We start from the raw sequence: 288,358 nt of genomic DNA, 5'->3' as shown, positions 1-288,358 counted from the left end.
GGCAAAAATCACGGATAAGATGGCTCAGGGAAGGAGAAAGGAATACTAAATTCTTTCATCAGGCCATGATCCAACGCAGGCAACGAAACAGAATTTTCTCAATCAAAAATGCTGAGGGGGAAAGAGTAATTGAACAGAAGGATATAGAGAAAACTTTGGTAGATTATTTTAAAGGGATATTAACAGAAAACCAAAGGACCCGAGGAGAAGCTATTAATAAGATTTGCAGTGAGATTCCACGAATAGTAACTGAGGAACAAAATAAATCATTAATGAGGGCAATAACCATGGAAGAATTGAGTGAAGTTGTGATGGGTATGAGTACAAATAAAGCCCCAGGGCCGGATGGGTATACAGTGGAATTCTTTCAGGCTAGTTGGCATTTTCTGGGGAATGAGATATTGGAGGCAGTGGAAGAATCACGTCTGAGACAGCGGATATGGCCTGGGATCAACTCGACTTTTTTGACTTTGATTCCTAAAAGTAATACATCGGAGGAACCACAGGGATTTCGACCCATAGCACTGTGTAATGTTATTTATAAGATCATCTCCACACTTATAGTAAAGCGGCTGAAACCTCTATTATCCAATCTAATAGCACCTGAACAAACTGGCTTTGTGGAAGGCCGGCAAATATTGGATGGCATTGTGGTCTCTCAGGAGGTTATTCATTCGTTGAAGAGAAGAAAGCAGAAAGGGATGTTAATGAAATTGGATTTATCTAAGGCATACGATCGGCTGAGTTGGGAATATCTTAGAGAGGTTTTGCGTGCTTTTGGTTTTGAGAACAGATGGATAGCGTGGATTGTCAGCATGATATCTACACCTAATTTTTCAATCTTGGTGAATGGTATTCCTACAGATATATTCAAGGCCACCAGGGGTATTCGACAGGGGGACCCAATCTCACCATTTTTATTTATTTTGGCTATGGAAGGATTGAGCCGAATCATTAAAAAAGAAGTCAGCGAGGGGCGAATAAAAGGAATTAGGTTATGGGGAAACAATTTGATTATCACACATCAACAGTTTGTTGATGATCTGATGCTATTCGGTGAAGCTTCATTGAGGGAGGTCCGAAGTTTTAAGAGGGTTCTCGAACTCTTTGGGAGCGCATCAGGTATGGAGATCAATAACGATAAGTCCTGTACATTTATTTTCAATTCACCTGAGGTTGTTAAAATACATTTAACCCGAGTCCTAGGTTTCAGGCAGGGAGTATTACCCACAAAGTATCTGGGCATTCAACTAGATATGAACCCTAATCGTATCAAAAATTGGCAGAATCTATTGGAAAAGTTAAGAAAACGACTAGCTAACTGGTCGTTTAGACTATTGAATATAGCCAGTAAAATTGTTCTGTTGAAATCGGTTTTATCAGCTATTCCCATATACTCCTTATCACTTATGGCAGCTCCAAAAGGGATCTTTTCTAAAATGAGAGAAATAATGGGTAAATTTCTTTGGGGGGGCCCTAAACAGCAGAAGAAATGGACTTTGGTCTCCTGGAAGAATGTAATAAAACGGAAAGAGGAAGGGGGATTGGGTGTACGGGATCCTGAAATTGTCAATAAGGTTTTAGGGGCGAAGTTATGGTGGCGCTGGGTACAGGGGGGTACAGATGTATGGAAAAATATATGGAATAGGAAATATGGAATGCCTGATTCCATTGAAGGGCGTTTACGAATTGATGAAGTTCCAAGGGGGTCACCAATGTGGGAGCTAGCTAGTACTAATCGGGAGCTTGTTAGGAACCTTGCCTTCTGGGAAATCCGAGATGGAAGAGTAGCATGGTTTTGGGAGGAAGGATGGCAACAGCGGGATCACATGAATCGTATCCCCAATCTGCATATAGTCCAACAAGGGGCGCAAAGAGCAGGACTGCAGTATGTCAGGGATTATTGGAAGGATGGAGCAGAGAATGACTTATGGAGAGTTTGGAAAAGACCAGAAGATTTCGATGACACTATAAGTCAAGAGGTTGGCCAGCTGTATATTAAGGAATTAGATTCCAGAAAAATTAAAATTAGAGATGGTAAGGATATTCTTAGATGGGGGAAGGCGATGAAGGGTCTGTTTACAGTCAAAGAAGCATATTATTGGGCAACAAGGGAGGAAAGAGAGGAGGATCCAGTGGAATGGAAAAGGATTTGGCAAAGTAAGTGGTGGCCAAAAGTAACGTATTTTGTTTGGCTGGTGTGTAGAGGGAGGATACTGACGTGGGATAATATTCAGAAGAGAGGTATGAATGGGCCATCAAAATGTTATCTTTGTAATAAGGAAACTGAGACTCAGGAGCATATAATGAACAAATGCCTATTTATTCGAGGGTTGTGGGAGGAGATCAGGATATTATTTGGTAAAACAAACAGGGATCCGGAGAATCATAGGAATACTTTGCTTCAATGGGGAAAAGGGAATTTCCAAAGTAAGGTGGTAAGAAGGATATGGACTCTGGCAGTGGGGTTTACAGTTTGGGAAACTTGGAAAGAGCGTAATCGCAGAATTTTTCAAGATAAAAGGAGTCAGGAATCGAGCATTTGGGAGGCAGTATGTAGGTCAATCAAGGAAACAGTGTTATCTGAAGTTTGGGATGAACAGGACTGGAAGTTGAATCCGGAAGAGCAGCAAATAGTATCGAAACTTAATTTGGATATAACAATGATCTACCCGAATACAAGGAAACGACCCCTAGGTGGAGTGCAGAGTCCCAATCATTTTAGTTTGCCTGGAGAAGGAAGGATTAAATTAAGTTTTGATGGGGCATCGAAAGGTAACCCCGGACAAGCAGGTCTGGGAGGCATTTTTAGGGATAGTAGTGGGTCTACAAGATGGATATATGCTGATTTTGGGGGAGACATGACGAATAATGAGGCGGAGCTGTGGGCTGTTTACCAGGGACTGCGTATCGCGGTTAGAAATAGATATTTGAATCTGGAAATTGTCGGAGACTCCAGGATTGTGGTAGACATGTTGAGAAAACTAAGGGATGGCAAGTGCTGGGACCATGTTGCAAGAAGCTGGAGGACCGCAGGAATAATACAAGACATTGAAGGATTGCTGCGGGGGATTGAATACACGATTATTAACCATGTATTACGAGATGGAAACAGGGCAGCGGACCTTATGGCGAATTGGGGAAGTGGAGGCGTGGATAGGCGGATCGATAGTAGTTGGAGGTCGGTAAAAGACGATCCGCGGTGGACAGAGTTAAACGATATATTAAACCGGGATTTACATGATGCGAATGTGCCAGCGGGGAATACATAACCACCTACGGATTATGACAAGGAGGGATACACGTACCATAGCTCATGATGGTGGAGAGAGTTTGCAGGTTCGCGCGTATGGTATTAATACTCAGAGCGGTTGGAGTAATAAACCCAAGGCCCCATTGATCATTCCAAGAAGGAAATGGGACTGGGAACCGAGGACGAGAGGACACCCTGTCAGAGTGATGGCGATTGAATCCAATTATGAAAACACAAATGGATTGCGGAGTAATGACGAATTTGGGTTGCAACGAAGCTATAGGAAACCAAGGTGGCCGATTGGCAATGCATTCAGCTTTGCATGCATGCGAATGAATCGGAGTTGGGGATTAATTGGGAACTGTAGGGCGGGGAAGAGCAGTGAGAGGTTTTCGGTGCTAACGGGGGACGAGGAAATGGCGGAGGGTCAGGATAGGGATGTAGGGCGCTGGACGAGGAGCAAGGAGGCCAGTCGAGAGGCGAAAGGCAAGAACCAGGTAGAGGAGACCATCAGGAAAATTATGCTTAATATTTCAGATGATTCAGAGACGGATTTTGACATAAGGGACTATCTTGTGGACGAAGAACCCCGGCGTGGACAAGAAAGTAAAGATAGGCGGGGAAAGGGACAGAGGAATGAGGATGAAGACCGGGAAGAAGATGAGGAGTATGAGGAAGCGGGGGAGCGACAGGTGGGTGGCCGCCGGGGGAGGAGACGGGGAATGCGCGGGCAGAAGAAGGAATTTGTCAGCCAGCGGGGCAGAGGGAGTCTGAGCGGGCGAGGAGGAAGAGGGGGCAGGACTGCAAGAGCTGAGTTTGAGGAAGAGACGGTTAGTGAGGCCAGAGGTAGGAAGCGAGGTAAGAGAGATATGAAAAAGAAATTGCAGGAGGCAGAAGAGGCTTATCATCAAAACACTCACCCAAACATTCGAAGAATTATTGAACATTTGGAAGAGGAAGCAATGCAGGAACATTCAGGGTCAGAAATGGAGGATTGGGAGTCATATTTGCCTGATCCAGGACATACAAGAGGGAGGATGACATTATACAAACAATCTTTGCATGTCTATTGGGGCATGAAAAGATTATTAGCTAAAGCACTTGAACAGGTAGCCATGGAAATGGTAGAATTGGCTCAGGGTATACCTGTCATGAAGAAGGAGCTGAAAAATCTTCAAGTCACCTTAATGATGCAAGATAGGAAGATGGATGAGATCCTGAAGGTTCTTCAAGCTAGTGGCATGGGTGTTAAGACTGAGAACGAAGCCAATCTGGAGACACGGACTTAGCAGAAGATGGAGCAGCTGAAAAGAGGTTTTTTTGCTTTCAGTTTTATTTAGATATACTTGTTATGCATGACTCAAATGATACTTAGTTTGACTGTAGGAAGAGTAGATGGATATATAGCATGGGGAGAAAGACTGTTGGTACTCTATTTTTGGATAAATGGATATATAGCATGGGTAGAAAGACTGATGGTATTTTATTTTTGGATGGCTGTTAAGAATTTCAGGTGGTCAAGAAACCCGGTTTCCCTTCGGGGCGGGTTGAGACCGGCCCATATGTATATGTTTCCTATGTTACAGTAATAGAAATGCAGAATCACGCCTTTGCTTACAAAAAAAAAAATATATAAAACAAAATAAATAAAAAATATAAAAAATATAAAACACAAAATAATTAAAATAACCCCTAACCCACTTTAATAGCATGCACTTTTTTCATTACAAGCTACATTAAGATTAACCCTTTTGAGGACTTGGGTAAGGAATATTTGTTGATACTATTTAAGTTAATCCTCATGGACATAATTTTCTTTTAAACACTTCATGCTCTTTGCTCAAAGTTCATGCATGTTAAAACTTTGACTCATTTATACACCTTGTTGGGTCAAACAATGTAGGCTAACCACTAGCCATGTCTCCATCGGACCACTGCCCCTCATGCTCCCTCCAACGATCAAGATTTTATCCAACTTAAATTGCTCGTAGTTTTCCTACTCCAACAACCCAACAAAGTACTAATTCTAATTATATATATATATATATAATTAATTAATTTAAGATTTTGATTATGTTTTAATTAAACTCTAAGTTTGTATTAAAACTAAATTTCATGATTTAAATTCAGATTATTAATCTAAGGTTTATAATAAAACATAATTAAAATTTAAAATTAAATTTTGAATTTATGTTGGAAATTTAAATGTATATTATTATTATTATTAGTTTCATTTTAAGTTTAAAATATATCTTCATAATTTCTATTATCAATAAGTAAAACTACATTTTCTAAGGCAAAAACTTATTCGTAACATGGAGGAGCTTTGAAGGAACTGGTATATGGTTGAAAAACTTATTCGTAACATGGAGGAGCTTTGAAGGAACTGGTATATGGTTTTAAATTCTGAAATAAATTAAAGAATCAGTTCCAACACGTTAGCAAGTTAAATATAAACTAGTTTTACATTTTTAAAATCTGATTGCTTATTTGCATTGTCGCAAACTTGTTAGAGAAACAAGAACTCAAAGAGGAAAAGTAAAAATCAAATTTAATACAATGTTTAAAGTTTTGGAAATTATATATATATATATATATATATATATATATATATTTTCGCGGAAAAAATCGTTACTTCCATTATAGCATGAAAATTGCATTATGTCTGTGCCTCTAGGAGGCACTCAAAATTTTCACCCAAAAGAAGACTGTTCCCAAATCATGTTTCTTTATATACATAAAAACAAAAAAATTGGCTTGGTAAACCAAAATCACCGACTATGTCATAATGATTGTCAAATACATAGCAACACATAATAATAAGACATATCTAGAAAATAATATACACTGATATCGTTCAATGTAGACCCCATCTACCCCAGAAAAACAAAATAAATACTACTGTGGACCACTAGACCCACTGAGAAACTGAAAATCGATGTAACCAAAACAACTTAAATACATAGGTGAACTGAAAACAAAACCTGTCATGTAGGAATATGCCCTTCAATGAAGGGTTTATGATAAAATGCATACTCCTGATCCTGATTACGCTCCACTATGTGCCATGAACCCAAATCCATTGAAATACATTCTTTAGATAATGCATCGACTTCTCCGTTCCGTTCCCTGAAAATGTGAGCAAAAAAAAATTGATCAAAGGATGAATTTAACAGATAAATATTCTCTAGGATTGGACAAAAATTATATATATGACAACGGGCAACATCGTTGAACCAATTAATGACAATTTTTGAGTCCCCAAAAATATGAATGTGTTAAAGGCCAGATTCAAAAACATATAAACATAGTAATTTCAAACTCATGATTTCTGCAAAGTTATTAGTCCCCCGACCAGAACCAAACTTCATTTTGAAAGAATGGCTTTGTGAAATATGAAGGACTACGCCTCCCTCGCAAGAGCCCTCAAAAGACTAAGCTTTGTCGAAGTAAGCCCAGGGGATAGAAAAATCTATGTTTTATTTAAAAAATGATGTGGTAAGGCAACACATTAACAAAGTTAGATATAAATGCATGGATCGCCAACGATTGTGCATCCACAATGTCTGGGATCACCTATTTGTCTAGGAAAATAATAGAGTTCCTTACCAACCAAATGCCCCACGAAATTAGGAGCATAAGGGCACAAAGAATTTATGTACTGATAGAATTCCACCATCGCTCTCATGCCTTAGAGTAAGACTCACCCTACCACTGAAAATAAATATCTAAAGAGTTGTATGCCGACTTCCAAACAACTAAAGTGAAAGGATAGAAAATGAACAGATACTTTTGCCGATTCACCTTCATTTTCACAATGAGGGCACTTGTAAGGGCCAATGAGATCCCGATGAGCTAGATTATCACATGTAGGAATCATATTCTCCAAAATGCACCATTAAAAAAGGCGGACCTTAGTAGGGAATTCAATCTTTTGGACACTCTTCCACCACCAGGAGAGAAGAGGGGGCTTCAAGTTTTCAATCAAAAAGACATAACTTGACTTTGGAGAATATGAACCATAAACGATGTGTGCCCAAACCAATGAATCTTCTTGGTCCATGATTCAAACATGAGCTCTATTCAACGAGGATGTATACCTGTGCCATAGATCACCCCAATTCCCCTTAGAGGTTAAGGAAGCACGTCGAGAGCCAACCTTATCCCCATATCGAAGTATTCTCCTCTTCTGCAACTTGAGCTAGAAACTGAAAACTATTTTTTAACAAATACTCCATCATATCTTGAGGCGGATGATAGTCCTAGCCACATCTAACCCACAGATCAACACCTATTCTGGCCTACTCCCCATTTCCTACTTTCCAAACCAAACCTCTTTTGATTACTTGAATAATCACCTTCCATATAACATAGGCATTTGAACTCCAATGAATTGGAGCCCAGATCCATTCTACAAGTGACGAAGGAATAATATTATTATGATAAACAACCTTCGCCGAAATATTGCTAGAGAATATCAACCACCACCCCACCTTTGCTGCTAAAGCCTTGGCAAAGAGGTTGATATTTTTAAGCCCTAACCTCCCCAATCCTTAGGCAAAGCTACCCGTGGGCTAGAAAAAAGGAAAAATGTTTACGTGGGTGAGATGGGATAATTCTTGAAACTAATTTTTTTTTGCATTAGATCCATTATTATAATGTAAAGTTTTTATATAGCTGGAAAATTACCAAATGTAAAAAACGAAAAATTTCATATAAAAGTACATGCAAATTAAATTATTTTTTTGGGAGAGATTTACAAAAGATGAGTTTTTGTTTATTTATAGTATCAATTATTATTATGTTTTTATATTAAAACTAATTTCTGTTTTTATTTTTAATGCTGGAACAAATGAATAAGGATTTTCAAAAAAGTTTTTTGGGTTGAAGATTTGAATGGAAATAATTAAATGAAAGGATTATGCATAAAGTCAATACTAAGGAGGAAATGATTCTGAAACTATTTTCTGAAATAATTTTTATTCTCTTTTAATTATGTGGGCGATTATGTTTCAGTTATTGAATATTTTGTATATCAACTCTCATTACTCATTTGAGAAGGAGAGTTTTTAGGAAAAAATGATTCATGCTTTGGAGAGGTTTGACTACATATGTTATACAAACTAGATTCATGAGGGATTTGTGGTTTAAAGGTATGTAGTTTTAAATAAATAATTATGTTCATTCTCTTTTTTTAATTTTGTTTGTTGAATATTCTGATCTAACATGATGATTTATAAATTTGACATGATTAATTTGTAATTCACTTATTCATTACTTGATTTTTTGTTCTTCAAGATATGAGTACTATCAAAATTACTCAAATGAAGAGATTTTTTTGATTTATTGTTAATTAAATATACTAGTGAATGACATTAATAATTTGCAGTAATTTATAAAAAAGATTACATAAATTGGATTATTAATTTTGTTTTTCTCTCTATGTGTTCTTAGGGTTTATATTTACTCGTAAAACATGCAATATTGCTGATTTAACTTGATTATACAATGAATCTTGCATACCTAAGTTGATTTAATGATTTTAAATACACGTTGTTTAGAGGGTTTGAATCAGATTTAAAGGATACGTTGTAGGTTGAAGTCATAGTGATGCATGCTATCTATGTTTTACTTGCACAATTAATATAAATATCAATATATACTAGTTTAATTTAATTTAATTTAATTTATTTATTTTACTATGTTGTTTATCTCTATCTTGATAATTATTAACAGGTTGACAATTAACATGATCTTTATTAATGTGTTATACTATCTATTGAACTCATTTATTTGCCAATATATATTGTTGGTAGAATAAATGTGTTAGTTATTTGTTTCATGTTATTAACAAAAAAATGTTCACCTAGCCATTTCTTATTAGGTTGATTGAAATAAACCATGTAGGATGAGTTTTACCATGGTAAAAACCACTTTCACCATAGGAAATAATTTAGTGAACCGTTTTCCTAAATTATTTCTCATTAATATCCAGAAAGCCCTTGGAAATAATTAAATAAATCATTATTTATTTAATATTATCTAGAAATTATTATTAAATCATTATTTGATGATTATTTCTTATCACTTTTGACTTAATCACCTTGGAATAAATAAATAAATAAATCATTTTTTTTATTATTATTCTTTATCTATCCCCTATTTTCCTTATGAGATAATTAGTAAATCATTATTTAATAATTATTTCAAATTCATATTTTTCTTAATTATCACAAAGTGATTAATAAATCATTTTTATTTGCTAATTACTTCAACAATTCTCTAAATAAAGATATTTGACTATTTCGAATATCTTTTCCCTCTAATAAAATATAATAAAATATTCAAAATGGCTAGATTTTGATTTAATCAATAATATTTTATTATTTTCTAATTCTCAATCTATCTCAATATTTTGTTATAAATAGATGATTTTCTCTCCATTCTTCACCATGACCATTTTCATCGTCCCCATTATCGTCTCATAGAAATTGAGTTCCTACTTGAGTTCAAACATCTTTCGTTTTTTTCTGCCCATTGCATACCACATATTGAGAGAGAGAAGCACGTTGTTGAAGCACAAGGTTAAGAAGAACCCATCCCACGGAGGAGGATTTGTAGACCCAATTCTGTAATCACTCCTCACCAAGAGTATTACTCTTGATTAATAAAATTGATCTTTCATATTCTCCGTTGGGTTGTTGCACTTATGTTATTGTTGTTATATGTTCCTATTTTCATATTATATTTTACTGCAGGGTTTTTATAACATTTTGTTATTGATTTGAAGCATAGACACATCCATATTTTGTTGTTAGGGTTACAAGTCACCTATAACTTAAATGAAGGGGTTTTCACTCACTTGCATAAATAGTTCATACTAACAAATGATGAGTCCACTGGGTCTTTATCACTTTAGTCATCAACAAATGGTGACTCCACTCATGTAGCAATTCAAAACCTTGGTGACTATTGTTTAAGCTATTTTTAGCTTTTTTCTAGTTTCTCCCAATTTCCATTTTTAGATTTCTTTTATTTTTTGGAAAATTTTCTGTTTTTGTTGGGGTTTCACATCTTTTCGTAGGTCATAGGGACCAACCGAGTAGGATATGGCACAATCTAGAGCATATATACTGAGTGGAAGAAGCAATAATAGAACACACTTTTTGGCCTCTTTTTTGCTCTCCCTAATTCACTTTTTCACATACGAACACACTTTTCAAGTTATACGTTGCTTTCTGCATTTTTCTAATTTTTTTTTTTTGTGATCTTCCAGATTCATTGCATTAGTTTTCTTTAGATCGATTTGTTTTTTTTGTTTTTGTTTTTTGGTTATTTGTTTGTTTGTTTGTTTGTTCTTTTTTGTTTTTTGTTCATTTTTGTTTTTTTCTAGTTTTTATCGAGACTGTTGCTTGGGTATCGGAAAGGGCTTCTGTTCTTTTCTAAGCCACCTCTATGCCTATATCCACTTAGTTTTTTTCTCATTAAGGAAGGAAGAAATCCCCTAGGGTTTAGAGTATACATTTATTATTTAGGAAGAGAATTGCTGAGTTGAGGAGTCTAGTGTGCAACATTTTCAGCCACTATTTTTCAACATTTTTTCCAGCCTTTTCGAGTTTTTTAAGACAAGTTTTTACAATACTTCATTCCCTTTCGAATATTGTGTTGTTTTCCCCTTGAACATCCTCCCATTTGCAACTTGTTTTTTTTCCATTTTCCAACATCTTCACTTCAGTCTTTTTTGCCGGTTTTCTGCACCACTTTCAATAGATTTTTTCCTTTAGATCCCAGCCCCTTAGACAATAGATCTTTTGGCCATTTGTGTGTTTTTGAGTTGCTTGTTTGCCATCATTTTTCTTGTTGCTTGATTTCCATCTTGGGTGGGGGTTTGTGTGCTTTAGTTTGTTGTTTATTTTACTGTTCAATTTCAATACTATTTACAACTTATGCACTTTATTTTTAGCAGCATTAACATAATCAAAACATGTTTAATTAACTCATCCGCTTGACACATCTTTCACACATGCACACCCTAAGAGAATGTGAGATTGGCTACGAATGCCAAGCCAAGACTTGAACAATCCACCATAATAATAAATTAAATCACATAGTTGCCCACTTGGGCACCAGGTCCAAAACAATCTTTATAGTTAGGTGTAGGATCAATGGGATAGGATTCCAATAACACCCATTGATCGCTTACATTGAGACATAGAAATTTGACGTTTTAGGGAACTTAAAACCCTTCACCATCCCACGATAAAAAACTGGAGTGTGCCAGAAACCCAATTTAGAGGGGGTTAGGCTAGGTCACAATGCAAGCAGTTTTCCTCGAGGCTACCCAACTTGTGGTAGGTAATATTGTGTCATCGCTGATCACCAAGAATATCAAGACTCGACTTCCCCTGTGGGATGAAGGTAACCTTAGTGGCCAATATTAGGAAAACACACTTTATGACTGGATGTGGGAAAGAAATTGGTTCTCTACCCCACCTTTCTCTAGATAACTCTGCTCGCAGGGATCCCATTTTCTCAAGTAAGAAGTCTCTTGGAAGGCCATCTAAAATAATATAACTAGGTCTTATTTGAGGATTTAGATCACCTTTAGGATAAAGGCCATTTTTTATTTGATAGGACGTGTTTTCTTGAATTAGAGTAGCATATCATTATAGTTAGTTTACAATTGGCACCACTGCACTAGGTGTTTTCTTGCTATTTGTTACTCTTTTCTCCTATCATCACCCTTTAGCCTTTTGAGTCATCTTTGTCTTGACAACATTGCACCCCCTGGGAATTTATCTTGGAGACTTCGTGGCATTTTCCCCTAGTTTCCTTTAGGACATCCTCTCACCCCTGCTTGACGAGCAAGGGTCCACCTACCCAGTTCTACATTGAGTCCACTTACATAATCTAGTTCTTCCAATTCTTCTAGTTCTTCATCTAATTCTACATCTTCCCAACCCCACATCGCTACCATGTCAGGAGCTAATTTGGGTAGTGTAAACCCAGGTCGTAACCAAGGTCCTAACCAAGGTAACCCTACATGTGGAACCTCTTCAACCATGGCCACTAATTCACCCTTTCTTCCCTATATGGTTGGTTTGAGCCTCCCCGACTTAAGCCAACTCATCAACAATCCCCTTCTCCATGGCCAAAATTGGCATACCATGCCCACCAAACTTCCCTCAGACATTCCCAAGTTTGAAGGTAATCCTGGAGAAGACCCCACTAATTATGTTCGCTCTTTCCACATGTGGTGTTCATCAAATTCCATTATTGAGGATTCTATTTGTCTTTGTATCTTCCAACTCACCCTAACTGGAGTTGCTTCCAAGTGGTATGTTGATCAACCAAATGCCTCTCATTCCATATTTGCGACTCTTTCCAGCACATTTCTTTCATATTTCCAGTTACCTCTTCGATATGACACTGGTACTGATCTATTGACTTCTTTCCATGAAACTTTTGTCACTCACCTTTCCAACCATGTACAAGAATGGAACAAAAGGAGGAGAATTTGTAAAGCCCTTGAGTTTGAACACTGTGTGTATATGGATTGGTTCTTAAGAACCCTTTTGGCCCCCATATGTAAATATGTCACCTCTCACTTCCCTCAGACTAAGGAAGAAGCCCTCCAGATAGCTTTAAATTATGATGTAATCTATGCACAGTCAGGTTATGTTTATATAGTCCTTCCTTATATACCTCGGCCTAGTGCTGCTTCTATAGTGGAGGTATCTCATGCCATTGATAGTATCATTAGATCCCTTTCCCACCATCATCCATCACCATATTCTCAACCTCTTATGAGTTATGGTCAACGCTAGGGGGACCAGTTCCACTTACACCTATCCCCCTTCTGGTCCTTTGTGTGTGAACTCTTACCAAGGTACAAGCACATCATATGCATTTCCCCATTCACATCATCTGATTCCAAGGATAGATGTTGCTCAAACTGGTTACCAAAATGTTGCCACAAATCCATATTATCTATTTTCACCCCCTAGAGCTCCAACCCCAATGAGACTAGCGCCTTAACCTTCCATGCCTCCACCACCTCTGCCACAACAAAAACTACCTCCTCAGAGTCAAGTGTATGCTCAACAAATTACTACCATTTCCCTTAATCCTAAGAGAAGGAATAAGGGGAAGGGTAACCAGAACTAGTAACCTCAGGGTAACCAAGGTAGAAAACCTAATTCTAATAAGGGTTACTGACCTAATCCCACAACCCAACAATAGGGTGGACAACCTAAGAAGAACAAGGATCTTCAAACTAATAAAAATTGTGCTTATTGTGGGACTTATGGACATTATACACATGAATGTCCCCTTTCACCTCAGATGCGTCAGGCATGGGAAGCTCAACCAACTGCTTCTAGAGGACCTCAACCCATGGCTCCACCTCCTCCTCCCTCTTCTTCGCAGTGAACAATTCTTACCAATCCATTCCCTCAGCAAGGATATGTGGCTGCCCGACCCACCTAGAATCCTTTAGCCCCCCAACCTTCACAATCTGGCAATAATAATTACCATGTTCTCATGATGAATTTCGAAGACATCAACCTCTAGACTCAATCATGCCAGTATGACAATCCTTTTGATAAGTCAACAATTGATTCCTAACCAAAGAGTTCTATGGAGCCCCTATTGTCACGGAATGTTACCTTACAAATCCATTAGCCTAAGGTAGAGGTTCACCCTAAGATCTCAAAAGTTCCATTACATCAAAATTATGCTTCTTCTAAAGCCATCGACACATATAGTATAGTAGATGACTTGGTGCACTCTCATATCACCACGTCAACGTTGGAAGTCCTCTAGACATGCCCATCCCAACATAAATCTCTACTATCTATTTTGGGCCTATGGAATCCTCCGATGATCATTTGATCATCTTTTATGTCAATAAAGAAGAACATCGCCCCCTCCCTTCATTCGTTGCCTTTCAAATACCAATATCCATAAAAAATGCCACTATCCAATGATGTATAATAGATGAAAGATCCTACACCTGTATGATGGCCGCTAGTGTCTGGAAGAAACTTGGTTCCCCTGACATGTCACCATCCACTATCACTCTACGTGCTTGGGATGATCACCCCTTGCAACCCTTCAGTTTATATTGAAATTTCCCCATCACTATGGATGGAAATATGGTCTTGATTGATATCGAAGTCATTGATGCCCCTTTAGATTATAACATCTTTCTTGGTTGTACTTATACATATTCCATGATAGTTGTCACATCCTCTAACTTTCACAAGATGTTCCTTCCTCATAATGGAAAGATCGTCACTATCGATTAGTTGACTTAATATGACCCCAAGTCTTAAACCTCTTCTCAAACCACTACCTCATCAATGATTGGCAATAACACCACCCCTACCCTTATTGATGTTTCGCCTAGAGTCTATAAATATTCCATGTTTCTTGGGGCTTATTATGGCCCACCACCTACTCCTTCTGAGCCATCTCTTCAAGTGTTTGCATGCTTCACGCATCATGGGCCATGTGAAAGTGGTTTGGTACATCTTCCCAGTAGCCAACTCCTCTACAACCATTAGAGGAATTTTGAGGTCTAAAATGGGCTTCCTAAGAAAAATCTACAACCAAAATAAACTTTATAAGAACCAATAGGATTCAATATGATGATGTCAACCATGTAGATAATTCACCATTTTTGGAGTAAAAGAGTAAAAAGATAAAAAGATAAAATAATAATAAAACTATTTATTTTTTTATTTTTATTATTTATTTATTATTTTTATTATTTATTTATTTATTTTTATTATTATTTTTATTTATTTATTTTTATTTTTTATTTTATTATTATTATTATTATTTTATTATTTTTATTTTTATCTTTATTATTATTATTATTATTATTATTATTCTTTTATTATTTTATTTTTTAACTCGTATTTTCAACTTATCTCCCTAAGGGTTTACTCAAATTTTGAGCAGCAGTATTCATCGGATGCAAAATTTGACTCCTCATCCAAGGAGTATCCATGTTGCATACTTTCTATGGACCCTACTACAAGAAAAATGAGAAATACATGAAAAATGTGATTACAATCACATTTTTCATGTATTTCTCATTTTTCGTGTAGTAGGGTCCATAGAAAGTATGCAACATGGATACTCCTTGGATGAGGAATCAAATTTTGCATCCAACAAGTGTTGCCACTCAAAATTTGAGTAAACCCATAGGGAGATAAGTTGAAAATACAAGTTGAAAAAACAATTTTTTCTTTTTTTCCCTCTAAAATTTGATGATGTAATATAATATTATTTTATAATTTCCTTAGGAGGCCCATGTTAGACCTCAAAATTCCCCTAATGCCCCTACTCAAGATTCAACTCGTCCTTTATAAACAATTCTTCCAGGCTAGTTCTCTTTGGCTGGTGTCCCTCGAGGCCTTTTTCAACTAGGAATTGTTTCCCCATGTCTTTCCCACCCAGGAGCAGTTCCTCTAGGTCACTACCCCTCCAGTGAGATAACCTTCTTATTCCTGTCACTATGAATCTTTTCTACTCCTGTAATGTCTATGTTGAGTCTTCCTAACATCGCCTTGGGGATCCCAATATGGTACATTGATCCTTTTGAAAAAACTCCTCTCGACAAACTCAAACCTTATACAACTTTAACCCCAGTTCAACTAGTTCCTACCACCCCTTCCTTTGCTTGAGTTCCACAAAAACCTTAATAGGAAACCACTATTTTGCAAAAACATCCAGCGAGGGGGGCAAAGCCCAGAAACAGGGAAACAAAGACAAGGTAATCCAAGCAACTCCCACTTCTCCTAAACTACCAAAGACTTCTCCTTCATGTGCTTTGTGTGATGTTGTTGTGCATGCCACCAATAATTGTCATGAACTCCCTCATATTAAGAGCATGGTTTCATATACTCTAACTGATCCTAACATTCCTGAGGTCCATGTCACCTTACATGAGTCTGCCAAGAAGAACAATTTGTTATGCACGAACCACCCTTGTGCTTTGTGTGATAAGTACAAACACTATTCACATCATTTTCCTCATCTTGAATATTTTCATGATACACTTCAAGTGCTTCGTGATTTAGATGTTGCTCGTAGTGATTCCACATCCCCTCTACCTGCAGGCTCTAGCTCCAATGCTTCAGCAGGACAAGAGGTTTCTAAAACCACCATCGTGATTCCCCCTCCCGATGTCAAGATGATGGATAGTTCAACCCTTATTATCTATCTGTCGTCATCCATGGGATTGACATATTTTGACTTTTTAGGAGTTTCCTATTATGATTCTTTCGAATCACCCTCGAAAGACACTTCATTTTCAACATTGATGGATTATACATCCACTAGTCATCCATCCAATCCTTCAGATGTTGCATATGTAAACCATGTCTCCCATGATGATGATTGGTTCCATCACCCCTTACTTCGAACTCATGATTTCAACCCACATCCACCTTGTGGCATTTACATTGTCACACAATGTTTGGGTAAGGGGGAATCCACTTTCTAGGGTCTAGAAGAAGAAATCCTTCCCATCCCTCATGTCACATTTGGTAGTTTTGACTTTAGTGCCACTATTCTTTGCCATTCTGAAGAAATTTACAGTCCCATATCACTCTAGATCACCATAGAGATGATCTAATTAATCATCCCTCCATCTTACATCAACAACCTAGTCACTTAGACCTTGTTGTTGTTCAACTACAATATCATCTAGGTGAGCATCAATTCAATATTTCCGAAGCCACTCTTTGTAGACACCATGTATGCAAACCCATAAATTTAGTCCATTTGACTCCTATATGTAGTGCCCCACGAAATTGGTAATCCACCATTTCCTTTCTCTTACTGTATCCTTTATCTATTCTTCCCATAAGAAGAAAACCATAAAGAACAAATGACAACCACAAAACTTAGTGCATAACCACATTATGTACCAATCATCCATATAAGTATTTAGAATCGATTATTCTAAATACTTCCAACATATCCATAATATGCTATAACCATACATACAAAAATGGGGGGAACATATGCCACTACATCTAATCATCATCATCTAGAGGATCTTGTGCCAGTGTGGTCGAATGCTAGAATCCCTTATTTGAGAACTTGGAACACAATGGTGCTCCACAAACTCATACAACTAGGGGCATCATTCCCACCTTTGCATACCCGATGAGTCCCCTCCATCATTATATGCTGGGGGGAAATATCTAATGCTTTGGGGCATGATGGAACCCCTAGACACCTTCTCATTTGACTAACATAAGTCTTGTTTTAGACCCTAACTATCTAGATATGGTCGATTATCCTTTCATTCCTTGGATAATTTGTCCTACTGGTCTCTCCGACTAGCCATATACACATTACATATTGTAGATGCTTGATACCATATCTTCAAATATTCTACTCTATGTGATATCACACTTATCAACTGGTCCCCAGTTTGACTTCGTGGGTGGGGATCATCCTAGATCTTATCTACTAGTTCATTGTTGTATTCCTTACCTCGATTCTTCACCAATAACCATCCTTCCAAGAAGCATTAAGGCCATTTTTAGACAAGTAAGGTCACCTACTAGAAATTTGTAGATCCAAAATCCAATGGTTAGTTTGTCCCCTATGAGCTCGCCAATATTTAGGGCCTCTTCCTCCTCTCCAAATTCTCCAACAACTCAATGTGCAAATGAATTGGAATTAGGGGCAATAAGCCCTTTTATAGGAAAGATCCTAGTTTTTTCCATTGGCCATTATGAGAAAACCGTAGCTCGGTTTGAAAAACCATCAACATCATTGGAAATCTCTCACCAAGCTCTATAACGAGTCTCTCTTTGTTTTTGGTAATTTAAAAATTTGTTCGAAAGACAATTTTTTCATGAGGTCTCATCTTACTACCTCTCCAAATCGAATCTCTTCATATGAGTCACTTGTACTCTGGCACCATTTCGCGTTTGCACTTGTTGAATTAGGTGTCAATTTTCGTCGTGAGTAATCACTATTTAATCATGTTTTTATGGTCCTGTTTGTGCCTCCCCCATGTGGTAGCATAATATGATCACCCTTGTTTAGAGCATCAGAGATGAGTTTCCCCTGCATCCATGGAGTCAGTTTAGATTCCCATTGAGTCCTGTTATGGTACATCATCCATATTTGTATCACATTCATCCCATTTCACTCACATTTGGCTTCCAGCTATTCTAACATGTCTCTGAAAAGTCTTTGGCTGAGTAATTGACCATCCCCTCTGGAATTGAGCTAGTCACTGTCAGGTCAACTATGCATATTATTATCTGATAAGGGAAATCATCAATCCACCACTCATATTATTTGCCTGTCATCATCTATGGTGTTAGTCTATCAGTCACATTACTATATCCCTCATGCCTTTGTTGAGGAATCCTCATTACCTCAACTCTAGCGAACCCTCTTCTGTTGACAAAAACACATATTTTCCAAGAGAGTGGTCTAGAGGGCGGTGTATCTGGGTTCCAATTTTCATTATTGTTCAATACCTTGGATCAAGAAAATGGAATCATCATTTCCATTTGACTTGGTTGTTTCTCACGTGCTCGAATCCAACACATTATCACACAATTGAGAATTGTACACTTGATGGTCCATTGATCCAACAAATTGTACCGACATTCCCCAGGCATGTGTAAGACTCACATTTTGCCTCCAGCTATTCTGACCTATCTCTGAAAAGTCTTCGTCTGAGTAATTGACCATCCCCTCTGGAATGGAGCCAGTCACTGCCAGGTCAACTATACATATTATTCTCTGACAAGGGAAATCATAAATCCACCACTCATATTATTTGCTTGTCATCATCTATGGTGTTATCCTATCAGTCACATTACTATATCCCTCATGCCTTTGTTGATGAATCCCCATTACCTCAACTTTGGCGAACCCTCTTCTGTTGACATAAACACATATTTTCCAGGAGAGTGGTCTAGAGGGCGGTGTATCTGGGTTCCAACTTTCAATATTGTTTGATACCTTGGATCAAGCAAATGTAATCATCATTTCCGTTTGACTTGGTTGTTTCTCACGTGCTCGAATCCAACACAGTATCACACAATTGAGAATTGTACACTTGGTGGTCCAATGATCCAACAGATTGTACCGACATTCCCCATGCATGTGTGAGATGTTGTAGACCTCATGAGGAAGTGGCCCTTTAGGTAGCCCCCCACATGCCCATATGAGAATCGACCATGATACAACCTCAGATGCAGTTCCATAGATTTGATTAGCTTGGTTTTTGTCGATCGAAGAGCCCACAACATGCATGTCTCCTTCAGATAGTCCATTCATATCTTCAGAGCCCTTTCCTGTACTGTAGGGATTCTTTGGTTTTGATCTGCCCCTCCTCTCAAATTAGGGGGCATTATGTCTCATGTAATCAAATCAACATATGTTATTGTATCTAGTCCTGACCTCTGTTTTCCAGGCATATTATGTATATGAGACTCATTGTATCATTTATTAATTTTTGGGCTATTACTGCCAGCATATCATGTATCGTGTACTTTGCTTCTCACACCAACATTGTTGGGCACATCATTATTATTTGTACTCAGTTATCTCGGCAGGTATGGGTATACCTCCCCCACCTCATTTGAGATTCTATACTTACCAATAAAAGGAGACTTCTATTAGACAAGTAGGTATCACCCCCACCATTCCGAGTCCTTCTTTGCCTTGATTTAGCTCTCTCTCTCTCTCTCTCTCTCTCTATTACTCCCCTTCAGTGTCCCGTGAAAGTGCAACCTACAACGTATTCTAGTCATACGATTTGCTCCTCACACTCTTACGTTGGGGCAAAATCTGTTATCACCCAAAAAATGTTCACCTAGCCATTTCTTACTAGGTTAATCAAAATACACCATGTAGGATGAGTTTTAGCATGGTAAAACCTATTTTCACCATAGGAAATAATTGCGTGAACCATTTTCCTAGATTATTTCTCATTAATATCCAAAAACTTGATGAGAATAATTCAATAAATCATTATTTATTTAGTATTCTCTAGAAATAATTATTAAATAATTATTTAATGATTATTTCTTATCATTTTTTACTTAATCATCTTGAAATAATTAAATAAATATTTTTTATTCCTTATTTATCCCCTATTTTCGTTATGAGATCATTTTTAAATCATTATTTAATAATTATTCAAATTCATATTTTTCTTAATTCTCACAAAGTGATTAATAAATCATTTTTATTTTTTAATTACTCCAACCACTCTTTAAATAAATATATTTGACCATTTTGAATATCTTTTCCCCCTAAAAAAAGATAATAAAATATTCACAACGGCTAGATTTTGATTTAGTCAATAATATTTTATTGTTTTCTGATTCTCAATCTATCTCAATATTTTGTTATAAATAGAGGGTTTCTCTCCATTCTTCACCATGACCATTTTCATCGTCCCCATTATCGTCTCATAACATTTGAGCTCCCACTTGAGCTCAAGCATCTTTTATTTTATGTTCTGCCCATTACATACCACATATTGAGAGAGAGAAGCATGATGTTGAAGCACAAGGTCAATAAGGACCCATCCCATGGAGGGGGATTTACAGATCTAATTCTGTAATCACTCCTTACCAGGTGTATTACTCTTGATTAATAAAATTGATCTATAATATTCTCCATTGGGTTGCTGCACTAATACTATTGTTTTTATATGTTCCTATTTGTATATTATATTTTGTTGTAGGGTTTTTCTAACATCTTGTTGCAAATTTGAAACATAAACACAACCATCTTTTATTGTTAGGGTTATAAGTCACCCATAAATTAAGTGAAGGGATTTTCACTCGCAAAAATACCTCCTACTAACATTTTATTTATTGTTTGTAAAGTAATTCAATACATGATATTGAGTTACCTTATACTTACATTTTAATGAATAAAATTACACTCAAGATATATAGGTATTTTTAGTTTTTTATTTTATTTTCTCTTTGTTCATGTTTTAATTTAGTTATCTTGTCTATATTTTTTTCCTTTAATATAGGTACGAGTTATTTATTTAAATTGTGTACTTTAATTATTAATTCGAAACCATGGATCCTATACTCTCATATAATTTCCTTTCCCCAAAGCTAAACCATTAACTTTTTCATTGTTTCAACCTTATATTTATTTGCTCACTGAACACTTTTTTCTTGTAATTAATTAGAAACAAGGAATACCCTCTGAGGTGAAGGAGAGGCCAACCCTTTTAACCTAAAGCGTGAGGATTTATATCCTTAGTGAATGTATTCTCAGATTGTTCTTAGTTAGTGAAAAAATATGGAAACCAACATGGCCACTCGAAAATGTCTGTTTGACATTGCCATGTGTCAATGTTACCAAGGTGCCACATGTCAGGGTTTTTGTCAACCATTTTTTCTTACACCATGTCAACCATCTTTGCCACATCAACCATCTCTTCTTATGCCATCTCTATCATATCTGCCCATTTCATACCACATATTGAGAGAGAAGCATCATGTTGAAGCACAAGGTCAAGAAGGACCCATCCCATGGAGGGGGATTTGCAGACCCAATTTTGTTCACTCCTCACTAGGTGTATTACTCTTGATTAATAAAATTGATATTTCGTATTCTCCATTGGGTCGTTTCACTTATATTACTGTTTTATGTTCATATTTGTATATTATATTTTGCTTCATGGTTTTTCTAACATCTTGTTGCAAATTTGAAGCATAGACACAACCATCTTTTATTATTAGGGTTATAAGTCACCTATAAATTAAGTGAAGGGATTTTCACTCACTTGCATAAATACTTCCTACTAACATTTTATTTATTATTTGTAAAGTAATTCAATACATGATATTGAGTTACCTTATACTTACATTTAATTGAATAAAATTACACTCAAGGTATATAGGTATTTTTAGTTTTTTATTTTATTTTCTCTTTGTTCATGTTTTAATTTAGTTATCTTGTCTATGTTTTTTTACTTTATTATAGGTCTAAGTTATTTATTTAAATTGTGTACTTTAATTATTCATTCAAAACCATGGATCCTATACTCGCATATAATTCCCTTTCCCCAAAGCTAAAGCATTAACTTTTTCATTCTTTCAGCCTTATATTTATTTGCTTATTGAACACATGTTTCTTTTAATTAATTAGAAACAAGGAATACCCTCCGAGGTGAAGGAGAAGCCAACCCTTTTAACCTAAATTGTGAGGATTTATATCCTTAGTGAATGTGTGCTCATATTGTTCTTAGTTAGTGGAATAATATGAAAACCAACATGGCCACTCAAAAATGCCTGTTTGACATGCCATGTGTCCATGTTATCAAGGTGCCACATGTCAGGGTTCTGCAATGTCAACCATTTTTTCTTAAACCATGTCAACCATCTTTGCCACATCAACCATCGCTTCTTATGCCATCTCTACCATTTCTACCATGTCAACAATCTTTACTTACACCATGTCAACCATATTTTCTTATGCCATGTTAACCAAGTAGTACATCACACCCGCAAATCATAGGTATGCCATCAGATACATCACATTGGTTTTCCGTCGAATCCATTATCGTCTCATAACATTTTAGCTCCCACTTGAGTTCAAGCATATTTTGTTTTATTCTTTGCCCATTGCATACCACATATTGAGAGAGAGAAGCATGATGTTGAAGCACAAGGTCAAGAAGGACCCATCCCATGGAGGGGGATTTGCAGACCCAATTCCATAATCACTCCTCACCAAGTGTATTACTCTTGATTAATAAAATTGATCTTTCATATTCTCCATTGGGTTGTTGTAGTTATATTACTGTTTTTATATGTTCCTATTTGTATATTATATTTTGCTGCACGATTTTTATAACATCTTGTTGCAGATTTGAAGCATAGACACAACCATCTTTTATTGTTAGGGTTATAAGTCACCTATAAATTAAGTGAAGGGATTTTCACTCACTTGCAGAAATAATTCCTACTAACATTTTATTTATTGTTTGTAAAGTAATTCAATAAATAATATTGAGTTACCTTATACTTATATTTAAATGAATAAAATTACACTCAAGATATATAGGTATTTTTAGTTTCTTATTTTATTTTCTCTTTGTTCACGTTTTAGTTTAGTTATCTTGTCTATGTTTTTTTCCTTGAATATACATCTAAGTTATTTATTTAAATCGTGTACTTTAATTATTCATTCAAAACCATGGATCCTATACTCGCATATAATTTCCTTTCCCCAAAGATAAACCATTAACTTTTTCATTCTTTCAGCCTTATATTTATTTGCTTATTGAACACATTTTCTTTTAATTAATTAGAAATAAGGAATACCCTCTGAGGTGAAGGAGAGGCCAACCCTTTTAACCTAAAGCGTGAGGATTTATATCCTTAGTGAATGTGTTCTCAAATTGTTCTTACTTAGTGGAATAATATGGAAACCAACATGGCCACTCAAAAATGCCTATTTGACATGCCATGTGTCCATGTTACTAAGGTGCCACATGTCAGGGTTTTTCAATGTCAACCATTTTTTCTTACACCATGTCAACCATCTTTTCCACATCAACCATCTCTTCTTATGCCATCTCTACCATCTCTACCATGTCAACCATATCTACTTACACCATGTCACCCATCTCTACCATGTCAACCATATTTTCTTATGCCATGTTAACCAAGTAGTACATAAAACCCGCAAATCATAGGTATGCCATTAGATACATCACATTGGTTTTCTGTTGAACACACCACATCACACAGGTATATAGGTGTTACATTGGACCCATATATGCTAGTTCATTACATGATTTCTATGCAATATGGGATGAGGTCACACCCCTCTTGGTTCCCATGTGGAACCACGACACAATCTAAACACTTAGCTATTAAACGTCATGCAAATTCATCCATCCACCATAATTTATCGCTTGAGCTAGGTATTAACTTCCTGATTCGCCATCAAAGATTCACACTGGTTAATGAATTTGGGGTTTGACCCCTTTTACTCCATTATAAACATGCTTGACTTCAAATCAATGTTCCTACCTATTTGGTGGGACTTTGACCAAGTGTTATATATCAGTGGAAAGGTATCAGAGAGTACTATCCAACCAATCCATTCACAATTTTGTTTGATAAACATACCTATAAAAAAAAGCTAAGTAATATTCAGCCTATGATTTCTAGAGTATCATGTTAAAATTGGCCTTCTTATTCTAAAGGAGTTTGACCAAGTGTAGTATATCATTAGAAAGATCTTGGAGAGGACTACCCAACCAAACCTTATACATACTTATTCGATCATCATAAATTTTAAATATTCTCAATAAAATTTAGGATATTATATCTCCTATGACATCAATAATATCATAATTCCATTGACATCAATGACATGACATTCATTGTCATCAATGACAACATCATGCCCAACATATATATATAAGATTTTTTCTGTAATACTATAATATGTAGTTTTTTTAATTCCATAAGTGTGAATTGAATCTGATGCGCCAACTAAAAGTAATAGTAAGTTTCCCAAAACTTCCTGATTTTTTGGTCTCTTCCCATGAGAAAAATTGTATAACATGCCACATGTCAAGTTATTGAAATATAATTTTGGAAATTGTACTCGAGTTAATTCTATATGTCTCCTAAAACTCTTGAATATTTCATAGTTTGATTATTTCCAGGCTAGAAGAGATAACAAAAATACAAATTTGACCTATATTAAATTTATTTCATGACTATTCACAAACACTAACTTCCATAGGTAATAACTCCAAAAGTATAGAAAACCAAATTCTAAAAATGGAACTAGATATTACTGGAGATTTTTTCTTAATATGATCTAAGTTTCACTTTAGCAAGCGCTATAGAAAAAATGTTATAGCACAAATTCAAAACTGACTTAATTGACATTGATTTCTAGAGCATACAAAAACGCTAACTTCCTTGGAGAATATCTACAAAAATATAGGGAACCAAAATATGTAACTTGGGTCATATTTTCACCATGATTTCTCCTCAACTTGGTCTAAGTATCACAATTTGAAGCCTCACAAAAAACAAGTTATAGTGAAAATGTCGAACTAACTTGTTTGAGACAAAATTTAGGAGCATTCAGAAACCCTAACTTACTTAGATGATATCTCTAAAAATATAGCGAACCAAGGTCTGAAACTTGAAAAAAATATTTCCTGATATGTATTCTGAATATTCTCCAAGTTTCACCATCTAAAATTTCCTAGAAAATTTTTTATAGTGAAAATGCCACAATAACCTGTTTGAAGCAACAAAAACTAGGATCAAGAACTATGATACCAAATTTTGCGATCCTTGTGCCTTAAAAATGATATGAAACCAATAATTATAGTCCACTTCGAGGGGGGAACCTTCTTTTACAATAAATATAATGAAAAAGACAATATTTGATGATCCTAAGAGTAAGGAGACTTAGTATATATATATATGAGACAAAGGGTACAACTATAAATGGCACTATGAGTGGCTCTACACTACTAAACAATATAACAATAGAAATGTAATCACTCAATTTATAGGTCTTAATAAGGGGTTTTTGGGTTAACACGGGGATTATATAGGTCTTAACACATAAAGTAGCTAAAATACATCAATATTAATTTGGAAAATGAAATTATTATAGTTCAACTCCAAGAAGGAGAAATGAATTTACAAATTATAGAAGCTTGCAACTCTAGGTAGGAGATAGGAATTTAAGATATTTTCATAAAAAATATAAATGCAAGTTGAAATAGATATTGTGAAGAAAATAACACTGGATGATGGAACAAGAATCACATATTTTTAGGATTTGGAGGATGTATCTAGATCACTATTTTCTCCATTTTTACATAATAGGATGATGTGGCACCAAAGGCATCAATGACCATGCTTGAGAATATTGTGGTGGCGGTCTTAGATGAGGAGAAACATAATTGACGGTGGTGGTGGTATTATACGAGGAGAAACAAATTGATGAAGTCAATTATGTAGGAAGAGTTTAGAGCATCATATGGAGTTTGATGCCAGACAAGGCTCCCGGGCCTAAAGGTTTGTCAATTCCATTTTATATGTTTTTTTTGGAATCTCATTAAATATGATTTAAAGACGTTTCTCCAATATGCCCCAAAGTATAGAAAGCTATGGGAAAAAACCAACTCTTCTTCCTTGGATTTAATATTGAAGGAATCAAACCACTCTTATTTTACAAGAGTCAAACCTATATCTATATCTATATATATATATATACACCTCCTCATACAAAATAATTTCCAAGATTATAATGACCAAAATGAAGAAGATTACGCCTAATATTATTGATCAAAATTAAGGGGGGTTTATGCAATATAAACAAATTATTGATAACAATGTGCTTATGTAGGAAGCCATCCTTTCAAGTAAGGAAAACCAAGAGAAAGACATGATCATTAAAATGGACATGGAAATTTCATTCGACAAAGTAACACACTCTTTCCTCTTTGACGTATTGACATGGTTTAGTTTTAACTCTTATTTCATTCAATGGATTTCCTTTTGCATCAACACTCCTTGGATCACACCATTGGTTAATGTTTGACCCACCTCCTTTTTCTAGGGGAGTAGTGGCTTAAGGAAAGGCTATCCCTTATCCCCTCTACTTTACATCACAATGCATGATTTCTTGAGAATATTTTTTCTTGAGGTAGAATGCCTTAATGAGAATATTCTAGACATCAAGATAGTAGGAGGAGCTAAGAGCCCAACCACTTTCAATTTGTATATGACACCCTCATCCTTGGAGTAAAATCCACCATCATTTCTTACTATTTAATAGCTTTGGGAGTCCCTCCTTGCATTTTTATGAGCAATTAATAATCATAAATGTCAAATTATTGGTTAGAATATCAGTATTTAGGTAATGCATTCAATATTTATAATTTTGAAATTTCCATTATGTGATATTAATTGGTTTTCTTTTAAGTAGCTTTGAATTCCTATTACTCTAAGCAATCCTTCCTCATAATCTTGGTTGGGAAACATTAACAAAATCAAAATAAAGTTTGGATAATGGGGATCCTAATGGATCAAATTACTAAGTATGGTTTCAATGAAATCAATTCTTTTAACACTTCCTATATATCAATGTCCAACTATGATAACCCAAATTTGGCCCATGAATTATATTCATCAACACATCAAGAAGTTTCTTTGGAAAAGGGGTAAGTCAAGTACAAAGTAATATCACCTCATAAGTTGAAAGATAGTTAGGGTTCCAAAATATAGAGGTGGTTTAAGAGTAAAATGTCAATCCTTAATTAAATTAGCAATGGTACCAAGTTTTTGTGGTGGTCTATTACAAACAAATTCATTTTTCGGAAGAAGATATTATAGAATTTGTAGGGGTGCAAAAAAAGTATGCTTAAAAAACATGGTGGAGCCTAAAGTCGGTTCACACATTTGGAAACTCTTAAAATAAATAGGTTCATCAATAAGATCAAAACTTACATGGGTATCAGGGAATGGGAAAGAGATCTCAATTTGGGAAGACATCTTTCTTGGGAAATAATCTTTGGTTTCTAATAATGAGTTTACTTTTCTTAGAATTTGGATCAATAGAGTAAATTTGAAAACATTGCGTGATATCTTATTTGGGGTAGAAGAGTTAAGTAAGTGGTTGAGTTAGAATTTCGGTAATCCTTCAAAACCCTTGAAAATATAGAGCCCTACCTTCTTTCATGCTCATAATAGTTGTGACCTTTGGAATTCCAGAGTAAAATATGGTAAGGGAGGAAATGAATATTTCTGCCAAATTAAGGATGCATATGTCTAACTTCTTGCTATTTTTCCTCTTCCTCAACATTCATATTTATGGAAAGAAATTTGGAATATTGAGGGGTTATTTAAATCTAACATTTTTGGTTGGAGCATTTTCCATGGTAATATTTTAAGTTTAGAGAATCCAAGGAAAAGAGAGATACAAGACTTCTCTTAATGTAAAGAATGTGTGCTACCAGAAGAAGCAATCTAACATTTATTATTTGAGTTTAGATTTTCAAAAGAGGTTTAAATTTGTGCCCTTATTATGATAAGCCACTGTGTAACATGGTTTACCTATTGGGATGTAATTTTCATATTTTTTTGAGAAACATACAAAGGATATTTGAAAAATAAAATGAGACACGCTTCCAAACTATATATGCTAGAAGATATGGTTGGCTAGGAATAATGCAATTTTTTAATAATGTATGGGATAAGTTAGTGGTGATAACATTTATAGCTAAATCTCTCCTCCTAGAATATCTCAAAAATAGACTCAAATATAAATAAAAATCCTTGGTTAGTACGGATAAGATTTATTTAAATCATTTTAGGTTTAAAAAAAGATGACTCTGACTCTACCATATCAAGACCCATCAACTATCCTCACTAGTAGATATGAAAGGAGAAATAAGAGTTTCATGAATGGGAGATGGAACATAATTTTTTTCCCTTTTCTTCAATTGGGCATCAAATAAAAATCTAGGGGCAATGGGATCATGGGGGAGTCTTTGTGATCCTAGAGGAAACTCAAGTATTACTTATGTCTAGGTCCTTGGGTACCTTTTAAACAATCTAGCATAATCCTTCTATGTGGGCATGACCTAGCTAAGGAAGAGCATATATTAAGGTTCTATTAATATTTTAGGACTCAAATATAATCATTAAGATAATGATTAAAAAAATTTCATGAACCTTTCACCTTAAAAGTGATAAGAAACCAATAATTATAGTCCTCGATGAGGGGGAAACCTCCTTTTACAATGAATACAATTTACAAGACAAGATAAGTAGCTTACATAGAAAAATAACAAAATAAATGTAGTTAATGAATATATGGGGCTTATAAGGGGTTTTAGGGTTAACATGGGCTTATATAAGGCTTAACATGCCCCTCCCACACTTGACTATCTATGAGTGTTTCTGCATGAACAAGTCATCTTCCCATGTTGCTTCTTTTATTGGTAGGTTCTTCCATTTGATTAGGTACTCAATAATTACTTGATTTCTTTGCTACTTAGTCCTTGATTCCAAGATTGTTTATGATTCCAACATTTTTTTTCCTCATTCATTAATATTTTGTAGAATTGTTTGGACTGATATCTTCTCACCAGCCACCTTATTTAAGAAAGAAACATGGAAGATTGGATATATATTTGAAGATGGAGGTTATTCAAATCCTATAAAACACCTTATAAGGGAAATAATACCTTGATGTAATTTATAATTAAAAAAATAGAAAAATAACAATATAAATGTAGTTAATCAATATATGGGGCTTATAAGTGGTTTTAGGGTTAACATCGGCTTATATAAGGCTTAACATGCTCTTCCCCTTAAAATAAGTGTTGTCCTCAACACTTGACAATATATGAGTGTTTTTGCATGAACAACTCATCTTCCCATGTTGCTTCTTCCATTGATAGGTTCTTCCATTTGATGAGGTACTCACCAATTACTCAATTTATTTGCTACTTAGTCCTTTATTCCAATATTGTTTACGATTCTAGTATCTTTTTCCCTTATTCATCAATATTCAGTAGAATTGTTTGGACTAGTATCTTCTCACCAATCACCTTATTTAAGCAAGAAACATGGAAGATTGGATGTACATTTGAAGATGGAGGTAATTCGAATCCTCTAAAACACCTTATAAGGGAAATAATACCTTGATGTAATTTATAAATAATAAAATAGAAAAATAACAATATAAATGTAGTTAATCAATAAATGGGGCTTATAAAGGGTTTTAGGGTTAACATGGGATTATATAAGGCTTAACAAGCCCCTCCCCTTAAAATAAGTGTTTTCCTCAACACCTGACTATCTATGAGTGTTTCTGCATGAACAACTCATCTTCCCATGTTGTTTCTTCCATTGATAGGTTCTTCCATTTGATGAGGTACTCAATAATTACTCAATTTCTTTGCTACTTAGTCCTTGATTCCAGGATTGTTTCTGATTCTATTATTGTTTTCCCTTATTCATTAATATTTGTTAGAATTGTTTGGACAAGTATATTCTCACCAATCACCTTATTTAAGAAAGAAACATGCAAGACTGGATGTACATTTGAAGATGAAGGTAATTTGAATCCTCTAACACACCTTATAAGGGAAATAATACCTTGATGTAATTTATAAGTAACAAAATAACAATAGAAAAATAACAATATAAACGTAGACAATCAACATATGGGCCTTATAAGGGGTTTTAGGGTTAACATGGGTTTATGTAAGGTTTAACATGCCCCTCCCATTAAATTAAGTGTTGTCCTCAACACTTGACTATCAATTAGTGTTTCTGCATGAACAAATCATCTTCACATGTTGCTTCTTCCATTGGTAGGTTCTTCCATTTGATGAGGTACTCAATAATTACTCGATCTATTTGCTACTTAGTCCTTGATTCCTAGATTGTTTCTGATTATCTAGCTATTTGAGCAAGTCATAGACACTACAATGATATATTGTGACAACAAGAGTGGGATCCATTTAGCAGAGAATCCCATGTTTCATGAAAAGTCCAAGAAAATAGAGATATGATATCATTACATTCGAGACATGGTGCATAAAGGAGCCATTAGACTCCATCACATATTGATAAATGAGAATATTGCAGATATTCTCACCAAGACTTTGCTGAAAGGAAATTTCTTAGTCTTCATAGAGTAGCTTGGACTTATGGATGTGACATGGATGTGACCCCTCTTGGTAAGGGGCATTGCTGATTGAGGACACTAAGCTTGCTCCCCTCCTTGTTTGATCTCCCAGGGCGAGGAATTGATATATAGAGCTCCTGGGGTACAGGGATGTTTGGAAAATAAGGTATAACCCCTATCTGTCACCCATAGGGTGGAATATGTTTCTCCCCTATCTTGGTCTAGTAGAGTATACCCCAGTTTGCATCATACCCACAAGCTGGGCTTGTTGGGATTGTAGCTCCCCGTCTGGCCAATAGGTTGAGAGGGCTTGGGGGTGTGTGATCCTTACCTTTGGTAAGTCATGTATCTAACACAATCTTGATGATGATGCAAGGTGTTATACCACATGACTCTTGAGGGTAATTATTTGGAAGACCATGAAGCAATAAGATGGATGAGATATTGTATCTCACCTATTGCTCAACATAGGGTGGAAGATGTATGCTCCCCTATGAGATGACATGAGGTGAGAGTGTCCCATAGGACCTTCCTCATTGTCCTGAGAGGGTGGTAGTTGATGCTTCCTGATGATTCTTCTTCTTTAGATTCAAGAATGATTCAACAAATAGAGTTAAGCAGGGTTGGGACATGATATGATGATAGGATACCTATGATCATCACATGATGTAGTCGTAATTTCTCCCTAGCAGAGAGGGAGTGTTAATTTGGAAGCTCTGTGACAAATTCTAATCATGGGACTAGATTCCTCTATTCGAGAGGACCAATTTTTAATTTTAAAGCACTTAATTTGGATAAGGGAAAGTGTATTTTGGAATTGAAGCCCACATATGCACAAAAGGACAAGTCGTCCCTAATAGGAAATTGAAAACCCTTGGAAGCCTATAAATATAAGCCAAGTAACCCTTATTTGGACATCATCATCAAGTATCTTCTTCTTCTCTCTCTTCTTTGGATTGGTTCGTATAGGTCTAAAGTTTGGTTCGTAGAGGTCTGAAATTGCAGGGTCTGAAGTTCGTTCATGTGATTAGGGTTTTTGGTTTCTAGCTGTAGAGTTGACACAAACATTTTTTTGTTATAACCACATACACACAAGCACAACCGTGTAGTTGGAGGATCTCAATTGCATGAATAACTCTTCCTCCATGGGGTTGGGATTTAGGGTTTTTGTTAGGGTTCAACACCCTAACCCCTTTATTTATGTAATAAGCCCAATGGGCCAAGTCATAGTCATAGTTAGTTAGACAATAAATAAAGCTCGCCTTAATAATTGTAAGTGGTTGATTTGCATTAGAGAAAAGGGACCACATTTAGTTGTAAACGGGCCATAGTTAATAAATAAAGTGGTTAACCCGTATTATGAAAGGAACCACTAGTAGTTAGGGTTTTAGATGTCATTTAGCTTTAAATAATCTTAGTCAGTAAAGGAAAGATCGTCAAGTCTTATTGTAATCGAGATCTCCTCTACTGGAGGTTACCCTCTCAAAGAGGCAAGTGAACATGGAATCTATTTTTGAATAATAAAATACTTGCTGTTTTTCTCGTTTTATTCTGTGTTCTTGGCTATATTTATTCACATTTCTAGTATTCTAGAATTTATCTTCGCATTTATGGTATTCTAGAATTTCTCACAATTCAAGAGAATAACAAGTGGTATCAGAGCACTTTCCAGGGCCGGTTGTACCTCCAATTTTTGTAGAATATTTTTTAGGCTAGAGATGTGTTCCGACGTCTTTAAACCACAGGATCTTTCGTTGAGCACATAAACCTGCGGATTTGGGGAGGCATGCATGCAAGAACTACAAGAGGTGGTCATTTTTTTTGGACTCCTTGTAACCCTTGTGGGTACCCCTTCGAGTAGTAGCACATTAGACAGAACCGCGCACAGACTGCACTTCCACGTACCCTTGGGTATATCGGAAGCCCCCTAGGCTCACCTGAAACCTAGCCTTAGATAAGTCGTCGACTGTCTTGCTGCTATAGTACACTGAGAACAACACTCGGGGAGATTACTCGCGCGTATGATAGGGTAGTCAGGTAGTACGGCTAAGGGTACGGTCGATCCTCCTTAGTTAGCACCCTGAAAGATTGGGCCGAGTACTATTGTTGGACCCCTGTGTATATTGTGATCTGTAGCACCTGAAACTCCTTTGTGACCATAGTTCCCTCTGCTATCTGAATATTTCCCACTACCTTATCTTCCAGATCACATCCAATAGTTGGGGTTCTGTCACTGTAATGCAAATTAGATCCAACAATTGGGGTTCTGCCACCACCGTATAAATCAAATTCAACAGTTGGGGTTCTGCCACCGCCGTGCAATTCACATTCAATAGTTGGGGTTTCATAGTGCCGATTAGAATCTTTGTGCAGTGAGGCTTGCTGCTACTATAGTCCAAGCCCTATTTTTGTAGGACATTGGGTAGGATCAATTTTTTTGGAATTTGGCCACTGCAGTATTGATCAGCAAGGAGTAAAACTCCTTTCGGAGTAAAAAAAATCCTCCTAGGATGCTTGCAAGAGACTTAGCCCATAAGCTTTAGGAAGACGAGTTGATCGCAGTGGTACCATTCACTTGTCAGCCTCAATTTTACAGTTGTCTCAAATTTTTCCGAAGTGACTTCAAGTGACACCTACCAATAGATTCCCGAGCTCGCCCTGTTTCCAATAAGAATACCCTTAAGTAATTGACTGGGGTTTGTGTATGGTAGGTACCAGATCTCAAGTCATGGCCTATGAGAAGATAGAGAGCCTTGAAAAAAGGTTGGATGAGTTCTAGGGAAATATGGACCGAATTACCTCAACACTTTCACAATTCACCAATATGATGCAAAGGTCTCATCGGGAGGAGCATAGTTTTGATGAAAACCTCGAAGGAGAATCTATCCATCACATTCACTTCCATGAAAATCAACAACATTCCCGGTCTCGACCACCCAAGCTAGATATGTACAAATTCGATGGCATCTAATCCTGTAGTATGGGTAGCACAAATGGAACAATATTTCTCCCTTAATGATATCTACAAAGATCAAACTAAAATACATGTGGGAGCCCTTTACTTGGACCAAGAGAGATGGAAATGGTGGCAATGGCATCAAAAATGTTATCCCAGGAACATAACTCGGCACATGTTCTCAAAATCCCTATGTGACCGCTTTAATAGGGAATCTAAATTTTTGGGCCGTCTCACTAAGATATAATAGACCGACATAATAAAAGACTACATTTCAGCCTTTGAGGCATTGACCATCAAAACTGACGGTCTAGGAGATGAATTCTACTTGGAGTGTTTCATCAGTGGTCTCAAAGAAGCCATCCAAGCCCATGTCTGGATGCACCACCCAGCTATGTGGATGGATGCGTGCAAAAAGGTTGACGAGGTGGAACTTGCCTTAGTTGCCTAGTCCACTCATACAAATTTCATAGCCAAGGTGCGTCCCACCCGAGCTCAGGGCCCTACCCAAACACTTAAGGTTCAAAAGGTGTCTCCAAAAGAAATGGCTAAAAGAAGAAAACAAGTATTGTGCTACTATTGTGATGACAAATACTCCACGGGGCATAAATGCAAGGAACCAAAATTCTTTCAAATTGATGCTACTGATAACAACTCATCTAAGGAAGCCCCACCCCTTGGGGGGCCCAACGACGAAGTTGATGAAACCCAGCCTGACAATGATCTCACAACTACGTCAGATGAAACAGTTATCTCATTACATGCTTTGGCGGGCATTTATTCGCCTCAAACTCTCAAAATTCAAGGCTTCTTAAACATCGACCAATAGTGGTATTGATTGATAGTGGCAACATCCATAACTTTATCTATAAGCGAGTTGACGAAGGTTCTCATTGTTTTGTGTGGATAATCTCTAATTTCCAAGTCCTTATCGCCGATGGGGGGACCATGAAATGTGAAGGCCGCTGTGAAAATATTAAACTTCAAATGGAAGATTACCACCTAAAGACCCACATGTATGCTATTGAAATGGGTGGTTGTGACATTGTCTTGGGTTCTGAATGGATTCGCACACTGGGCCCGATCACAATGGATTTCAAGGAGTTATATATGAGCTTTAAGCAGAACAACCACATTCATACATTACGTGGACTCCAGGAAGGTACTCCTACTATCATTAGCTCGCATTGAATGGAAAAGATTTTGAAAAAGGTCCATCATGGAGTCATCGCCAAATTTAATGCCATCCAAGCCATTGAATCCACTATTCCTCATATTCATCCTAAGATGAAACATGTCTTAGACTGCCACCAACAGGTATTTGACAAACCTAAAGAGCTTCCACCCTCTCAGGGTGAACATGATCATAACATCCCTTTGGTCCCAGGGGCCCAACTGCCTAATGTGCACCCATACCGATATCCTTTCACCCAAAAGAATGAAATTGAAAAAATCATCAAGGAACTCCTCAAATCCAATGTTATTCATCCCAACATCAATCCTTATTCATCACCAATGGTCATGGTTCTAAATAAAGATGGAGAATGGTGCATGTGTATGGACTTTCGGGCCCTCAACAAGCTCACTATCAAAGGCAAATTTCCTATTCCGGTTGGTGATGATATTCTTGATGAACTACATGGTGCTTAATTCTTTAATGAGCTAAATCTTCGCTATGGCTATCACCAAATATGCATGAAGGAAGTAGACATTCCCAAGATTACCTTCTGAACTCATGAAGGCCATTATGAATTTTTGGTCATGCCATTTTGTCTCTGTAATGCTCCATCTACTTTTCAAAGCATAATGAACCACCTGTTGAAACTGTATCTCCAAAAATTTGTCCTCTTCTTCTTTGATGACATTCTCATCTACAACCTAACTTGGGACAAACATCTTCAGCATGTTGACTTGATCTTGCAATTGCCCCAAAATCACAAATTATTTGTCAAATTGTCCAAGTTCTCTTTTGGAGTGGAAGAAGTCGAGTATTTGGGACATATTATGGGTCATGGATTGAGGGTTGATCCAAAAAATATACAGGAAATGCAAGATTGGCCCCAACCAAAAACCTTGAAGAGTTTGAGGGGATTCTTGTGTCTCACTGGCTACTATCGCAAAATTTTCCGCAATTATGGTCGCATTGCTAGACCCCTCACTAATCTTCTCAAGAAAAATTCATTTATCTGGACTGATACATCTCAATAAACGTTTGTGGTTCTCAAACATTCCATGTACCCCACTCCTGTATTGGCCCTACCAGACTTCACCAAATCTTTTGTGATTGAATGTGATTCTTCTGGTACTAGTATTGGTGCTATATTAATGCAGGAAGGTCGACCATTGCCTTCGCCATCCAACAAATGAGTGAAAAACATGTGGGTCAATCTACCTATGAGAAATAAATGATGGACATCTTACATGCAGTAGACATGTGGTGACCATACATGTTGGGGTGACGTTTCCAAATTTTCATGGACCATCAAAGCCTAAAACATTTTTTGGAGCAATGTCTATCATTGCCACAACAAAATAAATGGTTGGAGAAAATGTTGGGATATGATTATGAGATAATCTACAAGAAAGGGCATGAAAACGTAGTAGCTGATGCTTTATCACACCATTTTGAGGATGAAAGCACCCTGCTATAAATCTCTCTTCCCATACCAGATTAGATTGAAGAGGCCCGCAAGGAATGGTTCTCACAACCCTCTCTCTCCCAACTCATTAATAACTTGAGAGAAGATCCAAATTCCTCATCTGAATACTCTTGGAAGGATGATATTCTTTGCTACAAGGATAGAGTAGTTATATTTCCAGCATCCACCCTCAAACCCGCATTTTGGAAGAGTTGCACTCATCCCAAACTGCAAGGCCTTCAGGCTTTTAGAAGACTTATTCTCGTGCTTGTCATTCTTTCTTTTGGACTAGCAAGAAACATGACATTCTTACTTTTGTAGTTGAATATGATATGTGTCAATGCAACAAAAGAGAAACAGTCAAGTTGCTGGGAACCTTACAACCATTTCCACTTCTTGCCTCTATCTGGACGAATGTTCCCATGGATTTCATCACTGATCTCCCAAAGTTGGGCAACAAATTCATCATCATGGTGGTTGTGGAAAAACTTTCTAAATATTCTCATTTTTGCGCTCCACCCCACCCACTTTGGTGGCTCAAGCTTTCATGGACCAGATCTTCAAACTACATGACATGCCAACTTCCATTGTGTCTAATCGTGAGCCCACTTTCACCAGCAAATTTTGGCAAGAACTTTTCAAGATACAAGGTGCACAACTCCAACTAAGTACCACTTATCATCCCTAAATTGATGGTCAAACAAAAAAAATCAACAAATGTTTGGAGACATATCCAAGGTGCTTCACTTCATAAAAGCAACATCAATGGGTATAGTGGCTATCTTTAGCTGAATGGTGGTATAATACTATCTGTCATGAAGCCACCAAGATGACTCCATATGAGGAAGTGTATGGATAACTCCCACCTTCACCTATTTATTATACCCCTGGATGTTCTAAGGTGTAGGTAGTTGATCAACTCTTACAAAACCATTCCACCATGATAAATCATCTCAAAGATAATCTACATAAAACTCAGAATAAAATGAAGAAATAGGTAGACCAACATCGTTCCAAGCGCACATTTCAAGAAGGGGATTAGGTATTCTTGCGACTGCATTCATATAAACAAACATCTCTCAAAGAAAAGGGCTTCCAGAAACTAGCACCAAAATCCTATGGACCTTATGATCAGATACTTCAGCGCATTAGAGTAGTCACCTACAAACTGGCCTTGCCACCAACTTCAAAAATCCATCCGGTCTTCCATGTATCATGCATCAAGAAAGTGGTGGGGAACAATCGCAGAATTCCAACGAGTCTACCCAAATTGGATGAGGAAGGTTCACACTAGCTCCAACCAGAACAAGACCTCAATACTCGTGAAAGACATCTCTGTGGTCGCATGATCAAGGAAGTCCTCATCAAGTGGAAAGACACCTCTCCAAAAGATGCGACTTGGGAACCAACCACTATTCTTCAGCAGTTTCCACAGCTTTAGCCTTGAGGACAAAGTTGATTTTGATGGGGGGGGGGCATGCTAGGGTCCAACCTTAACCCCTTTATTTATGTAATAAGCCCAATGGGCCAAGTCATAGTCATAGTTAGTTAGAGAGTAAATAAAGCCCGCCTTAATAATTGTAAGTGGTTGACCTGCATTAGAGAAAAGGGACGAAAATTAGTTGTAAACGGGCCATAGTTAATAAATAAAATGGTTAACCTGTGTTATGCAAGGGACCACTAGTAGTTAGGGTTTTGGATGTCATTTAGCTATAAATAGTCTTATTTAGTAAAGGAAAGATCATCAAGTCTTATTATAATTGAGCTCTGCTCTGCTGGAGGTTGCCCCCTCGAAGAGGCAAGTGAACATTGAATCTATTTATGAATAATAAAATACTTGTTGTTTTCTCATTTTATTCTATGTTCTGGGCTATATTTCTTCGCATTTCTGGTATTCTGGAATATCTCACAGGTCAAGAGCATAACAGTTAAATTTGACAGTTGATCGTAGATTGGGAAAGACAACTTTGATCAGTATTGTTGCTCAGATAATATTTCTAATATTGTTTGGTTGATATTGTTGGATATATTTGTATGGGCTCATTATACTCTCTTCTAAACATTTTAAGACAATTTAATTTAAGAATAATTTTAAAGGGTTTTCCACCTTGTGGGGTTCTCCTTTAGTGTTTGGCCAAATCTAGTGTCTCTTGTTGATGTGTTGATTGCCTCTTATTTCCATTGCATTACTATTCTACCTTTCGTTACTATTGATTGATGAAAAGTATTAATTGTTATTGAAATATTTCTAATTGAATAATTGAATAGGGCTAAAGTAATTAAAACAACATAGAACAATGTACAAATTAACAAATGTGTTGGAGTACCAACATGGTACAATTGATCATGGCACGGTTTGATATATTCCTCAAACAGTGAAGTACATTTGCAAGGATTCACAGATTTAGAGAGTGTTGAAGAAAAAAATAGTTCATCAGAATATTGCTTTAGTTTGGGCTCCATTATGATTTCTTGGATGACCAAGAAACACTCATTTATTGCACACAATATTGTAGCAGATGAGTATATTGTAGTTGGATTTTCAAGTTAAGAAGTATGGCTTTAGAGGTTACTTGCAAAATTGTCTTGATTAGGTGCAACTGATGACCATGATGATAGGTTGAAGCACAATGATATCTAGTACCGAGACATGGTACATAAGGAAGAAATATGGCTTCAGTACTTTTTTTAGTCAAGAAGATTGTTAAAAAAGCCTTTGTTCTAGGATGAAGTTTGAATACTTTTAAGGACAAGCTTGAAATGATTGAGCATGTCTCTCTTAGAAAGAGGGTGTGATGAAATTGTAGCATCCATGATAGTCATTCTCCCTGTGTCAAGTATGACCGAAATTAGGGAGAATGGTCTAGAGTCTTGATAACATTAGAGAAAAACATTCTTCCTATGTCAAATATGGCTAGAACTAGGGATAATGGTTCAACAAAGGACAATCTTTTTTCTTGTGTCAAAGTATGTTGATAGAAATTAGAAAGAATGGTCCTAGAGGCCTAGAATCACTTAGTTGAATGGGTGCCTCTCAACATCAATATCATTTATAATTAGGCCCAAAATTACTTAAATAGAGTATGGCCTTTAGAGATTCACCATGTTTCAAAGATATTGACTGGAATGATGGTGAACCAAGACTAGTTTGTATACCATGTTTCAGATAGACCAGAATTATGGTGACTAGTTGATACTAAATTATGTACCATGTGTTAGGAGTACCAACAAGGATTATGGTTAGGATATAACATAGGTCAGTGGTACCAATCAAAATTATGGTAACTGGATGATGTTGTTGGTTTACCATGTGCCACAACTGATTACCATATTATGGTAATTGGTTGATGCTATTTATTTACCATGTGCCACAACTGATTACCATATTATGGTAATTGGTTGATGCTATTCATTTACCATGTGTCACAGTTGTTGACCAAATTATGGTAATTATGATGGTGTTGATATTGATGATGATTTCCTATAACCTTTTCTTAAAGAAATTTGTCAACATGAGAACATTGGGATAGTAATTATGAATACCTCCCTCTCTAATAGGGAGTGTTGAATTTTGTAGTTATAGTCAATCTTCATAATTAATATTTTTGGCCTTGATGTATTTATAATGACAAATATAAATCATGTTCTTCATGATATTGTCAAAAGAGAAAATATGTGAAATGTTCTTCATGTCGATTTCTCAAAGAGAAATTTTGAATTTATAATATTTAAATTCTTTCCCCCAAAACTTAAAGTCTACCCTCCAAGAAGTTAAGTTGAATTGCCCCTATAGTCACACTCATTCAACTTCCTAGACAAGTATAAATAGAGGCTTCAACCTCCTTCAAAATGGAAGTTCATTTTATCTTATGTTCAAGGAAATTTTGGATCATATGAGGTAGAAAAAGATGAGTTTATCTGAGGCAGAGATAGAAATGTTTTATTTGAGGCATAGATAGACGAATTTCTCGGAGGCAAAGACATATGCTTTTCTCTGAGGCTAACAGAGACAAATTTCTTTCAGGAAAACCTAAGTAAGACAAGTTTCTCTGACATACTAAATTAGGGTAGAATGAACCTCTTCTAGGCAGGCCAAATTTGTCAGACCATTTAACTCTTTGACCTGGATGGATCTTGACTTGTCTATGGTAATTTTGACCTTAGTTTTAACTAGATGTATCTCTTATTGAACTAAATAATTTCTCTAAGGAAAGGGTCGTTGGGTTTTCCCCCAAGTGGGTTTTCGTAGGGTAAAAATTCTTTGTGTTTCTTGTTTGGCTATCTCTTTATGATACTTCTATCATTCTTGCTCTATTATTGAATATATTCTATGTAATTTCTTAATGATGAATGTAAATACAAAAGGACTTAAGGTAAAAGTCATTAGAAGTAATTATTAGCTAGAATACCTACAAAAAACCAACACATTATACAACGGATAATTCAACGATTGTATACAAGGATTTTTAATAGTAGAATATCATGTAATAACAATAGGGGCCATTGTAGAATATGAGACACATCATGGAAAGAGAATAAAAACAAGGGAATCAAATTCTCTATTCACCTTCATGCATATTCTGAGGAGTTCAGTCAACTCACTTAAACTAGTCACCTCTACCAAGGAGGCCCACCATATCATTAGCCTACTCCACAAGCTTCTCAGAATATCCCCTTTACTCATCCTAGTAGAGTATGTATTTCACAACAACCACCATAATAGCAGTAGCCACTTTAGTTTAATGGGTGGAACCCAAATCCCATCGCACCACCATTTAGACATGTACATTCACCATCCTTTTCACACCATTCAATGCCTCCTCTCATAATTTCTCACCACATGCCTTCAAATTTCTCAAAGGCCATGTATCCATGCGTTAACCAACCTATACATTCAACTACTCACATAGTTATAGGAAAACTTCATCCACCCATATCACCTGCAAGCTCCTCTCCTAAGGCCACTTCTTCCCACTCTCATACTAGTGCTTCAAGGACAAAGGAGAAAAGGTAGGTTTCCTTTGAAGATATGAATTCAAAGGTGCAAGGAGGTAGAAAGGAAAAGAACAATAAGGAAAAATAATAGGAATCTAACTATAGTATATGTCCAAAATTAACATGATATTTCTGATTTAGTTCACTTTTTATTTTATTTCATGCATACTTGTATTTATGTCATACTTTATAACATGTTTTTTAACACACTTTTGAGGTTTTTTTGGGACAATACATTTTTTTGGATATTGACACAGGGTTACCCCTGCTTTCACCCACAGTAGGCATGTCTTATGCATATATCCGATCTGTCCTAGGAATTTTAGCTCACTAAGGAGTCAAATCTTCAATTCTTAAGGTTTAAGGCCCCATTAATAAATCTCTAGGTGGAATGTTTGATTAAAGCCCAACATAGTCTAACCCTTCCTTCAATATGCATGTATCGGGACTTTATCAACCCTCAAACCTTCACATATGACTTTATTTACCCTTTCATTAACCCTTATCCACACACACACACACACATATATATATATAACCTTCCCCTCTTTATGATTTGGTTATAATTTAACCACATGAACCCTCATCACGCTTTAATAATGTTGGACTTACATGTGAACCCTTATATCCACGCTTAATTCATTATAACCCATTTACAAAGGAATCATACACAAAACATACCTTTTTCTGCCTTTTATACGGCCTCTGCAAAGTTATCGATGCATTCTCCTTTATCGCAATCGCTAATTGCTCCTCCGTGGTCATATTACATAGGCCTCTATCGCATTTGATATGCGATTAATGCAATATCGGATTTGAAAACATATACAACTGTGCCCATGACAATATCGGGTCTGCCCTTATCATTCGCTTTTGTTGTGCCACTCCGATCTCCGAAGCCCTGAAGCCCGATCGCCGATCCTTCTGATCACCGATCAGTGCTTTATCGCTATCGGCATGTCAGCCCTATCGTACATCGCTATTCCTATTATCGCTGTCCCTTGACCTTGCGATCTCCAATTTGCGATTAGATCATGATCGTTGATCTAGTTCCGATCCAACAGTCCATGATCAATTGGCAGTCGCTCATCGCTCTTGTCCAAGACCTGATTCCGATCTATCCATAAGGATTCCGCTGATGCGATTTAATCCTAACCATTGATCTTCCAGATCCAACGGTTACTGTGCGCTGATACTTCACTTCTCCACTCTTTCTTTGTACTTAGATTTTACGCCATTCTTCCGTTTTACTGTGGTTTTCGGGTTTTTCAAAGGTTTCAACCTTTTGCTCTTCCACTACTCAATTCTCTCTACTAAGCTTAAACTCTGCACTCTCCTTTGATCTCTGTCTTTACAGAGCTCTACCTTGTCTTCTAATGGATTCAATGATCCATCATGATCCTCTGTCTCGCTCTCCTCTTCTCTGTGTTTCGTTGAATTCTGCTTGCACACATCTATTACAGAATTCCAATTCACTATAATTCAACACTCGAAACACACATTCGAACTCAGAATTGAGTTGATTATATTAATAAATATAAACAATGATTATAGAATGAGATATCTGTCTCTCTGGCTTGATGTTATAATATCAGTGGCCTCTATTTACACTCTGGCCGTCGGCTTAAAACCACACTCTAGCTATCTATCTAACCTGTCTAATTTCTTACTTTGTAACCCCTTTCTTTGCCTTTTAGGCTTACATTTATACAAAGGGATTCTAAAACCAATTCCTGGTTTAGATCCATAGATTCCTCAACAAATCCTAAAATCTCTTCCTCATCCCTAAGGATCCTCTCTAATCCATAAATTCATGAACTAACTCCTAATCTGAGTTTTAAAATTAATTATCAAATCCTCTCCTCTCTTGATTATCCTAAATCTCTCATGTTCTCCTACATTCAAGAACATTTACAAATATGCCTCACTATATTCAACTAAATCCTATTCTCATTAAAATCACTCAAAAGCATAAATAATTACATTAATTCACACTTAGGAGATCAACTCCCTTGAAAACACAAGACCTCCTATGTCTACTAAAATACAATGATTTTCCTTGAGCTGAATGCTCCCGCATCAGACTCCCAAAGTAGAAAATTTTCATGATCTCCTGATCATGTGTGTTCATAAGTTGATAGAAAACCTCTAGGGTCCCAAACTTTAGTTTGTAGCTGCCCAAATGATTTTCTCCTTTGCTGCTGCTGTATGTTTGCTGTCTTCTGTTTCAGCTTCCTCTCCTTGTCAATCAGGTTCATACTCTGATTGATATGCTTCCTGCTCTATCATTCTTCTCCATATGGACTGTTTCATCATCATCTGCCATAATTCTTCAATCTCTGTTTCCAGCACATCCTTGGACTGGTCCATACTCTGCCACTTAATTCTGCCTCTTTCTCTTTATTTCAGGTTGTTGCTGTTGTCCACTAACTCTTCAAATTGCTGTTGGTTACTTTCACTTTGTAGTTGCTGGTTTACTTTTTCTTCACTTATTCTGATTGCCTCCCTTTCATCCTTACCCTCTGTCAAGATTATCTCTTTCTGCACTGAATCCTGACTTTCCAGCATTCTCTCCAGCAATTGAACATCTCTGTTCCATGGATTAAATTCTTCCATAGAATCTTCTTCTTCCATTTTTATTTGGCTACTCATCTGTGCCAAATTTCCTCCAACATCTGCAACTAAACCTACACTCATAAAACAATTGTTAAAATAAAAAACATAAGACTTCTGCACCTTTTCCTCCTTTGGCAACAATTCAGCTTGCTGCTCTATTTTCTCCTCCTCTATCAGCACATCAGTATGCTGATTTGAATTCTCAAAAGAATTCATGAGACTGTCAACTAGTCTCTCCTCCACACCATCTGTTCTAATGATGTCTTTCTGTCCCTGTCCACTGTGGTGAACTTCTTCCTTCTCACTCAGTTCTGACTTTACAACCTGAACACTTACTTTTTGGTCTTCTAGCCTTTTCTCCAAAAGACTTAACTCCTGCCACAAATTTTCCATCTCACTTGGAATTTCTCCCAAAAGTTCTGTACAATCCTCACTATCTTCTTCTTTGTCACAAGCATAACTTATTGACACTATTTCTTCATTCTCAATTAGAATAAAATTCTGATCCTCCACCTCTTTGATAGTTTTAGATGTTTGTCCATCACTCTCCCTTTGATCATTTAAGAAAATAAATTCCTCGTTATTCTCTTCAAATTTCTTATCATAGGACATAACTGTCTCATCCCCACTGAAGATATTTCCTCCATTAAGCATGGAATTTATGAACTCCTTTTGCTATAATAACTCAACTTGATCTTCCTTTGAAAGGCAGTCATCGTCATACTTTACCTTGCAATTTTCAACTTCATTCAAGACATTTCCATAAAATGGTTTGTCTTCTGCAATACTTGCATTCATACTCAACCTGTCAGTTGTAAAACCACGAGACCTCATCATCTCATTAGATGATTCAATCACCAATTCCTGTTGTTGTTCCAAGTCCTTTACATGACTTAGAAATATTTCGATGGTCTTCTCCTCAATCTCATCAAGTCCTTTACTTGATTGCTTGATATCCTTCTCTATTTCCTGTTTTAAAACATAATTTAGATTCTTCCTGTCTTCTTCCCTCTTTATGTCAATATCGGCAAATTGTCCTTCTTTACATGTTTCACCTGTAAACATACACAAATTATCAGATTTAAAATCATTAGACCTTTTGGTCTCACTTGAAGTTTCAGTCTTCAAGTCTTCATCTTCACCCAGAACTTCACCCTGCTCTGGTTCACAAATGGACACTTCCATTTCCAACTCAGCTTCTCTGAGTTTTTCCATCAGCCACCTTACTTTCCTCTATTGTAGCCTTCTCTGCAACTTATGCCACTTCACTGGCTTCTTCTTTAATACCCAACCTTGTCTTTGACTTTCCTCTAGTAGCATTATCAATACATCGAGTTGTTCTTTCATCTCAACAATCTCTCTATCAATTTCCTCTTGACTCATCCTCTTGCCATTTGCCTTGGCATTTTCTTTCTTCATCTTTCTTTTGCTGTGGTCTTCCTCAGAACCTCTGCTATGACTATCAGTAGCCATCTTCTTCTCCATCTTCATGAGTTCCTCACTCATTCACTATGAGTTGCACTAAAGCCTCTGCAACAGCAAGTCCTCCCTGCTGCCACTTACCTCACCAAGCTTTCCTCTGTACTTGGTCTTTTGGCAAGCAATTGGTTCTCTATCTCTGGAACCTCCTTTGAGCACTCTTCTCTGCTCCTTCTAGGCTTCAACTCATTTGCACCTTCTCAAGAACACAACTGTCCTCTTGTATTTCAATCACCATGAAATACTTGGTTCTGACCACTTCTTCTTTCACTTAGAAAGTCTTACCAACTTCCTTCATTACTTAGCAATTCTACCCACATCCTCTGTGGAATTACCTTTGTGATCTGCAACAATACCTCTATAGTAACAAGTCTCCTCCTTGCTACATATGCCTCACTAAGCTTCTCTCCTTTGAGCTCAGTCTTTTAGCATCTCTCTGGTTCTTTCCTTTGGAACCAATTGAGCACTCCTTGCTCTAGGCTTGCTGCAATCTTCTCACCTCCTTATGCTGTCACCTGTGCAACCATATAAAAACCACATATTCTCCAGTATTCAAATCAAAACAAAACATGTCATCTCACCTTCAAGATCTCTGCATGATCTTGTTCCACCATTCCACCTGTACTTTGAGTGGATTGTCCTCTGTTTCTTACATCTGCTACACATCACCTATGTGTACCTTCTATTTGTCAGATTAGAATCTAATCCCCTCTTGCCCACATATACATATTAAAGCACATAACTATGTTCTAAGTCCTTTTCTACAGAATTCCCTTGTTCTATTCTGCTATCAATTGTTCCAATAACAATTATGCTATGATACCAAATGACGCAGGGTTACCCTTGTTTCACCCACAGTATGCATGTCTTATGCATATATCTGATCTGTCCCAGGAATTTTAACTCACTAAGGAGTCAAATCTTCAATTCTTAAGGTTTAAGGCCCCATTAATAAATCTCTATGTGGAATGTTTGATTAAAACCCAACATAGTCTAACCCTTCCTTCAATATGCATGTATCAGGACTTTATCAACCCTCAAACCTTCACATATGACTTTATTTACCCTTTCATTAACCCTTACACACACACACACACACACACACACATATATATATAGATATATATAACCTTCCCCTCTTTATGCTTTGGTTATACATAATTTAACCACATGAACCCTCATCGCGCTTTAATAATGTTGGACTTACATGTGAACCCTTATATCCGTGCTTAATTCATTATAACCCATTTACAAAGGAATCATACACAAAACATACCTTTTCCGCCTTTTATACGGCCTCTGCACAGTTATCGATGCATGCTCCTTTATTGCAATCACTAATCACTCCTCTGCGGTCATATTACACAGGCCTCTATCGCATCCGATATGCGATTAATGCAATATCGGATTTCAAAACATATATAACTGCGCCTATAACAATATCAGGTCCGCCCTTATCATTCGCTTCCATTGCGCCACTCTAATCTTCGAAGCCCTGAAGCCCAATCACTGATACTTTCGATCGCCGATCAGCGCTTTATCGCTATCGGCGTGTTGGCACTATCACACATGGCTATTCCTATTGTCGCTGTCCCTTGACCTTGCGATCTCTGATTTGCGATTAGATCATGAACATTGATCTAGTTCCGATCCAACGATCCACGATCAATCGCCAGTCGCTCATCACTCTTGTCTAAGACCCGATTCTGATCTATCCATAAGGATTTCGCCGATGCGATTTAATCCTGACCATTGATCTTCCAGATCCAACGGTTACTGTGCGCCGATACTTCACTTCTCCACTCTTTCTTTGTACTTAGATTTTATGCCATTCTTTCGTTTTACTGTGGTTTTTAGGTTTTTCAAAGGTTTTGACCTTTCACTCTTCCACTGCTCAATTCTCTCTCCTGAGCTTAAACTCTGCACTCTCCTTTGATCTCTATCTTTACAGAGCTCTACCTTGTCTTCTAATGGATTCAATGATCCATCGTGATCCTCTGTCTTGCTCTCCTCTTCTCTGTGTTTCGCCGAATTCTGCCTGCACACATCTATTACAGAATTCCGATTCACTATAATTCAACACTCGAAACACACATTCGAACTCAGAATTGAGTTGATTATATTAATAAATATAAATAATGATTACAGAATGAGATCTTTGTCTCTATGGCCTGATGTTCTAATATCAGTGGCTTCAGTTTACACTCTACCCATAGGCTTAAAACCACACTCTAGCTATCTATCTAGCCTGTCTAATTTCTTACTTTCTAACCCCTGTCTTTGCCTTTTAGGCTTACATTTATACAAAGGGATTCTAAAACCAATTCCTGGTTTAGATCCATAGATTCCTCAACAAATCCTAAAATCTCTTCCTCATCCCTAAGGATCCTCTCTAATCCATAAATTCATGAACTAACTCCTAATATGAGTTTTACAATTAATTCTCAAATCCTCTCCTCTCTCAATTATCCTAAATCTCTCATGTTCTCCTACATTCGAGAACATTTACAAATATGCATCACTATATTCAACTAAATCCTATTCTCATTAAAATCACTCAAAAGCCTAAATAATTACATTAATTCACACTTAGGAGACCAACTCCCTTGAAAACACAAGACCCCCTATGTCTACTAAAATACAATGATTTTCCTTGAGCTGAATGCTCCTGCATGAGGTATGACATATATTTTTGATTGTATATTTTTGGAGGCACAAGGAGATATGCAATAGGTGACATTATATTTTTATATGTCTACTTGTGCAATGATATACATAATAATTTCGGAAGGCACAAGGTGTTCTATGCTAGACTTTATATGGTGGATGAAATGATATATTATATCCTTTTTCTTGCATTTTATGATGTTATGGATACAAATATTTCATAGAGGGGTTACAAGGGTGATTTTTTTTCTATGAGACATATAAAGGAGGCCCCACCTACCAACTTCAATTAATTAAAATTAATTATATCTCCCTCTAAATCCTTTTTCTAGAATGATAAAACAAACTTGAATGTAATAATCTAATAAAAAACTAGTTACAAAATAGTTAGGTCCTCTAACTATCCCAAGAGGATACATATTTGGAATAATGAAATGAAGGGATGGAAAAACAATGACAAGAGGTATGCACTATATTATAAAGTTGTTATTTTCCTCTTGATTTATCTTTTCTCTTAGTATAAAGGGTTGATTTATTTGGTTACATTAGAACTTTTCTAGGAGTGACAAGGAGAAGAGAAAGCTCATCGTTTTCCTCAATCATCTTTTTAGGTCATCAATTATTTTCCTACATTTATTAACCTTTGCAGAGTATTTAACTAATCTTATCATATTAGAGAGGTTCCAAAAGTATTTCACATATTGTTTTACTTGATTGTTGTCACTTGAATGTTTATGTACAAGAATTTAACATCTTATTTTTTTAAAAATTAATTTCTACTCAATAGTTCTCGCAATAATTGACTGAATAGCAAGTTGTACTTACACTTTATTAATAAAATCAACGTTTTTACAACCATTTTTCAGTGCATATATTATTTATTTATTTATTTTACTTATATTTATGAACAATCTATGCTAAAAATTTCATCTGTATTTATGACTTAAATGTCACAATCTATTACATACCTGTGTGGTCTAGTTTTTCCTGACGGGGTATTCCATTAAATATACTCATAAATTTATCATTTTTTCAAGTTTTATTTTTATTCATATTTTTGGTTTAAAGCTATCATATATTGTATTTATGGTACATTCTTCACTTTTTCCTTGAATCTATATCATATTGTATATAATTTTCTTTACTAAAAATAGTTTTATGTAAATAAGTAGAAAATAACACTAAGGGTATTAAAGGTTGGGCCACATCCCATTATCTAATGCACCCTGTGTGGTTCAAGGGGTTGTCAGTGTTAACATGTTTTGGCAACCATACTGGGGATCGATTCATGTATCCATGGTTCATTAATCTTTCTATCTATATGACCATTCAATCTCCTAATCAACCAGATCTTCCAATCCAATTAAATGATCAAAGGAGTACATAACACTCATTATTAAATTTTATCCTTTACAATTCACATACTCTTGCTAAATTGGAATAGTCTTGAGCCATTATAACCAAAGATATTGAGTTACAAGAGAGAAGAGAAGCCATACAAAGGCATCTCACGGATCATGACAATCACAAATAACTAGCTTATGGCGAGTGACTCATCTATTATTAAAAGGATTTGTGGTTCAAGTCTTAAATGTAAACCTTTGAGTGAAGTCCACATGCAAAATGAAATTCTTGCTTCCCAAGCTTGGCTTCAATTCTATTAAGACTTTGTCTATTCTTCTAGGACTAATTCCCATTCTCAAAGGATTATGTCTGGGATGCAAGCATCTTCTCATTATATTCCCTCTTCCACGTCATCTTTATCCTCTACCTCATCCTTTATTGAAATTGGAAATATTTATTCTACATTGAAATGTTCAATCTAGGAAAAATCCTAAAAATTAATCAAGAAATATTAGCTATTTCAATTTGAAGGGGCCCTGAATGTGAATCCTTGGCATGTAGATTCTCCTTGAATCGGACACATAATGCACCACTTCCTAAGTTTAAGGATCACCTACCCAAATTTTAAGCTCACGATACTATCACCCCTAATGAGCATCTGATTGCCTTCTCAAATGCTTGTCATAATATCAACACCAATGATAATGACATATGTATGCACCTCTTTTTTTATTCTTTAAAAGGGAAGGAAGCAACTGATTTTTTCGAGTTATCTCTTGAGGATTTCTCTACCTAGGTAGAGCTGTGCTATTGCTTAAATCCACTTATGGCCAACAAGAAATCCCTATTGATCCTTTACATTAATACAATAATGTCACCTTCACAAATGAAGAATCTATTAAATCTTTTGATTTTCACTTTACTAAATTATACAATTAATTTCATGAGATTAGCAGGACAAAGAATAAAGAAATAGTGATTCACTACTATACTACCTTGTCTCTTCCATACCATCATAGATGAGAAGAGAAAAATATCGATAATTTAGGGTTCGTACTTCAAATCTATTTGGAATATGAAGAGTGCATCGAATTGATCTTCTATTAGAGGAACATACTAATCAATCTAATATATCATGAGTTAATTGGTCAATATATTAGTAATACACATAGGGTTACATGCTTGTCAAAAGAGTACAACAACCTAGCTTTTTCTTTTCATATATTGAAAAAGACAGAAAGTTAGCTTGATACCACAAAAAGTATTTGCTACAAAATAATACACATCTATTGGGAAAAATGATGAAGGATCTACTGAAGAAAAAAAAAAAAGAAAAAAAAAAGAAGAAGAAAAAAAAGAATTAATATTTCAAACTTGCCATCACATCTTTAGGCAATACAGTGATATGGAAACAAAAAAGACATTATAAACAAAATATTAACATTTAATATCCTTGATTCAGAAACTATTTGAAAGAAATTGGATTATTTGTACACCGTACTTGTTATTTAGTGGAATCTATGAGAAATATTTACCACTCTAACACAAACCTCTATTAGTCATACATGTATGTTCAAGATCATTTATATATAAATGACAAATTAATCTATGCCAAATGGCTAGGTGTTGTGTTCATATTTAAAAATATATGAAGTAAGAAACAATAAGAAAAATATAAATACATGTCACTTAAAGAACTAACCTCCTATCCCAATCAACTTGACTAACAGTTGGAGGGTTATTGAAGTGTAGGAAAAGGTAATGAAATCACAACATCTTTTAGGTCAAAGACATTTGATGCTTCATATTCAATATTAACATATGTTTATCCAATAGAAACTAATCACTAGCTACTTGACTACAAATCATGTAATGTAACAAATTCAATTAGATTTAACTCTAGTGGTTATGGGATGGAGTGCTACCTTCCCCACTCAATTTCTATTCTCATAAATTACCTGTTGGGATGAGAATAAGGATAACTTCATTCCCATGTAATAGTAACTTTATAATGAATATTTTCATTGCCATGAAACCATGGTCAAGTTTATAAAGAATGTAATTTTACTTGATAGTAACAAAATCACAACTTCAAAATACCATAGTGGATATTTCTTTAATCCCGAAATGAATAGGAACTATAGATCGAATGGGTTAATCAGAATTTTTTGTTGTAATTAAGACTAATACAAAATTACATAAGATCTATTATCATTTCATTGTAATGTCAAACAAGAAAAAACTACATAAGTTCTATTATCATAATGAGTTCCAGTTCACCCTTTGTTTTCTTGATGCAAAAATTATCAATAGATTTGTGCTACAACCAGAAAAGCTAATCTTCATAAGTCTTCAAGCATGTCAACCAAATTGTTACAATTACAACTATGGGAAGTTAGGAATTCATTTCAAAAAAATAGATAGGATTTTAAATCTAGGTTTCAAGAAGATATCTAGAAATGTTTCCTTGTTGGGACTCCATGATCTCCCAAATGTCTTCATGCAAGTTGAGGCCATCCTTACATATGCTATCAACTTCCTTATTGGTTTTCTTGTAGACATGAAACATTATATTGTCAGTAAATTTGGATTGCAAATGTTTTACATCTTGTGAAAGTGGTTGTAATAAAAGGTTCCTCAATTTAGATTCTCAATTGGTGCACTTGATCATAGCTTGGGAGTATCCCATGAATTAAAAGTGAGTGATTACTTTTTTGGTAACCAAGATTAGGGTAAATTTTAGGGTTGTAAGCTCATTTTGATTATTTATTCACATGACAATGGGGATTTTAAATGGATGGTATCGTTTTGATTCAGTTCCATTGCTAACAATTTTATACCCTAATAAGTGCAAAAGGAAAGAGAAAAGGAAAGCACATAGCCAAGGTGGGAGAAGGACTAGGTAATTGAGTGGACCCATAATAAATGAATTTTCCTCTTTAGGGCCAAAAGTAGTTCCAATTTCAATTCCAGTTGTTTCATATCGAGATCCTGCAACCCCCCTCTAATCAGTCTCAAAGGGTGGGAATAAGGGAATAAATAGCAGCTAGCAGTGCAAAAGGCCGGAGAAGCAAAGGTCGCTAGAGAAGCAGAACCAAAAGCACCGGTAGAACCAACAACAATATATATTAATGAAGTTGTTTAAGCAAGTGATTCAACCTTCTATGGATTCTGAGTTTATGCCACCCTTGCTTCTTACTTTGTTGATTATTATGTTTGAAATCTCAAGGAAGATTCAACCGTTAGGGAGAAAGATGATTACTGGGATTTGAGAAAGCGAGGTGAAGATTCTGATGTTCCTTATATAGTATATTATTATGTTATATAGAACCATCAGTTGTTGATCCAGGTTGTGGGTGGGAGTAAATAGTAAGACAAAAAGCTAACAAGCAGCCAGTTATCTACCACCAACTAGCCATCCTAGCCATCTAAGTCAAGCTCAGCCAATGTTATTATCCCACCCACAACGATTCAGTTGGTTCAGTCGATTCTGAAACGCATCATATAATAAGAGCAAGGAAGTTTCTCTGTGTCAGTTATATTAGTCAAGCCAAGCAAGCTCGTGCGGCAGGAATTGTACGAATGTTCAATTCCACTGAATTGCCGGAAAAATATGGCGGGGGTCAATCCAACGCATCATCTTATATACGATAGGTCGTGTCATTGATGAATCCTAAACAATAGGGACTACACAATGACGAAGTCACTGCAGAGTTGAATGAAAATCAAGAGTTGAATAAAAGGAATAACCTTCTTAATCAACGACACCAATTGGATGGAACGAATGCAGCATCTACTAGATCTACTTACTCATCTGCTGGTTCCAATACTGGTTACGATGCAGCTGTTGGATCGACTTCTGCAGGATCTATTACTTTTCTTGGTGTTACTTTCTTTGCTCTACTATTAATAATTTGCTACAAAAACCCCTATTCTGAAAGAAATTCAAAAGGTCAACATAATCAACCATATCAACTGTAGAACCAACTGGATCTATTGCTAGTGGTGTTGGATCAAAAGCTAAGCCTCTGGATAATCTTACCTCTGCTTACTTTGATGTTATGGTTTGTTCTGACTCAGTAACTAGAAGGTCATTACTGAGAATTGAAACTAATAAATTCTCAGGTCAAGTTATTAATAGTTGGGTTGATTTATATATCAATCCTTCCTCAGGGATGTTGCTGGTCCTAGTGTAATAAGCACTAATAACCACCGTGAAAGAAAAGGGTACGAACACAGCCACCTTAGCAGGGTTAGTATAAGAATCTGATGAGTCAACTGATTCAACCTCAGAAAAACCTGGCAAGAGCTAACCAGCAAGAGCGCCTTTGTATACGATACATATACGACGAGTTAAGAAATACGTTGTGCGACGCTTACTTGATTTTTGGTTTATGATTCTAGCAAGACGCTCGTTTAATTCAAAGAATGAACTTGATGCTCCAGGTTTGGAATAAATACAAAGAGGGTAAAGTTTTGGATATTGTTGATCCAAAGCTAGAGGACCGATATCCAAGAGAGAAGGCGTTAAGGGTGATCACAATTGCACTTCTTTGCACTCAAGGTTCTTCGGAGCGGCGGCCGGCGATGTCATGGGTTGCATCCATGTTAAACAACGATGCAGAGATTCGTGTTCATCCTACACAACCAGCTTTCGTAGGTGCCGCAGCAGCCAGAGCTGCGAGTTCCACCGCCACGACCGACTCTGCAACTTCAATTTCTGCTACTACATCTCACCAATCTGCTGGAACTATGGACATTTCTTTATTTCCTCCTTAGTCGAGGAGTCGGATAGATGCATGCAATGTCTTTTTCATTATCTAAAAACCATTATCTATTTAATCTATGTTTACCGCGAGCATAATACTGGAGCAAATTTTATTTATTTATTTTTTTTAAGAAGAAAAAGCAGCATGGTATTTATATTATCTATATAAAAACATTCTGAAATATACAGTATTATGGCAGACTATTGTCCTGGATATGGCATCGTATTCTGAAAAGGATTTTCAACTCATTTTCTTTCTTTGTACATATACAAAATATTTTTTGACTGACATATAATTCTTTTCATCATAGGCAAAATATTAGACTTTCAAAAACTGTATAGATACCTGTAGATCTGAGATGTTTTCCAGAAAAAAGAGCTTGAAGCATACCAGAAATTTGTCGATCTTATATGTCGGGCATAGAGAAAGGTTGTATGACATATGTGCAGGATTCCATAGAGATGCTCAGGTGCCACTTACCAAATGGAGATTGCATTCCTTTCTTAGAAAGTTTATCCGCTTGATCATTTTGTTTACGTCTTATATGTGAGATAGGAAATATATCAGGCTTCCATAGTGATGCAATCCTGTTCAGCCATCCTGTCAGGCTGTCATTTTTTATGTCATGTATGCCTTTCACATGTTCTATGATTAATTTAGAGTCACCATAAACATTGATAGGTCCGACGTCCATGAATGTACAGAAAAGAAGCAGTCCATGCAGAGCCATGGCCTCTGCTTTATTACTTGTCCCATTGCCACCATTCCAATACATGAAGTATTGGAGATCACTTGATATACCAATGTAAACACCGCAAGCGCATATGCCATCCTTTGTTGCACCGTCGAAGTGGGCCCTTGGGAAGAAAAGTTGCTGAGAGTCAGAGGTTGTCATCTGGATATTTTTCTGTTGAGGAATATTTTGGAGTATGGAGAAGTAATATTTTGGTACCATCTTAAACCCATAGGCTAATATTTGGGGTTCCAGTAGGAGGCTCTGTCCTTGTAGGGTGCATAGACGTTCAATATATGAAACCTGTCTGCACATCCTCTATATTTTACAGTGATCAAGATTCCTCCAAGGCATCTGAAAGTTTTAGCAGAGATCCACCTCGGATCCCATAGCACCGCTAGTCCTCCAGAGAGTCCCGACGCCTCCGTTGCCGCTATATACCATGATGGGAACATTCTTCTGAAGTATGAGATAGTGTCCTGACTGTTGTGCATTGTTTCCTGAATTAAAATCAACCTGTATGAAGATGAGAAAAATAATTTTTTTAGAGCAATATATTTGGGGTTTGCTCCTAAACCCCTGATGTTGATAGATAGCATATTCATCATTTGATACTGTTCTCGGGCAATTCTGCTCTAAGAGACCCGGTTTCAGAGAAATGAGAAATGGGAATATCAATAAGGGAGGAATCTTGAAAGTCCAGGTTCCGAGTTCCTTTACGGCCCCTAAAATGTCTACTGCCCCTATTGTATTTCCGGCGAACAATGATATTTATGGCAGAATTTGGACTGATGACCGGCGAATTAGATCTGCGGGGTTTATGGATAGTCAGGGGGAGAAGGTGGAGCGAATTCTTCTGAAGCAGCATGTCCAGATCGCTGCCAATGGAGTTGGTAGGGGATGGAAGTGGAGAGAAAGGGGGAGAAATGTGGGTCATGGGCGCTTTACCTTTGGACGCCGAGCGCTTCGGTGAGTAGTGCAAGGGAGGAGAATGGTATAGCTCGTAAGGGGAGGGATCAGGTCTGATAGGTGATGGGGAGGACGTGGATGTATTCCTTTAGGGATGTATTCCTTTAGGGATGTCTTCCTTCTGGGATGGGCCGCAATCTTTGGGCATAGGAGGGAGAGGGTCAATCGGGACATCATGAGATGGTTCCGGAGGGGGAGGCAGGGGAGAAAAGTTAGGATCACATACCATATTAATATTCCCCATAGAGTTTGATCTCGGCATAGGAATGTAGGAAGAATTATGATGCCCAGGCGAGAGGAAAGGGTGGTGGATCAGGTTCCCCTTAGGTTTAGGAGAAGATGGAAATATATGATAAACAGACTGAGAGAGAATATCAGCAGATGGAGATACATCAATGCTTTTGTGAATATCGTCGATCTCGAGATTGGGAGACACTGCAGGGACATTGGCGTTGTTTTTCACCTTATAGATTTTCTTCCATGCCTTACCATGAGGCATCTGAGGACATTTATCTTTTAAATGACCCGTTCTGTGACATTGGGCGCACCTAAAAGGAACGCCCCAATAGTCCAGTCTTTGACAGGCAGTTAAATTGCCCCAAAGAAGATCGATGTGGTCCAGAAAACCACCCCTGTAATCTTTTTCAATCAGAAGCCAAGCAACCCTCTTGTCTTTTGCACCTAGACATCCAGGATCTACGTAAACAAATTTGCCGATTGCATTGCCAATTAAGGAAAGAGTTTCCTTCGTCCACAGTTCTATGGGCAGCACAGGTAATTTTACCCAGATGAAATAGTTCTGAGGGGTGTTCCGGAGGGGGTCGAAGCCTATGTACCATCTGTGAAGAGCCAGATAACTCCGCCCATGAACCCATGGAAGTTTCCAGATGATGTTGAGATCTTTGACCTTTAAAAAATGGAAACTATACCAATCACGCATAAGGCGGACAATGGTGGGCGTATATCCGATGAGAGGACTCCATTGAGCACCCAACCATTTCCGGATCTGGTTATCGTCCATATCAGGGAAGTGCCACTTTCCAATCAGGGCTCGTGTTTGCAAGCTAGTTATACGATCCGCCAGCTTAACTCCATCCAAGAAAATTGCAGGGGGGGGGTAATTTTAGCAGGACGTTGGTTGTGTTTGCGTCGGGGAGCAGGTGGGGATTCCGAATTCAGATCAGAAACAAGATGGGAAGACTGTAAATGATCCACCAGCCTGGCATGCCAATCAGGAGCCTTTAAAGTACTGCAGTATTTAGCTTCAGCTTCCATAGCCACTCTAACCATATCCGACGTGTCTGAATCCACGTGGAGGATGTCCATTCAGGAAAATAAATGGTCTTCTGAAGCGGGGGCGATAGGGAGAGGATGGACATGAGTCAAAGCAGGCTAATTAAAAACCTTATCCCAAAAAAGCCACCTCGGGATCTCTATGGCGCTTCGATAAAGGGGAAAATCTAAACAGAAGCCCAGAAGTACATAACAATATCCGAGGAGAATGTACTGGGAATCCTATAATTCTCCAGGTATAATTAGAAAGAGGCAAACATTCATCGACAAGGACTAAAGATAGTAAATAGAAAGTCAAGGGTGGCAGTCGAGGATGTCCTTACTCTCAGATGGGTAGGTAGGGAGAGTAAAGGATGCCTACGGAGGATAGAAAATTTGAATGTCTTTACATGATCCTCGTCAGATCGATGGAGAAGAAACGGAAATAGAAAAATTGGCGACTGAAAAACCAGCTACGATCAAAATGGCGAAAATGTTACAGTCAAGAGGGAACCTCCGGGCAGACAATACAACAACATACAATCTCGAAAATACACCACCAATGGCCAATCTTCAGACGAAAGTCAGTGCATGGTCTATAAACCATAAAGTGTTTTCTGATGATATCTAAAGACGACCATAGTCGTTCAGAAAATACAGACCAGGACATGGATGTAGGAAGAAATACAACCCTATCTCATTAGTTATCCCGAATAGCAAAAATTGATAGACCATTACATGATAGTACAAACAATAAAACCTGGGATATCTAATGCTAAGAAATAAACAGTTGCAGTCTTCTGTAAAAAATATATGTCACTCGTGTTCAGTGCTTCTCATATCCACCTTTGAAAAAAACTATACTGCAACCAGAATATATATTGGGATACATCCAATTTTTACGTATTTTAAAAGGGGAAAAGATACACTAACCTTCTTGTCGAGCGAGAGTCGAGGGAGATAAACGCCGCGATAGAGTACTGAGGATCGAATCCAGAGAGGAGTGTTGGGAACAAACTCTGCATTAAACAATCCCGGGACTAGGAAAAACCAGACTACCATGTATAGGTAAGGAAAGTTCAATAACAGGTAGGGAGAACATAGACTTCCTGCACCAGAGTGTGCGGGGACGATAAAACTTCCAAAATGACAATAAGTATAGTCTGTCACCTGTCAGGACTTCGAGAGAGGCATAGAGGTTGGGATTCTTGCATAAAACACAAAATGGTGGCAAGTGTAGCCAGGAAGGAACGTGGCGAGTGTAAATAGAAAGGGACATGCAGGCATGTACAAGGGAAAAGGCTCATATATGGAAACCTCTCATACCTGTTAAATGTCAAAAGGACTGGCATACGCACCTGCAAGTGGATGATAGGTTCACCATGGGATGTAAATGGTGATTGGTCGCTATCGCGGCGCTCCTCCACTCAGATTGCTTCCAAGAAAATTTAGTCAAATTCAGTCGTATCGGGCCGTAGAATTCGGAAATTCGGCAATTCAGTCAAATTCGGCCATTAATACGCTGAAATTCGGTTCGGTCGGTTAGGTGCTCTTCGATAAGTAGTCCTCCATTTTGTGCACATCAGTCTCGTTGATAACAAACATATATACCATAGTTGTGGCCTTTCATTATTGTGTTTAAGAATATTCAACTTTCCTGTTTCCGCTGGTGGTTTGATGCATCGACTCAGAGAATAGTGAAGAAAGAGGGAACAAGAACTCGATACTCGGAAACCATGTTATTCACTGTTTTGTTCTACAATATAGCACTGATTAATCATTAAAAATTTCATAGTTCCCCTTCCATCAAAGTTATGTGATATATGTTACTAATTTTTATATAATGTGTAATTTTTTTTCAATTTTTATATTAAAATTAAAAAAATTTCATTAAAGGTTGGTATATAAAAAGAAAAGAAAATAGTTGTTAGTATAAAAATGAAGAAAATAGTTGTAATATTAAATTTTCATTTTCCTAATAAAATATTTCCTTTTCCCTGTTTTCTCCTAGTGTAATCTCTCTTTAATATAGTATGTGTAATCTCTCTTTCATATAGTATGTTGGACTAGTGAGTAATAGAATTTGAACTATTTATTTATAATAAAATATTTTAGAATTTAATTTTTTCCTTTAAGAATTTTGGTTTTAAATTTTTTAAAAAATTATGAAAACAACATATTAGTTCTAATTAGATAATTCTTGATCTATACTTTATTTAGTTAGTAATTAAGAAAGTACTTAAAAATGTATTATTAGAAACAATAATATTGGCTATTATTAATTAGATTATTCTTGATCTATACTTTATTCAGTTAGTAATTAAGAAATTATTTAAAAATGTATCATTAGAAACAACAATATTGGCTATTATTTTTTGATTGATCAACTAACCATTTTAAGGGTATGAGACATGTATTTTTTTTTAATGGAGTTTCTTCTCCTCATTGCATCTCATTCAATTCCATTGAAAGGGATTTTTTTTACTAATTTCAATATCTAATTTTATTTCCAACTTCTATAGTATGATTGAAAATAAGGAGTATTTGAGATTTTGAATGTCAAAATTGTTAATTTAGATTATTCAAAATTTAAGAAAAGACATTTTTAATAATTGTGGTAAGATGTATATTTTCGAATTTTTCCATATTGAATTTTAGATAGTCGATTTTTTATTTTTTATTTTTTTATTTTATTTTATTTTATTTTATTTTATTTTTTAATTATTATTATTATTATTATTTTTATTTATTTATTATTATTATTATTATTTTTTTTTTATTTATTATTTTATTTTATTTTTATTTATTATTATTATTATTATTATTATTTATTTATTTTTATTTTTATTTATTTATTTTATTTTATTTTATTTATTTATATTTATTTATTTATATTTATATTTATTTATATTTTATTTATTTATTTATTTATTTATTTTTTCGTATTGAATCGAATTTGAATTCAAACTTGGTAACTATGGAGAAAATTACAGTATTACATAATGTTTCAGTGACCCTCGTGTGTTCATTAGTTGGGGCGATGCCGATTGTCGATTTCCCGAATATTCGGGAATCAAGTGGACATGGGTGCAGTCAATTATTTGACCATGCCCATGTCCGTCCAATTCTCGAATATTCTGAGATACGGGCACGGTCAATTATTTGACCGCGATCATGTCCATCTGATTCTCGAATATTCCAAGAATCAACAATCGACATAAGTTGAGGGCATTAAGGGATATACATAATTTAATTCATGTGTATCATCTAGAATGCAGATATTGACATATTGAGACATATTGACATATTGGGATTAATAAAATGGGAAAGCTAAAGATATTGAAGGACACCAAGCTAAAATCTTTAAAATGGGAAGGTCTATCATCATCCCTCATCTCCACAATCTTTTTAATATGGCAGTAAAGCATGACTCCTTTAAGCACTAGATGCAAAGATTTATTGTACCTATCTTTAAAAGTGGGGAGAAAAATGTTCCCTTTAACAAAATGACCATTATGATTGGCCACATCTTAGCCAAGCTTTATGGACTCATTTTGGAAAGGAAGATTAACCTTTGGCTTGAAAACCATGGTAAAAGAGCTAGAGGGAAAGCTGGTTTTAGGAGGCATCACTCGACTATCAACAATCTTGTCACCCTCAGGATCATTGCCAAGGAGTGTCGCAATCGTAACACCGATCTATTTTGTTGTTTTGTTGAATTTATAAAAGCTTTCAAAATTGTTCCTCACGATAAACATTGGAAAAGACTTGGAGAGATAAGGATTCCCCCTAAGTTGAGGATTGTTGTGATTTATCTTTACGAGACTGTTGTTTCCAAGCTCGAGACCAATGAAGGGTGGTCTAAAGACATTAAATGGAATATCAGGGTTAAGTAAGGGTGTCCCCTATCCCCCACCCTTTTTGGCATTAACATCGATAAGCTAGAGAGTGTTTGGAAATTATGGGTTGTTATGGCCCCAAGCTTGCGAGTATAATCATTACTCTTATCCTTTATGCCAATGATATCATTCTTCTTACCATAAGCCATGATGACCTTGATAAGTAGCTTAAGACTCTTCATGATTAATGCTCCAAGATGGGTATGACAATAAATACCGACAAAACCAAAGTTATGATAATTAAATCCAGAAAGATCAATCATGGTAATTTCATCTATGAAAACAATTATTTGGAGCAAGTTTCTTCTTACAAATACTTAGGTATTGACATTCATCATCAACTCAATTGGAATTATAACATTGAGAAAAAGATTATTTGAGGTTGGAAAGCTTATTATGAGCTTGAAAACAATTGTAAGTCGGTTGATATTTGTATTTGGAGTAAAAAAAGGGTTCCCATTTGAGACTCTCATCACCCTTGTTATTTTTTACAGATGTGAAGTTTGGCGTTGCAGTATATCCAGAGAGTCATGGAGAAATATTGTGATTATTCAAAAGAAATTTGTAACCTATTACCTCAAAATCAAGGGAAATATTCACTATCCTATTCTCCTGATCGAAGCTAGCCTTCCCCCCATTGAAAGCATGACTATGTTTAGGTATTTGATATAAAAGAAGAATTTTTTTAAAACATGGATCCCAAGAGGCTTCCCAAAATTGCTTCTAACTCTAGTCAAAACCCCCACCTCCACCTCAAGCATGGATGGCATAAGGATTCCCAGTCTTGGCTCGATCACTGGGGGATAAAGGAGGAGATCATCCTGGGAAATAAGGATAGCATTGAAAATACTATTACCTCTAAATTTCAGGATAAATCGTGGGATGATAAGGAGCTGGAGGGAAAAAAGAAGCTAAGGTATTATAAGGAGGTGATCAACCCCACCCTTTCTAACCATAATTATCTCTCTGTTTTGATTAGTACTAAGAAAAAAATTAACATTGCTAGGATAAGAACTAATTCTCATGAGCTTCATAGTGAAACCAAGAATTGGCCTATTCCCAAAATTCTCTGGGATGGAAGAATCTATCACCTTTGCAATACTAAGAGGGTGGAAGATGAAAACCACTTCCTCTTAGATTGACCAACTCTTACTCAAATTCGCTCCCATTTCCACAACATTTTCCACACTTCCAATCTTCTTGACTTGTTAAGTAAACCTAACTATAGTGATCTTGGAGCACTTCTTTCCCTTCTTTTTTATCATAGAAATAAAGATCTTTGAAGAATCACAATTAAATTCTTATTTTCTTTAGATCCTATAGACTAAATTGGTCTTAGTGGATGTTAATCATCATTATCATCATCGTCATCATGTATTTAAAATTAATTAATTAATTTTATTTATTTATTTATTTTTATGATAAAATGGAAATGAATCTCATTGCATGCTTTTTTAATCTATTTTAATTTTTAATTTTTTGAAAATAATAATAATAATTTAGAAAAAAAAATATAATTTAATAATATAAAATGTATCATTAACTTTTTTGATGTTTATTAATATTTATCAATTATTTAATTTATATAATTGTATGAATTTTATTATAAAGAAATTAAAAAAAATATTATAAAACTTCATATAGTTAGTATTCAAATATGGTTAATAATATAATTTAAAATCTCATCACTTAAAAGGATAAAAAATGAAGTATTTATGTGGCATGTGATGTAAGCAGAGTTTTTGTTGTTGTTGTAAGCTTAGTAGTACCTTTCATTTATTCATCTATAAATAGGCAGGTTACAAATATATAAGTCGTTCGATAACCTCAACTTGCCCGGTGGGAAACGAGGTTTTTGGGCCACCGCATCGCATTATAAGCCATCCAAACATAAATAGTTTGAGTCTATTTAACCAAGCCTTATAAGGCTGATAGTTTGGAAACCAACTAGTAAGCATAACACTGAAAATATAAATGCTACCCGATGTATATAACTAAAATAAAGCCAAAATTAACAGGCATAACTTCGACCAACTAATCATCTTATGATTCCACCAAAGCAAGATCTTTAGCACTTGATCCTGGCAATTCAGATTGTGGAAAACGTGGGATATGCCTCTCAATGTGGCCCAGGTGAGCATTTTGATTCTACAACTGAAGTTGAATAAGATGGAGCTCTTTTTTAATGTCTCAGAGGCCTGGATCGGGTTCACTTTGCGCTGTTGTGTTGGCGGTCACAGTCATTTCTTTGGACACTGTGCATTTCATTAACCATGACCATGTGAGAAAGGATGTTGCCAAAAAAGGTGGAAATCGATATTACATAGTCGAGAAGGACAATATTACCAGTCACAAAAACTGCTAATTTAACCAATGTTTCCTTTCCCCTCCGGACGCGATGCTTATCACGAGTAGCAGCCCCCAACCCAGGATACAGAGATAGAATTATAACATACCAAACTTTATATGCCAATCTCGAATGTAGATAGGCAACAACTAGGTATACCTCTCATGTTCCCGGCACCATGAACCTGTAAACATCAAACTTGGGCTCCCTAAGAATCTAAGGACCCGAGTTTATACGTTGGACAGATGGTCTTAGGTTCACCTCCGCTCCCACCACCTGTAGGCGCTGAGGGTTACCAACCTTCATGTCGTGGATCTACCATGATCTGTGACACTTCATGTTATCACAATGAATAAGCGTGTGAGGCATGGGGGATACCACCCATTGTCCCAAACCAATAAAGGCTTTGTCATATCAATCAAACCCAGGCAGGCCTCCAACTGTTTCGCAGCTCGATCAGGGAGTGATGCAAGTGGAGTTTATTTATAAATATGGATATATTAATTAATATGAATATTTAAAAATTTTATTATGTTATTTTTTTTTATTTTTATTTTTTACATTTTTTCATAGTGAACTGTATCTTATTGAGGAAAAACCTAACAACCATAATATTTAGGAAATACAATGAATTGAACAATCATAGTGTGAGTGATATTATTGATGTTTTATAATGATTTTAATTAAAATGCCTAGTTATAATGATTTTTTTCCAAATTATTGTTATAAAGTGGGATATTGGGTTTTGCATTATGATGAAATTGATTTCACTAGCATTATTAATGGGATTGGATGCATGCTTCATATATGTGGGACACTTTGGGAGGCTCTATGTTTATTATATTTATTAATGTGTGGACAATTGGGAGGTTTTATGTTTATGACTTTATGTCAAGTTGCATGTTGCTTTGTAGCACATCATTTTATATAAAATGAACAAAATTATCTCATTTTCATTTAGTATCATGATGAAGATGTGATTAAGAATATTCATTAAATTAGTTGATATGATAAACATATAATTATGATCGAAACATGATATACTCATTAAGTCAATATGTGCATTCTATTAAAAAAGAATGGGTCAATATGTGCATTCTAGATGATACACATGATAATATTGTTACAATATTATAAACCAATACCATATCATATGCCAAAAGATATATATTGATAAAAAAAACTAACTTGAATATAATATAAATTTTAACTTTTAATATTCTCAAAGATGTACAATATATTAATAAATTAAAATTATGAAAACTTATTCCAATATAAACTCATGTAAATTTTTTCCCCATCAAATGGAAATTTACTTCACCATGGACATTTACCTACGATGGTAAGCATATATTTACATATAATATTATAATCCTAGCGCAATAGTATTTATGTGTAGTTAGTATAATAAAAGATTGTTATTTCTCCAAATATGCAGCATCGCTATTTCTCTGGAATTAAATTATGTATATCCCTTAATTCCCTCAACTTATGTCGATTGCTGATTCCTGAAATATTCAAGAATTAGATGGACATGGTCGCAGTCAAATAATTGACCGTGCCCATGTCCCGGAATATTCGGGACTCATATGGACATGGGCGCGGTCAAACAATTCCATGCATCTATTCAACTCCTCATCTAAGGAGGAAATAAAGAAATGTCCATAGTTCCAGCAGATTGGTGAGATGCACTAGCAGAAATTGAAGTTGCAGAGTCAGTCATGGCGGTGGAACTTGCAGCTCTAGCTGCTGCGACACCTATGAAAGTTAGTTGTGTAGGATGAACATGAATCTCTGCATCGTTGTTTAACATGGATGCAACCCATGACATCACAGACCACCGCTCCGAAGAACCTTGAGTGAAAAGAAGTGCAATTGAGATCACCCTTAATGCCTTCTCTCTTGGATATCGGTCCTCTAGCTTTGGATCAACAATATCCAAAATTTTACCCTCTTTGTATTTATTCCAAACCTGCAGCGTCAAGTTTATTCTTTGAATTAAACGAGCGCCTTGTTAGAATCATAAACCAAAGTTATATGATAATTTATTAAAATAGAAATGAACCTAGTTAAGAATGTACTTAGGGCTTGGAAATGTTGCATCCATGCACTTTCTGCTACTCAGGATGATCTGGGATTTATCCAGGAAAAAGAATTAAAGTTATTACAGATTCATGTGCATGGATGTGCCTATGTTATTTTATGCAACGGATCGATAATATTGCAAAATAAACAGACACTGAAGTAGTTTAGAGAAAACATAACAGGTAAACATGGAAACACAACAAGTTTAATAAGGAGTTCACCCAATACTCCTGGGCTACGTCTCCCAGTCCAGCCTTCAGTGGTGGCCTCTCTATTATGTTTTCAAAGTAGAGTTTCTTTACAACAGTGAGCTCAATTTGAGTCTCACTCAACAGATATGAATCAGTAGGATTTGAGTACACAGACTCTCCTTACTGGTACTTGACCTCTACTGGTCACAGTAGTATGTGCCCAATCTGAAACTCATACATGACAAGCCTATGCAAAAAAGCTCACTTGAACCTCTCAAGCTTTCTCTGGAGTGCATAGACTCTCTAACTCTCTCTGGCTTTGTCTAGCTCGATGTTGCCCTCAGGTCAACTTGGCTTCTTCTCTCTGCTCTTAACTAACTCTCCTTCCTGCTTTTCTGCTTGCTCTGTCTCTGTCAGTTCGTGGCTTTAAAGCCAGTCTACTTTTTTTTCAGTTTGTTTCTGCTTCTCGACGTTCTGGTTTTCCTTCCTCTGTCCGTTCGAACTCCCCTGTTCTACGTCATCATCACTATGTAATGATTCATAGGAAGGTGGCCACCTATTTCATAACGAATTGAGCGTCAATTCTCTTGGAAATGTTTGAAAGATCGTTATTTCCGTTTGCTCCAAGATTGCCCGCAAAATACGAATCCCTACCAACGAATCGTCCACGTCGGATTTCAAATCCCATATAATCTTGCTTTATCATCTGTGAAATCTGGTCATTCATCAGGAAGCACCTCCGCCATTGATCTGGACCCCCCAGATCCTACGGTCATCGTGCATATTGGGCGGATAATTAGCTCGACGGTTACCCGTCCGATGTGAGAAATTTTCTCTCTCTTCTGTCAGAGGTGTGTCACTCAGTGTGTGGCATTGGGCAGGACTCGACCAAAACTGCTTACTGCCTTGAGGCCTTTCGATATCCTGCCAGTTTTGCGGAATCCACGGAACCAAATTTATTACTTTTCCGCATTACATAACCATTTCGGGTTCGGGCACTTCGGGGCTTTCCTTCACTAAGGGGGATGCCCTGTGATACGCAATTAGCGCTTTAGTGCTAATCACGTATCAGAAACCACCCCCGTTTCTTGAATTAGCCTCTGGTTTTTCCAATTTGTGCCAGCGCGCGTTACCATGGGCCAACGGTCTGCGCGCTCGACTGAGGGTCCTCGTTGCTCCGCGCTAATCACAATTGCAACTATCACAAGGATTTCTTCTGATTGCTTGATCTTTCTAAGACTTGAATCTGTTTGGCATAATTTGAATGAGTTTATGAAAACTTAGAGAGTGTTTAGGATCCAATTTGGATCATGGCCTTCCCACTGAAAAAGCTTTTGGACCACCAAAAGTTTATTTTTAAGCATCAATCAAGTGAGGGTACTGATTCCTCGCTTGCCCAATTTCTATCCATTTCGCACTACTTGGCTTTGAACCTTTGCGTCTAATCCTCAGGTACTCAACATCCCCTCTGTGCGTAGTTCTCACCTTCCTGTCCAGAACTGTATCTTCCTGCAATTCATTAAGATATTCTGGTAACAGATCATCAATAGAAGGAAACTGACTCTTCTCTTCGAGATCTTCAATTAATGAAGGTTCAAATAATCTTAAGCTGTCTGTATTATCAACTAAGTAGATGTGCATGTAAGTTGGTAAATCAAGGTGAAAAGCATTCTCACCAATTTTCTCAAGTATCTTGAAAGGTCCATACCTTATTGGCTTCAGCTTCTTACCTTCACCTTGCATTCGGTCTTTGCTGATATACAGCCAGACTTGATCACCAACTTGGAAACTACACTCCATTCTATGCTTATCATGCCTTGCCTTGTACTTGGCTTGGATCTTTTACAATTGTTCCTGTATTGCCTGGTGAATCTCTTGGATTTGTTCAATGAACTTGGTTGCTTTGTCCACATCACTATGTCCATCAACTGCTGTGTCTTTACCAAAGACAAAATCCAAGGGAGACCTTCAAAAAGTGTGAAACCAAAATAGGTCTCAAAAGGAGATCTCTGTGTAGAAGAATGTTTAGCTTGGTTGTAAGCATGCTGCACATAACATAAATGTTCATCCAAAAGTTTGGGATGCTTGCTGCAATAGCCTCTGAGCAACTGGATCACTGTCCTGTTGACCACTTCTGTTTGGCCATTTGTTTGCAGATGAAAAGCTGTGCTTTTATTTAGTCTGGTGTCCATCAATTGCCACAGACTTGACCAAAATTTCCCAACAAATCGGGTATCTCGATCATATATAATGGAAGTGGGTAATCCAAAATGAACCCATACATGCTGAAAGAACAACTTTACAGTTTTTTCAACTGTAATATGTTTGTTACAAGGTATTAAAATACACATTTTGCTGAACCTATCCACAACAACATATAAATAGCCATGACCTTTTCTAGATTTAGGAAGTCCTCCAACAAAGTCCATGGAAACACTTTCCCAAGGATGAGAAGGAACTGGTAGTGGAGTGTACAAGCCTAGTTTTTTTATCGCTGGGCTTGCTTTTAGCATACATGGTACACCCTCTTACATATCTAGAAACTGTCTCATTCATTTTTGGCCAATAACAAAATCTTTGCAGCTGTGCAACTGTTTTACTTACACCAAAGTGACTTGATATTAAAGAAGTGTGTGCTTCTCAAATTATCTTTACTCTTTCTATTTGAGGAATGCATAACTTTCCCAAATGATACAAGAGTTGGTCCTTAACATGATAATCCAATTCTTCTACTTGTTTGCCATGACTTAAAGTTGCATATACATCTTTAAAATCTATATCTTGAGCTTATTGTTCAATGTAACTTTCATGCAATACTGAATTATGCTTAAGTATAATGGATGCATTTATGATTGGTCTAGACAACATATCTGCAACTTTATTGTGTATGCACTTTTTATATCTGATGAAAAGATGAAACTGTTGTAGAAAACCCATCCACCTACAGTGTCTTGATTGCTGCAACTTAGTTTGTGAGTGCAAATATTTAAGTGGTTGATGGTCAGTATGTATAACTATCTCTTTGCCCATTAAATAATGTTTCCACTTTTTCACACTCTGTACTAATGCATACAATTCTTTATCATATGTGGGATAATTAACTACTGCAGAATTAAATGTATCAGAATGATAACATATCGGTTTACCATTCTGCATCAACACTGCTCCCATGGCATAGTCACTGGCATCCGTTTCAATCTCAAATGGTATTTGAAGATCGGGTAGTGCTAGTACTCGGGTAGTGCTAGTACTAGTGCTATACTAATATTTCTTTCAAGGTGTCGAAGGTTTTTTGCTGTTTGCCTCCCCACTGAAACACCTTGTTCAATCCTGTTAAAGCATGTAAGGGAGCTGCAATTAAGGTAAAGTTAGAAATAAACTTTCTCAATACTATGCTGCTTCTAAGAAGCTTCTAACTTCGGTAGCAGATTTGGGTTTAGGCCAGTTTACAATGACTGCAACCTTAGAGGGATCTATCTTCTATTCACCATCCCCTACAATATGACCCAAATAATTCAAAGATGTTTTGCCAAATTCACATTTTAAGAGCTTAACATAAAGATTTTCTTTTTTCAAAACATCTAGAGTTTTCTTGACATGATTTAAATGTTCTTCCCATGTTTTACTGAATATAAGAATGTCATACAAATATACAATGAAAAAATCATCAAGAAAAGGTCTGAGTACATCATTCATCACTCTCATGAAAGTAGCAGGAGCATTAGTTAAGCCAAAAGGCATAACCAACCACTCATACAATCCCTGCTTTGTTTTGAAAGCAGTCTTCCATGCATCTTGCTCTGCAACTCTGACCTGATGATAGCCACTATGCAAGTCTAGCTTGGAAAAATAAACAACTTCTTTTAACTGATCTAATATATCATCTATGCGAGGAAGAGGATAACGATTTTTGATCGTTATCTTATTTAGTGCTCTGTAATCAATGCACATTCTCCATGAGCCATCTTTCTTTCTCACCAAGACAATTGGAGACCCACATGGTGATGTGCTAGGTCTGATGAACCCCTTCTCGAGCAGCTCCTGTACCTGCTTCTTGATTTCTACATTCTCTAAAGCGGAAAACCTATACATTTCGATGTTAGGCAATGGAGCATCTTGCTGCAAATTAATATCATGTACTATTTCATTTTTGGGTGGCAGACCTTTAGGTTCTTGAAATAGTATATCATATTCTGAAACAACTTTTTCTAAATTAGCTTGCTGTTTAGCATCACATTCCTCAAATACATTGGTTTTATCAGGTTTCTTTTCCTTTAAAACCATCAATAAAAATTGTTTGCATGAATTTACAATTCTTTTAATCTGCCCTGAGTCTATGAGAGTATAATTATTCTTGAGTTTATGAGCTCTTACAGTATATTCGATTCCATCTTTAATGAGTTGATACTTGTTCTCAACTCTATAGAAAATAGCGTTTCTGTCATACAAGTAAGGACTTCCTAAAACAATTCCACATATATCCAAAGGAACTATATCTAACTCAACCTCATTTACAAATGCTGACCCAAAAGAAAACCTAAGTTTACATTGTCTAGTCACTTGTAGCTGTGCTTTATCACATAACCAACCTAATGGATATGGATTTTTGTGAGGTGTGGTTAGTAATCCCAACTTCTTTACGATTGCTTCAGAAATTAAATTTACTTGTGAGCCACTATCAAACAAAGTGTTAATATTTTGATGCTTGGAAATAACTCGAATATGAAAAAGCTCACATCTTTTCCTCTCATTTTCTTCATTGTCAGTAGATTGTGTAGAATTACTAGTAGATGCTTAAGAATTTTCACCTTTTATACCTATGGCTATGATTGTTGTTTCATCTCCTCAGTCTGACCAGAAATCCTTTTGAATAGCTGCATAAATCTTCTTCTTCTTGCCCTCGAAATACTTGGGTTTCAACTCTGGGTGCAGAATCTAGCAGTGTTCATCATCATGCCCATCCTTTTTATAGTGAGTGCATGAAGACTTGGTCTTTTGTACAATATTTGTCTTCCTCTCTTTCCATTTCTGTTTTCTTTTCTCCTTGATTTTGCTTGCCGTGGGTTTTGATGATCCCCCAACTTCTGGGTTCACATTCTTTCCTCTAGCCTCTAGATGTGTAGCTTGAACAGATACCTCATCTATGTTAGTGGGATTAAACATGAGAATTGTGTGTCTTAAGTAGCTGTGTAGACCACCTATATACTTCAACAGAGTTTCAGGTGAGTCTAAATAAATTCCTATAATCAAAGCTCTTTTCCTAAATTCTTGAGTGTAACTTTGTACACTTTTCCCTTTTAATTGTCAAAGAGTTTGCCAGCTCATCATGGCTTGCTGCATATAGGCTAGTGGATAGAATTGCTTTTTAATTGCAGAAAAAAATTCACTCCAGACAGAAAGAATCTTACCATGCTTCTTCATGTTAGCTTGTGTCCTACCTTCCCACCATACCAAGGCAGTGCCTCCAAGGCGTAGGCTGGCTAGTTGAATCTTACTACTGTCTCAATCAATACTCTACACTCTGCAATAAAAATCAATCTGTCTAATCCAATTATCCAACTTCTCTGCATTCAACTCTCCATCATATATTGGTAAATCAAATTTAACATCTAATTTAATTAAAGATGTCTTCTTTTTGTTTTCAGGGCTACTAGGAGGTGTGGAAAGTTTTTCTTCTTTCCCCTTGCCTTTAGAGTGGTCATGGAGGAGAGATTCTTCTACTCCTTTATCTATTTTGGAGTTTGATGCATCTTCCTCTCTACCTTTCTTAAATTCTCTATACATTTCCTCTACCATGGATCTCATGGTCATGAAACTATCTATAAACTGAGGGTCTGATTCCAAGGGACTTTCTTTTGACATTTTCCTCTCAGGATAGACTCTTCTAATTTTAGGGTTAGTTTCAACCACACTACTTCTCCTAGTTTAAGCTTTGATCTAGTTAGCATTCAACAACAAAATCCAGCACAAGCTTGTGTAACCTTAGTAACCTAGAGCTCTGATACCACTTGATCTGGAATTTATCTAGGACAAAGAATTAAAGGTATTACAGACTCATGTGCATGGATGTGCCTATGTTATTTTATGCAACGGATGGATAAGATTGCGAAATACACAGACATTGAAGCAGTTTAGAGAAAACATAATAGGCAAACATGGAAACACAACAAGTTTAATAAGGAGTTCACCCAATACTCCTGGGCTACGTCTCTCGGTCCAGCCTTCAGTGGTGGCCTCTCTATTATGTTTTCAAAGCAGAGTTTCTTTACAATAGTGAGCTTAATTTGAGTCTCACTCAACAGATATGAATTAGTAGGATTTGAGTACACAGACTCTCCTTACTAGTACTTGACCTCTACTGGTCACAGTAGTATGTGCCCAATCTGAAACTCATACATGACAGGCCTATGTCGAGGAGCTCGCTTGAACCTCTCAAGCTTTCTTTGGAGTGCACAGACTCTCTGACTCTCTCTAGCTCTGCCTGGCTCGATGCTGCCCTCAAGTTAGCTTGGCTTCTTCTCTCTGCTCTTAACTAACTCTCCTTCCTGCCTTTCTGCTTGCTCTGTCTCTGTTAGTTCGTGGCTTTAAAGTCAGTCTGCTTTTTGTCGGTTCGTTTCCGCTTCCTAGCATTCTGGTTTTCCTTCCTCTGTCTATTCGAACTCCCCTATTTTGCGTCATCATAACTGTGTAACACTTCACAGGGAGGTGGCCACCTGTTTCATAATGAAATGAGTGTCAGTTCTCTTGGAAATGTTTGAACGGTCGTTATTTACGTTTGCTCCAAGATTTCCCGCGAAATACGAATCCCTGCCAATGAATCGTCCATGTCGGACTTCAAATCCCATATAATCTTGCTTTATCATATGTCAAATCCGGTCATTCATCGGGACACGCCTCCGCCGTTGATCTGGACCCCCTAGATCCTACGGTCATTGTGCATATTGGGCAGATAGTTAGCTCGATGGTTACCCGTCCGATGTGAGCGGTTTTCTCTCTCTTCTGTCGGACGCGTGTCACTCAGTGTGTGGCATCAGGCAGGACTCGGCCAAAACTGCTTACCGCCTTGAGGCCTTCCGATATCCTGCTAGTTTTGTAGAATCCACGGAACCGAATTTATTACTTTTCCGCATTACATAGCCATTTTGGGTCTGGGCACTTTGGGGCTTTCCTTCACTGAGGGGGACACCCTGCTTTAGCGCTAATCGCGTATCAGAAACCACCCCTGTTTCTTGAATTAGCCTTTGGTTTTTCCAATTTGCGCCAGCACACGTTACCATGGGCCAATGGTCTGCGCGCTCGACCGAGGGTCCTCGTTACTCTGTACTGATCACAATAACAACTATCACGAGGATTCCTTCTGATAGCTTGATCTTTCTAAGACTTGAATCTGTTTGGCATAAGTTGAACAAGTTTATGAAAACTTAGAGAGTGTTTAGGATTCAATTCGGATCAGGATCTCAAGAACCACGATACCATAACTATAAGCACCTGCCTTTTTCGTCAATTCCCCATGAACGACATACTCAGGTGCAATGTAGCCTCTATCACATAACAAATTTGTGGAGTTCACTTGGTAGAAATGGGCGAGCTTCACAAGCTCTTTGTAATTCGCCTGCATTTCTTCAGAGCTCACCTGGGCAGTGTACCGAAATTTCAGAAACGTTTTGATACTTTCACCACCAACTTCCTGAAACCTCAGCGCTGGGCGAATGTAACACAAAAACCATGGTGGAAACCCAACAATGGTTCTGTCGTCAGTACATTTCAAAAATTTTGAGCGCGATTTGAAATTCAAATTTCAAAGTTTGGAGGGTTTTCAAAATTCAAGTAACTCGTCGTATATGTATCGTATACAAAGGCACATCTGTGCTCAAAACTCAAATCTAAAATTTGAAATAGAGGGACTGTTGTCGCGTCTCGAAGGTAAGGCAACAAATATCCAGGCGATGTGCATTAATGCGGGAGTCAGAGCTGCGGAGCTGCCGGGAAATAGGGGAGAGCCGTGAAGGTGTTGGAAGCCAGAAAATGTTTGACTATCGCACGGAGGCTGCCAGATGCTGTCAAATCTTCCTATGGTTGCCCATAGCCATGTATTGTGAACAAGCCTCTATAGGGGCATTAAATTCCCTATGGAAGGCTAGTTAGCTCTTGCTGAAAAACCTGGTGGGTTCATGGAGAGCCATCAATGTCTTTAGGTAAGTAATAAGTCAATGTCCACCACTGGGTAAGCTGCTATAGGCACTACTACTTCGAACTCCAAACTTGGTGGTTATCGACCTGGTTGTTATGGAACCATACAAAGGGAATCTTCCTTTCCTGCTGCTTTATGCCCCCAACGAGACCTGCCTAGAAGGGGAAGGAAACAAACGCTACCTGCCTACCACCTCCTACCTACCTATACACTCTCTTTACCTGCCTATAAGCTCTCTTATCTGCCTAAAGCAATTGGAATCCCTTCCTTGCTAGGGCTGAATTTCCTTTATGTTGGCTTATATGGGCCTGACCCAGGTTTGGAAGAATTATTTAGCCAAACAAATCCCACAGCTACCAGCCCTTTCGGTAATAGGCCACTAAGCGTGGATTGAGGTCTCACCCGAGGTAGCAGGGGAGGGTGCTGGAACCAGGTTTCTACACCCTTGGGATGTCTTGATGTGGTCTAAAGGGCTCGTGCATTGTCCTGTAGCCTTGCGCTGCTCTTCTTCCGCGTAGACCTGAAACATGGCTACTTCTCAATACTAATCAATAAATGATTTATTATAGATCAGATCTACTTAAAAGGGTCTTTAAGCAAACATTTAATCAAGATAACCGGTGCACGTATTTAATAGAGATACAGATTTACATTAATCCATAGCATGCGCATAAAGAATCAATAGCAATACCAATCATGAATTAACCAAATCTACAATATCTTAGATTGACACAATGTTTCAAAATCAACTTATCTTTATTTCCACCTTATCACCGATACATCCAGATCTACCCTGCACACTCAGCTGTAGGGGTCTGTGCACACAGTTGCGGACTCTACCAGGCCTCTGCGCACACAACTGCAGAGCCTCTATCCACTACTTAATACCCTCGACTCGGACTTACAGATGCTCCAAAACTTCTTCTCAAAAACTCATTACATAACAGATCCAAGATTACATACCAAAAGCTACCTTCTACCCATAGAGCCTCGCTCTATTTATACCTTCCTAGGGTCCGCGGACCGACTTACTTCCTATTATTCGATATTATTTCTTGAGTGGAAAACCCTTTGACTCAACCTTTTACATTTCGCGCTCCACATATTTCGGAGTTTTACAATATTTTTATCCTACTTATAGGCTCTTAGCCCCAAAAATGTTACGCAGGATCTCCGCTACCCAACAGTCCCCCAACACAATCATCATGACTCGTCCTGAGTCACTCGTCGGTGTGGTGAGATGCACTACCTTGGCTTCGTGGTTCACCTCCCTTTGAGTGACATTCGTCGTCCTGCTACTCCTTTGTTGTCTCCTACAACGCTTCATTCAGCTCCCACTTCATTGTTTCTACCAATTCTCACGACCGATAATGCTCATTCTACTTTGCTCGGTTAACACAGAACACCCCCTCATAGGATTTTAGCTCGAGTGGGGGAGCCGCATATGGGACCTCCTTGTACCACCGCAGCCACTTCCTACCTTCGTATCTGCTCTTCGCATTGTCTACTGCAGCTTGTGTTGCAATTTTGCAAGACCTTTGCTGCTGTTCACGCGATCCCAATCCTCAAGGTACATCAGGGACGAGTTATTAACTGCATTTCTACTAGTGGTCTCCATCTTTCCATCCTTTCTCTTTTTTGTTGTAGTTCGCCGGCCTTCCCCTGGGCGAGGTGGCGACATCCGGACCAATTCTGCTTCGTGTCTCCCATTTTCCGGTACATCCCCTATTGTTGATGTTGAACTCTGCATGGCACCCACAGTTGTCAACACCATGTTCCTTAGAGAGCCCTACCTTTCCATCGGCCAGATCACCACCCTCGGGCTTACTCCTTGTGCAGAGATAATGAAAAGTTCCATATCGCTAACCAGCTTGTGTTTTCCAGAAGTGTAGGTTGCCTAGTGGATGCCCCTTTGTGATTTATAAGCGTTTCGAATTTCAAATTCACTGGCTCCCGCCTGTTCTGGCGTCCTCGTGTTAAACCTGTGGCAGCTTGTTCCATATCTGGCTCATACCCCTTCTCTTAATTGCCCACCGCCCGCTCCCTTTTGCCATAATGCAGACATCTTGTCATGAATAGTGATAGTAATGGTCACCTCTCCTCTTAGCAATGCATCAGCACACTCCTTTCCATGCAACCACGACCTTTGTGATTGGCCAAATTTACATGTATCCTTGCAATCGCGCCTCTTTCCCCCAGACTACTTTATCGTCCCGCGCTCTCTTCCAACTGGTTGGAGCAGTGAGACTGTCCCTCGGGGGTTAGTCAGGCGGTCAACCCACCCGTGTAGAGCTTCAAACGACTGCCATTCACTCTTCCCTAGAAGGGGTCTCCATTGAGTTTGGCAAGCTGAACCGCACCCCATCGGTAACTTCTTTGACGATATAGGGTCCCAACCAATGCATTCGGAGTTTGCCAGGGAATTTCTCGAACTTTCTGTCATATAGTAATACCAGATCATTTTCCTTTAAGGTGCACCCCTTGATATGGCGATCATGCCACACTTTCTCTTGTTGTTTTTGTACTTGCTGATGGAATCCAGCCAAAAACCGTTCCTCCTCCAGTTCCTTTAGCTGCGCGAGCCGTTCCTCCAAAGCCCCGCGGTTTGCCATACCTGTTATTGCCGCTATCCGCAGACTAGGCACAATGTATTCCATAGGCATAACGGCCTCCTTGCCATAGACTAACCGAAAAGGTGTCTGGCCCGTCAGCTTCTTGCACGTGGTTCGGTATGCCCATAGCACAACAGGGATGCGTAAGTCCCAATCATTTCACTACGCGTTACAGACTTTGGTCAACGCAGTCTCCAAGATTTTGTTGAATGCTTCAACAGTCCCATTCGCTTGCGGGTGGTATGGCATACTCTGTTGGTGATATATCTGGAATTCCTCAGTGAGCACGCTGATCGTTTCATTTAGAAAATGCGTTCCCTAATCTCTCATGAGAATTTTGGGACATCCAAACCTTGTCAGTATGTTCTCGAACAAAAACTTCACACCTGTTGCAGCCGTGCAGTCCTTAACTAGCTGTGCCTTTGCCCATTGAGTCAAATATTCTATCGCGGTGATGATATAGCGCTCGCCCGTCTTCCCTCATGGCGCGATAGGTCCTACGAAGTCAATTGCCCACTTCTCAAATGGTTGTAGCGTCATCTGTGGCTGGAGCAGCGTTTCATCTCTCCGTGATGGTTTCCCTGTCCGTTGACAGACATCGCAGGCCTGACAATACGCTTTCGAGTCCTGATGTAGGGTTGGCCACCATAGTCCTGCGCGAAGAATCTTCTGTGTGGTAGCACGACCTGCAAAATTTCCTCCCGCCACTCTGCCATGTGCTTCGGCCAATATTTGTCCGCGCTCGAATTCAGGCACATATCTGCATAAGATTTCGTCATTGCCCATTTTGTAGAGATGCCCTGCAAGTAAAGTCTGTTGCACGTATCACCAATTCCTTCTTCTACTGAACAGAATATCCTTGCGGCGCAGTTCCTGTAGTTAAGAAATGGATTATATCCTCAAAGTGGCCATCCGCAACTCGCACTGCATATAGTTGTGCATCTGGGAGTCCTTCCTCTAAATTTGTGGGCTCTTCGCCAGTCTCAATTTGGGATAGGTGATCTAAACCTACGTTTAGACGTCCCGACATTATGATGACCTCGAAGTCATATTCCTGGAATAACAACAACCACCTACAAATTCGCCCCCACAACATAGGCTTATTCACTAGGTATTTTAGCGCAGAGTGATTAGTATACATCTTAAAGTGTCCGCCGAGCAGATAGTGGCAGTATTTTTGAAGTGCGTATACCATCTCCAATCCCTCTCATTTAGTAGTGGAGTAATTCTTCTCAGCTTTTGACAACCGGCGACTTGCGAATGCAATCGGGTGATCTATTCCCTCCGCTCCTTCTTGAGTAAGTACCGCACCCAACATGATACACGAATGCCATCTTTCCTTAAGTGTTTCCAGACTTTTGTTGCATTCCTCATTCTAGCAATAAGTAGCATCCTTCTTCAGCAACTGTTCCATTGGAGCCATGATCTGGGCGTAGCTTTTGATGAACTTCCGATAGTAGCCCGTGTGTCCTAGTGTGGCGCATAGTTGTTTGACACTTCACGGCACTTGCAAATTGAGTATGACAACGATCTTTGCCAGATCCATCATTAGGCCTTGCTTACAAACCACATGGCCAAGAAAGTTCCCGAAGGGGACGAGGAAAGTACAATTCTTTAGGTTTAGCGCAATCTGGTGTCGTCGGTAAGTATCTAGCATTAACCATAAGCTCGCTATGTGTTTTTTAACCAGTCCAAATACGGTCCAGTCATCAAGATAGACCTCTAAGAACTTGTGTATAAATTCCTTGAATGTCGCTACCACAATGCGTGAGAATATCGCCGACGCGTTCTTCAGTCCAAAGGGCATCACCGTATACTGAAAACAACCCCATTCAGTGGCGAACGTTGTTTTACTCCTGTCCTCTAGCGCGATCTTGATCTAGTGGTATCCTGAGAACCCATCCGTGAAGGAGTAGGCTTCCTGCCCACCCACATTTTCCAGTACCTCATCTGTAAAGGGTGTTGGAAACGGATCGTTAACACAGGCATCATTGAGCTTCCTGAGATCCATGCAGATGCGAATCTCACCCTTCTGTTTCTTCTCTTGCACAACCATAGGACTTACCCAATCGGACTCCTTGACTGGTTCAATGATTGCTGCTGCCAGCATCTTGTCCAGTTCTTTGCGGACCTTTGCTTTGTATTTTGGATTCAATCAGTAGGGTCGCTGCTTAACTGGCTTCGTGTCCGGCTTCAACTTTATCTTCATCACTCCTAGGTCTCCTAGGATCCATTTTAGCTTCTTGATTTTTGTTGGGAATAAATCTCAATATTCTCGAAGCAACTCGACGACCTTTTCCAGCGTGGTTTCGTCCTAATAGTCCCCAAGGGTTGCATACTTCGGCTCTTCTTTTGTTTTGATATTTACTTTTTTCGTTTTCAACGACGCCGTGATATCTGGATCTTCGATTTCGGGTCCGCGCACCTCACGGCTCCCCTCTGATTCCGGAATATTGATGTTTCGCGGGTCGTCCTCATCATCTTCTACATGGACATTGTAGCATTCGAGGGCCTGGCTCAGCTGTTGCGACCAGTCGGGCTGCACGGTTTCTTCTGGTTCCCATGGAGTTTTGAAAATGGCGGCCTTCACCAGCTGTAACGCGTCGTCCACAATATCCATCCATTGATCTTCAAAGAGGAATGTCGACAAAACTCCTTCGCACAAGATATCCTACTCACCTGTGCCGTGTCAGAGCTCTGCTTCAGTATACCAGTTTCTGGGAATGACATCCAGGGTGTGATAAAATAAGTTCACCCATTCTGGTTGAGGTTCCTGTCTGTAGGCTTTGATCCATCTAGTAAGGTGCATGCGTGGGTCATCATGTCCATCGTATTTCTCCGTTATTCGTAGTTTTGGCTTCCCAAATCTTATCTGCATCATGCGCCTGTAGTCGCACCAATCTTCAAAAGTCCCTTCATGTGTGCCCCACCATCGTGCAGGTGTTGCATGCAACGCCCATCTCAACACATCAAACCATTGGTGCTCTGGTACCGTGATTTCAAATTTGGTCAGAAATTCATCTATTATTGTCAACCCATCATACATTGGCAGTTCGCGATCCTGGGCCCTCATGCAGCACAGATATTTAGTCACCATATTGCAGTGTAGTGTGGTTACTCCGTTCAACCTGTTATGCCACCGCTCATCTTCTTCATTTGAATCGATGGTGCAGGACTCTACATAGCCCCGTGATATTCTTCTATCCTCCGTTGACTTGACCCATTCTTGCCTTTGTGCAGAAATATTGTAGATACAGTCTAATTCGTCGTCACTTTCTTTGTTGCACACAGGTTCAATGTAGCACGGTCCTTTAGCCGATCTAGCGAAACGACTACGCGGAGTGACTTCGTTTCAAATATCATTGTCCGCTTCTTTAAATTAATAACCCCATTCATGTCAGTGGCCCAGTCTATTCCTAACAACGCAGGATAAGGCGTACTTTCATCCACGATTTCAATTACTTCAAAGTCTGTTCTGGTGCTCGCACCTTCTATATCTACCATAATTCCCTGCAACCTTCCCATGGGCAGGATCTTCTGTTGGTTCACCATCCATAATTGAATAGGAGACCATTGTAGTGTAGGCCTACCCATGCGCTCCCAAGTTTGTTTAGGCAGTACATTTGCATCTGAGCCCAAATCCAAAATGATCTGATCCATCTCATAGTCGCCAATTTGTGCCATTAATCACATCTCTCGCCCCGTCCGTGTTGCGTGTTTTCCTAGTTTGTGGACCACGCTAGGTTCCCACGTCCCTGTGCACCTATTTATTAATTCTTGCAAGCCTCTAATCGCCCTATTATCACGCAACAATTTTATGCATGTCTCTAAAAAGGTAGCTATCATCGAGGGATCCCTGTCCTGCTCAGGTTGATCCCTACTACCTGGGGTAGAGACCTCCGCGAAGCTCTCCCTAGCTTCCAGATATGTCTCCTTGCCAACCCTTGTGTCTTCCTTACTTAAGTTCCTTTTATCCTCTCCTGTGGCCATGCCACTTCTTAGTACCATGTTTACCTGGGGGTCTTCGTCGTGGGGTTCGGACCTCATCATCTGCATGTTCTAGGTCATCGTAGGTTGCGCTGCCCTTTTTCATGAATCTGTGCTATCAGTGTGGGGCAATCTTTCAGCTCATGATCAAATTGCTCACAGTAAGTGCATGATATTCTAGTTGGGTTGGTACAATCTTGCGTGTAATGTCCTGGTCCTCCACAGTTGTAACATATTAGCTACCCGCGACCCCTTCATGGCCCCATTCTGCCCCGTCCACGTCCCTGGAACCCACCGTGCGCGATCGTCGTGGCTGGATCCTGACCTCGCGCCTTATTCTGCATTCTGTAGGCAGGTGACTGGTCCATTAATAATTGATAGCTACGACAGTCTCTTTCCTCGTGGCCCACCAATATGCAAAAGTTGCAAAATAGTTGCTGGGGTGTCTAGTTGAATTTTGGCAGTAGATGATAGTTATCTGTGTTATGCTTTCCTCCCACCTGATAGATTGCGCACTGGAGCGGGGTTGTCGCGCTTGGCCCTGCCTGTTCCTCTAATTACAATGGTGTTGGTCCCCCCGTTACCACATAATTCACCAAGACCAGGCAATGATCTTTATCGTGCCCCTAGCTCCTGCAATTTATACACCATACTTCCTCCCTAACTTCTGGGTGAGGTTCCTGTTCCTTTTTTAACTTCTTCATTTCCAAACACAAGTTTTGTATCTGTGCTTGGATTTGCTAAACTCCTTCAATTCCTTCTCTATAGAGTCCCCACATTCCACATCAGACACCCCTTAGACAGATCTCGGTCATGGCAACAGAACCATTTGTTGGCTTATATGGGCCTAACCTAGGTTTAGAAGAATTATTTAGCCAAACAAATCCCGCATCTATCAGCCCTTTCGGCAACAGCCCGCTGAGCGCGGACTGAGGTCTCACCCGAGGTAGCAGGGGAGGGTGTTGGAACCAGGTTTCCACACCCTTGGGATGTCTTGATGTGGTCTGAAGGGCTCTTGCACCGTCCTGCAGCCTCATGCTGCTCTCCTTCCACGTAGACCCGAAACAGGGCTACTTCTCAATACTAATCACTGAATGATTTACTATAGATCAGATCTACTTAAAAGGGTCTTTAAGAAAACATTTAATCAAGATAACTGGTGCATGTATTTAACAGAGATACAGATTTACATTAATCCATAGCATGCACATAAAGAATCAATAACAATACCAATCATGAATTAACTAGATCTGTAGTAGCTCAGATTGACACAATGTTTCAAAATCAACTTATCTTTATTTCTACCTTATCACCAATACATCTAGATCTACCCTGCGCACTCATTTGTAGGGGTCCACGCACATAGTTGCGGACTCTACCAGGCCTCTGTGCACACAGTTGCAGAGCCTTTATCCACTACCCAATACCCTTGACTCAGACTTACAGATGCTCCAAAACTTCTTCTCAAAAACCCATTACATAACGGATCCAAGATTACATACCAAAAGCTACCTTCTAGCCATAGAGCCTCGCTCTATTTATACCTTCCTAGGGTCCGCGGATCGACTTACTTCCTATTATTCTATATTATTTCTTGGGTGGACAACCCTTTGACTTGACCTTTTACATTTCGCGCTCCGCATATTTCGGAGTTTTACAATATTTTTATCCTACTTATAAGCTCTCATCCCCAAAACTGTTATGCGGGATCTCCACTACCCAACACTTTAATTACCTTACTTGTTAGATACTAGGATGATACCTTACTTACATTCCTTCCCATGCTTATTGATAGGCTAACCCCATGCCTCTCTAAAAACCTGGATCGATTTCAGTACCGCTTAAGTACCGCTCCTGGGGGAAGGAACCAGTTCAAAGAGAGGGTAGCTAAAGTGCCATTGAAGGACCCATCCTTATAACACCAAATTGAAATTATTTTACCAACCCTCTCTCTTGTTAGTCGAGCCATGCTTAAGCATCCTAAAAAATGTTTTTTATTTTTATGTATTTTTAAATTGTTTATTTAAATTATTATCATATATAATACTTCGGCATTGGCCGAGCCATCCTTCCTTTGCCCAAATATTTAGACCACCTTTTACCCATCAAATTGCAGGAACATGGTTTCCTCCATACCTACCAAAATTACCTAATTTTAGTGGTGATATTGGGGAAGACCCTTAGCACTAGTTGGAATACTTCGCTGTCGTCTATGCCAAGTTTATTCTAGGCAACAATATAACTAGAAATCTCTTTCCTTACTCCCTAATAGGTGAAACTCGTAGTTGGTACCATCTTCTCCTTGAAGGGTTGGTTCATAATCTTTGCTTATTGGAAAAACAGTTCATCCAATACTTTAACATCCCTAAAGTAGATGATTATCGTATCCCTACCCTTTTTCACCTTAAAAGAAGACAAGGGGAGCCCAATTCGACTTTCATCCATTAACGGCTTAAGGCTTTGCATGATTCCATGGCAAATTTACAAGAATGAACCTTTTACAACCTCTTTACCAATGCAATGCTATAAACCAGGAAAATAGAGTCAAATATTTTATCGAAGATGAGGTATTCCATTAAATCTACTCATAAATTTATCATTTTTTCAAGTTTTATATTTATTCATATATTTAGTTTAATGCTATTATATATTGTGCTTATTGTACATTATTCACTTTTTCCTTGAATATATATCATATTGTACACAGTTTTCTTTACTAAAAATAGTTTTTTGTAAATAAGTATAAAATAACACTAAGGGCATTAAACATTGGGCCACATCCCATTATCTAACACACCCTGTTGTTGTAGGGAAAAGTATCCGACTCGGATGACCCTATCCCACTCTAAGGGTGATAGTACCTCAGCAACAACTGCAAAGAAAACTACTTAAGGTTTACTTCTTTATGAAAGCAAGAGAGAATGAAGAAATGCACTAACCGTTGCCTTGCGCTTAATTTCGAATCCAAACTCTTCTCTTTACTTGCTTGCTCCTAGCTCCTTGCTCTTTTGCTGGCCCAGCTACAATGAGATCCTGCAAAATAACAAAGAAGGAAACTACAAGAAGCATGCAATCATAACTGATTCAAGGATTAGCATAAATCAAATGTACAATTATCACAACACATCATTGAAACAAGTGCATATAGAAGAACCTCAATAGATTTTATTAATAGAAGAAGTAAAGTTCTGAGAGTGTTACAACCATTGAAGGCTCCAATCCAGCAACACCTCCCAGCAGAAAGAATTTCTCCTCTTCACCTCCTTCAAGCAATCACCCAATAGCTCTATAGTGAAACCAACAGCATATCATTACTTTGCACAAAATTCCAGCCTCCTGAGCTCATAGGAGAGAGCTCAATATATAGATGAATTGAGAAAGGATGAGTCAGCTTGCAACTGATGTGTAGCTGCCTTGTGTCCTCTCTCTCTTCAGTTGATCTTCAGTTCTTGAGTCCACTTGGAGAACCTTGCTTCCACTTGGAGAAACAGAGCCTCTGACTCATCACAAGGCGAAATCCCTGATCCAAGTGTCATTTTTGGAAGATTCCAGAGCAATGACTCAGTGTGCCACTTGTCCCATCTCGCTTAGCGCAGGTGGGCTTTGTTCTACCTGCTTTGCAACGCAGGTACACCATGGAGGAGTTGAGTTTCAGCGCAGAAGCCTAGTGGAGCACCTGCTTTGATTTCAGGATTGCTTGTTTTTGAGTGTTTTCAGGTGCAGAACTGATCTGAGAGCTGTTGGTTTGCTGACCTTGTTCCTCTAGGGGTAGGAACATCATGTTTAGGGACTTTGGATCCCTTGGATTATTGACAATTCATGCCTGATGCTGCAAGGCACAAAATTGTCTATAACAGATGCCCCCTAAAGTATGAGGTCGTTTATCGGGTGAAATGCTTTATTAGGAGGATCCGAAGTTCATTCAATCTACTGTACCTTGAGGGTCATCATCCTTATCGGTGATTCCTCTCGCGCTTGTTAACGGTTTACATCATTGACCGGTAATCAAGCGATGTCTTTCCATGTTCGACTTCAAGAAATTCTCACATGGATAGACTTGTACATCGAGTGAAGATCGGAAGAGATTGAAGACCCCGGATCTAGTTTCATCCATCCGGGCTGCGATATATATTCAGGATATAAAGACATTTGATGTGTACATCGTTGCAGCAGTTTGTTGTAGGGAAAAGTATCCGACTCGGATGACCCTATCCCACTCTAAGGGTGATAGTACCTCAGCAACAACTGTAAAGAAAACTACTTAAGGTTTACTTCTTTATGAAAGCAAGAGAGAATGAAGAAATGCACTAACCGTTGCCTTGCGCTTAATGTCGAATCCAAACTCTTCTCTTTGCTTGCTTGCTCCCAGCTCCTTGCTCTTTTGCTGGCCCAGCTACAATGAGATCCTGCAAAATAACACAGAAGGAAACTACAAGAAGCATGCAATCATAACTGATTCAAGGATTAGCATAAATCAAATATACAATTATCACAACACATCATTGAAACAAGTGCATATAGAAGAACCTCAATAGCTTTTATTAATGGAAGAAGTAAAGTTCTGAGAGTGTTACAACCATTGAAGGCCCCAATCCAGCAACACCTCCCAGCAGAAAGAATTTCTCCTCTTCACCTCCTTCAAGCAATCACCCAATAGCTCTATAGTGAAACCAACAGCATATCATTACTTTGCACAAAATTCCAGCCTCCTGAGCTCATAGGAGAGAGCTCAATATATAGATGAATTGAGAAAGGATGAGTCAGCTTGCAACTGATGTGTAGCTGCCTTGTGTCCTCTCTCTCTTCAGTTGATCTTCAGTTCTTGAGTCCACTTGGAGAACCTTGCTTCCACTTGGAGAAACAGAGCCTCTGACTCATCACAAGGCGAAATCCCTGATCCAAGTGTCATTTTTGGAAGATTCCAGAGCAATGACTCAGTGTGCCACTTGTCCCATCTCGCTCAGCGCAGGTGGCCTTTGTCCTACCTGCTTTGCAACGCAGGTACACCATGGAGGAGTTGAGTTTCAGTGCAGAAGCCTAGTGGAGCACCTGCTTTGATTTCAGGATTGCTTGTTTTTGAGTGTTTTCAGGTGGAGAACTGATCTGAGAGCTGTTGGCTTGCTGACCTCATACTTTAGGGGGCATCTGTTATAGACAATTTTGTGCCTTGCAGCATCAGGCATGAATTGTCAATAATCCCTTGCAGTATCAGGCATGAATTGTCAATAATCCAAGGGATCCAAAGTCCCTAAACATGATGTTCCTACCCCTAGAGGAACAAGGTCAGCAAACCAACAGCTCTCAGATCAGTTCTCCACCTGAAAACACTCAAAAACAAGCAATCTTGAAATCAAAGCAGGTGCTCCACTAGGCTTCTGCGCTGAAACTCAACTCCTCCATGGTGTACCTGCATTGCAAAGTAGGTAGAACAAAGCCCACCTGCGCTGAGCGAGATGGGACAAGTGGCACACTGAGTCATTGCTCTGGAATCTTCCAAAAATGACACTTGGATCAGGGATTTCGCCTTGTGATGAGTCAGAGGCTCTGTTTCTCCAAGTGGAAGCAAGGTTCTCCAAGTGGACTCAAGAACTGAAGATCAACTGAAGAGAGAGAGGACACAAGGCAGCTACACATCAGTTGCAAGCTGACTCATCCTTTCTCAATTCATCTATATATTGAGCTCTCTCCTATGAGCTCAGGAGGCTGGAATTTTGTGCAAAGTAATGATATGCTGTTGGTTTCACTATAGAGCTATTGGGTGATTGCTTGAAGGAGGTGAAGAGGAGAAATTCTTTCTGCTAGGAGGTGTTGCTGGATTGGGGCCTTCAATGGTTGTAACACTCTCAGAAATTTACTTCTTCTATTAATAAAAGCTATTGAGGTTCTTCTATATGCACTTGTTTCAATGATGTGTTGTGATAATTGTATATTTGATTTATGCTAATCCTTGAATCAGTTATGATTGCATGCTTCTTGTAGTTTCCTTCTTTGTTATTTTGCAGGATCTCATTGTAGTTGGGCCAGCAAAAGAGCAAGGAGTTGGGAGCAAGCAAGCAAAGAGAAGAGTTTGGATTCGACATTAAGCGCAAGGCAACGGTTAGTGCATTTCTTCATTCTCTCTTGCTTTCATAAAGAAGTAAACCTTAAGTAGTTTTCTTTACAATTGTTGCTGAGGTACTATCACCCTTAGAGTGGGATAGGGTCATCTGAGTCGGATACTTTTCCCTACAAAAAACTGGCGACTCCACTGGGGACCGTATCTGTTTGATTGTTTGTAGTATTTTGCTATTCATTTCCTGAACAAAAGAGTACCAAATCGAAAAGCTTTTGACTATATCAAAAGCGAAGTAGAGGGCAGCTACTCTAGCTCATTTCTGAGCATGTTCATGATTTGAAGAGCTGATCTACAAGGATCCTTGTAAGCTCTTAGTGATAGCTTTTCACCTTCCTTGTCATCCCTTAGTGTGTGCTTGACTGATAGCTTCTGATTTGAGCAAAAACCGTGAATTTTTGAGAAAACTGTGACCCGGAAACTGTGAAAACGCAACTTTCATTTTCCAAAGCAGGCTGTACACAGGCTACCTGCTTTGCAACGCAGGTAGCCCCTTCGGGACCTGCGCTGAATGTCAAACTGACAGTGTACTACCTGCTTTGATCCAGTTTTGCCTAGTGCTGCTGGGGTTTCCTCCTGTTTCTTGCCCTTTTTTCACTATTGTTTTTGCAGCCAGTTACCAGTCCATGTACCTATCTGAAACCAACTTTACTTGCCATTATTCCACCTCGGTTATATAAAGAAACTGTACTTGTTCTTTTGTATTTCTTACATCATTTACGGTTTCCCATAACGAAAAGTGAACTAGTCTTGCTGTGGCCTCTTAGATCTAAACCTATGATAGGTGTTTTGCTGGTCTAAAGAGTTAGCTTGTTTGCTGTCCATAGCTGATTAGTCTTTTCACTTTTGTCATCATGGTTTGATTTCATGTATTTCCAGTGATTAAACAAGTAAATCTTAAGGTGTCTTTTGATTTTGGACTAGCTTGTTTACTTTCGCTTTAAATCGAAATCAAAAAGTTATATAACAACTTTCTTTTTGTAATACATCAACATTAAGAAAGGGAAAAGAAAATACATGCATTGTGCATTTTGCATTTGAAAAAGTTTGCATGATGATTTAGGAGAAAGTGCATTAGTTTGTGCTGTATGAACTGTGTGAAAAGATATGCCTTTCTTCTCCCTCAGTAGTTAAGATTTTCATCAGTCAAAAAGATTTGAAAGAGCTTGCTTCTCATTTTAGGCTGCATTTAGGAATTTGTCATATACATCTCGTGGTGAGCCTTGAAAGGAAAACTTTAAAAAGATCAACTTAAAATATACTGAATGAACCTAACAACGCATTGAAACATAACGCAAACACATAGAGGTCTAGGTAGAGACGTGTTCCGACGTCGTTAAACGTAGTGACTGTCGATCTCTACGAAGGTGGGTGATTCCTCCTGAGAGTCGGTGGCACTAATACGGACTTGTGCTCCCACGTACCGTCGAGGATATATTGGGAGACCCCTATAGGCATATATCCTTTATCCTTAGGAAGCCGTGTCAACCGCCCTACTGATCGCAATGCAGTGAACACAGCATTCACGAAGATTGACCACACGTACCGTAAAACGTATTCCGTGGTTTTGCGAAAGGTTTGGCACACCCTCTGCCTAGATCTCCAGAGCAGTTTCTTTTGGCCTTTTTCAAACTCTATAACTGAAAAAGTCCAACCGAGCATTTGTCACTTCGGGCTCGTTAATACATCGAAGGAGACTAGAGTCATCTTTAGCTTTTTCTCGACTCTTTAAAACTGAAAAAGCAAGTTGTGTCTAAAGCGTCGTTATAAAATTTATTTTAAGCGGAATAATCATCACCCTTCCCTCGTTGATCTTCGAAGTTAGTCCACCACAAGTGGAAGTTCCTGTAGAATCGCTAAGAAATCTTTTGGATAGACTAGATATGTCTGAACAACCGTCGTCATCTAGGACTGTGTCGTCCGACACAGCTGCAGCAGAGCCTCCTGCTGCTACTCCAACGATGTTCGCTGGTATACCATCTGTCCCGGCAAATTGTCAACAACAAGCCGGAGTCCAATCAGGGACAACGACATGGTTAGTTCCTATTTCTTCATCCGGATTATCATCTGGTATTTCTTATGTTGAAACTCGCCAAATTGATCCATTTGGAGGTCAATCTGGGCAATCAATCCCCTTGAGTTCCGGATTGATACCATATGGGGGGCAGTATGCCCTTTCATTACCTCCTCCGGGAGGATGCCCATTCGTGAGTTCACAACAAAGTTCAGGTCAAACTGGAATTACATCCAGCGGTTGGGTACCAATACTGCCTCAACAACCAGGAGTTGTATATTCTATGCAACCAGTCCACCCTGTGTCGAATGTTGCCACTATACCTGGTATGGTGATTGCGTCGCAAGTACAAGCGCTGCCTACTGTATGTCAACCCCAAGTTTCTCAGGTTTCCATACAACAGCCTCTTGTCTCTACATCTCAATCGCAACCTCAGGTCAGTGCCTCCTTATTTGGAGCGACTCAGGATCAAACAAGTACTGTGACTCCTCATCTTGGTCAATCATCTAGTATTGGGCATCAGCAAATGGTCCAACAACCAGAGCTGGTTCGAACTCAACAACCACAATTCCAGCAATCATATCAAGGAGCTGAGCAACAAGTCTTTGTAAGTAATGGGCAACCATACTATAATGGTTATACCCATCAACCTTGTCAAAGTTGCCAACATTATGCTGGTATGCAAAGACCCACTGCTCAGGCGATTCCATCTTATCCTGGATATGCTTCGCCTAACCTGAATCAACAGTTGCCCTTTGTAGCAACTCTAGAATTACCAGATCTAAACCGGCTGACGAATGATCCAATTGCTTATGCCCCTTGGTGGCCAGCGATTCCACACAAACTTCCATTAGACATTCCTAAATTTAATGGAAATCCAGGTGAAGACCCGTCGAATCACGTGATGACATTCCATCTATGGTGTTCATCAAACACCCTGAATGATGATTCGATAAGACTTCGCCTTTTTCAGAGAACGTTAACGGGTCCAGCGGCAAAATGGTATATTGAATTGCCTAGAGCTTCGTTTGACAGCTTCAGTGCCTTAGCTACAACCTTTTTAACCCATTTTCAATTACCGATAAGGTATAAAACGGGAACAGAACTCCTTACCAACTTCAAACAGACAACGGCCACTCATATATCTGATCATATACATGAATGGCGACGTCGTCGTAGGATGGTAAAAACATATGTTCCCGATCAGCTATTAGCTGAATGGTTTATAAAGTCATTACTTCCGGCCATAACGGAAGATGTGGCCAAGGGGGGAGTCGTAACAGAAGAGCAAGTTATAGCTCGTGCGCAATATCTAGACTTGGTTTATACTCAGTCTGGCACGCTCTACGACAAAATACCTGACGCCCCTAGACCAGAATTCTCAATTCCTCCTCCTCCTAAATCAAACAATGACTCTCACGTCGGCGATGACGTGATTGGCAAGCACAAAATTTACAGTCAAAATGCAAATGAGAAACTTCTTGCCTCGGAAGTAAATGCCATGTCGACCGACAAGGGCAAAAAACTGAAGCAACCAGGGGGCAAGAAGAAAAAGACAGGGAGAAAAAGGAAACCCCCGGTAGGGTGTCATATATGCGATGAGGATCATTGGACGAAATATTGTCCACATATAGCTGAAGTTAAGAAACTCTTCAAGAGTTCAAAAACCCTGGCAGTATTGACTGATCCGTTTCCTAATCCAAGTCAAAATCTGGTTGCTAATCAAAATGCTTCCGGATACCAAGTGCTTATGTTTTCTACCTCAAAGCAGCAGAATAATGCTTTGACAAGGAGTAAAGATTACGGGAATCCAAGGCTGTCGAACAACAAGGTTAATGAACGACCTAGTAGTTCAACAACAACTTTGACCGAAGTTGTGCCACCCATCGTTCCTGAGCCAATGATAAAGTCGCCAAAGGGAGTAGTACACAAATCGACATTTAATCCTCATGCCAAAGAAGCACAGAATTATAATATAGTAAAGGACCTGGCCCAATCGCCGTCCACTATGTCGACACTTGAGGTACCACAAAATTACCCCTCCCAAGAGCAAGCTTTATTATCAACAATAGGTGGGATTGGCCCAATGGATTCCAATCTTGTGGCCTTTGATCATAAAGGATATGACCCGCAATTACCAGCTCAACTAGCTTTCCTTATTCAAGTGAAAGCCCTCAACAAAACTGTTCATCGAACAATTATTGATGAGGGGGCATCTACATGTCTTATGTCGATGAGTTGCTGGAAAGATTTAGGCTCACCACCCTTGTCGAAATCATCAACGACGTTAAAAGCATTTGATGGACGGTCATACACTCCATACGGGATTTTAAGTAACTTGCAAGTTGAACTGGGGGGCAAAACAGTAGGAATTGATGTTGAAGTAATTGATGGAAACCTCGATTACAACATCCTACTAGGAAGGCCCTGGATCTATGCCATGGCCGCGGTTGTGTCGACCTACTTCAGGAAGATTGCATTTCCCTTCCAAGGAGGAATTACAATCGTTGACCAACAAACTTTTCTCCCCAATAGTTCACAAGTTATGGGAAGCATTCCAATGATCCATGGAAGGAATCATTTTCTCCAAAATATCGGAGTAGGTCTCCTAAAAGACCCTGCCTTAATGGGTACTTTCGCCCTACCGCCTCCAAGTAATCTGGCAGGAGTGGCCACGGTGGAAACCTACAAAATGAAATCTAATCCAATCTTCTGGTTGGATTCGGAAGATTCCTAAATATTTTGTCGGCATGGACCATCGCCCTAATAGAAATACTGTAAATACAGTGGGCGGTGCGGGCGGTCTTCTTGTGTCAACCTCGTTAAAAAATGAAACAAGGAGTCGAGGATAGTTCCTATCTTGTGTCAACCTCATTAAAAAATGAAACAAATCCCCTTTTCAAAATTCAAAGGTAAACCTTCATTCCAACCACCAAGTTGAATGCAATGAAGCTTCGGGGGCACCCTCCTTTGACATGCGTTATTATGATGCTGGGGGCATGCAAAAGATCGAGCAGTTTTAGCACCCAGTTCATGCTCGTTAAAAAATAAACGCAAGATCCGAGCAGTTTTAGCACATAGTTCATGCTCGTTAAAAAATAAACATAAGTTGTGAGCAATCTTCCCCTAGAGTTCAAGCTCATCCAGAAAAAATGAACCGGTAAATAGCCTTGAGAAATGAAACCTTTGACTGCCATATTAAAAGCCCTTGGTCGTGTTTATATGCCATCACCTCCATCCGTTCGTTTGGCCAATCGTTCATCTCCATATGATTGTTTACCTTCTTTTGAGGAACAGCTGCGAAGAGTGATTTCACTAAGCCATCCTTGTGACACTGCCGTGATTGGAATATTCCAACCTATACCTGGAATCTGTTGCTACCCTGTTTATCACTCGTTCCTCAAAAGACGAGTCTTCTTTGAGCTCTTTTCACTGACTCGTAAAATATGAAAAGTTTGCCGAGTTTTGGCCTTCCAGCTCGTTAAACGACCAGAAGAGCTATCCCTCCTCTAGATTTTAATCTTTTTGGACCTGAGGGATTATTGCACAAAAAGATCGAGCGCTTGTTTTGTTCGGCTCGTTAAAAGTACCGAAAACTCATCCCTTCTGTATTGTTTTATACTTTTTCGGACTTAAGGGATTAAATGACGAAAAAGGAATTCTGGAGTTAACTTTATGTACCTTTTCAGACTCTCTAAAAATGAAAAGGACCGAGTTATCCTTGTCGTTAGACTCGTTAAATTTATTAAATAGCGACAAACTTGTCTTTAGACGAGAACGAGTTTCCCTATCGCTAGGCTCGTTAAAACATAGCGATGGGCTTGCCCGAAGGGCAGGTTATAGAACAAGCATATGTTATCCTCCTCAAGCTTGACAAAAATAAAGAGGTACTGGTCAGCAATGACTGGGGAAAAATTGGGAGAACCTCACAGCTTTAATGGTAGTTGTTGTAGGGAAAAGTATCCGATTCGGATGACCCTATCCCACTCTAAGGGTGATGATTATTCCGCTTAAAATAAATTTTATAACGACGCTTTAGACACAACTTGCTTTTTCAGTTTTAAAGAGTCGAGAAAAAGCTAAAGATGACTCTAGTCTCCTTCGATGTATTAACGAGCCCGAAGTGACAAATGCTCGGTTGGACTTTTTCAGTTATAGAGTTTGAAAAAGGCCAAAAGAAACTGCTCTGGAGATCTAGGCAGAGGGTGTGCCAAACCTTTCGCAAAACCACGGAATACGTTTTACGGTACGTGTGGTCAATCTTCGTGAATGCTGTGTTCACTGCATTGCGATCAGTAGGGCGGTCGACACGGCTTCCTAAGGATAAAGGATATATGCCTATAGGGGTCTCCCAATATATACTCGACGGTACGTGGGAGCACAAGTCCGTATTAGTGCCACCGACTCTCAGGAGGAATCACCCACCGTCGTAGAGATCGACAGTCACTACGTTTAACGACGCCGGAACACGTCTCTACCTAGACTTCTATGTGTTTGCGTTATGTTACAAAGCGTTGTTATGTAAATTGAATTTATTTTAATGTTGATCTTGTTTAGCAGTTTGCCTTTAAGGATCACCACGAGATGTATGTAACAAATTCCTAAATGCAGCCTAAGATGAGAAGCAAGCTTTTTTCAAATCTTTTTGACTGATGAAAATCTTAACTACGGAGGGAGAAGAAAGGCATATCTTTTCACACAGTTCATACAGCACAAACTAATGCACTTTCTCCTAAATCATCATGCAAACAGTCAAATGCAAAATGCACAATGTATGTATTTTCTTTTCCCTTTCTTAATGTTGATGTATTACAAAAAGAAAGTTGTTATATAACTTCGATTTCGATTTCAAGCGAAAGTAAACAAGCTAGTCCAAAATCAAAAGACACCTTAAGATTTACTTGCTTAAACACTGGAAATGCATGAAATCAAACCATAATGACGAAAGCAAAAGACCAATCAGCTATGAACGGCAAACAAACTAACTCTTAAGATCAGCAAGACACTTATCACAGGTTTAGATCTAAGAGGCCACAGCAAGACTAGTTCACTTTTCGTTATGGGAAACCGTAAATGATGTAAGAAATACAAAATAACAAGTACAGTTTCTTTATATAACCGAGGTGGAATAATGGCAAGTAAAGTTGGTTTCAGATAGGTACATGGACTGGTAACTGGATGCAAAAAACAATAGTGAAAAAAGGGCAAGAAACAGGAGGAAACCCCAGCAGCACTAGGAAAAACTGGATCAAAGCAGGTAGTACACTGTCAGTTTGACATTCAGCGTAGGTCCCGAAGGGGCTACCTGCGTTGCAAAGCAGGTAGCCTGTGTACAGCCTGCTTTGGAAAACGAAAGTTGTGTTTTCACAGTTTCCGGGTCACAGTTTTCTCAAAAATTCACGGTTTTTGCTCAAATCAGAAGCTATCAGTCAAGCACATACTAAGGGATGACAAGGAAGGTGAAAAGCTATCACTAAGAGCTTACAAGGATCCTTGTAGATCAGCTCTTCAAATCATGAACATGCTCAGAAATGAGCTAGAGTAGCTGCCCTCTACTTCGCTTTTGATATAGTCAAAAGCTTTTCGATTTGGTACTCTTTTGTTTAGGAAATGAATAGCAAAATATTACAAACAATCAAACAGATACGATCCCCAGTGGAGTCGCCAGTTTGTTGTAGGGAAAAGTATCCGACTCGGATGACCCTATCCCACTCTAAGGGTGATAGTACCTCAGCAACAACTGTAAAGAAAACTACTTAAGGTTTACTTCTTTATGAAAGCAAGAGAGAATGAAGAAATGCACTAACCGTTGCCTTGCGCTTAATGTCGAATCCAAACTCTTCTCTTTACTTGCTTGCTCCTAGCTCCTTGCTCTTTTGCTGGCCCAGCTACAATGAGATCCTGCAAAATAACAAAGAAGGAAACTACAAGAAGCATGCAATCATAACTGATTCAAGGATTAGCATAAATCAAATGTACAATTATCACAACACATCATTGAAACAAGTGCATATAGAAGAACCTCAATAGCTTTTATTAATAGAAGAAGTAAAGTTCTGAGAGTGTTACAACCATTGAAGGCTCCAATCCAGCAACACCTCCCAGCAGAAAGAATTTCTCCTCTTCACCTCCTTCAAGCAATCACCCAATAGCTCTATAGTGAAACCAACAACATATCATTACTTTGCACAAAATTCCAGCCTCCTGAGCTCATAGGAGAGAGCTCAATATATAGATGAATTGAGAAAGGATGAGTCAGCTTGCAACTGATGTGTAGCTGCCTTGTGTCCTCTCTCTCTTCAGTTGATCTTCAGTTCTTGAGTCCACTTGGAGAACCTTGCTTCCACTTGGAGAAACAGAGCCTCTGACTCATCACAAGGCGAAATCCCTGATCCAAGTGTCATTTTTGGAAGATTCCAGAGCAATGACTCAGTGTGCCACTTGTCCCATCTCGCTCAGCGCAGGTGGGCTTTGTTCTACCTGCTTTGCAACGCAGGTACACCATGGAGGAGTTGAGTTTCAGCGCAGAAGCCTAGTGGAGCACCTGCTTTGATTTCAGGATTGCTTGTTTTTGAGTGTTTTCAGGTGGAGAACTGATCTGAGAGCTGTTGGTTTGCTGACCTTGTTCCTCTAGGGGTAGGAACATCATGTTTAGGGACTTTGGATCCCTTGGATTATTGACAATTCATGCCTGATGCTGCAAGGCACAAAATTGTCTATAACACCTGTGTGGTTCAAGGGGTTGTCAGTGAAGCATAAAAAATTTCACTCATCAACATTTTTTGTTTGGCGATCATACTAGGGATCGATTCATGTATCCCTGGTTCATTAATATTTTTGGCTATATCACCATTCAATCTCCTAATCAACTAGATCTTCCAATCCAATTAAATGATTAAAGGAGTATTTAACACTCATTATTAAATGTTATCCTTGACAATTCACATACTCTTGCTTAATTGGAATAGGCTTAGGCCATTATAACCTAAGATATTGAGTTGCAAGAGAGAAGAGGAGCTATAGAAAGGCATCTAGGAGATCGCCACAATCACAAATAAGTAGCTTATGTCCAATGAATCATGTGTTACTAGAAGGATTTGTGGTTCAAGTCTTAAATGTAAACCTTTGAACGAAGTCCAAAGGCAAAAGGCAGTTCTTGCTTCCCAAGCTTGGCTTCAATTCTATTGAGACTTTGTCTATGCTTCTAGGACTACTTCCCCTTCTCAAAGGATTATGTCTGGGATGAAAGCATCTTCCCATTATATTCCCTCTTCCACATCATCTTCATCCTCTATTGAAATTGGAAATCTTTATTATGCATTGAATCATGTTCAATCTACGACAAATCCTGCAAAAGTAATAAAAAAATATTAGCTATTTCAATTTGAAGGGGCCCTGAATGTGAATCCTTGGCATGTAGATTTTCCTTGAATTAGACACATGATAATGCACCACTTCCGAGTTTTAACGATCACCTACCCAAATTTTCAGCTGACGATGCCATCACCGCTAATGAACATCTGATTACCTTCTCAAATTCTTGCATAATATCAACACCAATGATAATGACACATGTATGCACCTCTTTGTTGATTGTTTAGAAGGGAAGGAAGCAACTGAGTTTTTTGAGTTATCTCCTAAGGCTTTCTCTACTTGGGTAGAGTTGTGCTATTGGTTTAAATCCACTTATGGCCAACAAGAAATCCCTGTTGATCCTTTACAATAATACAATAATGTCACCTTCACAAACAAAGAATCCATTAAATCTTTTAATATACACTTTACTAAATTATACAATCAATTTCCTCATCAAGACACATAATAAAGCAACCATGATGCACTACTATACTACCTTGCCTCCTCCATACCATCACAGTGTTGATAATTTAGGGTTTGTACTTCAAATCTATTTGGTATATGAAGAGCGCTCACATCGAATCGATATTCCATTAGAGGACCATACTAATCAATCTAATATATCATCAATTAATTGGTCAACATATTAGTAATACATATGGGGTTACATGGTTGTCAAGAGAGTACAACAACCTAGGTTTTTATTTTCATAGATTGAACAAGAGAGAAAGTTTTCTTGATATCACAAAATGTATTTGCTACAAAATAATACACATCTATAGGGAAAAATGATGAAGGATCTGCTGATGGAACAAAAAACTTTGTAGATTCACTAGAAAATAGAAGAATTAATATTTCAAACTTGCCATCACATATGTAAGCAAAACATACATTGAAAACAAAATATTAACACTTAATATCCTTGATTGAGAACCTATTTAAAAGAAATTGGATTATTTAGACATCGTACTTGTTATTTAGTGTAATCTATGAGAAATATTGACAACTCTAACACAAACCTCTATTAGTCATACATGTATGTTCAAGATCATTTTTATATAAATGGGAAACCAATCTATGCCAAATGGTGAGGTGTCGTGTTCATATTTAAAAAGTTATGAAACAAGAAACGACAATCAAAATATAAATACATGTCACTTAAATAAGTAACCTCCAATCCCAATCAACTTGAATAACAGTTGGAAGGTCTTGAAGTGTAGGAAAATGGAATGAAATCACAACACCTTTTAGGTCAAATACCATTGATGCTTCATATTCAATATTAACATATGTTTATCCAGTAGAAACTAATCACTAGCTACTTGACTACAAATCATGTATGTAACAAAGAAAAATAGATTTAACTTTAGTGGTTATAGGATGGAGTGTTACCTTCCCCACTCAATTTATATTCTCATACATTAAGTGTTGAGATGAAAACAAGGATAACTTCATTCACATGTAATAGTAACTTTATAATGAATATTTTCATTGACATGAAGCCATGGTCAAGTTGATAAAGAATGTAATTTTATTTGATAGTAACAAAATCACAACTTCAAAATACCATAGTGGATATTTCTTTAATCCCTAAATGAATAGGGACTATAGATCGAATGGGTTAATTTAGAATTATTTGTTGTTGTAATCAAGACTAATACAAAATTACATGAGTTCTATTATCATTTCATTGTAATGAAGAATAAGAAAAAACTACATAAGTTTTATTATCATTTGCATATAATGGGTTCCAATCCACCCTTTGTTTTCTTGACACAAAAATTATCAATAGATTTGTGCTACAACGAGAAAATCTAATATTCACAAGTCTTCAAGCATGTCAACCAAATTGTTACAATTACAACTCTCAGAAGTTAGGAATTCATTTCAAAAAAATAGATAGGATTTTAAATTTAGGATTCAAGAAGATATTTATAAATGTTTCCTTGTTGGGACTCCATGATCTCCCAAATGTCTTCATGCAAGTTGAGGTCATCCTTAAATATGTTATGAACTTCCTTATTGGTTTAATTGTAGACATGAAATATATAATGTGAGTAAATGTGGATTGAAAATGTTTTACATCTTGTGAAAGTGGTTGTAATAAAAGGTTCCTCAATTTAGCTTCTCATTTGGTGCACTTGATCATAGCTTGGAAGTATCCCATGAATAAAGGTGAGTGATTACTTTTTTGGTAGCCAAGACTAGGGTAAATTTTAGGGTTGTAAGCTCGCTTTGATTATTTATTGACATGACAATGGGATCTTTTAAATGGATGCTATAGTTTCGAATGAGGAATATTTCCCCCCTTCCTCGTCCTTTAACTGGGGCTCCTTTGGAGGCTCCATTTAAGAAGCCCTTTCTAGTATGTGTTTATGATGAAAAAATATCCCCATGTTCTATGGTTGGATCAATATAACTTGAGGGAAATATATTCAGATATTCAAATTTTGTGGAGAAAAAATGAAAGGTAGTGCTTCTTTTTATTTTTGAAATCTTATTCATTCTTTTGAAGCCAAACACCACATGCAATGGTGAGGGTTGAAGCTTTGATTTATTTATTTATTTTTTTCCATTTTCTTAAGGGTACTTTAGTTAAATCTACTTGTAATTTTCAATTTAGACAAGTAAGGCCTAAAACTTTGTTCCAAACCTATTTGGTGAAGGGGTAGAGCACGATAATAAGAACATTTCATTTTGAATTTCCTCACATAAACTACATTTTCGTAGGCACCCATAACTCTAATTTTTATAGTAAATCTCAACTTAGGGCTCTATTATTTAGCAATAGAAACATACATGTTTGAAAACTAGTAGGGATTTTGTATATCTGGAGTGTTTTCCATCACCAACATGAGGGATAGTCAAGACTATCAAGGGAAAAAGTATTATATCCAAGTCTTCATTTATGGCCCCTCATTGGGTTTGCCAACAAAATGAGCTCATCTAGATAGACATTTCAATGGAATTTATTGTAAGATTCCCAAAAGTGGGCAACAAATTAGTCAATAGTAGCAATAGATCTTCTTTCAAAAGATGTTCATTTTTGTTAGTTTATTTGCAAAATAAGTGTTTGGTGAATTTTCTACAAGAAAGGTGTTTGGATAGACATTTCAATGGCTTTTTATTGTAAGACCCCCAAAAGTGGGCAGCAAATTAGTCAATAGTGGCAGTAGATCTTCTTTCAAAGATGTCCATTTTTGTTCATTTATTTGCAAAATAAGTGTTTGGTGAATTTTCTAGAGGAAAGTGTATTTATAAATTTTTTACAAGGTGTTCAGCCAAATGAATATTGTAACTTTTCACCATTAATTTTTTTTATGATAATTAAATGGTTGCTTTTAAAGTGTTTATTAACATATTTATATAAATATTGATTAATTTTTTTATATATTATATTAAAGTTATTTTTCAGAAAACCTTATTTCCATGGGTATATTCACACTGTGCATTTGAGGTAGAAATTAAAGAAAAACACAGGTTTCCTACTACCCAGCAACACCTTCTATAGGTGAGCAAAGAGATGAGGTATTTATCTAATATTTTTTATTAGAATACATGCGAAGGCTGAACTATTACCTTCAGAGCTACATTTTGGAGGAGAGATGGGAAGTGGGATGCATTCTAGCAATGTAGTAAAAAAATGATTTTACTAGTGTAAATTGTTCAAAGCCTTCGCCCCTTTCTATTGCATGTATTGCTTAGCATACTAAGGAGGTGATTTCACAGGTATTGGTACCCCACATTGGGCTTTTAGGTTTTTATCACCAGAGTCATTCAATGATAGATATTATAGTGACTGAGGTCAACCATCTGCATTCCTTATATGAAGAATCTGTGAGGACAGGTCAATTTCATAGGTATCAGTACCCCACAATGGGTTTTTATTACCAGAGTCATTCATCTGCGACAAAGAATGTGATATATCTCTTTGTTTCAGAGATTCTTTTTCATTGCTTTGTTCTTTGATGAGGTTGATTAATAGGTTGTTATGGAAGAGAGTCCTTGGTTTGGATTAAAAATTAAAGTTTGTTAATGTTGGATAACATATGTACAAGGAATTTGAAGATGATGGCCCCAGCTTGTACAACATTTATATTTTGGATGACAGAACTCCAAAACTGCGTGCAATATATTATATGATCGGATGATGATTGCATGCTTTCAAACACCAGGTCCATGCGACCAGCAATGCAACACCTGGTCTGGTCTCATCTGCAAGACACCATTGGCAATTCATCCCACGCATTGGTCTAACTGGTGTGACTGAAAACAAACCTTTCTTCCACAATATGGACCCATAAAAATCTCATCCCAAAGCTAATGGCTTGTGAATTATAATATGCTGTAAAAACACATATTTGTGGTAAGTACCAAGGATCAGCCATTCCGAACCCAACTCGCTTTGAGCATCTCTTCCAAGCCTCGATAATTGACCTACTCTCGTATTTTTCTTCTGAGCATTAAAGTATTTTGATAATACTCAAAAACTCTTGACATTGAGTTTATGTGAGTGTGGGTTTCATTGTCCAATCCGTTGGGTTGATGAAAATGTGCAGTGCCTAAAAGATGAAAAGAACCTTACACGTGTGATTGTAAAACATAACTTAGGCGTGATTTTTTTGAGCACGAACAGTTCATGCTGGATGTCGTGTTTAGGGCTTTAATGATCAAATCCATTCTCAGTAGTCCGCCGATGTTTATCAGCATTAATTTATGAGGAAAACCTAACTGATGGCTGTAACAGAGCGGAAAATGGACTGGAAATGGGAGGAAATTCTATTTGCAGGTTGCGAACTTCACTAGTGTATATCTCAGGTTGCGAAATTCTATTGGTGTGTTGATTTAGGGTTTGTGTCAACAGACGTTCAATATATAAAAAATTTCATTTCGTCAACCAGGTTTTTCTTTCATTCATTCCTCTTGGTTCAAATCAATCCTCATTTAGTCATGGTTCATTTTGATGGTGTTAAATGATTTGTAATTAGTTTGCACGACATGAACATTCAGAGAAAGGCATGTCGTTTGGGCAATACTACTATTTACTAATATTTATCCTAGGTCAAGTAGTGAGAGCTGTGTGAGTGCAACATAGTAGAGAGCGACGAGGAGAAATAATAATAATAGTAGCATTAAAGATAAAGAGAAATGGGATATCTTATTATTTGTAATGGAAACGACCTAAGTATGGGAGCAAGAACAGCAGTAGTGCATGCGAGTGCGATACTAAAAACAATATGGACAACATATACACGCACGGGAGTTTGATTAAGAGCACAGGCCAAGGTGGGTATGGCGTTTATTCCCCGGGACTCAGAATACACATGGCCATACCCTGCCCCTACGCGGAGCACAAAAACAATGTATTGCGGCTAGAATCGAAAGCAATTCTACAGGCCGTTACGCATGTGAAGAAGAATCATAAAACTCTTGACCGCATCGACATTTTTTCGGACAGCGAGCATGCACTGACGCAACTGCAATTGCTACAGAATGGAGAGAAGCCATTACCGAGTGACGACAACGGCGGGTTGGGGGAGAGGATATTGAAAGAGATCAATGGTAACGATTGGTCGACAAAGGTTCATATGCACAAAGTGAAAGCCCACTCTGGAGTAAAGGGCAACAAAATTGCAGACTCTTTTGCAAAAGCCGGAGCTAAGGAAGCGCCCCCAGTAGACCCCCGCTTACTTCCCAAATGGGCCCCTGATAATCATAATGATGAAGAAATATATTCTTCTAAATCTTTCAGCTCCTACAACAATAAGAGAGCCAGAGTTTCTCACCTTCCTTCGCCCGCTAGCTCAAAACTACACTCTCCATATCCTGCAACTAAGCGTCCTTCAGTTTCTCCTTCTCCTTTCGCTAACGGACAAAATGTAGATCCAGCTAATCGTTCAACTAATTGCACTCGTCGGTTTCCTTAAAAACTTTCAATCCAAATGAACTTCTTGATTTCTTCAGCTATCTATATATTTTCATGGAGTTGTTATCACTTCTAACCAGAAGGTAGAACCTATCTTTGGTCCATCATGATGAGGTAAGTCAAATGGTTGGCCTACACTTATCAAAAAGGTCTAATTAATTACAAGTTCAATCCTTTTTGTTGAGCAGAAAGAAGGGTATTCCTTGTTTTTTTTGAGAAGATTATCTCTTCACAAATATTGTGTCAAACCAACCCCACATTTCATGGAACCTTTTTCTCACTCCACTCATGATCATTGATTTCCAGGGGGATTTTACTGATAGGTACTATGGGAACTAGCCGATCCTATTTAGTCAAAAGTCTAGCATGGGAACTAGCGGATCCTATTTAGTCAAAAGGGCTGATCCTATTTAGTGAAAAGTCTAGCAGTAGACTCATATGTTCCTTTAATAAGAATATCTTTGAAGAAGCTCTTGTATGGTGAGTATTTAGATTATCCTGATCTTGGACTGCTGAGTTTGATTCTTTTTGGAAAGACAAAATGGAAGATTTTCATCTTACCTTTGAATTGGCGAAAAGAATGTCTCCTTGCATAATATGAATTCCAAACATTCATAAATTGAATATCCATGACTTAGATAACTATTTCTTTGGTTTAGGCATAATTGACTCTTTCCTTGGTTTATTAATGAACCATATATCTAGAGATGGTGAGAAAGATTCTATTTGAAATATTCTTGTTATTGCTATCACTTCTAACTAGAAGCTAGAATCTATCTTTGGTCTGTTATGATGAGGTGAGTCAAAGGGTTGGCTTCCTCCTCAAGTAGTTTTAATTATCCATAATTTATTATCCAAAAAATTATTCTCACTTCTTTATAATACAACCAGCATAGATCTATCTTTACTCTGGATCTACCAAGGGCCGAGAGGGATCAAATATTTTTTCACTCTATCCTAGTTTGCATATCAAGATATTTGATCCCTCTCGGTGCTTAGTAGATCCAGAGTAAAGATGGTTCTATGCTGGTTTATTTCCCCTTTAAATAGGCTACATTCCACTTGAATGCCATGGGCCAAGTCCCTTGATAAATTACAATGAGTGGAAATATTCCTATCCTAATTATTGATGATCCACTAGATGAACTTCATATATCCAAGCATTTGATTAAGATTTAGCTTCATTTAGGATACCACCAAATCAATATGAAAGAGATTGACATCCATTATATAGTATTCATGGTACATGAAGATCATTATGAGTTTCTATTGATTCCATTTATTGTTTGTAATGATCCATCCAGTTTCTAGATCCTCTAGAACAAATTTCCAAACCCTTCCTATGAAATTTTGTACTAGCCTTGTTTAATGAAATAATGTTAGAAAGTAGAGCATAGAAATCACACATAGAGAATGTCGATAGGTCTTTGTGAATCTAGAGGAAAAACTAGTTATTCATGAAGCACTCAAAATGCATTTTTTAGGCTCTTGAGGTTCAAATTCATACGTTAAGGTGGTGTACAAGTCAATCCCAAGAAAGTGGTAGCTATGTAATACTTTACCTATCTTGAAAAATGATGAACTTACATGAATTCTTAGGAATTGTGACCGCCCTTTTTTCTACCCCTTATAAATGTCACTGTGAGTTGTAAATTCATGTAAATATTGTGGAAATGTAAACAATGACTATATTAGGAGGAGCGAACATGAACTCAAAGGTCTAAGGAGAAGTTGCTTAGGAAGTGATTAAACATAGGCCTACATATCATGAAGGGAGGTGGTGTATTGATTCCTTAAGTGGGTGACAAAGTCCACTGTAACAACCCAAGGTTAAAAATACATGTAATAAAGTTAATAAAGGAAAAACAAGACCAAGGTCATGGGACACATATTCCAAGTTGAAAGTTCGGAAAAAAATCCTAGTGGGTGTTCATTTGGTTTATTATGTCTAAGGGGAAAAAGGAAAAGGCAAAGGCATTGGCAAAGGAAAAGAGACATTATTTGACATTTTATTTATGAAAATAATGGAAAATAGGATAAAAGGAAGGTGAAAGGTCATAGGTTGCATGTGAGGAGGAATTTGAAGGAAAATAATAGAAACGAAAAAAAAAGAGGCCTCATTGATAAAAAGGATTCTAAGGACCAATTCACAACCTTTTGTCAGTTTTAGCTTGGAGCTCTCTCTTTAAACACATATTGAAAATCGTACCTGTCAAAATCTTGTCGAAGCTTACTGATGAGTTGCTTGGATGAATGGATGGAAGCTATTGGAAGCGTGTGGCACCATTGCTTGATGTGACCTTTAAGGGTGAGGGAGAAGGGCACAAAAGCAAACTCTTCATTATTGATTTCGTAAGATTCAAAAACTTAAGGAAATAAAAAATGTGCTTGGTTATGGATGTTCCATCCTCACCATCAAACTTTAACTTAGACAAGTGATAGAAAGGCTCATTTGGGATTGAACATATATAAATGGAAAAATTAGATAAACACCCCGGAAGTAAGATTTGAGGATGATACATTCTAGATAAGAGGTTCAAAATAGACTCAACAGATACTACTTGTCATTTGGCCCTCCTTCTAATGCCAATTTTGTTGACGGTTTGGAATGTACTACCAACAACAGGGCAATATCCCCGGTGTAAAGTCTCAATTAGACCTCACACCATTTGGGATAGGAGCCCCATCCGGTATGTGGGCTTGATTTCCACCATGAATGTTTTTGCTCTTAGCTATCAAATGTAAGGCGTTAGAGTGGGGACAAGAATCAAATGCCCAAACAGTGAAATAAAATCAACCCAAGATTGACAAACTACAAAAAGTGGTACAAACAAGTCTCAACATCAATAACAAGGGGTATGCCATGAGAGGGATCAACAAACCAAAACCAATCAAACATACATAAACAAGAACATGTTAGAAGTTAATTGCAAATTAGTTCACAATAGATCACCGACATGGCGAGAAATAAGTAAACACAGATTTGAAAGAAAAACATACATGCAATAACTATGAATTAGTCCATAACATATTGTGTATATTAAAGCACACATACAAATACAGTGAAAATATCAGACAACCAATACAACCACCATTAGTAAGCATGGGAATCAGTGTTGAACATGAAGAAAATATTATTAATGTTGTTGCAACTTCATGTACATATCTTGCAGTTGGTCAAAACCCAACAGGGGAACATTGGCTACTCATATCATTTCCTAATGTAAAACCCTAGCCACAATATAACTCACTCTACTAGCTGCAAAGAGCTGAGTGCCTCTAGCTCTCGAGCACAAATCAACTATCTAATACTCCTCACAACTCAAGTGCTAAAAGGCCCTTGTAATGAGGCATGAGGACACATTTATAGAGATGACGTGGCTGTTCACCTATCGTGACTCTTAACCTCCCCTCATGACTCTTGGACTTCCTCACTTCTTTTTCATGCATATTGTTTAGTACATGCTAAATTGATCTCATAACCACTAACATCATGATGATAACGTTTGCACACTAATAGAAGAGAGAATGTGAGGAGAAAAAAGAAGTTTTGAGAAACCCTATGGTTGGTTCTTGTTGCCAGTGCTGCTGTGAAACCACAAAGACCTGCATGAATGGTTGCAATTCTTTCCATTGTGCACCTCTGGCATCCAATCATCTTCGGTCGTTGTGTTCTTCACATTGCCATAAGATTTTAGGAGCTTGAGTGGATCCAGTTTCCATATCGTCAAAACCCTAATTTCTCCACATATGTCCATCCTTTCTCCCTTTCTTTTACTTGAAAACATATGACGCAGACCACACACATTTACAGACAAAGAAATACCTTAAAACATAATGAATTGATTGAAAAAAACCATTAATTTGGATCCCTGGTCCTTTTTTTTTACACAACGTTATTCATGTATGAGGTATCTACAGGCTCCTCCCAAGCATCAAAATGTTCACAGTAAGCCCCAAAATAAAAAACATTAATAATGGTGTTTTTATTTAGCTTGAGCATTCACATTTTTTCGGAGCCATTCCCTTCAACTAAGCCATATACCCATCAACTATTTAATCCCAAATAGCCCTTTGGAAATTTCCTTGTATAATAGGTACTCCATCAAGTGATGCTTTATGTAAAGGTACAAGGCTTTGTCATCATTCCTAGATAAAATGTTGAATGCAATTCCATTGTTCTACAATGTTGAAAGGTGTGTAGTTTCATTGGTTTTGAGACCTAGCACTTTACATGAATGTGGTCCACTTCCTGGAATCTTCACTATCTCGAGTAAAGGACAAATTCACTAGGGAGAGTGATATCGCTTGCATTCCTCCCATGATTCCAGCCACAATATGAGGCTATTAATTCCCAAGAAAACATCTAAACAAATTATGGGGCGTCCTTCATGTTTTTCAAGCACCACTCTATACCCTTTAGCCTTTGGTTCTTTCCTTTAAAAATCTTGAGGGTTTTTTCATGCAATGTAGGCATTGCATTTCACATTTGGATTAGATCGCATTTTCCTTTAAGGGAGAAAGGTCACATTTATGGGTTGTATTGATTGGTGATCTAAACAAGCATCGAACCTATTATTCAAAAGAAAATACCATGTCCCAACTGTGATTTCAGGAACAAGGATGCGACTATGTCGTGATCCCATTTTGTAGGGTTGGTCACATGCATCATTTATCGATCAAGTAACACAATTGTAGTGGAGGCTAGGTTGCATATTTGATTGCATGCCTTGAGTACAAAATTGCGACCATGAGAGAGGTATCATGGTTTCACCTTTTGGAGCATGGTTCTATGGATTGAAGGTGCAACTTGAGGAAAGGTCGCAGGTGAAATATATGACCTATGTAATGTTGAATACAACATAGTTTTCCAATAGAAATATACCAATATCTTAATGTATCAATGCTCCCGAAACATGATCTAAGCATCAATTCAATTGATTGGAATGAGATTTTTATTTATTCAAGTGAACTCCATAATTAGATGCACACCATGGAAATATCAATAGCCCCAAATCACTTTAAGGAGATAGTTTCCAGGTAAAAAAGGGTTTCCAAATGCCTCAATTTTCCTCTATAATCTTATGTTACCCATTCCTTTCATATTAGTTAACAGGGCCTTCCCTATGTTATGCATATCATTAAGTAAAAAACCATTGGTTTATATGCATGATCTTTCGAGCCTTGGTGCCCACCACATCCTCAAAGGGGCTTTAGAATTCTCTTTTGAGTCATGTATGCATTCTCTCTGTGTGCATTATATGTCTGCTTTGCGGGGCATTTATAATGCGGAATAAACACTTAAAAGAATGCCCAATAAATCATACCTCCGGCCATTGATGCTAGCTTATAATCTGTCACTATTTTGTTGTACCACAGACAACCTCCATTACTTGCTAAAAGCAACCACACTTCGTTGATGTTTGAGGTCGAAAGCACTTCGCTTGGGAGCTAAGAACGCATAGAAACACGCAGGATTGCTTCGCGTATAGGCGATTAAATATCCAAATATAATACTCTAGTTTAGATATTAATATTGCAGCATAAAATTCTTGCTTATCTAAATGCATGTAGATGAATAGGTCAGCATCTACTAATATATCCACGCTAACATATCCATTTGCACTTTCAATGTGAAAAACTTAACTTCACAAGAAAGAGATTTACATAAATAAGGATATACTAATGCAAGTATAAGTGCATTCACTAAACTACAACACACTCAGACCACATACAACATCCAAAAAATTACAGGAATGATGCCTTCACAAATACAAAAATTCACCCAAAATCTATCTCTCATCCATGTGGCACTTCCAAGCTCTGCTCACTCTAACTTGATGGTGTAAGACTGAAGGGCATTGAGTTAGTGAACTTGAGGACCAAACAAAAGTATTTATAGCCAAGCTTCCATCAAGCTTCTATTGGCTATGTGCCAATTGTTCCATAGATCATGGTAGAGAACTACAGAGGGAGTAATGGACAACTCTAGAAGCTCCCAACAAGAAATTAATTAACTACAGTTGATTTCTGTAATTTAAGGAAATAACTGCAGTTGGTTTCCATAATTTAAGGAAATGACTACAGTTGGTTTCTAGAAATTACTGCAGTTGGTTTCCAGAAATCGGTGGCCGTTGGGAGAGGGAGCTTAACATTCTCCCACTTGGTCCATACTTCCAATCTTAATGTCTCATCTTAAAACCCATTGATAATCTGTATTAAGTAATAGATACATGAATCATGGCGATAAGTCCTCTAATGACGAGTATTATCTTCCATGTATTACTATGTATTTATTTCTATTAAAATTTATGTGGCAACAATTTCTTAATGAATAAACCCTATGTTTATTCTTGGTCCTACACAGATGAATTCTCTCAAATCAAATTAAGGTGCACATAAATATGAGAAAAACATCACAATAATTAAGAATTTCATTAAAATAACATTGTCCATACAATGAGAAACTACATAATAGAACCAAGTCCCATATTCATTACATGATCCTTGATTTTAAACAGTGGGATGCCCTTAGTCAAAGGATCAACAATCATCAACTTAGTGCTAACATGATCAATTATCACTTTCTTTTCTTTAACACGTTCCCTTATAGCTAAATACTTAATGTCGATGTGTTTATTTCGACTCCCACTTTTGGTGTTCTTAGCCATAAAAATAGTAGCTGAATTGTCACAATATATTCTCAATGGCTTAGAGATAGAATCCATAATTCTAAGCCTAGAAATGAAACTCTTAAGCCATACAACATGTAAAGTAGCCTCAAAACAGGAGACGAACTCAGCTTCCATAGTGGAAGTGGCAATCAGTGTCTGCTTGGCACTCCTCCATGATATAGCTCCACCGGCCATAATAAAAATGTATCCTGATGTTGATTTGCGTGAATCAACACATCCAACAAAGTCAGAATCTGAGTAGCCAATTACTTCCAAATTGTTCATCCGTCTATACATAAGCATGTAGTTTTTGGTTCCTTGAAGGTACCTAATTAATTTCTTTGCAACTCTCTAGTGGTCTAAACCTAGATCACTCCGATATCGTCCCAACATTCCCACAACAAATGCAATTTTAGGTCTTGTGCATACCTGAACATACATTAGGCTTCCGACAACAAAAGCATATGGAATGTTCTTCATTTGTACCCTTTCAAAGTCTTTCTTCGGGCATTGGTTCAAATTGAACCTATCACCCTTCACAATGGGAGCGACACTTGGTGAACAATCCTTCATCTGAAATCTCTCTAAAATTTTATTAATATAGGTTTCTTGAGATAGACCCAAGATGCCTCGAAATCTGTCTCTATGGATCTTAATGCCAATGACATAAGATGCCTCACCCATATCCTTCATATCAAAATTTTTAGAGAGGAATTATTTCACCTCATGCAGCAAACCCTTATCATTGGTTGCTAGCAAAATGTCATCCACATATAAAACAAGAAAACAGATTTTACTCCCACTGACTTTCAGGTATATACATTGATCCATAAAGTTTTCTACAAAACCGAAAGAAGAAATTACATTATGGAATTTCAAATACCATTGGTGGGATGTTTGTTTTAATCCGTATAATGATTTCTTGAGCTTGTAAACCAATTGCTCACCATCACTAGAGGGGAATCCTTCAGGTTGTTTCATGTAAACCTCCTCCTCTAGATCTCCATTGAGAAATTCTGTTTTCACATCCATTTGTTGCAACTCCAAGTCAAAATGAGCTACTAATGTCATAATAACGCGCAAGGAATCTTTCTTAGATACAGGAGAGAAAGTCTCCCTGTAGTCGATTCCTTCTTTTTGAGTGAATCCCTTAGCAGCAAGTCTTGCCTTGTATCTCTCAATGTTGCCCAATGAATCTTTCTTTGTCTTAAAGACCCATTTACATCCAATGGCTTTTGCACCATTAGGCAACTTAACAAGATCCTAGACTTCGTTACTCTTTATAGAATTCATCTCTTCCTTCATGGCATCGTACCATAATTCTGATTCTTTGCAACTCATGGCTTGTGAAAAGGACTCGGGATCATTTTCGACTCCAATGTTGTAGTCAGATTCCTCGAGATACACAACATAATCATCAGGAATTTTTGATCTCTTTGGTTTAGTAAATCTTCTTAATGTTGTACCATCATCTTCTTGAGAAGTATGTGGTTCAACTCGTTGTTCAAAAGTTCTTGGCAACTCTTGAACTACCTGATCTACTGGAATGTCGTCAGCAGCTTGTGGAACTTCAACAATTGGTTGTTCACCACCAGTTTGTACTTGATGGGTGCTGTGAATAATAACCAGTCTATCATTTGAGGTGGAAGGTTGATATTCTGAATGATCTTTCTCAGAAACTATGTTCCTGGTTTGATCGCTCCCACTGATCAAGTCATTTTCAAGAAACTTTTCATTTCTTGATTCCATAGTACTAGTGCTGTGAGATGGAAAAAAAAATATGTAACCTTTAGACCTTTCAGCATATCCAATGAAATACCCACTAATGGTCCTTGGGTCCAACTTCTTCTCTTGTGGATTATATATCCTCACTTCAGACGGGCATCCCCAAGTGCGCATGTGTCGCAAACTCGGTTTCCAACCTTTCCATAATTCAAATGGCGTTTTAGGAACAACTTTGGTTGGAACTCAGTTTAATATATACATTGTCATCTTAAGTGCTTCAGTCCACAAGGATTTAGGAAGATTGGAGCTGCTAAGCATACTCCACACCATGTCCAATAATGTTCGGTTTCTTCTTTCTGCTACACCATTCTAGTCGGGTGAACCAGGCATGGTGTATTGGGCAACAATCCCATGCTCTTAAAGAAATTTTGCGAATGGCCCAGGTGCTTGTCCATCTTCTGTGTATCTACCATAATATTCTCCACCTCTATCTGATCTCACGATCTTAATTTTCTTGCCGCATTGTTTCTCTACTTCAACCTTAAAGATCTTAAAGGCATCTAATGCTTCGTTCTTTTTCTGAATCATGTAGAGATACATATATCATGAGTAATCATCTATAAAAGAAATGAAGTATCTCTGACCATGTGAGTCCATGTCTGGACTACATATATCAATATGTATGATCTCTAATATGTCCGAACTCCTATTGGCACCTTTCTTTGACTTGTTGGCCTACTTTCCCTTTTTGCAGTCCACACAAGTCTCAAAATCAGTAAAATCCAGAGTATTAAGTACCCCTTCATTTACCAATCTTTTAATTCTTTCTATGGAGATATGACCTAGTCTCCGGTGCCATAATTTAGAGGAATTTTCATTAATAACACATCTTTTAGTGCCAGTGTGAACATGCATTGAATCATAAGTGACATTGTTTCGTAAATTAATGTAGTAAAGACCATTAGAAAAAATACCATACCCAACACAATCAGATTTATAAAATAAACTGAAGGATGTTTCTGAAAAATTAAAGGAATATCCAAAAGGTACAAGCCTTGAAACTGAAATCAAGTTTCTAGAAAAACTTGGAACCTAAAAGGTCTTTTCTAATTCTAAAACAAAGCCACTACTTAAATTTAAATAGCATGTTCCTATAGCTTCCACATGCGAGCCCATCTTATTTCCTGATAAGATGCTTTGCTCACTTCCCATTGGCTTCCTTAGGTTTTGCAAACCTTGCAAGGAATTAGAAATGTGAATTGTTGATCCAGAATCAATCCACGAGGTGTTAATATTGACATTAACCATATTAGATTCATAACAAACAAACGAGATTGGATTACCTTTGTCTGCAAGCCATTTATGAAATTTGGTGCATTCCTTCTTCATGTGTCCCTTCTTTTTACAAAAGAAACACTTGGAATCCTTCTTGATATCAGCTTGGGGAGGTACTTTACCTTTCCCTTTCTGATTGGCTTGAGATTTGCCCTTTCCTCACGTTGCCAGCATTGCACTTTCTCCCAGTTCCATCACTAGTCTCCCTTCCTCTTGAACACACATGGTCATGAGTTCATTAATTTACCATTTATCCTCATGTGTGTTGTATGAGATTTTGAAGGGTCCATGCGTGGAAGGGTGTTCAGGATGCAGTGCACCAGGAAGGATTCCGATATTTCAACCTCAAGTTTCTTCAATTGAGCCACAATGTCCCTCATTTGCATGATGTGCTCGCGCACACCTTTCACACTGGTGAGCCTTAGGGATGAGAACTTCATGATTAGGGTGCTTGCTAGTGCCTTGTCTGAAGTGACGAATTGATCATCAATGGCTTTTAGCAAGTCTCGAACCTTTTCATGCTGATCAACGGAACCACGAATACCAGCTGAAATTTTAGTCTTAATGAACATCATGCTTAGGCGATTAGATCGCTCCCATCGTTCATAAAGCGTGATGTCCGCTGTAGTGCTGGTATCAGTGAGTGCTGGTGGTTCATCTTTCCTAATAGCATAGTCTATGTCCATCCACCCCAAATGAAGGAGAACCCTCTCCTTCCAGACCTTATAGTTATCTCCCTTAAGTTTATGGATATCACAACGAATTTTAGATAAATTTGTAGGTTGTACAACTGCATAAGACTAAAGATCACATGCTTATGTTAAAATTGAGGTCTAAAAATAAAATTTCATGCTTTGTTGAAAAGTGTGCAACAAGAAATGCTAAATTTAGAATGTGCTAAAAAATAGGACTCCTAAAAATAGCATGTCTAAAAATAGCAGTTTGGCCAGGGAGGTCATTGGCCACCTTGGGTGAGAGGTGAAACTACTAAAAATAGAAAGTTCTAAAAATAGCACTTCTGGGTCCCTTCGTATTTTTAGCAATCCCTGGTCTAACTATAGGAAGTAAAAACGAATTTGTTCTTACCCGCAGTTTAAAATATTAATTAATTAATCTCCATGAGTTAATTAGTTATGGAAAATTAAACTTGAAGTCTTTGTGATATCATGCAATTATTTTCTCTCTTGATTTAGGAATTTATCCCTTGATTAAAGGAGATAAGGTTTAGTTCTATATTGAGAGGATCAGTTGACTTAGTTCTAACTAGTCAAGTCCAGTTAGATTATTTAACAAGTTGTTAAATTTTCTATATTTAGTTTGTTAATGCTTGCATGCATGTGACAACTGATAACTGAGTATTTTCTCATGAATAAATAATGCATGGAAGTTCAGAAAAAGACCCAGTTGAGATCAGATGAGGGACAATTTACTATCAGATACTAGGATTCCTTGCATGAGGAAGAAATCTATTTTCTTCTATGACTACGTAGGTGGACCTGAGGTGACAACAGGTATGATTAGGCCAATTTTTAGCCTATATAATGAGGCCTAGGTAGTCCATGATTTTCATCTTCTGATTACAGAGAGAGCAGGATAGCTATTGAGCTGATTCTTTTTGTATGTTGTTGAGGATCTACACTTGATTGATAATACAATGTTGGGGTTTTATGCTGGTGCTTTCCCTAGTGATATATCTTGTGTTATGTGTGATTATTTCTCTTGATCAGTTATATGTGTTTATGCTTGATGATGCTCATGAAATCGATTTTGCTTCTGCTTAATGTTTTGTAGAACTAGATCAAGTATTATGCTTTAGGACATTGCATATATCAGTTTGATCTACAGGTGAAATTTCTACATGGTATCAGAGCTATCTGATTTGTAGAAAAATTCTACATGGTATCAGAGCACAGGTAATCAAGCAAGGAACAATATACAAGCAAGAGAAAGGAATTCGAAGTTTATTATTCGGGATATAGATATCTAGTTCTCATCATAGTTCAGATTTCATCCAGATGGCCTTCACTGGTTTGAGGCTTGAGTATGCCCTTGATGGCAGCTCAAACTATATAGCTTGGAAGGATTGCATGGAAGCAGTATTGGAAGATAATGGCATTAAGGACTACATTGATCAAGATGTCCCTAAGCCTACTGATGCTACTCAGGTTGCAGACTTGAAGAAGAATGTGGCTAGAGTTAGGAGAATCATCCTGGAGGGAGTTCGAGATCAAATAATCTCGAGCCTCCATGGGAAGGAGAATCCATTTGCAATGTGGAAAACATTGAAAGTTTTATATTAGAATAGTAGTGATCAGAGGAAGCTGCCACTAAGAGACAAGCTTCGAAAGATCAAGTGTGAGAAGGGCGATACGTTCACTACATTCCTGAACAAGCTCACCAATTGCAGAGATGAGCTTTCAAGCGTAGGGATCATTACCGCTGATGATGATATGGTGAGTCTAACACTTCTTAGCCTTCCTAAGAGCTAGCATAGTTACTAGAACTCGGTTAATGGAAGGGACAAACTGCCAGATTGGGAACGACTATGGTCGGATTTGATGCAGGAGGAGATCAGACAGAACACCAGATATGGAGCTTCTTCATCAAAGCATGATGAGGAAGAGAACTTGGATTTAGTATCTAAAGCTAAGAAGGGGAAAGGGAAGTCATCCCAATAAAAGTCTTCTCAAGGAGGGAAGAAGTTTGACAAATCGAAAGTGAGATGCTTTCATTGTCATGAGTTGGGTCACTATGCTACTAGTTGCCCAAAGAAGAAGTCCAAGAATGGTTCCTCCAAGGAATCTGATGGTGATGCATTAGCTTCACAATTTGAGATGGATTTCTCACTTATTGCATGCTTGGTTTCATCCAGCATGGGATGTGTTTGCTACTTGGATAGTGGAGCTTCTTTCCACATGTCAGGTGACAAGACTATTTTCAGCACTTTGGAGGAGAAGGATCTCCAGATATGGATCGAGATAGGCAATGATAGAAAGTACTGTGTCTCAGGTGAAGGTACAGTTGTGTTTCAGAGGGAGCATGGCTCTCCCCTCTCTCTTTCTAATGTTATGTACGTACCAGGGCTGAAAAAGAATCTTGTGTCTATTGCTATGCTTGAGGATAAAGGCTATGATGTAGTCTTTAGTTTGGGAAAGGTTTTCCTAAGGCATATCGGCACTGGACAGACCAAACAGATAGGGATTCGAATTAATAATCTCTATAAGTTACAGGTAGAAGACTATGCTGCATTGAGTTCCAAAGTAGAGGTGGTACATGGCCAAGATATTGGCGAGTTATGGCATAGGAGACTGGGCCACTTTCATCATGGGGCCTTGAATATCATGCAATAGATTTCTACTGGATTACCCAAGTGCAAGCTGGAGCAAACGAGCACATGCAAAGGTTGTACTTTGGGTAAGTATGCAAAATCTTCCTTTCATGATTGATATGGTAGAGCAGGAGGAGTTCTGGAGTGAGTTCATTCAGATGTATGTGGACCCTTCTCTATAGCCTCCACCATGAATCAAAGGTACTTTGTTATTTTTATAGATGATTTTTCTCGTAGATGTTGGATCTACTTCATGCAAAAGAAGGATCAAACCTTCTTGAAGTTTTGTGAGTTCAAAGCTTTGGCAGAGAAAGAATCAGGGAAGAAAGTAAAGGCCTTGCGAAGTGATAACGGTGGAGAGTATGTTTCCCAGCAGTTTAAGGACTTTTGTGCTTCAGAAGGTATTAAATGGGAACTCAAGGCACCTCATAACCCACAACAGAATGGGGTGGCTGAAAGGAAGAACAAATCTATTGTGGGCACATCTCGATCGATGTTGCATGACCAAGGCCTACCACTTCATCTGTGGGCTGAGGCATGCAATACAGTAGTATATCTTCAGAACAGAAGTCCTCATCGTATTTTGGGGATGAAGACACCTATGGAGGCTTTTTCGGGGAAGAGACCAGATGTGAGTCACTTCTGCATATTTGGATCACCAGTCTTCTGTCATGTGACCAAAGATTCTTGGAGGAAGCTAGACCCAAAAACTGAGTTGGGAACACTTGCGGGGTACATGGATACACCTCACAACTATCGTGTGTTTCTGCCTGCCAATCAGAGGACCATAGTGCGCAGGTATCTAAAGTTCGATGAGCAGTGAGCCATGCGAGTGTCACTTGAGAGGGAGCCCAAGTTGCATGGTGATGATGAGGAACTATTAGTTCCTAAGGAAGAGGAGCCTCCTGATCATGCTGATCAATTGCATGCAGAGATTCCAGTAGTGGAGATCACCACTACCGGAGAGTCTTCCAGAGATGGGCGGAAACACTCACGGGAAGCTGACAGATTGATGCAGGATGCGAGAGAGAATGTGGGGTAGCCATCCTCTCAGCGCAGACAGAGGAGATCTCCCGAGAGATACACTGGCTACATGGCCCTAGTTTGGGAATTTGTAGCGATCGAGCCTTCTTCTTTTGAGGAGGCAGTGCAGTGGCCAGTTTGGGTTGATGCGATGGTAGAGGAGTATGATTCTATCATGCGGAACAATGTGCAGGATGTTATTCCTAGATTGGGGGACAAGTCAGTGGTTACTTCCCGATGACTTTACAAGGTAAAGCAGGCGGCTAATGGTAGTATTGAGAAACACAAGGCAAGGTTTGTTGCTCGTGGTTTCTCACAGGTTGAGGGGATTGAATATGATGAGACCTTTGCTCCTGTTGCAAGGTACTCATCGATTAGATCGATTCTAGCACTATCAGCTCAGATGGGTTGGAAGATCCATCAGATGGATGTGAAGACAACATTCCTCAATGGGGAGATTGAGGAAGAGGTATACATAGAGCAGCCAGAGGGATTTGAGACCTTCGATTGTGAGTCACATGTGTGTCAGCTCAAGCGAGCATTGTATGGGCTGAAGCAAGCACCCCGTGCTTGGTATACCAGGATCGATAGCTATTTCACCGGGTTGGGCTTCACCAAGAGTGAAGCGGATGCGAACCTCTACCACATCATTGTAGAAGGTAAGATATTGATTATTGTACTTTATGTCTATGATCTGATTTTGACAGGTGATGATCAGTTGATCAAGTCTTGCAAGGAGGACCTTGCAAGAGAGTTTGAGATGGACATGGGCCTCATGCACTATTTTCTAGGCATGGAGGTGTGGTAGAGAGATGGGGAAGTATTTGTCTCTCAAGGCAAGTATGCCAATGAGATACTCAGGTGCTTCCACATGGAGATATGCAAGCCCATGGAGACTCCTGTAGCAGGAAACTGGAGGAAGGAGGATGCTACTTCAAGTGAGGTAGTAGTTGCTACTGTTTATAGGCAGCTTGTGGGTTCACTCATGTAATTGGTGAACACACGATCAGATTTGTGCTTTGCGGTGAACCAGCTGAGTCAAGCTATGGTTCAGCCAACCAAGTTATTTTGGAAGGCAGCAAAGCATGTGCTGAGATATCTCAGAGGCACTACACAGTATGGATTATGGTACAGGTGGACAGAGGGAGTGAAGCTCCAAGGCTTCACGGATGCAGATTGGGCAGGTAGTCCATCAGACAGGAAGAGCACTTCTGGAGGAATCTTCAACCTTGGGTTAGTTGTGGTTTCTTGGTATAGCAGGAAACAGAGATCAGTTGCACTTAGCACAACGGAGGCAGAGTACATGGAAGCTAGTCAGGCTACATGTGAGGCCATCTGGATGCGGAAGATTCTAGTGGGATTGTTTGGTTAGATGATAGATCCTACGGTGATATATTGTGATAATCAGAGTTGCATTAAACTCTCTAAGAATCCAATGTTTCATAACAGGTCCAAGCATATAGATATCCGCTATCATCATCTACGGGATTGTGTGGTCAAGAGGATCATGATGTTGCAGTACATTTTGACCGAGGAATAGGATGTAGATATTTTGACAAAGGCATTGTCAAAAGGAAAGTTTGAGTTCCATAGAGACAGGATCGAGGTTGTTGATAATCCCTTTCTTGTTGAGAGGGAGTGTTGAAAAGTGTGCAACAAGAAATGCTAAATTTAGAATGTGCTTAAAAATAGGACTCCTAAAAATAACATGTCTAAAAATAACAGTTTGGCTAGGGAGGTCATTGGCACCTTGGGTGAGAGGTGAAACTACTGAAAATAGAAAGTTCTAAAAATAGCATTTCTGGGTCCCTTCCTATTTTTAGCCGTCCTTGGTCTAACTATAGGAAGTAAAAACGAATTTGGTCTTACCAACAATTTAAAATATTAATTAATTAATCTCCATGAGTTAATTAGTTATGGAAAATTAAACTTGAAGTCTTTGTGAGATCACGCAATTATTTTCTCTCTTGATTTAGAAATTTATCCCTTGATTAAAGGAGATAAGGATCAGTTCTATATTGAGAGGATAAGTGGACTTAGTTCTAACTAGTCAAGTCCAGTTAGATTATTTAACAAGTTGTTAAATTTTCTATATTTAGTTTGTTAATGCTTGCATGCATGTGACAACTGATAACTGAGTATTTTCTCATGAATAACTAATGCATGGAAGTTCAGACAAAGACCTGGTTGAGATCAGATGAGGGAAAATGTACTATCAGATGCTAGGATATTTCTAGTAAGTATTCCTTGCATGAGGAAGAAATCTATTTTCTTCTATGACTACGTAGGTGGACTTGAGGTGACAACAGGTATGATTAGGCCAATTTTCAGCCTATATAATGAGGCCTAGGTAGTCCATGATTTTCATCTTCTGATTACATAGAGAGCAGGATAGCTATTGAGCTGATTCTTTTTGTATGTTGTTCAGGATCTACACTTGATTGATAATACAGTGTTGGGGTTTTATGTTGGTGCTTTCCCCAGTGATATATCTTGTGTTATGTGTGATTATTTCTCTTGATCAGTTATATTTGTTTATGCTTGATGATGCTCATGAAATCGATTTTTCTTCGCTTAATGTTTTGTAGAACTAGATCAAGTATTATGCTTTAGGACATTGCATATATCAATTTGATCTACATGTGAAATTTCTACATGCTTTAACAATGTAAATCATGCTTAAAATTGAATCTAATGACATAAAAATTGTCTATGGACTAAATTTTCTAGTAGATTCAATTATTCTTTATGATAGAATTTTCAAATTATTCACTTAATTCATAATTCTAAAGGGTATATTATGATTATAATTTGATATAAATTCTATCTTAGATTTGAGCTTGATGATAAAACTATTAATTCGTAATTCCTGTGGGTAAGTTATGAATATTTTATCCTAATTAATTACATAAATAAAATAAAAATTCTTGTGGGATAAAATTTATTATATTTAGTATAATTAATTACAATTAATGTCTAAATATTCTTTATGTGATCCTAATAAATCATAATATATAATATTATTCAATTAGAGATGTTGTGGCTATTCTCTAATCAATTAAAAATTATATGGATCACTAGACATTATTTTTTTATGCATAAAAATTAGTTTGAAATAAACTATAATATTCATGCATAACATTCAACGATGGGTCTCGTATACTCATCGAAAATAGCATGTATTAATTTAAAATAGAAATAATCAATTCATGCAAATTAAATATGAGCATAGTTAATAAATTTTGCGCAACAATTATCCAAATTGCATATAATTAAATCAAATAAATATTATAAGCATGAAAATTGAGCAAAAATAAGACATATTTCCAAATAAATGCCTTAATTCAAAAATTCTCAAAATATAACATTTAGTCAAACAGAACATGTCTATAAGCACCAAGGCAGAGATAAAAATGGCTCTGATACCAAACTATAGATGAAAAATGATTCTATAATGCGAAATAAACACTTAAAATAATTGAAAACTAGAATTCCCAATAAATCATACCTCTGGCCATTGATGCTAGCTTACAATCTATCACTGTTTTGTTGTACCATAGACAACCTCCATTACTTGCTAAAAGAAACCACACTTCGTCAATGTTTGAGGTCGAAAGCACTCCGATTGGGAGCTAATAACGCATAGAAACGTGCAGGATTGCTTCGCGTATAGGCGATTAAATATCCAAATATAATAATCTAGTTTAGATATTAATATTGCAGCGTAAAATGCTTGCTTATCTAAACGCATGTAGATGAATAGGTTAGAATCTACTAATATATCCACACTAATATATCCATTTGCACTTTCGATGTGAAAAACTTAACTTCACAAGAAAGATATTTACATAAATAAGGATATACTGATGCAAGTATAAGTGCATTTGTTAAACAACACCACACTCAGACCACATACAACATCCAAAAGATTGCAGGAATAACGCCTTCACAATTACAAAAATTCACCCAAAATCCATCTCTCATCCATGTGGCACTTCCAAGCTCTTCTCACTCTAAATTGATGGTGTAAGACTGAAGGGGATTGAGTTAGTGAGCTTGGGGACCAAACAGTAGTATTTATAGCCAAGCTTCCATCAAGCTTCTGTTGGCTATGTGTCAAGTGTTCCACAGATCATGGTAGAGAACTGCAGAGGGAGTAATGGACCACTCCAGAAGCTCCCAACAAGACATTAATTAAATGCAGTTGATTTCTGTAGTTTAAGGAAATAACTGCAGTTGGTTTCCATAATTTAAGGAAATGACTGCAGTTGGTTTCCAGAAATTACTGCAGTTGGTTTCCAGAAATCGGTGATCGTTGGGAGAGGGAGCTTAACACTTTCCACTCCTTGCATTGAGTGTGCTTGCTAGCATGATGTTTCCCATCATTGATGCCCGAATAACTCCTCAATGCCTTGTTTGGATTATCATGGAACTTAATCATAGTCAGCAGAGAATCAACCCTACTGCAATTTGCAACTGCAGTGAGCGATATAGACTAGTCATAACTAAGACAACAATCATTGTTGATCATAGTTTTCACTGTGAGTTGAGGATGATCGTAAGTGGAGCTATATCCCTGGGAGGAATTGCGACCTTCAGATGAAATTGCGATTTATAGATGGAATCGTGAACAATACTTGTCATATGTGCCCTAAGCATAAAGGTCTTAGTTCTGGATCAAGCTTTAGAAAATTGCAACAATGCAAGTCGCATTCCACATTCGTTTTGAAGGTCACAGAACGAGAAGGGTCACGAGGTCACGATCATGCGACCCTGCGACTAGTCATAATCAGAAACTACACCCTGTGGGGTAGCACAATCCCATCCCAATGTTGGTTGCACCTTCCAAGTGCAAGTTGAATCTATTCATGCGATCCTGTGACGTATGTAAAGATTCGACTGGTTGAGGGTCACACTCAAGGATTATACAATGAAGAGATGAGCCCAAGAGCTCTACGACTATCCTACTTGGCTTGTTGTTTAGCAAAGCAGGGATTATACTTAGTTTTGTTCTGCTTGATTTGATGTGAATCCATATAACCTCTTGGTTGTCCAACAAATTCATAGGATAATCCTTATGTTATAGGTGTTTGTCGTGCTACCTTATCCCGTGCAAATTCATGTAAATAGATGAAATCATGTTAGACTAAAAGAGGATAGTTGCTTTGCTTCTGCCTTCATTTAGTTTTAATGTCTGCGAGACCACTAGAGCGCCTCAAAACATGGGAGGCCATTGAACTATAGTGCAATGTTTCATTTATGCTCGGAGCCCTTATCAATATCCACTTCCATGTCCTTCAACATTCTCATATTCCTCTGGAATTTTCCACTACCCCATATAGTTCACAAGCCTTTTGATTATTAGTTAAAAGGAAGAGTTTATAGCACAGGAAGCCATTGTAACAATTTCACTTAGTGACAAATATGATTGCGAAATGCATGGCTAGCCTAGCCATGTTTTGGCACAGAGGATCTGACCATTTCCATCGATTTGTAATCACCCAATTGTTGGGTATTCGCCTCTATATTCCCTTTTCTTGTGATGCTTATATACCAAACAATGTTGCTTCCTATAATATTTTGAATGCACATGTATATGCGCCCTTTTTGCATGTTCGTCTTGTTGTGTGATCCAAATACCTGGAGGTATCTATTTAAATGTGACTTCAATGAATAGACATGACATACAATGTCAAATTCTCAAAAGGCCGTTGGATCATATAAGAAATAATTTGGGCTTCAAATTTTTTACAATGGGGTCGTCATTAAAATTGATTATTTGAGGGTCCTCTCTCACAGTTTTCATTTACAAAATATAGCCATCATACATATGGAATACATGGACTTTTAGTTTTGCTCAAGGTGTTTCTCCCACTAGGTATCTAAACACCCTAGTTGGGATCAAAACATCCTCTTTGACATGCACCTCTAATGGCAACCTTAAAACAACATATGCTTTCCATTCCCTTTGTCATTTATGCTCCTATGCATCCCTTTGGGGTGTGTGTTGGCCTTTATGGTAGCTAAAAATATGGATTTTAATCCTTCTCAGAAAACCATCCTCCCATAAGACTTTTGAGTGCATTACGGTGGTTTAAACTCAAAAGCATTAACCCTTTATTCATTTTAAATATACACCCTTTATTCATTTTAAATATCCACCATGCCATATATTAAATAATCACCATGTATTAAAGAGTGTGTTTTGTGTCATATTCACTTTTTTTTTTAAACTCCTTAGAAGAGTATGTAAGATTCATATGGAAAATTAAAACCTCCCTCCTTAGAGAATCTTAGCGGTGTCTTGTCAAGGGGTTACTTAATGCAACTGTTGCATAGTTCAATGTGTACCCATGGCATCTTCAATTAATTTCCTAAAAAGGAGGTGGGATGAAAATAAATTAGCTCACAATAGTGATATTTTTATGTGAGGACATGGAAATATATGAATAAATAAAATAATTCACTTAATGAGCATAAGCAATGAATTATCCAAACCAAGATGTTACAAATTACATTGGTTGTTCAAGCATGCTTAAGTTTGGAGACCAACTCAAAATGCAGGTGCTTTCACAGATCTATTAATTGCAGTTGACTTTGATATTTCATGATGCCCAAGGTTAGGATGCACTCATAAAGCAATTTCCTTGAAATTCTCATGACCATGCATTTGGATGGTGGGGATTAATGCAAAGCAAGGTTGGATTATTAATTATGTCGATTTGGGGCTTCAAAGATACATGGGAAAGATGATACTCTTACAAACCCAAATGCACATGTTGAGATGGGGAACCAATCATGAACTTAGGGGAACATGACATACAATGATTCTTACCATGATGCCAAGCAATGTCAATGAGAATGCACCCCCAAAGGTATATGAATTAGGTTAAATCATGAGGGGAACCTTCATTTTGACAATCTAGGGTTTCTCCCAAACCCTAATATGGTCAACCATAAGGAAAGCCAAATTAAATTCATGCTCATCCACACACAGGTGCCTCCACTAATTGGCAATGTACACTATAGGAGGATAGGTTTCAAAGTCATGGGGGGCTCTCAATGCTCCTTGAAGCAACAAACCTCCAAACCCTAATGCAATCATAAGGTCTATATCTGAGATAAAAACATGATGTGTGGATGAAATGTGTGAAGCGTGAGTGGGCACATAAGAAAGGTTTAACAGGAAGGGTCACGGGGAAAGTAACCAGTTGAAAACTTTATCAAAACTCTAATAGCTCAGGGCGAGTAGAGGGGGGACCCAAAATTTTGGATATGCCCAAAATTTTGGGTGTTGTTGTAGCAGCTACAACAAGATATCCAACTTTGGGATTTTGGGTGATCTAGGGGTTCTTGATGGTGCTGATTCCATTTTTACCATTAAAAAATGATTTGAACATTGCAAAAATAGGATTTCTTGAATTTTTTCACCACATTTTGACTAGAAATTTGTGGTGTTATATAAGCACTAACACCTGTGAGGTATAGCACTATGTATGGGGTTTCATTTTCAAGATATGTTTGTCCAGAGTAAGGAATATTTCAAAGATTTTCTACATTAGGTAGAACATCAGGTTGTTGCACTTTCCATTGGTCATGTCTCTCTTGGAAAAATCTAGAAAATAAGAAGTAAGGCAGGTGGATTTCTTTGACTAACCCAATAACATCTAGAACCCTAGTTTATGATTTGGAATATTGGAGATGATTTTATATAGCATATTTTTCATTATTTATTCTAAGATCAGTTGGTTATAGAGTTGATGAAGATAGATGAGTGTTATATGCTGCTCTAGCTTTAAAGAATGTCATCACACATCTACTAACCCATGTGATGCTTCACATTTTATTATGTATTTTAAACTAGAGAAGGACAAGCATGTGAAAACAATAAAAAAAACATTTCAAGTATGTTATTCGCATAGGCGTTGAGGCTCATTTTGTATCATGTATCATCAAGCCTAAATCATTGGATTAGCTTCAACAATACAAATGTGTGGGTTCATTAAATTGGTGAAATATTTCTCCATTATTTGATATGGGAATAAGTAGAGGCATATTTCTAGTTGTACATGTCCAGTCTACAGACTCTTTTAGGTCCTCAATATGAATGGATTTTTATTTATTTTGAGAACATTAATTATGTTGGTGTTATTATAGATTTTAGAAGCTCTTTTTTTTACATAAGAAATTGAATTTTCATCCTTTGAGAGAGGTTGGCGAATGGGGCCATTTAAAGGGATATCTAAATATCTGGAAGAAAGCATACAAAATATGTGATATTTCATATTTTTTTAAACTCAATCAGCTACAAAGAATCCAACGGTGAAACAAAACAGTTTTAGTGGAACCTCAAGCTCCTTTACATTGTTTGGTAAAGTAGTTATTTTCTAGACCTCTCTTAGAGTAGGATTATGTTCATTATGCTTCTCAAATAACTCTCAAAATCTACAACACATTTAACATATTTCAAGGGTTATAACCAGTGGGTTTAAGGGAGAACCAAGTGACATTTTAGGGCTTTAGAAGCCAACATTATAAACCAAAAAATGAAGTTGGGTCGGATCATATATTCATAATTTTTGAGAGGGAAACCTGTTGACAGTGCTGGACCCACCAACATTAAGGGGATCTTCCTGATATGAAGTCCCAACTACACCTCAAATCGTTTGGAGTAGGAGTCCCAGATGTGGGTGGTAGTGTAATTCCTTGACTGTGGTAGCGCACAGAGGTAAGTAAGATAACTTTGGGTAAGAGCAAGTGTGTGACCCTATAGAGAGTCAAGTACGATGCATGAAGGTTATAACAAATGGAGGGGAAAAGGAAGTGTGCCCCTTAGAAGCCTATAATAGTACGCAACTTGAAAGGAACACAGGAGTGGAATGACATCACAAGCTAAAATGCAGAATAGTCTGCAAATTAAAGTGATGAATAAAACCAACAACACACATTCAACATGATCCATACAATCTCATAAAAAGTAGTTCATAAGCAAATGTGTAATTTAAACAACATACATTGCTAAAGAAACTAGAATAGTCCAACTACAATAACAACATATGCAAGAAAGCGTGTTGGCTCTTATATTATTATTATAAGTGAAAGTTCCCTACATACATACACCATTGACAACTACTAGCCCAATAGTGGAACATTATAGTCAAGAAAACCTACTCCTCCAAAGAGGTATACTCACTCTACGCTATGGAGAAGCCAAGGCTATTCACAATACTCCCAAGCCTTCTCTAAGCCTAAGCCTAGCCAAAATCTTGGCTCCCAAAATCCCATTCTATGACTTATGAGGTTCTATTTATAACAAAGTGTGGGGTTACCCCTGACATTCCCCTTTGTGACTCTTTGACTCTTCTCATGACTCTTCAACTTCTTTTCATGTAACTCATTACATAACGTGATGACCTTTCACATTCCACTAATGACACTTAGAATTTCACTTACAACATATTTACAAATAATATTACATTTTCCACATGTACCCATGTAATACAAAATAGGCTAGAGACAACCTAACAAGACAAAAGACTATAATTCCAAAGTTTGGGGAAAGACCAATCGAAAACCTCGACTTGGTGATTCTTGGTCACGTATTGATGCTAATCTTGGTATTGTGTGATGATATGCCCAAAATTCTTAATGGTGTCTTTATGATTGCAGACTCTTACTTCCATGGAATTCGGGTGTATGGTTTTGGAACCTATATCCAACTCGTTCTGAAGCATGTGCAACATGGTGTTGACCATGACATGACCTCTAATGTACTTTTGCATGTTATATGCACTCAAATCCAAGTATTCCCTACTAGTATTTCGCCTTAGCTACTCCATGTACTCATCGATCTCTATCCGTACTTCATTCTTGGGTCTAGTCTTAGTGAGGGAACCGATTGATGGGATCCTGTGCATTCTCACCATGACATCCAAACTGTTGTAGAACCATGCATATGAGGCCTGTATGACACTGATGAATGGGGCGAGCTTATCGTACTTCTGGTCAACATCTAGACCTTTGCTTTCTCAAGCTCTACCTGTGGCTTGATCTTCTTTGCTAAGTGAAGCGGGGTCCCTTTGTACCACATTTTCCACTCATGTACATGGGCGATGGAAACATGTATGTCCTTGAGAGTTTGGAAAAAATATTTGCTCCACTATTGTAACCCATGCACATGGACAACTTCTTTAGGCACGGTGACAAATCTATCATAGAGCGTCCGCATGGTACTCACAAGGGTTGATACTTCAATACGTATCCCTTTCCTCATCTCCCCCGTTGCAGAAATTGTGCTCTACTCTCAAAGTTATACCTCTTGACTAGGAGCCTACAAGTTATTTGCTAGTTATTCATTATTGGCCAATAGGAACTCAACATTTGAGCTTATTTCTCTTGCATAGGCCAAGCTAGCATCAACAAGGCTAACTGGATGCTTCTTGGTGTCTGTCACTATCACCCTTTCCTTGATGAATGTAGGTGATGCATGATCATCCAGAAAGTGCTTCCTTTGTGCCTGTAGAATCCTATTATGCAACTCATCAAATGATAGATTGTACATATCCATGACCAGATCATCATCAAGGAGAACAACTTCTCCTTTCTCGCTCGGTACTAGTTCTGACAATAGAGGTGGTAGAGACTGAGAAATGACCTTTGCTATTGTCTGCATGAGGTCAATATATTTATTCTATGGCTCCTGCTCAATCTGCTGAGAAATCTCTTGATCTTGCATTTGTTCACCATCTTCTTTAGCTGCTAGTTATTTCGACTCATCAAACTGTATGGGCGTTGTTTTCTTTGTCATAATGCCTTGCCTTGATTCTTATTCTTTCTTCTTCTTCTCTTCTCTTTCTCTCCTCCTAAGCTCCTGTTCTTCTTTCAACTTCTTCTTCATCTCCTGGAGCATCAGTTCTACTTCCTATAGCCTCTACTTTTGTTAGGTCCCTACATTACTAGTGTAGCCCCTTATTGTTATTAGGACAACCCCCTTATTATATTGTTGTACCCATGTAGTCCCCATATTGTTACTATTGTGCCCCTTGAAGTGGCTGAATTCTAAGGCGTTCATCTATCTTTTCTATCTTTTTGTGAGCTGGTTTCATAACATTTGGTATCAAAGCTTTGGATTCTAGGGTTTCGCTACTCCAAATAGGTCATCGTGGCATTTTCGCTATAACTTTTTTCTGTGACGTTTCAGATTCTAAAAACAAAACCCATTTGGGCTAACATCATTCTAAACCTCGGGTCCGAATTTCAGAGCTTGTCATGCTATATTTGCAGAGATATGATCTGAGGAAGTTGTCCCTTTTCAGACTCCCTAATTACATTCCAAACAGGTGACCTAGGAAAAATAGTCATAACTTTTGTTTTGAGCATCAGATTGAAATTTCGTAAGAGATTACAGAACGAGGACGAACTGTAGTTTCTTGTGTATAAGTTTTAGATTCTAAGGTAAAAACAGTGACACGTGGCACGTCATACAAGTTCGCTCTTCTGAAAAGGTATATAATCAGGTCATGTTGTGAGATTGTGCATAACTCTTTCTTGGAGAATCTAAATTCGATCAGACTGGTGGCATTGGAAAGAGGATGCGGAGGGCTACTACAGGTCGCAATTTCAGAACTTAAAGATCCGAAAGTACAAAGTTACAATCGTTTCAAGATCAAGCTCCTAAAATCAAGAAAAAGCGAGATGAGGAAGTTTGATGGCAAGGATTTGGTAAATTGGATACTACAGATGGAGAAAAATTTTGTTCTACATGGTGTACCACTATTAAAAAAGGTATGTATTGCATCTTCATATTTAGAACAAGATCAATTTTTATGGTATAAAGTGCTTTGTTCTCGTAAACAACTTGTTACGTGGTCAATTTTCATGGAGGAAATTATAGCACATTATGATAATACAAAGAGCAACACCTTCTTTAGAGTAACACCACAACAATTGGAAGAAAAAAGAGAAAAAGTGCTTTGTTACAAAGTGGAAAGAAAAATTATGGCAACAAGGAATTCTACCCCTCACAACTATAAAGCTAGAAGTGCTGTTTCTCCTATCCTTCCATAACCTACAAGGGTTACACCACAACAATTGGAAGAAAAAAGAAAAAAGGGCTATGTTACAATTATGATAGAAAATGCACTAAAGGTCATAAGTGTGCTGACAAGAAATTATTTTACATAGAGTATGAAGGGGAGGGAGAAAAGGATCAAGAAACATCAAAAGAAGAGGATATACGCCAAGACCCAACCCCAGAGAAAGAAGAAATGAATCAGACCATATCTTTGAGGTTCAGTATTCGGGTATTCCACAGTCTTCATTTTTGTATTATCTACGTTTCAAGTCTAGAACAAGACTCATCCTCAGGACTGATTTTAACCCTTGTATTTTCGAGATCACATACCTCTTTCCATGTTTCCCCTCCGTACAGGGTAACAATTATGTTTTTCATATTTTTGTGGTGTGGTTTTTGAGGTTCAATATTCAGATATTCCATAGTCTTCATTTTTGTATTGTCTAGGTTTTGAGTCTAGAACAAGACTCATCCTCAGGACTGATTTTAACCCTTGTCTTTTCGAGATCATGTACCTCTTTCCATGTTTCCCCTCCATACAGGGTACCTTTTTCTAGACTCGAAATGTAGACAATACAAAAATGAAGACTGTGGAATATCTGAATACTGAACCTCTAAAATCACACCATAGAAATTTGTGAAACACAGACCATATCTTGTAAAGCATTGGCAAGAATTACCACTACTCAAACTCTCAAGATAGAAGGACATATCAAGAAGTGAAAGATCACATCAAGAAAGAAGAAATTAATCCAACCATTTCTTGTAATGCATTGGTTGGAATTACCAGTCCTCAAACTATCAAGATAGAAGGACATATCAAGAAAAAAAATGTTCAAGAAGTGAAAGATCACATCGAGCATCAAGAAATGAATCTGACCATATCTTATAAAGCAATGGAAGAAATTACCACTCCTCAAACTCTCAAGATAGAAGGACATATCAAGAAGAAAAAGGTTCAAGCAATGAAAGATCACATTGAGTATCAACAACAAGTTCTCCAACTTTTAAATGATAACGCCACTTTGGTGCAAAATCGAATGAAACAACAAGTAGATCAACATCATAGTGAAATTTTTTTTGATGTAGGTGATTAGGTATTTTTACTGCTACATCTCAAGCAAGCTATTTATGAGAAGGAAATGTTGGCAATACTACATGCACTTCAGAAATGGCGACCTTACCGAATGGGAAGACACGTCAAGGTAAAAATGGATCATGATAGTCTCAAATACTTTTTAGAACAACTATTAATTTTAGAAGAATAGAAAAAAAGGGTCACAAATATGTTGGGTTATGACTTTGAAATCATCCAAGAATTTTTCATTTATGTAATGTAAAGGAGGTTGCCCCCTCGAAGAGGATTATTTCTAAGGCGTTGATCTATCTTTTCTTTCCTTTTGTGAGCTGGTTTCATAACAACTTTTCTCTCTTCCTTTGCTCTTCTCTCTTTATCCATTTCTCCCTCTTAGATTCTACTACCAAAGCTACTTTATCCAAGAGAGGATATGTCTTAATCTTGCAGCTTTTCTCTGCCTCTAGGTTCTCAACAATCTTCCTCTTTCCCTTGTCCTACACTAGATTACTACCTATTGCTGTTGTTGTTGTTGTTGCTTCCTGTGCTGCTACTATTTGCAGGGCATATTTCCAAGTTGTTGCTATACTGATAGGTTCATTGAATCTAGAGGCATTATAACAGTACCTCCAAGGGTCCTCCTCTGACCAATGAAATGTCTTGTGGATCCATGGAAAGTACACTCTCGCGCAATGGTCATTGCCAATACCGTGGAGATCATACGGATTAAATTATTTGGTGCCAAAATCAAGTCCCACTATCCCATTAGCTTCGAAATCTACATCCTCCAAGCTCTTAATCTCATTCAATCTGATCTGCAAAGGAAAAGTGGGCCATGGCGCTTTATTCTTCCTCTGTAGTCCTGCTCACAACCTTGTGGAGAGGTGATATGAAACCTCTTGCATGATCAACTTGTTAGTGGCATATCTTGGTAGAACATGCAAAGGATTCTCTCCACCATTCAGTGTGATGAAGGAGCCACTTGGTGAGGTATACCAATTTTTCATGTTCACCATCACCTCCATTGCTTCTTGGGACATGCAAGGGGGATCCTGCTCAAGGATAAGCTTGTACAACAAAATAATAAAATGGTTAGTTATCTTTGTCATAAATCCTCATTAGGTACAGTTGGAAAGAAACTTATAATAAATGTTGACGATAGTCTCCTTTGGTTTCCATGTCTAGCTCATGCTAGGGAACTGCTACTGGGTACATATTGCATCAAGTAAGTATGCAGACATGTAAAATATTGCTTGATCATTCTTGGTTAGATTCCAAGCATTAGTCACATGGATCTTCAACTGATGAGCCAACAGGTCTGACCAGTTGAATGGCTTCCCATCATTCACCAACTGGTCCAACCCAACTACCCAACCTTCAGGAATGATTTTTGTGTTATCTTGACCACATATTCTGTAGGTAAAGATGATCAAGAATTTATAAGACTTCCTGAGATATTTTGTCTTGTAAAAATGATTGGGTGTTTTTCTAAACTTTGATAGCTCTTTCACCCAATGCTTAATGTTTTCTCTAGTGTTCACAAAGTTGTGGGTGGCACAAACAAATGAATCCATGCACTTCACCAATTGAGGTAAATGGCGCATCTGCTAAAATTTCTCTGCCCTGAAGGTGGCAAGCTCTATCCCACTAGCATTGATCAATGTCATAGTCAATTCATCTATGTGTGATACAATCTAACTGATAATGACTGCACATGGGAGGACGTGATATCTGCATGCAACCTTGTATAAGCCTGACTTGTGGATGTTAAGGGACACATGTCAGTCCTCTAATTCTTCCTTGAAGTCCTCTGCAAAAGTATCCTTGATTTGTTTCCATGTTAATGTTGTATCCTTCTCAATGAACAACTGAGTGTCTGCATAAAGCAATATATTAACTACTATCTTCTCGAATGCTTCCCCAGTACTGCTCTCGATGATTTCCTTTGATACAAATCTCTTGGATGCCATGTTAATTGTAGCTGCTAAAGAGATGGTAAATAATTTTTGTACCTGTGGGATAGAGAGGACTGTCATGGCAAGAAAATGTCAGATTAAAAACTAAAGTAACTTCAAGACATGACCAAGCAATAAACCAGGCTCGTGGTGGGACAAATTGCATAATTTTGGTTGATAGAGGTCATTGGTTACCTGTGGGAACTGCGCAGTACCAACAATCAATCGAGAAGCTTGCTGACTGGAACTATGAAATGCGTGGTTCAGTCTTGGGCCAAGGCTAGAGAGACTGCACATTGCACAGTTTTAGTGGCAAAGTTGTGAGGCTAGATCCTAGAACTACCTAGTGTGTATTTGGAGCCAGGCCAAAACAACCTCTGCGCAATTCCAAAAGCAAAGGCAGAGGCCTTGAGCTCCCAGATTACGCAGTGCATGTAGTGAAAAGTGGGATTTGGGCAAGGGGAGACCAGATCTGCCAAGGGTAGTGTGAAATCAACCAGATTTAAAGGATGGTGTGATGCTAAGTGCAGATCTGACTAAGTGATGATGCATGCAAGTGAAACAAGTGCAGGAATCAATCAAACTAAAGGAAAATGAAGCATGTGAAGGGAGTCACCACAACGACGACTATTAGTGAAAAAATAGGGTAACACATGCGACACTTGGGAAAGGCAATGTAAAACTTGAAACAACACTTCTACAAGCTAAAACAAGTTAAAACACCATCATTCGCTCAAATAAACAAGTGAAACAACACTCTCAAAATCTAAAAAACAAAAAAATAGAATTAGTGGCAAAAGACTAGAGAAAAAAAAACCCACACGGAAAAACAATGACGATCACACTGAAGGTTCCTTGATATCCTCTGTAATTCCATAGCTCTAAGATCGAATGTGAAAATGAAATCTAGTAGCATCGATTAAATAGTTTTGGTCAAATTATGGTTTATGGCAGACATGCCACAAATCAAGGAAAAATAGACACTTGGCAAAAGTTTCCAAAATAACTGAAGTGCCTCCTTTGGGCTGCTAAAAATAGATCCCTATTTTTAGAGATGATTTTTTTTTGTTCTTTTAGATTTTTCAGGAAAAACTACGATTTATTTCCCGAAGAGATTGCACAGTTCTAGGAAGAACATGACAACTTTCTGGCTCATGCATTGTGCAGTTTCTGAGCATAGTTGGTTCTGTGCAATTTCTGGGTTGAGTGGCTCTTGGTTGCCTCTCATGTTGTGCACAATTTTCCAACTCAAGGCTAGATGCCATCCAGTTCTATGCATTTCCTAGACTCTAGGTCCACTGGCACTCATGGCTTTGCAATTCCTAAGAGAAAGGCCAATTTCCCTCAATAACTAAACATTTCTTTAAGGAAAGCCTGGAACTATAAAAAAAACAAGTCAAGAGGTCAACTTGTGGGGTTAGAAAATGATCTAAGTAAGAAAACACGAGCCAAGATTGAAAAGGATAAAGCTCAGTCGAAGCACAAGTACCTGGATTAGTGAGAGATGAGTTGCTATGGTTTATAAGGGAGGCTCCAAAATGAATGTTGTAGCTGCTACAACATTGGCAACACACTCGTTGAACTCCAACTCTTTGTATGGATCTTGTCTCGTACAAAGTGATTCTGACTCTTCTAGAAGTATTGTTCAATTCTTCGATTGTCATAGCTTATTCACTTAGCTTGAGTTAAAGGTGTAGCCCTTACCATTCTTTTTATCGGCAACACACATTCCAAGCCAAATCAAACTGAGTTACTTCGATTAGGGATGAGGGGTATATATATGCACAAGTAAAATAAACTATAAGAGTTTTAGTTTCATCTTTGGTGTTTCTCTGCTGCCAGCAGGCTTGGACAGTACCCTGAAGGAGTCACTTCAAGAACACAAGAATTTCTCCACTTCCAGTGAGCCTGAACAATACCCTAGTGGAGTTAATTGCTTCACCTCTCTGCACAGGAAGCCTTTCTCTTATTTCACCCTTTTTTTTTATTTTTTTTATTTTTATTATTTTTTTCATAGAACTATGCATAGGTACTTATTTATTTCATGAGGCAGAAGAGGGATCTCGACTTATTGACAACAGAAGAGGTTGTCTCTTTAAAGAACAATATTTATATATACCTCTGACATACTTGTTAAGTTTTTCCCCCTCTCCTTACTCTACTTGACTGAGTTGAAAAGGGTTAATCGAATATAGAAAACCGATTAGAGTAAGCAGTACTAGTTAAGAGTGCAAGCATCGTGATTCCATCATGACTCTCTCTAAAAGGAACGTATTTTCCATTAGGGTATCATCATAGATGCAAGATTCACATAAATATAGGGAAAGGACAGATTACCAAGTGTTGATAGTTGTAAAAGTTCCTCTTGGATTTCAGCCTGCTTGTCTACGAAGCCAAACATAGTTTCATGCGGACTGATGCAGGAGCATCCGATACTCTTCATTAAAAAGGAATCCAAAGCGGAGCAAGGAGGACGACATGGACCATAGAAACTGAACGAGGGACAAATCTATTTAAAACACAGTAAATGATGGAATGGATAAAGTCTCTCGAAGACTTTATTAAATGTAATCTACCACATATGTATGCATGTAGAGAGAATTGGGGACAGTTAAGTGATTCATGGAGAGGATTTTATCGGATCCTTTCAGTGATTCGATCCAATATTTCTCTATATATATTACGAGCATGTGTGTTCAATAGAGGGGGAGGAAACATAAAACAAATAATAGAAATTGTTTAACAGAAATAGATACAATGTAATAGAGAGGGAGCTTGTTCTAAGGCTGAAATGCCTTAGCTTGTAATCATGTTGTGTATAATGAAATAGTGTGTTCAGTGTTGAATTGTGCGCCTATGTATTATTATGTAGATAGCTTGTGTGTATTTCATAGATAGGCTGAATGTTTCCGTATTGCAGTGTTTGATCGACCATCGATCACTGTAAGGATCAATGGCGATCCAATCATAAACCAAAGATATCGAGTTAATTGTGATGTCGTGTATAGACAAATTTTGGCGGCAGAACTGTGTTTTAACATAGAAATCCATCGAAGGTGAGTGAGATTAAATTAAGGAGGAAATGAACGAGAATGCACATGAGTCGTTGGATTGATATGATCAACGGACATGATCATATCGCAGAGACAAAGGAATTGATATCACATCGGCGGATTTATATGCAAAGTTGTATATCAGGCGAGGCAAAGGTGGTAAGTGGTAATATTGCGTCACTGCCCAATTCCATTAGCCAAGTGACACGTAGTAGCGGAGGAGAGAGAGAAAACTGCTTTTTCGCTAGGTATTCTCCATGCTACTTGTCCACTCGAGATTATCGTGGACCGTTGGATCTACTAAGCGTAGATCAATGGTAGAGGACCATCAAGCGAATTTTGGATTGGGAAAGGAGATTGACCATTGCTTCAGAATCAGATCGACGGTCCAAAAGTGATCGGTGGTGGAATTTCGCAAGAGGTGATGGGCTAGCAGACAGTGGAATGTTGAAGCGCCGATGTGCCAAAATGTCGATATCGCCGATAGGCCGATCAGTGATCAGAGATCAGGCCGATCGGAGAATGGAGAGCACAGAGGAAGGCGATGGACCGAGAGATGGACCCGACGACTTTATGAATGCAGGTTTATAATATTTGAGATCTGGCTATGTGTTCAAAGCGGGGTTTTCCCGTGTTTTTAGTGTATTCCGATAGTTGTATAGTCCTGGGTTCTGAGGCTTAAACACATCAAATAACGCTTCTGATAGTTAGTGGGCCATAACCCACAGGCCTCAGAATCGAAAAATTGATATGAAAGGGATTTTGCCTTACCCCAAAAGGCAAAAATTCGTCTCAGATTTAGAAGCTCTAACATAGAGGTATGTTGAGAGGGGTTCACAAGATTATAAATCATGCAGATTCTTAGAAACGTGAACAAGATATTAAAATATTTCCTCCAAAAATTCCCAGTCAACTTCATCTTCAGGAAATTCATTATAGTAGTGAAGAAAATGATTGTGAAAATATTGAAGAGATTCATTAGGTGATTTTTGAAATTTATTTATTTATTTTATTAAGTTCTTCACGGTCATAAAAAATAAAAGCATGACACAATTATCTGAACATGTGGTCAAAAGGGTGTATAGAGGGTGTAGGAAATGTGTGACACCATTTCTTTGCACACCCTTCGAACGTGAAAGCGAAAAACCCACAACCATTGTCATCCGAGGGGGCATCATGCCTATCAAAAAATCCAACAAAAGCAACTATGTTTCTAAACAAGGGTGTTCCATTATCACCCTTGAACTTATATCTCGACAAGTCATCTATAATACTCACTGGCGATTCAAAATCAACAACATGAGAGAAACATGTCAGGGTTGTGATTTCAACAAAAGTCATGAAATATGTGCAAATATTCAAAACAGACTCCAAGGGCTCAGCTTTTTATCTGACCCTCCTTCTAGTGCCAGAAATGTTGATGGTGCTAGACCTGCCAAAATTCAGGGGATCTCCCCGATATGAAGCCCCAACTAGACCTCAAAGGATTTGGAGGAGTCCCAACAGTGGGTGGTAGTGTAATGCCTTGATTGCGGTAGCGCGAAGAGGTAAGTAAAATAAATTTGGGTAAGAGGAAGTGTGTGACCCTACGGACAGTCAAGTGTGATGCATGAGCGTTCTAACACACGTGAGGGAAAATAAAGTGCGCCCCTTAGAAGCCTGTAATAGTACACATCTTGAAAGGAACACATGAGTAGAATAAAATCACAAGCTAAAATGCAGAATAGTCCCTAATTTAATTGATGAATAAAACCAAAAACACACATTCAAAGAGATTTATACAATTGCATACAAAGTAATTGATAAGAAAATGCACAAGATAAACAACATACATCACTAAAGAAACAGAATATTCCAACTACAATAACAACATGTGCATGAAAACTTGTTGGTTATGATATTATTATTATAGGTGAAAGTTCCATACATACATAAGCCATTGATGACCACTAGCCCCAATAGTGGAACATTACAGTCAATAACACCTACTCCAAACAAGTATACTCGCTCTATGCTATGGAGAAGCCAAGGCTCTTCACAGTACTCCCAAGCCTTCTCTAAGCCCAAGCCTAGCCAAAATATTGGCTCTGAAAAGCCTCTTCTATGATTCATGAGAAGAGTCAAAGAGTCACAAAGGGGAATGTCAAAGGTCACCCCACCCTTTGTTAAAAATAGAACCTTATAACTCACAAAAGAGGATTTTAGGAACCAAGATTTTGGCTAGGCTGAGGCTTAGAGAAGGATTGGGAGTATTGTGAAGAGCCTTGGCTTCTCCATAGCATAAAGCGAGTATACTTCTTTGTAGGAGCAAGTGTTCTTTAATGTAATGTTCCACTATTGGGGCTAATGGTCGTCAATGGTATATGTATGTATGGAAATTTCACTTATAATAATAATATTAGAGCCAACACACTTTCATGCATATGTTTTTATTGTAGTTGGACTATTCTGGTTACTTTAGCAATGTATGTTGTTTAACTTATGCATTTGCTTATGAACTACTTTGTATGCAATTGTACGAATCTTGTTGAATGTGTTTTGTTGGTTTTATTCATCACTTTAATTTACAGACTATTCTGCGTTTTAGCTTGTGATGTCATTCCGCTTATGTGTTCCTTTCAAGCTGCGTACTATTACAGACTTCTAAGGTGTTCACTTACTTTTCCCCTCCATGTGTTATAAACTTCATGCATCACACTTGACTCTCTGCAGGGTCACATACTTTCCCTTAGCCAAAGGTATATTACTCACCTTTGCACGCTACTGTGGTTAAGGGATTACACTACCACCCACTACTCGGACTCCTACTCCAAAACGTTTGAGGTCTAGTTGGGACTTCATATCAAGGAGATCCCCTGAATTTTGGCAGGTCCAATACTGTCAACACAACCCTAAACTCTTTTTTAGTATAAATGGTAGTTCAAGAGGGAAGAAACTCATTTTTGGTGCACATATGTGGAGGACAAACGTGCAACTGAGGGACCTTGACCACCTATAGCAGCTTCAACCCATTAGTATAGAAATCATGAATCATATCTATGATGCACTAGTAGCATTCTGGCCCATCTCTTCCTAAATATGGTTTAGAACTATTTTTTATTTGTAGCAGAATTTGTATCACGTCCCTCTGGCCATGATCAACAAGATCCATATAATGATCACTGAAGCATTTTCATGGGTGGTTCAAAGTATGAAATAGGTACATATAACATCATTGTGTCTTCGAAGGAAGGAAATGTATCGCTGGTTGTTTTATGAAGGATCAGTCCCTTCTCTTGGTAAAGTTTGGTGTTCTAAACCAAAGATGATGAGGAGGGCATCCACGACCATAGTTTATTAGTTTCACATATTTCAAGGTAGTCAATATTAAGTCTAGTATTGGAGGAAGGTTAACCCTTTTTTGAATATATAATTTTGGATCAAAGAGGGTTGTTAGTTTGGGTCTGAGAAATGAGTAGTAAGGAGGAAAGATGTGGATAATGACTCTAATTTTATTCAGCTGATATGATTCTTACAATCATGATCACTTGTGTACATAGACACTGGAGTATCCAAGCAAAACAACCACCACCCAACAATGACTACATGAGATATTGTGATGAATATGTTAATGGATATCACAAGAGATCTTGCAAGCAAACATTCAGTGTTTACTTTTAACCTTGTGGATTGAAGACTAGCCCCTTCTAGATGAATTATCTTCCATTGATATTTTTTGAACATGTTCAACACTTGAATTGTAGTTAGCAGGTTTCCCTCATCCATAAAGTTGTGTAAAACAGAGGAGAAAACTTACAAGAACGTGTCTTTATTAGATCAAGAGTTTGAGGAATAAATTATTGCTTGATTGAGGGGATCATTGGTTGCTTGGATAAGATATGGTCAAATAAATTTTCCCTAAAGGAATCACTCCACACCTTATTCTCATTGATATAATAAGTGATATCTAAAGATGCACAACTCCACATGTGATAGAAAATTCATGGATTTGGTTAGCCAAATACGAGGAATACCTCAAATTTATTTTTTCCACATGGAACTATGGGACACCCAAGTCCAAAGGTCAACATGTGCTATTGTAAGGGGTTACTTGTAACTTGTATATCCTATGTGAAGAATAATCACCACCTAGTTAATGAAAACTACATGTCATCATTCTCAAAGTGTCTATACAACTCTTGTTTTAATACAAACTTATGGGTTTCTAATATGAAAACATCCACATTAAGGTTAAGCTACAATGACCTCTAAAAACAATGCAATGGACCAATATTTAGTTGGTGAAGGAATCTATCAAAGTAGGTCCTACTCCATATTTTATGTCATTCATGAGTAATGAGCAGACAAATTAAAACATAAAGTCCATTATTTATCCATAAAAATACAAAAAAATATGAAATATTGTTATGATTAAGCAAATGACATGGAAAAAATGCACTAAATCCAAATCATTCAGACGATGTATGTTCTAAAACTTCCCCAGAATGTATCAACCACCAGTGTCATCAGACTCAAAATCTTGATTTAATTAGGTTTAAACAACAAGTAATGCTTAAATGCACATGCACATGTGTGTGTGTGAACTTTGAATGGGGTCAAAACAAATCCATTTTCCCTATAAATTTTCCAATAGTATATCTACTCTAAGTTCTTATAAGGAGATATTTGTATTCAACTAATATTACTAATTTTCGAGAGAGATAAACATGAATCAAATGTTGAAAAAAATCCCCTCAACTAATTGCACTGTTGGAGAGAGATCAACACAATTCAATTTTCAACAAATTCCCCAAAGGATAAAAAGCATTTGTTGAATATTTGTAAACAAGTGGAAAAATATAACTGTTAGATACCAACTTTCATTATAAATATCTACTTTATAGGAAAAATTGTGGCTTTGATTTACAAGAAATTGTATATGCATATAGGCTGATTTAAATAATAAATCATTTATATCTTTATACTCAATTAAAAAACCTTAACTAAGCATGAAATAGGAAGAGTTTTTCTTGAAATATACACTTTCAACCATTTCCTCGAATATTTATCAAACCTTTTTAAAAGCAGAGAGATCAAATAAAAATTCATACAACTTTTATAAACTCTTGGAACATTTCAACCACTCCCTCTAATATTTATCAATCCTTTTAAATTATATATATCTGATAAAATCCGTACAACTTGAATACACTCATGGAACATGGAGGGATTGTCATAAAAATTGCAATTTCCACCATTTCCTCGAGATTTGTCAAGCCTTCTAAAACAGAGGTTAGATAAATAGATACAGTTTGAGCACATTCAACATGTGGATTTGTTTTCTCATAAATAATTAATATACTTCAATCAAATGTTCAATCTTGGAAGAAAATCCAAAATATAGCCCACATAAATGGCAAAATCTAGGCTATCAAATGTTTGATAATCTAGAAACTTCTCATGGTTTCGAAATTGATTTGACCCATCTACCTCATGAACTCAATAGATTATGCCGAAGATAATAATCTTCCACACCAATGTCCTTGAAATAAAAAGCTCCATCAATTTTACCACACAATATGCATAACATGCTTTTGTAGTCTACACACAAACCTTTAGCCTAAAGGTGCATCAAAACGATTATCATATTTTCAGATGTTAAATATTTATTTAATTGTATCCCATATACACATCTCATGTTCTCATGGCATTATATTTATCACTCTAACTAAATTTATAATATCAGCATCCATAGTTCATTGTTCAAAATTTTACTAGAAATTAAATCTATTCAAGAGGTATAATTATTTGAATTACGTAGAAAAATGGAAATGAAAAACTAGTAATAACTTTGAAATAGATTTTCAGCTCCATATGTAAATCCATCTACAAATAATATAAGAGAGTCAAAGAAATTTTATCATTCATTTTCTTAGTACCAATAATCCCTAAGAAAATTACACAAGGAATCAAAACGAACTACTTTTGGAGAGGCACACAAACCCCTAGAACTAAGGATAGGCCATCGGAGGTAAATATTGGTTCGTAGTATCAACAAGGACTAAATTTTCGATTTAACCATAAAAAAGAAAACATAAATAAATAAATATAATAAGGCCAAGCCTGAAGTAAATACAAGGTTGAATTCTAAAACCTAGAACTCATTCCTTACAATGATAAAACATTAAAAGCATCTTTTGAACCCATAAAATGGAACAATTTTGGCAATAGATATATTGCATTTCCAAAATTAATAAATAATAAGCATGGACCCATATTAACCCTGAATCTATGTACATTATGAAAATTTAAATTAATTAAAAGACAAAAAAAAAATTTGCAGCTCTAGGTGCAAAAATGGGAGTTTAAAATACATCTATGATAGTTTATATCAAAGCAAAAAAAGAATGTTTGTCCTTACATATTTGTTATTGAAAACCGGTCTTGTATTTTTACCTAAATGCTAAACTGCGGCAACCCACAAACCCACTTCAATGAATTTTCACTCCAATTTACATAAGCCAAAATAGTAGAATAAGGAAGACAAAAAAACTACATTACACAACACCACATCAAAAAAATAAAACAAATATTTTTTGAGATGCATATATGCTATTCTATAAGTTAAACAAAAGTCTAAAACATCATAAACATGTAAATCTAATAACATAACTTCTCAGTTTTTCACGATCTAGTACAATATGTTCATCAAGACGTAAATCTTGAAGCAATTTATTTAGCCCTTCAATCTACTCAATTTTTCAAAACCTAGCACAATATGTTCATTAAATATAAAACCTACTACAACTTAATTAACCTTTCAATTTTAACCTAATTAGAATAACATTGTGCTATATTTACCTAACTTTGTAACAACAAGACAATCAGAGAGTAGCATAACTTTTCAGTTCTACACAACAACCTCACAGATCATGTTTATGCAAGAATTTCTCCAAAAGAATAATAAAAAAAAATACTATTTTTCTTCTACTTGAAACCATGAACAACTTTTAAATAAAAAAAAATCAAAAGCCCCAAATGGAGGTGATGCAAATTTTAACCAAATAGAAAAGATTTAATAAAGAGTAGAATGTCAGGAGACATCAACATTATGATGTTAAAATATATTTATATAATTTAGAGTGTGAGTTAAGGATTCCTCACACCTCTAATTCCACACTAGAGCTATAAACTAAAACTATGTCAAGATTAATATGCGGTTCACCTCAAAAGTTGGCTAGTGATTCACAGACCCATTGAGTTTGAAGGATCCTGTACATTGGAAGCCAAAAGAAGTATTTAAATTGCCTAAGGAAAAAAAAAATTGAATACCAATATGTTCATTAAGTACAAAACCTACTGCAACCCAATTATCCTTTGAATTTTAACCTAATTATAATAACATTATGCTATATTCTTCCAACTTCAGAAAAAAAAATATGATGGCACTCATATGGAAGTAATGAATTTTCAATTCCGCACAATAGCCTGACAAATCATGTTTACGAAAGAAATGCTCCATAAGAAGAATAAAATAAAAATTCATTTTCTCTTCTGGTTGAAACCATGAAAACATTTAAATAACACAAAATCAAAATCCCCAAATGGAGGTGATGCAAATTTTAACCAAAAAAAAATCTTTAATAAATAGTACAATGTCGGGAGACATCAACATGATGATGTTAAAATATATTTACAGAATCTAGAGTGAGATTTAAAGTTTCTACACATCTCTAATTCCACACTAGAGCTACAAACTAAAACTATTGCAAGATTAATCTACGACTCACCTCGAAAACTAGTTAGCGATTTGTAGAACCATTGATTCTGAAGGATCCTGTACATTGGAAGCTGAATGAAGTCATTAAATTGAATTTAGTATTACAGAAATTCTGTAAACATTATATAGAGGTTTGGAAAAAAAAAAAATTACATTAAATGAATATTCTTGGCTAAACTTCTTTACAATTAAGATTTCACTGTTCTAAAACCCTTGAAATTGCTTTCAAATTAAAATGGTGAATTAATGACAAGCACCAGGTGCATCTCCATCTCCATCGCCATCTCTATCTCCTTGTCTCTCCTCGTCTCCAATGCTCTTTTCAGAACAAACATGGGCAGCTCCATGAACAACTTTTAAATAACACAAAATCAAAACCCCCAAATGGAGGTGATGCAAATTTTAACCAGACATAAAAGCTTTAATAAATAGTAGAATGTTGGGAGACATCATTATTATGATGATAAAATATATTTATAGAATCAAGAGTGAGATTTAAGGTTTTTTCACATCTCTAATTTTACACTAGAGCTATAAACTAAAACTATGCAAAGATTAATCTATGGCTCACCTCAAAAGTTGGCCAACGAAACATAGACCCATTGAGTTTGAAGGATCACATAAATTGGAAGCCAAAATAATACTTTAAATTCACTAAGGATTTTATTTTTCTAAATGAGATCTCTCTAATTCAATCTCCTCTCACAAAGAAAATTAATTCAACATTGCAAGAGTTCTATAAACATTATACAGAGATTTGGAACAAAAAAAATACATGAAATGAATACATTGTGCTAACATTATTTACAATTAAGATTTCATTGTTCTAAAACCACTGTAAATTATTTCAAATTAAAATGGTGAATTAATGACAAGCACTAAGTGCATCTCCATCTCCATCTCCATATTTGTCTCCTTGTACCTCCCAGTCCCCAATGCTCTTTTTCAAATCAAACCTCGGCAACTCCATGAAAAACTTTTAAATAACACAAAATCAAAACCCCCAAATGAAGGTGATGCAAATATTAACCAAAAAGAAAAGCTTTAATAAATAGTAGAATTCTTGGATTTTCAATATTATGATGTTAAAATATATTTACAGAATTCATAGAGGGCTTTAAGATCTTTTCACATCTCTAATTCCACACTAGAACTACAAACTAAAACTATGCCAATATTAATCTACAGCTCACCTCAAAAGTTCGTCAGTGATTAGCAGACCCATTGAGTTTGAAGTATCCTATACATTGGAAGCCAAAAGAAGTATTTAAATTTCCTAAGGAAAAAAAATTGAATGAGATCTCTCTAATTTGAGCTCCTCCCATGAAGAACATTAAGTCAGTATTGCAGGAATTCTGTAAACATTATATAGATTTTTGGAACAAAAAAATTACATTAAATGAATACCCTATGCTAAACTTCTTTACTATTAAGACTTCATTGTTCTAAGACCCCTGTAATTGCTTTCAAATTAAAATGGTGAATTTGTTAGAAATTAATTAACAAAGCAATGAAATACATAAAATATTGTGAAAATACAAATATAGAAATGAATAGAACAAGAGAGACACATATATACATAGTTCACCCAATTTGGGCTACATCCATGGAGAAACATCTAGTCCTTCATTTTATATTATCCAACAAAATGAAGAGATGCAACCTACAATAGATTTGTTGCAATTTCCTCTTCGCTCTCACACACTCTCCTCTCTCTTTCTTGCTCAGAATAATTGTTGTGAAGATAAATCCCTTCTGCAGACAGAGGTGACATCTCTAGCCCAATGAGTGGGTCTAGGAGTAAACTAAACAAACTAATGTAGAATTTCCTAGCTTATGTTTAAAAATGCAGAGAGAGAGAGAGAGAAACCTACTTCGCTCTAGTGCTAATTTCTCAATCCTTTGGTGACAACTTCAATCCCTTACCTTCTAGTCTCGCTCCTTGTTCCTTACGTTTGAGTCCCTTCAAAAGAGATCAAAGGAAAATACAAGATACAAGAGCATACATAGTATATATTAAACATAAATTACTTGATAGATCAAGGAGTATGAAGCTGAATGCATAAATATTTAGACATTTATGGAAAGTGAACATCAGATTTATATATTAATGAATCAAAAAAGAGGAATCATACAACCATGCCTTGATGTTGGAGATATCCTTTTGGTGGATGTCCAAGTCCAAGCCAAGACTCTTCAAGCACTCCTTCTCCATGTTAGATGGGTAGCATTTAGGCATAATCTCAGCATAGGAATGCAGGCAATCAATGACCAACCATTTGGGGATGGAATGAATTTTATTTATAGGAAGGGAGATGGAGTTAGAGATCCAAAAAAGAGGGAGGAAGGTCCACATCTCAAGTGGAATGTCCTTAAAATTAGGATCAAGAGATCCAAATGGGAGAGCTCAACCATATCTCTACCCAACAATATCCATCTCGTTGTTTCTCGAAGTTTCTAGCATACAAAGATTCTCCTCCATTTTGAGAAAACCTGCTAGAAGAGGTTCAACACGATATTTCATATAAAAACCTGCGCTAGCAGTGCTAGGTCAAAAAACTGTAGCCTGTCATCAACACAGGCAATTAGTGGAGCAAAGAGCACTAGTCGTGAAATTTAGGGTTTTAGTTAACCTTTCCAGAATTGACTCAGGGAAATTGTTCTTCTATTCTTCAAGGATGTTTCAATATGTGTTTCATGATGATTACACTTCACAGTTGTCAACATTTTATCACTTCAGGATATGGAAAAGAAGTGAATAGGAGGTGTGACAAAATATTGTGTAACATATGCCCCTAAAGCATGAAGGCAAAATAGGGAGTGACGGGTGAAATTATTTACAAGTCAAGGCTAGGACCGGAAAAATACCGTCAGGCTACAAATCAAGTATATACATATACATATCTGACATCTTGATATAAACATGCTTAATGATACATGAATAGGCATATAATAATACATGAATCCACAGCATGCGTGCAACATCCAAATAGAAGGGATCATGTGCATGGATTCACAGTATGGATGTAGCCATCATAATAGAAAGGATCATATATATGGACCCACGATATGGTCGTAGCGATTTGTATAATCATGTGTACAATGATGAATAACTCACAACTCCACACAACCTAGATTTTATCAAATGGAACCCAGGGTCTTGAGCTTTGTCCTGATCTGATCATTGTATGAATTCTAGCATAAGAATAGATGTGTCAAAGTAGAACATGATAGAAAACCACTTTATTACCAATCAATGATGTAAATTGTTAACATGAACGAGAGAAACAACCAATAAGGAACATGGCTCTCAAGGTACAATCAACACAATCCATGAGTGTGAATAATGAAGATGAAGTCAAACACCCGTAGAATCATTCGATCGAAGGCAAATGATGTAAAAGTATTGTCGAATGCAAAGAACTTTCCATTGAGGCATGCAAGCTCCAAGGTACTGGAAGGGAGTTTCTAGATCATATTCCTGGATAATGAGATGAGGTTGACAGGAAGAAATATGTCAAAGGAGGGTCATAATGTACCCCACATCATTGACATGAAACAAAGAATATAGTAGAGTAGGTAAGTTTGATTCAGGACTATGGTAGAAAGTCAGACAATGTATAAGCGGTATAAAAATGAAGATAGGACTTCTCTTGAACATATCAATGACGTGACTCCATAGTTTGGTATCGTTTGAATCAACATGGGATCAAAGGTCATGATGACAGAGCAATATAATTAGATGAGAGGAAAAATTGATTTCCCAAATCTAGGAAGGTAAGAGATGAACTGAGGATAACCCAAACCTGACACGAGCAACATATAAGTATCATGTTCAAGAGTGTCATGTTTCCTTTACAAAAAATACAAGATATGTTTGCTTTAATTCCCCCCATTATTTCTAGTGTGCACCCCATTATTTTTTAATCACAATCTTGAAGGGGATAACATATGCTTTCCATATAAGTTCATCATTTGGATGAATCCATCCTAATAAGTTTAACGAGTCATAGGAAGGAGAAAATTGATCTCATCATGATGAAAAGTCTTGCATCGTTTAACTTTTACGAGTCCGACGAGGGTGAGACTTGCCATCTTTTTCATGTTTAGATAGTTTGAAAAAGGGGCAAAAAAAATCCAAAGGTCCCTTTTCGTAAATCGTGTCTTGAATCCCCAGTGGAGTCGCCTTTTTGTTGTGAAGATAAATCCCCAGTGGAGTCACCATTTTGTTGTGAATATAAATCCCCTCTGCTGACAAAGGCGATTTTCTCTATCCCAATGAGTGGGTCTAGAAACAAACTAAACAAACTAATGCAGACTTTCGTAGCTTATGTTTAAAAATGTAGAGAGAGAGAGAGAGAAACTTACTTCACTATGATGCTAATTTCTCAATCGTTTGGTGATGAATTTTATCCCTCAGCTTCGAGGCTCGCTCCTTACTTGTTCCTTATGTTCGAGTACCTGCAAAAGAGATCAAAGGACAATACCAGATACAAGAGAATACATAGTATATATCAAACATAAATTACTTGATAGATCAAGGAGTATGAAGCTAAATGCATAAATATTTACACATTTATGGAAAGTGAAAATCAGATGTATATATTAATGAATCAAAAAAAGGAATCATACAACCATTGCCTTGATGTTGGAGACCTATTTTTGGTGGATGTCCAAGTCCAAGCCAAGACTCTTCAAGCACTCCTTCTCCAAGTTAGATGGGTAGCATTTAGGCACAATCTAAGCATAGGAATGCAATCAATCTACGACCAACCATTTAGGATGGAAGGGATTTGATTTATACGAAGGGAGAGGGAGTTAGGGATCCAAAAAAGAGGGAGGAACCACATCTCAAGGGGAAGGCCCTTAAAGGTAGGATCAAGAGATCCAAATGGGAGAGCTCAACCATATCTCTACCCAACAACATCCATTTCATTGTTTCTCGATGTTTCTACCATACGAAGTTTCTCCTCCATTTTGAGAAAACCTGCTAGAAGAGGTTCAACATGGGATTTCATATCAAAACCCACGTTGGCAGTTCTAGGTTAAAAAACTACATCTCGCCATCAGCACGTGCAAGCAGTGGAGTAAAGAGTGTTGGTCCTTGAATTTAGGGTTTTAGTTTACCTTTTCTAGAATTGACTCACGACAGTTTTTATTCTATTCTTCAGGGATGTTTTAGTATGTGTTTCATGATGAGTACACTTCAAAGTTGTATACATTTTAGCACTTTGGGATGTGGAACAAGAAGTGAACAGGAGGTGTGTCAAAATACTATGTAAAAATAATAATAGACATCCACAATAAAATTCCCTCATATAAACTGAGGGGTTTCCTTTTAGGGTAAAAATGCTAAATTAAATATAATTTCTACGATCAGATCATGTGCTTAATGAACAACCTAGATTGACTACGAAATTATAATATTTTAGAAGGAAATTTTCACCTATTTTTATCTTTGGCGGAGCTGATCCCTCCCCCTCCCTCAACCCCCTAGGTAGTAATAGTAGGGGGAAAACTCCCCCACACCTTCCCCGTCAGGGATTGGGATCCAAACACGATTGAATTAATACCTTTGAATCAGGAAGATAATGAGGCTCCACAGAATTAAGGACAAGCACTAGGTGCATCTCCATTTCTATCTCTATCTCCTTTTCCCTCCCCATGACCAATGCTCTTTGTATAACAAACCTTGCCAACTCCATCTTTGTCTCCATGTCTGTCCATGCTCCAAATTCTCTTTTCAAAACAAACCACAACAACACCTTCATCTAAGACACCATTATCCATTGCATCGTAGTTAGTGTTGTTGTTGTTAACAAAATTATTATTTTTACTATTGTTATTATGGTTAGCAACACCGCACGCCAGATGTTGTAAACACCACCTCAAGTTCCTTCAATTGCATCTCACTAAAATTTGACATAATCAAACATTTACCATCACTATGGAAGCCATTGAGTGCAAGGGATGTTAAAGCCTTGCATCATAGTATATGCAACAAGGAAGAAATAAGAACAGTTCAAACCAATTTAGTCCAACTACCTTCGCCTGATTGAAGGGTTGAACAACATCCAATCATATAGCATATAATCCAATGGGTTAGAGTGATGACAAGTGGGAGAGAGGGAAGTTCTTCTCAAAGGGAAAACCACAAGAAAAATGGAGGAGCATACATGGTGCAAAAAATACTCACAAATCAATTCGTATTATTCACCACAAAACCAAATTACAAGCCACATAAATAGTGATCATGAGATCCAACAGTTTCTAAGAGAGTAAAATATTGTTTAGAAAATCTCTCAACAAGCTCTAACCACTAATAAACAAAATCATCCCACATTCTAATGTAAGAATTATTCCAAGTTCCCCATTTAATACTTACAATTACAACATTACAAAGATTAATACAAAAATGAAAAATTACAATTCGTATGTCACATCTATCTAACTACTCTTTCTTAGCACTCATCCCACTTCGAAGACTCTCAGACAACGCTTTTTTCACCACCACAATTTTTGAGTTCCCATTCAACTCATTTAAGACATAACTGCCTCTGACCATCTTTGGTGAACTTTGTATAATTGACGTTTCTCGATCTTCTGAAGGAAAATATTGATATTGAACCACTCTATGGACAAACTCCCATCTATCAACTTTTGATAGTTGTGTAGGTGATTTTTCTAAGTACTAGGCATATTCAACAATCAATTATGAAACTGACCTTTCTTCACACATGAATCTCATAACGTAGCCTATAAACGATGCCCTTAAAGCCCGAAGCACAACAAAACTCATCAACATATAACATATTCACACAATAAAATTGGTGATACGTTCTCTCAACACCTAAGAGCATCGAGAATTACTAATTTAATTGTATTTCACTATTCAATAATTGGTTCTACACCTTCAATTTACAAACCATAAGATAGATTGCATACACTAGAATCATATATTTATTGTTCTAATTATTATTGGGCTTTGTCTGACTAGTGAGGATTCACGTAATTAGTGGTAATCAAAAAATTCCAATACACATTTCTACTTGCTTTTCATATAGTGCAGAAGATCTCCAACACCACTCTCGGTATTAAAATTAACTAGTATTCTCCCTTGTACAAAGATGGTTCAGTATTATAGTGTGGCTAAACATAGAAACCTTGATGTTAGAACCGCTACAAATGGGATTCAAAAAACAAATGCCTTACCTTCACATGTTCAACAATCACATTGGAAAATGCATATTTTGAGCAACCAACACCATGCCATACTCGACAAAAGGTCTATTGATTCTCACAACAAATATCATTCGCATTGGTGAATGAGAGAATGAAATGGACCTCCAGGAGCATCGAATATTCATCCTCAACTCCTATTTGATGACCAGGGAAAGATTTTCCCAAATATGCCCTTGTGGTTGATGGAAAATTTGTGATGAGCACAAAGAAAAAAGTTAATACATCCCATACTCCTAAAAAACTGATCAAATATGGACACAGTCTAAATACATGTTGAAATGAACAAATTCAAATCATAGTGGCTCATGCCTATATGCATACACATCAATGCCTCCTCACCAGATATTGCAAGCAATACTCCAAGGATATCTATCTTTTTGACTGAGAAACAAAGAATGAGGTCGACATTGCCGCAGGTCCCAAACAAAAAACTACAACAACAAGTGTTTGGTAATTTAATTAACTTTAAATTATTTGCATAAATTATCGACTAGGGCTAGTAAATAATGAAGTGTAAGTGCATTGTTTGTGCTAGAAGTGCTTGGTCATTCACACCTCTAAATAAAATGAGTTATCAAAATACAAATTCTAAATTAAGTTATTGAAATGCACATGAGCAGAGCAATTTATTCCTAGAAAATAAAATGATCACTCTTTTATCAAAGACTACTTATGGAAAATCTCACACTCTGTTTCAAAAGAAACTTTCACAGCTTTGCATAAAAGTAAATCAATCCCACACCTATGAAAATTAATTTCATTCTTATAAAAATTATATCTAATTATGAAATCCACACAACTTATGAAAATATCAAACTTATAAATCAATCTCACACTTGTAAAATGAAATTTAACTCATAAAAATACACACACACACTCTCTGCTATATGTTTTAATTATGCTTTGAAAGAAACTCAATTCTCTAAAGGAATCAAATCATCTATCATAATAACACTCTTGCATGAAAATCCAAAATGAATTGAAAATATATTCTCACTTGCTCAAAATCATAAATCACTCTTGCTTGAAATAAATCATGTAATCAAATCCTTTGTTTTTAAGAATTACAATTTTAATCTAAATCCAAACTCTCACCACTGTTATCATTACTCATTAAACTCAATTCATGTGCTCCTGAATCAATAAAGAAAATTAGTTAACAAGACAATCACATTGCTGCTATTTAACTAAAAAATCAACAAAAGAAAATGTTCTACATGATGCATCTAGAAAATAAGCTTATGAAATGAAATAAAGAAATTCTACTTAAAAACATAAAAGAACCTTATTACTGGAGGGGGCCCTCCACAAGAAGATGGTGACGAGATCCTATTGAACAGTCAACCATGCATCGAAATAAGAAGGATTCTTTATAATTGAATTGAAAACATAGTTTTAATTCTCAATGTTGCATCATAAAATCATCATGTTTTTGTTTTCTTACGAAGCCTTTTCATAAAGCCTGTATCATTAAATGTTCAGAGCTTCATGCCTAGCTTCTCTTGACAAAATACTAAAATTAACTATGAAATATATCATAATTAAATTCGCTAACAATTTTCTATTGACAAAGAAAATTGTTAGGCATATATATCGTTCCTCGCTCACTTGTGTAGCTGACAGAGTTGACTTTTTTGTTTGACCACATAACTAGAAGCTTCCTTTGCCAATCTGGTTCATGAATTATAGGAAGGAATCATGGAGTACATTGATCATTATCTTACCATATATTTCTTGCTCCAGTTGGCACCTTAGAACCTACGAAACAATGAACTAAGCTACAGAATGAGACATTAGCTTCAGAATCATCCCAATCCTGTAGCTAAGACAAATATTAGACTAATAATAAAGAACATTATTAACTTATGAAATACAAGACATTTATATACCTTCCATGCCATAGATTCTGTGATTTGTTTCCCATTGAGTGATTATGATGATAAAAAAAGAGTAAAATAGATGGAAAAATGCAGTAAAAAATAAGTAATTATAAGACTCAACATTCCCCCACATGGAGGTCATTGCATCTCCTCATGCAAAAATTCAAAAGTAATAGTCTTTCTCTGTCGTTGCACTACTTCAGAAGCTTGATATAGAACATCCAAGTTTGTTTTCTTTACCTTATTCTTAGCAACTTCCATCCTAGGCTTCTTCATCAAAATTTGTATTTCAAACTTCTAACCTTCCTCTTGAGAGATTTGTTCTTCTCCTTTAAATTTTTGTTATTTTCATACCATAAGCCTAGATGCAATATAATGTTATTATTTTTGGTTCTTTGAATTTCATTTTGCACCTTTAATGTCTCATGTTCTTTCTTTATATGTTTGTTTAGTGTCTCTAATTCAAAACTTTCTTTCTTCAAATATTCACAATTAGAGGTTCTTGTGAACTGTGAGACTGGGCTTCTTTTCCTTAATTGAAGAGGAAGATGCCTTTTCTGTAACCTTTTTCTCTACAGAATCAATATAGTCATATATATCATGTTGTACTAGATCAATCTTTGGTGTTTTCTTGTCGGACTAGAGATTGGTGTAAGGACAGTTTGTGATGGGACCTATGGTTCCTCCTCCTCTTCCAGATTAACAAACTCTGTGAATTGTTGAGATGACTCCATTACCATTTTGTTAAGTCTTGCGCTTCTCCTTATGGTATATGAGAGAGGAGTTTGTTTTTTTATTTTTCTTCTGTTCTCTAGTGGCCTTCTTTGTTTCCTCTATTTTCTCATTGGGTGTATTTTCTTCTTTTTCACTGACTTTTTTTCTTCTAACAATTTTCTTCTTTATATTCTCTAAAACATATGCAAGATAAAGTTCATCTTCTGAATGCTGCTTTGGTTGAGGTGGGTTATTAGTAGGGTTTTTAGACAATTTTCTTTTGCTTTTCCTTATTTTATTGCTACTTGGTTCCCCTTTCTCAACTTCTTTAAAATGATTTCTAATTAGGAAAATATCCCAATTATCTCCTAAACTCTCAAGATGGGATTTAATAAGCATCTTTACAAGTCCATGATGATATAAAGTGTTTTCAATGGACTAAATTTTTCTTTGTGTATTGCCAGACATCTTCCTCAAGCTATTAAGTAGAAAATAGGGTATATTGATTTTATTTCCTTTAAGAAAGTGCATCATTAAATGAACATGGTAGAAAAACATGCTACCAAATCTACCCTCACAAGTATTGAACTTCAGAAGAACTAACAATATGTTCCTCCATTTTCCCTTTAGAGTTGTGCTCAAAATACCCTTTTTAAAAACAACAGTGTCCATACATGGATTCTATAGAAATGCCTTCCATTCTTTCCCTTCAATACCCCTATTTTTGAACCACCTTTCGCCAATTCTGGGTAGTCTAGTAACCTTCGCCATGAAGGATTGTCACAACAATTTTGATGTCTCCAATTTCTGCTTCAGTTCCATAATAGGCTCGAGAAAAATATTTGGTTACCTCTTTGCAATCTAATGAAGAATAGAAACACTCGTCAAAATATTTCCAACAACCCTAATAATTTGAGTGTCAAAGTTAAATCGAAGCACTTGGAGAGATTACCCAATCCGAACAACATGTGAGTGGCAGAGAACATTGACATTGAGAAGCCATGCAAATATGCTTCAACAAAACTCCACTCATGAATCATCATCTACAAAATCGCGAAGGAAGAACTGGGGAAAGGTAAACCATAAATATTTGAAATCATAAATTATCATTTTATTTAAATTATTATTTTATTTTATTTAAACGAATTTCCAAAAATGTAAGATGAGAGATTGGGGGGACCAGGGAAGATAGATTTTTCCTCTCCGCAATCAAATGAAAAACTGGCATCCCATGTGTTCTGCGAATGATCGGAAATAGAAACATCCATAAATGAATTTTCACAAGATGGAACAGAAATAATACAATTATGGAAGAATTAAGGATAAAGTGGACAAGGTGCGGTCAGAAGGAGGTCATCCTTCATCACAAACTCATGTTCAAAATCCCACACATACTCATAAAAAACGATAGCATATCGTGAACATCACATGTGAGATCTAAGACAGACGAACACAACACACCAAAATATAGAGGATCAAAGGGACCGATGGACATAGGCTGAGGAGATAAGAGCACATGAAAAACATTGGGGTTACAGTCCAATTCTGTGCAAAAACCCTAAGAAGGTGGGGTGGAAGGAGATGGTAAAAGATCAACAAGTGGATACTAAACTTCTCTCACCTCGACTTGCAAAGTTGGAGTTGTTTGATGAGAAGGGGATGGAGGATCACTTGGGACAACAACCTTGTCCGTATCATATTTAGAAGCTCTAACATTGAGGTATGTTGGGACTCATGCAGATTCTTAGAAACGTGAAAAAGATATTGAAATCTTTTCTCCAAAAATTATCAGTCAACTTCATCTTCAGGAAATTCATTATAGTAGTGGAGAAAACGATCGTGAAAATATTGAGCATTTTTTTTATTAAGTGCTTTACGGTCATAAAGAACAAAAGCATGACAAAATTATCTGAACATGTGGTCAAAAGAGTGTATACAGGGTGTAGGAAATGTGTGACACCATTTCTTTGCGCACCCTTCGAGTGTGAAAGTGAACAACCCACATGCAATGTCATTCGAGGGGGTATCATGCCTTTCACAAAATCCAACAAAATAAACCATGTGTCTGAACAAGGGTGTTCCATTATTGCCCTTGAACTGATATCTTGACAAGTATTCTATAATGCTCATTGCCGATTCAAAATCAACAACGTCAGAGAAACATGTTGGGGTTATGACTTCAACAAAAGTCATGAAATATTTGCAAAAATTAAAAACAGACTCCAAGGGCTCAGCGTGTCATCTGACCCTCCTATAACCAGAAATTTTCATGGTGCTAGACCCACCAAAATTCATGGGATCTCCCCGATAAGAAGTCCTAACTAGACCTCAAACAATTTGGAGTAGGTGCCCCATCAGTGGGTGGTAGTGTAATGCCTTGACCGCAGTAGCGCGCAGAGGTAAGTAAGATTAATTTGGGTAAGAGAAAGTGTGTGACCCTACGGAGAGTCAAGTGCGATGCATGAACGTTCTATCACACAGAAGGGAAAATAAAGTGTGACCCTCAGAAGCTTGTAATAGTATGCAGCTTGAAAGGAACAAACGAGCCGAATGAAATCACAAGCTAAAATGCATAATAGTCCGCAAATTAAAGTGATGAATAAAACCAAAAACATGCATTCAAAGAGATTTGTACAATTGCATACAAAGTAATTGATAAGAAAATTCTTAAGATAAACAACATACATTACTAAATAAAATAGAATATTCCAACTACAATAACAACATATCTTGAAAGCGTGTTGGTTATGATATTATTATTAAGTGAAAGTTCCATACATATATATACCACTGATGAAAACTAGCCCCCATAGTGGAACATTACAGTCAATAACACCTACTCCTCCAAACAAGTATACTTGCTCTATGCTATGGAAAAGCCAAGTCTCTTCACAATACTCCCAAGCCTTCTCTAAGCCCAAGCCTAGCCAAAATATTGGCTCCCAAAAGCCTCTTCTATGATTCATGAGGAGAGTCAAAGAGTCACAAAGGAGAATGTTAAGAGTCACCCCACCCTTTGTTAAAAATAGAACCTCATAACTCATAGAAGAGGATTTTGGGAACCAAGATTTTGGTTAGGCTTAAGCTTAAAGAAGGCTTGGGAGTATTGCGAAGAGCCTTGGCTTTCCCATAGCATAAAGTGAGTATACTTCTCTGTAGGAGAAGGTGTTCTTTACTATAATGTTCCACTATTAGGGCTAGTGGTCATCAATGGCATATGTATGTATGGAACTTTCACTTATAATAATAATACCAGAGCCAACACACTTTCATGCATATGTTTTTATTGTAGTTGGACTATTCTGGTTGCTTTAGCAATGTATGTTGTTTAACTTATGCATTTTCTTATGAACTACTTTGTATGCAATTGTATGAATCCTGTTGAATGTGTTGTTTGTTTTATTCATCACTTTAAATTACAAACTATTATGCATTTTAGTTTGTGATGTCATTCCACTCGTGTGTTCCTTTCAAACTGCTTACTATTACAGACTTCTAAGGGGTTCACTTCCTTTCCCCTCCATGTGTTAGAACCTTCATGCATCGCACTTGACTCTCCGCCAGGTCACATACTTTCACTTACCCAAAGTTATATTACTTACCTCTACGCGCTACCATGGTCAAGGAATTACACTACCACCCACTGCTAGGACACCTACTCCAAATAGTTTGAGGTCTAGTTGGGACTTCATATTGAGGATATCCCTTGAATTTTTGTAGGTCTAGCATTGTCAACACAACCCTACACTGTTTTTTAGTATGAATGGTAGGTCAAGAGGGAAGAAAATCATTTTTGGTGCATGTATGAGGAGGATAAATGTGCGGCTAAGGGACCTTGATCACCTATAGCAGCTTCAACCCATTAGTATAGCAATTATGAATAAGATATATGATGCACTAGTAGCATTCTGGTCCATCTCTTGCTAAATATGGTTCATTCCTATTTTTTATTTGTAGCAGAATTTGTATCACGTCCCTTTGGCCATGATCAACAAGATCCATACAATGATCACTGAAGCATTTTCATGGGTGGTTCAAAGTATGAAACAGGTACATATAACATCTTTGTGTCTTCAAAGGCGGCACAACCATAGTCGATTAGTTGCACATGTTTCAAGGTAGTCAATCTTAAGTCTAGTATTGGAGGAAGGTTAACCCTCTCTTAAATATATAATTTGGGATCAAAGAGGGTTGTTAGTTTGGGTCTGAGAAATGAGTAGTAAGGAGGAAAGATGTGGATAATGACTCTAATTTTCCTACTGATATGATTCCTACAATCATGATCACTTGTGTACACAGAAATTGGAGTATCCAAGCAAAACAACCACCACCGAACAACGACTACATGAGATAATCTGATGAATATGTTAATGGAGATCACAAGAGATCTTGCAAGCAAACATTCAATGTTTACTTTTAACCTTGCACATTTATTTTATAGTGGATTGGAGAATAACCCCTTCTAGATGAATTATCTTCCATTGATATTTGTTGGACATGCCTGATTTGATTCCAACTAGTTTCTAAATCAACATTTGAATTGTAGTTGGCAGGTTTCCCACATCCATACATTTGTGAAAAACAAAGGATAAAACTTACAAGAACATGTCTTTATTAGATCAACAGTTTGAGGAATAAATAGATAAGATATGGTCAAATAGATTTTCCCTAAAGGGAGCACTCCACACCTTATTCTCATTGATATAATAAGTGATATCTAAAGATGCACAACTCTACATGTGATCGAAAATTCATGGATTTGGTTAGCCAAATACGAGGAATACCTCAAAATTTATTTTTTCCACACGGAACTATGGGACATCCAAGCCCAAAGGTCCACATGTGCTATTGTAATGGGTTACTTGTAACTTTCATATCCTATGTGAAGAATAAGCACCACCCAGTTTCTAAAAACTACATGTCATCATTCCCAAAGAGTCTATACAACTCTTGTTTTAATACAAACTTATGGGCTCCTAATATGAAAACATCCACATTAAGGTTAAGCTACAATGATCTATAAGAACAATGCATGGACCAATATTTACTTGGTGAAGGCATCTATCAAAGTAGGTCTTACTCCATATTTTATGTCATTCATGAGTAATGAGAAGACAAATTAAAACATAAAGTCCATTATTTATCCATAAAAATACAAACAATTATGAAACATTATTAAGATTAAGAAAATGACATGGAAAAATGCACTAAATCCAAATCATCCAAACGATGTATGTTCTAAAACTTCCCCAGAATGTATCAACCACCAGTGTCATCAGACTCAAAATGTTGATTTAATTAGGTTTAAACAACAAATAATGCTTAAATGCACATGCACATGTGTGTGTGTGTGTGTGAACTTTGAATGGGGTCAACACAAATCCATTTTCCTTGTAAATTTTCCAATAGTATATCTAATTTGACTTCTTATAAGGATATATTTGTATTCAACTAATATTACTAATTTTCAAGAGAGATAAACACGAATCAAATGTTGAAAAATTCCCCTTAACTAATTGCACTACTGGAGAGAGATCAACACAATTAAATTTTCAACAAATTCCCCAAAGGATAAAAAGAATTTGTTGAATATTTGTAAACAAGTGGAAAAATATAACTGTTAGATACCAAATTTCATAATAAATATCTACTTTAAAGGCAAAATTTGTGGCTTTAATTTACAAGGAATTGTATGTGCATATGGGCTGTTTTAAATAATAAATCATTTATATGTTTATAATAAATTAAAAAATCTTAACTAAACACGAAACAGGGAGATATTTCCTTGAAATCTATAGTTTCAACCATTTCCTCGAATATTTATCAAACCTTTTTAAAAGTAGGGAGATCAGATAAAAATTCATACAACTTGTATACACTCTTGGAACATTTCAACCACTCCCTCTAATATTTATCAACCCTTTTAAATTAGATATATTTGATAAAAATACATACAACTTGGATACACTCATGGAACATGGAGGGATTGTTCTAAAAATTGCAATTTCCACCATTCCCTCCAGATTTATCAACCCTTCTAAAATAGAGGTTAGATAAACAGATACAGTTTGAGCACATTCAACATGTAGATTGGTTTGCTCATAAATAATTAATATGATTCAATCAAATGTTCAATCTTGGAAGAAAATCATGAAATCGAGCCTACATAAATGGCAAAATCTAGGCTATTAAATGTTGGATAATCTAAAAACTTCTCATGGTTTCGAAACTGATTTGACCCATCTACCTCATGAACTCAATAGATGATGCCCAAGTTAATACTCTTCCAGACCAATGTCCTTGAAATAAAAAGCTACATCAATTTTACCACACAATATGCATAACATGCTTTTGCGGTCTACGCACAAACCTTTAGCCTAAAGGTGCATCAAAACGATTATCATATTTTTAGATGCTAAATATTTTTTTAATTGTCTCCCATATACACATCTCATGTTTTCGTGGAATTATATTGATCGCTCTAACTAAATTTATAATATCGACATCCATAGTTCATAGTTCAAATTTTTACTAGAAAATAGATCTATTCAAGAGGTATAATTATTTGAATTACGTATAAAAAATGGAAATGAAAAACTAGTAATAACTTTGAAACAGATTTTCAGCTTCATGTGTAAATCCATCTACAAATAATATAAGAGATTCAAAGAAAATTTATCATTCATTTTCTTAGTACCAACAATCCCTAAGAAACTTACACAAGGAATCAAAACGACCCGTTTTTGGAAAGGTGCACAAACCCCTAGAACTAAGGATAGGCCACCCGAGGGAAAGATTGTTTCATAGCATCAACAAGGACTAAATTTTAGATTTAACCATAAAAATAAAACATAAATAAATAAATATAATAAGGCCAAGCCTGAAGTAATTACAAGGTTGAAATCTAAAACTTGGAACTCATTCCTTACAACGATAAAACATTAAAAACATATTTTGAACCCATAAAATGGAACAGTTTTGGCAAAAAATATATTGCATTGCCAAAATTAATAAATAATAAGCATGGATCCATATTAACCCTGAATCTATGTACATTATGACAAATTAAATTAATTAAAAGTCAATTTTTTTTATGCAGCTCTAGGTGCAAAAATGGGAGGTTAAAATACATCTATGATAGTTTATATCAAAGCAACAGAAAATGTTTGTCCTTCCATATTTGTTATTGAAAACTGGCCTTGTATTTTTACCTAAATGCTAGACTCCGCCAACCCACGAACCCACTTCAATGAATTTTCACTCTAATTTACATAAGCCAAAAATAGTAGAATAAGGAAGACAAAAAACTACATTACACAACACCACATCAAAAAAATAAAACAACATAAACATGCAAATCTAATAACATAACTTCTCAATTTTGCACAATCTAGTACAATATGTCCATCAAGACGTAAACCTTGAAGCAGTTTAATTAGCCCTTCAATCTACTCAGTTTTTCACAACCTAGCACAATATGTTCATTAAGTACAAAACCTACTACAACTCAATTAACCTTTCAATTTTAACCTAATTAGAATAGCATTGTGTTATATTTATCTAACTTTGTAACAACAAGACACTCAGATAGTAGCATAACTTTTCAGTTCTACACAACAACCTGAGAGATCATGTTTATGCAAGAAATGCTCCAAAAGAATAATAAAATAAAAATACTATTTTTCTTCTACTTGAAACCATGAACAACTTTTAAATAACAAAAAATAAAAACCCCCAAATGGAGGTGATGCAAATTTTAACCAAATAGAAAAGCTTTAATAAAGAGTATAATGCTAGGAGACATCAACATTATGATGTTAAAATATATTTATAGAATTCAGAGTGTGATTTAATGCTTCTTCACACCTCTAATTCCACACTAGAGCTATAAACTAAAACTATGCCAAGATTAATATGCATCTCACCTCGAAAGTTGGCTAGCGATTTGTAATGCCCCACTTAAACCTTATCATGCAAATTTTATTGATGTTTACATTCCCTGAAAATATTGAAAAATATTGGTGAATACCTTCATTTTGGAAACTATAAATTTATTTACTAATATAAAATTCATTATTTCTATTGTATTCAAATTCCCAACTTGCCTTCTAAAATTTAATCTTAGGTAGGATATGGTCTCCTTCCATTATATCAAATTATATATTTTCATCTCACATTCTCAAATGTACTCTCACATTTACTTGGGAGAAGACATGGTCCTCTCCATTTAATTACATCTCATTCCCAAATGTATTCTCACATTTACTTGGAAGAAGACATAGTCCTCTCCATTTAATTATCAATATATATATATATATATATATATATATGTGTGTGTGTGTGTGTGTGTGTATGTATGTATGTATGTATGTATGTATGTATGTATGTTGCATTCCCAAATGTACTTTCAGATTTACTTGGGAGAAGACATGGTCCTCTCCCACTAATTTCTCAATTTTATATTCATATTACATTTCCAAATGTACTCCTAGATTTACTTGGGAGAAGAGTAGTCAACTGTAAGGATGGATGAGAAGTTAATGACATTAATGAGAGGTGGTTGAGATGGAGAAGAGAGGGAGGGTATAAAAGGAAAGGAGGAAGGGAGAAAAGGGCATGTGGGGTCGTGCTTGATTTTGGGATTCGCTGTGATTTGGGTTGGTTGTGATTTTAGGATTTGCTGTGATTTTTGGAGACCTCAGGAACTTGTGGAGGTTTCTTGGGTTGTTGAGAGGAGGTAAATATTGTTCATCTTGGTTTGGATCATTCATATTGGACACACACACTATATTTGGTTGGAATTGGGCTCGGAGGGCTAGGGAACCTATGGAGGTTTCCTGGGCTACGAATTTATTTCCTAGTTGGCTGGGAGGTAAATTCAGTTGGGTCAGTCAAGAGGAGCGTTCAACAGGAGCAGCAGCTCAAAGGCATCTCCACCAGCCACTGGTACAGGTATTCCTCTATAGATTACTCATGTAAATTTATTAAAATGAAATGTTCACCATAATTTATAAGGATTAGAATGTAAATGGTAAAATTTTATTTGTTTAAAAGTCTTGTAAGAAAGTAAACTATTGCCTCTTATTGCATTTAAATTCATCAGAAATAGATCTGTTAGAAGACCCTACGATAGGGCTCTTACATGATTCGCAGACTCGTTGAGTTTGAAGGATCCTATACACTGGAAGCCAAAAGAAGTATTTAAATTGCCTAAGGAAAAAAAAAATTGAATACCAATATGTTCATTAAGTAGAAAACGTACTACAACTTAATTAGCCTTTGAATTTTAACTTAATTAAAATAACATTATGCTATATTCATCCAACTTCAGAAAAACAAGACGATGAAACTCATATGGAAGCAATGAATTTTCATTTCAGCACAATACCCTGACAGATCATGTTTATGAAAGAAATGCTCCACAAGAAGAATAAAATAAAAATACATTTTCTCTTCTAGTTGAAACCATGAAAACCTTTAAATAACACAAAATCAAAACCCCCAAATGGAGGTGATGCAAATTTTAACCAAACAAAAAATATTTAATAAATAATACAATGTTGGGAGACATCAATATTATGATGCTAAAATATATTTACAGAATTTAGAGTGAGATTTAAAGTTTCTTCACATCTCTAATTCCACAATAGAGCTATAAACTAAAACTACTACAAGATTAATCTATGACTCACCTCGAAATCTAGTTAGTGATTTGTAGACCCATTGAGTTTGAAGGATCCTGTACATTGGAAGTTGAAAGAAGTCTTTAAATTGCCTAAGGAAAAAAACATGAATGAGATCTCTCTAATTCGAGATCCTCCTATGAAGAACATTAAGTTAGTATTACAAGAGTTCTGTAAACATTATACAGAGGTTTGGAACAAAAAAAATCCCATTAAATGTATACCCTTGGCTAAACTTCTTTACAATTAAGATTTCAGTGTTCTAAAACCCTTGAAATTGCTTTCAAATTAAAATGGTGAATTAATCACATGCACTAGGTGCATCTACACCTTCATTTCCATCTATATCTCCTTGTCTCTCCTCATCCCCAATTCTCTTTTTAGAACAAACATCGGCAACTCCATGAACAACTTTTAAATAACACAAAATCAAAACCCCCAAATGGAGGTGATGCAAAATTTAACCAAACATAAAAGCTTAAATAAATAGTAGAATGTTGGGAGACATCATTATTATGATGATAAAATATATTTATAGAATCCAAAGTGATATTTAAGGTTTTTGCACATCTCAAATTCCACACTAGAGCTATAAACTAAAACTATGCCAAGATTAATCTATGGCTCACCTCAAAAGTTGGCAAGCGATTCATAGACCCATTGAGTTTGAAGGATCATGTAAATTGGAAGCCAAAATAAGTCTTTAAATTTACTAAACAAAAAAATTTCTAAATGAGATCTCTCTAATTCGATCTCCTCCCACGAAGAACAGTAAGTCAACATTTTAAGAGTTCTGTAAACATTATATAGAGGTTTAGAACAAAAAAATACATTAAATGAATACATTGTGCTAACATTATTTACAATTAAGATTTCATTATTCTAAAACCCCTGTAATTTCTTTCAAATTAAATGGTGAATTTATGACATGAACTAAGTGCATCTCCATCTCCATCTCCATATTTGTCTCCTTGCACCTCTCAGTCCCCAATGCTCTTTTTTAGAACAAACCTGAGCAACTCCATGAACAACTTTCAAATAACAGAAAATCAAAACCACCAAATGAAGGTGATGAAAATTTTAACCAAAAAGAAAAGCTTTAATAAATAGTAGAATGCTCGGAGACATCAATATTATTATCTTAAAATATATTTACAGAATTCATGGTGAGCTTTAATGTTTATTCACATCTCTAATTCCACACTAGAGCTATAAACTAAAACCATGCCAATATAAATCTACAACTCACCTCAAAAGTTGGCCAATGATTGCAGACCCATTGATTTTGAAGTATCCTATACATTGGAAGCCAAAAGAAGTATTTAAATTTCATAAGGAAAAAAAAATTGAATGAGATCTCTCTAATTCAAGCTCCTCCCATGAAGAGCATTAAGTCATCATTGTAGGAATTTTGTAAACATTATAGATTTTTGGAACAAAAAAATTACATTAAATAAATACCCTATGCTAAACTTCTTTACTATTAAGATTTCACTGTTCTAAGACCCTTGCAATTTCTTTCACATTAAAATGGTGAATTTGTTAGAAATTAATTAATGAAGTAATGAAATACAACAAATATTGCGAAAATACAAATATAGAAATGAATAGAACAAGAGAGGCACATATATATGTGGTTCACCCAATTTGGGCTACATCCATGGAGAAACATTCAATCCTTCCTTTTATATTATCCAACAAAATGAAGAGATGCAACCTACAATAGATTCGATGCAATTTCCTCTTCCCTCTCACACACTCTCTTCTCTCTTTCTCTCTTAGAATCATTGTTATGAAGATAAATCCCCTCTGCGGATAGAGGTGATATCTCTAGCCCAATGAGCGGGTCTAGAAGCAAACTGAACAAACTAATGTAGAATTTCCTAGCTTATGTTTAAAAATACAGAGAGAGAGAGAAACCTGCTTCGCTTTGATGCTAATTGCTTAATCCTTTGGTGAAAACTTCAATCCCTTAGCTTCTAGTCTTTCTCCTTACTTGTTCCTTACATCCGAGTGCCTGCAAAAGACATCAAAGGACAATACAAGATACAAGAGAATACATAGTATATATCAAACATAAACTACTTGATAGGTCAAGGAGTATGAAACTAAATGCATAAATATTTAGACATTTATGCAAAGTGAACATCAGATGTATATATTAATGAATCAAAAAAATGAATCATACAACCATTGCCTTGATGTTGGAGATATCTTTTTGGTGGATGTCCAAGTCCAAGCCAAGACTCTTCAAACACTCCTTCTCCAAGTTATATGGGTAGCATTTAGGCATAATCTCAGCTTAGAAATGCAGGCAATCAATGAAAAACCATTTGGGGATGGAATGGATTTTATTTATAGGAAGGGAAAGGGAGTTAGAGATCCAAAAAAGAGGAAGGAAGGTCCACATCTCAAGAGGAAGGCCCTTAAGGCAGGATCAAGAGCTCCAAATGGGAGAGCTCAACCATATCTCTACCCAATAACATCCAGCTCATTGTTTCTCGAAGTTTCTAGCATACAAAGCTTCTCCTCCATTTTGAGAAAACCTGATAGAAGAGGTTCAACGCGATATTTCATATAAAAACCCGCGCTAATAGTGTTAGGTCAAAAACTTGTAGCCTGTCATCAGCATGGGTGAGCAGTGGGGCAAAGAGCATTGTCCTGAAATTTAGAGTTTCAGTCAAGCTTTTCCAGAATTGAATGACGATAGTTTTTCTTCTATTCTTCAGGGATCTTTCAATATGTGTTTCATAATGAGTACACTTCATAATTGTCAACATTTTATCACTTCAGGATATGGAACAAGAAGCGAACAAGAGGTGTGAAAAAATATTGTGTAACATATGCCCCCTGAAGCATGAAGGCAGAACACAGAGTGATGGTTGAAATTATTTACAAGTCAAGGCAAGGACTAGAAAAACACTGTCAGGCTGCAAATCAAGTATATACATATACATATCTGACATCTCTGATAAAAACATGCCTAATGATACATGAATAGGCATATAATAATACATGAATCCACAACATGCATGCAACATCCGAATAGAAGGGATCATGGGCATGGATTCACAATATGGACGTAGCCATCATTATAGAATGGATCATATATATGGACCCACGGTATGGTCGCAATAATATGTATAATCATGTGTACAATGATGAATAACTCACAACTCCACACAACCTAGATTTTATCAGATGGAACCCAGGGTCTTAAGCTCTGTCCTGATCTAATCAATGTAAAAATTCTAGCATGCGAATAGATTTGTCAAAGTCAAACATGATAGAAAACCACCTGATTACCAGTCAATGATGCAAACCGTTAACAGGAACAAGACAAAACACCAATAAGGAACATGGCTCTCGAGGTACAATTAGCACAATCCATGAGTGTGAATAATGAAGTTGAAGCCGAACACCCATAGAATCATTTAATTGAAGGCCAATGATATAACCCTATCATCAAATGAAAAGAACTTTCCATTGAGGCATGCAAGCTCCAAGGTACTGGAAGGGAGTTTCTAGATCATATTCCTAGATAATGAGATGAAGTCGACAGGAAGCAATCTGTCAAAGGATGGCAATAATGTATCCCACATCATCGACACAAAACAAAGAATATAGTAGAGTAGGTAAGTTTGATTCAAGACTAGGGTATAAAGTCAGAAAATGTATAAGCAGTAAAAAATGAAGATATGACTTCTCTTGAACATATCAACGACGTGACTCGGTAGTTTGGTAGCATTTGACTCAACATGGGATCAGAGTTCATGATGACGGAGCAATATAATCAAATGAGAGGCAAAATTGATTTCCCAAATCTAGGAAGGCAAGAAATGAAATGAGGATAATCCAAACCTGACATGAGCAACAAATAAGTGTCATGTTCAAGAGTGACATGGTGCCTTTGCACAAAAGACAAGAGATGTTCGCTTTCATTTCCCCCCACTATTTCTAGTGAGTACCCCATTATTTTTTAATCACAATATTGAAGGGGATAACATATGCTTTCCATATAAGTTCATCCTTCGGATGAATCCATCCTAATAAGTTTAACAAGTCTTAGGAAGGAGAAACTCGATATCGTCATCATGACAAGTCCTGCGTCGTTTAAATTTTATGAATCTGACAAAGTTGAGACTTGACATCTTTTTCATGTTTAGAGAGTTTAAAAAAGGGGCGAAAAAAATTCCAAAGGTCCCTTTTTGTAAATCATATCTTCAATCCCTAGTGGAGTCGCCATTTTGTTGTGAAGATAAATCCCCAGTGAGTCACCATTTTGTTGTGAATATAAATCCCCTCTGTGGAAAGAGGCAATTTCTATATCACAATGAGTGGGTCTAGCAACAAACTGGACAAACTAATGCAGACTTTCATAGCTTATGTTTAAAAATGTAGAGAGAGAGAAACCTACTTCACTCTAATGCTAATTGCTCAATCGTTTGGTGATGACTTTTATCCCTTAGCTTCCAGGCTCGCTCCTTACTTGTTCCTTATGTCCAAGTACCTGCAAAAGAGATCAAAAGACAATACTAGATACAAGAGAATACAAAGTATATATCAAACATAAACTACTTGATAGATCAAGGAGTATGAAGCTAAATGAAAAAATATTTAGAAATTTATGGAAAGTGAACATCATATGTATATATTAATGAATCAAAGAAGGGAAGCATACAACCATTTCCTTGATGTTGGAGACCTCTTTTTGGTGGATGTCCAAGCCCAAGCCAAGACTCTTCAAGCACTCCTTCTCCAAGTTAGATGGGCAACATTTGGGCATAATCTTAGCATAGGAATGCACAATCAATGACCAACCATTTAGGTATGGAAGGGATTTGATTTATATGAAGGGAGAGGGAGTTAGGGATCCACAAAAGAGGGAGGAAGGTCCACATCTCAAGGGGAAGGCCCTTAAAGGTAGGATCAAGAGCTCTAAATGAGAGAGCTCAACCATATCTCTACCCAACAACATCCATCTCATTGTTTCTCAAATTTTCTACTATACGAAGCTTCTCCTCCATTTTAAGAAAACCTGCTAGAAGAGGTTCAGTGCAGTATTTCATATCAAAACCCATGCTGGCAATGTTAGGTTAAAAAAATACGGCCTGCTATTAGCATGTGCAAGCAGTGGAGTAAAGAGCGTTGGTCCTTGAATTTAGGGTTTTATTCAGCATTTTTCAGAATTAACTCACAAAAGTTTTTATTCTATTCTTCAGGGATGATTTAGTATGTGTTTCATGATGAGTACACTTCAAAGTTGTCAACATTTTAACACTTCGGGATGTGGAACAAGAAGTGAACAGGAGGTGTGACAAAATACTATGTAACAATAATAATACACATCCACAATACGTTTCCCTCATATAAACCAATGGGTTTCCTTTTAGGATAAAAATGCTAAATTAAATATAACTTCTACCATCAGATCGTCTGCCTAATGAATGACCCAGATTGACTACAAAATTATAATATTTTACAAGGAAGTTTCATCTATTTTTATCTTTGGGGGCGCTGCCCCCCCTAGACCTCCCAGGTAGTAATAATAGGGAGAAATCTCCCCCAAGCCTCCCCCGTTGGGGATTGGGATCCAAACACGACTGAATTAATACCTCTGAATCAAGAAGATAATGAGGCTCCACATCCGATAGAATTAATGACAAGCACCAGGTGCATCTTCATTGCCATCTCTATCTACTTGTCCCTCCCCATCCCTAATGCTCTTTCAATAACAAAACTTAACAACTCCATATTTGTCTCCTTCTATGTCCCCGTTCCCAGTTCTCTTTTTAAAGGAAACCTCCACAACATCTTCATCTAAGACACCATTATCCATTGCATTGTAGTTAGTGTTGTTGTTGTTAACAAAATTATTATTGTTAATATTGTTATTAGGGTTAGCAACACCACACTCCAGATGTTTTAAACACCACCTCAAATTCCTTCAATTGCATCTCACTAAAATTTGACATAATCAAACATTTGACATCACTATGGAATCCATTGAGTGCAAGGGATGTTAAAGCCTTTCATTCTAGTATATGTAACACATAAGAAATAAGAATAGTCCTATCCAATCGAGTCCAACTACCTTCGCCTGATTGAAGGGTTGAACAACCTCCAATCGTCTAACATATAATCCAAAGGGTCAAAGTGATGACAAGTGCGTGAGAGGGAAGTTCTTCTCAAAGGGACAACCACAAGAAAAATGGAGGAGCATACATGGTGCAAAAAGTACTCACAAATCAATTTTTATTATTCACCACAAAACCAAATGACAAGCCACATAAATAGTGGTCATGAGATCCAACATTTTCTAAGAGAGGAAATATTGTTTAGAAAATCTCTCAACAAACTCTAACCACTAACAAACAAAATCTTCCTACATTCTAATGTAAGAATTATTCCAAGTTCCCCCTTTAATGCTTACATTTACAACATTACACAGATTAATAAAAAAATGAAAAATTACAATTTGTATGTCACATTTGTCTAACTGCTCTTTCTTAGTACTCATCCCCACTCTGAAGACTCTCGGGCAACACTCTTTTCACCACCACAATTTTTCAGCTTCCCATTCAACTCATTTAATACATAACTGACTTTGGCCATCTTTGATGAACTTTGTATAATTGAAATTTCTCAATCTTCCGAAGGAAAATATTAATACCGAACCACCCTATGGACAAACTCCCATCTATCAAAATGAAGCAATCTATGCTTTTAATAGTTGTGTAGATGGGTTGTCTGAATACTATGCACATTCATCAATCAATTATGAAACTGACCTTTCTTCACACATGGATCTCATAAAATAGCCTATAACTGATGCCCTTGATGCACGAAGCACAACAAAACTCATCAGCATATAACATATTCACACAATAAAATTAGCGATACATTCTCTCAACACCTAAGAGCGTCGAGAATTACTAATTTAATTGTATTTCACTATTCAATAATTGGTTCTACACCTTCAATTTACAAACCATAACATAGATTGCATACACTAGAATCATATATTTATTGTTCTAATTATTATTGGGCTTCCTCTGACTAGTGACGATTCACCATAATAAGTGGTAATCAAACAAATCAAATCGCACATTTCTACTTGCTTTTCATATAGTGCAAACTACCTCCAGCACCACTCTATGTATTAAAACTAACCAATATTCTCCCTCGTACAAAGACAGTTCAGTATTATAGTGTGCATAAACATAGAAATCTTGATGTTAGAATCGTTACAAATGGGATTCAAAAAAGAAATGCCTCACCTACACACGTTCAACAATCACACTGGAAAATGCATATTTTGAGCAACCAACACCATGCCATACTCGGCAAAAGGTTTGTTGATTCTCACAACAGATGTCATTCACACTAGTGAATGAGAGAATGAAGTGGACCTCTAGGGGCATCGAATATTCATCCTCATCTCCTACATGATGACCAGGGAAAGAGTTTCCCAAATATGCTCTTATGGTTAATGGAAAATATGTATGAGCATGGAGACAAAAAGTTTATACATCCCATACTCCTAAAAAACTGATCAAATATGGACGCAGTCTAAACACATGTTGAATTGAATGAATTAAAATCATAGTGGCTCATGACTTTATGCACACACATCAATTCCTCCTCACCTGATATTGTGAGCAATACTCCAGGGATGTTTGTCTTTTTGACTAAGAAACAAAGAATGAGATCGACATTGCCGCAGGTCCCAAACAAAAACTACAACAGCAAGTGTTTGGTAATTTAGTTAACTTTAAATTATTTGCATAAATTATCGACTAAGGCTAATAAAATAATGAAGTGTAAGTGCATTGTTTGTGCTAGAAATCCTTGGTTATTCACACCTCTAAATAAACTGAGTTATTGAAATATAGATTCTAAATTAAGTTATTGAAATGCACATGAGTAGAGTAATTATTCCTAGAAAATAAAAAGATCACACTCTTTTATCAAAGAATACTTATGGAAAATCTCACACTCTACTTCAAAAGAAACTTTCATAGCTCTGCATAAAAGTAAACAATACCACACCTATGAAAATTAATTTCAATCTTATAAAAATTATATCTAATTATGAAATCCACACAAATTATGAAAATCTCAAACTTACAAATCAATCTCACACTTATAAAATGAAATTTAACCAATAAAAATACACACACACACTCTCTGCTATATGTCTAAATTATGCTTTGAAAGAAACTCAATTCTCTAAAGGAATCAAATCATCTATCATAATAACACTCTTGCATGAAAATCCAAAATGAATTGAAAATATATTCTCACTTGCTCAAAATCATAAATCACTCTTGCTTGAAATAAATCCTGTAATCAAATCCTTTGTTTTAAGATTTACAATTTTAATCTAAATCCAAACTCTCACTGTTGTTATCGTTACTCATTAAACTCAATTCATGTGATCTTGAATCAATAAAGAAAATTAGTTAACAACACAATCACACCATTGCTATTTAACTCAAAAATTAACAAAAGAAAATGTTCTACAGGATGCATCCAGAAAATAAGATTACGAAATGAAATAAGGAAATTCTACTTAAAAACATAAAAGATCCTTACTACTGGAGGGGGCCCTCCATAAGCAGATGGTCATGAGATCCAATTAAACAATCAACCATGCATCGAAATAAGAAGGATTCTTTATAATTGAATTGAAAACAGAGTTTTAATTCTCACTGTCACATCATAAAATCATCGTGTTTATGTTTTCTTACGAAGCCTTTTTATAAAGCCCATATCATTAAATGTTCAGAGCTTCATGCCTAGCTTCTCTTAACAAAATACTAAAATTAACCATGAAAGATATCATAATTAAATTCACTAAAAATTTTCTATGGACGAAGAAAATAGTTAGGCGTATATATCATTCCTCGCTCACTGACAGAGTTGACTTTTCCCTTTGACCACATAACTGGAAGCTTCCTTTGCCGATCTGGTTCATGAAGGTAAGAAGGAATCATGAGTACATTGATCGCTATCTTCCCATATATTTCTTGCTAAAGCTAGCACCTTAGAACCTATGAAAAAATGGACTTAGCTTTAGAATCAAACATTAACTGTAGAATCATCCCAATCCAGTACCTAAAACAAATATTAGACTAATAATAAAGAACATTATTAACTTATGAAATACAAGACTTTTATATACCTTCCATGCCATATATTATGTGATTTGTTTTCCATTGAGTGATTATGATGATAAAAAAAGAGTAAAATAGATTGAAAAAGGGTGTCAAAAATAAGAAATTATAAGACTCAACATTCCCCCACACAAAGGTCATTGCATGTCCTCATGCAAAAATTCAAAACTGATAGTCTTTCTGTCGCTGCACTCCTTCAGAAGCTTCAGCTAGAACATCCAAGTTTGTTTTCTTTACCTTCTTCTTAGCAACTTCCATCCTAGGCTTCTTCATCAAAATTTTGTATTTCAAACTTATAACCTTCCTCTTGAGATATTTGTTCTTCTCCTTTAAATTTTTGTTATTTTCATACCATAAGCCTAGATGCAACATAATTTTATTATTTTTGGTTCTTTGAATTTCATTTTGCACCTTTTATGTCTCATGTTGTTGCTTTAGATCTCTATTCAGTGTCTCTAATTCAAAACTTTCTTGCTTCAAAATATTCATAATTAGAGGTTCTTGTGGACTATCAAACTAGATTTCTTTTCCTTTAATTGAAGAAGAAGATGCCTTTTTTGTAACCTTTTTCTCTAGAGACTCAATATAGTCATATATATCTTGTTGTATTGGGTCAATCTTTGGTGTTTTTCTTGTTGGACTAGAGATTGGTGTAAGGACAGTTTGTGATGGGAATACTTGTTCCTCCTCCTCTTCTAGATTAGCAAACTTTGTGAATTGTTGAGATGAACCCTTTAACATTTTATTAAGTCTTGCTCTTCTCCTTATGGTAGACGAGAGAGGAGTTTGTTTTTTATTTTTGTTGTGTTCTGTAGTGGCCTTCTTTGTTTCCTCTGTTTTCTCCTTGGGTGTATTTTCTTCTCCTTGGGTGTATTTTCTCCTTGGGTGTATTTTCTTCTTTTTCACTGACTTTCTTTCTTTTAACAATTTTCTTCTTTATATTTTATAAAACATATGCAAGAGGAAGTTCATCTTCTAAATGTTGCTTTGGTTGAGGTGGGTTATCAGTAGGGTTTTAAGACAATTTTATTCTTCTTTTCCTTATCTTATTTCTACTTGGTTCTCCTTGATTAACTTCTTTAAAATGATTTCTAATTAGGAAATTATCCTAGTTATCTCCTAGACTCTCAAGATGGGCTTTAATAAGCATCTTTACAAGGCCATTATGATATAGAGTGTTTTCTATGGACTAAATTTTTCTTTGTGTATTGCCAAAAATATTCTTCAAGCTATTAAGTATAAAATAAGGTAAATTAATTTCATTTCCTTCAAGAAAGTGCATCATTAAATGAACATGGTAGAAAAACATGCTACCAAATCTACCCTCACAAGTAATGAACTTCTGGAGAACTAACAATAAATTCCTCCATTTACCCTTTAGAGTTGTGCTTGAAATACCTTTTTTAAAAACAATAGTATCCATACCTAGATTCTATTGAAACACATTCCACTCTTTCCCTTCAATACACCTATTTTTGAACCACCTTTCAGCAATTCTAGGTAGTCTAGTCACCTCGACCATGAAGGAATCTGTCACAAAAATTTTGATGTCCCCAATTTCTTCTTCAGTTCCATCAAAGGCTCGAGCAAAGGATTTCGTTACGTCTTTGTCACAAACATTAAATTTTTCTATAAAATCTAGCCACTGCACTTGTTGTAGCATTTGCTTGACTTGTGGGTAGCCTTCCATAAATTTATTTCCGTTCGGCTCTACTCTAACAATGACTCCCATGCTAGAAAAGTCTCGCTTCACAATTGCTTCTTTGACCGGATTTTGGAATGGTATTAGGTTAAAAAATATGAATATGGACAAGAGAGTGAAATGGAAAATGGAGATGAGTGAAACGGCTTAGGGAAATGAGTGAAATATCTCTTGAGAAACAGAGTATAATGGATATGAGTGAGCGGAATTATCAATGAAGCAGGGTTTTTAAAATGAAGTGTTTGCATGATGATGAATGGAAACTGGGCTTTTCGAACTAACTTCATCGATATGACATGATATTAATAATTCAGTCCGAAGTTAGAACAATAATCATTATTTTGAATTATGGTATAATGTCTACATTATTTCACAATGTAATGTTTTTACCTTTATTATCAAATCCAAAATTTGCATACCTTCAAACTTGTGATTCTAATACTTGATTGTTCTTGTGAAGTTGTCCTCAAGTGATTCCATTGTGCACTTGATCATTTACTTTTGCTAAAATCTTTAATCATTCTAGTTGATGATTCCTATTAATATTAGTCACAGAATTTCATCATAGCTTCAGATTCTCAGCAATTCTCTAGTTACTTATTCTGAAAAGAAAAATAGTGACATAAAGAAAATGGGAATTAGAATAGGATTGAAAAACAAAATTAGTGTGCCAAAATTACTTGGTTTTCACCCTAGATTTTTTGTATAAACATTCCAACATAGTTGGCTTTCATGTCTATATATATATATATATATAAAGAAAACAAAAATATTTACAAATTAAGTTGGAGAAGGAAAATCCTTCTTAATCATATTCAAATCAATATTGTCTTGTAGGTTTTTAACAAATTCTTCCTTTGTCAATGGCTTGTGGTAAATTCTCAATCGATGACCATTTACAAGGAAGGTAACTCTTTCTTCATCAATGGTTCTTATCCGAACTGCACCATTATCAAATACAGTGTCAATCTCATAAGGTCCAAGCCAATGAGTTTGAAATTTTCCTTGAAAATATTTAAACTGAGTCAAAAAGTAATGCCCAATCTCCTTGATGAAATTTTATTTCCTTTATGTATTTTTCATGCCACCTAGATCTTTTTTGTTGAACTATTATGGTTCTTTGAATAACATCATGTCTTATCTCATTTAGTTAATTTAGTTGCTTCATTCTTTGTTTTTCTGCTTGAGATAGATCAAGACCTAATGTAACTGTTGTCTTGAAGGTCTTTATCTGGAACTCAATAGGAAATAAGACTTGCTTCCCATAAAAAAGTTCATAGAGAGTATGTCCTATAGTGTTTCTCCATGTGGTAAGGTATGTACATAAAGCTTCTGGAAGATTTTCTGCCCAGTCTCTTTTGTGCATATGCACAGTCCTGGTAAGAATTGCTTCAATTACTTTATTGGCGGATTCCACCTGCCCATTTTCCCGTGGATGATATGGAGTGGACTTCTGATGTTTGATTTTATAATCCTCAATTATATTTTGTACAAACTTGGATGTAAATTGAGTTCCTTGATCTGTCTAAATTGAATACTAACTTGGACACAAAATGAGTAAAAATATCCTTGAAAAGAAATGAAACTACAACATTTTTAGTAGCAAAAGAAAGTGCTTTAGCTCCTACCCATTTTGTAACATAATCAATGCAAACAAGAATGCACCTTTTTTGTCTAGATAGTGGATTAATTGGACCAACAAAATCTAGAGCCCATTTCACAAAAAGTTCAATGAGTGCCTGAGATTGTAGAGGAATTTCATATGAAAGAATAGGTTTCCGCACTCTCTCACAACTATCACATCTCTTTACCTATTCTTTGGCATCCTTGAAAAGGGAAGACCAATAATATCCTAAGAGAAGGAATTTGTAAGAAATTATTTTGTCAACGAAGTGTTCTCCACGTGGCTCATCGTGACAAGCTTTTAGTATTTCTGGTACTTCATCTTCTCTGACACATCTTTGAATAATCAAATCTAGCCCTATTTTGTACAATTCTCCATTTATCCATGAGCAAGATGCTCTAATTTGAATTACCATTCTTTTCTCTTGAGGAGAAAAATATAATGGTAACTTCCCTATAGCCAAATAGTTATTAATATCTACAAACCAAGGAGATTTAATAGATACTACAAAAATATATTCATCAAGAAAATTATCTTCTACAGGTATATCATTATTATCATTTTGAATCCTAGATAGAAAGTCAACAACTGTACTATGTTTTCCAGGTCGATCCAAAATAGTCATATTGAATTCTTGTAACAACAATAACCATCTTGTAATTTTTCCATTAGTATTTGTTTTATTCATTAAGTACCTAATTGCAGAATGATCTGTATGTACAAAGGTTTCGTAGCCAGTGATGTAATGTCTGAATTTGTTGATGGCATGGACAACAACTAAAAACTCCTTTTCTGTTACAGTATAGATTAATTCTTTAGGAGTCAAATTTGTATTGGTATAGTAAATGGCATGAGGAGTTAAATCTTTTTGTCTTAGTACAACTCTTAATCTTTTATCTGAAGCATCTGTTAAAATTTGAAAAGGTAGAAGATAATACTGCGCGCGCCTGCTGCTCCCGCCTGCAGCAGCCTGCCCCAACCCTTACGCTCTGCGTTCTGCACGCCCTTCGCGTTCCCCTGCCGATCCAATGGAGGGCAGCGGGGATCCGGATCCCCCTCGAGAGCCTCCGGAGGTGATGGCCTTTCGTTCAATGATTGCAGCTGGATCAAAGCGGCCGCCCTCAGGAATGCAGAAGAAATTTGTGAAAAAGCTGGATTCGATCCCTTCAGTTGCTCTACCTGAACAAGAAACCTGCAAAGCCGCAATGAATCTCACGGAAAGAGGCCTCATAGGCCAGTTCACAGGCCTCTGGCCATCTCCTAAGTCGGTAGAGGATTGGACACAAAGGAACTGGAAGCCCCTCATCAAAGAAGGAGTCAAGAGCTATTTCGTAGGTAAGGGTTTCTTCGTGTTTGTCTTTGAAAACCCTGATGACAAAGGCTTGATATTTAGGAATGGACCGTATTTTATGGGGCCTCAGGGCCTATATTTGAATAAATGGGCACCAGATTTTGACCCCACTCAGGACATCCCTTCAGCAGTCCCGGTCTGGGTCAGATTGCCTCATTTGCCATTGCATTGCTGGAATCAAAAATCTTTTCAAATCATAGGCAACGCCCTGGGAAAATATATAGATCAGGCAGCGAGGAAAGACCAATACTCATGTGCACGGATCTGCGTAGAAGTGGACTTAGAGGAAGGGTTACCGGAAGCTATCAAGCTTACAGTAGCTGGGTGGTCGTATGTTCAGGAGCTGGATTACGAACAGTTGCCCTTTAAATGCAGACACTGTCACAGCCACGGCCACTTTGCAAAGAACTGCAAAAAGAGAGCAGAGGAGCAAGCAGAAAAACAGAACGGGGAACAATGGACCCTTGTACAGAAGAATGCATCCTCCAAAAAAAAAGGAAATGGTAAAGGCTCAACGGAAGAAGTCCCCAGCTCCAGTAAAGCCAATCAAGAAACAGAAGTAAATCCTAAAGATGCAGATAAGGATCAGGCCAATCAAACTATCCTAAGTCAGGAGAATGAAGAACAAGAGGACACTTCTATTCCTAACAAGGAGGTAGAAGAAGTAATACAGAGGGAGATCAATCTGGGCAGCCCATTGAACCCTACATATGCAGAAATAATAAAAAAGAAAAAACCAATTGAAAGTTCCAGCTCCTCAGAGGACGAAGTTTATGAGCGCCAATCGAAAAAAGCAGGAAGGAAATCCCGCAAAGAAAAAAGGGAGGAGGAGGCAGAGAGACTTAAAACGCAAGGAAGCCAAGCCACCATCGAAATGACTATTGGGAGAAACACCAGACCAAGGACCTCCAAGGGAGGACCCACCCCTTCAAGTAAATAATGAACATCGTCTCTTGGAATTGCAGAGGTCTGGGGAACCCCTCCAAAATAGAGGCAGTCAAGGATCTTATGAAAGCAGAACCCTCAGACATACTCTTGCTCCAAGAGACTAAAATAGAAGGGCATGCCCTTCTAGAGATTAGTAGCTCAAAGTGGAACAAAAAAGCAGGCAAAGCGGTCAGCTCAAGGGGCACATCAGGAGGACTGGCAACACTCTGGAATGATGACCTTTTCCAGCTGGATAATCACAAGGAAACGCAGCATTGGATACAAACTGAATTAATGCACAAAGCAAGTAAGTTAAACATCAACCTCTTTAATCTTTATGTTCCTGTCACTTATCAGGAAAAGAGAGAATGCTGGAGCTCTCTATCAGCCTATCTAGAACAGACTTCCCCCAGTAACATTATCATAGCAGGGGATCTAAACATTATTATGAAAGCTAAAGAAAAAAGAGGAGGGACAAATAACAGAGATCCCATGCTTGATCAAGTGGAGGAACTCTTCCAGCGCTGGGACCTCCTGGACTTCAACCCCATCAGAGGTCTTTTCACTTGGACCAACAATAGACTGGGATCTGATCACATATCAGCGCGGCTAGACAGATTCATGGTCCAAGGTTCCATAATGATGAAGAAAAAAATTATAACAACAAAAATTTTAGCCAAGTTAGCCTCGGATCACAAACCCATTCAACTCCTTCTAGAAGATGAAAAAGACTTAGGACCCATTCCTTTCCGATTCAGCCCCCTATGGATTGAGAAGGAAGGCTTCGAAGAGACAGTAAAGGCAGCCTGGGGCAAACCAGTATCGGGATCTCCAAGCTACGTCTGGGAGCAGAAGTTAAAGGCCACCAAATTAGCGCTGAAGAACTGGGTAAAAAAGCCAGTACATACCCCTACCGAGCAAAGAAAGGAGTCAGTCCAGGCACTCCAAAACCTGCAAACAGAGATGGAAAATATTGATATAACCGCAGATCTATTGGAAAAAGAAACAAAAGCCCAATGTTCTGCGCACCATACCTTCAGAAAGGAGGAGGAATACTGGCGTTTAAAATCCAGGAGCTTGTGGTTGAAGGCCGGGGACAGAAACACTTCATACTTTCACCGACAATACAGAGCGAGAGTGATCAGGAATCATATAGCAGAGATTAAAACTCCAGAGGGCAGGGTATGCAATAGTTACCACCAGATCAAGGCAGCTGCAGAAAACTATTTCAGGAACCTATACAGGAAAGAAAATCACAGTAACGATGAAGAAATCGTGGACTTTATGACCAATATTCCAAACCTGATTAGCTATGAAGAAAACGCAGAATTGTGCAGGCCAGCCACGGAGGAAGAAATCACTAAAGTTGTCTGGGCCATGGATGCAGACAAGGCACCCGGACCCGATGGATTTTCAATCCATTTCTATAAGGCGTGCTGGCAAATCATTAAACTGGATCTATTCAAAATGATTAGCAGATTTATGGAAAAGGCTAAGGTAGGCGGAGGAACAAATTCTACATACCTCGCACTAATCCCCAAAGAGACCAATCCGGAGACATTCGCCAGGTTTCGCCCGATCTCGTTGTGTAACGCCTCATACAAAATCTTGGCAAAGTTGATCGCTAACAGGATCAAGCCACTGCTAAACAAATTGATCTCACCTTCTCAAGGCGGATTTGTGGAAGGCAGAAATATTACGGATAACGTAATACAGGTTCAAGAGATTATACATTCCAGCAAACAGCGCAAGGAAAAGGGCATGCTGGTCAAGTTAGATATGGCCTCCGCATTCGACAGAGTGGATCGCACCTTCATTTGCAAAGTTCTGATGGCGTTTGGGTTCTCGCAGCAATTCATAAATCTGATTAAGGCATGTATAGGAAATCCTTGGATCGCCCCGCTAGTCAACGGGCGTCCCACGAACTTCTTTCAAGCGCAGAGGGGCATCAGACAGGGATGCCCCCTATCCCCGTCACTGTATATCCTCATGGCAGAGTCGCTAAGCCGAAAACTTGCAGAAGAAAAAACAAGAGGCAACATTCCGGGCCTTAAGGCATTCCACGGAGCAGAAGGACAGAACCACGCGTTATTTGCTGATGACACAATTCTATTAGCAGGAGCCACCACAAGAATTGCCAGATCCATAAACGCCACCCTTAACAAATACTGCAGAGTCTCTGGGGCGTTAATAAACGAAAATAAAACAGAGGTTTATAGCTGGAATATAGAGCAGAGGGAGCTATCAGACATTACCACGATTCTAGGATTTAAAGGACAGGTAAATTGGGACAGTTTCAGGTATTTAGGCCTCCCCATTTCATCAGGAACAAACAGAAGATCGTTGTGGAGCGATTTAATATCGAAAATAAAAGCCAAAATCGCAGTGTGGGGAGGTCACTGGCTGACGAAGGGAGGAAAGGTAATCTTAATTAAAGCAGTACTCTCAGCGCTTCCAATATACCAGGCAGCATTCCTATTTGCTCCAAGAAACGTTACAGAACAAATTTCCAAATTACTCAGAGATTTTTTGTGGCAGGGAGGAAAGGGAAATGAAAAGAAAATTCATTTGGTGAAATGGGATGTGGTAAAAAAAACACAGGCAGATGGAGGGTTGCAAATCAGAGATCCAGCCCTCATAAACTTAGCTTTGGGAGGAAAGATCCTTTGGAAACTGTTACACGAACCCACACACCCGGTCAGTGAAATACTGAGGACTAAATACAGCCCCAACAAAAATCTCAGCAATCTACAGAACGCAAATACAGTCAATAGTACGCAGGTATGGAAACTTTGTTGCAAGAGCAGTAAGTTTTTCATCAAACATGTCTACAAGATCCCGGGCAATGGCAAGCACACCCATTTATGGAATGACAGAATCATGGGGAAAGAACCCTTGAGGGACAATGAGGATATAGGCAACCTAAGGGACTGGCTGAAGCAGGCAGGAGTCAATACTGTTTTTGAATTGTCAAAGTGGGATCAACGAGGGGACTGGGTTGGATGGGACTTTCATGGAGTTCCAGAGAGGTTAACTCATCAACAAACCTTGCTTGAAGATAGGCTGGAGGAAGCAGCGCCCATCAACAGAGCCATGAAAGACAAATGGGGGTGGGGCCAGACCGGAATTTACACTACAACAGCAGGATATAGAGCTCTACAGGCCTCAAATAACAGCAGAGAAAACTCGGCCTTTTGGAAGAATGTATGGGATCCTTTAGCACTTCCGAAGGTAAACTTCTTTTTCTGGACCCTAGCTCATAACAAACTTTTAACAGGTGACAACTTGGCTAAAAGGAATATAGCAGGACCACACAGATGTGCACTTTGCAACAGCAATCTAGAAACAGCTCAGCATCTTTTCCTGGAATGTAACTTTGCAAAACAGGTATGGAGCTATATATTACAAAATTTTCAGATTACTATTCCTCCTCAAATCAATGTAGCAGATTTATATGCCAACTGGAATAGAATTTACCCTCAGTGCATCCCCTCCAAATCGTTCTGGAAAAAAATATGGATAGCTATCCCAAAGTTTGTATGCTGGCAGCTTTGGTTAGCTCGAAATCAGCAGATTTTTAAAGAAATAAGCCACACTCCATTGAAAGTAGCATCAAAAGCCAAATCTTTTCTACTGGAAGCAGCTCAGCAGCAGTATTTCAAAGAAGACTTTCTGTTAATGCCTGAAGAAAAACAATGGCTTGGTATGCTAGAGCCTCATCCCCACAAGCAGCTCTCCTTTCCAAAAAAGACAAATCAGGAATGGCGCATAAGAGAAGAGGACGACAAATTTCAACAATGGTGGCGGACTCAAAATTTAATCACTATTTTCTTTGACGGAGCATCCAAAGGTAATCCAGGAAGTGCAGGAGCAGGGGGAGTCATATACTACACAGATGGGACAACAAAAGATTGTTTTAGCTGGGGACTCGGACAGAAATCTAACAACCAAGCAGAGATCCTCGGGCTTCTGAAAGCATGCATCATAGCAAGAGATAAAGGAGCTAAAGATATCCAAGTGTTTGGAGACTCAGAACTAATAATAAAGAGCATGAAGATGGCAAACCCTTTTAGAAATGCTAGCTTAAACAAAATTCAGGACAGGTTGCAGAGAGTCATGCTAGATTTCAATACATGCAAGTTTTACCATATTCTCAGAAAATCTAATGGGGAAGCAGATCAGCTGGCAAACAAAGGCAGCTCTTTGGCGAAAGGACTCCTTATTGTAAACAACGAAAGCAATATTCATATGCCCTGAAAAGCAAGCAGATTTAATTAGCAATAGCGTGAAGTATGTAATGTAACTGTAGCTGGGATCAGACCCAAGAACTTCCAAATCAATAAAAATATAACCGTTTGAGTTAAAAAAAAAAAAAAAAAAAAAAAAATTTGAAAAGGTAATTTCCAGTTTGGCCTTCTCAGAATGGGTTCTTTTGAAATCGTTTCTTTCAATGTTTCAAAAGCTTGTTGGCAATCAAAACTCCAATTGAATTCACAATCTTTTGTGAGAAATTTGAAAAGTGGAGATGCAATTTTTGTAAATTTTTCTATGAATCTTCTATAGTAACCAATGAAACCAAGAAAAATTCTAACATCTCGTTGAAAAGTTGGAATTGACAATTTAGAAATAACTTCGACTTTAGATGTACCCACTCTAATTCCATTTCCTGAAATATGGTTTCCTAAAACAATCCCCTCAATAAGCATCATAAAACATTTTTCATGGCTTAATGAGAGATTTGCTTCCTTACATCTAATGAGAACTTTTTCCAAATTTTTAAAAGCTTCTTCAAAAGAATTTCCATAAAATCATCCATGTAAGCTTCCACACAATCATGAATTATATCAGAAAAAATAAATAAATAAATAAATAAATAAAAATAAATAAATAAAAATCCTAAGACTACCCTTTGGAATGTTGCAGGTGCATTACACAACCCAAAATGAAGTACTCAGTAGGAATAGGTTCCCCATGGACAAGTAAAAGTGGTTTTATCTTGATTTTATGGAGCTACTTGGATTTGGTTATATCCACTAAAACCATCTAGAAATGAGAAATATTTCTTTCTTGCTAATGTGTCTATAACTTGATCCACAAAAGGAAGTGGAAAATGATCTTTTAAGGTGGATTTATTCAATTCCCTATAGTCAATGCAGACTCTCCATTTCCCATTCCTTTTAGGAACAATTACCAATGGTGAAACCCACTAGGTATCTGATATTGGATAAATGAAATTCACATTTAACAATTTTTGTAATTCCTCTTTAACAATTTATCTCAAATTTGGATTCATTACTCTGAGGCTGTCGATTGGTTTAGCATTTTATTCAATGTAAATATGATGTATACAAGTATTAGGATTAATTCCTTTCATGTCAGTATATTCCCATGCATAAGCAGAGGAATGTTTTTGTAACCTCTTTATTAAATCTTTCTTTTGAAATTCTTCTAGATTATTATTGATATTCAAAGTTTTTTATGGGAAGATTTCTATTGGAGAATTTCCAAATTTTTCCATAGAATGTAAAGATAATTGATGAGATGATAAATATTCAATATTTCATTCTTCTTGAAAATTTTGATTAGATTCACAATATGCGGAAAACTCATTATTTTCCTTTAAATTCAAAATATGATCTTCTTCATCTATTTGTGAAGTAACAAATATTGGTCATATATCAATATCATCATCTATCCATTCTTCACTTTATATTTCAATTGTTGTTTTTGCAGGATGATATAATGTGAATTTTTTTGTTGAACTTCCATGAGAAATAAACATATCACCAGATCTACAACTTATAAAAGCATTAGTTGTAGCTAACCATGGTCTCCCTAGAATCAATGGATATCCTCCTAAGTTACTCTTGGGTGTTAGAATCATAAAATCAACACGATACTCCAATAATCTAAGGATACAAATATGTCTTCTAATACACCATCAGGTTTAATCATAGATCTATCTACTAATTGCAATGATGTAGGTGTATATTGAAGATTAAGAAGTTTCAATTGATTCATAATTTGTTTAGTCATGATGTTTATAGCCACTCCTAAATCAATCAATGTATTTGGAATTTCAATACCATTGATATGTGTTTTCACAATGGGACTTCCTGGATCAAGGTATTTTTGAATTGTTGTTTTTCCCATCATGATATATGCAATTTTTCCAGATAACTGAATTCTTTTGATTTCTTTTCTCTTTCTTCTGGGTCTTTTAATATTCAACTCCCTAATTGTCTTTGGTATTTCCTTAATGGCTTGTAGCAAAGGAATTTTTATACAAACATTCTTTAGCTCATCTAATATATCATAATCAGGCAATACAATCTGTTTTTCTACCCCTTCATCAATTTTTAATCTTTCAGGAAAAGGTGGTTTTGAAATAGATACTGAAGGTTGTTCCATAATGGGAGTTCGAATGCCATCCAAATGTGTAGGAGTGACTTGTTTTTGAAGATTTTTTTTTCATTGAAAGACTCCTATTTTTCAGAGGCATTTTCCTTTTCAGATTCCTGAATAACAATTGTTGGGGACTTATTTTCCAATACTCTACCAGATCTAAGTTGGACATTTTTTAGATCTAGTGGAGCTATCATGCAAGTTTGTAAATTATGTCCTTTTGCATTGTAAAAAGGTTGTGAATTTTTATTATTATTTGGATTTCGAAGTGGTTGAGTAGGCAATTGATTTGGTCTTTGTGGAAATGGTAATGAAATTTGTGGCTTTGGATTCTAAGGTTGAGTTGGTTGAACATGTTGAGGAAAATATTGTGGTGGAAAAACAAGATAAGGTTGTTGATATTGAGGATATTGAGGATATTTGACATAAGGATTTTTCTTTCTTTTTTTTCTCTTCAAGGGTCTCTATTTGTTCACTAAGACTTCCCAAAATGTTTGTTTTAAAGTTGTTAAGAAAATTTCCTAATTCAACCCTACTTATAGTCCCAACTGCAAAATTATTAATTCTAGACATGAGAGGATCTCTTGGATTTTTCCCAATTCTTGCCTTACTTCTTGAAATGTGTATGCAAAACTCACACATGTCTCTAAATGATAACTGAGAAATATCTCCCTTACCCATCAAATTGAGGAGATCAATCCACTCATCTCTGATGGATTTTAATAAGAGATCTTTCAAAGTTTCTTCATCTAGTTCATGCATTTTAGCCCTTTTAACATTATAAGCAAATCTTTCAATGAAATCTTCAAGATTTTCATCTTAATTTTGCATCATTTTAAATACTTCATCCTTAAGATTATGGGGCATACAATAATCCTTATATTTCACTAAGAATGTAGTTTTCATTTCCTCCCATGTTCTTATAGAGTGTGCTCCTAAGCCTGTGAACCATTTTAATGTTGCATCCTTAAGAGGTGCTGGAAACAATTTCAACTTTTGAGGGTCAAGCAAATAATCATAATATGTACACAAGACTACAAACTCAAAGAGAAATGTTTTAGGATCCTCACTTCTTAATCCATGAAAGTTTGGAAGGATGGAGGGTGAGATGTTTTTCAATGTAGTTGTTGTATCTTCATTGATGATAGAAAATTCAAAGGGTTCTCAATCTCCCCTACCTCCACCTCTCCCTCTTCCTCCACCTCTATTTCCTCCTCTTCCTCCTCCAATCCTAGGTTGTTCACCATTAACATTATGTACTTCCCCTTCCCCTTCTCCAACCATTGTAGATTCTTCATAACTCATATAGGGTTCCAAAATTGGATTTTCGAGTTCTTCTTCTAGCTCTTCTAGTTTTGGTTCTTCTATAATTGGTAATTTAAAATAAGTTTCTTCCTCTTCTTCTTCACTAGGGATCTATAGCTCTTGTCCTATAATTCTTTCTCCAGTTGAAGACATGAAAACTACTCCTTCTATTGGGGATGTAGGATCTTCTTCTTCTATTACTGCTTTAGTTAATGAGGTTGGTGAATCTCTAGGTTGGATTTTGGATCTAAGTACCTCAAGAAGTTTATGTTTTCCTGCAAATGATGGAATATGAGTTTGAGTGGGTGGTGTGGCACTACAAGGTCATGGTGGTGTGAGAGATGTTGATTGAATTAAAATTTTACCTCTCCCTACAAATCTACCTCTAGAATCTCTTTCCCTATGCATATCTTTTTTTTGTTTTTTTAAATAAAAATAAAAGACTCCTATTTACACTTCCTCGACAACGACCCCAAAATGTTTGGTAATTTAATTAACTTTCATAAATTATCTACTAGAGTTAGTAAACTGATGAAGTGTAAGTGCATTGTTTGTGCTAGAAGTCCTTGGTTATTCACACCTCTAAATTAAATTGAGTTATCGAAATATAGATTCTAAATTAAGTTATTGAAATGCACATGAGTAGAGAAATTATTCCTAGAAAATAAAATGATCACACTCTTTTATCAAAGACTACTTATGGAAAATCTCACACTCTACTTCAAAAGAAACTTTCACAACTATGCATAAAATTAAATCAATCCCACACCTATGAAAATTAATTGCACTCTTATAAAAATTATATCTAATTATGAAATCCACACAACTTATGAAAATCTCAAACTTATAAATCAATCTCACACTTGTAAAATGAAATTTAACTCATAAAAACACACACACTCTCTCTCTCTCTTTGCTATATGTTTGAATTACACTTTTAAAGAAACTCAATTCTCTAAAGGAATCAAATCATCTATCATAATAACACACTCTTGCATGAAAATCCAAAATGAATTGAAAATATATTCTCACTTGCTCAAAATCATAAATCACTCTTGCTTGAAATAAATCCTGTAATCAAATCCTCTGCTTTTAAGAATTACAATTTAATTCTAAATCCAAACTCTCATTAAACTCAATTCATGTGCTCCTGAATCAATGAAGAAAATTAATTAACAAGACAATCACAGTGCTGCTATTTAAATAAAAAATCAACAAAAGTAAATGTTGATGCATAAAAAAACTTACGAAATGAAATAAGGAAATTCTACTTAAAAACATAAAAGAACCTTACTACTTGAGTGGGCCCTCCACAAGCAAATGGTCATGAGATCTAATTGAACAATCAAACATGCATCGAAATAAGAAGGATTCTTTATAACTGAATTGAAAACAGAGTTTTAATTCTCACTGCTGCATCATAAAATTGTTGTGTTTATGTTTTCTTACAAAGCCTTTTCATGAATCTCGTATCATTAAATGTTCAGAGCTTCGTGCCTAGATTCGCTTAACAAAACACTAAAATTAACTATGAAAGAAATCATAATGAAATCCGCTAATGATTTGCTACTAACAAAGCAAATTGTTAGGCATATATATGGTTCCTTGCTTGCATGTGTAGCTGACAGAGTTGACTTTTGCCTTTGACCATGTAACTGGAAGCTTCCTTTGCTGATATGGTTCATGAAGGTAGGAAGGAATCATGGAGTGCATTGATCACTATCTTCCCATATATTTCTCGCTCCAGATGGCACCTTAGAACCTATGAAACAATGGACTTAGCTGCAGAATTAGACATTAGCTGCAAAATCATCCCAATCTGGTAGCTAAAACAAATATTAGACTAATAATAAAGAACATTATTAACTTATGAAATGCAAGACTTTTATATACCTGCCATGCCATAGATTCTGTGATTTGTTTCCCATTGAGTGATTATGATGATAAAAAAGGAGTAAAATAGATGGAAAAAGGGTGTCAAAAAGAAGCAATTATGAGGCTCAACAATAGGTACGAATGTCGGAGAAATATTGATCACAAACAAAACACATCAAGTTGATCAAGGACAAAAACATGGAATCAGGGTTTCATGCCCTCCACAAACCGAATCATGCATTAGCAATATACACTACACTGCACATGAAATTATTGAGCGAAGTAAAAACAATTCACTGCTCTCGACCTCCTTATGCAGAAAATCAAGAACAACAATGAGCTCTAGCCTCTCAGTATATTGTCTTCAGATAATTTGCCTCCCTATTTATAAAAATATTGCACTCAATAGCAAGTCCCAACAACGATCTATCACACAACGACAGACACATCCCTTGGCTCCGTATGTGCAGAGCTTTCCACCACGACTCCACGGCTACAACAACACTTTTACACATCGCTCAATCATACCTCTAGATAGAGAGCACCTACAAACACAAAAAAATAAAACAGTTCTCATGCACTCACTAATTTATGTATTTAGAACAAAACCTCAAATCTCTTTCATCTCTCTGGGATTTCCCTTGAGGGAGTCAAGCCCATACAAGCTCTAATACCAACAAGAAAAATGGAGGAGCAAACATGGTGCACAAAATACTCACGAATCAATTCGTATTATTCACCACAAAGCCAAATTACAAGCCACATAAATAAATCATAAAATCCAACAATTTCTAAGACACGAAAATATTGTTGAGAAAATCTCTCTACACACTCAAACCACTAACAAACAAAATTTACTTACATTCTGATGTAAGCATTATTCCAAGTACACTTTACAACATGATTATTAAAATTAAATATATTTTATTTTATTTTAAATGATTATTATTAATTACGAAAATTTATAAATTACTTATATATATTAAAAATATTTAATACCATTCTTGTTATTTATTTATATCAAATGCGTATAAAAACTATTTATTTATATCAAATGCGTATAAAAACTATGAAAAGATAATTATATGATAAATGGTTATATGAAATGATATATAATTTATTAATTAATTTGATTAAAAAAGTTAACAAGTTTAATTATTTTTAAAATATATTTTAACATTAATATTAATAGCATTCATCTAATAGTTATTACTGGATCAAATTAAAATTTTGAAAATCCAATTTCAGAATAAACCCACGGATTAACATATTTATAACAAAATTATATTAATATAACCAGTTAACAAATATCTATTAGCTTACTCTGTCCAGGGGGAAACTGGGCACACAGCAGTAGAGTAATATTAATCTGAAGACATATTAGCCCCTCCAAAAATCACATTTGATAAACAAAATATTTAGGTACCTGAATGCACGACAATGCATCTTGTAGGATTTGCACACGAATAGAAGTATCTTGACACTATTATAACTAAAGACAACAAAATTGGGTGAATATTTTGATTTTATAAAAAAGGGTGAATATTTGGATTTTGCTGACTCTCTTTTTTCAATTAAGCTTGAATAGTTTCTTATACCATATGTTAGTGGTTACTTTTGATAGATTATTTAAGCATAACAGAATATCAATATTTTCCATTACTTTTCAGTGTAACAAAATATCAATTTTTTGTATGAAGTTTGTGTTTTATTGTTATTTTGTATTGTAATTATTAGTGATGTTGTAATTTTTGAGAAAGTTTTTGGGGGTAAGGGAATTAGTTTTCAGATTGATGAAAATTTTTTAAAATTAGTGGCAGGAAGGATAGGTCATGAGGGTTTGCAACTAAAACTTTTAATTCTGAAACTATAGTTTTTCAAAAGAAAATGACCAGAGACTTTTTTAGGGTTGTTGGTTTTTGGACTAAAGGAGTGATGTGAGGAAAAAAAATATAACAAATCTTATACCCAGACAATTAAGAATCTAAATACAACTACAGTAGAAAGAAGCATGGAAGAATGAGCAAGTGTGGATGAATTTTCAACATGGTAGAGTGCCCTTTAAGGTCTATTTAAATAAAAATTTGCAGGTACTCTCTACTGAGAAACAACATTAGTAAATATGTTAATAAAAATGGCAGAATGAACAAGTGTGGATGAATTTTCAACATGGTAAGAGTGCCCTTTAAAGCCTATTTAAATAAAATTTGCAAGTACTCTCTGCTGAGAAAACAACATTAATAAATATGTTGATTAAAAAAGCTAACAACTTCATTAAATTCATACCAACAGAAGAAAAACATTCATGAAAAATGAAAACATAAAAAAAATTAAACATAATTACAGTTACCAAAAAAATAAAATCAAACTGTAATATATTATTCAGATTTCAGAGAATCTTTATGGTTACAATACCCATCATAAAAACTAGACTCCAACTTCGAAACTCTCACCATGCCTCATTTCTGGCCTTTTTATTTCTACTTCTTGGACCTAAGTCTCTAATCAGTTTTAAAACTAACTTTTAGAACAATTATGAAACTGTTTCACTTTTTAAGAAAGTTCTAATATATATATAATCTTTTGTACTCACAGAGATATGACTTCCGACATGTTAAACTTCCATTGCGACTAACGATTAAAGAAGGCATTCGATAATTGTTGATGTGGAGTCTTAGAGAAGTGATTTGTCGATTATTGGAATTAACTCAGACTAGAGGAGAGATCATAGATTATTGGAATTAACTCAGAATAGAGGAGAGATCATAGTGTGAGCCGCAGGTATATTTCACATGCAATTCCCAACCCCACTTTTATTAATTCAGAAAAAGAAATGATTTGAAACTGTGGGATAGATCCGTCTGACATATGCACAAGTACATCACACATAATCTCACCAGAAATGGTTTAGTCTAATTAGTCTCAAAAGTTTTGGAAATTTTTATCATATTTAGAAAAAATCCAATAAATGTTTTTGATGGTGCTGAATCCATTTCCACTATAAAAACAAAAACAAGATTCAAATACTGTCTCTACAAAACTTTTTGAATTTTTTTACCCAAATTCAAAGCACTTCTAACTGTCTAAACAATTCCTCCCCCTCTATAAACAACTCCACCTGAAACTATTTTGGCAATAACATCCTGGTTCTCAAAATCTTATCGTGAGGCGTCATTGTAAGTAGTTGGCAGAAGGTCGAGTGTCGAATGCGCTTTCACTGAGGGAATAGAGACCGAAGATGCGTTTAAACAAAGATCTGCTTATGAATTTTGATGAGTCCTACACCATTACCTTCAGCCATGAGTTTAAATGAAATCGTTGTGCTCCCTTGAAAAATTATGCTACAACAGGTGAGATGGGTTTTATTTCATGGAAAAAGTGAATCAACTTGAAATAGGTTTATTTAATGGAAAATTATAGCAGGTTGTTCACTTGCATTTTTATTATGAGTGTGTTTATGATTGTTTTGTATGAGAAGATATTTCGTTTATTGGGCTGAAATAAATTATTTAGTTAAATTTGGATTAAATATTAATACTATAAAAATAATAATAATAATATAAATAAATAATAATATTTTATTAATTATAATATTAATATTAATAGTTTTAAATAATATTATTAATAATATTTTTTATAATTGAAAATATTGGATAACATTAAACATTAATTTAATTATATTTTAAATTAAAAATAAAATTTACTATGGTTAACTATAACCAATCATGGTCAACCATGAACCAACATCACATTTTGATAAAGATTGTCTCAATATGAAAATCAGTCATGATCAATCATAGTTGATCATAAAATCGACTATTACCATGATCCAACATTACATTTTGATAAAGGTTGTCTCAATATGAAAATCGACCATGGTCAATAATGGTTAACCGTGGTCCAATATTTCATTGTGATTAAGATTGTCTCAATATGAAAAGCAACCATTGCCCAACGTTGAATTGTGAGAAATAGCCTCAATATGAAAATCAACCATGGTCAACTATGGTCAATAACCATGGTGACATTATGACAAAGATTGTTTAATGGTTCAACATCACATTGTGACAAGCAGGGTCAACCATGGTCCAACATCATATTGTTACAAAGATTGTCTTGATATGAAAGTCAACCATGGTCCAACATCTCATTTCAAGTTCAGGGTGGATGGAGCGGATTTGACCTTTAAATGAATGAGCAGTTAATCATGGTCAACGATAATCGGCCATGGTTAACCATGGTCCAACGTCACATTGTAATAAAGATTGTCTCAATATGAAAATCAACCTCGGTCAACCATGGTCCAACGTCGAATTGTGAGAAATATTATCTCAATATCAAAATCAACCATGGTCAATCACGGTCACATTGTGACAAAGATTGTCTCATGGTCCAAAGTCACATTGTGACAAGTTAGGCCAACCATGGTCAATTGTGGTCCAACGTCCATTGTTTACCATGGTTTTAATACATTAGGTTTATAATATTAATCCCTTGCATTTATAATCTCTTGGGGTTTTTAGTATTAATCCCTTGGCTTTATTAGTTTATTGGATTTATAACATCAACCATGGTCAATAACCATATTCAACAATGGTCAACCATAGTCAATAACCATGGTTACATTGTAACAAAGATTGTCTCATGGTCCAATGTCACATTGTGACAAGCATTGTCAGCCATGGTCAATCATGGTCAACCATGTTTTATACAATCAATCATTGTCAATTATGGTCAATCATGCTCAACCATGGTGCAATGTCGCATTGTGACAAAAATTGTCTCAATATGAAAATCAACCTTGGTCAACCATGGTGACAAGTTGCATTGTGACAAAGTTGTCTTGATATGAAAATCAATCATGGTCCAACATCTCATTGTCACAAGGATTTTCTCTATAAAAATAAACCATGGTCAGCTATGGTCAACATTGTTTATTTTAGGGTTTATAATATCTATCTTAGAGTTTATATAGCTTGGGTTTATAATATTAATCCCTTGGGTTTAATATTATTCCCTTGGGTCCATAATCCCTTGGGGTTTTAGTATTAATCTCTTGAGTTTATTATTCCCTTGGGTTTATTAATGTAAGTGTCCATATTCCTAGGTTTTAATATTATTCCCTTCGGTTTAATATTATTTCCTTAGGTTTATAATCCATGTAGGTTTTAACCCCGTATAGAAATTACCTGCATACGATTTCTAAAAAACACAAAAAATAAACAATGTGAGAGCATAACACATAAAACACATATACATAGAGAATTTCCCATGGATCCCAAAACTGGGACTACCAGCTTGATTTTTCATTATGTTTCTTTCAATGTTACAATACATATTTATACATGCCGAAGCATCCAATACCATGGACCGAAAACCATCACATCCAAAACTATGTGCGAAAATTCATGCACAAAACCATAGGTAGGACCCCATAGAGTCGGGTTACCTGCACCCCTCAAACCCCCTGTGACTCCCCCCATTATGCAATCAGCGCAACGAAGGGGACCCCCTGGTTAACTACGTGGGCTAGTCGTGGAAAGAATATAACACAACCCAACAATCCCTTGGCCTTTTAGTATTAATATCTTGGGTTTATAATATTTATCATGATCAACCATGGTCCAATGTTGCATTCTGGCAAGCATTGCCTCAATATGAAAACCAACCATGGTTCAACCTCGCATTGTGGCAAAGATTGTCTGAATATGAAAATCAATCATACTTAAGCATGGTCAACCATGGTCCAATGTCATACTGTGACATTGATTGTCTCAATATGAAAATCAACCATGGTCATTCACGTTTATTTTAGGATTTATAATATTTGGGGTTTATATACCTTGGGTTTATAATATTAATCCCTTCGGTTTAATATTATTCTCTTGGGTTCATAATTCCTTGGGTTTTAGTAATAATCACTTGGGTTTATTATTCTCTTGGTTTATAATATCAAACACTTGGATTTATTAATCCAAGGGTTCAACCATGGTCGAGCATGGCCCGACGCCGCATTGTGACAAAGATTGTCTCAATATGAAAATCAATGATGTTTAACCACGGTCAATCATGGTCAACCATGGTTAATCACGGTCAAAATGAAAATAAATCATCGATAATCATGGTCACATTATGACAAACATTGTTTCAATATGAAAATCAACCATGGTCCAATGTCGTATTGTGACAAAGATTGTCTCAATGTGAAAATCAATGATGCTCAAGCATAGTCAAACATGGTCCAGCGTTGCATTGTGACATTGATTGTCTCAATATGAAAAACAACCATGGTCAACCATGTTTATTTTAAGGTTTGTAATATTTATATCAAGGTTTATATAACTTGGCTTTATAATATTAATCCTTTGGTCAACCATGGTGCAACGTCGCATTGTGACAAAGATTGTCTCAATATGAAAATCAACTTTGATCAACCATGGTCCAACGTCGCATTGTGACAAAGATTGTCTCAATATGAAAATCAATCATGGTCAACCATGGTCCAACATCGCATTGTGACAAGGATTGTCCCTATGGAATTCAACCATAGTCAACTATGGTCAACATTATTTATTTAGGGTTTATAATATTTATCTTAGGGTTTATAATATTGATCTCTTGGTTTAATATTATTCCTTTGGGTTCATAATCCCTTGGGGTTTTAGTATTAATCCCTTGAGTTTATTAATGTAAGGGTCCATATTCCTAGGGTTTTATATTATTCTCTTGGGTTTAATATTATTTTCTTGGGTTTATAATTCCTTTTTTTTTAGTATTATTCCCTTGGGTTTTATAATCACTTGGTTTTATAATATCAATCACGGTCAACCATGTTTTGTAAAATCAATCATGGTCAACCATGGTCTAACGTTGCATTGTGACAAACATTGTCTCAATATGAAAACCAACCATGGTTCAACATCGCATTGTGACAAAGATTTTCTCGATATAAAAATCAATCATCCTTAAGCATGGTCCAATGTCGCATTTGTGACATTGATTGTCTCAATATGAAAATCATCCATGGTAAGCCATGATTATTTTAGGGTTTATAATATTTATCTCGGGGTTTATAATATTAATCCATTGGGTTTAATATTATTCCCCCGAGTTCATAATCCCTTTATGTTTTAGTATTAATCCATTGGGTTTATAATATTAAACACTTAGATCTATTAATCTAAGGGTTCAACCATGGTCAAGTATGGTCCAACGTCTCAATATCAAAATCAACAATGGTTAACTATGTTTATTTTAGGGTTTCTAATATTTATATGAGGGTTTATATACCTTGGGTTTATAGTATTAATCCCTTGGTTTTAATATTAATCCCTTGCTTTTTATAATATCAAACCCGTGGATTTATTAATTTAAGGGTTCAACCATGGTCGAGCATTGTCCAACGTCGCATTGTTACACAGATTGTCTCAATATAAAAATCAATTATGGCCAACCATGGTTAATCATGGTCAACTGTGGTATTTCATGGTCAATATGAAAATCAACCATGGTCAGCCATTGTCAACCATAGTCACCCATGGTCCTACATTGCATTGTGACAAAAATGGTCTCAAAATGAACATCAACCATGGTCAATCATGGTCAAACCATGGTCACATGTTGACAAGGATTGTCTCATGGTCCAACATCACATTGTGATAACCATGGTCAACCATGGTCCAACATTTCATTGTGATAACCATGGTTAACCATGGTCTAGCATTACATTGTGACAAAGAATGTCTCAATATGAAAATCAACCTTGGTCAACCATGGCCCAACATTGCTTTGTGATAAATTTTCTTGCGATATGAGAATTAATCATGGTCAACCATGGTCCAACATCACATTGACATAGATTGTCTCAATATGGAAATCAACCATAGTCATTCCTGGTCAACCATGTTTATTTTAGGATTTATATAAACCCTAGGGTATTTAGTATTAATCCCTTGGGTTTTTAATATTAATTCCTAAGTTTTAATATTATCTTGTGTTAATATTATTTCCTTGAGTTTATAATCCCTTGGGGTTTAGTATTAAACCCTAGGAATATGAACTCTTATATTAATAAACCCAATGGATTGATATTATAAATGTTATGAAACCAGCTCACAAAAATATAGAAAAGATAGATCAACGCCTTAGAAATAAGCTTCTTCGAGGGGGAAACCTCTTTTATATTACACAAATGAACAATTCTTAGATGATATAAATGAAAATATCTCATTTCTATATATAGGAGTCTAAGGGGTCATAATATAATCAGAGCCAACATAACAATAATAATGTAAGGGCACAATAATAACAATATGGGGACTACATGGGCATAACAATATAATAAGGGGGTTGTACTAATAACAGTAAGGGGTTACACTAGTAGTATAGGGACCTAACATGCCCCTCTCCTTCAAAAAGTGTTGTCCTCAACGCTTGAGTAGTTCTTGATGCTTTTGTATAAAATTCTTGTCCTCCCGTGTGGAATCTTTAGCAGGTAAGTTCTTCCAGTTGATGAGATACTCTGAAATTGATCAATTTCGTAGCTGTCAAGTTCTTGTTTCTGTGACTGCTCCAGGTTCGAAAATGATTTTTCCTTCCTCGTCAAGTTTTAGCGATATTGTTTGAACTGGGATCTTCTGCCACTTTTGAATTGTTGGGTGTGGAGCTTGATTATTTTCTGCATTCAAAGGTATCACTGCATTGGACCCTAGTTTGAAATGGGGCGGCAACGTTGCCCGTAAAATATTCGCTGCAGGGGGGATCCAGGGGGGGGCCAGCTACGACCTTTTGGGAGCCCTCCCCTGGCGGGGGAATCGGGGGCAGCGCCCCTGAAGCTAAGAATAGATGTAAAAATGCCTTGTAAAATGTTGTAATTTCGTAGTCAATCTGGGTCGTTCATTAGGCGAAGATCTGACTGTAGAAGTTATGTTTAATTTAGGGTTTTTTTCCCTAGAAGGCAACCCCTCGCTATATATGAGGGAATTATATTGCGTCTATGTAGATTTGTATTATGAGTGAGGAAGAGAGAGGAGATTGAGAGTGAAGAGGGAATTACAACAGAGATGTTGTAGGTTGAATCTCTTCAGTTTGCTAGATAATATAAATTGAAGGACTGTCTGTTTCTCTGTGGACGTAGCCCAAACTGGGTGAACCACGTATATTTGTGTCTCTCTTGTTTTATGCGTTTTCTGTGTTTATATTTCTGTAATATATAATTTTCTAACATGAATGAGTGGCCACACTTCTTCGTCCTTCTTCCATTCATCCCTTGATTTGTTTATCCAACCTGGTTGGATAATATAAATAACACAAAACAATGCTTTCACATCCTCATCCTTTCTTGAGAGTGCATCTGCAACAACATTTTGCTTCCCTTTTTTGTAGATGATTTCAAAGTGGTAACCCAACATATTTGTAACCCATTTTTGCTACTCTTTCGAAGATAATATTTGTTCTAAAAATTATTTAAGACTATCATGATCTGTTTTTACCTTGAAGTGTCTTCCCATTAGGTAGGGTTGCCATTTCTTAAGTGCATGTAGTATTGCCAACATTTCCTTCTCATAAATATTTTGCTTGAGATGTAGTTGTAAAAATACCCAATCGCCTACATCAAAACTTCTTTCACTGCGATGTTGATCTACATGTTGTTTCATTCGATTCTCCACCAAAGTGGCGTTGTCCTTTAAAAGTTGGTGAACTTGTTGTTGATGCTCAATGTGATATTTGACTGCTTGAATCTTTTTCTTCTTGTTATGCCATTCTATCTTGAGAGTTTGAGGAGTGGTAATTTCTTCCAATGCATTACAAGATATGGTCGGATTCATTTCTTGATGCTCGATGTGATCTTTCACTTCTTGAATATTTTTCTTCTTGATATGTCCTTCTATCTTGATAGTTTGAGGAGTGGTAATTCTGGCCAATGAATTACAAGATATGGTTGGATTCATTTCTTATTTCTCGATGTGATCTTTCACTTCTTAAACCTTTTTATTCTTGATATTTCCTTCTATCTTCAGAGTTTGAGGAGTGGTAATTCTTACCAACAGTTTACAAGATATGGTCAAATTCATTTCTTCTTTCTTTGGAGTTGGTTCCTGGTGTATATCATTTTCTTTTGATGTTTCTTGATCCTTTTCTTCCTCTTCTTCATAATCTATGTAAAATAATTTCTTCTCAGCACACTTATGACCTTTAGTGCATTTGCTATCACAATTGTAACAAAGCCCTTTTTTCTCTTTTTTCTTCCAATTGTTGTGGTGTAAACCTTGTCGATTGTGGAAGGATAGGAGAAAAAAAACTTCCATAATTATAGTCGTGAGTGGTGGGATTCTTTGTTTCCATAATGTCGCTTTCAATTTTTCTTACCCACCTAAATGCCTTCTCCAATGAATCAGGTTCTCAAAGACGAACCTCATGTTAAATGTTATCCTTTAAAGTACCTATAAAGACATCAATCATTTGCTTCTCTGGAATATCATTTACCCTTATATTCAGTTTTTGAAAGTCCTCAATATGCTCTGCCATTGAACACTTTTGTTTGAGATTTATCAATTGGCTAAAGAATGTGTCTCTCTTTATATCCTCATAATGTGCTATCATTTCCTATGTGAAAATTGACCACGTAACAAGTGGTTTACGAGAACAAAGCCCTTTATACCATAAAAATTGATCTGGTTCTAAATATGAAGATGCAATACATACCTTTTGTAACAGTTGCACCTCATGTAGATCAAAATATTGCTCCATCTATAGTATCCAATTTACTAGATCCTTTCCATCAAACTCCCTCATATCGTCTTTTCTTGATTTTAGGAGCTCGATCTTGAAACAATTGTAACTCTGTAATTTCGGATCTTCTTGTTCTAAAATCATGACCTGCAGTAGCCCTATGAGTCCTCCTTCTAATGCCACTAGTCTTATCAAAATTGGATTCTCCAAGAAAGAGTTATGCACATTGATCTCCCAAGATGACCTGATTATATACCTTTTCATAAGAGAGAACTTGTATGAAGTGTCATGTGTCACTGTTTTGACCTTGGGATTTGAAAAATATACACAGAAAACCACAGCTCGTCCTCTTTCTGTAACTTCCTACGAAATTTCAATATGATGCTCAGAGAGATAGTTATGATGATTTTCCGCAGGTCGCTTATTTAGGATGTAATTTGGGTGTCTTCCAAAACCCTAACTTCCTCAGTTCATATATTCGCAAATATAGTGAGACAAGATCTGAAATTTATACCTGAGGTGCAGATCGATTTCTTCTCAAATGGGTTTTTTTTAGCTTCTGAAACTTTGTATCAACGAATTTATAGCGAAAATTTCACGATGACCTGTTTTAGATGAAATTATGGAGCTTGGAAAAACCCTCACTTCCTCAGATTATATCTCCGCAAATATAGCGAGACAGGATCTGAAATTTAGAGCTGAGGTTCAGACCGATTTCTTCTCAAATGGGTTTTTTTTAGCTTCTGAAACTTTGTAGTGAAATAGTTATAGTGAAACTTCCACGATGACATGTTTTAGATGAAATTTTGGAGCTTGCAAAAACCCTAACTTCCTGAGACCATATCTCCAAAAATAAAGCGAGACAAGATTTGAAATTTGGACTCGAGGTTCATCGAGATTTATTCTCAAATGAATTTTTTTGTTAGCTTTTGAAACTTTGCAGAAAAAAAGTTATAGCGAAAATGACATGATGACCTGTTTGAAGTAGCGAAACCCTAGAATCCAAAGCTCTGATACCAAATGTTATGAAACCAGCTCACAAAATGATAGAAAAGATAGATCAACGCCTTAAAAATAAGCCTCTTTGAGGGGGAAACCTCTTTTATATTACACTAATGAACAATTCCTAGATGATACAAATGAAAATACCTCATTTCTATATATAGAAGTCTAAGAGGTCATAATATAATCAGAGACAACATAAAAATAATAATGTAAGGGCACAATAATAACAATAGTGGGCTTCTATGAGGCACAATAATAACAATATGGGGACTACATGAGCACAACAATATAATAACGGGGTTGTACTAATAACAATAAGAGGTTGCACTAGTAGTATAGGGACCTAACAATAAACTCAAGGGTTAATACTAAAACGTAAAGGTATTATAAACCCAAGGGACTAATATTTTAAATCCAAGATCAATAAACCCCTGGATAACCATGTTTTATATTAAACCTAAAGGATTAATATTATAAATTTATGAATAATATTATACCCTAGGAATATAAATCCTTAGATTAATATACGCAAGGGATTGATATTATAAACCCAAGGGATTCATACTAAAAAACCAAGGGAATATAAACCTTAAAGTTTTTAGTATCAATCTCTTGGGTTTATTATCCATCAGGTTAATATTATTCTTTTCGGTTTATAATCCCTTGGGGTTTTAGTATTAACCCCTTAGATTTATAATATCAATCCCTAGGATTTATAAGCCCTAAAGTTTTTAGTATTAATCCCTTGGGTTTATTATCCATTGGACTATATTATACCTTTGGGTTTATAATCCGTTGGGGTTTTAGTATTAACCCCTTAGGTTTATAATATCAATACCTAGGTTTTATTAATCTAAGAGTTCATATTCCTAAAGTCCATATTTATATTGCATAATTTAAAATTAAATATAATAAATAACATTTAATTAAACAAAGTATTTCGGTAGAAATCACATAAGAGAAATTGTTGACAGACGTGTTTTGAATCAAAAAGTGTGGTTCATCATTATAACCAAATTAATTATTATTATAATATAAAAATAATTATTATTAATTATAATTATAATTATAATATTTTTATTGCAATAATTTGTTTATATTATTATTTTTATTGTTATATATTTATCAAGATACGAATAAAAATTTAGACTATATCAACCACATTAATATTTTTAATAGATTATGCTAATAATATATTGTTTCAAAATATATTCTTAATTACACTTATGAAAACTACGTGTCTCCGACCTTTAAAGACAGATCAGAGTCACTTGCACTTCACTACTCCACCATACCGGTGTATTCCCATTTACACTTACGAAAGCTACGCGTCTCCGAGATTTACAGAGCCTTTTCACAATAAGGATAGACACGATCATAATTATCCTTCGCTAGATTAAAATTTCCATACCATCCTTTAGCAAGATTGCAACTGGCATGATTATCGTTATTCGTTGCAGGTATGTGTAACACATATACCAGAGAAGGTGATCCCGCGGTTGATGAAATCCCACAAACTTACACATTCACCAAACGTGGAAAATCTGAGGTCCTTACGCTTGAAAATCGAATTGAATCGTAGCCACTTATATCTATACAGTCACAACAACGAAGTTAGAGTAGTAACAAACCATTTGTGATACCAGTGGCAAAACCCAGACATGAACACCACCAAAAGATTTACATGGAGCGACATACCATGGCTGAGATAAACCAACTTTTGGACAACCAGGCATTTTGAGACGTTATAATCAGATTTGTTCTCCTCTTTTCTTAAAACTGCATCGATTCAAGAAAAATAAAACAAAATGAATTTCTTGTCTCAATTCAGACAAATGCTTTATTGGTTGACAGTAATGGAAATTCAAATCTCTAATTTGAATGTGTTTGGGCGGGTTTTCGCATTCGAAAATAGAATTCAAGCAAGCATGACATTAATGCTTACATTTCATCGTATATCATATAACTATGGCTATTAAGATCAGGTGAAGGTGGCCGGACGGATGGCCACACGCATCTGTGCCTCGGGGCGCATTCTGTGGTCATTGGAAGTGGTCGGAAATGTGGCTATGGCCATGCATTAATATTTTCATGCATGGTGCCTCTTCTGTATTGGGCATGGAGTGGCGTGTCACAGCAGTTACTAAATTAACGAGTTGTTTTTAGTGAGATTTTTTGAAAGTTTTTTCGGAAGGTTTTTTGGTCTAATTTTTTAAAATTTGTCAGGAATTTATTGAAATCACAAGTTTGATGGGAATCGAATTTCTCTAGGGATTTTTTAGGGTGTTGAATCCATATATATAGTCAAAAAACCAATTTAAATATCACAAACTAAGATTTCACCTTAAATTTTTCAATAGGATTCCAATACTGGAAAATCCAAAAGTCACTAAAAACAACTCCCTAAATTAATGATTGGCTTAGACCCTGAGAAATAATTATTAGTTTAGAGCCTATGAAATAATTATTAGTTTAGAGCTTGGAAAATAATCTTTGCTTGGTTACACAAATAGCATTTTACACTTTCAATGATGTAAGACTAGTTTTGTGTGTGTAAATTGATGAAATATGTATGAAAATTTGAAACTGTATAAAGTCATTTTATTGTATCATGTTATTAGTGGTATATAATTTTTTTTTAAAGAAGATGATGCTCGTAATTTTATTCATCCAAAAGGAAGAACAAAATTACTTCTTATATATACAAAAATACATTCAAAAAATAATACTTTGCCGCTAACAGATTAAAAGGGGAATGAAAAAAACAAAGAAAATATGAAAAAATACATAAATGCAAGTCCCATCACCAACTTTGGCCTCTTGAGTTTTGATGTTTGGAATTGATTTGGAGCAGTCCCACCCATGTTCAAATCTCTCAAGGCATCACCCATACACCCATAGTGTAGGAGGATACAAGCAAAATAAATGCAAGTCCCATTACCAACTCTGACCTTTCAAGTTTTGGTGTTTGGAATCGATTTGCAACAGTCCCACCCATGTTCATACAACATTTGAATTTAAATGTGTGAAGAAAAATTTAACTTCTCTTTTTTGCCTTTCTTTTTTTGCACTTTCCCGAATCGACAAGGACCAAAGCGAGATCACGACCTAGAGATGATGGTGTAGGTTCTTTGTGAGAAACAAAAAACTATGATACATGTGCTTGTTTAGTGTCCCACATCCCCTCATAAACTTGTATCTCAGCGATTTCAGTGCCCATATAAATGCGGGCTACAATTTCGAACCTAGCCTTAGAACCTACTTCTGCGAGCATCCACTTCTACATGGAATGGTTGATTGTCCATAATTTCTACTTCTGCACCTTCTAAGAGGTGTAGACCTGTTCCATGTTGTCCCTTTAGCTTATGGACCAACCTTTTTTTTGAGTTCTTTTTTGCGTGGGGACATGAATTCTTCAAGGGACCTCTTTGAAAGAATGTTTTACATCTCAAAGTCATGTTTTCATAATCTAATACTTAGGTCCATTTAAAATTTTTATGATTTAGTTAGATGTGTTTAGGAATAAATTTGCTAAGGTCTATTTCAACACAGATAATGGAAAAGAAGAACATACCTTTTTCTTTTCTGTCGAGATTCATCTTCTTTGCTTTTTCTAAATAATTCTCAATATCCTCTAGGACTTTATGGTTCCAAAAAGATAGAGGGATATTTGAGAGTCTCACCCAAACTAGCATAATGGTAACCACCATATTTGTAGCATCAGATTCTAAAAGCCATGGAGAATTGAAGAGTTTTGCTCTACCCCAAACCATGGCCCTTCATTTTGGACATATTTCGGGTCCTTTTGAAAAAAAACCACTAGTGTAAAACATAATATTTTGGCCAAAAGCCATTAAATCTACATACTATAACCATTGATTATAGAGAAGTAAGGAGAGAGTTAGCCTCTAGAAGATTAACTTCTATGACTAGAGCATTTCCCTTTTCTCAACAATGTAGGAGCTAGGGATATTTTGAAGCATATTAGTTGGACTAGAAGCCTAAAGCCTAGTTTTTCATTGCATCTTTAAATGAGACAGAACCACTAGGGTTTTTGGAACCCAAAATTCCACCTTGTAGCCTTAGATTCAATATGATAGTAGCATTATTTTGGTTACAATATTTTTTTATTTGATTGGAATCTCGAAGGGGTTTCCCTTCAAAAATCCTACATTGAGAAGATGCTCAAATTCCCAAATTTTTTTGTATACTCCGTTTTAAGTTTTCCACTAGATCACTTTCCCTAATCCAAAAGAGGAAGATTTTTACTATTATATTTTTAAAGAAAATTTAAAAATTCTTCAATTTAGTCTCTATATTTTCTTCATCCAATACGGTGAATGGAGAACATGGAGGGGAAACAAAATAATGCATATATTCCACCAAAACCGCTTGGTTCCATGTTATTCAAAACAAAGAATTTAGAAAAAATGAAAAAAAAAATGAATGGGAGAAAAATGTCCTTAAACCTGACGGCCTCTCCTACAACAGCCGCACCAGAACTGAGAAAACAGCTTCAAGGAAGATGTATGGTTATAGTTTAGAGTTTTTAAGACAATAATAATTCATAGGTGAGCTCTTGATAAAGGAGACCTCTGTAGGACCCAAATCCCAACTATTTGCATTGTCCTTAGGAAACGAGTTGCAAGAAACCGGCCAAATCCCCACTAAGATAACACATGATAGAGCATAACATCCCCAAGAAATTGTTCAATAAGAAACCCTCTGGCCAACAGATGCTCGGCGGAGACATATTTTGCAACGTAGGAAAAAGTGTAAACCTTAACGCTCATTTGTCTCTACTCCAACTCCCTTTGTCGAGGCTCATCAAACTATTGGTATACAATATTGTGAACCTTGTAAAATTAATTTTGTGTATGTGAATGCATGAAATATATATGTTGGTGGATAATGATTATATTGCTAATATGTTATATAATAATCAAAATCTAAGGTAATGCATTTCAGGTAATGAAATATTTTGTGCTTCAGATAATGAGATAATTATCTGATAACGACTACCACATCATGTTAGACAACTTGTTGATAGAATGCTGAGAGTCAAATGGATTGATAAATCGACCAAATCTTTTTTTTCAGGAAGAAAAAGCATGATAGTCCTATATTCATATAAGAAGATTACATAATGCTAGAAGCATATGCAGAAATATGGGCAGAGCCACTTACAAATATACTCCATAAAAAGTATCCAGAAATTCCCTTAGACGAGGCAGCAAATAGAGGTATAAACCCCAGTTAATCTACATAACAGTGCTCAAAATATACCCCAAAAGGCCAAAATTGCGCCCCTGAAATAACAGACCTGAAGAGGCAACCCATCTATTACAAGAAAAACAACAAAAAAGTGCAGAGGTGCAGAAGATGGCACTAAGGCACCACGCAGACAAGCTTCTGTGGATAGAAAAAGAGAACAAATAGCGCTAGATCTGTCCGCCCAATACAAAAGGAGAGGCACGAAATGAGGAAGAGAGCAGCAAAAGTAGCCACTCCTTCCCCACCCCCTCAAACTCTCCACCCGAATCAGACGAAAAACAGAGGTAGAAACACTGCCTCAATCATCCACATCTGCCTGCAAAAAAAGACCAGCGGAAACATCCATAGATGCGGCACGAAACAGTGCAGAGCGCCTTTGTTCCCTCAACGCGCCAAAGGATATGCCGTGGCCAGAACAAACCAAATTGCTGCCGAGAAGGAGAAAACCCACCGGAGCAAAGGCGGGGCCAGGGGCAGAGGCGGCAAGGGTAGCCACCTCGCCCCCGCTCAGAGAAAAATAAAAGACCAGAAGACAATATCCCGCACCCCCACCGCTGCCAAGGATGAACTGAGCCTGCAAATCGAGGACAGAGGAGAAAAACTCCGCGGTGACGCCGGTGAAACCCTAACCGCTGCGATGACCCCCTGAAACCCTTGTGATCCCTCTTCTTTCAACTGAAAATGAAAACTCAAAGATGCCGTCACTATCGGCCTCGCTCCACGCGCAAACCCTCAGCGCTCACGCTCCTCCCTGACCGCTTCGCTTCACAGCTCCTCAATACTCCTTGCAGCTCCCAGTACTCCCCGCAGCTTCACACAGCGCCCCTCGCAGCGGCTCCCTCGCCTCTCCCTACGCAGCTCCCCTCCCCATAAATCGACCAAATCTTTATATTACACTTACTGTGTTTAAGTTCTACCATATTTTACCATTAACATTTGTGTTGGCAAACCATATGTACCTTAAGGCGAAAGGAAATGACTTGAATGCTCTGCAAAAGTCATGGCATTGGGAGATTATATGTGTTTTCACCCTATTGGCACTTGGAGGAGCCATAAAAACGTTCCACCAAATCGTTGTTGACTCCAAAACTTATTATGTCTTCATTGATCTTTGATGATCATATTGTAGCAAACATTATTATTTTATACTACTGGACAATCATGTCTTAATTGTATCGCTATGGTAATAACGATATTCTTTGGAAATATCGATATTATAAGAACATTCTATTAATTTATATGGTGGTGACTCTCTCATGGTAAAATATGATAGAACCTGTTGAAATTCATGTTATTGCTATGATCAATGCATTTATTGAACCAATTTTATTTCTTTTTTGCTTTAGTTTTATGTCATCAAAATTTTTGAAAGTTGTTCACATAAAAGTTTTAAATTTTGTTTAATTTTTAAATCTGTTTCATGGTTTGTAACGTTACAATGTGAAAAAACAAAGTTCCATGGAAATTTTGGTGATTGGTAATTAAGAGAATTTCGTTAGTATTTCTTGACTTTTTTTAATTTACAAATATTGATGTTAATCAAACTCTCAATAAGGTTAATTATGATTCGACATCCAGAAGGATAACAGTTTCATGAAATCCCTCAAAACACAAAGACAACGGAATTGTAAGCTCACTCAAGGTCTCTCCTGACAGTGTTGGGTCATAAATTAAGACCTCCACTAAAGTGTAAGAGTGTAATGTATAGAGTTTGAATGGCAGAGGTTCTATTCCCATTGAAAACTACATCAACACATTTTTTTATCATACACTATGATTGGAATGAGAATTTACATGAGTTTTGAATGGTAGATGTTATATTCCCATAGAAAAGTATATCAATATGTTGTTTTAATGACATGTTAGGATTGAAATGAAATTTACATAATAAAGAGTTAAATATACAATAAAATGGTTACTCTCATGGTCGGGAACAGACCACCAATTCCCTATTATACTTTAAGAAAATATTAGATCAAAATAGTATCAATTTTACAGGTAGAATTAGATCATATTGATATAATAATGCTAACATTATAACAATAACATTAGATATTTCAATAATTTAACAATTATTAACCTCATACATAACACTCATGTAGCATTTATTTGCAACGAATACATAAAACTAATTAAATATAACACACCATCCTATTTAACATAAGTTCACACATAACATTCCTAGTTCAATGTAACAATTGCTTGCATCAAATACATATAAATTTTAACGAATATAAATTGGAAGTTTTATTATACCCTCCACTAGATGAAGTCAATGTTGAGTGGCATTATATGTTTGAAGTAACTTTAGGTCATTTGTTTCAGTGGTAATGAAGTCCATGTTTGACCAAACATCACTTTATATGAAAATCAATCGTCATCAACCATGTTTGTTTTGTTGTTTATAATATTTATTTTAGGGTTTATATGTCATTGGTTTATAATATTATTCCATTGTTAATATTATTCCCTTAGGTTCATAAGCCCTTGGAGTTTTAGTATCATTCTCTTGGGTTTATAATATCAATCATGGTCAATCATAGCCATCCATGGTCAACCATAGTCGAATGATGCATTTTGACAAAGATTGTATCAATATCAAAATCAATCATGGTCAACGATGGTTTAATGTCGCGTTGTGAAAAAGATTGTCTCGATATGAAAATAATTCATGGTCAACCATGGTTTATATACCTTGGCTTTATAATTTTAGTGCCTTGGGTTTAATATTGTTCCCTTGGGTTCAAAATCCTAAGGGGTTTTAGTATTAATCCCTTGGGCTTATAATATCAATCCCTTGGGTTTACAATACCAACCATGGTCATTCATAGCCAACCAAGGTCAACTATGGTCAAATGTCACATTGCAACAAATATTGTCTCATTATGAAAATCAACCATGGTCGAATGTTGCATTGTGACAAAGATTGTTTCGATATGAAAATCAATCATGGTCAACTATGGTCCAAGATTGCATTTTGATAAGGATTGTCTCAATATGGAAATCAACCATGGTTAACAATGCTCAACCATGTTTAGTTTATAGTATTTATCTTAAGATTTATATACCTTGGGTTTATTATATTAGTCTCTTGGGTTTAATATTATTCCCTTAGGTTCATAATCCTTATGTCGCATTGTGACAAAGATTTTCTCAATATCAAAATCAATCATTTTCTCAACCATTGTTCAATGTTGCATTATGGCAAAGATTGTCTCAATATGATAATCATGGTCAACCATGGTCAACCATTTTCAAACATGGTTAACCTTCGTGAACCATGGTCAACCATGTTTTATAAAATCAAACAGGGTCAACCAAGGTCAAACATCACATTGTGACAAAGATTGTTTTGACATGAAAACCAGCCATGGTTAACCATGGTCCAACATCACATTGTGACAAGGATTGTCTCAATATGAAAATCAACCATGGTCAACCATGTGTATTTTAGTGTTTATAATATTAATCATAGGGTTTACATATCTTGGGTTTATAATATTAGTCCCTTCGGTTTAATATTATTCCCTTAAGTTCATAATTCCTTAGGGTTTTAGTATTAAACCATTGGGTTTATTATTCCCTTGGATTTATAATATCAATATGTTAGGCTTATTAATCTAGGGGTTCATATTCCTAGGGATTAATATTATTCCTTTAGGTTATTGGGTTTTTAGTATTAATCCCTACAATTTATTATTCTATTGGGTTTTTAATATCAATCATGGTCAACAATGTTTTATAAATTCAATCATGCTCAAGCATGGTCCAACGTCACATTGTGACAAGAATTGTCTCAATATGAAAATCAACCATCGTCAACCATGTTTTTTTTTTATTGTTTATAATATTTATCTTAGGATTTACATACCTTGGGTTTATAATATTTGTCTGTTATATTTAATACTATTCCCTTGGGTTCATAATCCCTTGGGGTTTTAGAATTAATCCCTTTGGGTTGATTATGTTTGTCCCTTGGGTGAGAAATATTTTCCCGATATGAAAATCAATCATGGTCAACCATGGTCTAACGTCGCATTCTGAAAAGAATTGTCTCAATATGAAAATCAACCATGGTCAACCATGTTTATTTTAATGTTTTTAATATTTAACTTAGGGTTTATATACCTTGGGTTTATAAATTTTATCCCTTTGGTTTATTATTCCCTTGGGTTTATAATATCAATCCATTAGGTGTATTAATCTAAGGGTTCATATTCGTAGAGTTTAATATTATTCCCTTAGGGTTTATTTTTTTATGGTTTATATACCTTGGCTTTATAATTTTAGACCCTTGGGTTTAATATTACTCCCTTGGGTTCATAATCCCAAGGGGTTTTAGTATTAATCCATTGGGTTTATAATATCAATCCCTTGGATTTATAATATCACTCGTGGTCAACCATGGTCAATCATAGCCAACCAATGTCAACCATGGTCAAATGTCACATTGTGACAAAGATTGTCTTAATATGAAAATCAACCATGGTCCAATGTCACATTGTGACAAAGATTGTCTCAATATGGAAATTAATCATCGTCAACCATGGTCCAACGTCGGATTGTGACAAGGATTGTCTCCAGATGGAAATCAACCATGGTCACCCATGGTCAAACATCACATTGTGACAAAGATTGTATTGATATGAAAATCAACCATGATCAACCATGGTCAACCTGTTTATTTTATTATTTATAATATTAATCTTAGGGTTTACATACCTTGGGTTTATAATATCAGTCCCTTTAGTTTAATAGTATTCCCTTGGGTTCATAATCCATTAGGGTTTTAGTATTAATCCCTTGGGTTTGTTATTCCCTTAGCTTTATAATATCAATCCCTTAGGTTTCTTATGCCCTTGGGTTTATAATATCAATCATGGTTAGGAATAGTCAATCATAGCCAACCATGGTCAACCATGTTAAAATATTGCATTTTCACAAAGATTGCCGCAATATTAAAATCAACCATGGTCCAACATCCCATTGTGACAAAGATTGTTTCAATATGAAAATCACTCATGGTCAATCATGGTCCAATATCGCATTGTGACAAGGATTGTTTCAATATGGAAATCTAACATGGTCAACCATGTTTATTTTAGGGTTTATAATATTTATCTAAGGGTTTATATACCTTGGGTTTATAATTTTTATCCCTTGGTCCTATTATTTGCCTTGGTTTATAATATCAATCTGTTATGAAACCAGCTCACAAAAGATAGAAAAGAGAGATCCACGCCTTAGAATTCAGCCTCTTCGAGGGGGAAACCTCCTTTACATTACATAAATGAACAATTCTTTGATGATACAAATGACAAAACCTCCTTTCTATATATAGGAGTCTAAGGAGTCACAATATAATCTAGCCGACCTAACAATAATAATATAAAGCCACAAAAATAACAATAGAGGGATTCTAAGGGGCACATAAATAACAATATGGGGGTAATAGGGGCACAACAATATAAATAGGGGTATAACTACAATAGTAATGGGGTAATCACTAGTATTATAGGGACCCAACATGCCCCTCTCCTTCAAAAAAGTGTTGTCCTCAATGCTTGAGTAGTTCTGGATACTTCTGCATAAAATTCTCATCCTCCCATGTGGAATCTTCAGCAGATAAGTTCTTCCACTTGATAAGATACTCTGAAATTGATCGATTTCGTAGCTGTCGAGTTCTTGTTTCTGTGACTGCTTCTGGTTCCAATATAATTTTTCCTTCCTCGTCAAGTTCTGGCAATATTGTTTGAATTGGGAGCTTGTCACCTATAACCTTCTTTAAACATGAAACATGGAAAACTGGGTGCAATCGAGAAGCTGCAGGAAGCTCCAATTTGTATGCCATAGTACCAATCTTTTCCAACACCTTGTACGGACCATAATACTTTGGTGATAATTTATTATCCTTCTTAGCTTGCTTTAGGGACATTTGCTTATATGGTTGTAGCCGTAGGAATACCCAATCACCTACATCAAAACTTCTTTCACTGCGATGTTGATCTGCCTGTTGTTTCATTCTATTTTGTGCCAACACGAGGTTATCCTTTAAGAGTTGGAGGACTTGTTGTTGATGTTCGATGTGATGTTCCACTGCCTGAACCTTAGAATTTTCTCTTAAATATGATGTGATGGATGGTGGTTGATACCCATAAAGTGCCATAAATGGGGTCATTTTTGTTGCTGTATGGAAGGAAGTGTTATACCACCATTCAGCCAGAGGCAACCATTTGACCCATTGTGTCTGTTTATCAGATACAAAGCAACGAAGATATCCTTCCAAACATTTGTTTACTATCTCAGTTTGCCCATCAGATTGAGGATGATAAGATGAGCTATGAGCTAACTGAGTACCAAGACAAGAAAATAATTCTGTCCAAAAATTTCCAGTGAAAATGGGATCTCTGTCACTTACAATAATCTTTGGGTTTCCATGTAGCTTTTGAACTGTTTCCATAAATGCAGTAGAAACTGTACTGGCTTTAAATGGATGTGATAATGCACAAAAGTGTGCATACTTGGTAAGTCTGTCAACTACCACCATGATGACACTCTTTCCCTCAGACTTGGGTAAACCTGTGATAAAATCCATTGAAACCTCCTCCCAACGTTGGCTTGGAATGGATAAAGGTTGTAATAGACCCGGTGTCTTAATTGTTTCAACTTTATTTTGTTGGCAAACCAAACATTCCGCCACAAACTTTTGAATATCTGATTTAAGGCCATCCCAAAAAAATTCCTTCTTAACCCTGTGGTAAGTTTTTAAAAATCCTGAGTGCCCTCCTAAGGGAGAAGTGTGCAATTCCATAAGAATCTTTTGTTTTAGCTGGGAATTCTTACAGAGGTATAAGCGATCTTTGTACCATAACGAATCATTTTGCCAGCTAAATGTATCAGAAGTACTGGAATCTTGTTGTAGCTTTCGAATAAGTGCCCACACTTCTTCGTCATTCTTCCATTCCTCCCTTGCTTCGTTTATCCAATCTGGTTGGATAATAGAAATGGCACACAACAATGCTTCCACATCCTCATCCTTTCTTGAGAGTGCATCTGCCACCACATTTTGCTTCCCTTTTTTGTAGATGATTTCAAAGTCATAACCCAACATCTTTGTGACCCACTTTTGTTGCTCTTCAGAGGATAATCTTTGTTCTAAAAAGTATTTAAGGCTATCATGATCCGTTTTTACCTTGAAGTGTCTTCCCATTAGGTAGGGTCGCCATTTCTTAAGTGCATGGAGTATTGCCAACATTTCCTTCTCATAAATAGCTTTGCTTAAAAACTTTCCCTTGATTGGACGACTTTCAAAAGCAATGGGTCTTTCATCTTGCATTAGAACAGCACCAATTCCATTTCCTGAAGCATCACATTCCACAATAAAGGTTTTTGTGAAGTCCGGTGTAGCTAAGACCGGTGCTTGGCACATTGCCTCTTTAAGATGTTCAAAGGCCTTTGTTGCTTCCGAAGTCCATGAAAATGAATCTTTCTTCAATAATGTTGTTAGAGGTGCTGCTATTCTCCCATAATTCTTAACAAACTTGCGATAATACCCTGTCAACCCAAGAAATCCTCGCAGATGCTTTATGGATGTGGGGATTTTCCATTCCTTAATGGCTTTAATTTTGCTAGGGTCTACCTTAACTCCTTCATGAGATACAATATGACCCAAATATTCCACCTCCTGGACTCCAAAGAAACATTTGGATCTTTTTGCATATAATTGTTTCTCCTCCAATAGTTGTAGCACCCTGTCAACATGTTCAACATGATCCTTCCAAGACTTGTTGTAGATTAGTATATCATCAAAAAATACTAACACAAATTTTCTAAGGAATGGTTTGAAAATTGAATTCATCAAACCTTGAAATGTTGAAGGTGCATTGGTAAGGCCAAAAGGCATGACCAAAAATTCATAATGACCCTCATGAGTTCTAAATGCCGTTTTGGAATGTCTTCAATCTTCATTCTGATTTGATGATATCCCGAACGAAGATCCAACTTGGTGAAGTAAATTGATCCATGCAATTCATCCAGTAATTCATCAATGACAGGAATGGGGAACTTATCTTTAATAGTGAGCTTGTTGAGCTCCCTATAATCTGGACACATGCGCCATGATCCATCCTTCTTGTGCACCAATACTACTGGAGCTGAGAAAGAACTTTGACTCGGTTGAATTATACCAGCCTCTAGCATTTCTGCAACCATACGTTCAATTTCACTTTTTTGGACATAGGGATATCTGTACGGCCTGATGTTTGGAGGAACACTTCCTGGAATCAGATGAATAGCATGATCATGATCACGCATAGGTGGGAGACCTTTGGGAGTCTCAAATACCTTGGAATGATTGTCCAGGACTTTTTGGAGATCTGGAGAAATAGATGATTCCAATGTGGAAACATCTAGCGAACATAATTGTGCAATTACACCTCTTTGCTCCTTTTTTAGAAGCTTTGTCATGCCATTAGAGCTGATTATCTTTCCTGGTTTCCCTGCAATACCCCTTAATTCAACTTCCTTTCCTTCCACAGAAAATTTCATGAAAAGTTCTTGAAAATTAAAAGCTATTGTACCCAAGGATTGTAGCCATTGGACTCCTAGTACAACATCAGCACCTCCCATTGGAATGGAAAGCATTGGGCTAGTCAATACATATTCTCCCATGGATAGCTTGATATTATGGCACTTTCCAGAACAATTTATTGTTCCTCCATTTGCAATCATCACTTGACACTCTGGTGCTGGATATAGGAAGCAATTCAATTCTTTTGCTACCCTACAATGAATAAAATTGTGGGTGCTTCCTGAATCAATCAACACTATTACCTTTTTCTTCTTGATTTGTCCTTCTATCTTGATGGTTTGAGGAGTGGTAATTCCCGCCAATGCATTACAAGATATGGTCGGATTTATTTGTTCTTCATCTAGGCTTTGTTCCTGGAATATATCCTCTTCTTTTGACCTTTCTTGCTCCTTTTCTTCTTCCTCTTCACAATCTATGTAGAATAATTTCTTCTCAGCACACTTATGACCTTTTGTGTATTTGCTATCACAATTGTAACAAAGCCCTTTTGCTCTTTTTTCTTCCAATTGTTGTGGTGTCAACCTTGTAGGTTGTGGAAGACTATGGGCAACAACACTTCCGTCTTTATAGTTGTGAATGGTATGCTTCCTAGTTGCCATAATTTTGCTTTCCATTTTTCTTGCTAACCTGAATGCCTTCTCTAATGAATCAGGTTCCCAAAGGCAACATCATGTTGGATATTATCCTTTAAAGACCCTATGAACACATCAATCCTATGCTCCTCTGGAATATCTTTTACCCTTATGTTCAATTTTTGGAACTCCTCAATGTGCTCCATTATTGAACCCTTTTGTTTGAGACTTATCAATTGGCTAAAAAAAGTGTTGCTTTTTGTATCCTCATAATGTGCTATCAATTCTTCCGTAAAAATTGCCCAAGTGATAAATTGTTTACGAGAACAAAGCCATTGATACCATACAAACTGATTTGGTTCCAAATATAAAGTTGCCATACGTACCTTTTGTGTGTTTTGCACATTATTGAGATCGAAGAATTGCTCCATCTGTAATATCCATGTGGCGGGATCCTTGCCATCAAACTTCCTCATATCGATTTTTGGAACATGGTGAGTCTTCGATCCAACATTAGAGTCTATGGAATCATGATTAACATTTCTTTTGTTCTCATCATGAGTTTCCTTTACTACCTTTTCACCATTAGTGACCCTTTCTTGTAGCAACTTCTTCAATTCTTCCATGTCTGTCTTCAAATCTATCTTCAAATCATCCATCTTAGCTTCCACTTCAATCATCTTAGCTTCTACACCTTTCTTTAAACATCCATCTTAGCTTCTACACCTTTCTTTAAACCATCCATCTTAGATTCTGTTCCTTTTTGTGAAGGGACATTTGTTGCACTTGTTCTTGTAATTTTGATATATCATGTAGCATTTCTTCCTCTTCTTCATGAGTCATGCTAGAGCTTTCAGGTTCCTTACTAGGTGTTTGCATTTTCTTTCCTCGGGGCATCAGTTACCGATAATAATGCTCTACTATGCCCTTTGAATTCCTTCAAAATAAATTTTCAAACCAAGCTTAAGCAAAAATTTAAGAAAATCTACACACCTTTTTTCACTTGTAGGAGCTCAAAAATTTGAATCTACACCTTTTTTCACTTGTAGGAGCTCGATATTTCCTCTGATGTATCTTTGTACTCTCTGATTATCTAGTCCTGAATTTGTGACCTGTAGTAGCCCTCTGTGTCCTCTTTCCAATGCCACAAGTCTGACCCAAATTGGATTCTCCAAGGAAGAGTTATGCGAAATCTCCCACAGTGACTTGATTATAGACTAGTTCAGTAGAGCGAACTTGTACGACGTGCCACGAGTCACTGTTTCGACCTTTGGATCTGAAAAACTCCCACAAGAAACTACAGTCCGTCCTCTTTCTGTACCTTCTTACGAAATTTCAATCTGATCCCCAGAGAGAAAGTTATGACGATTTTCCCCAGGTCACCTGTTTTGAATGTAATTCAGGAGTCTGCAAAAAGACCAACTTCCTCAGATCATATCTCCGCAAATATCGCGCAAAAAGCTCTGAAATTCGGACCCAAGGTTCAGCGCGATTTCTTCTCAAATGGGTTTTTTTTGCGACTTCTGAAACGTCACAGAAAAAACGTTATAGCGAAAATGCCACGATGACCTGTTTGGAGCAGCGAAACCCTAGAATCCAAAGCTCTGATACCAAATGTTATGAAACCAGCTCACAAAAGATAGAAAAGAGAGATCCACGCCTTAGAATTCAGCCTCTTCGAGGGGCAACCTCCTTTACATTACATAAATGAACAATTCTTGGATGATACAAATGACAAAACCTCCTTTCTATATATAGGAGTCTAAGGAGTCACAATATAATCCAGCCGACCTAACAATAATAATATAAAGCCACAAAAATAACAATAGAGGGATTCTATGGGGCACATAAATAACAATATGGGGGTAATAGGGGCACAACAATATAAATAAGGGGTATAACTACAATAGTAATGGGGTAATCACTAGTATTATAGGGACCCAACACAATCCCTTAGGTTTATAATCCCTTGGGTTTTTAGTATTAATCCGTAGGGTTTACTATTCTCTTCAGTTTATAATATTAATCATGGTCAACCATGGTGAATCACGGTCAACGATGTTTTATAAATTCAATCATGTTCAAGCATGGTCCAACATCGGATTGTGACAAATATTGTCTCAATATGAGAATCAACCATGGCCAACCATTGTCCAATGTCGCATTGTGACAAAGATTCTCTCAATTTGAAAATCTATCATGGTCAAGCATGGTCCAATGTCACACTGTCACAAGGATTGTCTCTAGTTTATTTGAGGGTCCATATTCATAAGGTTTAATATTATTCCCTTGAGTTTGTAGTATCAATATTATCAATATTCCCTTAGTTTTATAATATTAATCTGAAGGGCTTATAATAATTATCCCTTGTGTTTAATATTAATCCTTTGGATTTGTAATATTACTCCCTGTGGTTTATAGTATGAATCCATTAGGTTTAATATTAATTAATATATAATAATATGTTAATATTTAAATAAATATTTATTAATATAAGTTTTCTTATTACATAATTGATATATTAATATTTAATATTAGGGTTTATAATATAGGTTCTATAACTATGGCTTATAATATTGGGTTTTATATTATGGTTTATAATATAGCATATATTAAATTGATGCCTACGGACTATATAAACGACATTTACTTATGTGGTTTTTTTTACATTTCTAAAGAAATGATATTTATAGTTTTTAATAAATAATAATAATTTATTATTATTATTATTATCGGTTTATTATTATTATTATTATTATTAACTATTATTTATTTAGGCTTTGATGTATATCAACCACATTTATTAAAATAGTTATTGTTATTACAAAATAATTATTGTTTTTATAATTGTAAGTATTAATTCATATTACTACTATTATCAATTAATATTATTATTATATAACTAAAGTATATTAAATAATTTAAAATTAAATAATATTAAACATTAAATAATAACTAATAATAATAATAATAATATAGCAGTAGTACTACTACTATTATATACTTTTGGCGTATATCAACCACATTTATTAATGTGGTTGTACTAGTTATATATAACATGATGTGTTCCCATTACAATCGATCCTTTACAATAGATATATTTTGTGTTTCAGACAATGAAATAATTATTTTATATAACATTGGTTCGCTTCCATTACAAGTATTATATATAACATCGATTCATTCACACTACAATCATTATGTTACAACAAGCATATTTTGTGTTTCACAAAATAGCTATCGCATTGTTATTTTGCATTTTAGATAATGAAATGATTATTATATAATAGCAATTGCCCCAACATGTGTAAATACACACCTAAGGAATATAAAATTTGGGAAGATCATTTCCCCAAGAATAGAGCCAAAAATAAGCTCATAAATAAATTTTAGAATTCGAAATCAACTACATAATTAAAAACAAAAACAAAAAAAAAAAGCATTTTAATAACAAAAATCATCATAAATTTTTGTTCATAAAATACAAATAGCTAAATAAATCTAATTACATTCAAAATAATGATGACAAACAAATCTTCTTTTTTACTAAAACTTTACATGCACACAAAATTTGTAATAAAAAGAACTCTAAATCTTACACCCTATTTAATTTTAAATATAGAATTTCAAAATAATAATTAATATTTTCACAATTTTCACACGCTAATTTTTCACCCTATTTTGAGAAATCATGTTTGCAACTAGGCAATGAAATATTTATTATTATAATTCTTGTTTTGTTTGTGAAAGATGTGTGTGGCAAATTATTACTATGGATTTTGTGTTATTTTGTGTCATTGTCGAAGTTGTTGATGAGATAAAATAAGGCGCACAATATTATTCCAATTGTTGTAAAAATTATTCTCGTTTGTGTCATTAATTCCTCTAAAGTATCATTGGTTGTAGTTGAGCGATTGTTGATTTTTGCATGTTATTTTTGAATACTTTTGCATTCAAACCATATTTGATTATTTAGAATTAAGATGTGGAGATAATACATATAACAACTTATTTACTTATATGCATCGCAATAATAAGACATCTGCATTCATACAAGTCTAAGGAGATGGGGAAAGAGCTGCAGGCTCAGATGGATGAACTACTTACATCTTGGGCTTGACAAGATGAGATTGACAACATTTGATAGGTTAGTGGATTGATTTACAATGTCTAGTTTGTTTGAGAAGGCAATGCTCTAGGTTATTACAATGTCTAGATTGATTGAGAAGGTAATGCTCTAGCTTATAAATTTATATCTATTTTTTATTATGTTTCAGGGAGCTTGTTCTATAAACTAAGTGGAATTAGCAGTGAAATAGAATGCCACAATGGTTTCTCTAGATATCCCTAGAAAATCAACAATGGTAATGTCATTGTTGTTATCAGTGTTATGTTTATGTCGAATTTTGTTGGATGGATGTGCCAAATATGGACGAAATACATTCATGGTTTCAGTTGACAATAATTCAAAACCAACGGTCTTTCTCACTCATGAGTAGTGGTACACATCAACTGTTACTTTTGTGAAGGCCATTGTCAAAATGAAATTAGGCTCTTTTACGGATATGTGATATGATGATACATTGTTGTTTCATGTTTATAACACTATTTTCCAAGGATTCCTCGCAAGGCTAAGGGAGCATGAAGCTAAGGAGATGCAGAGAGCACCAGGAGTTCTCGCCATTTTTCTAGATCATGTACTCCAACTATAGATGACGTGATCCCCATACTTCCTCGGCCTTGAGAGACCCAACAAAAGCCACTTGTGGGTTGAATCCAACTACAACTCTGATATAGTGATCGATATAATTGATTCTGACATTTGGATAGAACGACGGAGCTTCAACGATCAGGACATGGGCCCCATTCCCAAGCACTGGAAAGGTAAATGCAAGAGGCGACCAATAAATTCAATTCTATAGCACCATTAATGCATGGGGGCAATATATGCCACCCGTTCGATAATGTACTTGTATAAATCTAACGGGTAGCATATACTGCCCCCTTGCATTAAAGAAGTTATAACATTGGATTATTGATCGCCAATGCGAGAGTGGGGTCAAATTTTCCAAGTCCAATTACAACTATAATTTTTATATTATAATACATTTTTATAATATTTTATTCTTAAGAATAATATTTTGAAAAATATTTAATTTATTTCTTTTCCTTTTCCATATATTATTATTTTTAGAAATCTGTAATCAATACATCATTATTGATTCTAAAAATATTTAAACTTGTTAAATATAGGAATTGAGATTTTTTTTAATAAATATAAAATTTGTGAGCTTCCATCTTCTTGTTAAAGGAAAGATATTCATTCTTATGAAATAATTTCAAATTTTTCACTATTAACTTTATGGCTTATATACAAAACAACAAAAAAAACAACCTTAATTAATTAAACACAATTTTTAATCTTATTTAAATTTTGGGAAATAAATAAAGGAAATTCAAAAAAGGAAGGTCTTCATGAATAGACCCTTAGTCTATAAGTTCAAGTCGCTAAATTCTATAGAAATCTTAAATTTTAAAGGTTATATAGTGAAATTATTAAAGTCTTCATGCATGTAGAATTGTCAAAAATAAAATATTGGAAAATTATTAAATTTTCAATGGGAAAGAGAGTATATTTATGTAGTAATGAGGTGTTATTATTACATTGATGTGATTGTATGGGTTGGAGCATGGTGTTTCTACAAATATTATAAAGTCACATTTAGCCCTTTAAATTAAATAATAGAAATCCGTTCAGTGCACAATTCACAAGGACATGACTAACTAAATAATGCAGTTGTCTACAACGCGACTTTTTGAAAGTTTTTTCCGCGGTTTTTCCAGTCGAAATCCGGCAGGAATTTATTGGAATCGCAAGTTTGATAGCTAGTTTCTGCACAATGAAAGCGTCCCAGGGGTTTTTCAGGGTGCTGAACCCAAATATGCAGTTAAAAAACCATTTTAACTACAACAAATCAAGATTTAACCTCAATTTCTTCCGCCGGATTCCGTCACCGGAATCTCCAAAAAATCGCATTATAGACAACTCCCTAAATAATGGAAATCCGTTCAGTGCAAAATTCTCAAGGACATGACCCACATCGCCTCCATCGCTGCAGAATATTTCATTAACAGAGAGCCAACGCGCACGGAATCTCCAAAAAAATAGCGACCAAAACACGTATTGCGGTTTACAAAGTTTGCTGAGTATTTTGCTGCCTGATCTCCGACCCTTCTCTCTGGCATCTAGAATGCGTGAGTGGATATCATACTTGATAACGCACGTAATTTATAGCTTTTATTGGAAATAAATTACAATTTCTGAATTTAAAGAGCTATTTCTTAGGGGAGAATCCAAAATGCACATATGAAATGCAGTCAGAGGCCCGAGTTCAATATTCCATAAAGCATGTAGAAGCTCCAATCAGAAAAATAAAATGGTTTCTAATTGAAGGAAACTATCCAAGAATCATATTCCAGGTGGTAACATCATTTTCAAAGCTTTAACTAAATATTTTAGTTGAAATAATAGATTAATTAATCACATATACGCAGCCCATGGCTTCAGCATATGCACTTCGATTGAATAAAGTAAAGTTCCACGCGATCCAAAGAAGCCTACAATCTTCCCTCCCTCTTCTGTCTCAAAGAGAGTTCCGTGTTGGTGTTAGCATGGTCCATATTTCGCTTTATTCCTAAGAAACGTCAAAGATTTTATCACACCCCAACTCTCTGTCCAAGCCTTGTGGCTTCCAAAATGACCACTGATCTTGGTTAAGATCTCGTATGGGTAGTTTAAACTGATCACAATCAAGCTATGAATTTTGTAAGTTCTAATGCAAAGCATGTACATGGCATAAGTAGTGAAACTGATGCAATTAAGACCTTCCAACGACATTAAACAAATGACAAAACCCTCTGAAGGTTTTTCTGCGGTAGCAATTTCTTCTTCCGTGGATGACTATAATTCTGCGTTTTTTGAAGTTGAGAACAATTCATTAGATTCTGCAGAATCAGTGAAAGTGCAATTGAAAAAACATGCTCTTACTAGTAAGGAAAATCATGCATAAAATGTGTATGAATATGAATATGTGAGTAGCAACTCAGTGAAAGTGCAATTGAAAAAACATGCTCTTACTACTAAGGAAAATCATGCATAAAATGTATATGAATATGACTATGTGAGTAGCAACTCAGTGGAAGAGGTCACTTTAGAAGAATCAAAAGTTATTACATTCACACAAGGAAAACAAACGTATAGACTTCCTGGCAAAATAACAACCACTTTGTACCCACATCAACGTGAAGGTATCAAATGGCTCTGGGATCTTCACTATAAATCCAGAGGAGGCATTTTAGGTGATGGCATGGGGTTGGGCAAAACAATGCAGGAATCCTCTCTTTCCATTTGCAGTGAAATGCAAGCTTGTTTTGTGCAATGATCTAATATGAATGCAACTATGGTTATAGGTATTTATAGGCCTTTATCTTTAATATCTGAAATGATGAAATTGGGTGTGATTTTAATTGTTAATAAATTTTAGTTTTTTGCATATGATTATTTTGTTGATTTGCTTAACCGTCATGAAAAAGAAGAATGTTTGTGAAATCTCAAATGATTTTTTCCAGGCTTAAAATTTTTGTTGCAAATCCTTTTAGAAACTACATGGCATGAATTCATGGTTATAACTTATGCACATTGTGGAGGGTCTCTCCCATTGTGGAGTTCAATATGCATTAACCTTTGGTAATGGGTTGTGCCTCTTCGATATCTATGTCATAATAGATTAAATAAGGCACGTGTTTCTCTTATGCCTCATGGTAGAAGTGGATGTCTATAATAAGAAAATCAATAATGTTCATTGCCTCAATATAATTCTTTCAAATATTCAAGTTCTTCTAGATTCCTATGTTGTTTGAGGGGTCAAAATTGGAAACACAAATTGAGAAATAACAATAATTTGGTTTTAAAAATTTGGAACAACTATGGTTTAACATTGGTCAAAAGCTTAGGTTGATATTAGATAACTATATGCCAAGGCAAGGAATGAGGAAATGACAAAAATATGGGAGGAAACTAGAAGTGGAGCTTCACATGGGAATGGGAATTATGATAAGAAGTCAACTATAAATAAAGAAATCAACATTGTGCGATGTTCCCCATGGGTCATAACAACTATTTTGAGTAATAATCCAAATTATGTTCATTGTAGGGATACTATAAATATTAAAATATGATAGCAAAGGATATGAATGTTGCAAGAGATTGTTCAAAATAATACTTACATAGTTTCAATATGTTTTGAGTCTATTAGGTTCAACAACAATGCAAATAAGTCTTCGTATGAAAAGTCTTTAGAAGTTCACCTTAATAGACTTAAGAGGTACCAGCTTCAAAAAATATTTGCAATATGTTATTTGTTGTTGAGTGAAGGAAGAAAGAGTGTGAGATTTGAAGGATGGTTTAAACCATAGGATAAACCCTAGTCTTCTAGTTGCAAAGAAGCTTCAAACAATAACTCCAACCAAAAATATTTGGATCAATAGTTGAATTAAATGAGATCCATACGTGCTCTAAGACCGTGTTGAGACTCACAAGAAACACCAAGAGAATTAAACAAAACCAGCACAAACCTAATTTTTGTAATAAGGAAAGGATTAAACAAAGAGAGGGCAATGCATCATGAAAGTAGTGCAACCCTAGAGAGAGAAGATAAAAGCACAAGTGTTCCAGAAAGAGAAACATAACCAAATATAAGAGAGCACAATACTCATGGTTCCCTTAGGAAAAACACTTTTATAAAGAATGAATGGTTCAATTTATTGAGAATTACATATTAGAATTGAGTGTATATACACAACTCAAGAGGTAAGGTGCTTTCCCTAAAGGGGGTTCCAAGTCTTTTTGTAAATGATCCAGGTGGATATTGGTGGCCACCCATCTATTCCACCTAGACCTCCAGTCGGTTTCAATTGTTTCCTTGTTTATTTCAACATTTACTATTTTTAGGAGTTTTTCGGGTCGTGAGCTTTCGGAGTAGTTTTGACCCCTTAAACGACATTTTTTTTAGGTCAGTTGCAAGCTTGTAGTTGTAGGCATAGCCAGCAAAACCAGTAGTACTCAGAGAGACTTTTGCAATAAGGTATTGTAAGCGCCAAATAGAGATAATATGACCAAGTTACGACCCTAAGAAGTTGGATGTCCAACTAACCCCAACAAAGCCCATAAACACTTGGTGTTTCATCTCCTTGGGTTAGGGTTGTTGTTGTTTAAGGTTTTCTCATGTTTTTAAATAATAAATAGGCCCTTAAGCCTCATTGTAACATAGTTCAGAGGCATGTAGCCGCCACATCTCTTCTCAGAGGTAAGCTACCATCACTCGAGCTAGTCTTATTTCCATTCAGTTTGTAAGCATATTTCAGTATTTGATATTAATGAAATGAAGTGTTATTTTTGTTGCATCTTTGTAGTTATGGTTATATCTATAATTTGTTGCATTCTTGTTTAAATTTGGATCAATGGTATCAAAGCGATCTACTCTTTCTCTGTTTTTCTTTGCATGTCCCCAACGAGGTTGAGATATAAGGAATTAGGGCTTGAACAGGTCGAATCTTTGCAAGACCATCCCCGCAAATCTCAACGACCGCCCATGGCAAAAGAAAAGAAAGATGAGGGAGTAGAAGATCCTATCAAAATCTTGCTCGAAGAAGCCCTCGAGCAACAAAGGAACACGATGATGGACAACTTTGCCTAGATCCTTTAGCGGCTACTCAGGGGCGATGCATCTACTTCCAACAACTACTCTAGAAGCACCACACCCTTTAAGGTACAAGTTAATTTTGACATTCCCATATTTGAGGGTCGGATAGATGCGGACGCTGTAAATAAATGATTAAATCTGCTAGAAGGATATTTTTATGTTCATGATTTTTCCAGCCATAAAAAGATTACTTTTTCTCTTCACAAAGTTTCCCCCCACGTCAAGGACTGATGGGAAATCTATTGCGAGCAGAAGGATGAAAGTACACCCTCACTATTTTTGGCCGCACCTTCTTGGGATTCGTTCTAGGATGCCATCAAGGAGCAGTACTACCCTATCTAGAGATATTAGGATAAATACATAAAGTGGAGAACACTGCGACAGGGAAGGTACCAAGACATGCCAAATTTTACCAATGTTTTTCATACCCTTCGTATGAAGTTGGGTATCAAGGATTCTAAGAAACATTTGGTACTTAAGTACCATGGTTGCCTATACAGGTACATCAAGGATGAGATGGAGTTCCTAGACATCTCCTCGCTTGACACGACATACTGATGTGCTGTCAAGATTGAGCAGAAGCTTAAACAAGAAAAGCAAGCCTTCGGATCTGTGAATTCGAAGCAAGGGAAAGGCACCCTCAAATCACATAGGAAATGGCAAAGCTAAGGCGGGGCGACCTAGGATAACCCATCGAAGCCGCAAGAAAAGAACAACACCACGAAGACAAAGAAGGACATGGGAAAGTGGTGTGAGTTCTATAAGAGCTCCGCTAACAACATAAGTGAGTGTCGAGCCAAGTAGTCACTAGTGGCTGAGATTAAGCCTTCTGAGTCTGATGCATGCTTTGACTCTGAGTAAGAACCCGATAAGGGGAATGAAAAAATGAAGCATATAATTAACGCGGAGCCCAGTGCCACCGTGGCCACCACCAAGATCCAGAAGAGGGGGAGCGCCTATTCCACTCATAGATGTGGGTGAAGGGTTCTCCGCTGCAGTTCATTGTCGACATAGAGAGCCAAAAAAACCTCATTTCAGTAGAGGTCATGAAGCGACTGGGCCTACCAACTACAACACATTCGTAGCCATACACCATCGAATGGCTTCATCAAGGATGATATCTTCACGTCAGCCAGCAGTGTCGCCTTCCCTACAACATCAAGCCCTTCATGGATGAGGTATTTTGTGATGTCTCCTCTTAAAGTTTGTGATGTATTATTAGGACAACCATACTTATGGAAGTGGCATGAGTCTATAACTCGCTATCTTATTATTTCTTTGGGTACTAAGTTATACAGGATATCGAAGGTAGCCCCACCTACTGCCATCTCTTTGATATCTTCTAAGAAATGCAGTAAGGTCATCTCCCGAACTAGGAAATTTGTTTTCTTTCTGATTCTCTCTCAAAGTAAGGGGAAGGTCGTAGCCACGTCCATTGCCCCCAGGAAGGGTTCCTCCAAGTAGCAGAAGCAAGTGGATGTGATCATGGAAGAATACAAGGACATCTTCTCCTCATCCATAGGGGTACCCTTGCATTGTCAGGTCAAGCATTCAATCGATCTGACTCTCGGAGCACCTCTACCCAATGGGTTGATATATCACCGCTCCATTCTGGAAAATGAAGAGATCAAGTGACAAATCCAAGAGTTTCTGAAAAAAGGGCACATTCGACCAAGTTCCTCGCCTTGTGGGATCCCGATTGTACTGGTACAGAAGAAGGACGGAACCTAGAGGCTTTGCATTGATTATTGGGCATTAAACAAAATCACTATCCAGAACATGTGTCCAATCCCACGAACTAATGACTTGCTGGACCAACTCAAGGGGGCGAATTATTACAGCAAGATCGATCTGAAGTCTAGTTATCACCAAGTTCCAATAAAACCCACAGATGTATGGAAGACTACCTTTAAATCCAAGGAAGGCCTTTTTGAATGGCTGGTTATGCCCTTCGGGTTAACAAATGCCCCTGCTAATTTTATGAGGCTTATGGATGACATCTTGCGACCCTTCACCAACTCGTTCGTGGTGATTTATCTAGATGACATCCTCATCTTCAACAAGAGTTGGGAACAACACTTGCAGCACATTCGGTAGGTCCTTCGAATCCTTCGATAACACAAAATGTGTGCCAACTTGGAGAAATGCACCTTTGGCATGAGTTAGGTCCAATACTTGGGGTACATCATAGACGAGCATGGCGTGCATGTGGACCCGACCAAAATTCAAGTCATTCATGATTGGCCAACCCTGACCACTCTAACGGAGCTTCGAAACTTTTTGGGCCTTGCAAATTGTTATCGGAGGTTCATGTTGGGATTCTCCCATATCACTTGGCCTTTCAGTTATATTACTAAGGGCGGCTCGAAAATAAAGTTTTCCTGGTTCGAGTCCCAATAGAAGGTCTTTGTTGAGTTGAAGCGCCACCTCTGCTCTGCACTGGTACTCACACTGCCAGACCCATAGCAGCCATTTGAAATCAAGATAGACGCCTCTAACTATGCTATTGGTTTTGTCCTCACCCAACACGAGGATTCAGTGGCCTATCATAGTGAGACACTTTCTGATACATTTTAGAAGTACCCCACCTATGATAAAGAAATGTATTCCATCATGCAAGCTTGCCAGCAGTGGAAGCACTACATTCTGGGGAAGGAGATGGTCATCCATACCGATCACTGACCTCTTCAGTTTATACAGACACAGGGGAAGTTCTAAAACGATCTACGTTAGAAGTGGTCTACATATCTAAAACAATTCCACTTGAACATTAAATACAAAAAGAGAAACACCAATCATGTTGCAGACTTCCTCAGTCGGCCCCCAGTTGCAACACTGACTATTGTTCTCAACTCTTGTGGTCACGAGACCTCTAGATGGCCACAACTATACAAAAATGATTAGATTTTGATTCCACGTACCAGATGCTAGTAGATGGGAAGCAAGTTCCTGATTTCCACCTCCATGATGCATTATTATGCTACCTGGGCCACATTTGTGTTCCTTCAAGCGAGCGTGTCAAATTGATTTGGGAGACGCACTACATTCGGATTGCAGTACACTTTGGGGTGGAGAAAATTGTCGATGTACTACAAAAGTACTTCTATTGGCCCAAATTCCAATTCAGTGTTGGGAAATATATTAGATCCTACGCAGCCATCCATCAAGAAGCAAGGCCTATACACTCCTTTACCTACTCCCCGCCATCTGTGGGAATCCATCTCCATTGAATATATGGCTAACCTCCCTTCTACCAAACAGGGTAATGACTGTGTATTTGTGGTCATGGACAAATTTTCTAAGATGGATATATTGGCAGCCTACAAGAAGAGTATCATAGCATAGGACACTGCCAAACTCTTCTTTGAGCGAGTATGGTTACATTTTGGGATTCCGTAGACCATTATATCAGATTGGGATAGAAGGTTCTTGAGAACATTCTAGTCAAGCCTCTGGACACTGTTGGACACCAAGCTCACCAAGTAGACTGCCTTCCATCCTCAGACTGATGGCCAGACAGAGGCCATCAACAGGATGATAATGCACATACTCCACGTGTACAACTCCAAGCATCCTCAAACCTAGGATGAGAGGCTTCCATATGTGCAACACAGTTATAATAGAGCTCTCCATAGCTCGACTAGTTGCAGTCCCTTTTAAGTGGGTCTAGGATTTCAACCATTGTGTCTGATTAATGTTTCCATGCCTAAGGCGACTACACAGATATAATCCACACATGTATAGTTTGAGGCAGATAAAGTGACTAAATTTATTGAACGCATCTAACACATCTGCCAACAGGTTCACGACATCCTGGAGAAGTCAAATGCCAAGTACAAGTAGTGACATGATCAACATTGGGTGCCACACAAGTTTTAGGTGAGCGACAAAGTTTGCTTGCATTTGCAGAAAGAACGCCTTACCGGAGCCCATCGGAAGCTCAGAACACTCTGCTATGGTCCTTAGACTATTACGAAGGCTATGGGTGGCAATTATTTTGAGCTCAACATTCCCCCATTCCTTGGTCTACACCCAGTGTTCAATGTGGATAGCCTTCGACCATACTTCCCACCATTACTGGACACATTAGACATTGCAAAACAACTCACATCAACAGATTTAAATCTAGGTTGCATGGAATAAGCCACAACTGATTGGATTATGGACACATAGGTCAAGAACACTCGCCAACAGAAGATCCAACTATATGGGGTTGTCAAAGCTACCCAACTCCTGCACCAAGGCAAGTGGCTCACCAAGGACCAGGTTCAACAGAAATTACCTCACCTCATGGAGGCTCTGCACGTAATGGGGACCATTGATTCCTAAGGGGGGAGGAATGATCCAAGTGGATATTGGTGGCCACCAACCTATTCCACTTAGACTTCCAGTCGGTTTTAATTGTTTCCTTGTTTATTTCAACATTTACTATTTTTAGCAATTTTTCAGGGCTTGAGCTTCCAACGCAGTTTTCACCCCCTAGACGACATTTTTTAGGTAAACTCGTAGCCATTGGCATGACCGATAAAACTTGTAGTACTTAGAGAGACCTTTCCAACAAGGTATCGTACGCGCCAAACAGAGATAATATGACCATTACGACCCCGAGAAGTTGGCTACCCAACTATCCCCAACGGGGCCCACAAACTCTTGGTGTTTTATCTCCTGGGGTTAGGTTTTTGGTTGTTTAGGATTTTCTCATGTTTTTTGATAATAAATATGCCCTTAAGCCTCATTGTAACACAGTTCAGAGGCATGTAGGCCCCACATCTCTTCTCAGAGATAAGTTACCATCGCCTGAGCTAGTCTTATTTCCATTCTATTTGTAAGTATATTCCATTATTTGATATTAATGAAATGAAGTGTTATTTATGCTATATCTTTATATTTATGGTTATATCTGTAATTTGTTGCGTTCCTGTTTAAATCCATATGAGTAAAAGGTCAGCCTTAGCCATGCTTAGAAATATAATAAACAATGCAATCTAAGGTTGATGGTGGTTGAAAGCAAAGAGTACATCCTTAACTTCAATATACACAAATAGTTGCAATGTGTTGGAAATATAGTAGTCATGGTTGGTATTTTCATGTGAAGAATTTAAAATTTTGAATTTATATGCTGCCTCCAAAAATATTTCAAAGTCATCCACCTATTGTTTTATGTTGGCTGGGCCTCTAAAAGGCACTCATTCGACCCCCTTGGAAGTCTATGTAAAAGAGACTCCTCTCTTGATTTGTACACATCAATCTATCTCAGGATGATCTTTGTTCTAACTGTGGTGTTCTTTATAAATCACCATAGGTGGATGTCTCCATATAACATTAGACCATCTTCCCAAAAAGAAGAAGAAAAAAGAGTCAAGTTTATTTAAAAAATAATATATATCTCAATTTCACTTTATTACTATGAAAATATTGTTAATTTTAACATATAACAGTTTTAACACTAATAATCATAACAAAGATTACTTTTCAGAAATAGTAATGGACTTAAAAATAATAAAATGTAAGTCCTTTTAGTAAATTGAAATTTATATTTTTGAGTGATAGTTTAAATTAGACAAAATATTTAATTTTACTATTTATTAATTATAATAATAAAGTGAATTTAGGAAAAATTATGATTTCTATCCCATCATAATAAAATTATATTAATAAAATAATAAATAAATATAAATAAAATAACTAATCACAATAAAATTACTTTAATAAAATAATAATTAAATGTAAATGAAGTAACTACATATATCACAATATAAAAAGCAAATTAGCATAAATTCATCTGAATCTCATTCACTTTGTGTTGTTTAATAATGTGTAAATTTTGGGTGACATGGAATTAAATAATTACTTAGAGAGACCTTTCCAACAAGGTATCGTACGCACCAAACAGAGATAATATGACCAAGTTACAACCCCGAGAAGTTGGCTACCAAACTATTCCCAATGAGGCCCACAAACTCTTGGTGTTTTATCTCCTAGGGTTAGGTTTTTGGTTATTTAGGGTTTTCTCATGTTTTTCGATAATAAATATGCCCTTGAGCCTCATTGTAAGACAGTTCAAAGGCATGTAGGCCCCACATCTCTTCTCAGAGATAAGTTACCATCGCGTGAGCTAGTCTTATTTCCATTCTATTTGTAAGCATATTCCATTATTTGATATTAATGAAATGAAGTGTTATTTATACTATATCTTTGTATTTATAGTTATATCTATAATTTGTTGCGTTCCTATTTAAATCCAGATGAGTAAAAGGTCAGCCTTAGTTATTCTTAGAAATATAATAAACAATACAATCTAAGGTTGATGGTGGTTGAAAGCAAAAAGTACATTCTTAACTTCAATATACACAAATAGTTGCAATGTGTTGGAGATATAGTAGTCATGGTTGGTATTTTCATGTAAAGAATTTAAAATTTTGAATTTATATGTTGCCTCCAAAAATATTTCAAAGTCAGCCCCCTATTGTTTTATGTTGGTTGTTTTATGTTGATTGGGCCTCTAAAAGGCACTCATTCGACCCCCTTGGAAGTCTATGTAAAAGAGACTCCTCTCGTGATTTGTACACATCAATCTATCTTAAGATGATATTTGTTCTAACCGTGGTGTTCTTTATAAATCTTTATAAATCACCATAAGTGGATGTCCCCCTGTAACAGAGAATCTTCCCATTAAAAAAAGGAAAAAAAGTCAAGTTTATTGAAAAAAAAATGTGTATCTCAATTTCACTTTATTACTAAGAAAATATTGTTAATTTTAACGTATAACAATTTTAACACTAATAATCATAACAAAGATTACTTTTGAGAAATAGTAATGGACTTAAAAATAATAAAATGTAAGTCCTCTTTTTAGTAAATTGAAATTTATATTTTTGAGTGATGGTTTAAATTAGAAAAAATATTTAATTTTACTATTTATTAATGATAATAATAAAGTGAATTTAGAAAAAATTATGATTTCTATCTAATCATAATAAAATTATTTTAATAAAATAATAATTAAATATAAATAAAATAACTAATCGCAATAAAATTACTTTAATAAAATAATAATTAAATATAAATGAAAGAACTCCATATATCACAATATAAAAAGCAAATTAAATTCATCTGAATCTCATTCACTTTGTGCTGTTTAATAATGTGTAAATTTTGGTTGACATGGAATTAAATAATTAAAAGCTTTGCGCCTTAAAAATGTGTTTAATGTAAATATAAACAAATTCAAGAGAACAATAAAATATTGATATTAGATAATTTGTTGATTAGGAATTTTATAGTTAACACAAACCAATCAAATTATAATTTAACAATATATTAAGTAAAATGGCCAGCACTTTGAGTTAATAAGTTCATTTCAAAACTATCAAATGGTATAAAAATGTTTTTACATTTGAATATTAACATATATAGCTGTGGCAATGAGGTCTTACTGAATTGGAGATTTTTGGGTTTGATTCTTGTACTATCTTCTTCGGAAATAAAGTGAATAACAAACATGTAAAAACTCGAAAATGAAAGAACCCTACCTAAACTTACAAAAAAGCAACACACCGAACACTTATGAATACTAATATACATCAAGCAACTACGTGAGAAATGGAGCATTTAGATATGAATACTAATATACATCGAACAACTACGTGAGAAATGGAGCATTTAAATAGTGGCTCGGCATGCGAATTAGATCGTAACAATTTATTTTAGCTATGAGATACTGCAAAACGCAAGAGAATACTCTGTTATTATATGAACATTTTCAAAGTTCATCCTCGTTCGTTCGTCCTCCCAAATGTTGATGAGTAATTTCTGATCTGGCCTAGTTTTTATTCATGTCACAGACCTATTATCACTGTCTCAATCGTTGGTTCTGACCACTCTCCGATGTGATTCAATTACTATTTCATTTCAGTTACTGATATACTAACCTCATAGTAGTTGACTCGAACAGAAATCCCAATTCCCTCCTCGCCTCCAAAAGCTTCATTTAGATGGTCCGGAGGCAGGCCCAGGTTTTCACAAAACACAGACAGCAAGGTCTTACAGAGTTGCAACGTTGCTGGGCAGTATTCTTTCATTATACAAATTAGAAAAATAGATCACTCGTTGTTTCATGTTGCCTATAAACATCACTTCCACTCGCACAATTTGGACAACGATAACTGAACTATATAGAATTCCTAATGAAGCAGGTAAACGCAATATTGATTCCATATAGAAGAGTGGAACTCGAATTTTGACCGCAAATAAGGAATAAAAATGCAACGTTGAAATTATTTTTCTTGCATCACCTGTATTCCTCCGGTTTGGAAGGCCATCTGTGTGTTAGAACATTAATCACGCCTGACCATGTGACGGCGTTAGTCGACGTAAAGCGGCTGTAGTCAGCGTGTTAGTCGGCGAAGAGCGGCTATAGTCAGCGGATTTAAGTAGATAATAATTAGCAATAAGTGAATAGTTGTAGTGGATCTGTGTATAAATTTGTATGTTTGTAATGTAATGATGAAGCTCACTCGATGAGTCTTCCAGTTTCTGATATGGTATCAGAGCTGAGGGTTTGAGCTCGGGTTTGTTGCCGCCTGGAGAGATATGTTTGTAAGAACTGTGCTGCGTTATGGTGTGGCTGTGAACTTGAGAAGGAGCTGTGAGTGTGGTGGAGCTGTGTGCTCACCCAGTGGTTGGCTCACTCAGGTGAGTTGTGAGGAAGGCCCAGTAGTGTCTGCGTGAGGCCGGATCTGAGTTAGAAGAGTGTTGTGTTAAGTGCAGATTGTGTGTTAAGCATTGGAGCTGTGAGGAGCTTCCTGGAGAAGCGACCGGATCTGAGTTAGAAGAGTGTTGTGTTAAGTGCAGATTGTGTGTTAAGCATTGGAGCCGTGAGGAGCTTTCTGGAGAAGCGACCTGCATTAATACTGTTAGACAATTATTTTTTGAATCGATGACTGTTTGAGTAGTATTGTGGTGCTGTGAAAATTGGAACTTCGTTGTTGCTCTCTGTTCTCCTTGTTCTTTGAATGTTGTAGAAAAATCCGTTTGCAGCGGGTAAAGGCTTTGGTGAAGGTCGAATTGGTTAAAGCTGTCTGATGAATGTGATTTTTGTGTTCCAGCCACGAAATGAGGAGAGAGCACTACGGTCATTTGTTTATGTTTAGAGCTCAAAAGAGCCTTCGTTGGAACAAGCATGGACCCCTAAGCAAGAAGTCAAAAATGAAATATTTTGTTGTAAGCCTAACTGAGACTTAGACCAGCAGGCAAGTTAAATTTTAGGTCGCGGTGATTAAAGAGAGGTGTTAGAACATTAATCACGCCTGACCATGTGACGACGTTAGTCGACGTAAAGCGAGCGTAAAGCGGCTGTAGTCAGCGTGTTATTCGGCGAAGAGTGGCTATAGTCAGCGGATTTAAGTAGATAATAATTAGCAATAAGTGAATAGCTGTAGTGGATTGTGTATAAATTTGTATGTTTGTAATGTAATGATAAAGCTCACTCTATGAGTCTTCCAGTTTCTGATACTGTGCTCCTCTAGTATGTAGAGAGACTTCCAAAGGATATGGGCGCCTATATCCATCAATCCCGAAATATTCCAAAAATCTGCAATCGACTTAAACTCACAAACAAAGAAATGCAGTAGAATCTATTTGTGCGATCATAGAGTTATAGGCTGTTGGTAAACCTTCGGATATTTCCTTAATTCAGCACTAGAGTTAGAAGCACAGTCGATCAGTTGTGTTTTGGACAATACCGAGAGTCGAATGTATTTCAGAGAGCGGCATCGAACGCGAAACTTCTCCTGGCCAGACGTGATGTGTCGAGAGAGTTCTTTCGTCTGCCATTGGAGGAGAAGCAGAAGCACGCCAATGATCCTCGGACTTACGTTGGATATGGTAGTCGAACTGGTGTGCAGAAAGGCGCGACTCTCGACTGGGGGGATTACTATTATCACAACGGTGAGCTTAATTCGATTGCAGAATCTTAAAATGACATAACCAAACTGGTGGATTATACAACTCAAGAAAAATGATAGGGAAAACTGACGTTGTAACAAGACGGAAAGAAATGCGTATACGTGAGGATGTCTACTGCGCATGCAATTCTTATTAATTTAATATAACCAGTTACACTTAGAGGAAACGTTTAAGTTGAATGAGCAGAGATGGGAATCACAAATTGAATTTAAGTTGAATTAGCAGAGGTGGGAATCACAAATTGCAAGATTACAGACTTGGTGGTTGCTGAACATTTCATGTGTTATTTATAATAGCACTCATCTCATTCCCTTCACAAGAATCGGAGAGAATAATGAAGGTGGGGAGTAGCCATTAAGACAAAGCATGTGTCACGACCTACACACTATAATACACCTATAAATGAAATTTTTATATACTATATAACCGCACCCACTCATGGTTGTCATCTTATAATAAATAATCCATTACTGATTATTGTTAACGCCATTGTATCGCGTACATGCCTGACCCAAGGCAATGTATACATGGCAGGCGAACAGGTTATGTATCCAGCTGCCATACCACTAATATATAAATCTGGTTATATGTTAACTATATGGTTGGAGATCTCTATGCACATTCCTCGTATATACCGAGGCTGTACCAAACTCCTTCGTTGGCATCTCCAGCATTGGACAACTAGCGGTGACTTAATGTTATATCTGACAGGCCATGTGATGAGGGCATGGTTTCTAAGTCTGGGTTTTTCCCGCGCCGGCTTTCTGGAAAATGTCGCCCTCATCAACGGCGCTCAGCCACCGGATGCAATCGAGGGTGGTCAGAGCTTCCACGTACCACCGCTGCCCATTAAAGTTTATAAAGGTTGCTCTCCGGATTTTCCGAGTCTTTTGTCTTCAGTTTCATTCGTATCTGCTCCTTATTCTTCGCTGCCATGGTTGCTTCTTCATTCCGCGCCCAGAACTACACAGCTCCAGTCTCATACACCGTTCGAGGGGTTTCTAGCTGCGGAGATGGTATTACTGAAACGGTCAGGCGAATTTCCCTACCAGTTAATAGCTCTTGTTATGTTTATAATCATTGAATATTCACGCCGAGCCCTAATTTACTTCTCTGGTTTGACAGGTTGCACCTCCGGCTTCCGGCATCTCTGGTGTAACGTGGAGTCCGAGCTATTGAAGCCCACCAAGCCTTTCACAGGTATTTACTTGAACAAGGGTTTGACTCTCGGTTCGATTCTTTCGGTTTATTTTTGGGGTTGCCAGAGTTTTTCTCTGAGCAAGAGCAGCGACCCAACCTCATTGTCATTCGGTTGGTCGCATGTCTCAACGGACCTCCCTCCTACTTGGGTACCAAGAACTTCTGGGACCGTTTGAGGAGTCGGGTCCCTCCCCTCCATGGTGAACATCGCTGCTTTTCTGAGGCCGGACTTCTATTGTCTCTATACATATGAATATGTACTTTCGTTTGATTTAAATGCCGGAACTATGGCTTACTTGTGACTGGATACAAACCCTGGTTCGAGACCAGTGGCCTATTTATTTTTGTACCCATATAGATTGAAAGTCGAGGTTTACAGTATCCCTCTTTTGGTTATATAATGACTTGATGTTCTGTTTAGTAATATGGAGTTCTGTAATGCTTATTGTATTTCGTCATTATCTGTGAAGGAATGTACATATGTTACCCCGCCGTGCCTACATCTGGTTCCGTAGATGCATGGCTAACTGGCTGAGGGTTTGAATTAGCATAGAAGGGTATGCTGTCGCGCCATCATCTGTTACCATAGATGTATGGCCGACAGTGACAACCCTTCATGCAAAGGACTATGAGGTTGACATATGAATGCTCTTTCCCATTTCTTCGGCTCATCATATGAATATTGGGATTCTAGTTATAAAGAACAGGCATTATGTTTTCGAACCCTTTTTATGCAGTGAGATTACCACAATGATTGCGGAATGAATGTTGTGGCTCTGCCGCAGGTTCTAGATTCTTCTCTATGTGTGATAATATTTTTCTCGGTATCAAACCCCGGGTTATAATAGGATAATCTCAGCCCTTTCTTTAACGTTCTGATTTCATATGAGCCGCTTGGTACACTATACCGACTCGGGGTTCCGCATTACTGTGTTTTTCCTCACCATTTTAATAATAACTCTGTTAACAGATGATTCGAAGAGTGAAGAGGGTATTCTATTCAGCTGACAGTGTATGCGTTTCTTAGGGTATGGACACCCTCTTGTTCTCTGTCTAATTGTTGCATGAGGTTTTCGGTCCTATTGACTCGGTTATGACTGCGAGATGTAAACTCATTCTGTCATTAGCCCGTTTCATTTACTCCACGGGTCACTGTATTCTTTTCTTGATATTACCGTCACACCGTAAAGGCTTCTCTTTCTTCGCTCAATGTTTCAACTATTTCATCTTTGGCTTTATATCATAACAATGATATCGCGTAAGATTTTCGTTCACATCTTCACTGTCTACTGGCATTTTGCAGCGAATAACTGTAACTGAATACAAGATCTTTACAGTACGTCACTACTTAACTTGCCATACAGGCTATCAATAATCTGTACCAGTTACGTGTACCCACTATCTCTAACATTACAGATATTGACTCAGTTTAGACCCTAGACCGTCTTTCTACCACAGTTTAACCATAGACTATCTATAAAAATGATGCAGATAATCACAGTTAATTTTCCAGCTTCACAGATATCCAGACTTGAATGGGTTCCGTTACTTACCTGGTTTCCTGCTGGTAAGATGAAATCTAGAACAGCCTTCAGTCAATCCTTGTGTGAAGCTTGTTTTCCTCCCAACCGTGAGACCAGTCCTCCAAGACTTGAGTCTCCCCCCAAGCTTTTGTTTACCGAATCACAATCCTCAGTAAACCAGCACTCTGTGCCTGACTATCTGGTCCTTACCAGACGTAGTCCTTTTCAGGGTCTTTCCCCTTTTCTCTCTCACACACTCTGCCTGTCTCTCCAGCACACCATTCTCCATCCACCTTCTTCTTCTTCTCCGTCCCCTGTTAGGGTGCTCGCTGATCCATTTAACCAATGCCAAGAATTAGTTGTAACTGATATGTAATTTAAAATTACTTTTACGCAGGTTTGATTAACTGATTGGTAATTTAAAATTACCTTACATGGGGTTAATCACAATAGGTATATTACAGCATGGCTAGCTGCGCCTCTTTCAGAACTGAACCAATCGATTACTTTTTATATTCATATGTTACTTAATGGCAAAACAGCAGACCGAAAAAATATTGTTGGTTATGAAGTGATTCCCTTCTAAATATGTTTTCACGGTTAGATAATGAGGTGGGTATACATTCCGAGAATGAGCTGAGCATTAATTAGGAATAGAGGTGGATATCAACCACGAGAGTTAATCGGATTTTAAGTCCAAGATGAGGGTTAGTCTGAAATAAGAAAAAAATAGTATTTTCACTCGGAGAGTTACGTGGATATGATCGTATAGAGTTAAGTGGGCAATAATGGATAGAAATAGAGTTAAGCGGGCGATAATGGATAGAAAAATGTCAGATGGAGATTAAAAAATAGACAATTTCTGGTTTGACAGATTTAAAAAGGAAGTAATTTTGGTGTAAAAATATTTATCAGTTCCAGTTATGATTTTTCATAATTATTAAATAGTATATGGTTGATATATATTAATAGATGTATATCGCACAACCACATTAAATGTGGTGCATATATGTTAATAGACCTATATCAATTATTTATTAATATTAATTTATAATGTTAATTAATTATTAATATTGTTTTAATATGGGAAATTAAAAAAAAAATGATTATAAGTCCTCTAACATCTTTGTTTCTCTAGTGGTGAGAATTATAACCATTTGTTTAGTTCTTGCATTTTCTCCTCTACTATTTGGCATTGGTTAGACAATGCTTTGAGTTAAACTAGCAATGTGGCCAATATCATCACCTCCATTATAGAGAATCGAAGGGAATTTCTTTTTTAGAACCCTAATATTAAAACCATATATCATAAATTCAATATTATAAAACCATATATATATATATATATATATATATATATATATAACGTTACGTTCAATCCAATATTATAAATGCAATATTAAACCCTCTATAATAAATCTTAATATTATAAACCCAATATATTAAACTCTAATATAAATTCTAATATTATAAACTCTATATTATAAACCCTAATATTATAAACCATATATATTAAACACCTTATATTATAAATCCAATTTATTATAAACTCTAATATTAAACCCAATAATATAAACGCAAGATTGACTATTATTAGATATGGTAAACATGGGGTTGACCAAGTTTGGTTATGGTCATCTGTTTAAACAATGACTATAAAAGTTGACTTTGTTTGATTGGGTTGAAAAATGTGGTTGACTATATCTTACTATTAATATTAACGAATAATATGAGTATGTGATTATGTTTGATTTAAGTTGAAGAGTGTTTAACATTGTCGAACATAGTCAACCACATTAGTAAATATTGTTCTCTAATTTTGAAATGTGGTAATACAACATTGGATAAAATGCAATGTAATGTAACATTGCGACAATGTTTGTCACAATGCAACATTGGATGGATTTTTGTACTCAATATTTTAAACCTAATATTTTAAACTTAATATTAAACCCTACTATTGTAAACCGTATAAATTAAATATTAATATTATAAACCTTATATATTAAACACCCTATATTATAAACTCAATACTAAAAACCCTAATATTAAACCCACTATTATAACCCAAAGGACTATTGTTAAATATGGTAAACATAGAATTGGTCAAGTTTCATCATAGTCATATATTTAAATAATGAATATAAAGATTGACTTTGTTTGATTATGTTGAATAATGTACAGTTGACTATGTTTAACTATTAATATTAATGAATAATATTAATAGGTGATTATGCTTTACCGAAGTTGTAAAGTGTTGACTATCAAGCATAGTTAAAGATAGTTGAACATAGTAAACCACATTAGTAAATGTGGTTGACTAATTTTGTAATGCCGCAATGTGATGTTGGATAAATTAGAATGTAATATAACATTTCTACAATGATTGTTACATTGTGACAATGTTTATCACAATACGACCTTGGTAATTTTGTACCCAATATTTTACAAGTAATATTATCAAATCTAATATTTTAACTTAATATTATAAAACCTAATATTTTAACCCTAATATTATAAACCTAATATTATCAATGTGTTGAAGCCCTGAAAATCGGGTCGACAATAAGGGGGATACCCACCCGATCCGGACCTTGGTTGGCAGCTCCTTATCCGTTTGGTATAGCGGGTCCGACTGGGGATAATGGGACCAGTTTCCTAATCTATGAGTGTGTGTGTATAGAATTTGATGTTGTTGATCTAACAGTTCCTATTTAAGATATTCTAATTCAAACTTTAATCTAATTCTATGCTATTGTAATCTAATAAACAGCACATCTAAATTTATACTAACCCGGGATGTAATTCTTCTATTATGCGATCTAAAGAGATTTCAAATAACAATTGGTAATAAAGATCATTCGGTGATTATAAGAAAGGAAATCAATCAAGATGAACCACTCCGCATAAAAAGTTAGACAAAATAGTTGTGAAAAACATATCGCATAATGAGCTATTCATACATTAGGCATAAATAAATAGCTATCACCGTAAAAAAGTGCCAAATGATAACTCAAACATTCATGCAATAATACATAAACAACTAAAAACTGTATATCACTTTAACATATAAGCAGAAATGGTCAAAAGATAAAAGTACCATTTATGACTAGTCCTACTCATAAGCTTCAAGCAATAATGATTTATCTCTCCTTGCTCTAACATCCACTAAGAGTACAGAAGTGCAACATTAGTAGCAGATATCAAATGCAAACATTAACAAATCTTGATCCATTCATTCACCAAAACCTCCTCTGAGGGTGCAAAAGTGCATGTTCTGAGGACAAGTTTTTGATAAATTTCTGGACCCTTCTCTAAATGCATGAGAAGGGTTTAAATACTACTAACTAAATAACTTAATTACACAGATTCAGGATATGGTTTAAATGACCGCCCTTTTTCTAAGCAAAACTATTTCTAAAAATTAAATCTAATATCTAACTATTTCTGCATTTGCTCCTTAATGTTGCAAGCATTCAGTATTTGCCTGGGCAGAGTCGGCTATCTGTCTTCCGCTTTCGGTTGAGCTAAGAAAACAGAAATGGTAAGAGTTGGCACCATCTTTTCAGCAAAATCGATGATATACTCGAGAGTCATCCTCTGGCTACATGGATTTACTGTGTATGCCCAGTAATAATCCAAGTTCAACTTGGTTAACCCTCGAATTGCTTCTGCCTTTTTTTAGCTTTATGTTTCTTGTTTTTTCTTTACCATTGCTTTCTTGCGTTTTCCGGGCTTACAAGTGACTGAGCAGTTAGAGGCTTTGCTTTTTGAGAAATTTTCTCAGCGATGCGTGATTGCGCATTGGAAACTGCCTCTGTTCTTTGATCCGCGCCTCTCTGATGCGTTTTTCGCCTTTAGTGCCTTTTCCTTCATCGGATATAAGCTTCAAAATTTGTAAAAATACTGCTTTTGTGAGCTTCTGACCTTGAGCGTTAAATCGCCTGTTGATATCAGCATTTGTTCAATTACTCATCTAACCATGGCTGTGAATGAAAGATCTGTAATGGATAGCTCAGCAGCGTTCTGTGAATCCGCGGCTTTGTTGCATGCGGGCATCTTTTCTCTGTCTTTGAATCATTGGAGCGTTACCCTTTTCCTTCATAGCTTCCTGCACATTGCTTTGCATAACTTCCGTTTTTCGTTCCTGCAGTACACAAATGAGGAGAGAGTAATGACAATAAAAATTGACAGGAAAGCTTTTAAACTCTACGGATGTACAAAAACATGCCATCTGACGTAACCTGACTCTTCGAACAACACAAAACCATCTTTCATTAACAACTGGCGTATAATTCATTAATTATCATTAAAAGCGCGTATCCAGTTCTTGGTTTATGGAAAAATTTTCTTGAATATTGAGCCAGGGAAATTTGCGATGGACTGTTCCTGCGATTCGCATCGCAACATCACATTATCGCAATTTCATTGTGTTGTGTTATCGCAAGGTCGTTTGATCGTGCTATCGAAAAATCGCGGATCGCAGTATCGCGAAATCGCAGATCGTTGTAATCGTTAAATCGTTATGTGTTTTTCATGCAACTTTGCGATATGCGATATGGCGATATCGCATATCACATATCGGCGATTTTTTTTAAAGGTTTTCCAATGTGAGCGTTTCTTAATGCATGCGATGCGATGGAGTTCGCGTCGCAATCTCGCAGTTTATCATTTTTACTCATAAGGAAATGTCCTATCATTCTTTGCGCGATGCGATGTTTTCTTGAGTAAAATACATGAGCCTTAATTGATTTTTCGAATTTTTCCTAAGGGTCCCCACTTACCTAGTGTTATTGCTAATATTAAATAAGGAGGGGGGTTGTTGGTGGCCACAACACAATGTTAATATTAGAATGTAAAACCCTAATATTAAACCCAATTTTATAAACTCTAATAGTATAAACCCTATATTATAAACACAATATTGTAAACCCTAATATTAAATCATAAATATTATCAAACCTAATATATCAAACCAAATATTATTATCTTTTAATAGTTATTAAACAATAATAAACTTCCATGGCTTGATCTTGGCCTCTATTGTTTGATTTGGACACATGAATTTTTCCTTTCTAAAAAAGAGATTCTTTGTTCCAAAGAGGAGATCCAGCACTCTTGGAAGTGACAATTTCTCGCAGAGATTTGAATGCCTTTTCGATATGTTCACAACATTGGTTAGCCATGGGGAGTTCCTTCCTGGTTGAGGGTGCCTTTGATTGTAGGCTTCCAAACTTTGTGTTAAAATCTTGTTCACACAAAGAATTACATCGTCGTTGAAGATCTCTAGCTTGAGCCAATTTTGTATGGAAACTTTCACAACACCTATAAGGAGATTTAGACGAATTTGAGAGATCCATTTCAAGAGGTAGAAGAGAAAAAGGTAGCTTGGGGACAAAGGAGAGATATGTTAGAGAAAAGGAACATACCATAAAATGGTTTATACAAAATGAAAGGTAGATAAACTTGAAAAGGAGGAGAGATGAGGGAGAGAAGACGAAAGGGGAGGGGATAATTTGTAATGCAGTCAAGCTAGCTCACATGTGTGATGTGAGGAAAAAGATAAGCTTGGATCATGTCTTCGTATGGTGAGAGTTGGAGAGGATAAATTCACAGAGGGTTTCGTCTTGCATGACCATCCTTCCAAAGATTAAAGGGGATATTTTGAACTCTAATGTGCCCTTTCATCGGAATTATTCCTACCATTGCCAAATTTTGGGGTGATTACGCATATGGGAGTTATTGTAAATGGAAGTGCCATATCTCATATTCATAGGATGGGTGTATTCTGAGCTTGTAAGTTGATCCTCACTTTGCATTGAGGTCTTTGATAAGCTTTGTTGGCTTGAAAAGCCACTTCCATGTTATTTCCTCTTAAAATATTTCCAAGTGTGCCAAATGAGATTGAATACGAGTTCTGGTTTGCGATATATTTGCATTGTCAGAACTTGAACCTTTCACTAGTTATTTTATGAGGGAGAGAGGGATGGAGTTGGAGAGAGATGGAGGGAGAAAGAGAGGAAAGAACAAAGACATAGAAAGAGAGAGGTGGAGAGAGAGTGAGTGAGAGAGGAGAGAAGGAAAGAGAGAGAAGGTGAGGGGAGAGAGGGAGAGGAGAGAAAGAGAGAGAGAGGGAGGGAGAGAGACGTAGAGATGGAGGGTGGAGAGAAGGGGAGAGAGAGAAAGATAGAGGGAGGGAGATAGTGACAAAGTTGGAGGGTAGAGAGAGATATGTATAGAGAGAGAGAGTGTGTGTGTGTGTGTGTGATGGGAGGAGAGACTAAGGGAGGTGGGAGAGAAAGGGAGAGAGAGGAAGGAAAAGAGAGAGGACTTCAGAGAGAGAAGGAAAGAGGGAGGGAGAGAGATGGAGTTGGAGAGGAAAGAGAGGGAGGGAAGAAGAAATAAATAAAGGGAGAAAGGTAGAGAGAGAGAGAGAGAGGGTGATGTTGATGGTTCTGGACCCGCCAACATGTCAGGGGATCTCCACGACAAGAAGTCCCAACTAGATCTCAGACCGTTTGGTGTAGGAATCCCAACAATGGGTCATGCGGTATCGCCTTGACTGCGGTTTATCACAGAGGCAAGTAAGATGTCCCTGTTTGTAGTAAGGGTGTGACATATTCAGTTAGGCAAGGAAGGTGCATGAGCAATTCTAACACGCAAAGGGTGAGGTGAGTGCGCCCCTTGGAAACCTGTGAAAGCACGAAGTTAAGAAGGGAACACACGAGCTAAGATGCATCACAAAATGGAATGTAAGTGAGCTAGCAATCCAAAGTGATGGTTAAACCAACAACACATTTAAGTAAGATTCATACATACATATACAGAAAATAGCTACACATACATGCGTAAGCAAAAAAATACATATATCATTTAGAGTAAACAAGATAGTTGAAATACAATACGACATATACTTTGACGAGTTAATGCACATTAACTCGTCAAAGTACAAGTCAAGCTCCAGTCAGACTTGTGCCTTTGTCTTTACCTCGGTGAGTGTCCTGATAGATGGGATTGTGTGCGCGTGCACAACAACATCCATACTCCTGAATACCCATGCATGGGAAGCATGTAGACTAGTTATGAGTTGCGGGAGATCTTCATAGTTTCGAATTTGACTCTGGATGCATGCCTTCAGTTCGACTGCTCTGGGCTTGATCATATTGGGCAAGTGTAACAGGGATCCCTTGTATCTCATTTTCCATGCTTGCATGTAATCAACAGCAACATGCACGTTTGACAAGATACGTGCTCTCCTAGCACATCATTGGTGCCAACCATTGAGATGGACAATTGCCTTATGCACGATACCAAAATTGGAATACAATGCCTGCATGACTGTCTCAAGGGACAATAATTCATCTATTGCCTTCTTCAACTCTGCTCGGGCAGATGTTGTAACCAATTCTCCTCCCTACTTGGCCATCTGTAACTCCTTAGCCATTCACTCGTTCTTAGCTATCAAGAAGCGAACACTCGAGCTAGTGGCTTCGGCATATGATCTGGTAGCATCGGCCAATGCCGCTGGATAATTGCGCATGTAAGACATGATCACTCATTCCTCAAATTGCACATAAATTGTGTGATCATCCGGAATAGACACTCTACGAGATTGCACAACTCTATGCTACAACTCGTCAAATGATATATTGTACATCTTTCCTTCTGTCTGATCTCCAAGGATCTCAGTGTCTCCTTGGTAACTTGGGACTTGCTCCGCTTCCAGATCCGGTGAAGCTGGTGGGTTGAAATCCTAATCATAAGGCATGAGGTCGATGTCTGCTCCATATCTGTATCCATCTGCCCAAGTGCTTGTTCAATCTTTTGAGAAAATTCCTTCTCCTGCAACTGCTCAACCTATTTGCTTGGTGACAGTTGTTCGGATGAGTCGACTACCTATACAGGTGTAGTTTCATATGTCTGTACATGTTGTGCCCCCTGTTGTACCTATTCTTGTTGTGCTTCCTTCTCCTGTCTGCGCAGCTCCTGTTCCTTCCGGAGTTGCTCCTTCAACTCGTGCAACTCCTTCTCTATTTCCTCCATTCTTCGTTTTTTTCTCTGCCTTTGCGTGTTCCTCCTATCGCGTTGTTTCCTCTTCACCTCTATTACCAAAGCTGATTTTTTCACAAGTGAGTTTGCTCGAAACTTGCAGCGTTGTTTTGCCTCCACGTTTTCGACAATCTTCCTCTCGCCTTTGTCACGCGTCGGTATGTTTACCTCTGCTACTGCTACTGATGGTGCTCTCCTGGATGTTGCTTCACGCTGCTTTGCTAACCATCCACAGTGATGTTGTCCAGTTCATTAGGCTCGGAGAAGCTGTAACAATCTCTCCATGGGTCCTCCTCTACCCAATGACACGCCCCGTGGATCCACTGAAATTGTACTCTCACACGGTGATCTTTTACAAAACGATGTGGGTCATATAGATTGTAGCTTCAAGCTTTGAATGGATATTTCTTGATCTCCTCTTCTTTGACATCCACATGCTTGAAATTATGTATATCGTATAACCTGATCCACAATGGAAGAGCGGGCCAAGGTGCCTTCCTCTTCTAGTGCAGCCTAGCTGGAAGTCTTGCTGAGATGTGGTATGATACTTCTTGCATGATGAGATTGTCCATGGAAAACTTCGGCAAAACATGTAGAGGCTTCTCCGCACTGTACAACTGTATGAAGGTGTCGGACGGTGAGGCATACCAATCTGCTATGTCAATCAGTGCCTCCATTGTTGCCTTCGACATGCAAGGTGGATCTTTCTTAAATATCATCTTGTACACCGAGGTGAAAAAATGATCTGACAGTTGTGTGACGACTACTCTGAAGCTACATTTGGACAACATTTTACAATAAGTGTTCACAGAGGTCTCTTCCAATTTCCATGCCCACTTCAAGCCCAGGAACTCCTGAAGGGCACAGATTGCATCCACGATGTAAGCAGACATGTAGATTTCTGCTTGCTGACCTTTGGGTGGCTGTCCAGCTCTTGTTACATGTTCCTTCAGCTGGTGAGCCAACATGTCAAACCAATTGCATGCTTTGCCTTCACTGGCCTGTTGGTCCAACACGATCACCCAACTCTCCGGGAATGTTTCCGTGCTCTCTTGGCCACACAAGTGACATGCAAAGATGACCAAGTATTGATACACCTTACGCAGTCTCTTTGGTTTATAAATATGGTTGGGTGTCATCCTGAATTTGGCTGGATCCTTCACTTAGTTATTCAAGATATCCCTAGAGTTAACATTGTTGTTGGGTATGCTGAAGGGTGTCTCCATGGTGACCATTGGCTTCGACATATGGTACATTTTTTCATAATCATGTGCCCTAAAGGTAGTAATCTTCGTCTTGCTGACACTGCTTAATGTCATCATCTCAGGATTAGTGTGCAAGACGATCCAATGTATCATGTCCGCACATGGGAACACAGGATACTTGCATGCAATCTGGTACAGGCCAAACTTGTGAATGTTCACATAGACCTTCGAGATATTTCCCAAATGTACCTATAAATGCATCGTTGACCTCTTTCCATTTCAGCTTGATGTCCTTGTCTACAACCAACGTGGTGTCTTCATATATCAGGAAACTTGTAGACACTTGTTCAACTGCTGCTCTAGTTGCGCTTCCGTTGGTGTCCTTTCATCCTACTCCCTTGGAGGCAATTGATCCTGAACTGCTGAGAGATGGATGAACACCTGCTAGATCTGGAGACATTGAGACTTGCATGGAAATAAATATGTCATCTAAAGCCAAAGAAAACTTGAGGAATGACATGCAACATACCTGGGGATTGACTGGCAAGGATTGCGCAATTTTTCTTGGGAGGCCGAGATACTAGCTGTCGGAACTACGCAAAAGGTAGTCCAGATAGCTGGGAGGCTAGTTGACTGTTGGAATTGCGCAATGCAAAATCCAAGCTAGTCTGTTGGGTGTTGTGGCAAGGTTTGCAAGTCGAGTGACTGCATTGCACAATTTTCTGGACTAGCAGTCACTGCCCCTTAGAATTGTGCAATACAAGACTGGAGGACAGTCACTGGGCATAAATGCACATTTTCTGAGAGGAAGGTAGAGTCTTCCCTCTCAGGATTGCGCAATGCTGCCTTGGTGAGGTAGAGTCCGGGCCAAGGTTGCCCAGACCCGCCAACGAGAAACTGAAAGAAAATGTGAATGTGAATGCATGGTGATACTGATTGTAAGCAAGAGTGAATGATCATGCATGCAAACAATGAATGCAAGATTAATAAAATGGAACAACATGCATGTGTGTGAAGTGAGTTGCTGAATCAGTGACCATTCGTGCAAAACAGTGTCATGCATGCGACAACAGTGAGATGCGAATGAAAAATGAAACGGTGCTAGTACAAGCTAATATGCATGCAAGTGATAGAAAGTGTTCACATAAATCAAGAAGGAAACACTCACACAAGTCAAAATACAAAAAGTGACAAAAATGCCACAAAAGACAAGTAAAGTGGACTTACCCAGAAATAGATGAGTTGGATGTGTCGAAGACTCCTGGATGTGTTGTGGGATGTGAGAGCTCCAAGATCGATGTTAAGAAGTGAGCTATGAAGCATCAAATAAATAAATTTGAGGTTCATGACGTGCATGCCACAAACCTAGGAAAAGCGACATTTGGAGGAAAGATTCTAAAACAATCTTTGCATGTAACCTCTAGCTACTAAAAATAGCTCCATAAAATCTAGGGTTGTTTTTTGCATGTTACTTTTTTCTATTTCAGAAAAAAGTAGACCATGCATGCAAGTTAAGTTTTCTCGGTCCCGGGTGGAACCGGTTAACCCGATGGCACATGCAATAGCTTGCTTGCCAGAGGGAGAAATTTGCGCATTTCTGAGAGGGAGTTGGGTTGGCTGCCCAGAGGGATTATGCAATTTCTGGTCTGAGTAGCTGACTGCTGCCCAGAATTGTGCAATTTCTAGGTTTAATAGTCCTGTTGGGTCAGATTTTCACAGTTTTCTCTGTGAAGGTTGACAGACAAGATTGCGCAATTTCTGAGCCTAGCAGGTTTCCAGTCATATTTGTACAATTTCTGGAGGTAAGGCTAGTTCCCCTCTAGAATTGCGCAATTTCTTAAGGGATATTCCCAACCAGTAGTTGGACCAAGTCTGGGGAAGCAGCCTGTGAGGGGAGTGCAAGATATGCTGCTGAGGATGGTTGGTAGGGAGGCCCCAAAACGAAGCTAAGGAAAAATTTTGGAGGGTGGTTGTAGTTTCTACAACACGTGGTGACACACTGGTAGAACTCCAACTCTCTGAATGGACCTTGTTCATGATAAGAAATTCTAACACCTCCAGAAGTATTGTTCAGTTCTTAGTTCGTCTTGGTTTCCACACTTGCTTGATTGTAATATGTAGCATATGCTAAGTTCTTGGTCAATCGACACACATTCCAAGCCAAGTCAACTCAATTGTTTCGATCAGGGATGAGGGGTATATTGGTGCATAAGCAATATAGTAGTCAGAGTCTTAGTTTCATCTCTGGGTTGCTCCACTGTGAGCAAGCCTAAACAATACCCCAACGGAGTCATGTAGGAACACAAGCATCACTCTGTTGCCAACGAGCCTGGTCAGTACCCCAGCGGAGTTACTTGCATCACCTCTCTGCATAGGAAGCCTTTCTCTTCTTTCACCTTATTCATTTTTCATTTTTTTGAAATTTTTCACTTTTTCATTTTTTCATAACTGTGCATAGCACTTATTCATTTCAGAGGGGGGAAGAGGGATCCCGACTTATTGAGAGTAGAAGAGGTTTTTCCTTCAGAGAAGTAGTTTATTATATACCTTTGACATTTCTGTTAAGGTTTTCTCCCTCACCTTACTCTACTTGATTGAGCTACCAAGGGTTAACCAAAAAACAACCGAATAGAGTAGGTGACACTAGTTAGCGCGCAAGCGTTGTGTTTTCACCAAGGTTCACTTCGAATAGTATGTATTTTCCATCAACATATTATGGACTAAAATATAACAAGTTCTTTATATAGAGGCAGGATGACAGATAACCAGGTAGTGATATCTGCCCAAGGCCTCTTGTATTTTACCGAGCTTGTTTCAAGATTCACACATGGTCTCATGCGAAACTAACCTACTAACAAAAACAAGCAAACAAACACAAAACAAAGCGAAAGAAGTAATAAATGTGAAAGAAAAGCAAGTAAGCAAACAAGAAAGAAAAAAACAAATTTGTAAATCAAGTAAGAAAACAAGCATGCAAGCAAATAAACCAAAAGCAAACACTACTCCTACTCATAAGCTAATAGTGCATGGGCCTGATCACGTGAAGTGATACTTCCAATGCAACCACAAGTGCATTGGTCAACCCATGTTGGTGAAGGCATGGTTCGTGAAGAACACAGCTATGCGAACTAGCAAACATGAAAGATATAACAAAGGCAAACACACTCCAAGTTTAACTGTGTCCACAAAGCATAAGTGAGTGCAAGTACCTTACATGTTATCTGTGGACTTATCATGGTGTTGTGCGACACTACGTGTAGTTGTTATGCATACACATACTCTTGACTGTGACATGCAAGCAAATGAAAGAAACAAAGACAACTTATGGCATGCACATGTGCTTACAATGTAAGATTCCTCCAATGCATGAGCAATAGGGTAGCGTAGTTCAAGTGGAGGAAGCATGATCTGTGTGTGAGATTGATCTTCAATGCATACAAATGAGTGATGAGGAGCCTTAGGTGTTTTAACAATTTCTTGATTGTAAGTGAAACCAACCTCAGGATAGTGAGGGCCTAACATAACCATAAGCTCGGGATGAAGTGCCTCGACACTCTGGGGGGTTTCGACTTCATCGATAGACATATCATCATAAACAGGTGGCTTCGAAAAATCAATTGCTATAGAATCTTCATCATGATCGAATACGAGAGTAAGTAGATCATGACAGCTACGATCTGCAAAATCAATGATTTCATTGGCATCCTCATGATCTGATGAATCAAATAGAGGGGTAGACGAGAAGTGAATGAATTCACCCTCTGTGTTTCTAGAAAAAGAAGATGACAAATCAAGTGGATTTTCAATGAATAATTTATCCTCTCAATTGTCCGATGATGGACTGACATCCGGTGCGTTCTGCGAGTGATAATCAATGGGTGCATCTGTAGATGAAGATACACGTGCAAAATCATGGATGGAAGGTTCACCAAAGATGTCATGAAAGAACGGAGGAGACTCGGACAGAAGCGAGTCATCCTTCACTGAGTGTTGATGTTCAAGGTCCCAGTCATACTCTGTATGAATGACAATGCATGTTGGTTGTGCAACACCAACTCTGTCGATGGCTTGATCCTTGTTCACAACAAGTGTAAAGTCTGGAATGGAAGAACACAAGACAGTATTATCTGGAGGATCATCTGGAGGATCATTCGAGTACAAAGACGGAGGTTGAGGTACAAAATGAATGTGACAACTCAATGGACTCACAACCAAATCTGCGCGAAAATTAAGCGAAGTGATGTTGGGAGGATGTGACAGCTGAACAGATGTGTGTGCTTGTTCTCCCACATCACTGTATAGTGGTGGAGATGTTTGATGAGGAGACGGAGGATAGTCACTTGTGACAGCAACTGTATCCATCTATGATTGCGCAGCTCCATCACTAATGTATGCTAAGCAGGGCTTGGGCTCAAACTTCTTCTTGGAATGGACTGATTTGTTAAGACAATACTCAAATTATCCCAAAGATAAGGAAATTTCATCTAGCTTTTTGGAGCTTCAAACTGCAAATCACGGAAGCACTGCCAAAAATCCACATGTGATTCATGCAGGGCCTTTCGTTGTTGTAACAGTTTTTGGTAAAGAGGTTCTCGATCAAAATGATGGAAAGTAGATTCAATGAGATCACAGAACTGCTCAAGTGAGTGCATGCTATCAGCTGGTAGGTTGCAACACCACTGTTGTGGGGATTCGCGAAGTGTTTATGCAAGCAAGAGGTTGGCCTCTTCATGAAAACATCCATCTTCCTCGTATAGCATGGAAAATAAGTCTTGTAAGAACACAGGCCAGGCCACTTCACCTTCACCATCATACGTGAATTCAGACAAGAGATCAAAAAACAACCTCATGATGCTGAGAGGTTTGGCATGCGAAAAACATAATGGAGGATGAGTGTGATTGAATCCATGATAGATGTGCAAAGGTTCAAAACAGGATGAGAGGACACAACTTGCCATCTATTCCTCCTTCTAGAACCAAAAATGTTGACAATGTTGGACCCGCCAACATGTCAGGGGATCTCCCCAGTAAGAAGTCACAACTAGACCTCAGACTGTTCGGTGTAGGAGTCCCAGCAGTGGGTCGTAGGGTATCGCCTTGACCAGGGTTTTGCACAGAGGCAAGTAAGATGTCCCTACTGGTAGCAAGGGTGTGACATATGCAATAAGTCAAGGAAGGTGCATGAGTGGTTCTAACACACGGAGGGTGAGGTGAGTGCGCCCCTTGCAAACCTGTGAAAGAATGAAGTTAAGAAGGGAACACACAAGCTAAGATGCATCACAAGCTGGAAGGAAATTGAGCTAGCAATTCAAAGTGATGGTTAAACCAACATCACATTTTAGTAATATTCATACATACATATTCAAAACATAGCTACACATGCATGCGTAACCAAATAGATACATATATCATTTAGAGTAAACAAGATAGCTGAAATACAATATGGCATATGCATGAAACGTGTTGGCTCTGTTATATTAAGAAGTGTAAGTTCCAGTCATACAATACAACCATGACCAACCACTAGTTCTGACAGCGGAACGTTATAGTCACTGCCACCTGCTCCTCCAAAGAGATGTACTAGCTCTGCACAATGGAGAAGCCAAGGCTCATTACAATATTGTCCATGCTCTCTCTAAGATACTCCTATCAGAAGCTTGGCTTACCAAAAGCCTTTATAATGAGTTATGAGGGACTATATATTGCAAAGGGTGGGGTGGTCCTTGACATTCCCCTTTATGATTGTTCATCTATCCTCATGACTCTTCATTTACTCTATGAATGTTACATCCAACTATCGACACTTGAACTTCCACTTGACAAGACATTCCATACAATATGCACATGTACCCATCTGAGACAAAATAGGCTTGAGTAAGCCATGCAAGACATCACTATGACTTAGACAACTGTGGGAAGACCAGCTCTTCTACATCCTCGCGATGGTCGACAATGGTGAACTGATGCCATGCTTGGTAGTACGAAATGGTGTCCATGTACTCTGTGGTGACATATTTCTCGAAACGAACTCTTGCCTCCATAGCATTTGGGTACACTTCTCGGGCTCCTCTGTCCAACTTGTCTGATAACATGCACATCATTGTCTTGAGTGCGGCTGGACCAACGACATACTGATGTATGGTGTCTGCACTGATCACCAAGTTTGCGCTGGTGATTGTGTGCATCAACTCGTCAAAGTACGAGTTAAGCTCCAGTCGTACTTGTGCCTTTGTCTTTGCCTCAGGGAGTGTCCCAATAGATGGGATCATATGTGCGTGCACAACAACATCCATACTCCTGAATACCTATGCATGGGAAGCCTGTAGACTAGTGATGAGCTGCAAGAGATGTTTAGGAGATCTTCATAGTTCTAAATCTGACTCTGGATGTGTGCCTTCAGCTCGATCGCTCTGGGCTTCATCATATTGGGCAAGTGTAACGAGGCTCCCTTATATCTCATTGTCCATGTTTGCATGTAATCAACAACAACATGCACGTTTGACAAGATACATGCTCTCCTAACACATCGTTGTTGCCAACCATTGAGATGGACAACTTCCTTATGCATGGTACCAAACTTGGAATACAGTGCCCGCATGACTGTCTCAAGGGACAATACTTCATCCAGTATTGCCTTCTTCAACTCTGCTTGGGTGGATGCTGTAACCAATTCTCCTCCCTGCTTGGTCGTCTGTAACTCCTTAGTCATTTGCTCATTCTCACCTATCAAGAAGTGAACACTCGAGCTAATGGCTTTGGCATATGCTCCGATAGCATCGGCCAATGTTGTTGGATGCTTGTGCACGTCAGACACGATCACTCGTAACTCAAATTGTGCAGGAGATGTGTGATCATCCAGAGTAGACACTCTGTGAGATTGCACAAATCTATGCTATGACTCGTTGAATGATATGTTGTACATCTCTCCTTCTGGCTGATCTCCAAGGATCTTAGTGTCTCCTTGGTCACTTGGGACTTGCTCCACTTCTGGATCCGGTGAAGCTGGTGGGTTGACCTCCTGATGATAAATCATGAGGTTGATGTCTTGTTCTAACTCCTACTGCGCCATATTTGTATCCATCTACTCAAGAGCTTATTCAATTTCTTGAGCAAAGTCCTTCTCCTGCAACTGCTCACCCTGTTTGCTTGGTGCCAGCTGTTTGGATCAGTCAATTACCTGTACAGGTGCAGATTCATCTTTTTTTACATGTTGCACCCCCTACTGTACCTATTCTTGTTGTGCTTCCTTCTCCTATCTGCACAGCTCTTGTACCTTCCGGAGTTACTCCTTCAACTCATGCAACTCCTTCTTTGTTTCCTCCATTCTTTGTTTTTCTCTCTTCCTTTGCGCGTTCCTCCTATCATGATGTTGCCTCTTCGCCTCTATTTCCAAAGCTGATTTATGCACAAGTGGGTCTCCTCGGAACTTGCAACTTTGTTCTGCCTCCGCGTTGTTGATAATCTTCCTCTTGCCTTTGTCGAGCACCGATATGTTTACCTCTACTGCTGTTGTTGTTGGTGCTCTCCTGGATGCTACTTCACACTTCTTTGCTAACCATTCCACAACGATTCCGACCGATTCATTGGGCCTGGAGAAGCTGTAACAATATCTCCATGGGTCCTCCTCTACCTAATGACACGCTGTGTGGATCCACTGAAACGGTACTCTCGCGCAGTGATCTTTTACAAAACAATGTGGGTCATACAGCTTGTAGCTTCGGGCATCGAATGGATATTTCTTGATCTCCTTTGCTTTGACATCTGCATGCTTGAAATTTAATATATCATATAACCCAATCCGCAACAGAAGAGCGGGCCGAGGTGCCTTCTTCTTCCAGTGGAGCCTAGTTGACAATCCTGTTTAGATGTGGTATGATACTTCTTGCATGACAAGCTTGTCCATGGAAAACTTTGGCAAAACATGCAGAGGCTTCTCCACACTCTACATCTATTTGAAGCTATCAGATGGTGAAGCATACCAATCTATTATGTCGATCAATGCCTCCATTGCTTCCTTCGACATGCAAAGTGGATCCTTCTCAAATATCATCTTATACACCGAGGTGACAAAATGATCTTGCAGCTGTGTGATGACTCCTATGAAGCTTCATTCAGACAACATTTTACAATAAGTGTTCACAGAGGTCTTCGCCAATGTCCATGCCCACTTCAAGCCCAGTAACTAATGGGCATAGATTGCATCTACAATGTAAGCGTACAAGTAGATTTGTGCTTGCTGACCTTTGGGCAGTTGTCGAGCTCTTGTTACTTGTTCCTTCAGCCAGTGAGCCAACATGTCAGACCAGTTGCATGCTTTGCCTTCACTGGCCAGTTAGTCCAACACAATCACCCAACTCTACGGGAAGGTTTCTATGCTCTCTTGGCCATATAAGCGACATGCAAAGATGACCAAATATTGATAAGCCTTTCGCAGTATCTTCGTCTTGTAAATGTGGTTGGGTGTCATCCTGAATTTGGCTAACTCCTTCACCTAGTTGTTCAAGACATCCATGGGGTTGGCATTGTTACTGGCTATGCTAAAGGGTTTCTCCATGGTGACCACTAGCTTCAAAATATGGTACATCTGTTCATAATCATGTGCCCTAAAGGTAGCAATCTCCATCCCGTTGACACTACTTAATGTCATCGTCTCCGGGCCAGTGTGCGAGACGATCTAATTTATCATGTTCACGCATGGGAACACATGATACTTGCATGCAATCTGGTACAAGACGGGCTTGTGAATGTTCACATAGACTTGGCAGTCTTCGAGATCTTCCCCAAATGTGCCTGCAAATTCATCATTGGTCTCTTGCCATTTCAGCTTGATATCCTTGTCTACAATCAGCTTGGTGTCTTCACAGATCAGCAAACTTGTAGAGACTCACTCAATTGCTGCTCCAGTTTCCCTTCTGTCAGTGTCCTTTGATCCTACTCTCTTGGAGGCCATTGATACTAAACTGCAAGCATTCATAGAAATCAAGCAGACAACACTCACACAAGCCAAAACATAAAAAGCAACAGAAATGTTGCAAAAGACAAGTTAAGCAGACTTACCCAGAAATAGTTGAGCTGGATGTGTTGAAGACTCCTGGATGTGATGTGGGATGTCAGAGCTCCAAGATCTATGTGAAGAAGTGATCTCTGAAGCGTCCAATAAATAAGTTTGAGGTTCATGACGCACATGCCACAAATCCAGGAAAAAGTGAGACTTGGAGGAAAGATTCTAAAATGATCTTTTCATGTAACCTCCAGCTACTAAAAATAGCTCCCTCAAATCTAGGGATGATTTTTGCATGTTTCTATTTGCTATTTCAGGAAAAAGCAGCCCATGCATGCAAGTCAATTTTTCTTGGTCCCGGGTGGAACAGGTCAACCTGATGGCACATCCAATAGCCTGCTTGATTGAGGGAGAAATTTGTGCATTTTTGGGAGGGAGATGGGCTGGCTGCCCAGAGGGATTGCACAATTTCAAGGCTAAGTAGCTGATTGCTAAGAGGGATTGCACAATTTCAGGGCTGAGCAGCTAACTGCTACCTAGAATTGCCTAATTCTCTGGCTAAGCAGTCCTGCTAGGTTAGATTTGCGTAGTTTTCTCTGGGAAGGTTGACAGACAAGATAGCACAATTTCTGAGCCCAGCAGGCTGCCAGTCAGATTTGCACAAATTTTGGAGGGAAGGCTAGTTCCCCTCCAGAATTGCGCAATTTCTTGAGGGAGATGCTCAACGAGCAGCTGGATCAAGTTCGGGGTAGAAGCCTATGAGGGAATGCAACATGCTATCATGCACAGGTTGTCATGCTGCTAGAAAACCATTGAAGCTTGTGTACTTGATAGTGCAAGACATGCTTCTGAGGATGGTTGGTAGGGAGGCTCCAAAATGAAGCTAAGGAAAAATTTCAGAAGGTGGTTGTAGCCGCTGCAACAGGTGACAAGGGAGATATGGAGAGAGAATGAAGGAGAGAGGAGAGCTGGGGGGAAGAAAGAGAGAGAAGGGGAGAGAAGGGGAAGAGAGGGGGAAGAGGGAGAGATAGATAGATAGATATGGAGAGAGAGAGTGTGTATGTTTAGCGGATGAGATAGAGAGACAAAGAAAGATAAATATATAGATGGAGGGGGAGAGAGGGAAACAGATAGATACAGAGAGAGAGAGGGAGAGAGTGTGTGTGTGCATTTTGGGGAGTGAGATAAAGAGAGAAAGGAGAGATAGAGGGATATATAAATATGGATGGTGGGGGTAGAGAGAGACGAGGGGGCATGGGGAGAGAGAGGGAGGGAGATAGACACAAAGAGGGAGGGGAGAGAAAGAGGGAAGAAGAAAGAGACGCACAAAGACAAATATAGATATTATATAGTATTATATAATATTGAAGATTATTAACCATAGAGAAAGAGAAGTAAGTCTTTTACAAAAGGTAAAATAATTTGGATTTGTAAAGTCATGAAATTTTCACTGAAATAGATGCTTTGGTTTTAGTGTAGATGTTTATTCCTTATCCTATTTGATTGATTACACTGGATGCATCGATTTCAGTGTATTTTTTTTTATCCTTTTTGGTTTCTTGCGCTAGATGCATTGGTTTCACTGTAGATGTTGATTTCTAATTCTATTTTATTTATTTCACTAAATGCATTGGTTTCAATGTAGATGTTGATTTCTAATCCTATTTGATTGCTTGCACTAGATGCATTGATTTCAATGTAAATGTTGATTTCTAGTTTTATGTAGCTAGATATATGATGTACATTAATTTCAAAGTAAATAGAGTAGTAATGTGCATTGATTTCATTCTAAGCACAAAATAATTATTAACAATGTGAATTGATTTCTATGTTCTAGTAATTCAACCATTAATAAAATACTTGAATTTTCATCTTAAATAAAATGTTCACTTACCTGAAATGTTTACTTATTGAAACTGTAAACTATTTGTAGTTGATTACATTCTTATTATTCCCATTTTTATCATTCAACATTGTTAGTCACTCTGTATTCAAACGAGGTAATAGAAAACAACTACCATTGAAACTTTCTTGGAGTTTAACACTCCATAAGTCATAATGATTGAATTGGAGAAAGCTATTGTTAATAATGGAGAGTAAGAAGGACAAGGTATGACATTTACTATACGATCTAGATGAATATTAATGGCCACCTACCTATTCCATTTGGACCCCCAACATTATTTATTTTCAGTTTCTTTAATTATAGCATGACCTTCTATTTTTGGCATTTTTTCGGGTCTTGAACTTCCAGAGCCATTTTAAGGCCTTAAATGACATTTTTTGGAAAACGCTCCAGCCCATAGCCAAATGGGTAGGGGCTTGTCAGGAAAATTTATTGTCCTTCGATAGATATTTCTAACAAAGATCATATTCCCAAATTACAACCATGAGAATTTGGTATTATTACTAATCCCAATGGTCCCACAATCTTTTAGAGATTTATCTGCTAGGGCCAGGTTTTTCGATGTTTAGGGTTTTCCATTCTTCCTCAATAATAAAAAGGCCTTTGATCCTCATTGTGACACAGTTCAGAAGGCATGTAACCATCACATCTCTTCTTAGAGATAATCTACCATCATATAAGCTAGTTTGTTTCTCTTATGTACGTAAATAATTTTTTAGCAATTGTTATTTTATTAATTGAAGTTTTGTTTTGTTGTATCTCTATGTTTAAGTTTGAATCTATATTTCATTTTTTTTCTTTATAAATATGGATCACTACAATAGCTCTAGTTAAATATTTAAATGGTTTATGATTTCAACCACCCTTTTCATATGATTGATATGAAAAGATGGCAAAACGAATATGTGTGACAATAAGGAAAGTAGAAGAAAATAGTTTTAGAATGCTCATTATAAAGACTATTTGTAGTTGACTATATTCTTATTATTCACATTTTTTTCCATTCCACATTGTCACTTTGCATTCAAAATTTTAATTTCATCATTCAAGGTGTTAACATTCTCTATCATCTCAAAAAACTGAGTTAACTGGGTAAATTTAAAATTAAAATGAGTAAAATAATCTTAGACATATTTAGCATATTTAAATTTATCAAAATAGTTATATGTTCAACAAATTTTATGTGACTGCGTACGACTGAAACCAACCTAAATCCATCTTAACCCTGGATCTATTAAGCATTGAGAGGGATCAAATCTCTCTAAGTGCAAGCTTTTGTGATCCATAATGTTTATAAGGAGAATATTCAAGAAAATCACATCGAAATTTTTCAGGTCGACACATTTTGAATCTATCAAGATGCAAATCTTAACTCAAATTTTACACTTATAAAAGAGGTTTGCACCTCAAGAGATTTGATCCCTCTCGATGATTGATAGATCCGAGGTTAAGATGGATCTAGGTTGGTGTTAACACTAGTGTTAACATATTAATGCCAATGTTAATATTAATGTTACTGTTAATGTGAATATTGACATTAATGTTAATATTAATATTAACATTAAAGTAATACCAACCATCATCAACCATGGTTTATAATGGTAAACATAAAATTGTTATATTAACATTATAATACATATATAAATATTAAAATTAACATTAACATTACTATCAACATTAACATATTAAATTTAATGTTAACATATTAATGCTAATACTAATGTTAACATATTAACATATTAATATTAATTTTAACATTATATGTTAATATTAATGTTCACATTAATGTTAATATATGACTATTAATATTAATGTTAATGTTAACATTAACATTTTTAACATTAATATCATGGTCACACTTCTCAACTCTCTTCAAACATGGACAGCAAATTGACCCCGCACAATTTGGCTGTCAACTAGCACAACCACATTTACTAACGTGGTTATGTAGACCAATCCATGCCATTTTCCACCTTTTTAATGATGCAAATCGTTGTATATCAACCTATCTTGTTCTTATCATAGATAAAAAAAGAGAAAAAGTTGCCTTCATCTCACAAAAGGTCTTTTCCATAGAAAACTTCACATCTATGGGGGAAAGTGATGAAGGATCCGCTGGTGGCACAAGAAACTCCATAGATACATTGGAAAAGAGAAGAATAAATGTTTCAAAACTTTCCATCATAACAAATATCAAGTAAAGTAATGTGGAAACATAACATATATTGAAAACAAAATAGTGATCACATGAAGATAATATTAACACTTAATATCCTTGCTTGAGAAACTATAAGAAAGAAATTGGATTTTTTTGTGTATAGTATGTGCTATTGGTGAAATCTATGAGAAATATTGACTACTCTAACATAAAAATTCACAAATCATACATGTATGCTCAAGATCATTTTTATATAAATGGGAAATTAATCTATGCCAAGTGGCGAGGTTTCATGTTGATATTTAGAAAGTTACGAAAGAAAAAATGACAAGAAAATATAAATACATATGACTTAAAGAACTAACCTCTGATCCCAATCAACTTAATCGATAGTTAGAGGGTCTTGAAGTGCAATAAAAGGTAATGAAATCACAACATCATTTAGGTTGAAGGCCTTTGATGGTTAATATCCACCATTAACATAACATATATCTACCTACTAGAAAATAATCACTAGAAACTAATCACTAATCACTAGCAATCATGTATGTAACTAAATCAACTAGATTTAACCATAATGGTTATGAGATGAAGTGCTACCTTCCCACTCAAATTATATTCTCATAAATTACATGTTAAGATGACAAAAACAACAACTTCATTCCCATGCAATATTAACTTTATAATAAATATTTTCATTACCATGAAACCATGGTTAAGTTTATAAATAATGTATTTTTAGTAAGAAAATCACAACTTCAGAATACGAGAGTGGATATTTCCTTAATACCCAAATGATATTGGTCTATTATTTAGCAATAGGAACATAAAGATTTTGAAATTGGTAGGGTTTTGTATATCTTGAGTGCTTTGCATCACCAACGAGAGGGAGGGATTATGAAAACTTTCAACGGAAAAAGTATTATATCCATGTCTTGGTATACGGTCCTTTATTGGGTTTTCCAACAGAAAGAGCTCCATATAGATATTTCAATGGATCTTGTAAGACTTTCAAAAATGAACAACAAATTAGTCAATGGTGGAAATAAATCATCTTTCAAAAGATGCTCATTTTACTTCATGTATTTATTATAAGACTCCCAAAAGTGTGCAACAAATTAGTCATGGGTGGAAATAAATCATTTTACTTCATGTATTTATTATAAGACTCCCAAAAGTGTGCAACAAATTAGTCATGGGTGGAAATAATTATTTTAGTTCATGTATTTGCAAGATGCAAAATTCTTCTTTTCGTTCATGTATTTGCAAGGTAACTGTTTGGAAAAAAATTTGTTAATTTATTGCTCAACAAATTTTAATATTTGCGAGGAAAGTGTTTTATAAAAAATTTACCAAGTGTTTGGCCTAGAGTATGCCGTAAAACTGCTTCTGCTTGGCTAAGAGCTCGTCTTCCTCGGACGTAAGGAAACAGGTTAATTACCCAAGACCCAGAGGCATCTGGCAGGAGTGGAAGCCTGCTCCCTTACGGACCACCAGCGGGTTATTACAGGTGGCGTGGTTTTCCTATTTGACGGTGATGAGTCAAGCCAGCACTCACGGATAGCAGCCAGAGATCGCTGTCCTCATTGTTGGTTTGACACCTGAGTCGATAGGTTTTTCCACCCCGAGAGAAAAAATTTACCAAGTGTTAGGCCAAATGGGTATTTTAACTTTTCACGATCAATTTTGTTTTATGATAATTCCAATGTTTTTTTTGTAAAGTGTTGGATAAGATGAGTATAAATGTTGATAAAAAAATGTCTATATAATGCTGAGAAAACGACTTGCAATATATTTTATGATCTCGATGATGATTGCATGCTTTCAAACTGTCTTCATGGTCCGTGTAACCAGCAATGCAACAGATGGTCTCATCCGCAAGACACCATTGGCAATTCATCCAACTGGTGTGACAGAAAACAAACCATAAAAATATCACTTTATAGTTCTTGGTTGGCTAGGTAGTATGGCTAAGTTCCTAGCTCAACCTCCTTGTACAGTGTCTTAAAATATTTCATAGGGTACTTCTTTTACCCTTACATGTATATTAAACTAGTATAAAAACTAGTGGCAAATTGCTATAGTGACAAATTGAAAGTGAGTGCCAAATTTCATATCCTAGTAAAGCCAAGCTTTTCATTAATATTTGGATTCATTTAGGATACCACCAAATCAATATGAAAAGAGATTGGCATCCATTAGACAATGTTCATTGTAGATGAATATCATTATAGTTTCTATTAATTCCATTTAGTGTTTGTAATGTTCTATCCAATCTTTAGATCTTTTAGAAAAAGTTTTCGAAACCCTTGTAGAGTCCCTACTTTACACCTTATCCTCCATCATTACCTACTGTTTTCATCACTTTCCTCTCTCTTTTACCTCATTTTCCACCCAAATCATTACATTAGTTGTCATTAAACATGATCAAGTGAGCTTTGTTAATGGGTAATTGTTTTGTTTAGTTTTTGACATACTTGCAGGCATTCCGCAGCCATCTGCTGATTCCGCAGCCATCTGAAGATCCCGCAGCCATTTTATTGTTCTCAAGGTTCCACGTGCTATTTTGTAGAATGAGCCACATGGGCATGTTGGAATATACATGCTCGAGGTTCTTGTGCCATCAGTTCAGCCGGCCACGTCATTTGTACCTCCGGTCAAAGGGGGTCAAGTTTCGGTCAAATAAAGGCAGCTTAATGTGGATACGTGAGCTGTTTGATCACGTCGGTGGAAAAGGTGACCTGTCCATGTTTTGAAAGCCGTGGGGGACATGATCTAATGTTAGATTCATTGCCCATATCGACCAGGACCTCCAGCTTAACCACGAAGCCTATGAAGTGTTAATTGCATCTTTAATGCGCATGACAGTTAGTTCATTTTCTGTTTTTATGTTTACGTATTAGGCCATCCTACAGATGCCTATATATACTTGCGTCTGCGTACGCTGATGTTACCTTTTCAGATGCTGTAGTGTATGTATTTGTGAGAATTTTGGCACGTTTTCAAACTCTGTTTTTATAAGAGCTGTTCCAGCACTTTTGGATTATGTATCTTTGCATATAAAGTAATGGAAACGCTGTTTTGAAGTCTTAAGAGCATCTGAGTTTTCTGTGGATAATATGAATGGAGGGCCCCTGTTCGTATTAGCCTTGTAAAGTATTTTCATGTTCATATTTCTGCAATTTCTTTTACAAACAGAATTTCCTTTCTTGAGTTATGTATAGCTTGATTTCTCTTTATTGTTGCAGCCTTTCTTTTCACTGATCAGATTTACTTCTTTGCAGGTTTTCACCCGGGATTAAGTGTGTTGTGTTTGCTTTAATATCTAATGGCAGTTGCAGTTGTCTTGTTCATAATGCTGCCCTTTTTACTCTGTTTTCTAGACTAGTTTTAGCTTAGTTTTACAAGTTGGATGCTAACTAATTTATGCTCTCTTTATCATGAATGGCTTATGTTTCAAGAGAACAGAACATTAATTAATTGCAGCTTGTATTTGAGTAGTCTTGGCTTGTGATACTAATACTTCTTTCCACTTGTTACACATAATCACATATGTATGAAGCAGCATGTTGGAAAAGGCTTAGTAGTGTTACAATTTGTCAATTAGAGTAGATTAGAGTTTTTATCAATTCTTGGATTTGTCTTCAGCTACCTCCTAATCGTGTTTTACGCAGTACTATGTGGTAGAAGCAGGGAGTTAGGAGGAGATAATCATTAACAACAATCCTTGAAGTGATTTTCTTGTTTCTTTTATTTGCAGCAGTATGGATAGAGACTAATGCCATTAGAACGTGGTCATTTACTTTCAAGTCATTTCAATTTATTCCTTTCTTTCAAGTTCTTTTCCTTTACAAGTTCAGCAAGTAATTAGAAATCACCATCACACACACTTTCACTCATCTAGAACTCACCTCTCACACACTTGCACTCATTTGTCTATAATCATCACTCCACCTTAGGAAGATAAGTTAACCATAAACAACACCCCCAAACAACAAAAGCTCTAAGAAAGTTACTTAAGTACATATAGTACACCCTCACTTCATCAGCTTACGAGCCCCGGGTTAACAATTAATACTAGCAATTTAGATAACACTAAATTGACTAAACATTTTGGCGCCGTTGCCGGGGAAGTGAAATTAAGTAGCCATACTTAGAGGAAAAAACATAAGAAAAATTTCAAGAAAAGAAGTTAATAACCTATCTAAGTATGCTCTCCTCTTGCACTTTAGAGTGATCTGGAGGATCAGAAAGGAGAAAGTTATTGATTTAGTAGTCTCTTGAGTATGCTCTCTTCTTGTGCCTAGAGTGAACTGGAAGATCAGAAAAAGAACTATTAACTTGACTTGAAGAAAAAATAAAAAATGACATGCATAGAGCTAGAGATTCTAGAGGACGGTTTTTAGCGAGAGCTCGAAGTTCAATTTTTACAAGTCCATCTGCTTCAAGGGATAGACAAGAGACACCCCCCTTATCTCCAACCGAAACTCCTAGTCCTAGAATTCCTGGAATTCAAGAGCCAAGAGTTGACTCTCCTACACCTTCTATTGAGTTTGAACCAGGAAGAGACTCTTCTCTTTCTCCTACAGGAAGACCAATTGTAATTGAGGAATTGGAATCATCTGAAGAAGAAGGAGAAATCTCTTCTCATTCACCTTTTGTAGAGGAACCAGAAGATTTTGAAATCCCTAGGAGAATTATCATGGTAGAGGAAGAAGCAGGTGGTAGAGGTAGAGGTAGAGGAGGAGGAGGAAATAACAATAATAATGGAGGAGGTAGAGGTCCCATTGGAGGAAATAGAGATGGGGATAACTCATTTGGGTTTCCCATTGTTAATGAGGATTCCTGAGCCACCATGAAAAACATATCACCATCCGTCCTCCCAAATTTCCATGGGTTAAGAACTGAGGACCCTGAAACATTCTTGTTTGAATTTGAAGTTGTGTGTCGAACCTATGACTATCTGGATGATACTCAGAAACTCAAGCTGTTCCCATCAACATTAAAAGATCAAGCTTTGAAATGGTTCATGGGGTTACTTACTCAATCCATTAGGACTTGGGATGAAATGAAACAAACCTTTTTGGATATGTATTTGGACTATTGTAGGCCTACTAATCACAAGGACGAGGTTTTTAAAATGATGCAAAAAGAAGATGAGAGCTTAGAAGATTTACTTGAGAGATTTCAATATAACTTAAAAAGAGCAAAAATGAGTACCTTGGATGAAGAGACCTTAAAAGCCCTCTTATTAAAAGCCATTAGGGATGAATGGATAGATATCTTAAACATGATGGGGAAAGGGGATATTTCTCAACTTTCTCTCAATGATATAGCAGAACTTTGTATCCATCTCTCAAGGGGCAAATCAAAAACTCAAAAAGGGCCTAGAGATCCTTCTCTCCTTAGGGCAAATAAATCTGCAACAGGATCAGTGAGTAGGGCTGAAATCGGTAATATGCTTGATGAATTTAAAACTGACATCTTAGGGAGTCTTAGTGAACAAATTGATACCCTTAAGATTCAAAATAAACAAAAAGCAGAAGCTGAGGCTTTGGCTATCTTTTGCCCGAAGTGTAGAAAGAAACATGCTTTAAGGGAATGTCCCTTAGATGCACACGTTGTAGAAACATGTGTAATTTGCTCAGAAACTCATGAGACCAAGGATTGTCCTTCAATCCCTGGGCTCAAAGCAGTCTTTCAAGAAGATCCAAGTACGCTTGAATCTCTCTGTTTTATTGCAAGGAGACCTTGGCAAGGACAACAGAATCAAGGGTTTAACAACTCTATGAATTCTCAATCCCAACCAAGTTGGAATCCTTGGCAACAACCTTGGCCTCAACCTCAAAATGCTTTCCAAGCATGGATGCAAAGCATGCAAAATCCTTATGCAAGACTTGCTCAATTCTATCAATATCCTCCATCATTTCAGAATCAGCAAGCTCCACAACTTCCAAACCAAGGTCAACAACTATCATTACCATACCCTCAACAACAACAAACTCCTCCACAAAATCAAAATTCTCAACTCACCCAGCAGAAGTCAAATCAACTTCCCTCTCAGCCATTACCAAATCCGAATAATAGGAACCCTCAAAATGCTTATGTGATGGAAGGTCAACCATTCCCTACCTATATGGTTGTTCCTCTCAATGAAGTACAACTTAGATCAGGTAGAATCCTAGATCAACCTTCCACAAGTGTTCAACAACCAAGCATTTCTGAGGAGGAATCTCTCAAAGTTAATAAAGGTTCTGAAGTATCACTTCAAAACCAAAATATCCAAAAAGAAAAAGAAAAAGAATCAATCTCTACAACTCCCATAGTTGAGCAACCTTCACCTACAGCTACACCTCCCTTTCCTGAAAGATTGCAAATTGATAAAGGGGTGGAAAAGCAGATATGGGTGCCTGACTATAACTTCCTAGATGAATTGAAAAATGTATGTATCAAGATTCCCTTGTTACAGGCCATTAAGGAAATTCCCATTCTAGCGAAGACAATAAAGGAGTTGAGTTTGAAGAAAACAGTAAAAAGAACCAGAGATACTAAAACGATACATCTAGTTGGAAAAATTGCAGACATAATGATGGGTAAGATTACCATGCAAAAATATGTAGATCCCGGTAGCCCTATTGTCAAAACTCATATTAATGGGGTTGAAATCCCAAATACTCTGATTGACTTAGGAGCCGCGATCAACATCATGAGTAGACAGACCATGGATCAATTAAAGCTTCCTAATCTTCTCTTTACACCTACTTTGTTGCAGCTTGCAGATAGATCAATCATTAAACCTGATGGTGTATTGGAAGATATTCCAGTCTCTCTAGATTCTTGGGAGTATCCAGTTGATTTTATGATTTTAACTCCCAAGAATAATCTAGGAGGACATCCTCTTATTTTAGGAAGACCTTGGCTGGCCACAGCTGATGCTTTCATAAGCTGTAGGTCTGGAGACATGTATATATCAGATGGTAATTCCACCAAGAAGTTCAACTTGTATCCCCCAGCAAAAGCTATAACAGAAATAGGAGAAGATGATTGGGTAGAGGATGAAGATACTATACAACCAGTTCTAACCATCTCTGAGATTAGCGAGGATAGACAAATTCTAAATACATTAGAAAATTTTGAAGTATCTTTAGAATATGACTCTGAACATTTTCAGATAGATGCAGACATTGAATATCTCTCCTCTAGACAAATGTCTCTCTTCTCAATGGAAGAGTTTGGTAGTTCTACAGTTGAAATCCTCCCAGGAAAAACATTGAACATTAACAAAAACTTGGGAAGACCACAACAAGAAGAATTAACTAAACTGTTGCAAAAACATTCCACTGCTTTTGCATGGGAATACACTGACATGAAAGGCATCGATCCTAAGACTTGTATTCATCACATTTACATTGAAGAGAATAGCAGACCTATTAGGCAACCACAACGAAGGATGAATCCAAACCCTAGGGAAATTGTGAAAGAAGAACTGCAGAAATTACTCAAGGTAAACTTTATTTACCCCATCTCAGATAGCCAATGGGTTTCTCCCTTGGTTATAGTGCCCAAAAAGAATGGTAAATGGAGAGTTTGCATTGATTATCGAGAATTGAACAAGGCAACCTTAAAGGATCATTTTCCTTTACCTTTTATTGATCAGGTACTAGACACTTTAGCAGGTAAAAAGTATTTCTCATTCTTGGATGGTTTTAGTGGGTACATTCAAATTCAGGTAGCACCTGAAGATCAAGACAAAACCACATTTACTTGTCCTTGGGGAACTTTTGCCTACCGAGTACTCCCTTTTGGATTGTGCAATTCACCTGCTACATTTCAAAGGGCTGTATTAGGAATCTTTTCAGATCTGATTCATGATTGTGTAGAGGTCTACATGGACGATTTCACAGTTTATGGTAATACATTTGAAGAAGCTTTGGAAAATTTGGAAAAAGTACTCGTAAGATGTAAGGAAACAAATCTTTCTTTAAGTCATGAAAAGTGTTTTATGATGTTTACTGAAGGGATTGTTTTAGGACATCATATTTCAGGAGATGGGATCAAAGTTGATAGATCTAAAGTAGAAGTCATCTCTAAGTTACCTGTTCCAAATTGCCAGAAGGATGTTAGAAGTTTTCTTGGGTTTACTGGGTATTACAGAAGATTTATTGAAAACTTCACTAGGATAGCATCTCCTCTTTTCAAATTACTTACCAAAGACTATGAGTTTAAATGGGATCCTGAATGTCAGTCTGCCTTTGAAGCTTTAAAGTCTAGAATATCTGAAGCACCCATCTTAAGGGGGCCAAATTGGAAACTCCCTTTCCACATCTCTACTGATGCTTCAGATACAGCTCTAGGAGTTGTTTTGGGACAAAAGGATTTGATCCCTTATGCCATTTATTACACAAGTAAGAATTTGACTCCCACTGAGTTAAATTATACTGTTACAGAAAAAGAGTTCTTAGCTGTGGTACATGCAATCAACAAGTTTAGACACTACATAACCGGCTATGAAACCTTTGTCCATACTGATCACTCTGCCATAAGATACTTAATGAACAAACCTGTCACTAATGGTAGAGTTACAAGATGGCTTTTACTCTTACAAGAATTCAACATTACTGTGTTAGATAGACCTGGAAAGCAAAACACAGTAGTTGATTTCTTGTCTAGAATCCAAAACACTAATGAGGATTCTCCAGTAGAAGATAAGTTTCCAGATGAATACTTGTTTGCAGTGACTACCAAGACACCTTGGTATGCAGATATGGCTAATTATCTTGTTACAGGGAAACTTCCTCTACACTTATTTCCTAATGAGAAAAGGAAAATCATTCAGGAGAGTTCACATTATTCTTGGATTTCTAATGAATTGTTCAAAACAGGGCCAGATTGTATAATCAGAAGGTGTGTGCGGGAAGATGAAATGCCTGACATCCTTAAGGCATGTCATGATGAACCATGCGGCGGGCACTTTGCAGACAAGAGGACAGCCTATAAAATCCTTTCTCTAGGATATTATTGGCCTTCTCTCTTTAAAGATGCAAAGCAGTATGTTAAAAGGTGCGACAGTTGCCAAAGAGTTGGGAAACCAACTCCTTCAAATGAAATGCCTCTACAGCCTCAGGTATGCATCGAACCCTTTGAGAAATGGGCTCTAGATTTCGTTGGACCAATTAATCCACCATCAAAGCAAAAGAAATATATACTGGTTTGTACTGATTATGTTACTAAGTGGGTAGAAGCAAAAGCATTGCCTTCTGCCACTGAAAATTCAGTTGTTCAATTTCTTTTTGAGGATATCTTCACTCGTTTTGGTGTCCCAAGGGAAATTGTGACAGATCAAGGCAGCCAGTTTACATCAAATTTGATGGAGAATCTGATGGAGGAATATAAGATCAAGCACAGAACATCTACTCCCTACCATCCGCAATCTAATGGTCAAGTGGAATCTACCAATAAAGTTCTTGAAGGCATTATCACCAAGACTGTTCATCTTCATAGAAGAGATTGGGCGGAAAGGCTCCCTGAAGCCTTATGGGCCTATAGGACCACCTGGAAGAACACAACAGGACATTCCCCCTATGAACTTGTTTATGGGAAGGAAGTCCTGCTTCCTATTGAGTTCCAAATCAAGACCTTCAAGATGGCAGTCCAATTGGGAATGAGCCTCTCAGAAGCTCAAAGACACAGAATGGACCAGTTAAATGAGCTAGATGAAATGAGACAAGATGCAATTCTAAGGACCGATCTAGTTCAGCACCAAAGATCTAAATGGCATGATCGTCATATCAAAGAAAGAAAGTTTCAGAAAGGAGATTGGGCTCTATTGTTTGATTCAAAATTCAAAGACTTCAAAGGAAAGTTTCAAACTCATTGGCTTGGGCCATATGAGATTGATGAAGTCTTTAACAATGGAGCAGTTCGAGTAAAAACTATCGATGAACTCCATACTCCTCTTATTGTGAATGGCCACCGCCTGAAAATCTACCAGAAGCCATTCTCAAAAGAAGAGTTTGTCAAATTATTCAAAGGAGATTCTGCAATCAGGCTGGTGGAGAAGGATTCTTCTCCTCCATCAGCCTAAAGCTTTGGTTCTTGAAAAAAAAAAAAAGAAAAAAAAAAATAAATAATAAAGAAGAAAAAAAATAAATAAATAAAAATAAATGTATGAGCCTGAAAACCAATCTCTGATTTCTTTGATTTAATCAATTGCTACACTTGTTTCACATGAATGCATCCACATTGAGTCAGATCTACATTCATATTCACACTATCTTTTAGATCTTCTTGTTTTTCACACTCCCCTTTAATAGATCTGGGTCCCCCTTGCCGAAGTCTCACTTTGCACAAATTGCACTGCGCAATCTAGAGACTCAAGCCTTTGGCCTAGACTCTAGAATTGCACAGAGAATAGCCTACACTAGCTACAACTACGCATTGTGCAACTCTAGAAGCCAACCTCCTAGATTGGCCATTGAGCCTACGTAATGCGCAGTCTCTCACAGGCCTTAGCCCATGATGGACTGTGCATTATGTATTTTCAGTGATCAAGCTTCCACCTTGACTGCTGGGAGTATGCAGTGTGTAGTTCCCATAGTCAATGAACCACCCCTGTCAAGAAAACACGTGCAATCCCTCACATTAAGAGTCGAGCTTGATTCTTGAACTTGCCTTGAACTTGTTTTGGTTTTAAACTCACATTTTCTTGCCATGAGTGTCCTCTTTGTCCCACAGGTACAGTAGTTGTGGAGAATCTCTTTAGAAGTCACAGTTAACATGGCATCCAAGAGAGTTGCATCAAAGGAAACTGTCGAGAGCAGTATTAGGGAAGCAATTGAATATGTATCAGTTAATTTACTAGTATATGCAGATACTTAGTCGCTTATTGAGAAAGGAATAACACTGACATGGCAACAAGAACTTGCGGTGAAAAAATACCTCCTTTTGTTTGCACCTCTTCCGCATTATCCTGACATATTCCACGATTATGTTATTTCTATTCCATCTTGTGAAAACTTATTTTCGGATGTTTCTACTTTTGATCATTCATAGAACACGTGGAATGCCAGTTTTTCATTTGAATGCGGAGAGGAAAAATCTCTCTTCCTAAATCTGCCCAATCTCTCATCTTACCTTTCTAGAAACATAGAGGGTGAAATCTATCATTTTTATCAGCCCCTCTTTACGATTTGTCAGATCATGAGGATGCCTCTATTCGTCATCTTGAACTTTCTTATCATGGATGTCATGATATTTTCATTCATTCATCTGATCATGATTATGATTTGTCCACTATTGACCTTTCTAAGCCATTGGTATTTGATGATCCATCTTCTGATGAATTGGAACCTCCCTAAGTTGTCAAGGCACTTGAGCTCGAGATGATGGTTATGTCAGGTTCTCGTATCCCTGAGGTCAGTTCCACTTTGGATCAAAAGTGTATTGAATCTTCCTAGGCTCCTCATCACTCTCTTATTCACATTGAAAATTAATCTATAATATCATTTTCACATCCTCTATCTGTATCACATGATCCTATTGCTCAATCATTGGAGGAGTTGTACATAGAAATAACTGTTGCAAAATGGAAGTTTTCTTCTTTCTTCATGTTTTCTCTTCTTTCAAGTTTGAAAGTGTGTGCATGCTTGTCTTCCACTCGCAATGTGTTAGGACACCATGGTATATTTGCAGAGTGCCTCTCATGTGCTTTCCATTTTTACTTTTCTTTGGATGCATTCAAGCTTCGAATGTTCTGGTTTGAACTATTGTATCTTTCTTGTTTGTCATTTTTCTTTCATATCTTTCTTGTTGTACATGCTCTCGCCTTCATGGGCCAATGAATGTGTTGATGGCTGCATTGGAAGTATCACTTTATGTGAGTTGGCCTATGTCCTGCTTAGGTTAGGAGTAGGAGTAGTTTTACTTTTCATGTTTTTTTATTGATTTTCTTACTTTTTCTTGTTTTACCCCACTTCTTTCCTTTGTTTATTTTCTTTTGCACCTGTAGGTTATTTTTTCACATGAAATTTTGTTTGGATTCTTAGACAAGCAGGGTTAATTCCACGAGGAATTTGTACAACTATCAACGCTTGGTTATCTCTCTATTCCCTCTCTTTATGTGAGTATTTCATAATTTTCTTCTATTTGATGATACCCTGATGGAAAATATGTTCCTTTCAAAGAGAGTCATGGTGCAATCATAATACTTACACTTTTAAATAGTACTACATACTCTAATCGGTTTTCTATTTCGGTTAACCCTTGTCAACTCATTCAAGTAGAGTAAGGAGAGGGGGAGAACCTTAACAAGTATGTCAGAGGTATATATAAATATCCTACTCTGAAGGGAAAACCTATTATGCTCTCAATAAGTCAGGATCTCGCTTCTGCCTCATGAAATAAATAAGTGCCTATGCACAATTATTTCAAAAATGAAAAAAGTGAAAAAATAAAATAAAGGGCGAAAGAAGAGAAAGGCTTCCTGCACAGAGAGGTGAAGCATGTAACTCCGTCAGGGTATTATCCATGCTTGTTTGAAGAGAAGCAATGATTGTGTTCCTAAAGTGACTCCGTCGGGGTACTATCCACACCTGCTGGCAGTGAAGCAATACCAAAGATGAAACTAAAACTCTTACAAAATATTTTACTTGTGCATTTATATACCCCTCATCTCCAATCAAAGCAACTCAGTTTGACTTGGCTTGGTATGTGTGCTACTGATAAAGGGAATGGTAGGGACTATATCGTTAACTCAACCTTAGTGAATAAGCTGTGATAATCAAAGCACTGAAAAATACCTCCGGAAGAGTTAGACTCTCTTTGCATGAAACAAGGTCCATATAGAGAGCCGAAGTGCTACCAATGTGTCACCAATGTTGTAGCGGCTACAACCACCCTCCAAAATTTTGTCTTTGCTTCGATTTTGGAGCCTTCCTTCTTAACCACAACAACACATCTTCCACTAATCCAGGTATCCATGCTCCAACTAAGACTTACATTTCGAGTTTGGCTTGTGTTTGCTTGCTTGGCTAATTTTCCAGCTCACAAGTTGATCTCCTTACTTAGTCCCACAACAGTTCTAGCCTTGCCCCATAAAACTGTGCAATTCTTGAAAGCAACTAGCCTTGCTATTGGGAATTTGGTAGTCCTGACTACTAGTGAGCCTTGAGCTCAGAAAATTCAAAGTCATGAGGGGGAATCCTGACACTAAGCCCAGAAATTACGCAACCCTGATTGATCTCAAAAACTCCATAGTGCACTGAGCTGGAAAGTTGCTTCGTTCTCAGAACTATGTTGTCTTTCCCGACAGTTTGCATGGTAAGTTTCCCCAGAAAAAGAAAAAAAGAAAAAACTAAAAAGCATCCATAAAGAATAGATACCTATTTTAGTATCCTGAAGGAGGCACTTGTGCTATTTTTAGAAACTTCCACCAAGTGTCGCTTTTAATCAATGCTTCTAGAGCTCATTTTCACACTCGATATTGGATCTCTAGAATTCCTAAGGAGATCAAGGAACCTTCAATGCGATCATCACCTCTTTTCCAGTTGAGTTTTGCTTTTGTCGTCTTTTACCATTTTTTCTGTCGATTTTTGTTGTTTGGCTTGTGAGTGTTGTTTCACTTGTTTCTCTGCATGGTTGCTGTATTTTTAACTTGTTTTAACTTGTATAAGTGTTGTTCCAAGTTATAAATTTCCTTTCCCAAGTATTGCATGAGTTTTTTCTATTTTTGCACCAACAATCATCGTTGCAACGACTCTCACATGCTTTGTTTTCCTTCAGTTTAATCAATTTTTGCACTTGTTTCATATTCATGCATTCACACTGAGTCAAATCTGCACTCAAATTCACACTATCTTTTAGATCCACTTGTTTTTCACACTCCCTCTAGGCAGATAAGGGTCCCTCGTGCCCAGATCTCACTTTGCATAGCTTTCACTGTGCAATATGGAGAGACTCAAACCTCTGGCTTGACCTCTAGAATTGTGCACATCATAGCCTAGGCTAGCTCCAATTGTGCACTTCCCATCTTTAGGAGACAAACTCCCAGATTCGGCGTTGAGAGTGTGCAATGCAAAGTGTCTCCTAGGCCTTGGCCCAAGCTAAATTGCACATTGCGCAACTTCAATCATCAAGCTTCCACCTTGACTATTGGGATTGCACAGTGTGCAGTTCCCACATTCAGTCAGCCACCCCTTCAAGAAAAATTGTGCAATACCTCACATCGAGTGCCCAACTTGCTACTTGAACTTGCCATGAAGTTGTTTTGGTTTTAAGCTAACATTTTCTTTCCATGAGTCTCCTCTTTGTCCCACAGGTATGGTAGTTGTTAAGCACCTCTCGAGCAGTCACAGTTAACATGGCATCCAAGAGAGCTACATCAAAGGAAACCACCGAGAGCAATATTGTGAAAGAAATTGAGTAGGTATCAGTTGATTTACTAGTATATGAAGATGCTCAATTTTTCATTGAGAAGTGAAAAACACTGACATAGCAATAGATCAAAGATATTTTTGCAAAATAACTTGGGGCGGATTTGGAGGACCGACAGGTCTATCTTAGTATTAAGTAGTTAGGGTTATACAAGGTTTCATGTAGGTATCTTACCTTCTTGTGTGAGGACATAATCAGCTAGATTTTCTTACATACTGATGAACAGACTATGACATTGAGCAGTGCCAGCGGGAGGAATCTTGCCACCTTTAGGGAATAATACTTTCAGGAGATGTATCACTTACTCGAGCTGGTCAAGCGCATGGCCTCACTCTTTTATGCCACCCATATCTATGTGAATACAAGAGACATTTTCAAGTGCTGGGTGAAAGACTCGTCGAAGTTTAGATAAACACCCACCCATGTTTACAAGACAAAGTCCTTTAGGAAGGCTTACTAGTTCTTGATCATCATCGCCTGCAGAATATATGGTCAAGGGAGCACAAAGACCTTCCCTGAAGGGTGGGAAGTATTACTGGACCAGTTGGCAAGTGATGGGAGGCCATTCAACTGGATGGATCTGTTGGCTCAACAATTGAAGTCACATGTAGCTAAGGCTCGAAATCCACCCAAGAATCAGAAAGCAACGTTTTACATGTCTGCATACTTACTAGATTCATTTTTTGCACAGTAGTTGTTCCTTGGCATGAGCTGGACATGGACACCATAAGAGAATTCCATGAACATTTATTGCAAGTTTCTTTTTGACTGCATCTATTAAGAAGTGATGGAAAGGCTAACTAACCACTTTATCATCTCGTTATACAAGCTTATGTTCGATCAAAATCCACCTTGCATGTACCAAGAAGAAATGGAGGCGATAATAGGCATTGAAAATTGGTATACCTCACCAGATGGCACCTTCATCAGAGTGTTTGGCAGAGAGAAACCTCTGCATGTCTCACCAATGCATGCCATTGAAAAACTGATCAGGCAAGAAGTTTCATACCACCTCGCTACAGGGTTGTTAGTAGCACTGCATAAGAAGAAGAAAGCACCATGACCCTCTCTTCCTTTGTGGATCAGATTATACGAGAATAAGAGCTTGAAATATGTAGATGTTGAAGCTAATGAGGTTGTGAAATTCGAGTTCAGCACCAAGGAATTTAATTCGTATGATCCCATGGTATTTGTAAGGACCACTATATGAGAGTTTACATTATGTGGATCAACGGGACATTTCATTGGCCAAAGGAGGATCCTTGAGGTACTGCTGCAATGCCTCCAGACTCAATGAGTCGATCAGTATAGCAATAAATTGGAAGGCTACTCTATAGAAAACAACAGCTCCGGAAGCAACAACAACAGTAGAAGGCAACAACCTATTGTAGAAAAATGGAAAGAGGAAGATTGTTGACAATCCAGAGGGAGAGAAAAACGATAAAATGATGGCAGATCCTATCATCGTGAAGGCAACTTTTGTAGTAGAAGAAAAGATGGAGAAAAGGATGAAGAGATAAGAATGAATGAAGAGAGAAAAGAATAGGTTGCAGGAAGCAGAACTAAAGTTGTAGGAGATGGAGAAGAAGTTGAAGGAAGAACAGGAGTTGAGGAGGAGAGAATGAGAAAAGAACCAGAAGTAGGAGGAAGAAAAAAGGCAAGGTGCGATGATAAAGGAAACAATGTTGATATAGGTTCATGAGCATGAGCAACCAACAACTGAGGAGGAAGGTGAAAAAAATGTAGGATCGGGATCTTGCTCAACAATTTAAGCAATTAATCGAAGTGACAGAAATTTAGTTGGAACAGGAGCCACATAATGAAGACGTTGAACTGATGCCGAGATCACCATAGGTCATCCCTCAGACTCCACCACCTCTAGTAGTAGAGCTAGCCTCGAGCGAGAAAGGAGATTTTGTTCTCCTTGATGATGATCCGGGCATGGATGTGTACAATCTATCATTTGATAAGTTCCAAAAGAGGATTGTACAAGTGCAGAAGAATTAACTTCCATATGATCACGCATCACCTGCATTCATCAAGGAAAGGGTGATAGTGTCAGACACTAGGAAGCATCCAACTTTCATTTCTCAAGCCATGCTAGCCTATGCATGAGAAACAAGCTTGAATGTTTAGGATTTGATGCTCGAGAATGAATATCTAGTAGAGAACTTGCAGGTTGTCAAGCAAGCAGAAGAAAAACTCTAAGCATCAGTGTAGAATGCATTTTCCACATTGGGGGAGATGAGAACAATGATACTTGCTAAAGTATTGACACTTGGAGACACCATGCGAAAGATATATGACGGATTTGTCACTGTGCATAAAGAGGGTGTTTGTTTGTATGGCCTACAACAGTGAAGCAAAGATTTTGTTCAAACTCTGAAAAACATACATGTTGCTATCACCCATGTACAAGAGTGGACAATGTCATACAAAGGGGTCCTACTTGACTTAGTGAAGAAGATGAAGCCACATGCAGAGTCGGAGGAAGAAAAAGTTTGAATGTTGATTCTGAACAATGAGCAGATTGCCTCATTCATCGGCATCACACAGGCCTCATATGTGCGGTTGCATAGTAGTTTGGATTTCTTGGTGAGAAAACACCAGATCCCATCAATCAGTTCCCTCGCCAATACTAAACCCAGGAACCAAGTCCGGTTGGAGATCGATCAATTATTAGAGTAGCTAAGACAAGAAGCCACCAGGGAAGACTTGGAGTTGAATGCACACAACATGAAAAAGTAAATTGGTGGTCCTATCAAGGTCAAGACAATGTTGCTCATGCTTGAAAACGAGTTGTATACAGGCTCCAAGATCATATATCCAGATGCCATGGAGGCTAGAGTCTGCTTCTAGAAAGACATCGTTAAGCATTTTGGGGACACCATCACACAGTACCAAGTTTGGCACCAATATGTGACCAAGAAGTAGCAAGTGGATGTTGTTGAGATGGACTTTCCCCAAAATCAATAATCATAGTATTATGTCTTGTTAGGTTGTCTCTACTCTATTTTGTCTTATATGTGCACATGTAGAAAATGTAATATTATTTGTAATTATGTTGTAAGTGAAATTCCAAGTGTCAATATTAGAATATGTCATCATGTAATGTAATATGTTATTTAGTGAAGAATCTGAAGATTCATAAGGGTAGTATAAAGGTCAGAAAGGGGAGTTGAAGATTCACCCCCTCTTGTTATAAATAGAACCTCATAACTCGTGTAATGGGCTTTTCAGAGCCAACATTTTGTCTAGGCTTAGGCTTAGAAAGAGCTTGGGAGTATTGTGAAGAGCCTTCGCTTCTCCATAGCATAGAGTGAGTATACTTCTTTGGAAGAGAAGGTGTTCTTAACTGTAATGTTCCACTATTGGGGCTAGTGGTCATCAATGGTGTATGTATGGATGGAACTTTCACTTATAATAATAAAATTAGAGTAGCATGCTTTCATGCATATGTTGTTAATATAGTAGGATTATTCTTGTTGTATTGGAAATGTATGTTATTTAACTTACGCATATTCTTATGAACTACTTTGTTTACATTTGTATGAATCCTATTGAATGTGTGTTTTTGGATTAACTCATCACTTTAACCTATGGATTATTTTTCATTTTAGCTTGTGATGTCATTTCACTCATGTGTTCCTTCCAAGTTGCATACTATTACAGGCTTCCAAGGGTGCACTTTCTTTTCCCCTCCATGTGTTATAACCTTAATGCATCACACTTGACTCTCTGCAGGGTCACACACTTTATCTTACCCAAATTTATCATACTCTCCCTTGTTCGATTCCATGGTAAATGGATTACACTACCACCCACTGCAGGAACTCCTATTCGAAACGATGTGAGGTCAAGTTGGGAATTCATATCGAGGAGATTCCTTGAATAGTTTCGGGTCAAACACCGTCAACAGGAAGTTGCATGAGAGATTAAGTTGGATGAGAAGTTAGGGATTGCATAATTGTTGGCATTTTTTACGCCAACCATAACATGTGGGCGCTAAATTAGGTGCCAATAGCGTCGAAAATAATGCCAGAAATAGCACTGAAAATAACACCAGAAATCACGCCAAAAATTTAGCTCCCCTTATAAGACCTAAATTAATGCCTTGGTTAGCTCCCTTTTTATCATCTTATTTAGTGTTGTATGTGCCTAAATAGTTAATTAATTGAGGTGTTGGGGGTTAAGTGGATAGGGGCTTTGAGGGTTATGGAATTTAGGGATTTGGGGTACAAGGATTAAGGGTTAAGGGAATAGGGGTTAGGGTTAAAGGGATTAAGGGTCAAGATCTAAGGGATTTGGAACATATGCGTTAGGTAGTTTAATGGTTAATGGCTTAGATATTATGGGTTAAGGGATTAATGTTTAAGTGCTTAGGGCACAAGGGTTTATGGATTAGGGGATTATGCCTTATGGCTTAAGTGTTTAAGAGTTGATGACTTAGGGGTTAGGGGATTTAGGGCTTTATCAAAACTCTCTTGAAATGTAATGGAACGTATTCCAACACGCCCATCACCAATGTCATCCACCGATGCTACACGGTGAGCAGTGAATGGGGCCAATGTTCAAGTTTATTCAAACTATTCTTGTATGTGTTAAAATTTGACATGGTCAGACTAGACACAAGCCTTGATAGTGTGCAAGGGTTTCAAGATTCAAGGATGCTTGATGTCCCCGCATAATCTTTGATATCATCCACATTTGCAGCAACATTCATCATGAAGTCTCATTGTCATCATTCGTCATTCCCATCTATGGAATATTTATTAAAACTCTCTTGAAATGTCATGGAATGTCTTCCAACATGCCCATTACCAATGTCATCCATTGATGTTGCATGGTGAGTAGAGAATAAGGCCAACGTTGAAATTTATTCAAATTGTTCTTTTATGCATCAAAATTTGGCATGGTTAGAGTAGACACATGCCTTGATGGTATGAAAGGGTTTCAAGACTCAAGGATGCATGCAATCCTTGCATAATATTTGAGATCGTCCATGGTTGCATCAATGTTCACCATGTAGGCTCATTTCCATTGTTCCTCATTCCCATTTATGGAATCTTTGTTGAAACTCTCTTGAAATGTCACGGAATGTCATCGAACACGCCCATCACCAATGTCATCCACCGATGTCGCACGGTAAGCAGTGAATGGGGCCAACATTGAAATTTCTTCAAATTATTCTTGTATGGTTAGAAAATTGACATGTTTAGGCTAGGAACATGCTTTGATGGTATGGAATGGTTTCAAGACTCAAGGATGTCTGATATCCTCACATAATCTTTGAGATCGTCAAAGTTTGCATCAACATTCATCATGTAATCTCATTATCATCATTCCTCATTCCCATCGAGGGAATATAGGTTTTAGAGAATATGTTTTTATATGGGATTAGGTTATGGATCATATACATTACTAGTTAACAAGTATAGTTGTTATGACTGAGAGTTTATTAGTGATAATGGTTACATTTCAAAAGTTAAGGGTGATAGGGTTATTCTTTTTGGGATATAATGGTTATGGTTACAAGATATATTAGATAATAGATGTTAGGGGTCAAAATTAGTAGGCGTTAAGGGTTATAGGGGATTGGGATTATAGTTTTTATGTGTTATACAATTTAGGGGTGATAAGGCTTGGACATCATGGGGTTAATAATTATAATGGTTATGGATTTAGGATTAGGAATTAGGAGTGATAATAATTATAATTAATGCCCACGGGGTGTATTTAAAGATTTTTGTTAAGGGATTAGGGATTAAGGGTTTATGGCTTAAGGGCTTAAGGATTACGGCTTAAGGGTTTAAGTGTTTGTTATCACCTATTAATTTTTTTATAATTTTTTGCAAAAACATTATTATTGGGGTCAAAATTTTAGAAGGCTATTATTATCCATTGGTTTCATATACATGGTTATAGTTCTTTTTATAAAAAATATTGGGTTCCTAGACTCAATCTCCAAGTCAGAATAATTGTACTTCAACACATACCAAGCATCACATATCGGATGTGAATAGCAACCAACACAAGGCACTCCAAATTGGAGTGTATATATATATATGCACTACGCGTCAAGGTAGCATGCCAGAGCTGGGATATTTAAATAATGATAATTATTTTACTATAATTCATGTGGGATAGTTCAAAGTGAAAAAGGCGCAAGTACCATATTCTATTACATGGTTCAAAGCTCCAGATCGTGAGAAGTTGGAGATCAATGATGAATATGTGTTATGGATTTTGAACTAGCCTAAAGTATAAAACATCATTCAAATCTTGCACTCACCGAGAAGCAACACGTGTACTATTGTCACTTCCAGAGATAGCCTTGGATTGCTTACAAGCCCAGTGCCTAGTAACATCTATCTTTATGTATCTTATATGATCCTCAAAAAACCGAAGACATCATATACATCATTTACACATAGTAATTACAAATATACAAATATACACATAACAACATGGGTTGGTTCCTTCATCCAAGGATATAAGCCATGTATATATGGTATCCCTTCACATATACAACTCACAAGAATATGGTAAAAACTAGTGGAGGTCGAGTAATTCAAGGACTTACAGTTTAATCAGCTTTTGCATAGTAATGAAAGAAGAGAAGACTAACTCATCACATAGAGCTTGAAACTTCAAGAGTTCTATGCTTATCTGAGTTAAAGATAGACATATGGATGTAAGAGGATTGGATGCTATGATTCAGGGAGTGCACATTTAAAGATATAATCTCAGACTTAGATACAAGCATGTGTATTAACTAGTCAACACAAATGAGTCTGTAAGAGCATAAGATATCTTTCTAGCAGTTGCAATTGCATTAAATCAGAGAGGAAATGTGAACATAATGGAAGTTTAAGAATGAAACAACATACTATAATACTCGAACTTTGGAATTGCCACTATTTCATTCATGTTCAAAAATATGCAAATCTTGAATACATACAGTTCAGAAAGCACATATAATTTTTCCACAGAATTCAGAACCTTTGTTCAGTGTTTCTTCCTCCCTTTTATAAGGAGAGGGATGGCAAGGAAATCAGTTACAAAAATATCTTGTGCATGGAGTTTACAGTTGTCTGTGAAGCCTCTAATTATTACGACATTAAGATGTCTTTCTTGAAAGTAAAAAGAATAACAACAAAGTGATCAAAACAACAAAATAGGATTAATCCAACGAAACTGAAATGGTGGTCTTGAAAATATCTCCACGCCACTCTTCTTTGTTGGCCTCTGGTATTGGCATATTTCTACTAAATCATGGTTAATCCTCTCTTGGTCGGTTCCTAGTCACTTTCAGTCTTTAACAACCTCATTCCTTCTCTTTCACAAAGCGGGAGTGATCACCCACAATGGTGATAATAGACTCTAAAATGGCTTCCAACTCATCTGCCCTTCTAGAATCCCTATAAAACACAATTGGTTCCCCAATATGCCTGGTGATATGATCATAGTGTAATATGGAGGATTTCCTGGTGCTGGTACTTAACACTAAAAATGTTGTATCACTGTGGATTATGATCCCCTTTAAGCCCCTTATGGTGTATCCACTTTCATTAATTTTCTTCATATGACTAGGATCTATAACCAAGATCTTAGCCCTAAGGTGCTAGAGCCTTTAGACTCCTATCCAGGGGCCCTTTTCCTTTTATACCTAGAATCTCACACATCGGCGATTTTTTATGCTCGCCTTCAATATCTCCCCTTGACACTTGCAATCGTCGATTTGCGAGATTGATGATGTCATTGGTGCCACATGTCGCTTCCTGAGTGGTGACAAGTGTCACCCTGATATGCCCCCATAGGACCTCTGAAAGTGCCAAATATACATGCCACATGTCCTCCATACCACCACATCATGATGATGTCAGCCACCACATGGGTTTATTAGGACCAATAGGATTCTGCCACATGCCCCCTGGAGGAGAGAGAAAAGGGCCCATCTATCCTTGGTTTTTCTTTGAATTTCTTTGTTAAATGAAATCGTCCCCCTTCCGATGCTTTAACACTACATTGCAACTTTTCTGTCTCGCAACCTTTTCGAACCTTGTTTCATCCAGAATTGTTGATCACTGATATTCCGTGACCTGACCCACCGACTTGGGATTTGCAAAGTATCTGTGTTATCGTGATCGCAAATTCACCCCACCGATATGCTCGACCATTACTCTTGGGCCTCTGATATTTGTGATCGCTGATTTACAGGATTAATGATGTCATCGGTGCCATGTGTCGCTTCCTAAGTGGTGACACGTGTCACCCGAATATGCCCCCATAGGACCCCTGAAAGTGTCGACTCTGCATGACAAATGTCCTCCGTACCGCCACGTCATCTCCTTATTTCCATGCCATTTATAAGGACCAATGGTATTATGCTATGTGGCCCCTGGGAGGAGAGAGAAAAAGGCTCGCCATCCCTATTTTTGCATTGATTTCCTTTGTTAAATGTTTTCGTCCATCCCCAGTGATTTAAAACTAAAATCCCAATTTTCGGTGATTCCTGCGATATCGGTGTTCGACGATGATCAAGACCCTGTGTTTGTGTGCACCCTTTGCGCCTGCGATCGTCGATATCCGATATCAGTGCTCTGCCTTGTGAACCCCCAATATGCTACGTGTCATGCCTTGGGACCCATCGATTTGTGATTTGCGATATCGGCAATCGGCTAATCATAGGTTTCTGTGTCCTCCCCCACTGCTGCTACTAGGAAACTCTAAAATTTGATTGCGATGAACCTGACTCTTAGTTATTTTCTCTTTGCTTTCTGGGCTTTCAAAGGGTATCTCCAATCTTCTCTAACTTCTGATCCAGATGTCCATTTTTGGACTTCCATATACCGTTGGAAAGCTTGTTTTGAGGACTATGCAATGGAGAGGGTCTAATTAAGATCTAAGAGATTTTGTCACTTGAGAAATGGCTTCAATCTTCACTGATATTTAGCACTTAGGTCAACTAAAAACTCATAATGTAGTGAGTGACAACATTGGCTCCAACTAGGGATAGTGCCTTACTCGCAAGGTGCTAAGAACCTGCATACTAGTAGCCTTCTTTCCATTGGGCATGGAGTCTTCTTAAACAAGTGAAAATTTTGTGAAAGTGGAACTTTTTAGATAGAAAATTGGAAATTTCATATGATAATTACAACAAACACTGGTATTTACAATGAGTGCAAGACAATACCATTTAATTCTGAAAATAAATTTTAAGGAACTGACCATTTACTGGCAGCTTTAGTGATTCACCTTCCAGATTCTCGAGTAGGTAAGTATTATTTCCTTTTTCTTATGAAATTTTGAAAGGGACGAACCACAGTGCATTAAATTTTCCATGCTTACCATTCTCTTCTCATCGATCATCCCATCGGAGAACTAAATCTCTCAATTGAATAGTTTGATCCTTGACCTTCTTGTCAAACAAGGATTTCATCTTCTGTTGGTAGTTGCCCAATTTAGTCCCCACCTGTTCCCTGTTTTCATTAAGCTCAACCAGTTGGTTTATCCTTCACATTAAATAACTTGGCTTCTCCTCCGCTTCTTACAGTAAATTCACCACTCGCATTTCTAATTGGATTGGGAAGACTGCAACCTTACCATACACAAGCTCGAAAGGTGATTTTCCAGTGGAGCATTTAGGAGTTACTTGGTTGGCCTAGAGGGAAAATTTTAATTGGGAGTCCTAGTTTTTCTGAATTTTTGTGATGGTATTCTTCATCACTCTCGCCACGATTTTGTTTGAGGACTTAGCTAAACCATTTCCCTGAGGATAGTAGGCAATGGAGTGCCCAATGATGATATTGAAAATCTGACAGAAGCTGGTGAATTTTGCAGATTTGAAGACTTGAGCATTGTAAGTGATAATTTTGGCAGGATAGCCAAAATGAGATAATATTTTCTCTTCCATAAATTTTATTACCGTTGAATCTGTAGTGTTTCTAGTTGGGATGACCTCTACCCACTTTGTGAAATAATTCGTGTCCATTAATATCCACTTATATTGGCCACTGGAAGATGGGTTTATTTCTCCTACGAAGTCCATTCCCCATTGTCTGAAGGGTTCTTCCACATGCACTGTGATTAGGGGAAAAGGAGAAAGTTTTTGTCTCTCAGCAAAAACTTGGCACTTATGACATGACCTAACTTGTACGTGAACATTTCCAAATAGTGTAGGCCAGTAGAATCCTACCTTGGGGATTTTGTGATTTGTATTCTTCCAGCTGCAGTGACCTCCACAAACCCCTCCATGAATTTCTTTAATTACTTTATGGGTTTCCTCTTCTACCAAGCATAACATCAAGACATCCGCCAGGTCTGCAGGTCCTTCCAATAGAGTTGACCATTAGATATGATATACTTTTGAGCTTGCAGTCTCACAGTCCTACATTTAGATTTATCGATCCCTAATGGGCACATCAGGAACAAGAGATGATGGATAATATTCTTGTACCAGGGTGACCCCTCATATTTTATACATATTTTTTGCTCTGTTGTTTTAATCCCACTCTGCTGAACTTCTGTTATTTCTTCCTCTATTATCAGGTTTATCCCCAAAGCTTGGCAGTTAGACTCTGATAAAATCTCAAACCCTTGGCCTTTTATGAGCTTAGTGGGCTTTATGTCTAGCTCATATTCCTATATCTTTGCTATCTACCTACCCATTTTTCCTTCACTTTCTCCTTGTACAAGGATATCCTTCACCGTCGTCGTTGGGACAAATGTTGTAATTTCTTAGTATAGCACATACACTCGAAATGCCTTCAAATATCTAACTAGTGCATATGCTTGCTTCTCTAAGATGTTATATTTTAGGTCAGCATCCCTTAGGACTTGATTGAAGAAGGCGATGGGCTACTCATAACCATATTTAGTTTTCTATAGCAAAATTGCAACAACAATATGCAAAGAAGCAAAAGAAAAGACATAGAACTACATTGAGTAATCAGGGCTTACTAGTACTAGTGCCTCAACAAAATATTCTTTGATTCTAGTAAAATAATCTCAAGAGGTAGGGCTCCATTTGACTTTGTTCTCCTTTTTAAGCATATATGTAATTCCTTTCACTATTTCAGCATAGTTGGGTATGAACCTTCTCAATAAATTGATTCTCCCCAAAATGGCTTGGACTTCTTTCTTATTTCTGGGTAGAGGAATGTGACTGATAGCTTCAACTTTCTTAGGATTAATTTTCACTCCCTCTTGCACTACTATGTGTCCTAGTAGCTTCCCCTCACTCAGGGAAAACTGAGATTTCTTGGGATTCAACGATAGTCCATACCTCCTACATTTCTGAAAGGTGAGCTTCAAGTGGAGGATGTGCTCTTCATCAGTCTTAGAGAAGACTGTGATATCGTCCAAATATACCACTACAAACTTGTCTTTCTCCCCTACAAAAGCTATATCCATAGCTCTATGAAAAGTGGCCCCTGCATTCACAAGACCGAAAGGCATGCGAGCATACATGAAAGTACCCTAAGGGGTGGTGAAATCAGTCTTCTTTTGATTATCGGGGTGGACTTCCACTTGGATGTAACCGGAGAACTCATCCATCATGGACATTCTAACTGATCCCATCACCTTTTGTAATATATAATCCATCTTGGGTAGTGGGTAATTGTCTTTCAAAGATGCCCTATTAAGGTTACGAAAATCTACACATGACCTTATTTCCCCATTCTTTTTTTGGATTGGGACTAGGTTGGCCACCCACTCTGAGTACCTTAAAGGAACTATGATTTTTGCCTGTAGAAGTTTCCTCACTTATTTTTCAATAGAGGGGAGTAGGAGCGGATTAATATGTCAGAGCTTCTGTTTACATGGTTTCATTCCACTCTTCAAAGGAATATTATGATATATGATGATAGTATCAAATTCTTTTAAATCCTCATAAGACCAAGAAAAAATATCCTTATAGATTTTGAAAAGATTTAAATACCTCTGTTTGTATTGTGAGGGGATTCCCTTTGATACCCTGACCATCTATGGTTCATCTTCTAGGTCGATATTGCACTCTTCTACTTGTCATCCATCTCCTGGCCCACTTTTTTGGAGGCTACATCATTCTAGTTAAATAATTTTTCCAGTGGAACTAGCCCACAAGGAATAGTATTCCCTTCCAGTTGTAGAATCTTTTGTCTAGCCACCGTGTTCTCCCACAAAGTTGGTTCTTGATCTACCTCTTCTTCCTCTTCCTAGTCAATAGTTGAGTTGGTGAACTCCCCAACTACTTCTATAAATCGTTTGACCTACTCGTCGTCCTCGAATACCTACCGGTGCTTGACATTATCATGTATAGAGGGTATGTGTCAGACTTCCACCTCGTACCTGAGTTGCTTGTTGTTGTGACAAGGGAATCAGACATTTTATTTTCTTCTCTCTGCAAAAATTGAATATTAAAGGCCATGAATAAATTATCAATTAAATTCCATACCTCATTTCGGTAAGTCCTCAATATGGGATGTTTGGCCTGGCATTGATTTCAGATCTTCCTTACAATTAGCTTAGAGTCTCCATGCACAGTTAAGAATTTAATGTTCATATTCCTCGTTGTTTGTATCCCAAGGAGAAATGCTTCATACTCCACCATGTTTTTGGTTGCCTCAAACTCAAGCTTGAATGAGAGGGGTATCAAGCTAGCCTCAAGACTTACCAACAATACTCTTGCTCCATTTCCTTCTTTTGAATTAGCTCCATCAAAGTATAATTTCCATACTTTGTTTTTATGTGTGTGTTGGTTGTCGAACTGCATCATTAGATGTACTTTCGTTTCTTCTAAGATGGCCTCATCTTCTTCTAATACCAAGCAGGAGAGGTTACTTTCTTTTCCACATACAGAAGAATTTCTAGAACCTTAAGTTGGGGTCACAATCTTTACAAATATGGACTCTCTGTACAACCTCCTTTCTTCACCTCCAAAAGTGGGAATAGTAGCATAAGTTAGATCTAATTTTATGGATTCCCCCACCTTGGAACCCCAAGACCTAGATAGAAGAATTTCGAATCTAGGAGGAATATATGCCACCATTATGTCCATCACCACACTCTTCATAGGGATCTGGGCTGGGTTTACCACCAAATCGTTTATCATTCCCAAGCATTTGACTCTCTTAGAGTCAAAGGAGTATAGGTCTTTGTAGGGTCTAGTGATCTGCAAGCCGAGTTGTTCCATCATGACCAAGGGCATGAGGTTATGGGAGGCTCCAGAGTCCAACATACAATTATGTAAAAAAAAGCATGGATTACCATGGTCACATAGAAGGGTGTAATGGAGGAATCAAGTTCTTCAACATGAGGCCCAAAAATAACCATTGGTTTCTCTTCTTGAACGTTTAGATAGTCATGGTTCTATATAGAAGTGGATGGAAGCATGAATTGAGAGACTTGAACTTTGTACGTGCACTATTTTAGAAGTTCACTTAGGGGAACAGGGATCTTTACCTTCTCGAGTTCCTTCTGGAGACTTAATGCAGACTGACCCTTTTCTATGCCTCCCAACTCTACTTCCTTTTCTTTATTGCCAGTAGTTTTTATCAGAACGGTGTTGATGCCTCGAAAATCGTTGCATCAACATCAGGGAAAACCACCCGGTCCAGACCTTAAAGGCAGCTCCTTTTCCGTTTGGTGTGGTGGCTCTGAGTGGATATAATGGGACCAGTTTCCCAATGGTTTGTAAATAGGATGCATAAGTGGTTGATTTTCTATTATCTAATGATAATGGATGGATGATTTATTCTAAAAAGTAAAATTATAAACAACTAATCTATCCCAGGAAATTTCTGCTTTATTGCAATTTTTGATGATCTTTATCTACAAACAGGCATATAGATGACTCTATTGGTAAACAAAGACATTCATTCATATGATAATTACTTTTTTCAAGTAGTTGAACAAAGTAATCATTAAAACATTATTACACTATTCTTCATATATCATTGACATAAATATGATTGAAAGAATAACACTCCTTAAACATTCAATAGTGATAAGCATAAGGGCTGGTGTTAAATCACATACGTATATCCAATGATAACAAGATTAAATAAATGTCGATTCATATAAAAGAATGGAGCAAAGACATAGATAATAGTACCATATGTAATTCGGATCCCTCCCGATATCAATCGCATTCAAATTCCTTCTTCTAACTTAGAAATGCTCTCACAAAAAGCAATAGTGCATATCTCATCAAAGCATTCTTCATTAAAATTCAGAATATAGGCCCAATCTTCATAAAAAATATATCAAAAGCACAATAGTGTGACTTCCCGATCCAAGTCTTATGCAAAAATTTAGAACCCTTTCTAAAGACATGAAAGGGTCTATAAATACTATCTAAGCTAACTAATTATGAAAAAAAATGCTATTAGGTGGTATAACCAAATCATGAAGATCTCCTTGAAATAGGTGTGTTTGCAGTCGGTAGAATGATTCACTATTTCGTCCAATCATCCTTTAACTTGAGCTGGCAAATAGAAAGCATTGGTTGCAATTCTGGAGGGTGACTCAGACGAGAATGCAGTTGGGTTGAATACGTAACATCATGAATTTTGGGAATCATGTAACCGATTTCATTGGTTAAAGATTTGAGTGCTGCCCTTTAACTGTATGGTTTAACTAGGAAGAACCAAAAGGTGTCCCAAGTTAAACTTTGGATGCCTGTGATTAATCTTTCTTTCTTTTCCAATTCCTGATTGCATGTCTGTTCCAATGCTTTGGCTGACGGAAATTTACCTGGAGTGCACTATGAAATCAAATTAGACAGATAAAGAGTATCATTGATTAACTCAATCAAATTATTGGTTGCTAATCTGCATCTTGAAGTTTCCCTTTCTGCTTTCATCAATTGCGACTGCCATTCTAGGAAAATAATCTCCTTTTGTGATTCTAGAATTTTAGGCAGCTTTCCCTTCACTGGTTTCTAGCCAAGCAAGAAAGTTGGTTAAAGTTTCATCGACCTGTTCCAAATTCTGCCTGGCGTTGACTGATTTGTCAATCATTGATGAAGCAATCTCACAGAGGGGCTCAGCAAGGGAAATATTATGACATAGTAAATTTAACTGCTTAATCAATGCTTTATTGATCTGGAGAGCCTCGGACCTGAACTCTGTTGGTTGAGGAAAACTCTTGAACTTCTCTATCTGTTGTGATAATTGAGCGATTTGCTCATCTTTCGTTTTACTCGTTTGTTCATTCATTGTCTTTAGCTTGGCCAATGCTGTAGATAATTCTTTTTGTTTCTGCACTGTGCTTTGGTATATCCTCTGTTTCTCCTTGAGCAATTGCTCGTTTAATTAGTTGTTTACTAGATGCTGTGCTGCTAACTAATATTCTAGTTGTTCTATTCTTTGTTGTCTTTCGGATACGTGTGCCTCCAATGAAACAATTATTTGGTCCTTTTCTTTAAGTAAATTGTTCACTTCTGACGCTTTATCCATAGTAGTTGTCGAGTAGGCCCCGGCATACTGAGAAAGATTTGTGAGGTCTTCGGAAGGATTGAATTCTTCTTTCCATACCACATTAGCCATCTCTGTCTATGCAGGTAAAAGGGAAGATTCACCAAGCCTTCTCTTTTTCCTTTGTCTTTTTACTACATCCCTATGCTTAAGACTGTAAAAGACATCTAATGGTGGTATTTCTTCTATCTACAAAACAATTTCATCGAATGGATCTTTAGGAATTATCTCTATATCTTTGCTTATGGGTAGGCCACTGGTTCCTTCAATTGGAACCATACTTGTTGCTGTCTTGTGACCAATTGTCACTTGAGGTGTACTAAAACCTGTGAATTCTCGGGATTGCTTATAATGGAATCAAACTATTGTCATTCTTTAAGGAGCTTGGGATCGATTTGAGTATTTATATCTATGTTTTCACTGCCTTTTTCCTGTTCTGGCTCTTTTCCTTTCTCAGGAATTTTTTCTACAGCTGGGGATTTGTCACCAGTTTGTTGTTCAGGCTTGCTTGACTGGATTGCTGGGGTGGTAGCTAATAAGTCCAGAGGCAGAGTTTGCAACCTCTATTCTCTGAGCCTATTGAACACTTCCAGCCCTTCATCTTTATACCTGATCCTGGCCAATGTTTTTACCTGAAATAATAATTCTGCTGAGGAAAACAGGTCATCAAATTCATCATTTTCATGACCAAACTTTGCAAGTTTGGCTTGTTCAAGAACATTATAAGCAACTTTCTAGGGTCATATTATCTGTTGGGGATGGTTGCAAGATTGAGAATTTGTATTTTTTCTGCCTCATTTTCTGCGTGTTTATAATCATGGAGAGTGTAAACACCGCATCTCAAAGGAAATGTAGGCCATACCTACTTCTTAGAATTTCTAAGAGTTTTGGATGTCCCTTTTGTTGTTATCTGGTAGGCCAATTCCCGAGCTAACAGCTTATCGGGAACTTACAGAGGAAGGACATGGGATCTTGTAAGGCTACCAAAAAGCCTTATATAAGTAAACTTGTCTTCTCCGAACCAATTACCAACTGCAGTCAAGTCTATCCCTGCTTCCTCGCAAATCCTTAGGGCAGGCTTATCAAAAATAGCATAATAGACAGGCAACATAAAACCATTGCAAATTCTGTACAAATGATCTTTGTAGTGGGCTTTCCATAAAAGTTGATGATAAATATGGTTTGGCTTTGGGTCCTGGGGAGTGCATCTCCATCCGAGTACCGGATATTCAGAGTTAAGACAAAGAGTGTCCATAATATAAGCACTGTAATGAAAAGGGGGAATGGTCTTGGTAGTTTTACGTGTATTTGATCTAAATTCGAGAATTGCTGTGGCTAATTTGTCAGACAAAATGTTTGCCCAATCCATCACGTAACTATTGACTGTTGCTTCCATTAAAGGGACCATTTCAATGGTGAATTTAGCAGAGTCATGTATCCCCCACATTCTACACATCATAGCCCTGGCATAACAGTAAGGAGAAGCCAATGAGTCCACCGAGTAATT

The sequence above is a fragment of the Pinus tabuliformis genome, chromosome 9 (assembly GCF_031772625.1).
Source record: "Pinus tabuliformis cultivar Carrire ecotype Pingquan chromosome 9, CPIR1, whole genome shotgun sequence".
Taxonomy (NCBI): domain Eukaryota; kingdom Viridiplantae; phylum Streptophyta; class Pinopsida; order Pinales; family Pinaceae; genus Pinus; species Pinus tabuliformis.
The sequence above is the reverse complement of the archived record's forward strand: the minus strand, read 5'-3'. Positions refer to the sequence as shown.